This window comes from Falco cherrug, chromosome 1 (assembly GCF_023634085.1).
Source record: "Falco cherrug isolate bFalChe1 chromosome 1, bFalChe1.pri, whole genome shotgun sequence".
Lineage (NCBI taxonomy): Eukaryota > Metazoa > Chordata > Aves > Falconiformes > Falconidae > Falco > Falco cherrug.
The window spans coordinates 92,665,380-92,930,462 of record NC_073697.1 but is presented as its reverse complement, the minus strand read 5'-3'; the positions used below and the strand labels follow the sequence as shown (position 1 = coordinate 92,930,462).

The following is a 265,083-nucleotide window of genomic DNA, read 5'->3' as shown; positions in this document are numbered from 1 at the left end:
TGAAGTGTGTTAAGATGCAGACAAAATAGGAGCCTGGAAATAAAAACAATTGGGGCCCCTCCAGTGTTTCCCTGGCATGGAAAGCCAGGATTTCCCGAGATTCCACCTCCTCCCTCTACAAACTGGGCAGGATCCCAGGTCCGGGCAGTGGGACTAGGAAGGTCTATGTGTGCCCATCAGGAAACTTCTCTTTGCCTGGGACTTAACCCAGCCTGGGAGGGTAACTCCAGCTGCAGCGTGAGGGAAAAATTTCAGCCCCCCCGAAAGCAGCTGGTTTGGGCTTTGTGGGCAGCAATGCTACCTGGTTTATCTGTCTGCCTCATCCTAACAAATCCAGCTAATTTTGACCAAATCTAACGGTAGTGTTGAGACCTCAAAAATAGGATGTTTTTGAGTTGCATAAAACTGGGTCCCAGGTGGCTGGAGTGAGCAGGATTCTGAGCTGGGATTTGGGCTGAAATCCATACAGCACTGGTGATCTCACAAGGAAACATCAGGGATGTTTTCAACCACAGGCAAAGTCTTCATCAACCTTGTTAGAGCTGACGTCAGCCTTGCTCGGGGATGGGGTCCCAGGTGCTAAAGAAGCTCTCCCAGGTGACACTGGTGAGCTGCTCAGCCCCAGTTGCCTCTCGTTACTGGGGTCAGCTCTGCTTCCAGGACCCTGCAACCAGAGGGGTTGCGTGCCAGCCAGGATTCATCTGTGGGGGAAACTTTGGCAGCCTGGAGGTAGGTGAATCACTGAAGCCAAGCTGCACATGGAGGTAGCCGAAAAGCTGTATATTTCTTTTTATTTAGAAAAAAAAAAAGTGCTGGGAACTCAGGGCCTGGCATGTTCAAACCTGCTGCTGGGGCTTCGTGTCAGGCTGCTGAGCTCTCTTGGCTGTGCTGGTGTTTGTCAGCTCGAAGCAGAGTGTTTTGTGGAAGGGTTTGCTTCATCTTGGTTTAACTAGAAGAAGCTGCTTAATACCTTTAAATTACAGCAGCGTTTCAATATCCCATTAAAGTCATTCCAGAAACAAATCTAAATTCCTGGCATAGCTTCCGCAAACTTCTCCCCAGTCAGTGGGAAGGCTAAGAGACGTCTTTCTTTTGTTTCTGGAGGAAAAGGGGGGGGAACCCCCACAGCTCTGTCTCTCAACTTCGTGGGGTTGTTTTCTCCCTTTTTTTGGGGAGCCACTGACTTGTGTGTTTGGGCTGGGAGAGATCCTCGGGTGCTGTTCGGCTGCAGCCAAACAGTGCGATTCAGAGGTGGGTGACCAAGATGTTTGTGTCCCCCTATGCTTGCACATCCCCCCCAGCTTCCCCCCCCCCCCCTCCTCCCCTCCCCCTTTATTCCTGGGGCTGTGAGTAATTTGAGGGCTGGGATCAGCCTTTCACAATGTCGCCTTCCCCTTGGTCTTTGCAGCTGGGGCTGCGTTGCTTTGCTGCTCCATCCAGGCTGGAAGAAGCTGGGGTCGGTGTGATGGAGGGGCTGCGCAGCTCACTTCTCATGGGGTGCCTCAAATACACTGCTTCACTGAAGTGGGTCTGGAGGGGGGACTGGGGATGCTGGAGCCTCCCTCCCCCCATTCTGCCAGGAGGCACATAAGGGGCTTTGCTTGTGGGTCATGGAGTATTTTTGGCTTTTTTTTTTTTCCTTCTTGCTCTTTTTTAGAAATTAAGAACTCAACAGCAGCTGTTTCTCTGCTTTTGGGTTTGCTTTGTGTTCTTTTTTGCAATGAATGCTTTGCAGATTTGGCTTATCAGGCTTGTCAGCCTGCTCCAAGCCCTCCGCTCTCCTCCCCGTCCCTATTTACCCAGGGCACTGGCTGACGCAGGGCCCTTTCCTGTGTTTGTCGCCACCCACCCCAAGGTCCTCCGGTGATAACTTTTCTTTTAAGATTAGGGATTTGGGTCTTTTCAAAAGAGTCTTTAACCTACAGTCCTCTGAAATGTGTCACTTCATAGAAAAAAAAATAACTCTAAATATACAGTTTCACATTGACACAAAAGTGATTTTTCTAGTTTGTAATTACCCCAATAATTGATCCAAAGGTTAAAAGGTACTATTCGGGGGCCTGATCCCAGTAGAAAGGAATGAGCTTGAAACAGGGACTCAGACGGTACAAAATACTGAGAATTGGCTGGTTTTAGCTGGCTTTAATGATCTTGATTCTGCTGATTTCAGTGGAGTCGTGTAGCTCTGCTGCTGCCGAGCATCTGCTCCCAAACTTACAGCTGCTGGTGGATGGCTCAGGCACTTGTGTTTCAAAACAGTGTTTGCATCTGAATAACCCAGAAGTTACTCAAACCCCTTTCAGCCTGTAAAGCAAGGTCTTAAAGCAGGGTTTTATTTAATCTGTCTAAATTAGACCTGGATTTACAAGAAATCCTTGAACTTTGGTGTGTTTGTTAGCTCTCCGAGAAGTCCTTAACATGAGAATGAAAGCAATTTTGATGGGAAGGCGGTAGGGTTTGGGCTGGAAGAAATAGGCTGCTGTGATTTTTTAAAGGTAGGGGGTTCACATTTTGAAGCACAAGAAAAAGAAATGCGAGGGAAGACAGACAGGTACTTCTCTGCCCTGTGATAGCGATGAAACATTAATTCATCCCCCTGGAATTTCTTGTTTGTGTGCTCCCATAATCTCATTTCTTTGGTGTCTGTATGAAGCTTGAGTTAGTTGAATGCCAGAAGCCAAATACTCTTTGACTAATATCTTTTTATTAGATTTTGTGTGTGCATGCGTGCCCACATGGTACGTGTGAGAGAGAGATCACCCTTTAAAACCCACTTTATACCCTTGGAGGCTGTGACAGGCACTCTGCAAGGATCTTCCCAGCAGCACGTTTCTATCTCTAACCCCCGTGCAGGAGGTTTAAGAGATATATTTGGCTTTTGGTGGGATTTACAGGTGTCGTGTTGGAAGGGAGGGTGGTTTCAGGGAAAAGCTGACGTTGGTGCTTGTGTTGGAAGACTTCACATTGCCACGTCTCTGCCTGGTAGCTCTGGACTTGTTACAGCTCCTGAAAGTGGGGAGCAAAGAGTGTGTCCCCCCAAGATGTCCCAGAGCTTGTGGGCTGGTGGAGCTGGGAGCTGGCACGGGGATGTTTCTGAGAGCGAGCTCCCTCGGCCACGTCCTCCCGGGTTTCAAAGGCAGTCTGGATTTGATCAAACCCCAACCTTTTCCCCCAGCACCTTGCAGAGGGGAGGATGCCAAAGAGTCCCTCTGTGCCTGCGGCGTGGGCGTGCAGTACACGGGTGGACAACAGGGAAGGAGGCAGCAGGACGACTCCTTGCAGGTCCCTGGGCTCTGCCCTGTGCCATGTGGGCACGGGTACCTGTGCTTATGCCCACAGCAAACACTTCACCTGCGGCCAGCCTAGCAGAGTGCAGAGCTCCAGCTCAGCTGGGGACTTCCCAGGTCCTCCTGTGCTGTTCTGCTCTGCTCGGGGAGCGGACAAGAGCGAAGGCTCACTGCCACCTCTAGGCAAGCACCAGCATAGGCACTTGCTCTAAACTAGAGCACAGACAGACAATCCTGGGATTTGTCCCAAATCACTGCAGTCTCTGTGCCAGACCCCCCTATCAGCTGGTGTGTGTGCAGTTGCATAGGCTCCTTAAGCTTTAGTATAAATATATTTAGCCGTTTCTTTATTCCCCGGGCAGTAATCCCTCGAACGCATTTTGAGTTGCATAGAAATAGCAGCCGAGTAACTCCAGAGCTGTGGCTGCCGGGGATATTGCGTGTGTGATCTGTGCCGAGGCCACGGTTTCCGAAGGATCTTGGAGAGCCAAGCATCCCGAGCGGCACGCTCCTGCTGGTGGGCTGCGAGCCCTGGCAGCAGGGCTGGCCGCTGGCCACCCACCCCTCGAGAGGAACCCATCGCTAGCTCCTTGGCACCCACCTGACCTCCCCACCGGAGCCCACCACCGCCGCTGGCTCCTGAGAGAGAGGTGGGTGAGGGTAGATGGCAGCCAGAGAGGGGAAGGAGCCCAGGTTTGGGGAGGGGGAGGGAAAGGAAACTTGGGTGAGCATTAGCTGCTGTGTTTATATTTGGCTTCTCTAACCACTGGCAGCATATGGCCAGAAGCAAGCAGCGCTGAGCTGATTTCAGAGGAGAGGGGGAACCGGGGAGCAGCTGTGCAAGGGACAGGGAGGAGGGTATTCCCTCTCCCGAGCAGTTTTGGGGGATAACTTGCTCGGTAGCACCGCTTGCATTTGCTCCCAGGTATGAGAAGGGGGGAAGCAACTTCCATGGACAAGGCTGGGCATGGGGGTGGTGGTGGTGGTGGGGGCTTCTCCAGAGCTGGGTTCTCTTCTCCAGGGCTCTAGGCTGCCAAGTAGGATGAAGCAGGATTACAGCAACATGCTCCCTGTGGAGAAATCCTGTCCACCAGTGCTCTTTGCTGGAGGAAGGAAGGTACAAACCTTTGCTGTCACACCAAGAGCTGTGTGGGAACGGGCTCACTGGGTGCGGATGGGCTGCAGAGGGTCTCGCTCCACCTCCTCCATTTACAGAACATCTGTCCCATTAGTTGTTTATGAACCTCCAAGCCTTCCTCTCTGGGCTGACTCATGGCTACAGCCTGGAGAGAAAGGCTACCTGGGGCTCCTTCCTGGCTCAGGGGGATGCACAGGACACGTGCAGGCCAGGAGCTCCCTTCTCGTACCAGCACTTTGCTCCTGGCTTGCCCAGATGTACAGGCTTCAGCAAAGCTCCAGATGATACAGAAGTGAGCGTTGTCCCGTTAAGTTTTCTGCAGTTGAAGGAAGTGCTGCCATGCCCTGGGGAGGTTGAAGCTCACAGATGAGCACAGCTCATCTGGTTCCCTTGGGACTTGTGGGGAGGGCTGGGGTCCTGCCAAGGGGGAAGATGCAGGGTGGTGGGGGTGGGTGTGCTGCATTGCCAAAGATGTGCCCTGGAGAACGTGGGGAGCCCTGCTTACCTGGATCCAAGCACCCTGGCAGTCGGGGCTTTGCTTCCCCAGCGTGGTTTTGCCTCACTGGAAGAAGGGCAGAAGAGCAGTGGGGTGCTGGTGGCCAAGCTCATGTCGCCTGTCAGGGTGGCTTTGGTAGTGCAGAGTGCCTTTGAACACCACATGAGTGCCATTGTACCCATCAGCCTTCCGTGAGCTAGACCTCCAGCCGTGCTATGCTCATCCCTGCCTGCCTGCACCCCCATCCAAGGGGACCGGTCCAGCTTCTCTGAAGATTTCTCTGATAATCACTAGCACACACCACCCTGCAGCACTAAGGTTGTGCTCAGAGATGTGAGCCCTGAAGGGAGAAGGTTTCAGGCTCTCCTTAGCCTGGGCTAAAGCTGGCAATTTTCAGCCTGTGACTGGATCACAAAGCCCTTCTTTGCCGGTGTGCACCTACTCATCACTCCACGGGGCAGGTTTCCCTGCCCAGTGGATCAGAGCAGATGCTGTTGGGTAGCTTACAATCAGATCAATCCTGCTGCATCTAAATAGGCATAATTATGTTTTAATTAGCCCCAGACAGAGCATTACAGCTTGATGTATGGGTAGTGTGAGGAGAGGGGAGAATGGGGAAAGCAGCTCCAGCCCCAATTCTGCTGCTGCATTTGCCTGTCTTCTCCTCTTTGCCACCTCTGTAGAACTCCCTGAGTGCTGGGGAGGAACAGGGCTGCTCCGTTTCTTCTTCCCTGTAGGAAGTTTTGTAATTGAATCACCTGCTGTGGTGCACGCTATTTGCCTGCCTCTGGAGTGGCGGTGGGGCAGGCAGGCTGGGGATGCTCAGGGTGGCTGGCTCCTGGAGCTGCCGGGCATCCATGAGCTGTGCATCTCCACCAGGCTGAAGCCACCTCTCCATGCTCCGGTGGGAGCTGCCCCCTTGGCTTGGGAGGTGGCTGCAAGCAGGTGAACCTCACACTCCTGCCCGAGAGCCCGCTTGGGTTTATATAATATTATATATCTATAATTGTGTGTTTGTTGTTGCCATGGGAATGAGCACAATTGCAAAGCCCGGAGACTGATGTCAAGCCTCGGTCTGCACCGGCCTTATCGGGGGCAGGTGAAGAGTCAGAAGGGGAAACGGGGTGAGGAGGAGTCCCTTCACTCTCTCCCCGGTGTGCAGCCCAGGCTCGGCTCTGGCACTGGAGGTACAGACAGCTGGGAGAGGGGCAGCACTGCCTGGCTTAGGGCTGGGGGCTCCGGGGGAGCCTGGCGGGGCTGGTGCCCCCCGCTCTGGACACAGGGAAGGCAGGGGCAGCCCTGCAGGAGGGGGCTGCCTGCTGTCAGGGGAAGAGGGGGCTTATCTGCAGCCCTGGAAACACAACCCAGCCGGGGACAGAAAGGCGGGGGGTGGCGGTGGTGGGGGGTAGGGGTGGTTTACGGCTTTGCAGAGCCGCGGAGGGATTGCAGGGGGAGCGGGGCTGGGGGGGGGGGGGACGGACGGACTGGGGCGGGCAGAGCCCCCCTCCCTCGGGGCAGGCTGAGGCGGGCCCGCCGGCTGCGCAGTGGAGCTTCCCGGCAACAAGTGGGGGCCGAAGTAGGGGCGGGGGGGGGTGTCTGTCGGCTCTTTAATTGGTGGGGGGGCGATGCTCCCGGGCAAGGGGAGGGAGGGGGAAGGAAAGCCACGCTGGAAATGAGGTTATATAAAAGATGTATGATTTGGAGAGCAGAGTGTCTCCTAATGAGGGCTGCACCGGCTCGCTCCACACCCATAAAAACCCTGGTTGAACGTCAAAGCGGATTCGTTTCGGTGATGCTGGGATAAAGGGGCGCAGCGAGGGCTGGCTCCCTCCCTGCAGCCGGGCTCCGTCCCTCCGCCGGGCGAGATGCGCCTGGCGGCGCCGGGGCCAGGGACGGGAACGGCTCCTCTCCGCCGCACGGTAGGTAGGGCGGTGGGCGGGCTGCCCCCAGCCCCGCACCGGGCTCCGCTTCTCCGGGAAACTTTGCGGCGGGGCAGGGGGTGAGGGACCGGCCGCGCAGCCCCGCGGGACCGTGCGCTCCCTCGGGCGCCCGTCGGAAGCGCTCCCCGCCGCCGCCTCGGGCACCGGGGCTGCCCCGCTCCGCCGTGCCCCGGGACGGGGCGGGGGACGGTCCCAGCCCCCGGCCCCGCCGGTGCCCCCGGAGGCAGAAGCCCGGGGCTGGGCGGAGGCGCCCGAGCCGCCCCCGGGCCCCCGCGGCGGGGAGGGCACGCGTGGGATCCGGGCGGCTAAAGCCGCTTTGCTGGCCCGGGGAGCGAGGCCGTGGGTGGCAGCGCCCAGACGTGGCTCCCAGCCGCCCCCCCTCCTCCAACCCTTGGGCCGCTGCTGTCGGTGCCCTCCGCACCCCCCGGCTCCGCTGCAAACTTCCTCCACCGCCTCCGTGCCCGGGTCCCCCCCGCGTCCCCCGGGCTGCGGGGGCTGAGCCAGCTGCGGGGACGGAGCGAAGCTGGCTCTTATCTCCCTTCCTCCGTAACTCTTTGCAGCAAGTTTGGATGGGGAGGCACTTTAGTGGGGGGGACACGTAGGAGGGGCAGGGGGAGAGGGAAGCTTGCCCCGAGGAGGGCAGGCAGGGGCAGGTGGGCAGGGTGCGCGGGGAGGGCAGGGGGCAGCGCGCCCGGGACAGCCGGCAGTTTGCCCGGGGAGGGAAGGGAGAGGAGCCGGGGGGGCGGCACCGGCTGCGATCTGTCCGGGGAGGGCAGGGGCAGGGGAACAGCGTGCCTATGAGGGAGGGGGAGCGGGGGTTTTTCCACCACGGGGAGGGGGATGGCAGAGACAGTTTCTGGGGAGGGCGAGTGTGCATTTCCCTGGGGGGCGGAGGCGGGGGGGTGGGCAGTTTCCCGGGATGAGGATGGTGTCCCGGGGGTAGGGGCAGTTCCCCGGGATGAGGACAGTTCCCGGGGGGAGCGGGGGGGGTGGGCAGGGCTGCCCCCACCCGCGGTGGGCAGTGCCGGAGCTGTCCCGGGTGCTGAACGCCGCGGGCGCCACCGCCCCCCCCCCCCCCCCCCCCCCGCGGCAGCCTGGGCACCGGCGGGGAGGGCTGGGGGCTGCAGGAGATGCTGTCACCCGCCTGGTGCTTGGGGAGGGGTGTTGTGAACACACACCGGATCCTGCCCCTGCTGTTCCCCACCATCCCATGGGGTCGGGATGCCCCCGCTGTCGCCGGGGGGTCCCTGCCATTCCGGGGGCTCTGGGGTGGGGTAGAGACAGCCCGATGCGGCTTCAGCCCCGAGTGAGGTCCCCTGTGATGTCCCGCTCACGGCTGGCTCTTGTCCTTCAGGGAGACCTGAGGGTCAGTGCGGACCTTGCCCCTTCCCTCTCCCCACCCGTACCCCGAGGACCTCGACAGTCCCTTTGGATGCTCTCGAAACGCAGAAGGGAGTTGTTGCAGGGATCAAAGGAGATGAACCCTGCTTGCCCTGCCTGTGGTCTCGCTTTCGGCTTGGTTTGCAGGAGATAGTAGAAAGCTTTTGTTTTGTGCTGGCAAAGCAGAAGAAAAAGAGAGCTCTGTACACGCACATCTGGTGTATCTGGTGCTGGGGTGGGTGTGCATCACCTCATCCAGCTCCAGTCCCGCAGAGCCTTCCCCTGCCTCGGCTCTGCGCTCCCTGAGCACGCTGACTCCACAGCCCAGGTGCAGACATTTTCTTCCAACGCTGTCAAGTTATGACTGTCAGGAGGAAATTCTGGCAGGCAACTTGACAATTATCTGCTGAGTCCCCGAGGAGCTGATCCGCCTCTCACTGAAATGGAGGGGAAGTGTCTCCTTCCTTCCCGTGGAGCACAGGCTGTCTGGAGTGGGAGACGTGGGAGTTAGCAGGGGGCAGTTGCAGTGGCTGGGGGCTCAACTGCTTTAAATACCAGCTCGTCATCGTCTTCTACATCCCCAAATACTGATGGCTTAGGCAGACGACAGAGTGGGATCTACAGGGATGATCACACAAAAGCTGCGGGGAGGCTTCTGGGGCAGGGGGGCTGTTCAAAATACCACTCTCCCGGAGACTGCTACCTGCACACCTTGGTCGGCTCTGCCTTTTCTGTTAAAGGTCTCAGGTAGGGAAGTCTAATTTTAGAGAATTAGGGTTTGCATCAGATATTTCTTCCTCCCTCTGTTTTCTTCTAGCTTATATTACTCAGAATATTTTCTTAAAGATGCTACAAACTCAGTCATATACTCTCCAGTTTTAAAATGTGCATATGTTTGCAAACAAACTCCCAGTAGAGAGTCTCTTCTTACGCAGACGTGGATTTTGAGGGGATATTTCTCTAATCAGATACCTGCACTGGGAGAAGAATTACACTCCCTCGTGAGCTAAGGAGAGTGACAAGTAGTCCTTGTGCCCTTTGAATTCTGTTTGTTCCCTCTGTCAGTGCGGCAATCGTAAGCGAGTACTGGAGAGGCCATCTTAGGCAGAGGGGTTTGGGCTGAATCCTTACTTGCGATGAATGTTGTGTGTCTGCTGATGGGGATGGGTTGGTCCTCCCTGACCCTCAGGGACATTTTGGCCATGTCAGATTATTATTTCCCCCACCCTGCTTTGCTCGTGTATTTTGTGTTTTCCATTTCAGTAGCATATCTGTACAAAGGCTTAGGAAATCTGCCAGATTGCCTAAATCAGTGCCTGAAAACAACTATATATAGTAACCGATAAGTCACATGAGCTCGGCTCGCATAGATTAGCATTTACCTTTCCTGAGTAATGAGAATATTGTTTGATACTTGTTGATATCATCAAATTTTACTAAAGAAATACAATCCCAATAGCAAGGGACTGGTTTTGAGTGGAGGTTCCAAAGCTAAAATGCCTTTGCTCTGCTCACGCTGTTCTGATTGTATCTGTGCATTAAATCAAATCTATATACGCGATCTGATCTCTTGTACATAGCCAAAAATAAACATATTGTGTCCTGAAGAGGGAATGCTCTGTAAGCCACTGTCTGGCTGAAGCTGGATGAAAGCGTGTTTACTTCCATCCACTTGTTCCAAATTAACTCTGTGATGGGCTGTGTGTGAGGACGGACCCAGCGCGCCCCGGATTGCCACCCCACACGGCAGCTGTAAAGTGAGTGAAGTACTGATATGATGCCAAGCGAGTGCTCAGGCTCGGGCTGTGAGCACAAGAAGCATGCAGTCTGGAACGCCCATATGTTATCAGTATGTTCGCTCTATATGCAGAGTATGGAAACCTGCAAGTACTGTGCGTGTATATACAAAACCGAAGGTATTTATGCTAAGGCAACCCTTTCCATAGCCTCTCTTTCACATGACAATTCAGAAATGCTTAACAAGATCTTGCGATGCCCATCTAGGGTAGGCTTGTCTTAATCCCATTTTGCAGAGTCTCTGGCTTATGTTTTCAGACATGCTGAAAACGTGCGGCGCTTCCTTGCCTTGAAAGTCATGAAAGCTCAGTCTTTTCAGAGCAGGACCCATCCTTCATCTCCAACCACCACCGAAATGAGCTTGTCCTTGGAAATATCAGTGACATGTCTCAGCCAAGGGCTCCAGTCCCACTGCAGTGCAGTGGGACCGTGGCCCCGGTGTGACAGCCTGCCCCACTGCTGCCTCACCCCATGATGCCAGTATTGAGGAGGAGGGTCTTGGGAAACCAAAATCCTCTTCTCTGGCATGGGGAAATATTTTCAAAATAGGGGCTGGGGCTGCTTCAGCCAAAGGCAGCATCACCAGCGTGGGACTCTCCCATGGGGAAAGGGGAAAAGCCCCAGGAACTGATGAGCATCAGACCCCATTTCCATTCCTCTCTTTCATGGACTCATGGCTTTATTTCCATGGTGCCCCATGCCCAGCCCCATCTTCAGGGATGTTGGCAGAGTGAGGTTGATGTGGCTGATGCTGCTTCTAAGGAACAGCCTCGCTTTTGCAGGCAGCACCTTTAGCGAAAATTAGGAAGCAGAAAATTCCACATCTCCCCACTCCAGTCCTGCCCAAATTAGAGCTGGAGCCCTCCGAAGGACGAGGAACAGGTCCCAGGAGGCCCCTAGAGAACTTTGCCGCCACCGTTGATACTATGGCAACAAGTGCTAATGCGAAACCCTAAGAAAAGCACGGACAGAAACTCAGGGGAACAAATTATCTTTGCTTTTTGCCTTGCGCAGTCACTGAGGATGCTGGTGCAAAGAGAGCAAGAGCTCTGCTTTGACTCCAGGTACCAGATTCATTGGTGGGGAATCGTACCTCTAGCCCTCCTGCGCCTTTTGATGTTGAAGAGAGATGGTAGCGGTGCTTGGGGGACAGAGAAAATCTCTCAGCCCTTTCAGCGGCGGGCTTTCATGGGGACCTGGCAGGAGGCTTGTGTCTCCAAATCGAGGAACCCAGGCTTGTGCGAGGAGCCTGATGTTTTTCTGAGGTTTTTAAATAGTGATATGAGTCACTCTTTATGAAAGTCAGTGACAATAAGGTTTATTGCTATTTAGTGTCCTAATTGGGCTACTTCTCCCACTAGCTTGTTAGAGTAGGAAAATTAAACACCATGCGAGAAGAATTTTGGGGAGTCAGCAGCAAAGGAGGGGATGAGAACGTGAGATGCTGAAACGAGCTGGGTGTTTAATTCCTGGACCGACTCTGAGCCAAGAGCTCTGTCGCTGACTTTATTGATGCCGGCTGGTAGCTCTGGAGCTATTACAGCTCCAGCCAACATGCTGCGATTTTTAAATTCCCTTTTTCTTTCTTTCTAAATGGAGCCACGATCCCCTTCTCGTTCTGTGATTGGATTTCGGGGCCATCCATCAAGTGGCATTTTCTCATTTATTTCCTATCTACCTATTTTGTCATCTAGGACAAAGTGGTGTTGTGTTAACACGGGTCCCATTTGTCAAACTGGAGTCGCTGGTGTAATTCCAATTCTCTCAGCAAATTGATGGATGTGAAATTTATGTTTTACAGATGGGCCAAGCCCTAATAAGAACATCAGTTTTAGATGGGGTTAGAGGCAGAATTGACGGTTTTATCTAAACTCTGTTTCAGCCTCACATCACAGGCGCCAAGCAAATATTGTACGAAACAGTAGAAGAGAGATGGTGGGCGCATTACTGAATATGCTAAGCCTTGAACTCCAAATTAAAAGAAACCCCTGTTTCTTTCATCTAAAACAAAAGGGAATTTTGTCAACACAGTTGTCTTGGCAACATTAAAATGTATTGCCTGCGGTCTGCTTGGAGAGGTGAGTTTCGTATCAGATGGGGCAAATGGGAGAGGGATAAAGGACTTCATTAAATTACAGCAAAGTTTTGGTGTGGTCCTGCCTCCTCTAGCATTGCTGCTCCATGAGTGTGTGGGGAACTGGCCTGAACAGAGTAGAAAATTTCAGTTGGAAGGGACCTACAATCATCACCTAGTCCATCCACCTAGAAGGTGTGCTGGTGGCTGCTTGCACCGGCAGGACCAGGCTTTCGTCGGCTGTTTTATTCCCTGGAGAGGAACAGGGGGGTGAACACAAAACCAAGTGCCAGGAGCTGGATCAATATGCAGGTCGTGGGGCTTTGGGGCAGCTTCAGCCTGATGACATGGTCATGAGCAAAAAGATATAATTTTGCTTTCCAGAAAACAGCCCCTTGCTTAAAGGCAAATGAACCCTCTCAGGGAATGGACATAGATTTATTTATATCAGAAAGCAAGCATTTATTTTATTAACTGTTCTTTTACCAGTGAGATAGGCATGTTTTCAGTGCACTCATGCCCTACTGATGTGGGGGAGGCAAGGGGGCGTCTCCAGGGCTGAGAAGTTGGCACTTCATCCCTTCGGCAGCATCCTTCCTGGCCTTGCTGGTTTCTGTGGCTGCATGCGGTCCAGCAGCTCTGCAGCATCACTGGCCAGTGGGCACTGGCACCAGGGTGTTGTACAGATGGCAAAGTGCCTCTTATTTAATTCACTCCTATGTGTAAATCAGGTTTATTGGGAGTGAAGAAAATGTTGTGGCCCAAGTGAAATAGCCACTTCCCAGCCCCGTGTGCTGGGGATGAGAAAGGAGGAGTGGAACACATTGTTTGGCTGTGAAGGAAAAAGGGCTCATTCCTTCCTGGGTGGATTTTGGCAAGGTTGGTGGGAGGTGGATAATTACAGATAGCTGGGGCAACATTGTCTGTATATTCTCAGGATTGAAAGGCCATGTATATAGATACTCCACGGTGTCGGTCTGAGCCGAATGGGAGTTGAGCACAGAACTGCTGGCACGCGTGAGCTGGCTGCCAGTGAATCACTTTAATGCTCCATTTTCAGATGCACAAACGCGCAGGTTTACAGTAACTGTGCATATGTTGCATCCCATTGCTCCTCATCAGATTCACTGACGCTCCATGGGTCATAAAAATTAAACGGGCATAAATCCATCAGCCCTGGGGTTCTTCATTGGACGCTATAAATCCCATGAAAACTAATTAAATAGGACAATGGTGTCCATTTAAAGCTGGCACGTAGAAAGGTAAGCCATTACTGCAGCCAAGACAGGACTCAAAATTGATTTGCGAGGGCAAGGACAACCCAAGTGCTGGCACCAAAGGGCTGGTGTTGGGTGCCTCCTAGCTCGCCGTAGCCTGCGGCTTCTGGTGGGGAGAGTTAGGAGATTGTGTTAAGCTCCTAAGATTGATTTCTTCTCCGCTTTGCTTTCTAAATCAAATCATCCAATTAACATATGCGCTGGAGTTTGTTGCTTGAAATGTTATGTGGCAACTCTAAAAGCTTTTCGTTATTGCTTTTCGTAGGACTCGTTTGTTAAGCGAATGCCCTTCGTCGCTGCCGTAGGGAAGCCCGTTCTGCTGCTCTTCCCTAGGCTGATTAAAGCCTCCAAAACAAGCAACTTCAGTGTGGATCGGTGTGGAGATCAGAGTTAACGCTTTTCGTAACGCTTGTCTGGGGTGCTGGAAGTTTGCAGCTCTGCAGGGTTTGTTGCTCTTCGGTAATTTGAGTTGGTGTCATGCTTTGGAAAGGGGAGGGAAACTGAGGCAGGGAGAGGACAGCACCGTCCGTGAATGTTTATTCAAGCAGGGTGGCTCGGCAGGGAGCTAAGCCCAGCTTTGCCATCTCCCAGCTGTCTTTCAGGGGTAAAATAAGTGTTTCCACCTGGGTGGCACTCACCCCATTGAAACCCTGCTCACCGTGCTGCTCTCACTAGTTTTAAGGAGTTAGACACGACACATCCAGTAACTTTAAATGTATGACCTGGCAAATGTACTACGGCTCTTGGGTTCATAAATCAGACTCTTCATGATGCTCGTAGGGAGAACTGAACTCGGCAGAGCTGGATGCAGCTCAGCCACCCGCACTACAAAGCGCCGGTGTCTCCCTGTCATTTCACATGGGGGTTGAATCTTTCAGGTTTCATCTGAAATGGGTCCCCTCTGGGAACAGACGTCCAGATGTCCTGGGACACCCTGGGAGCTGGGGAAGCCCTGACCCACTTGGGGTGTCTGGGGGAGTCTTCCCTGTGTTCCCAAGTGTCTCCTGCTGCCTTCTCGTGCCCTGAACTTCTCCCTCACTCTCCCACCTTCAGTCTGAGCTTGTGCAAGATTTTGTAGCTGGAAAACAGTTGGGCTCAGCGATCTTATGGTTATTAGCCGACCTAAATGGTTCTATGAAAATACTTGTTCAACTCTTCCCCAAAGGAGTAGAAGGGTCAGGGGCCTTAGAGGCAGGTTGCCCTCAATCTCCTGCCTGCTCCTCTGCTTTCTGGCTTTTTTCTGACCTTCCTTACTCTGGGGAGCAGCTGAGAAAAAGGAAAGAAAAGACTTGAGTTGGAGGGAGGGAAAAGAATATCCTGAACAGGCACATAGTGTCATGGCCTGTCTGCCAGCTAGTCCCTGGCTGCTGCTGCAGAGCCCACAGCTGGGCGGTGTGTGTGTGTGTGTGAGATACTGATCACCCATGGGAGAAAGCATGCAAGGTCGGGGAGCGAGCCGTCCTCTTTTCTGTAGGGGACATGCTGGTACCCCCATCTTGGAGAAAGCCCTGGCTGGGTGTTTAGGTATCACCTAGAATCTACTTTTTTCTTCTTTTCCCTCTTGTAAGGAATACTGAACTGTTGGTGGGTTTCAGGGATGGGGAACGATGTGCACCCAGCAGTATGTTCACTGCAATCTTGCAGACTGGAGCTGCACATATGTAACAAATCATAAGCTTTGCTAGAAGCTTTTTGGAGGAAGGAAATTGGCCTGGTAGGAGAAGGGTGAGGAACTGTAAACAGTCTGCAGTTTCCCAGCTCTTTAGGGCAGATGAGGGCCCTTTCCAGTGAGCTCAGCATCACCCCGTTCCCCTGCAAGTGCTGCAGTGAGGGGTCGAGCTGGGCTGAGCGAAATCATCTCCTCCAGCTGTTGAGCATCTGCCCGTGGGAGCTGCTGTGGCTGACCAATGGTGACAGGGGTTCGTGCTGGGCAGACCCCGAGATGGCCCTGGCCCCGCTGAGATGGGCACGATGCAAACACAGACTTCACCGACAGTGAGGCGTTTGTGAGCGCTGTGTAGCCGGTGACTAATCCAGAGCAAATAACAGGGTTGTCCCCTTGAAGAGAAGCTGACAGGCCCACACTCGCCTCGTACTTACACTGCTCTCAAAGCCACATTCGTCCTTGCAGTGTCAGCTAAGACATTAGAAATCAGTCCTGCATGAATCGGTGGCCTGCCCAGATGTCAGGGTGATGGTGACCTTGTTTGCAGGGGGGACCAGTGGAAGGGCTGGGGGTTGCAGGGACTGTGCCGGTGGGCTGCCGGGAGCAGGGCAGGGAGGAGGAAGCTGGTCCTGTGGTTTGGTGCTGGCACCAAAGAGCCTGCGAAAGAGGTGAAGGCTCGGCTGGGATCCTGCCATGTCCAGCATGGCCGGTGAAAGCAGGCTCTGGCTGGGGAAGGGATGGAGGGGCTGGAAAGGAAGGGGGAGGGACAGGACCGTCACTGTAGAAGCATGACTGTCTACAGCCCTCACATGGCCTGGGGAGCCATGTCTCATTGACTTCTGATGGGACCCTCCCTCCCCAGGTGGCCTGGGGTTCTGGAGATGTCCTTCTTCACTGCCCCGAGCCCTGCAAGGTGGCACAACCCATCATGGCTGGCAGAGGTCCTGCTCAGTGACTTCTAGCCAGGGCCACTTGCAGGAAGTCACCCAGCGATTAGAGCTTGTGTCACCCAGATTAATTAGCCCTTGAGGAGTGGACTCCCCATGGCCCTGCTCAGGCGACATGTAATGCTTTGCAGGCTGCTACTGCTCTGCAGGGCTGAGCAATGGCAGGAGAAGGGCAATAAGGGTTAAATCCATTGGCTGGGGTTACCGGTCTCTAATTGCTTTTTTCTTTACTCCCCTGTAAAAAGCCAGTCTGGGGTCAGCAGCCTTTGTCACATGAGGATTAAAATGCTCAAGCGAGTTAATTCCAGGGCTGATGTCACTGCCCTGCTCCTCATATCCCTGTTTTTCCCATCTAGGTGCTGGAGGGAGCTCCTGACAGAGGGCGGCTCAGTGTCTGAAGGTGCAAACACTGCCCTGAATGTGCTGCCTCTGGGAGACAAGAGAGCATTTTCCTTGGAGTGTTAGTGCCTCCAGCCTGCAGCTCTAGTGCCCTCTGTTCTCTCCCCAGAATTCAAATTTAAAAAAGAAAAGAAGGCATCTGCATTTCAGCTTGCTGCTAAATGTCAGGGCACAATCCTGGAGACAAGTGTTGTTCAGAGCATCTAAGAGATGGGAGGGGAACGTGGAGAAGGTTTGGGAGCTGAAGTTATCAAACGCATGTAGGCGTGTCAGAACCAGGGTCCCATCAGAAGTCAATGAGATGTGGCTCCCCAGGCCACGCGAGGGCTGTAGACGGTCATGCCCAGCTGCACGCGGTTCCCCCAAGAGCTGGGTAAACTCATTGCATGTTCTCCTCTAGGTGGTTTTCCATCAGCTAAAGCAGTTTGTTTGGGAACTGTTCAGAACTGAATGGCAGGGCTGAGCACGGGGGAGTGCTAGCTTTGCCTCCTGTATCCCCGTGCCAGGCTTGAAATATGGGGGGAGGAGGAGCTGAGGCAGGCTGAGGCTGTGATCCCTGTAGCCAGACTTAAAAGCACTTGCCGTTGTCAGTGCTTTGCTGTAACTCAGGGTAAGGGGAGCTGAATGTCCTTTTCTACTGCCTCATTTTGCTTGTGGCTGCTACCTTTTCTCCTGAAGCATCGCAACAGTCTTGGTGTGACAGCACCTATGGAACGGGCTTCATCCCAGACAGGGATATACATCCCCTGCCTGGTCATCCTGATCCATCTTGGCCATCAGGTTGTTGGATACACTGGAAAACACAGGGAGACAAGATCCTCAGCTGGCAGAAATTGCCGCCAAGCTCCGCGTGGCTTTACCCATTTGCCAGACTCACGTGGTTTTTACTCACAACCCATGGGTGAAGCGGGGACGGTCCAAGCAAGGCTGCCCAGCAGCCCCCTCCCAGGGCTCCCCTGCTCCCCCCACGCTTTCCTGGCCCCTGCTGAACAGATGGTGCTGATTTTCGCAGAGAGGGTGGAGGAAACAAAGCCCAGAGCGATGAGAGGCTGCAGCCTGTCTCCCAAACGCAGCCCGGGGGATGACATCTGTGGGGACGGGCTGATGCATGTGGGTGTCTGTGGCGTGCCGAGCCCCGTGCCGAGCCGGCACTTACGCCTGCCCTATCTCACTTTTCTTTCTTCTTTGTTTTATTTCCTCCTCTCTAGATAAAGAAGCTTGCGGACCATTTGCAGGGATGTTGGTGAAGCGAGCAGGCTGCCTCCCCGCCTCTGCCCAGCGCAGGACCAGAGGCTGACTTGAAGCTGGCATGTTGCCCCCTCCAGCCCCTGCTCGGCCGTGCAATGCCCAGCCCTGCCTGCCCTGCCTGCCCTGCCTGCCCTGCCCCTAGCCTTGCTTTCCACCGGTGATACACCCTGCTTTCCCCCAGCTGTGTTTCAGAGAGGCGGCAGCGAGCATGCTGAAGGAATCCAGCCTGCAGCCAAAGCCCAGAGGAGTTTTGCAGTGAGGCCAGTTGCTTAAAAGCCAAAAAGTTGCCCCTTCCCTGCCCCGGCGTGGATAAGCATCTCGGACAGTGAATTTCTCTGTGCTGAGTGGGTGCTGAGGTCCTGGGCTGCAGGCTCGAAAAGGGGGGCTGCCATGGAAGAGAATGTGTTCAGCGTGCAGCAGATACAGCCCAATGTCATATCAGTGAAGCTCTTCAAGCGCAAGGTGGGCGGCCTCGGCTTCTTGGTGAAGGAGCGCGTCAGCAAGCCGCCTGTCATCATCTCGGACCTGATCCGGGGAGGGGCTGCAGAGCAGAGTGGCCTCATCCAGGCTGGGGACATCATTTTAGCCGTCAATGGCAGGCCCCTGGTGGACATGAGCTATGAGACCGCACTGGAGATACTGAGAAGCATCGCCTCTGAGACCTACGTGGTCCTCATCCTGAGGGGTCCTGAGGGCTTCACCACTCACCTGGAGACCACTTTTGCAGGTGACGGCACACCAAAAACCATCCGTGTCACCAGACCCCTCTGCCCGACTCCGAAGGCGGTTGACTTGTCCAACCCAAGCCTGCACGGCAAAGAGCAGCCGCTGCCAGCAGCCGACCGAACCATGGGCTCCCTGTGGACAAGAGAGATGGGGCGGGAGGTGGAGCCAATGGTCCACGTTAACGGTGTTGTTACCGGCAGCAAAGGGCAGGATGCTGGGAAGGGGAAGGAGGGTGCTTGTGGTCACTCTTGCCTCAACGGCGGCGTGGAAGACAATGAACTGCTCAAAGAAATCGAGCCTGTCCTGGATCTCCTGAACAGCAGCAGTAAGGACAGCGATGGAAATGCACCCTCCAAGGTAGAGACAAGAGATATAGAAGTCCAAGTGGACTGGTAGGTCCCTAAATACGTTTTTTACATTTGGTGAAATGTGCTGGTTTTGGCTACCCAATGTGGCTGGTTTAGGTGTCGCGAGCACCTCTCCAGAAATGGCTGCTGTCTGACACAGCAGGATGGAGGTGGAGAGGAAGGGATGCAAAAAAAAGGGGGAAGCAGTTGATGAGGGGAAGATAAAAGTAATGAAAAATTGGTAGCAGATGGTGGAAGACAGGGAGAAAGATGTAAGCATGGGAAATCGGGGAACAGTAGGAGTAATGTCTCATGGAAAGCTGAGCTTTGCGATGTGGTGGATCACAGGCTGGGCTGGGGTTTGTTTCTGTTCTATGTTCTTGATCTTATTTAAGTTTAAACAAAATCCCGTGCCTCAGTTTCCCCACCTGCTAAATAAGATTCATGGTATTGTCTATCCACGCTATCCTGCTTTAGAGCTCTCCGGTTGATATCTACTATTAACAGCAGGAGAGGGAGAAGGAAGGTCAGACCAGGAAGTACAGTGCTTCCCAGGAGAAATGAGTTTCAAAACCTTCAGTGCTTTTGGCTTGGGGAGGGCAGTGGGGACCCCCCGTCCAGCTCCAGCTGAAGCCAAGGGGACCTCTGTGCAAGGGCAGGGGGACCTGCCTTGGGTGCTCCCGTCTTCTGGGAAGGGGGGTAATGTTTCATGTCGAGAGCTCCAAAATGCCCATCCCTTGTTGAAATGCAACAGTGGATGTGCCTGTTCATTCCCTCTGCTCTTTCTAGATCGTGCTAATTATTTCCATATGTGTATGCATGTATAACGAGGGCGGGGGCCATGCATGCTTGCCCCATGGCCTCTTGAGGAGGGTAAAGTCCCATCACGTGGGTGGGACTGCTTCATTTTTGGTATCTGCTTCTGCAAGGGACCATGTGTGTGGTGTTGCCCTCCTGACCTCCCTCAGCATTTCCCTGAGACGCAGACCATTCTGCGGAGCCAAAGCAGCTCCCTGTGGCCCTTCATGCTTTGCAAAAATGTTGTTAGTAGCTTTTCTTTTTTTTTTTTTTTTTGGTACCAGCTCTGTCGCCTGCTGGCCATTTATTAACGATGATAGGCTGCCTTTACCCGTCACCTTCCCCCGAGACCCTGAACATGTTTTAGCAGTGTCAAGTGCCGCGGCAGGTTGTGGCTGCCCTCGGTTATTGACTGGCTGTAAGAGCCAGGAGGCTTTATCAGGAGGGTTTGCTGAAGCTGGTGATCTTGGGTCCGTGACAGAGGGATTTGTAATTTCAAGTTCCCTTGCTGCACCTGCTTCCTTAGGGAAGGGGGAAAAAAATTGTATGTCTTTTTTTTATTATTATTATTGGAAACAGCAAGAGGGGAAAGGCAGAGCTGTGGCGGAGTGGGTTCCCTGCTTGGGTTGGTGGCAGAGCCCAGGCTGAGCTCCTGATCACCCCCATCACAAACCAACACTTGCGCTATGTGTTCTCCATCTTTTTTTATTATTTTTGGTTGTTTTATATCACTGTTTCTGCTCTCCCAAATTATGCATTTTTTTTCTGCAGCAGACACGGTTACTCAAAGCCTGTTAAGGTGATCACACTGAGTCAGAGGGAAAAAAAATCTGCTCTGTGCCGGCGGCGGGTGGCAGACATCTGGGAAGAGCGGTGGGACAGGGTATGCTCGGGGACATCCTTTCCTGCCATGTCCCCCCCCCACACACACATATCCTCAGGTCTCCTGTGTTTGTCTGTTTTCAGAAACTGTTGATTTTGATCTCTGCTGCACAGTAAAAGGCAATTTAACCCCTGAGCCTGGCGTTCTCTGGTAGGCTGAGGGCTACCTGCCTGGAGTGTACGTCCTTTAATCCACCACCCACCCATCCCTGGGGGAACCTGGCTTAAGCAACCAGAGAACTGAGACCTTGCAAGGGTTGTGCTTGACTACATGTCCAACAAAATGTGCAGCGTTGTTTAAAAATCCCCTCTGCTTTTGCTAACATTGCTGCAGTGGAGCTTGAGGGTCCCAGCCCAGTGAAGCCCCCGGGGGACACAATCCCAAGCACTGGTATAAATTACAACCTCACTCTTCAAACTGTCCCCCCATGGTTCGCATCCCATCCCACTAGCTGCAGCATCTCCAACGAAATTCTGCTCCACCTGGGGAGAGGGATGAAAAATGTCTTTTTTCATTAAGAGACCTCTTTTACTCAGAGAGAGATGAAACCAAAACACTTTGAATTCACTTAAACTGAAGGACCTCGAACCAGCCAGAATCTTAGTGAAGTGGGTACTTCACCAATACTCCACTTTATTCATCAATACCCTTAAAAAAAATACATCTTTTTAATCTAGGTACCTTGGGACTGAAAATCCACTTTTTGGTCAAAATTAGTCATCTTAGTCTGCTTGATGAAAAGCTGCAGCCTCACTCTTGCGGTAGGACTCTTTATGAGCCAGAAGACCTAGGCTTGAGCAGAGAAGCGGGCAAGGAGATATACTGCAGGGAAAACTTGTCAAAAGCCGCTCTGCAGGGTAAAGGGCATTTCTCAGCCGCCTCTCCTCCCACTCCTGCGACGTGCTGGAGATGAATCATCTCCTCGGTTTGGTCTCAGGCAGAGCTGGGGCATCGTGAAGGTCTTCTACAGTGAAAGTTTCCTTGGTCCAGAGGAGAAGTGCAGAAAGGTCAGGAAGCAATGGGGAGCAGATAACTGGGGAGGCTGTGTTGGTCGATGCCAAAGAAATGCCAAAAAAAATAAGCAAGTCTTATCAGATCGATGCAGCTCTCATGCTGTAGGCTGTGACTTCTCCAGGCTGGGGGGCAGCAAGCAAAGCTGGCATCAGTCAAAACAGGAATAGACCTCTACCTAGGCACCAGTGTTGTGCAAAACCTTGCTCAAGGTTGAGCTTGACATGTACAACCTGTACCACTTGACCATCGATCCAGCTGGAGATGCTGGTCTTGGGACCAATCCTGTTCTGTCTCCATCTTCACCTGGTGCTGACCTTCACAGCCTGCAGCACTTTGTCAAAGCCGGTCCAGCTCACAGAGCTGTGACAGCTCTCCTAGGGCAGAAAGGAATGGCGCACGTTTGAGGTTATTCACAAGGAGCCAAACACTTCTTGTTCAAGGTGGGCTTTGCCAAAAGCAATTCAGATTACACCTGATGCTTTGGGCTTCCAGCCCATGTCTCTAATGTTACTTCCAAGGAAAACTGGACACTGTGAAGTTTGTACTGGGGGAAAATATCAGTTCATCTTCATCCTCTGCACCACAGCCTGCACTCCCAGGAGGAGCTGTCCCTGCGGTGACCTGGTTTTGGCTCCCTGCTGATTTCCAGCTGTAAGGTGCCATGGGTCCACCGTGCCTGCCCAGGGGATGGGCTGGGACTGTGGCTGCATGTTTGCTACTTGGCTCAAGCCATCTGCAATGAAGTCGATCATAAAACAGAGCATGGAAGTGGGGCACAAGGTATGATGAGAGCTGGCATTTCTGCCATGAGGCTCACCGTGGGCTAGAAAACAAAAATAGAGTTTGATTCACTCACTGCCAGCTAACCTAGGTCTGTTTTTCCCTCTGAGCTCTAGGGAGATTGTCATGTCCCATCTTCGCTCCCTCTCCACACCCCCCCCCCCCCCCCCCGAGTTGCCAGTATTTATTTTTCTTCTCAGGTCTATTCCATAACATGAACAGCATGATGGAAACATGGCAGTTTCAGTCCAAAAAGCAACATCAGCAGCCCCGGAGAAGGAGAAGTGTGCTGAGAGTAGGAATTCTGTTTATGAAGGGTTTCAAGGTTTCAGGCTCCATCCTGAATTGGAACAAACCCCGTAATTTTGCAGTTCTCGAAGAGAAAATTCTCTTCCTCCCACCTCCTTCACCACCGCCAAAATCTCTTTGTGTTGCTCAAAACATTTCATTTGCATTTCTGATGTCTTCATTATTCTGTACTTGGACATGAAACTTTAAAACCTTTGAAATGAAAAGGTTCCCTGAAACTATCATGTTATTGCCATTCTGCAAAATGGTGAAGTAGGAAGGTTTTGGCAGTGAATAACCCTCGCCTTCTCCCTTGGTGAATTCTTCTTCCTTGTCACTGACTACATCAGCCTAATCCAGGGAGGCATTTTGTGCCTGCAAACAGCGTATTCTACCCAGATATACCCCCTTGGAGCCCTCTTGGACTGGTCTCCAAAGCACTCTTCACCCACTCAGCCCCCTGTGCTGGTGCTGCTTCTTGTATCCCATGGGACAGCCATTCTTGTACTTGGTCCCAGCAGCCAAACCCACGGCCCATGTGTGAACCTGTGCTCTCCCCGCAGACCTGAACCATGTTTGGTCTCCAAACAAGGTGCTGAAGCTGGAACCCTCCAGGTGGTCTTTGGGCACAGCTGGGAAGGGACGTGCGTGGTGGCTGCAGGTTGCATCTGACGCTGGCTGAATCTTGAACAATGACAATGGGACTTTGGGATCGCGTGGATCTGTTCCCAGGTCTTTATCTGTCAATGCCTACTCAATGGCATTTACCAGCCCTGTATTTCATAGCCGCTCTGTGCAGCTTGCCTAGCTCGTTAGTCCATAATCCCAGCACTGGGCACAACTCAGAGGCGCTCTGACCTTCTGAAGGCACAGGATTTTCTTCAAGCCATGCCGCACGCTTGTCGGCAAGGCTTTTGTCTTCCTCCTCTGGTGCTGTTCAAGCTCCCCCTTCTCATGCTCCAGGCATGCTGGCCCTGCTGCCTCTCTGTGGAGTCCATCCCACCTCTTGGACTTATTCCTTCTGCTTCCAACATTTCTGCTTCCTTCCTGAGCTCTGCTCCATCCTCTGCACCCTGCAGATCCCGGATCCTGCCTGATCCCATCTCCTGCCTCTCCCTCAAACAGGTGCTGTTGTGCCAGACTTTGCTTTAACCCTCGAGAGGAGGAGTCCGCAGCCAGCGTGTTTTCCCACTTTGCAGAGGGTGAGCTGCCCCAGGGGCACAGCAGCAAGGAAGCATTCGCTCCTGGGGCTGCAGTGCCCTCCGGAGCATGGCTTTCCATGGGACAAAAGAAAGGTGAAGCCAGAGCCATTTAGCCTGGCTTCTAGCACTGGAAGGAGGAGCAGTGCACAGTGCAGCCTTGTACTCCAAGGACACACCAGAAGAAGGGAAGAAAGTAAGAAGGGATTTCTCTCCCAAAGCTCAGAGCAAGTGAGGTGGGCAGGTGTGAGCTCCCCATGCGGTCCCAAGCTCAAGCACAGTGTTCCAGCCAGTGGGACCAGGGCCATCCCCTGCAGCTGCAGCACAGGGTGCAGCTACCGGCACCACGGTGCAAGAGCCATCGCTGGAACATCGGCATCCTTATTGCTTCATCCAAACCGGCCCCTGGGGACTGCAGCCACTAGTGGTATCTCTCATGTATGCCTGGGAAATCGGAGAAATTCTTCTGCTGAGCAAATTCAAAGGAGCAAAGTGACAAACTTTCTTTTTGCTCTTTTTTTTTTTCCCTTTTTTTTCTTCTTTTCTTTCTTTTTGGAAAAGCTTTGGAAAATTTTCTCAAAGGGCTGTCTCAGCAACTTCCCTTCTGCTTCATCACTCTGAGCACTGCAACATCATCAAATTAGTCAAAAGAAAACAGTGGTGCCTCTCATTTCTCCAAACAGCCAGATGCTCTTTCCGAGGTGAGGCAGCATCCAAGGAGCTGCCTTTGCACCAGTGGGGGAGGGCAGGATTCCTCTGTCTTTTTTTAAGTAACAAATTTTGCTTTCAGAACAAAAGATGGCCTCAGATGGGTTCCCTTCCCCAAAACCTGTTCTGGATCCAAAAGACCTTGCTAATAGTATTTAATAGATCTGGCAGCAGGTCAAGGTCGGAGAGGGATCTCTGGATCCTGGATCTGGCCTTTGGGAGAGTTCAGCCAAACAAGGGCCTCCAAGGACAGAACTCCAGCATTGCTTCCAGTGCCTCAAAGACATTAAAGTGGTATTTAAAAAAACCTGTTCAATACCCCCAGGTGCCCAGGCTGGGTCTGGCAGTGATTTGGGAGGATTTCTCCAAAGGCTGCTGGGAGCTGAGGGCAAGCTCCCCATCCCCTGCATAGCTGCAGATGGGGCTGCTCCTACGGCAGCTCCCTGGAGATGTCCAACCTGGCTGCCTCAAAACACCCCTCAGGGGAACTGCGCCCTCCCCATGGCCCACTGGGAGCCTGCGAGGGCAGCACTTTGGGCTCTCCTGTTGAAAAAGGGCTTTTGGAACCATTATCTGGAGGCTGAGCTTAGGCACGGTGGTTTGGCCATCTGCCAGTCTCCTAGAGTGCGAGGGGGATCCTTGTATGAACACTGCAGGTCACCCCATGTCTCTGCTGGGGGCTGCGGAAGCCAAGTCAAGGAGGAAAAGAACTTTTCCAGAAGGACCCTGTTCCTGCCTGAGCTCACAAACAAGGCAGTTACAAGAAATGGGCAGGAAATATTTGTAAAATGAAGCAATTTATTTTTTTCAATTTTCTCCCCCATCTGTGCTAGGACTGGGGTGAAGCTGTGGCTTCTCTGAATAGGCTTTTCTCTCCCTGTCTCTCTCCAAAAGACAGAGCCGGATACTTCTGGGCAGCCTCATCCAGAAGAGGTCTGTGCTAGCTCAGCGCTGGGGCACGCACCCGCAGCCCTGTGAGCCGCAGACCTCCTCGCCCGACACTAAGCAAGCCGCAGCACAACACCAGCGCAGAGATGAGAGAGACAACGGCGAGTTTAGTCTAATAGCTTTGTTGCAGCTACGCTTGACTGTGCTTTTATAGCAGAGACTAAGGGTGAAGGCAGCACCTCTCTGCCCTGTTCACGCAGCCCTAAGTCCATTAGGAACAACAACACGCAACTCGTTTCTGCCCCAGTTGCAAATATGCAACGGGGTGTGGAGCATTTGCTCCTGAGCATCCAACCCTTAATGCCCACCTGGACTTCCCTGTTCCTCAGGATGGTGCATCTCATCAGGTGATGCTTGAAGCCAGTGAATGGGAGCAGGGCCCTGCTCCAGCAATACTTGTAATACACAAAGTAGCCAACTACAGCGATGACTTAATTCAAGCATCTGGTCTTTCTCCGTGCCGTTGGCACAGGTGCCAGCATTTATGGCTTTGCTGGTGTGCAGACAATGAGATTACGCGTGCAGCCACCCAGCCGAGACCTTCGGCTGCTGCTGCCGATGGATCAATTCCTCTCTGAGGTTTCCTTGTGCCGGCAGATGCCTTTTTAGATGGGCTTGCAAACACCTTCCTGGAAACAGCAGATTGAGCCAGGTGCCTGCAGGCATACGCTCAGTGTCATTTTGGAGATGCCTGTGGAGTATCTGGCATGCCGGGGTCTGTCTGCCTGAGCCTCTCCTGTCTGCACAGAGGCAAAGTCTGTGCCCCTGGAGAGGCACTGTGGTTCCTCAGGATGCAGGTTCCCTCTTTAAGTCCCAGGCACCAGTAAAGCCAAGGGATTTCTTCCATTGCCTTATGGAAATTAGTGTTCTCTGGGAGGTTTAATAGCTGGTCTTGACTTATAGGGAAGAGCCAGATTTACTGAATTTTCATCCTGCTAATCCTCTGTCTCATTGCTGGGAATTCTCTAGATGGAGGTAGGCTGGATGTGTCAGGAGTCCCTAAGCTCCCCCTTTGGGTGGGCTGGTAGAGGACAGAGTGTGTGCTGTATGGTTCATGGTTGTCCCCAGCCTTGGGGCCAGTGTGGCTGCTGAGTGCTGCCGGCAGTGCTGCCACCCGGTAGGGAGTGCTGGGACCTGTTGTCTTTGGCCGTGGCTGTGCAGTGTGGTGGGTGGGGTTTCTTGTGTTTTATCTGATTGAAACCCTTTCATGTACTGGGAGGAGCCAAGTCACAAAAGAACAGTTTTCTTTTCCTGGGAAGGTGGTGGTGGTGGTGGGGTATAGAAAACCCAGTAAAAACTGCCCCTACAGCACCTGTACCTCCTCACTTGCACCAAGCTGGCCATTTGCACCCTAAGGCAGCCAACATTTGGAAGGTGTCCAGGAGCCTAGTGTAATAGTTTGGCAGCTGAACATTGCTCTGTAAAGGCAGAAAAATTAAAGAAAACAGAGCACAGGGAGCACATCATGAAATATTTTCCTTAAGCTGTACCTAAGATACGAGCTGAGGGGCAAGGAGGATTGTGAAATGGAATTTACTTGTACATACATGTCTTCCCATGACTGTGTCAAGAGCATCGTGTTGGTGTGAATTCTGTCCTGAGTGTAAATGCCCTACTTTGGTCGGTGCCCAGAGCCCGCCGTCACTAATGGGAAGTCTCATTATTGACTTTAGCGGGCATCTGGAAGACTTTTAAGAACTGACAGCAGGAGCAAAACAATTGCCAGAGCGCATTACCCCGATGGTCTGTTGAGCAAGGGTGAAGGTGGTGTGGCTGCAAGCCATGGGGCTGTGTCCCTGCTGGCCCATGGCCCTGTGCAGCCCAGCCCATGGAGGTCCTTCCCACGTGTGGTCTCACCAGGTTGGTCGGTGCCTTCGGTGCAGATGCCACAGCCTGCCTTCTCTGAATGTCATCTTTCTAAACCCCATTTGTTTTTCTCCTTCGTGAGGGCTCATATGGCAGTGGTTTTCCATCACCTGCTTGGATGGCATTTAACAGCCTCACCGCCACCCCCTGGTATGGTCCCCAGGCAGACTACGCACTGTGAGTGACACCAGTGTCGCTGTGTAGGCCAGGGCAGCCAGTGCTGGGGACCTTCTCAGTCCCCCAGCCTTGCCAGCACACCCAGCTCTGTGGAGGCAATCCATCAGTTTGCTTGAGTAAAATCACTTGTGCTTGCCGGCATTTGCAGCACCAGTAAAGGTCAGGAAGAGGAGAGCGAGCTGTCTCTCCCTCCTGGGAGCCACCTATTTTTTCTTGGTTTTTTTTCCTCTCCTCCACTCATAAACACCAAGCTGCTCTGCAAATCCAGCTGGCTTTGCTAGGAGGTTTTGCTATGAGGTTTTGCAGCTGGAATTGCGTGCGGCTTTCCTTTCCCCAGCTATGTGCTTGCTCTCACAGGGCTCCAGCATGGCTTTGGGATGCAGAGGGTCTGGCGTGTAACCCCGCTAGAGCCGCTGTCAGGACAGAGGTTTCCTGTTGTTTTGCAGGCATTGCGCGGGATAATTTCTGTTGTGTTTGGGTTGCCCTCGCTGTGGTGACTCATTGCCTTGGCCCAGGCAGAGCATTTCCTCCCCTTCCGCAAGGTGATGTGTGAGTTTTTGCTCCTGTAGGAAGCAGCTGGAACAGGTCCTGGAGTCATCACTCCAGGACCTGGCCCTGTGGTCCCAGCACCCAGCTGCCCTCCAGCCTGCTGACCCAAATGGTTTTTAACTCTTCAGTTTCAGGGAAGGGGAAAACAAGCCACAGAAAACCTTACCAGCTCGGATGGAGAGCGATCGTGTCTTCGGTGACCTGTGGGAGAAGAGCAATGTGCCTGTGGTCCTGAACAACCCCTACTCTGAAGCAGAGCAGGTAAAAGCCCATAGCTCATGCTGTTTTAGGTGGGAAGGGTGTCTGGGGGTGCATGACCTGTCCTGGTGAGCTCTCGCACCACAGAGAACCTACAAGGGCTACCTGCACTACCCTGAAGACCTTTGATCCCAAGAGATAGTGTTGATGTGGTGTAGAGCCCATTTGGTCCAGAAGCCACGTTCTCCATAGCTGGGGCGGCATATAGGTCACTGGAGAACGATGCTTTTCATCCAAGGGGACAGAGTGGGATGGGAGCACAGCCAGGGACCAGGACTCTGAAATCTCCCTTGGGACTGTCAATCCTTTTCATGGCAAAAAGCCGAGTTGCATCATTAAAGTCATTTTGATTCACATGACAGTAATTCAATAGAGCACTTCAGATAATATGTTGTATGGTGCCTTTTCATCTCTTCACACTCCATGGGCATAAATTCTCAGGCTTCCTCACCAAAAGTGGCTTAACTCCATGTTTGTAGCAAAGCCAGAGACGTAAGGCAGACCCTGCCAGGGCAGAAAGATCACCTCTGGGAAAACATGACGTGCGTGACCACTGCCAAGCCTGTTCGGGCAAACATATCTCCCTGATGGGATTAACCGGCAACAGGGCAGGACATGGGGGACCATTTGGTCTTCTTGCTTCACTGTATTTCTCAGAGTGACATAGTAAGGACTGTTTTCCAAGGGAAGGGAAAAAAGTGCTTTTGTGGTCCTATGAAGACTTCTGAGAAAATCAGTATTTCCTCAGCTCAGGAATGTCTTCAGCAGTTACATCTGGCTGATGCCTCTTCCCAGCTCCAACGAGCCGCAATGCAATGCTCCTCGCTGACGTGCCACCTGCAGACCGCCACAGAGTGGGTGCCACTCGTGGTGTGGCTGACACCCAGATATTGAGCCTGGCCTTGTTACACAACAGTGTTCAGTGGCACATCCCAGGCCATGGCTCTTCCGGGGGTGTTTTCCCATTTCACAGGCATTTTACAAGCTGGGGGTGAGGCCACATGAGGTGACACGGTCCCTTCACGCCCATGGAGGTGACATGATCCCTTCATGTCCATGGAGGTGACATAGTCATGGCTGTAGTGGTTTAACTCTGCCCCTCATTCCCCTTGTGCCAGGAGCACCCTACTTTCCCTGGGGACTCCTGAGCAGAATGATGTTCACGTACACTTTTGCAGCACACGCAGTGTCGGAGACTCATGAGACATGCGAGACCCACCGGGCAGGTGTTGATGCACCTGTGGGGTGGCTGAGATACCCCTGATCATGCCAGACTTGCTGCACGGTTTTAACCAACCTGTCTGGGTTTTTAGATGCAAGTGGAAGTGATTTCCATGTTCCCCACACCCACAGCCCCTAGCAGCATAGACAGCCTTACGGTGGGTATTGTCCTCCATCAGCACATGCAAATGGGTGCATCCAAGAGCTGCAACACGCTGTGTTCAGCCACTGGAGAGCTGTCCCTGGGCAGCCCCATGTCCCGCTGCACAGTCAATGCACTGTGGCAGGCATCACAAGCCCATTTCACCCAAGGACAGATCACTGCTCTGGTGCCTTTGCCTTAGCTCTGGAAAGACATTGTCTTTCTGCGTCCTTTGCTAAGCTCCTTGCATGTACATGTCTGGTACTATAAGTACTTTATAACCTTCTGTGTTCAGAGCTTAATTTCTCTCAGTGTTACGACTGCCAAAACCCTCAGTCTTAATCTGCTATTAAACTCTTTAATATTTTTTTTTTCACTAGATGTGCAGCTTTCTTTTTATCCTTCTTATGCCCAAATCGCTATGCCTGCTTTTCTGGAGGCAGTCTGGTTTTCCCCCATGTTCCTTGCAGCCGTTCCGCCGGGCTGCATGCAATCAAGGCAAGTGAACTTCTTGCAAGCGGCAATAAATACTGTTAACACGGGGGCAAGTCAAGCCAAGAGTGAGCTTTTTATACACGTCCTTTAAAGCAGGGTTTGGTGAATTCACTTGGCCAAGTGTGGAATGCTCACTGAGGCTCGTAATAAGGTGCTGAAAGACCCGTTGGGCATCGATCCCTATGCCTTTTTTTTTTTTGCCAAGTCACACAGTGTGTTTCACTTGTTTCCCAGGATCCAAATCCCTCTGGGCCTAAACATCACCAATGGAAAGATGCTGTGACAGCACCAGCCCAGGTCTCGCGTGAGTCATGTTTCAGTCCATATAGATTGATTTGTTAGCTCCAGGGTAACCAGGGAGGTGTGTGCCCGTGTAGCTAGCAGAGGAAGGGAGTCATATCAGCTCTGCACTTGTAAAGATGATTTACAGCTTTATAAAATTGAAAAGCACACTTTCAGCTAGCAGGGTTAATGCAGTCCAGAAGGAAATGTCAGCATGCCTATATATCTATGACCAGGGCTAACACTGCAGACCTTGTCCTCCCACAGCCGACGCATTTTGGCAGGGCAATACATGCCGTTGTCACAGGCAGGGACTCCCAAAGTCCAGCTGGGACACATGACGAAGGCTGAGGACCTGTAAAACTCAGGTCTGCACAAAGGGAGATGGTTCCTGCTGTTCTGGCCCTAGGAAGTGCTTGGGGCTGGCTGCATTTCTGCCCTGCATCTGTGAGAGCCGCAGACAGCTCGCAAGCTGCACGCTGACGATAAGTGCCAACACGCTCCCTTGTAAAAGATGTTTGCATAATGCTTGTGTGCCCGACTGGTACGTTAGTCTCTTCATTTGTCCCACTCTTGAGTCACTGATATCACAGCTGCCTAATTAAAACATGAAAGGATCTCACACAACCTCCCTGACAGAATCAGGGGTAATATTTGGCTTCAGCTTTGCTATGCAGGGAAGGCATACATACACACATGGAGTTCTTTCTCAGTCTCTTCTGGGTGTCGCTTTCTCCACAGCTGCTCTGTGATGCGGTTGCCAGACCTGGCACCTCTGCTTCTTGAGGATGGTGTCACCTCGGCTGCTCCAGACGGGCTGGCATCCCAGGGATTCGGCATGCCTCTGCACCATGGCCCTCTTTCAGCAAAGATTCAAACGTTGCCAGTTCCTGCAGGGAAAAGACAAAAAGGAAAGGGAGCAGCTTTGAGAGAAGTTTAAGGTAGAACATCTGTAGGCAGATGTTAAGCAGCCAATGTCCACTAGCTTGGACCACGAGCTTGCTCACTCTCAGGATGGGGCCATTGCAACATCTGGATTCATAACCCACTTTTGGGCCATACCTGCTCCAGCAAGATGTTATTTAGCAGCATGTCTCCTAAGCTGCACCAGAGCCCCATCAGCAAATCAAAACTAACTCAGAATCAAAAAGCAGTGCTGGATACAACCACCACTTTCTGCTTGGTACTTCTAGCTCTGTCTGGCAGGTGGAGGTACAGGTTTGGGGTTTGTTTGCATTTTTGAGCAGCGGTTCTCAGCTAAAATTTACCAATCTCTCAGAGCTGCTCTGAGCAGTCACACTCAGAAGGAAGGTGGCAGATTATCTCCTTTGGTCCTAAGGGTGCCCCAGGTGGGTTCAGAGAGCACAGGATGCAGTTAGTGGCTCAGAAATGGTTTGATTCTCTTGAAAGAGTAAAACAAGCAGAAAAAAAATACCAGGAACTGTTATAATTCAGCTCAGATTCCCCAAAACTGAAAAAAAATGAACTTAAAAATAGTGCTTTTCCATGACTAGATTTAGGAGATTCTTTCTATTTACCACTGGTTTACTACTCGTTCTGTATTTAGTCTTATATTTGTTTTCTGCAGCATGGGAAGGGAAGCATGGGAAGGAATCCACTGTGTGGTCATCAGGCTTCAGGAGCTAGGACTTCAAAAGGCTCCTTGGGAAGATCATGAGATGTGTGATGTGAGGGATGTCAGAGACCCATGACAGCATAGCCTGAGGGTGTGCAGAGAGCAGCTTTCTGAAACTGAGGACCAAAGAGGGTCCTACTGAGGGATCAGGCTGTAAAGCTCTCCCTTCCCCTACATCCTCTGCCTCTTGCTCCTAGCATGTGTTTTCAGTGTATAATACTACACTGTGAGCCTTAGGCTGCTTGACAGCCAAATCCCTGTTTTCCAGGGAAAAAAAATGTGGAACATATGGTAAAAACTAGGGCTGGGCAAAAAAATATGTCCAACATTGCCACCGGGGCAGTGCAGTGGTGTCTGCTCAGCCTGGGCATCAGTCTCACCATCAGTCAGGCATCAGTCTCTCCCTGCCTCAGAAAAGCAGAGCGATCCTCTGGCAAAGTAAGAATGAGTTAGATCTGGACCCTCATTTTGCTTTTGTCAGCCTTGTGACCCCTGTTGCTTTCCCTCCTGGGTTTGCTAATCAGCAAAAGTGCTTGTTCTGAAACAAGAGCTTCTTCCACTATGTGCTGCCTCTTCTTCAGCTGGTCCTTCAGGCTGTAACACTAGTCCATGAGCTGCAGCTGTGACATGAGCCCAGAACTGTCAAAATGGAGAGTGAAACTCTGCACAGCTCTGCTGAAGGCTTTTTTTTAAACCTTGCAGATGGCTTAGAAAGGGGCACAAGTTACAAGACTCACGTAGGAAGGCTACATCAAAACACCGTCCATGCTCTGGTGTGGGATCAGGTCTCTCCTTGGAACCTGCGTCAACACCATTGTGGTTGCAGTGACTGAATCACTCCTGTTATAAGATCTGATTCCTGGAAAAAACATCTCCGCTTTCCAGGGCCACTGCAGATCTCACTGTCCCATGATACGCTGGTAGACACTGATTGCTCTTTAAGTGCTTGGGGTGAATAAGGGTGACAGCAGAAATACTAGATATTATCTGTGAAAACATGTGCAAAGACAAGCATTCGCAGCCAGCTCTTGTTACAAGCTCTCTGCTGGCTGAGGCTCCTGCTTATGTTGGCCTGTACCTTGAGATGTACAACATGAGCACACCCTGACGCAGAGTATCAGGGAGGGCTGGAGATTCAGAGCTGAGACTGAACTAATCCAACTATGCATAATTCAGCAGCCTTCACACTTGCATAATTTATCCATTCTTATTCCTACGATCTTCCAGCATTGATATCGCAGGAGATTGTGCGCTTGGATTGCTTGGAGGAACCATTGGCCACTAGCTCTATCTCACAGTGCTCATATTGGTGAGGCAGAGCTTGGCACATGCAAAACTTGAGCAGGTGATGCTCCTTAAAAAGAAACACTTAATACATTTTAGACAGGTAAGTCTTCCACTGGGAAACTTGAACACAACGTTCTCCTAAGTCACTTCTATCTCTGTTTTTAAGTCCTCTTCTAGAGGTTTGACTGTCCTGTAAACAGAGACGACTTCTCCACCGCATTGAGAGTTGGTTGCTCCACTGTAGGATTCCAAATGCTGCCAAATATTTGGATCATATACCTTGTCTCCATGTATTATCACAAGGATTTAAGCACAGGCATCCACTAATACAGGATGCTGCTTCTTGCTGTGACCTTTTTTGTGTATCTTGATGAATACTAACCTTGTGCCTGGTCTTCAATGTTGTCCAGCCACCGCCGCCTGGGCGGCAGTCCCCAACTAAGAACACAGTGAATGGAAGTCCTTCCAAATGCCCGCGATTTGTCAAGATCAAGAACTGGGAGACAGGCTCCGTGCTTCATGACACTCTGCACCTCAAGACCGCAATGGTGAGTAGAGTTCATAGGACTGGCCCAAAGTTAACTGAGCATAACTGAGTGGATCACAGTGTTTCCAAGATGTCTTTACCTGGAAATGCAGAACTGGATGAATTCAGGCCAGTCTTCTTGTTGCTGGTGGTTTCTGAATTTCAAACCTCTGGTGCAATAAGCTGGGTGAGAGGGAAGTCCATCTGGGATAAATAAGGAAAAGCACTTGACTTCATGCCAAGCTGAGGCAGGAATCTAGTGAGCCCAGATTGTCCATGTCAGGTGGGACAAGAGATGGCTGCATATGCTTACTCTTACACATTACTAATAGGTGTGAAAACAAATGAGCTGGAAGTGTCCCTGTCTGTCAAAGATGCCACCAACCTTCGTGTAGCTAATCACTGGCCTTCCCCAGCCCAGCTCACAGTAACTGAAAGTGCTGCAGTAACCCAAGACACGCTTGTCTCCTTCTGTCCCTTCAGGCCACCGCATGCACGGAGCAGATCTGCATGGGCTCAGTAATGACTCCTAGCCAGCATGTCCGCAAGTCAGAAGATACCAGGACAAAAGAGGAGGTGCTCCTCTTGGCTAAGGACTTCATTGACCAGTACTACTCCTCCATAAAGAGGTAAGTATTGACTGGAGAAGGTTGCAGCCCAAGGCTGCTACTTATGCTGAGATGTCACACATGATTTGGTCTTTCACACTTGCAAGCAAAAGCAGGGTGAGTGTTGTGGTTTAACCCCAGCTGGTAACTAAGTACCAGCAGCCACTTGCTCACAGTGAGACTGTGGTGCTCCATGTGCAGCTGGAGTTTCATTCATAGCATTTGTTGTGTGCCTCTATGCAAATTACTGACCTTTCCCATTTGCACTTGGTCATCTGTTACCTGAAAGCACAAGTGTGTGTGAATATGTGCCCACATGTGCTTAAGAAAGAAAGAACTCATGCCCAGGTGGAGAGCAGCAGAATTCCCCGCCCTCCACCCAAGCTGGCAACTGCCATATTCTCTGCTCCTCACCCGTGCAGATCTGGCTCTAAGGCGCACATGGAAAGGCTGGAGGAAGTGACCAAGGAGATTGAAGCCACTGATACCTACCAGCTGCGGGACACTGAGCTGATCTATGGAGCCAAGCATGCCTGGAGAAATGCAGCCCGCTGTGTGGGCAGGATTCAGTGGTCCAAGCTGCAGGTAAGCACCAACTCCACTGCAGACAGCTGGCACATTGCCTGCCAAAGGATGCACTGGAGTTTTGGAAAGGCAAATTTTACTCTTCAAATCCCTGGGGAAGCACAGCACAGATACAGTTGCGGGTGTCCAGCACACAGCAGCTCTGCACTCCTTGACAGTGGTGGGGGTGCACAGCAGGGAACTCAGCAGAAGCATCTGTGGGGTAGGTGTAGCTGAGGTGTCTGTCTTTGAAATGGGGCCAACTGGAAGGTGGTGCTTAGAGAACATTTTCCAAAATCAAATACTGCTCCAGTATCTTACATGTTGCTTCCAAAACTATTGCTCTGCCTTGAAAGAGGCAGCAGGACACACTCATCCTTGGTACAGAGATGCATGGCTGGCTCAGTGCCCTTGTGACTAGCTGGAAGCATAGAATAGGATCTGAATTAGTGATCTCTAGTGGAATCTCTTGGTACAGAGATGATGTCTCCGTCTGTAAGCTGCAGCACAATTCTTGTGGCTGCTTCACACAGGGTACAGGCACTGCCTGGGGCCAGGAGGCTGGGCCTCCTTTTCTCCCAACTCAGCCTTCAGCCCTACTGTTCCACTATTTCTTTTGGCACATCTGAACCGTAAGGGGAGCCATTTCTGCAAGAAGTTGTCTTCAAGCCTCCTGCTGACCCTCTTTCCTGGGTTGTCCATCCTTTTGTAGATGCCCCGTCCCTGGGAAACATTCAAGGTCGGTTTGGCTGGGGCTCTGACCAACCTGATTGAGTTGAAGATGTTCCTGCCCATTGCAGGAGGGTTGGACTAGGTGACATTTAAAGGTCCCTTCTGACCCAAACTGTTCTATGAGTCTATGATTCCTCATCCTCTTGGTGTCCCTCAGACCTGACAGACCCCTATCCTGTTTCAGCTCTGAGTCTTGATCTACAAGAGACAAAAAGCAGAAGCCACAATTTTTGGTGGATGAGCTAGGAACTGCAGCAGGTTGGGAGCACTGGGTTGAGAAGGTTTTTGCCTGAGCAGCAGATGACTCACCTCTCCTAAGCAGAAGGGGCAGCTGTGTGATACCCATGTGTTGTAAAGGCAGAGAATACATAATTATGGAGCTTTAGATACCTAACAAGTCACAGTGGTCTCTAGAGCTTTCCCTGTGCTGTTTCTTCTGCTTTGCTCTGCCCTAAGAGTTGGAGCATCCTATAGCATCGCCACAATTGCTTCTACTGTTCCAGGTGTTTGATGCCCGGGACTGCACCACAGCCCATGGGATGTTCAATTATATCTGCAACCACATCAAATATGCCACCAACAAAGGGAACCTCAGGTGAGCCATCTGGGAGTCACCAGGGTTTATATCTGAAGGCCTCTGGGTGTGTCAACCCAGCTCTGGGCCCTGCTGACATTACCTCCTTTAGCAGCTGTTGCACAACAGGATGGATGTAGCCAGCACCTGTCCTGGGGAGCACCAGAGGGACCTGGTATCAGGGGAAGGTGTCCTGCAGGTTCAAATATATCTCTTCTTGCTCTCTGTGGGACCTCAAAGGGCAGATTTTCCAATTATTTATCCTTTGATATATTCTATATCAAATGCAGAGCACAGATTGTTTTTCAGACCTACCTGAAACCCTGTGTTAGCAGCCAGCTTCCACCTGGAGCTGAATTGCTGGGTATTCACCAGCACTGCCTCTTCCTTCCAGATCTGCTATTACCATCTTCCCGCAGCGCACGGACAGCAAGCATGACTTCCGCATCTGGAACGCTCAGCTCATCCGCTACGCTGGCTACAAGCAGCCCGACGGCACGATCCTGGGAGATCCTGCAAATGTGGAGCTGACAGAGGTACCGGCTGAAGCCACCCTTCTGGGGTACCACGGGTGTGGGACTGCTGGGGGCATGCAGAAACTCTGACCACCCCAGGAGTGGGGAGGGTGCTGGGTCCGGCAGGGTTTATCACATCCACTGTGGTGCCATGAAATGAAGCTGGGTTTGCCTCACCCTCAGATATTTTCCCGGGAATGAAAGCTGTTTCTATCCATGCAGGAGTTGGTCATAGCTGTACCGAAAGACTCTTATCTCATTTCCTTTTGCTGAGAAGGGGTCACTTAGTGGTGCTGAGGGAACTGTTGTGGGAGGACATGTGTGTCCATTGCTGTCCTGAGCCACTGGGAATCAGAAATGGCATTTGCCTCATGCTGCTGCCTGTTGGCGCCGCCCACACAGCACCAGGGCTCTGCTGAGCTCAGCTCTTCCCAAACGCCTCTGCTTTTCTCACCCATTTTCTCCTTCACCATTACAGGCACGAATAGGGTAAGCAGCTTTTTCAGAGCTATGATCCTACCTGAGGATCTAGTTCTAGGCTCATTTTCAGCCCAAACCCCCCTTTCTTGGCCATGGGTTGGCTGTGACAGGCAACCTCAAGTTGTAGCTCCCTTGGATGGAGGTTATTACTCAACCTGTAAGGGCATCAGAGACGCTGTTAGGAGATCCTGCTCAGTGCCATGCCAGTCTGCCCATAACGCTTGAAAAGCAGGTGACCTGCTGGGACTTCTAATCCCATTGTTCTTTTGCCTGTAGATCTGCATTCAACAAGGGTGGAAGGCACCACATGGGCGCTTCGATATCCTGCCTCTGCTCCTCCAAGCCAATGGCAATGATCCAGAACTCTTTGAAATCCCCCCAGAGCTTGTGCTGGAAGTGCCCATCCGGCATCCCAAGTAAGTCAGAGTAAGCCCTAAAACTGCTCAAGGGACTCAGCAGGACTGAGCTCTGGTTTCGTGCTAAACCATCTCCTGTGCTTGGCCCTTCCTTGCTGTGGCTTGGGTGCTTTACTGAAGACCCTCTTCTAGGTCTTCGCTCCACTCTGATGTAAAGCTGGCAGAGTCTGGAGGTGGAAAGCAAGTTGTGTCCTTGTCTCAGGGCTGGTTTTCCTTTCCTTGAAGTCTACCAGGACTTATGTCACTCTGTAATGCTCCAGATGTATCACTTTCTCCCCATAAACAGCTCCTGAGGGAGATGTTCCTTCCAGGAACCATTCTGTTCGCATGTCCTTCAGCCTGTGGCTGGTAGCAATGCAGCCTGCTCCATTCGCCTGCCTGCTTCGGGCAGGGGAGGCCTTGCTGGTTGCCTGACCATGTTGTATCCTGGCAGGTTTGAATGGTTTAAGGACTTGGGCCTGAAGTGGTATGGTTTGCCAGCAGTTTCCAACATGCTCCTCGAGATCGGTGGCTTGGAATTTTCTGCCTGCCCCTTCAGTGGCTGGTACATGGGCACAGAGATTGGGGTCCGGGACTATTGTGACAACTCTCGCTACAACATACTGGAGGTAATTCCCCATCCTCAAGGAAGGCAGGTGCTCCTGGGGTGCAGTGGGTGTGTATGAAGTTACTGGGGAGCAGGCAGGACACTGGGAAAGTGTTGCCTTGAGTGGGAGAGTACAGGACACCTAAGTCTCCCTTAGGCGGAGCCACATGGCCAAGGGTGTGATGAGCTGGCAAGTATTTTTGTGTCCTATGGGGCCAGCTGCTACCTAAAACAGTGAGTGTGATGCCTATTGAGCTCCACATAGACTTCTCAAAGCACCTTATTGATCAGCAGGCACCTGGTCATGTGCTTGATTGAGGTCAAATGCTAGGATGTGGTGGGGCTGAGAGGATGCTGAGACACCTCGTGACTCCTCAGGGACATGCCTGCCCACAGGGACCCTCCAGCTGGCCCCTCTGGAGTGCTATGCCTCGGGGACTCCCCACACAGAGGACAGGGTGACTCAGAGACAAAGCCAAGCCACGGGGAAATGCTGGTGCAGGCAACCTGCACCCATCAAGGCTGGTTCCTTTGCCCTTCCAAGGGACACGCTGTGTTACTTGGAGGGGCTGCATCCCTCTCCAGTTGCTTGAAAACCAGAGGGGTGAGAGCAGTGGTGTGTGTGCCCATGCCCGTCTGTGATCATGCCTGGTGGAAGGACTCCAGGCAGAAGAAACTAAGAACAGAGTTTTGGGAGGAGCAGGGGGTCTGGCATGGGGAGAGGTGCAGGGATCTGTTCTTCCCAGCACATGGATCACCACCATCTCCTGCTGTGCCACAGACGTACCCATTTCCTCTCTTCCCACAAAGAGCTGCTGCTCTTGATGGCCCTTTTCAGCAGCATTTAGTCATCTTCTGGTGCTTGGGGGTGGAAGGGAGGCCAGCCTGGCCTCGATACTCTCATGGAGAGGAAAAGGCAGGACCACGTCTTCTCAGGGGAAGGCAAAATGCCAGCCCCTTGTTACAAGCACACTGCCCTGCCCTTGTGCCAGCCTGGGTCCCTTCTCTGCCTTCCTCTCCCCAGGCAGGTATCTTCAGTCCCTGGTTTTTGGCAATTAAAAGTGTTCACCTTCCACCCTGCTTTGTTACAGCAAGTGGCCAAGAAAATGAATTTGGATATGAGGAAAACATCCTCACTGTGGAAGGACCAGGCCCTGGTGGAGATCAACATTGCTGTGCTGTACAGCTTCCAGGTACCTGAGCAGCAGGACTGTCTTGTTTGGGTCACGCTTGAGGGACACAGGGATTGGATGGGACAAGTATGGAGACATCTGCCCAAGGACAATGGCAGCAGCTGGTATACTCAGCTGAAATTGGGCTGTGCCTTCCTAATTTTGGGCTGTTCCAGGAGCCTGCAGTGAAATTTAATAATCTCTGTGCCCTGGATGTTGCAAAGACAGCACCACCAGCATCTGAGCTGTGCCATTGCAGAGGGAGTGCCCCGAGGGGTCAAGATCCAGCCCTTCTGTCCCATCCATGAGGCAAGAATTGGCTCAGGTTCTCTCCCTGCCTGCACTTAAAGGTTGAGTAGCAAAACTAGTCCTTGGTAACCCAACTTCAGAGGGTGGGAGTCCTTCCCAGAGCTGGATCAGAGCTGCTCCTTGAGTTGTGCAAGCCATGAAAGAGTTCCCCAAGGGGCTGAGCAGAGGATGCTCCATGCCATTCATACCACCTTAGTCTTTGCTTGGCCCATGACAAATAACAGGAGGAACAGCCATCCCATAGCACATCTACTCATGAAGGACAAGGGCAGCTTTACAGCCTCCTTGGGAAGACCAGGGTCAGGAGCCACCTTGTGTTGTCTTCAAAGGTTACGGTCCTGTAAGACCATGGGAGTGAGCCAGATTCGGGCCAAACAGCTCCAAATGTAAAATCTTGGCTTTTGCCTTCTGGACTGTATTAACCCACAGCTGTTGACTCTGCTTTCTTGTCCCTCCCACAGAGTGACAAGGTGACCATTGTGGATCACCACTCAGCCACTGAGTCCTTTATCAAACACATGGAGAATGAGTACCGATGCCGCGGAGGCTGTCCTGCTGATTGGGTGTGGATTGTCCCACCAATGTCTGGCAGCATCACCCCAGTTTTCCATCAGGAAATGCTCAACTACCGTCTCACACCTTCCTTTGAGTACCAGGTACTGTCTGCACCCTACCTGCCACCAGTGCTGCGTGTCCAAAGGTGCAGCCGAGAGCAGGGTGAGAGCTGGAGCTCAGAAGATGTAGGAAGGAGAGGGACACCATCTAGTCCCTTCAACAAGCTGTCCCTCGAGGCAGCGAAGTCCATGAACAAGTCTAATTGATGATTCCCCCCCCAAGGCAGTGTAAGAACCCCCTGGATGTTACACCTTTTCTCAGGGCAATGGCTTTTGAGCCCTCCAGGAGAACATGGGACACCTGAGCCCCCAGCTTTCATGCTTGGATCAAGCAGAGCTCCCCACTTTGGAAGTGCCTAATTTTGCACTTTGATGGGTAGGTGAGGAAATGACCTGGTAGTCACTGTATCCCTCCTTCCTCCAGCCCGCAGGGATCCAACAATTTGATGGGGGTAGGGAGGGGGGGCCCAGCAGGCCAAACAGTGGGCTGAAATGCTGATGCTGGAGTATTTAACACTTCAGACCATGGGAAAAAGGCCCCTAAGCAAACATGCCCTTGTCAGCCAACCATGCCTGCTCCACTGGTTTTCACACAATGTGACCTTTAGTCAGAGCCCTTAAGGAACAATCACAAACCAGGAGCAGTCTGTTCATTTCTGTAACCAGTCCACAAGGAACCCCAATGGTTCCTGGCCCTGATTACAGACAGCCACCTGCGAGAGCACTGAATTACCTTCTGCATGCTTGTCCCTTGCTTCAGCTGCCTCCCCTTCCCAAAGGGCCTCTCAGGAAAAAAACCCAACACATACACATGGGCTGGGGAGGGGGAAGGATGTGTTTCCATTGCTTCTCCCCTTCTGGTGTTGCCTTTCTTCTTTTCCCCTGTGGCTTATTAACGCTCATCTCAGAGGTGAGAAGGCATTTGGCCAGATGCTGTTACAAGCCAGCAAGGTTTTATTATATAGCAATTTTTCTGTGCATACTCCTTTGCCCAACTGCCTCAAGAAGCCCATGGGGCTCCAAGGATCAGGGACTATACAGAAGATCGAGAGCTGTGAAGAGGTCAGCTAGTCCTCCCCTTCATGACTAGAGGAATTCAACACTAAGTGCTGTGGATAGAGCTTTTCTCCAAGCTCTGAGCACTGCCCATCAGCTGCTGCTGCTCTTCTTTCTCCTAGCCGGACCCCTGGAACACCCACATCTGGAAAGGGGTCAATGGGACACCTACCAAGAAGAGGGCCATTGGCTTTAAGAAGTTAGCAAAGTAAGTACCAGTGGGGTCTAAAAGGCCCTGTAGTGTTTGGGGCCAGTCCTGGTTTTGGGCAGCTCTGTTTGCTGTGCTGTTTGATAGTGCTACCCTATGGATGTGTGCAAACTGATGGGTTGTGAACCCAGAGGTCAGACCACTGGAATCTTTACCTGCCAAGAGGGATATATGGAGAACGGGCAGTTCTTTGAACACCTCATTAGACCACTAAAAGGGGTGTGACCAGGTGAATACCAGATGCTGCATGTAGCCTCTTCTCCCAGGCGGATTCGTTCTCCAGAAAGGTGATCTTCAATGCTCAGGAATGGCTTTCTCACTTCTTGGGGGCCTGTTTCTCCTTTCACAGCCTCCTGGGGCAGAGAGATCACCCATCACCGTTCAGCACCATGCTGGTACAAGCAAGATGAAACTCATGTCCATATTTCTTTTTTTCTCACTGACTCTTTAGTTACTTGAGGAGCACTTGTCCCACTGCATATCTAAATCTCCAAACACCCACTCTGAAAGGAAAGGGGAGATAGGAATGAGGAATCTCCCAACAGGTAGCAGATGGATCAGTGCCGAGCTGAGATTTGCACTTCATGGCCAGTTGACCTCTAGTAATGGGCCATGCAAGTCCCTCTCCCCTGCCAAAGCTCCTAGTCAGCAGGGGTGTAGGAATGAAGTGTAATTTGGACCCTTTTGCTGATCCTGGGCCAAATGCCTCCCCCGTGGGCCATTGGCAGAGAGGTTCTTGTAGGAGCTGCTGGCTCCGTGGCAGCAGAGCCCTGGGCCAAGACTGGGGAGGGCTGGGTCTGCCCCAGTATTGGTGGCCAGGCTGCCAGGTGGCCTTGTGCTGTTCACAACACCTCCCCACCTTCAGTTTCCTTGAGTGCCTACTATCAGTTTGCTCCCACTCTTCAGCTGTCACCTTCTGTAAGCTGTTTTCTATGGCGCATACCTGAACGTGATCAGCAGCTGATGAATGTACTCCTTAGGCTGACACTGGTGCCTGGGTCTGGGCTGCAGCCCGAGGCTGGTGGAGAGCACAGAAAGATTAATTGAGCCATTGCATTAGAAGAAACAATGCTTGTATTTATGTGTGTGCGATTGATAAATGATTTTATAAAAATGTGAGCATGGCAGGTAATTAAAAAAAAAATATCTCCATTGTTCCTGACGTAGGGTAGAGGAATTACTTTTGTAATTTACCTTTAATTCTGCCTGGATCTGAACTGATCAGCTGAACAAGTGGTGGACCGAGCCCAGCAGTCCCAAGCGTTGCACTTGGCACTGGCTGCAGCATGATTTTGATGTCTGCTCAGACAGGCTGTGCTGGTTCTGGCCAGATCAGAGCGTTCAAACCTGCAGTCCCTGCCGGTCCTGCCCCTTCCCTCCCCTGGGGCCAGGGGACATTGCCATCATGGGAAAGCAAAGGGGCAACTTTAATATGAAGAACTAAACAAAGGAGTGGTAGTATAGCAGCAAATATAATGCTCCTGAGGCTGACTTCAACATGGAGGGAAGCTGCCCCGGGGAGGCAGGACGTAACAGACTGGTAGGGTTTCCACCTCTTCTTTCCTCCCCTTTTTTCTTTCCCTGGGTGATTTTCCCAACCTAGAACATGTCTTCCCTCCTTGGCAGGGGGAAGCTGGGCTTCTCTTCTCCTGCCAGTGTAACCAGTCCAGCTGCAATCTCCGTTCCCTGTAGCTCATCTGAAGGGGACAAAGGAGTCCTGCTGAACTTGATCACCCAGGGCAGGGTCTGATCACCCTGTCAAAGTGAATCAAGCAGCTCTTATTCTTGCAAAGGCCACAGAGATGCTCTGTGCTCTCTCAGCCCCTCCCGAAACCGTCCCTTCCCTATTGCAACACACCAGACTAAATCCAGACCTGCCTTTCTGGTGACCCCATTTAAAGGCTTGATGGTCCATGTCAAAAAGGTGAAGATAGTCTTCACTTAGGAAAAATAATGTTAATGTGATTATGAATGGCCCTAAAATAACAAACTTGCCACACTGGGCTTGGTGCCTTACCATGCAACCCAAAGCTGGCTCATGACAGCCTCCCTTGTCCCCCATCACTGTGCTCCCACTGATGCCAACCCAGCCATCAGCACTAGCAAAGACAAGGAGCCAGTGTTTTTAGCCAGGATTAGAGATGCCAGTGACCCCTCAGGGCCCCTCTGACCTGCTCTCAGAGCTGAGCTAGTGGGGAAAACGAGAGCAAATGCATCCAGTCATGATTGCAGCCACTGAAGGCAGCCAGCTGGACACAGTCCTGCAAACACTCAAATAAATGTGCAACCTCTCAGCCTCAGGAGGGCTGTTCCTCTGAGTAAAGTTCATAGTTTTGATGGAGTGCAAATCAAAGGAACTACAGCAAGCTTCAACTGACCTTCTCAGTGTCTCAGGGCTTTGTATGTGATATGTGGAGCCCAGGCACTTCTGCTTGCCTAGAACACCTTCAGAAAGGCAGCCAGGTAGGATTTAAACACATGAAGAGATGGAGAAGCTACTGTTTCTCCTGTAGCTTGGGCTCTGGTTGGTCTCCAGCTTTTCCTTTGAGGTTATGTGGTCACTGCTTTCAGCTCCTGCTGCCCCTGATTATTCTTCTGTTTCTCTGTCCCTGCAGAAAGACCACCTCCTCACTTGGTTTATCCATGCAGGTATCGCAGTTCTGTGTTCAGGCTCCTCCATGCAGCCTTATTGCCTGAGAAGTCAAGAAAAACACGCTTTTCCATAGCTTCCTGGTTTAGTATATAACAACGAAACCAGTGATGCTGCAGCTTTTTAAGGCAGGCTGTTCATTTAATAACAAATAAAATGGTGTGAATAGTCTGGGCTAGAGGGACTGACAAGGAAGCAGGCTCTCTTACTGGGAATTATTCTTGCTTCCTAGGGCTGTGAAGTTCTCAGCCAAGCTGATGGGGCAGGCCATGGCCAAGAGGGTCAAAGCGACCATCCTGTATGCCACTGAAACAGGGAAGTCGCAGGTCTATGCAAAAACTCTGTGTGAAATCTTCAAGCACGCTTTTGATGCCAAGGTATTGTACTAGCTCCCAGCCCCTGCAAGATTATGTGCGCATCTGGTTGGCTGTTGGAAAATACAGGGCTCACCGCATGTGGAGCTCCCCAGTTGCCAAGGGTCTTAAGCAGCTCCCAGGATATGACCTTGTGGGTCTGGATTAAAGCCTGCACGGGAATTTTTCCAGCTAATTTCCATCTAATAGTCCTGCAGGCATTGTAGCATACATACATCTACTGCCTCTCCAGTGGTAGTCCTATGGTTTGTCCATATCCCTTGAGCCTCTTGTTCTCATCTTCCCTGTGTGGAGATCTCTGCCAGTGCACTGGCATGAAGTCAGCAAGGATATGCTGCTCCCATCCCCAGGTGGACAGGAGTTCATCCCAGGAGACCAGCTGATGGTAGATCTCCCCACTAAAAGCCTCTTGCTAACGTCTCTGTTGCTCCCAGGTGATGTCCATGGATGAGTATGACATTGTGCACCTTGAGCATGAAACCATGGTCCTGGTGGTCACAAGCACCTTTGGCAATGGAGACCCACCTGAGAATGGAGAGGTAGGGCATAATGCAGGGATGGGTGACTACAGCAGGGGCGTGAGCAGGGGACAGGCAGTGGGTAATGGGGAGAAGCAGCCTCTTTTTGCTCAGCCTGAGCTGGAATGGCCCCAAACAGATCCAGGTGCTGCTCTTGCCTGCCTCCAGCCTGTTCTGAAACAGGGATATCTACTTATTCCCTGCTGTGAGACAAGTAGTTACTTGTTGCTAGTAATCTGTTGCTAAATTCATCCTGTACAACTGATGTCAGTGTCACACAAGAGGTGCCAGCCCCTTGACTGGGGAGCCATGACCTCATCCAGCCCTGTACAATAACAGCTCCGCAGGCTGATGGGAACAGCAGAGAGCAGAGCCACAGCCCGGGCTTTGGTCACAGCTTCGTTTCCTGCAGAGACTGGCAAAACTGATGGCCTTGTTTTATTTCTTGCTGCAGAAATTTGGCTGCGCGTTAATGGAGATGAAGAATCCCAACTCCAACCTGGAGGAAAGGAAGTAAGAGCACTCCAACCCCCTCCCTTCCCACTCAAACCCCAGAAAGCAGGTGGCCCCACAGCCAGGACAGCCTTCTTCTCTGCTTTCCTCCTCTCGGAAGGGGATGTGAAATCCTCACGCAGGTTTCAAGTTTGCAAAGATTCAAGGGATGGGACCTGCCTGGAGGACCAAGGGATTGAGCAGGTGGAGGTCCCAGGGAGGATAAAAGCACATGCCTATGGACTCCAGCTTATAATTCCTTGGGCTGATATTTTCAAGCTTGTCTCTTCAGCTGTAAGAGGCAGGCATCTATAAAAAAAACCACCTAAAAGCAGGGATTCCCCCCAAACCGTTGAATCTGGGAGCTGAGGCTGTCCAGGAGACACCAAAATAGTAAGACTTGGAGGTGGAAGGGAGTTCCCAGTTATGTGGATGTAGGTGGGGGAGGGCTTGAGAACCAAATTTAACTTCTTGCATCATGTGAAAATATTTCTAGAGTAAATAAGAGCTGTTATAAATTCTGGCTGTGATGTTTGTAACAGTGAGTCTAGAAGTGGTACCTTGGAGACAGGGTCTGGGTTTTTAGAAAATCCCTCCTCGCTAGAAAATGAGCCTTGAGCATCCCAGTGCATGTCCCAGAGGCTGGGAAGTGAGGGCAGCCAGAAAAGTGTTAATCATTTGGGGCCTCCTCTAATTTTAGCTATTAAGTACAATATATTTCGCTTAACTGGGACACTGCTCTGCTCTGGAGTCTCTCCTGAATTAACACAGTGATGCTTGCAAGTGGCAAAAGGCTTCTCCTTAATTAAGGAAGAATTAGCACTGGCCAGTGGTACAGTGCAGTTTAACCGCCCTAACTTTCTGCTTGAGCAATGCAGAGCAGTGCCAGTGGGACTGAGAGTAGTGACAGACACATCAGGGAGATGATTTGTACCTCTCCACTGCTGATGACACAGTCCCGAAGTGGTCTCCTTGCTGTGCAGCCAAGTCACCTGGTGGATTCCACAGGGCTTGCGAGCCAAAACCCTACTAGGTGCCTTAGCAGGGACAGCTGACAAAACGGGACATGCAGGCTGCCCTGGAGGTTTCTGGGTGGAGAAGGGGCATTTTGCAAGTGGCTTTCACCCCAAGGATCTTCACTTTTTGGGGCTAGGTTTGTGCAATGTTGGGTTGGGTGTAGGCGTGTCACCCATGGCCAGCCAGGGAGATTTGAGGAGGACAAAAGCACCTGAGCTCAATGCTGGCTGTCCCAGTCACCTCTAAATGTAATTTAAGGGACTGGCAGGAGTTTCTGAGAGCCAGGGCAGCCTGTGACTTAGTTACCTGACAGCAAAAGAGGTCAGAGTGCTGGAAAGAGCTACCTGCAAGGACAGATCAAAAGGGTGAAAGCTATTTTATCTGGAGGAGACAGAAATGTCGTGCGGTAGCAGACTTTACACAGGGAAAAAGGTGATTGTGTAGGCAGAGGGAATAAATTGCTCCACGTGGTCCCACCACTATAGGCCAAGATGTCATGGCTCTATAGAATCATAGGATGGTTTGGGTTGGAAGGAACCTCAAAGATCATCTAGTTCCAACCCTGCTGCCCTGGGCAGGGACACCTTCCACCAGACCAGGTTGCTCCAAGCCCCGTCCAGCCTGGCCCTGAGCACCCCCAGGGATGGGGCACCCACAGCCGCCCTGGGCAACCTGGGCCAGCGCCTCACCACCCTCAGTTTCTTCCTTATATCTAATCTAAATCTGCCCTCTTTCAGTTCAAGCCATTCCCCTTGTCCTATCCCTACACATCCTTGTAAAAAGCCCCTCTCCAGCTCTCTTGTCGGCCCCTTTAGGTACTGGAAGATGCTCTAAGGTCTTCCTGGAGCCTTCCCTTCTCCAGGCTGAACAACCCCAGCTCTCAGCCTGCCCTCACAGGAGAGGTGCTCCAGCCCTCGATCATCTTTGTGTCCCTCCTCTGGACTCGCTCCAGCAGGTCCATGTCCTTCTTACGCTGGGCCCCAGAGCTGGACGCAGGGCTGCAGGGGGGGTCTCACCAGAGCGGAGCAGAGGGGCAGAGCCCCCTCCCTCGCCCTGCTGGCCACGCTGCTGGTGATGCAGCCCAGGGTATGGTTGGCTTTCTGGGCTGCGAGTGCACATTGCCGGGTCGTGGTGAGCTTCTCGTCCACCAGCATCCCCAAGTCCTCCTCAGGGCTGCTCTGAATCCATTCTCCTCCCACCCTGTATTTGAGCTTGGGATTGTCCCAACCCATGTGCAGGACCTCGCTGACATTAAGCTTGAAAAAAAACCTTTTGCAATGAGAGGACAACAGGGAGGAAACTGCCTGGGGAAGAGAGGCTGTGTCAGCCTGGCATCTGGAAAAAGGTGGAGAGAGCAGCTCCTGCCCGTGCATCCTGTGGACCCCTGGCTCCATGCCCACTGAGGGATGCTGAGGGTGGCTGAGACCACCCAGGGTGGGAATTGGTGACCTCTCTAAGCCACAGTGTCTCAAGGACCCTCCCAGGGCACTGCAGCTGCAGCTCTCTGACCACAGCCCAGGGGTTTTGCTGCGGCTGTGTATTTGATTCCTTATGTCTTACAGCAAGGGTTTCCTAAGGGTTTTCAGAAGCATTCATAAACCATTCCCATTTAAGGATCCGCTGGATCTTTAATATATATATTAATAAGGATAACATAGTCCATGCTTTAACAGTCACACCCCACCAGAAGGACCTATTCCTTTCAGCAAAAGCTGCTGTTGCCCTGACCTTCAGCCCAGCACCCAACTGGGGAGTTTGGGCTTCATGCCCGGCTAAATCGGTGGGCTGTGCTGCCCTGCCTTGGCCACGTAACCCAGGGTGAGAACATGGCCCAGGGACAGCAGAGAAAGAAGTGGGTCCATCCAGATGTAGTGAAGCAGAAAAAGCATGAGAAGTCTGGCAGAAAGGAGGAGGCTCTGGAGCAGAGGTGGAGCACAGGGCTTTGCAACCCTGGTGGTTATTTTGCTCAGGGGTTGTCTCCTCTGCATGGTGTGCCGGGTACAGGAGGTCTGCTGTGACTCATCCACACACTACTGCTTCATTGCTCTGGCAGTATATTTAGAAACTCTTGTGTAGAGCAATTTTTGAAGATGGTTCAATTCAGAAATACTTCTGCTGCTGTCAGATTTTTTTCTCTGCTCCCCTTCCCCCTCCTCATCCCCTTTTCTCTCACTCGTTTGTTTTTTTACTTGCTATGAATGAAAAACCCTTCAGAATATCTGTTCAGACATATACCCGACCTTGTGTGCAGGCAGGGAAGGACAGGTAAAGCCAAATGTCCTGTCAGCTGGGAGCAATGTGGTGGCCAGCACCTGGGTCAGCCCACTGGGAGGTGACTGGAGGATTTCATGGAGAAGACCAGGTCCAGCCAGGGGCATGCAGCATATAGGTTACTATGGCTTAACCCTGGGAGGGAGCACATTTCTCTGCTCTAGCCACTGATCACGGTGCCTGCTCATGGAATATTGAGCCCTGAGCTCTATTTAGGTCTCCTCCACAATCTGGTCACCTTTGAGCACGCAGCCTGGTGGGAACCACAGACACATTTGTCACCACTGTAATACTTGATGCTGTCGCTGTTCACAGGAGCTACAAGGTCCGTTTCAACAGTGTCTCCTCTTACTCGGATGCACGGAAATCCTCAAGCGATGGCCCTGACTCCAGGGACAACTTTGAAAGCACAGGGCCCCTGGCTAATGTCAGGTAGGTAGGATGGGGTAGAGGTAGCAACCTCTTGTTGCAGAAGGGACAGAACAGGATGTGGTGCTGCACAGAGCCCCTTTCTCCTACTGCAGCTCTTATATAAAACATGATGTATTTCTGTAATGTGCAGATCTCTCCACAGTCCCTCCTGCTGCTGGTGGTGGTGGTGGTGGAGGAGGGGGAGACATCAATGTCCTCCCCAGCTCAGCAGCCACAGCTGTGCCACCTCTTCGCAGGTTCTCTGTATTTGGGCTGGGATCACGTGCTTATCCCCATTTCTGCGCCTTTGCCCGGGCAGTGGACACCCTCCTGGAGGAGCTGGGTGGAGAGCGGATCCTCCGCATGGGAGAAGGAGATGAGCTCTGTGGCCAAGAGGAGTCCTTCAGGACCTGGGCCAAGAAGGTCTTCAAGGTAACCCACTTCCCTTGTGCTCCAGGGAGGAGCAGGGGGGAGCAGGACACAGGGACAGAGAAAAGCTGGTAGTTAGAGTAGGATCGAAACCCAGCCTCTCCTTCTCTACACCAGGATACCCAGGCATCACCCTTGCCCACAACAAAGAGGTTCTCCATATTTTGGTAGAGCTGATGTTCTGGTTTGTGCTGACTGCCAAAGGGTGAGCAATGTGCTGACTTCCTGCATTATCCCAGATGCCTGGGGAAGGAGGGCACCATGAGACATGCCCATGGCCACTGGTATAGCCCTACACCTTTGGAGGCTCCTTCTCCATGTGTTGGCTGAGGTGGGGTGGGACAAGGCAGGTCATGGGGCTTGGTCAGAAAGCCCAGGGGCAGCAGGGAGATGCCTGAGAGCCTGGTGCGTGCTGCAGGCAGCGTGCGACGTGTTCTGTGTGGGGGACGACGTCAACATCGAGAAAGCAAATAACTCCCTCATCAGCAACGACCGGAGCTGGAAGAGGAGCAAGTTTCGCCTGACCTATGTGGCTGAGGCCCCGGAGCTCACACAAGGTATGAAGAGGGGGTCACCCCAGAGAGCTCTGGGCATGGGGCAGGTAGAGGAGAAGACATAGTGGGCTCAAGCTGGGGTGAAGGGGCCAAACCTCCTTACTCCTTCTGTGTTATATTCCCAGCATTTCAGTCTTGCCTTTCCCCTCCATCACATGCACAAGGAACAGTTTGTCATGGTCTGAGATCCCTCTGGCTGGTCCCTGTCTGTATCTGTAACAGAGATGTTGGGATATGATCTGATCTCCCTCCTCCTGACCCCATTTTTTGAAGCAAAGAGCTGGAAACCTGGGAGCTTTCCAAGCTTGCTTTGTCCAAATGCTGCTCCACTGAGCGTTGCGGTGCAATGGCAGGTCCAGCCCACCGACACCTGGCCCCTCAGCACGGCTCCTGCAGCTGATGATCTGCCGCACTGGCTTAGCTCTTCCCAAATTCAGCCGCTTTGCTACCAGCCAGGTGGTACTGGCAGCAAGAGGAGCATGCCTGCATGTGAGGGCACGTCCCCACACCTCATGAGGGTGGTTTCAGAGTCATCCTTAGTCACTAACAAAAGGGACACATGTTTGGTTTCCCCCCCTGGGTTTCTGATCCCCCAGGCTCACTGGAGATTTGCGGATGGGGGCAGGAGGGTGGTCAAGCCCACGGTCTGCTCGCTGCAGCTGGTGTCAGCCAACTCCAGTCTGAAGGGCTGAACCTGTAGCAGCAGCTGACAGCCCTGCAAAAGCCAGAAGCTGCCTGCCTTGGCCATGGTCTGCTGCATTGCTTCACTGACTCTTCTGCTCCACAGGACTGTACAGCATCCACAAAAAACGTGTCTATGCAGCACGGCTTATCACACGCCAGAACCTGCAGAGCCCGAAGTCCAGGTAGGAGATACAGCTGTCCTGGGAGCTGCGCGCACTCATGGTGCACACAAGCATCCATGCACGCAGTGCTGCACATGACCCTTGACCCCTGAATGTCCCATGGATACCATCTTTGTGGAAATTAGGACCAAGGCTGGAAGCCACATGAACCCAGTGAAGGGTGTTCCCTGCCTTTTTACATGGTGAAATCTCTTCTGCTACATAAATTAGCCTGCTGCCTGTAGGGATGAGAAGATGGGTGGCTGCACTTGTGGAGTGGCAGAGTGCATGTAAAGAAAGGATAAAATTGCTGAAGCAAGAGGTTAAACTGTTTTTTCCCTTTAAAAAAAAAACTGAGGGTGAGTCAGCAGAGGGGGGGTGGGTGCTGCAGTGTCCTTTCTAGCTCCCTGCTGCAACTTTGGTGACACACTCAGTGGAGCACCAGGGCTTGGACCTGCCACCCAGCACACCCAGCGGCTCCTGAGCCAGAGCTCAGCGACTCCCTGAAGAATTCCCCCAAAACACACCCTGCTTTTTCTCCTTTCCCTGTAGCCGCTTAACGATTTTCCTGCGCCTCCACACCAATGGGCACCAGGAACTGCAGTACCTTCCCGGGGACCACTTGGGCGTGTTTCCAGGGAACCATGAAGACTTGGTCAATGCCCTGATTGACAGGCTTGAAGATGCCCCTCCGGCCAACCAGCTGGTGAAGGTGGAGCTCCTGGAGGAGAGGAACACAGCTCTAGGTAGCCACAGCCATCTCAGCATAGAGATGGCCTCCCTCCTCCTCGCCCATCCCCTGTAGCAGTTCTTGTAGCTTCTCAGGGAGGTAGATGGGCCCGGGACAAATCACTTCCATCTCACTGCTCTGTTTGCCTGGATTGGGAGCACCTCCTTCACCCTTCCTCTGCCCAGAGCCATTGCTCATCTGAACTTGGGATGTAGAGTAAGGGTTTGAAGGGTGACCAGGGCCATGGGGAAGATACTTCCTTATTCTTCAGAAAAATAAACAGTGTTTGTATTCTTATGGAAAGAGCCATGTCTAGGACTCGAAAGAAGTTAAGAGATCTTGGTGGACCATCCTAACACTATATTTCAGGGATAAGTTTGATACCCTAGTGCCATGCACAGTGTAATAGGAGATGGAAAACAGTATTAACTCAGAGTAACAGAGGCTGGAGGTGGTGCAGTATCAGGCTCATATTTGTGCTCATTGTACAGCATCCCACTTGTAGCATGAGAATATCTCTTTGGCTCCTCTTTCCAGCTCTTCATCCTTCACTGTCTCAGAGCTAATAAGGGGAATGAAAGCAAGGATTTATCCACCTTGGCTCTTATGCTCAGCTGATCCCATGTTTGTGCTGAATTCCCTCCTGGCAGGTGTCATCAGTAACTGGACAGATGAGAACCGTGTCCCACCATGCACCATCTTCCAGGCTTTTAAGTACTATTTGGACATCACCACCCCTCCCACACCCCTGTTGCTGCAGCAGTTTGCTTTGTTGGCCACCAGTGACAAGGAGAAGAAACATCTGCAGATCCTTAGCAAGGTAAAGCCTCAGACCTCAAGCTCCAAGTTCTTCAAGGCCCTGGGGACAACCACAACCCCAGGGTATTTTCATCCCACACTGTGGTTAGGCTGAGTCTCTACCTGTGACAGCAGAGCTCCTCCTGCCTGCCTCCACTGTCACCTACTCCAGCTTTGCCATAGGCCTGGTGGGATATCAGTTGAAGTACCTGGCTTGGAAGAGGGCAATGCTGCAGCTCTCTCCTCACTCCTTCCCTCTTTCTCTGGCTGTAGGGCTTGCAGGAGTACGAGGAATGGAAGTGGTCCAAGAACCCAACCATTGTGGAGGTGCTGGAGGAGTTCCCCTCAGTGCAGATGCCCTCCACGCTGCTGCTCACACAACTCCCCCTCCTCCAACCACGCTACTACTCCATCAGTTCCTCCCCAGAGATGTACCCAGGCGAGGTCCACCTCACCGTGGCAGTGGTCTCCTACCGCACGAGAGGTACCATGCTCATGCAGGGGCCAGTGGAGACAGGCTTGGCATGGGGAGCAGGGAAAAAGCATTAGTAAATGGGTAACACCACAAGGTCTTTGGCAGAGAGATGGTATTTTAAAGCCTTTCTACCTCTGCACTGACAAGATTCCTTCAACCCATGACATTGCTGTCCCATGTTGTGGAGAATGGTCATTTATCAAAGGGCAGTGTATTGCAGAGGTGCCAGATCTGGGTCAGGTACCAGCAACAGACTAGCCACTGTGGCTCCAAGCTCCATGTAGGATCATGTTTGCCCACACCAAAGTCCATGTTGCCGCTAGCCAGATTTCTGTACCTGTGCAAGCCCTGATGTGTCCAAGCAGCCCTGGTCATGGTTTAGATGGACACAGCTCCAGCACCCCTGCAGCAGGTAGGATGCAGGGGAAGACAGTGGCCATTCATCTGGGGCTGCCATGGAGGGCTTGTGCCTGGAAGCACCACAGCATGTTGCTGCTTCTGCCAAAAAGGACCAAAAAAAGTTGGGTGCTTCCTAAGTATTGTGGAGGTCCAGCTATCCCAGGTCTGGGTCCTGGGTGAACTTGGGTAGCTCCACAGATGGATCCAAGTGCCAAACTTCTACCAAGTTCATGAATGCAAAGATACTAAATGTTTCAGTGGGATGTAGCAGGGAGGGTTTCAGAAAAGAAAGCAACTGGAGCAGTTGGCTGGTGTGTCAAGTACAGACCTCCTTCCCTCCCCTCCTAGATGGAGAAGGACCAATCCACCACGGAGTCTGCTCCTCTTGGCTCAACCGGATACAGACTGATGAAGTAGTGCCCTGTTTTGTAAGAGGGTAAGCGGTCCACACAAAGCAAGGGGTGAAACAGATGGGGCGAGCTCCCTTGCAGGATGAGTTCTTTGTCCTCGATTCTTCTTTGCAAAGCTCTAAGGGTGCAGGGAAAACAGGGTTGGACTTGTGAGCAAATGGGTCCCTCTCAGGTGCAGTTCTTCTGCACTAAAATGTTGCTTTCTGGGATTTCACCTCATTTTCTACCCCTCCTTCTCTGGGTGGTGTCCCAGCTTGCTGTGGACAAAGGTGAGGGAGGGAGCACCTTGCTTGGATTTAACTGGTGTCTTCAATGTGTGCAGTGCACCCGGGTTCCACCTGCCCCAGGACCCCCAGGTGCCCTGCATCCTCATTGGCCCTGGCACAGGCATCGCCCCTTTCCGGAGCTTCTGGCAGCAGCGGCTTTTTGAAATCCAGCACAAAGGTGGGTTGACACTTGTTCCTCCTGTTTCTCAGCTTGAGCGGTGCTCAGGAGCTCTGGGCGGGTGGTGTGGGGATGCGGGTCCAGTCCTCTGCCTGGGCTGCCCCAGCAGAGGCAAAGGGCTTCTTGCAGCAGTGGCTGTTCCCAGCGCAGGCTTGGAGGTCAAACTCCTGAAACAAACTCCATGACAATCCTCCTGTAAAACTCTGCAGTACTGCAGTGCTGGCATTATTTTTAAACATCATTTAATGTAAACTTACGTAAAACATATTTTTTTCACTGATCACTTAGACCATTTAAGAAAATAAAATTTAATTTCTCCCCAAAATCTGACACAAGCACCCCTGCCATGTGACCCCAGGCCATGTGCTGGCTCAGGCAGTGCATTACCTCCTCCTTGCTGGTTTTTCCTCCTTCCCAGTTTGGCCAGGGAAGGCTCCTGGCAGTCTTGCGCAGGGTGCTGGGACTGCTGGCAGATCTGGAGGGAAGTGGCTTGCAGAAAGGGGGTATTGGTGGTCCCCAGACTAACTGTTTCCTCCATCTCTCCCCCAGGTCTGAGGCCTTGTCCTATGGTCCTGGTATTTGGCTGCCGGCAGTCCAGGATCGACCACATTTACAAAGAGGAGACACTCTTTGCCAAAACCCAAGGTGTCTTCAGAGAGCTGTACACAGCCTACTCTCGGGAACCGGACAAACCAAAGGTGCATGGCAGGCACTGCTCTGGTCCTGGTGGGCAGACCTGGGAAGCTGTAGCCAACCGGCATGGCATGGAGATGCTGGTTCCTTGGCACAGCCATGGCAGCTCATGCCTTGGGGCACTCTAGTTGTAGAAGTGTGCAGGATTGTGCCCTTCTCAGTGCAGCCCCACTCCTAGAGCGCATCCCCATCCCTGTGCCAGTCCAAAGGTGTGCTCATATTGCTCATGCTTTTCCCTGGAGGGCTGCAGCTGCCCTCACCAGGCGAGAGCAGATATGGAGGGGAAAAGGCATGTTTTCCCAAGCGGGTGGGCAAGGAGGTTTGCCACCCAGTGGGGTGCCCCAGCGCCAGTGCAAGTATCTGGTCCAAATCCACACCGCCACCTGAGCAGGCCTGGCAATGAGGTATATGGTGAAGGTGTGAAAATGCAGGAGCAAGGCAATGTTTTGCTGCTTTCCCCATCTCTTTTCTATTGTGGTGGGTGCTGTGAGGTGTAGGCATGCTCCCCTGCGGAGGTGATCACATTGCACTGCTGCCTCAAAGGCAGCACACAAAGCTGGTGCACACAAAGCTGGCTGGAGCATGCGGGTGGACAGGGCTGAGAAGCTGTAGTTAATCTCAACTCCCACCTCCTCCTGCCTCAGAAATACGTGCAGGACGTGTTACAGGAGCAGCTGGCCCAAACCGTGTTCAAAGCACTGAAGGAGCAAGGAGGCCACATCTACGTCTGCGGGGATGTCACCATGGCCGGGGATGTCCTCAAGACCATTCAGCGCATCATGAGGCAGCAGGGCCAGCTGTCGGTGGAGGAGGCAGGTGCTTTCATCAGCAAGCTGCGGGTGAGTAGTGTCTGCACCACGAGACACCGTGCAACCTCCCGCCACGGGCACTGCACCTGGTGCCTCCTGCTGCAGAACGGGCAGCACCGAGGTGACAGACACTGGGGGTGGATTGCAGCTCCCACCCATGCTGCCTGCACCAGGGCAAGGTTGGGAGTGTGATCTTCCAAAGCTTTGGGTGAGCAGCGGAAGTCACCTTGCTTTGCAGGAGCTCTGCTGCAAGCTGCAGCCCCCTCAGCTTGTGCTGGACTCCTGTGATGAGCCTGCTGCTGTGCTAAGCACAAGCTCTTTTTGGCATCCTTAGTAGCCCAAGCAGGCTTGTTCACCTTACTGAGTGCCTGCTGTCCCTCCATCACTGCAGCAATCCAACAGGGCAGTTTGTGGGTCCCCTCCCCAAACTTCTTCTGTCTGCGTGGCTGGCTGGGTGATACTCTTGGGCAAACATGTTGATGCAGGCATTGCAGCTGAAGCATAAATGAACTCAGTTTGGGACCCAGGCCCAAGAACAGATGCTCCAATGGCTCTGCTTCTCCCCAGGAGGACAACTCAGCCTGATTCCTATGGCTCCACCCCTTCTGAACCATGTTCCCACACTCCATCCAGGAGCCGAGGGAGCCCAAAGCCATATTTTTAGCTGGTTTGCAAGCAAAAGCTCTTATTCATGGGCTGGCCCCAGGCCCTGATGGCCAGGCAGTCCCTGGGTTGCCAGCAGTTGAGGAGATCTAACCTTGAGAAGGTCATTGCACCTCCCTGCTTATTCTGTACTTCAGCCCTGTCCCACCAACTCTTGTGCCAGGGTCCAGAACGCTTGTTGTGTATTTGGTACCTACCTACAACACAAGAGCTTTGTGGTGTCGCAGCAACCCCGACTGTTTGTAAATACTCTTTTTTTCCCCACTGCTTCTCTCCCATCCTCTGTTTCAGGATGACAGCCGGTACCACGAGGATATTTTTGGAGTCACCCTGCGTACATACGAAGTGACTAACCGCCTTAGATCTGAGTCTATTGCATTCATTGAGGAGAGCAAAAAAGATACGGATGAGTGAGTTGACATGTTTATGTTAACCCCCCTGAAACTGTCTCCCAAGCATGTGGGCTGTGGGATGGGGAAGGCAGCTTTAACTTTTGCACGCAGGTGGTCCTTCTTATGGCAGAAGCTGAGAAAAGGCATTTAATTTTTGCGCTGGAAGCAGAGGCTGCTACCCAGCAGTGTCTCTGAAATAGCTGTCATCTTGCTAGGACAAATCCACCCCACCCCCACCCCACCCCCCGCCCCAGCCTTCCCAGGTTATTGCACCCACTGTACCAATCTGCTCAGACCTGACAGTCCCATTCAAATGGTGATGCAAAGCCAAAGAGTGCTGCCTGCCTCTGCTCCCCAGCCAGCCAGCTTGCAGATGATGGGCTGGAAGGCTTGCAGGACCCATGGCAAGGGGTCCAGTGCTGGCTGCAGGGGGGCCTGGCTGGCTCCAGGGGTGCAGGCAGCAGGTACCCACAGGGGGAGAGGTCTCCAGGCTGTTGCATGCCTGGTTAGGAAAGATCTAGAAAATTTTCTTTCCACTGTTGTAAAAACAACCAAAAAAAAGTAAAAAGCCTTGACATTTGCTATGTTTGTTTCTGCTCTACCATGTCTTGCCATTTGCTCAGTTCTGTCGTGGTGGGATTTTCCCTGGCTGAGCAGAAGGATTATTTGGGATAAAGAACAGGCAGCTGCATGGATCTTGCTCCTTGTCCTGGCCCTCAGTAGTCTGGGGTGCAATCCCCTCCCTGCACTCCCAGCTATGCCATGTAGCACCCAGCTGACCCAGAGTGGGTTTCCCAACATCTCTGAGGTTTAGTATGAATTTTTCTCCACACAGCACATACTCTGGGGTCTGCACTTTATACAGAGTGCGTTAGTCTCCCACCACTAGGTAAGGATAAGGGTTACCTACCTGCCCACCTCCCACAGCTGCAAAGGGCTCTGTAAATTCCTGTCTACAACATGGTCAGTTGGAAAGTCATGGTGCTCAGATGCTCCTCACTGCTCCCTCTAAGGCTGGCGTTTCTCCCTTTCCCTTGCAGGGTTTTCTGCTCCTAACTGGACCCTTCACCCCAAGGGGATGCCAAACCAGTCCCAGCACCTGTTGCCCCCTCCAACCGGAGGGCACTGGGTTTTGTATTTCACGGACACAGTGGCTCCTTTTCCATGGGGAACTGCCCATGGAAAGCGCTCTGTCTCTCGTCCTGTTGTTGTGTCCTGATGATGATGATGATAATTTTTATTTCCTTTTTTTCCTCTTTCTCTTGCTCTTGTCCTGTGGCCATTTCTTTTCAACCCCTTTCCCTTCCCTGGATTTCCCCACTGAAGTACGATGGCTTTATAACCTGCAGTGGCTCTTAACAGAACTTCACATTTCTCTTTCTCATGAGGGCATTTTGCAGCTGCATGAAATCACCACTTTTGTGATCATCTGCGTTTTTGGTGTTTTGGGGGAGAGCAGAGGTGGCAGGGGCTGGGCAATGGCTCAGTCTCGTTGCTTGACCAGAGCTGGGGGTTGTTGCCCCCAGGCTCCCCCTTTCCCTAGCTGGGGGTTTGGCTGAATCCTTGCATTTTCATGGCTTTCCTTTGGACTTGTACAGACCTGGGCATATGCCTGAGGCTGGGGGCAGATGATGTGCAATGCCCTCATGTCTATGAACTTTGTACATCCCTGAGCAGACTGGGTACAAATGTGTGTTTTGATCCAAAGGGTGGGATGTCCCTGATTCACGTGTCATGATTTCTCCTAAATATACCCTGTGCTATGTTTGCGTCCTTCTCTGCTCCCTGTTCCCTGCGAGCCTCTCCTTTTGCTCAGTCCCCACTTTTGCTGCCATGAAAGTGCTCCCACAAAGTAGCAAGGACCAAACACACAGGCTGATGTGTATGCTAGGTTAAAAACGCATAGCAATGACTGCTGCTTGGCCAGGCTGTCCTCTGGAGGGCTTTACAAGAGATATGTGACCCTGTGGCCATGATGCTGGTGGAAGAGATTGAAGGACTGGCTGCATTCCAGAGCTTTGCATGCTGTGAAGTGTGAACCCTCTCCCAGGTGAGACTGGAAAGCCACAAGGACGGGAGAGAAGCAGCTCCAACCCCAGCTGCAAGATGCACCTCCTGGTAACAAAGCCTATTTGGAAGGCAGCACTTGAAGGGTTACAGAGGCTCCTGGTCCTTGGGGAGGATGTGCCAGCCGAGGATCCTTGAAAGCTCAGACAGCATCAGCTCCACCTTAGCGCAGTCTCTGTTCTGGGACAGCAGACTGCAGCCAATTCCACACCTTCGGGAGCAGAAAGTGCCAGCACGGAGCGACCTGCCTGCCAAGAGAAATACATGTGGCATCTCGATGGCAAGCCAGTCCCCTCTGTAGGCTCTGCACCACCTGCCAATGGCCCGAGCTGTCTCTGCTGGGACATCTCATGTGAGAAGGGAGGTGAGATCAGCTGTAAAGATGCTGTGTGATTTTGGGCTCTGACACGCTCACACCTCAGCTCTGCTGCAAAAATCTGGCCCCAAAAGCAATCTGTTAACACAATCACAGAAAGGTATTGGTCCCTTTAACAGAGAAAAGCTGTCTGCAAGGTAAAGCATACGTGACCTTGTACGTCCTTCCTCTTTCTCCTCCTTTCCTCACCCTGAAGAAGGTTTGTCCTCCCTCACTGCCAGCACAAGGACAGCAGGACATGGTTGCAGCTCTTGCTGGAGGCAGGGGTATGGCGTTGATGTTTCAAGCCGGTAGATGCTGATCCTTTCCTTCTGCTTCTGCTCTGCTGAACTGTGCATGGAACAAAGCACCAAAGCCAGCAACAGCAGAGGGCTTGTCCAGGAGCTGCAATGGTGAGCTTGCTTTCAGAGGGCTAAGATTAGCTGCCCTAAGCCAAAATCAGAACAAGAAGAGCTGCAGGAGGTTCACTGCTCTCCCAGCCTGTGGTACAAGCGGTGCTGGCTCCCCTGGCCCCAGGTTGTGCAGTTATTCTTACCCTCAGCCAGGACCTCCTGCCCTTTGCTGCTTAGTTGGCCACGTTTCCATATGCTGTGACCATCTTCTGCAGCTTTGAGTCCCTGAATGCTTGAAGAAGCTCCAGCCCGAAAGCCAGGAGCGAAGGCCTTCAGGCACTGAGAGAATTTGCGATCCAGGTCTCTGTTTCGCTCGTCCCAGCAGAGCATCTAGCGTGGTGTAAAATGCGAATGAATGCTGCCACGATGTGGCCAGAGCTGAGCTCGCTGGTCTGGCAGGGCAGTGGGAGCAGGGTTTGGAGCCAAGAGCAAGGCCAGGTTTGTGTCACTGCCTGGGGGCTTTGTGACCTGGAGGTGAAAGCAGGAGAAAGAGCAGCCCATGGTCCATCTCTGTGTGTTGTGCCCTAATCACAGGGCAGGCAGTGGGGTGGGGGAGCTGGGTCTCTTTGATGCTGGATGTGTGAATTTGGGCAGATATCCTGTCTGTGGGAGACAACTTCCTGGCCCTAGAGCTGTGAACATACAGCAAGTGTGGCCCTATCCCCAATCCTATGGCTGCAGAAACGGAGCTAAAGAAAAAAATAATCAAACTCATCCCCTTCTTTTTGGAAATTTGCTTCTGGCTCTAGACTTTGTGCTCTGGTCCTCCTTTTCGTAGAAGAAGCAATGAAATCTGAAGAGGAGATAGTGCCCAAAGGAATGCCCTTGTCTTCGTCCTCTTTCCAGCTCATCCTGTGTTGCTGGCAATTAGTTTTCTCCTGTCCTGCCTTCTGCCTGTATCGCTGTAACATCTCCCATCTGGAAGTCATAGTACTGCTGGAATCTATGTCTGAGATGAATTGGCTTGCTTTTCCTGCACCCCAAAACTTGCCACCTCCATCTCCGACTTCCACCTGGGCCACCAGTGAAAACAGCGGGGAATTGCAGCAGCGAAGGGAGCAGGGTGTTCACCTTGCCTTCAGTGGGATCTCCAAAGGGGTCTGTGCCAGGCAGGCAGCAAAGTCTCAAGTTCAACAGGCATCAGGTAGGTGAGTCCTTCAGAGCCCTTTGGAGGGGAAATGCTGTTTTAAGGCCAGCTTCCCTGCCTGGCCCTGGAGGAGAAACACCCTCCCTGCCATGAAGGTCCATGAAGTTAGTGTGTCCCCCAGGGCTCTGAGCTGACTCTCTTCTCCCTCCGCCTGAGTAGGACTGTTCGCTCCTCTCAAGCTGCACCACTGGGAATTTTGATTCATTGTTTTTTGTTGAGTCAGTCTCAGACGTCTTAACTTCTCCTTCATCTCCCTTACCTGCAGGGGCTTCACACTCCCCTCAAGCTTAATTTTCTCCCACAGTGAAGGGGGAAATAAACTTGTGGATCTGCTTTATCATTTCACAAATGTGGCTCTTCCACTAGTTGTCTAGACTCTGCTCATCTCAGCGTGACATTTCTGACGCATGGGTGTAGCCACAATATCGCCGGTGTGCATAAACGGCAGAGAGCAAGGTGAGGTCTGCTGCAGACCGGTGCCATGAGCTGCTCGGGGGTGTCATGCATGGAGGGGTCGTGCCTCCTGTGCACTCAGTTCACCAGTCTGTCACCTCTGGGTGCCTGCTGCCCATCCAAGCTCCTGCACAGCCCCACGAGGCTCCTGCAGTGAGGGGTACTGGACCTGATGGACACCCAGCCTGATGTAGTGTCCAAGTCCCTCTCCTGGCAGATGTCCACCACTTCCCGTTTTGAGCAGCTCTGCTCCTTTTCACTCCCCAGGTATTAAACATAAAGAGGCTCTTTTCTAAACAGGAGTTTTGATTTTCAAGAATCCATGAAGTGAGGGTTTTTTGCAAAGATTTTAATTCATAGGTCTTTCAAATGTCCACTGTAAGTTATTATATGAACTTGAAAACTCATGGGAAACATTTCTCTGTTTTCCCAACCTGCTGTGTCCACTAGCAAGGAAAAATTGTTTATTCAGTGCAAGGGTGTTTACTGCCTGTGTTGTTGATGATTCCAAAGGTTTCATCTCCCCAGAAGGACTGCCTGGGAGTTTTTTATTCTTCTGTTTATGAGATACAGCGGGAAAATAATGAGACTTCTGCCATCAGGAACAGACTCTCAAAGATGACACCTCTGCAGTCATTGCTGGGTAGCCCTAAGTTCGTTGCACTAGAGGAACCAAGCCAGTCACATCCATCCATACTGGCCAGAGAAATGGGGTTTGAGTTTGGGCTGTCCACATTCCCTGTCCGCTGTCCTGTGCCTGCGCGTCCAGCAGGGGACTGTTCACACCCAGAGCAGTGTGAGCAAATGTGTCTGTGCATGACCAGTAAACTTGCTGTTGTGTCCTGAGCAAATGTGATTGCACCTATGCAGAAGAGGAGATGGGAAGAAACAGGAGCTGCATAAACCCGTGTTCAGTCTAACTGCGATTGCTCTGTTAGTTCCTTTACTGTTAGTATCCAACGCCTCTCAACCCGTCCCAGGCTGTAACTCACACTCCGTCTACTACTTCCCTCTGGAGATCCCTCCTTTCTCCCTGCCTGCCCAGCCAAAAGGTGCAGCTAGCTGCTCGGCAAGGGTATGCCTGGGAATGGCGACAGACTTACAGTGCCTTGTGCTGGGAAGAGACTATTGCACCGCGGTTGCTCTCCCATTCCTGCTCTCTCCAGAGATGCTCCTAGCACACAGAGACTGGGGGCTCAGTGGAACAGATGACCTCGTTTCACAAGTGGAATTCTGGGTGGGAAAATTCACCCTGGTATAACTGAGAGCAAACTTTGAGAGCCGTGCTCTGCAATTAGTCTCCCACTGATGGGGTTTCATAGGGATAAGGAGGCAGTGCGAGGTCAGAGGGTGGGTGCAAGCTGGGCACCACCTTCTGCAAGCACTGTGGGTCTGTGAACAGCTACCACGTACTGGAGACCACAGTTTTATTAAGCTGGTGGCTGGGGAAAGGGTGTGTTTGTGCTTGAAGCCTCATGGACTTGCTCAAAGCTCAAGTCAAAGCTGCTGCCTCCAGACTTGCGCCCACTGAAGCCATTAGAGTCCTCTGATTTATACCTGTGGGGAAGCTGCAGAGAGTTCCCAGCGTTTTTTAGAAGGAGAATTTCATGCTCAAAAGTAAATTTTGTTCCTGCTTTCACTGGGGACCACTTCTCAGCTTCAGAATTGCTCTGATAAGTTTGCAATTGTGTTGATAGTTCCAGAGGGGAGGGCAGTCCCTTTACAGAACAGATGGAGATTAATTTTCAAGACCATTCAACTTTGCTGTAACTCTGCCTTTGTTATAACAATTTCTTCTGCTACAACAGGAAAAGCAAAACTTGGCCAGTGCTGAAAGGTCTTGAAAATTGTATTCCCAAACTTGGACAAAATTAGTCTAGAATCTGAGTCCTCCCAGGTAGAAAATGCTTTCCACATCCACCGGCTTCAGTGGCACTGGGAATTTTAGCAGCTTGAAGGACCAGGCTTTCACAGCGGCAGCAGCAGCAGTTCCATGGTGGCAGTATTTTTGCGTGTGTCAGTCTGCACTCGCACTTGCCTGCAATGCATGACTCTAGTAATCTATTTGAAATCTACCCTCAACAGGGAGATCTGAGCTCTAGCTTCTTCCATATGGCCATGTGTTTAATAGGAAATCAGGGGAGTGGGAGAAAGCTAATGGGATTGCTGCCTTAAAGCACTTGGTTCTAGAATAAAAGCAGATCTTACCAGAGGTCGAAATTAGCTTGATATTAGCATGGGTACAAGGGCAACTCATGAAATATTTAAGCATTGTAATGCAGAGACACTTTTTCCTGCTGTGCCAGGAACGAAGTAGACTAGAAACTCTTGGCCTCCACCCCTACAGATGTTTGACTGTGATAAACATTTTTGCCATCAAAATCACAGGAAAAAAAACAGATTGTGAGTTCATAGCTGAGCAGTTGCAGCTTGTTTAGCAGTGAGAGCCCCTCACTGTGAGGGCTGCTGCTTTCCTGCTTTACTCATTCATGTACCTACCTGGCCAGATTTCAGGGAGGGAGGAGGAAGCACTTCAAAAGCAAGAAAATCAAACCTGTGAGCCTTGCCCTGAGAATCCCGCACTTAGCAGGAGCGTACAGGCCAAGGCTTTGCAGGTAAATCTTCACTACCACGGTGTGGAAGTGGGCAGTGCAGCAGGGACTGCTTTGTATCTGTGGACCAAAGCTTGCAAAAGCTGTTCTGGGGCTATGGAAAAGCAGGAGTGCGAGCTGGGCTGTAGGTAGGGTAGGCTTCTGTGCCGCCTGCAGGGTCTGCACACAGCTGTCTGTAGGGCTGGTTCCGAAATCTGCTAGTGAAAAACACTGGGGAAAGTCTTTTTCTTCCAGGTGCATTCCTAATACTTTAAAAATTTAGAGACTGAATACTGAAAAAGTTGATCTAAAAGAGCAAATGATTGGGGCTTCTTTTTGTTGCTTTCGTTTCATGTGTTGGTTTTGGGCAGCAAAAGCAAACAAAAAGTATATCAAATGATTTTGGATTAAATCAAATATTTTGTTCCCACAATATTAGGTGGTGGAGATTTTAAAATTTTCCAAGGGGAACAAAACTTCCTTAATATGTGTTCAACTCCTAAAGAGACATCAACGCTACTTGCTTCTGAGCCTGCTTTTTTATTTTTCTCTCTGTGTAATTGTGGCGTGGAATTGTGTCTCAACAAAATACACTTTACAGTACTCAACAGGATGTCCAGAAACAGAAGATGATGTTTCAGAATCTCCCCACGCCCAACACTGAAATGATGGCTTTGAAGCCAGTGAAATTCAAGGCAAAATGTCTCCTTTGCTAGAATTCTACAAAATAGGCACATGTCCACAATTCCCAAGGTTAAATGTGCTCTGCTGCCTTAAGATGCCTTCAAAAAACCCTGGGATCTGTATGCTGAAAAGAGCTTGCAAATAGATTCCCTGAGATGCAGCAACATTCCCAGCTCTTCCAGAGTGTACACAATTCCCCAGGCAGTAGATCAACAGAGTAAGATGACTTTCAGCCAGGACTCATTGCTTTTTAGATTGCATGTAGTAAGAAACATGAGTTCTGCCAGCTGCCCAGGGAATTTGATATTCAATGCCAATTAATTTTTGTAATAGGAACGGGGTTTTATTCCTGCAATTCCCTTAGGCACCTTTGAAAAGTATAAGCCTCAAAGGTTGGTTTGGACCTTTTTTTTCTGGTGGCCTTTTTCCTGAAGAGCAGTGGTGCTGAGATGAGAAAGGGGACTGGGCTGTGAAGGGTAGCAGCTTTGGGGCAGGCAACTCCCAAACCTTCCGTTGCAGAGGTTTTCTAAACTCTCCAGATGTGGGTAAATTCTGCTGTGCTAGACGGGACTCCAACCTCTTGCTGCTCTCTGGTCCTCCTGCTCCTTCCTCCCTCTCCTCAGCACCTCCTCATGTCAGTCACTGTGCCTTCATTTGGTTTATAAAATGATGCCATGATTTAAGACTGGCACATTGTCTTTACTCTCACTTTGCATCTCATAAGACAGGTATGTGTGGAGGGGGGCGTAGCTTATTTTGTAGCTTTTTCTGTGATCCTAAGGTAGGTTTCTTCTGAGGAGTAAAGGGGTGGGGACAGTGGGAGCAGGGATGAGCCGGTGTTGTATTTGATCATACCAGTGCTTTAAGCGGTCAGAAACATGGGTTTTCCCCTACCTCTGAGCTCTCAATGCTGCTAAAATCTCTGCCATTCGTACAATGTACTCCAGCCCCCTCTCTCGGACTGACTCTGGCTCTGTTTGCAAGATATCCACATTGTTCTAAAGCATGCACCTCTTTCTGTATAGTTCCAATCTTCTGATTTTATGGAATACTTATGCCTGTTTGCATTACAGTCAAAATAAAAGAGTGAACTAAAATCTAGCAGACCTTGTTCCTCTCTTATCTCTGGGGTTTTAATGCTGAAAGGCCTCTCCTGGTATCTTGGGCTTGCTCTGTAATGCCAGAGCACTATAAATAGGGTGGTGGCGTCAATCTGCAGTATCTATTTATCTGCAAGACAGAAACACTTTCTCGTAAGGTTGCTTGAGTCACAGCACTACATGTTTCACATCATTTATACCACATCCACTGGGAATATGCCACAGTCAAGCCAGTAAGGCTGTCTGCACACAATCCAGGGCAGCTTTTGATGCTGGAGCCTCAGGAACATAGCAGCAGTACTCCTAGTGGGACCTGAGAGACCTGAGCAAAAAGAGCATATGGCCAGGCAAATGAGCCAGAAGCATGCACATGGCTTTTTACATGGGAAGGTAGCGTGCTGTTGCAAGGGGGTACTAATATGCCTTTATTTAAACAGATCACTTAGTGCTGCCTGAAGATCAGCAGGACATGGATGTGATCAGGGCAGAAAGATCCTCAGTTGTCTGCAAGAGGCAGGTGAGAGGACAAAAGGCATGTGTGTGCAGGAGCGAAGGGCTGCTCCGCTGGCAAGCCCTGCAGTGCCAGGCTGGCATGAGGGGGACATGGCTGCGGTGTCACCTGATACATGGTGGTTATTTTGCTTCAGCCCTTGCTGCAGTTATACCAGACAAAGCAGCAGTGTGACCTCCGCCACGGCAGTGGTGTGGCCACAGACACTGTGGTGGTGTTATGAGGCACGGCAGCACTGTTACCTCAGACATGGCAGAGGTGTTGCCTCAGATGGCGCCATGTTATTACTGCAGACACCTTGGTGTCACCTCACATACCATGCCAGAGTTACCTCCGTCCTCACAGTGGTGCTACCGCGGATGTAGTGGCAGCATTACCTCAGGTGTTGGCACAGACACTGAGGTGGCTTTACCTCAGGTACCAGCCCAGACATGGCGGCAGCGTGACCTCAGGTGTTAGCGCAGACACTGAGGTGGCAGCATTGCCTCAGAGAACGCCTTACCTCTGCCCACCCCGGGGCCCTGTAAGCCCAGGGCAGATGTGCCCAAACCACTTGCCTCCTCCCAGCTCCCTGCAGCCTCCACGGGCCGCAGGGCTGGCCTGGCTCTCATGATGGCTGCCGGGATGGCCAGCGGAGCAGACGGCATTTGGAGGGCCTGGGGGTGGCCAGGCCTGCGTCCTCACCGTCCCCGGTGGCTGACACCTACCCTCGCGGACAGGAACTTTGTCGACGCTTTCTAGGCCTCACCGTTGCCCTTGACCCTGAGAGGCGGCGCGCTCCGCCCAGCTCCGCGGCACTTGGCAGACGCTCCCTAGCGCCTACGCGAGGAAGGCGTCACTCCGCTCTGCGCTTGGCCGGGCGGCGGTACTTGGCAGACGCTCCCCGGACCGTTCCTCCGCCTTCGCTCCCGCCGGAAGCGGGAGACGCTCCCTAGCCCCTCCCGCGGGGGGGGCGCCCAGGTAAACATCCAAGATGGCGGCGGCGGCGGAGAGCCCGGGCCCGGCGGCGGCGGGGCCGGGGGGGCCGCGGGGCACGGCGGAGGCCGACGCCGACGGGATGGGCCTGACAGACCTGCCGGGCGAGCTGCTGGAGCTGATCCTCTGCTGCGACGTGCTGGGAGCCGCCGACATCGGGCGGGTGTCGTGCACCTGCCGCCGGCTGCGTGAGGCGTGCCAGCCCCGCGGCAAGGTGTGGCGGGAGCGCTTCCGCCTCAGGTGGGCACGGCACGGCCCGGCACTGCCCGCCGCGGGGCTGCGCTGTCCTGGATGCGGCTGGGCGAGGGAGGGCGGGGGGTGCCCGCGCGTCTCTTCAGCGCCCGGCGGGCCCCGGAGCCGGGCGGGCCCCGTCAGCGCAGGCCGGGCCCTGTCAGCCAGGCCGGGCCCCGCCCGCAGGGTTCGGCGGGCACCGGGACGGTGCCTTCGGTCCCCCTGGGCCTGGGAGGGCATGGGTGCTCCTGGTGGAATTGCACACACACATACACACGCCGCTGCTCGATCCCTGTCGCTCTTCCCGGCTCCACAAGGTGCATGCTGAACTCCTCATGGGCTGAACGAGCCCTCTGCTGTCTAACGGGTGAGATGCGGGTGGCCTTCCCGAGCAGGGGTGGCGGGACTGTTGTAAGGCTGCTTCTCCAAAATCACATTGGGTCGGAGCAGGCTGAGCTTGCCACTTGCTCAGAGGAGATCCATCTCTGCAGCCCCTTGCTTGGAGATCGGTCTTTGCAGTCCTTTCCACAGCTGGGCTCTTGGATTACCTGCAGTCAGCACTGGGATCCAGCCTGGGGTCTGGCAGTGGTAGGGCCACATGCACACCACAGTTATAGATTGGCCTCCCTGGCCCCTCTAGCCACTCCCAGAACGATTGCCGAGACTTGTCCTGATGCAGGACTAATGCTCTACAGCAAGGAGGGATGTTTACTTGTGCTTTTGGGAGAGCTGGTTTCACAGAAGGCAAAATCCTTTGGATTGACTTTTGCTCCTTTCGAGTGTAGTTTCCCCCAAAGGCAGTCACAGGCTACCTGATGAGGGCATAGCTGTGTTGCAATCAGTGCGACTATTAACACTTTAAGTGGGAATAAAGGATAAGCATTGTATCATTTATGCTACACTGGTTTCAGCAGTGTAGAAGCACCACTCCTTCACTGGCGCCGCCAACCTATCTAGAATAGAGCATGCTTGTCAGCTACCTAGATTTGTCTGCATTTTGGTACAGAGAAAGTAGCAATATTGCCTTCTCTTAATTGCCAGTTGGCTTCTGAAATTTAGTGTAGCTCAAATGAGAGGATTATTTTCTCTTCATGGGTGAAAAAGGCTACTGAACAATTACAGCTTCCCCAATTCACTGAGCTGTGGCTTTGGGTGGCCGGCCAGATACCTTCACCAGTTCAGTGGCTCTAATTTCTGAAGCAAACCTGAAAGTATAAAAATGGTTGAGATCCAACAGCTGAAATTGAATGTGGTGGGTGATTAGCACATGCTGCTGTCCTCCTCTGTCTTTGATAATAGAACTTTTGGCAGGTGTTTGCACATTGACCTTGTTGTCTTGGCTGGATTCCATTGTGAGTAATTGCACTTTATCTTCCTAAAACTTTCAATATAATTTCAACCCAAGAAATTATTCTTTCTCATCCTAAAATAAATTATTGTTATTACAATGTGGCTGCATTTCAGCCATAGATGAATGGCTAGGGATCCATCAGGAGAGAGGTTATTATGTAATGGGAAGTAAATTGGTTAGCCTTTGACTTTATTTTGTAGCTGCAATTGCAGTGTAGTTTTATTATTAACTGGTAGTAAAATATCTTCCATGTGTGAACAGACGTAACTGCGCTTTGGTTAGTTGGTAATAGTTCTTATACAGAAGCAGTGATTTAAAAGTTTGGCTTTCTTTCTATAAAAGTAAAAATACATACATACATATATATATATATACTTACACACACATTTATATAAAAGTGTGTATGTGTGTATATATAAAAACCTGAAAAGAATCTAAGGCAATCCATGTACTTGAAGTGTTTTGTAAAACCCAGTAATAACTGAAATAAATTAATAATTAACAGAAATAATTAATTAATAATTAACAGAAATAAATATCCCTCTAAATTACAAGATTTCTTTTTCTCAGCTTTCTTTCCCATGCTGCCCAAAATATTTCCATCTGCACTGCTTCTTCTTCGTGTTTCAAACACAAATGATCTTGGTGTCATGGGTATTGCTGCACTGGCAAGTATTTTCTTGCACAGGGCTGTGTTGTGGCAGCACATGCCCACTTTTATTAGAAAAGATGCTACTGCTAATAGCCCCAAAAACATTACCTGAAGGTAGGTTTTCAGCTGAACCTTCAAATGCTTCTTGGTAAGATGTGCAGTGTGTTTAACTTCTGGATGTTTAGACTCAGTAAAGCGGTTACAGCTTTTTTTTTTTGTACAAGAATGAGGAGGGGGTGTTAAAATAGTTGTTTGTTGAATTAAAAATGAACTGCAGAAGCATTTAGCTGTCACAATTTGACTTCAGAATTCTTTTCCTCCGGTAGATGTTGCCACTGGCAAGGGCGATAGAGGGAGCTCTGTTTTGTGCATCATTTTAATTAGACCCACAAGGTAGTAGGAAGACCACAGGACAGTGAATTCTTATTATATTAGATGACAAGTTAGCTTACATGCAATACATTCTCAGAATGGCAAACTTCATTATGAAACTCTGCCTCTCCTCTGCTAATGTTTATCTTGCAAAGCTCTAAAGGAAATGGCAAAAGTGATTGGGGTATTTAGATATTGAAATACCTGGAATATGAACCTTTTGAAGGTTTCCTGTTGGCAGGCTTCAGGACAGCTTACTTTTAAATAACCACTAATATACAGATGAAATCAGTTGGATTTATGCTTTGATGCTTGAATCAGTCATTGGATTAATTTATACAATTACATTTGAAGTTGTACTGTGTCTTGGCAGTGCCTCAGCTCCTTAAGTCACGTGGTTACAATACACAGCATTTTACAGCTCTGGAGGTTCTCAGTGATGCTGAAATACTAATGAACCTGTTCACTTATGTCTTGTTGTGTAGGTGGCCATCGCTGCTGAAATACTATAGCAACACAGATGGTGTTAGCTGGCTTGAAGAGTACAAAGCACGGCACAACGCGGGTCTAGAAGCCCAGAGAATTGTAGCTTCCTTCTCAAAAAGGTTCTTTTCAGAACATGTAAGTCATCTTCTATATGTATGTGCAAGAGCCTAGCTACTTTTTTAGTACTTTTTACAAGTTTTTCTGTCTTATCTCTTCACATCTTTTCAACTATGCAGTCAGAAGCTTCATATTTCCTCGCTTTGTCTGAGAACACTAGGTCACCAGCCAAAAGGGGAGAGACAGTTCGAAGTCCAAAGGTCTGTAGAAGCCAGAGCGTGCTCTGCATGTCACATGCAGCTGCTGCAGCTTTAAAAGCTCTTTGCTCATTGCTGCATGTTCAGACCTGGCTCTGGGAACTTCTGAAGGACCAGTGGTTTTCTGACACACGTGGATTTATCTTCCTGCAGACCTTGTACAAGGGTATATTCTGTGGGTTGTCAGAAGTCATTTAAAAACAGGATCAAGGTGCAATAAGTTCACTGAATTGGAAAGTATATTAAGTTCTCTACCCAGCTGTGGCACCAAGATTCTTCTGTGTTCAATGTGAAAAAGATGAAAATGTAGTCAGTCTCTCGGAGAGATTTACTGGCATGTGGAATGACAGTTACTTCATTGCCTGTTTGCTTAGTTGATGGCTGTGGGTTTTGGCTAGCTGTACAATTTGGGTCAGCCTGATATTCTGTGAAATAGGCCTAAATGCTGCCTGTGACTTTGGCTGAATTAAAAAGTTCACACAAGAGTGACTAAATAGCCACGCCTCTGTGGCTCCTTTGCGCAAATATATTGTGGTCCAGTAAAGAATTCCCCTAAGACGTAGGAGACCCATGTTGAAATCCTGTTATCTAATTTCAAACAGGGGCTGGCATATACGTTTTCACCCCTGGAAAAAAAGGCTGTGGGGCCAGTAGGGTATTTGGAGATCTCTCTCAGATGTTCTTTTTGAACTGCTCTGCTGCCATTTCAGCAGATAGACATCTGACCATGGAGAAATGTGTGTCAGGGCATTAACCGGGGGCAGAGGCTCCTGGGTTCCTACTGTTCTAATCACATATGCAAAGAATACTAAGAGAATATTCAGCAGTACCCAAAGGCCTAATAATGAGGATCATCTCCTGTGGGGCTAGAAACTGCAGCTTGATTGCTTGCCTAGAACTGAGGGGGAGAGACTTTCAACCCAGTTCTGTGAGATCCTGCTAAGATACAGTATGATGGGAATTGCTTTTTCCTTACTCTATTAGCCCATTTCCTATGCTGAAAAGCTTGAAAACAAGTAGATTTCTTGCAGTCCAACCAAAGTTTAAAAACGAATTCTGAATTCTGGAAGAAAATAGCGGTTCTGAATGTAGATACCTAAGTGACTGCTTCAACAAAAGAAGGCTCCTGCTCCTTCATTCCTTCCCGCGGGAGCAATCTTCTACACAAGGGAGCATATATAGAGGTTCAGTTAACCACAGGTAAAAGTTGATTCCATCTTAAAATTACTTTCAGCTTGGGCCCAGCCTGCATAAGATCAGGTATCTTGGGCTCGTCCATACACCCACTGCAGGAGCTCCAAATGATGTAGTTACCTTAAATTGCTCTAGGGTGCTACTGGGTCTTTTTAGTGGATCATTGTATTAAATCCTTGGAGTAGAGGCTATGAGTACTTGGTGAGCTGGACATTTTAAAGAGCTTACATAAATTTAAAAAAATAGAACAAAATTGGTTTGGAGACTTTTTATGAAATTATTCTCCAGGAAAGAAGCTGTTGTGCTCTGCATAATTCATTGTCTGGTTTGACAGGTCCCCTGTGACGGATTCAGTGACATTGAGACGCTTGGGTGCCCAAGTCATTTTTTTGAGGATGAGCTAATGTGTATCCTTAACATGGAAGGAAGGTAAGAAAGAAGGGTTAGAAATAGCACGGGCTCTTCCCCTTTCACTGGTTAAAGGGGAATAGTACTGTGGTGAATGCCTGAGCTTGTCCTTTTGTCACTCTTACAAAAAAACATCCTCAGGTTTACCAAGGCTGGAAAGTACTGCTGTCTGTTTGATTTCAGAACAGATTTAGTATTTCCAGAAGAAACCATGTAACCTATCCTACAAGGAGGTCCTCTGGCTTTGTGTTGCTGTTTGTTGCTTCTTTCCTTGCCAGTTCATGACATCTCTCAGGACATGTTCCATGTACCCTCTTCTCTGCAGTAGTTTTGGCTTAAGAAGTTCCCATCCTCATGTTCTTTTTTGCTGAACTGATTTGCAGGATGAGGCCACAGCACTGGAGGGAAGCGGGTATACTCAAGGAGTATTGCCGCCATGAATCCCTGTATCATGAAGCTTTTTTTTTCCTCATTGCTTTTCTTAGCTGTAGTAGGTTGATACAATTTTAGTCCCCAGATAAGCAACTGAGTTTAATTCAGTCTCTGCCAGATTTTCAATTCTGTAAATTATTCAGGCAGTGAAATGCCAAGCAGGTAACTAAAACTTCTGGTTTCCATCTGCCTAGGTATTCTCATCACTGTGTTTAACAAAGAGCAAGATGAATAAGTCACTGCTTTACTTAGGGTTTTTCTGCTAGTGGCTTATAAACCATGATGATTTTGCTGTGATACAAAGCAGTGATAGATTGCTTGTAATGGAGTCTAATAGCCTTGATTAAAGGGACTGTTAGTAGAGCTTGAAAAAACATAACTGGAATGGCAATCATCTCATTTTTGCTTTTTCACATTTTATTACCTTCTCTATTTGAACTGGGACTAAATGTCTCTCATTTGACAACTGGTTAAAAAGCTTTTGAGCCTTTGCACTGGCCAAATGCCTCCCCATAAAGCAGAATTGATGCTAATTACACCCTGATTAAGCTGTAGTCATGGCCATTCAGGAGCATTAGGCGAAATCATTTCCCTGGAAGATATCCCAATAAAGCAGTTGTCCCTATTGAGCATCCCAATTTATTGGAAGAGGATAAAGTGTTATGAGATTTGATTGTTCTCCTGTCCAGTAGGATGGAGAGGGCTGATTTGACCTGCAGTCTGGAGGAGAGGAAATGTAAGCAAGTAAAGAGGCTTTTCTCTGAAGAAGGAAACTGGACTAGTGTTAAACATATGGCAAGGGCCAAGCCTGGGAATCAGTAGAATTCTCCCTTTGGGTTTTTTGGGGGCCAGGGCTTTGTGCCATTCAGAACGATTTGGTGTAAAAGTGCTCAGTGAGGCACTGGGTAATGCTTGCTTAGATGCATGTGACTTGAATGCCTCTGAGTTAGTCTGTCGTATTTCAAGTGACCTCTTCAGACCTTACCTGGATAGTAACAAGCTTTCTGTTGCTTCTTCTTGGGCACTCTGCCTTCTCTTGTTAATTTAGAAAGTGAGGGTGCTTTATTTTAAAAGCTGTAAGGTTTTGAATTGTGTGATCTACAGACCAACTGTCGATCTGTTCCTGTCTTTTCGGGGCAACAGAGGTGTTTTTCCTCTGGGGATTTTTTTTTTTCCCTTCTGAATACTAATGGGCCTATATTCGTGTCCTTCATCAATTTCTTTTTAATGGTGAAAGGATACTTCAAGATTGATTCTGGAGGGACCTAGTCAGAGGGTAATGTTTTATGAATTAAATATAGGATTTAATTAGATGTTATTGAACTACTTTAATTGGGATCTGTATTGTTTCCCATGATACTGTGTCTTCTCAAAATTATGTATTGGTGATAGGATGAAAATTGGAGATGGTAGAAGCAATACTTTGCAAGTGTCTTATATTGTCTTTTTTTGATGATGACTTTCTTCTTAACATTTCCCTTTTTGGTTGACTCTTCACTTATAGTGGTGTTGTGAGACCTATTAAGAAAAGCAATAGTCTAACTGTAAACCTGTAGTCGCTGGAAAAAAATCAAGTGTTCACCCTTAAAATGCTTGTTTAGGGCAATACTGCTTTTTGTATTTAAATCTGCAGGAAAGGTCTCACCTGGAAGTACTATGCAAAGAAAATTCTATACTTTCTACGGCAACAGAATATATTAAAAAACCTGAAGGAGTATCTTCAACGCCCGACTGATCGGCAGTCATTTTTGGAGGGTAAGTCTTTGGCAGAGATCCCATGTAGAGCACCTAATGACAGCTTTCTGTCGTTGTTTTACTTGGAAGGAGCCTTCCTTGCTTATATTCCAACTAGCCCTTGGACAACAACTCAGAATTAAGTCTGGGTTTTTGATGTACCTGAAATCCTTAAAGTCTTGCAGTAGTTACATAGTGTTGCATCAGAATGTCAGGATTACATTAGCTTCTGTCAGTGCTGTATGCTTGAATAATTGCCCATGGACAGATGAGCTGAAAAGCAATCCAGAAAATGTTAAAAGCACTTGCATTTGAATCTTAAACAACGTATTGAGGAACTCAGCAGTAGCTCAGTGTCCTAATTAGCTGACATTGCAGAAGCAGCCCATGGACTGAATACAGCCTAACAGACCAGCTGATCTGATTTCAAGTGAGCTCCCTACTATGTCCTTTCCCAGGAGCTTCTCAGGTAAGGGCAAGGAGCAAACTGCAGGCGGGGGCGGGGCGGGGGGATTGTTGTTCAGCTTGCAGCCTGTGCGCTGTGGCATTCTTTCAAGAGCCATCTTGACTGCTGGACTGTTGAAGCTGTGCAGTGTAGAGCTGGGGAACGGGGATGGAAATCCACTCACATGGTGGGAAAGCACATGCACCTGATATGAAGAAAGAGGAGGTTTTTCTGCAATTCATGTCCTCAGTCTTGTGGATTACTGTCTTCTTCAAGCTTCCTATGGAGAAGATGGTCTATTGAACGGATTGAAGGCTGCTAGTGTCTGTAGAAGAGTCCCTTACTCTTGGTATATACCTCAATGTCATACAAAAGTCTCTAACACCAAAGCTGGTTCTTGTTAGTGGCAATAGACTTTGAATAAGGGACTGTGTTAGGGCAAGAAGGGAAAGCCAAAAGTGGCTTTTTCTGGAAACAGCCGAGACAGTTAATTGTGTGACTTAATCACGTGGGTCACAAATATATGCATTTGTCTGCCATAGAGGTGCTATTAGAGCACCAACAGGTAGTTTTTGTGAAGTTTCACCTGGTCAGCATGGAGCACACTTTGGGTGAGGGGGGAAGAAGGCATGGCTTGGGGCCCTGCTGTGATCCTTGAATACAGGCTGTGGACATGCTGATGAAGCAGTGTAGGAAATGTGAAGAGGTATGATCCATGCAAAATTCTTGCAAGTGAATACAGTTGATTCCAAAGGTTGAACAATATGGAAGCTTTGGAAAGAGCAGTGGTGACAGGATGGCAAGGAGAAAAATCTGAGAAAGGGCTATTATTTCTTCTGCAGAAGTTTGACAGATGGGTAGAAGGAGAATGAAAACTTGTTTTGTTATAGTGAGTTTCTGACGTGAAGGTGGAGAGCAGGCATGGAAGAGAAAGATGAATGTAGCAGAAAGAGGGAACAATGAGCAAGAATGATAGCTAGGAAGGATATGGCAGGAAGAAATCAGAACTGAAGCAGAAGTGAAGCTGAGATTGTTTCATGCTCTGAATAAAAAACTGTAAGTTGGGAGGATGCCAGGTGATGCAGTGTGACTGGAGAGCTGGCTAGTTGAGCTGGGTCTAGCAGCATACCTGCTCAGTGTATGAATCTATTGCTTTTCATTTTAAGATGGTGGAGAGAGGAATACTGAATTTAATTGGTATTTATCATGCCATCTTATCGTTTGCGTTCTATGTGATAAATCCAATATATGACCACAAATTTCAAAAAGAAAGCTCTTGGGTTCTGCTGCAATTGCTTGCTGCATGCCTGCAATTTAAGAGTAGGTAAAACTAAGCAAAGAAAAAACTGAAGTCCTGTTTCTTATATAGTTTGTTTTTTTCAGGTGCTGTTTTAATTGATCAATACTGTAACCCACTGTCAGACATCTGCTTAAAAAGTGTCCAGGCACAGGTGGATGATATCACAGATAAAGTGCGCAAAGTCCTGCGGACGAAAAATCCAAGGCATCCCAGCTTGACTTCCAAGGCAGGTACTGTACAGAAGCATATGCTTTACTGCAGAGCATTTCTGCAATTCTAGATACAGGCAGACAAGGTGAAACAGCTGTTGAATTATTGCAGCTTAAAGAGCTGCTGTTCTTTATTCCCTGGCAAGCATATTCTGACATTTGCTTAAACCATCATTCAGGGAACAATGGTTTGTTCAGCCACAGGGACTCAGTAGCCCAGGGCTGTCAGTCCATCTGATGCTGTCTAAGGAAAAAGAATTGGGAGGGGAATTCTTCTCCTTCTTGTTTTTCTTCCCATTCATCCTTGGAGTCTTAAGTAGTCCTGATACCTAGTATCAGTAGCAGAGCTGTGGGACAGGGGATCAACCTCTTTTCCTCTGCAAGTCTCAGAAAGTCAGCAGCAATAGAAAAGGTATGTGCTTTAACATCTCCAAAGTTCAGGCAGCATCGTGCTCCTTGGTTTTTTATAAGCGCTATCTAACGTTTGCTGTCTTTGAAAGAGAGAGTGAACAGTCTGTCTCTATCTGTGCATTTGGTGTGGCCAAGCTGGGACCCTCCAGCTGTGAAAGCACACTTCCCATGCCTGGGCAGTGTGACAGGTCCAGCTGCAGTGCTGTGGTTAGGATCCAGTCCTCCAGCCGCAGGAGGAAGTGAGGCATCGCTATTGCACAGCTGAGGTGCAGGGCAGTCCACTGAGACAGGCCAGATTGTGAGCAGAGTGCTAAGGTATGCTGCGGTCAACTCCAGCCAGTGTCTTAACTATCTGAATTGAGATGAATCTCTTGTGTTTGTAGTCCATATGGAGAATTTGGGTATAAGGTTCATTGCATAAAGGTTAAGTATATTTGTTTTCTTAGTCTGTATTTCATTGTATGTGTTTTTAGGAGAAGTCCTGATTCCAGAAGTGGAGCTTCAGCGGCAGGTACTTGATGCTATGAATTGTGTCCTCTATGAGCAGTTAAAATACAAAGGAAATGAGCTGGATTACTATAACTCCCTGAATTCGTACATTCACCAGGTACGTGTATGTTAGGCAAAAAATGGGAGGCTGCAAGGCTTGAGACATTCTGTTAGTGGTGTTTTATTTGTCCAAATGTAGTCAGACAAATAATTCTCTGAAGAACAACTTGCTGTCTTGTCATCTTTTGGTGCATATTCTCTCAAGTTGGTGTATTTAAATTTGTGGAATCAAACCATGAGGTTTTGTATTTTTCTTAATATCCCCTATGTTTTTATCACATTTTTATCCCCCAGGTTTTGATCCGCCGGACAGGAATTCCCATCAGTTTGTCTGTGCTTTATTTAACAATTGCCAGGCAGCTGGGAGTCAAACTTGAGCCAGTTAACTTTCCTAGCCATTTTCTACTGCGATGGTGTCAAGGAAAAGAAGGGTAAGTGGCCTGCTGAATTTTGAAGTTGTGTCTGCAGTAATAACAGAAAACATTTACAGCTCCAGACCTATACCAGGATGTTTAATTATTTTCCATCTGTCATTATAACCTACACAGAGGAAAAGATCACACCTAAAAAAGTTTTCCCAGAGCTCAGCTCTGCTGATGAGGAATGGGAACAGGTTTCCTGAGTGTGAAATAATAGTCACCATGAGGTAATGTTTCTCTTACTTAAGAAAATTACAAAAAAAATGACAAGAAATAAAAAGGGTGCTCATTTCACTTAACCTTTCATACAGAGCAGTTGCTAGAGGCCGCTGCTGCTGTTCTGGGCACTCATTTAATTCCGAGTCAGTGCAGAATACGTCTTTGAACCAGATCATGATCAATTTACAGAAATCTGTATTTTGTGAGTGATATCAGCAGTCCAATTCAGAGCATTGATTTTTGTCTATATATACCCCTTTTGGCACTAGGCTTCAGGCACCATGTGTGTGGGCTCACTTTCCAGTGCAGTGTCATAATATTATCTAGCAACAGATACAGCAAACCTGAAAATATGTGAAGGAAGAAACTGGCATTGTGGAGTGAAATGTAGCTTTAGTTTCTCTGTCTTTTCCTGTATAAGTTTATCTGAAGAAGCAGCTAGGAGGAGAGAGAAGGTACCAGGTGATCTTTTCTTAGGAGGGAGCTGAGGTGTGAATGACAGTAGTCTTGCAAACAAGCTTGAAAGGGTTGAGGGAAGAACAGAAATAGGTAATCCTGCTTTACCGTGAGACCCATCATCACAATTTCGTTTCCTTGTTGTTTTATTAGAAGCACAGATATTTTTGACTACACCTACATTGATGCCTTTGGGAAGGGGAAGCAGCTCACTGTGAAGGAGTGTGAGTACCTTATTGGCCACCATGTGACAGAGGAGTTCTATGGAGTGGTGACTTCAAAAGAGGTCTTGCAGCGTATGGTGGGAAATCTCTTAAACCTTGGCAAGCGGTGAGTTGAGGATCGTCTGGCCAGTAAAGCCTATGGAAAAAAGGGCCCAAAATATACTGTCTGCATATCCGATATGGCTTCTTCACAGTATTCGAGTGAGTGCTTTAAAAAGGTGTCAGTCACTCCAGGGGATCTTGAAAATTCTGTATGTCACATTGCATTGTCTATTTCCTTGTAGTCACTTGCAGCAGTATTGTGTGGAAACAAGAATATTTACTAAAACTAGTTTCCCTCAAGAAAATAGACAGATGATTTTTTTTCTTTGTGAAAAGCTGATAGGGACTGTCCACCATTCCCTTAAGAGCAGACTTCGTTACGATCTGGTAAGCACAACCCGCATGCTCAGATGAGCAGTTTCAAGGGTATTGTTGGTTTGTGGAACATCTGGTTTTATTTTCAAATGCCCCTGGTAATCACTTTTGCAAGTAGCCATAGACAGAAATGCTAAAGTGAAAGAATTGCTTTAGGTGTAAGTAAGCTAGGGGAGCAAAAGCAAGTTTCACAAGGAAATGGCTTAGAAAGTGAATTCTCTTATGTAGGATGATTTGGCTGTGTAGAATACCAGTGAAGTGGGAGGGTAGAGTCCAATCATCAGTTGTGTAGCATTTTTCCTTCTGAGGAGGCTGTTGGATGTGATGAGTGACAGTTGGTGCCAGAGTCACTCTTATTGAATGAGCATGCCTGTTCCTGTAGCATCATTTTTGGTGCCTATCCCTGTACATCGGAGTACTGGGGATAAGGGTTGAAGAGCTAGCCTTACAATTGAGTTTCTTTTTTGCTGGCAGAGAAAGCACTGATCAGTCTTACCAACTCTTGAGAGACTCGTTGGATCTATACCTGGCCATGTATCCGGACAATGTGCAGCATCTAATGCTCCAGGCTAGGTTATACTTCCACCTGGGAATCTGGCCAGAAAAGGTACCTCGCCACTCGGTCATATGTTTTCTGATAGGCTAAACGCTGTTAACAGTAGTCTATTGATTTTTGGACTACGTCAGCTTGTGTTACAGTCTGCCACAAGTTGTTTTGGTAATAAATGCAATTGAATGAGTTACCACATTTCGGAGAATCAATTTCTACTATATGAAGCAGGGAAGAGGATGATCCTTGTTTGCTTGCCCTGGGGGGAGTCTTGTGAGCAGCCCTGAGTCTGAGTCATAATTTATGATTTACTGCCCAAGTCTGACAGCTTGTCTTGCAACTAATACGGTGGACTTCTAGCTGTAAGTGCATTCTCGTTGGTTTATGCCTGGATTGTGGTAGTGGTGGTAAACCTCTTGCTGGATTCGTGTAAAAGGAACAATTACCTTATCAGAAAACCTGTGGGAAGTTATCTTTTATAAATATAACCAAAGCTGTTCTCTGAAACCTTAGCCACACAGTCAGTGGCTCTTAGGAAAAAGCAGTTTAATATTCCTGTCCTTGGGATTCTTTTTTAATGTCACCGTTAGCATGCCAACTTGAGTCAGGCTATCTTCTGAATGTGGGTGCCAAGAAGGTGCCAAGACTTACAAGTTGTCTAAGTTGTCTGCATCATCCCTGTCTGTCACTGAAAATCAGGGGAAGGCGCAGGGAAGAAGCAGGATTTAATCCAAAAAAGTATTATTTCTTTAGTGTGTCACTAAAGCAAAGAGGTGTTCCCTAGTCAGAGTTTCTTGTGCTACTTTAATGAAGCTCACACACTTGGGCAATGCCTGTGCACGTTTCCAAATGTGAGGTTTGGGTGAGGGGGCAGAAGTATTGGCTGGACTACTGCGCAGAAGGTGAAGCTGTTTCCACCAATTTAACTGAAACGAAGGACTGCTGGAGAAGCTGACTTTCTTTTGAAGAACAAACTGTGCTAAGCTTGCTGTTCCTTCTTAATGGCAGCAAGTTTTAGAGTCACCACAGGAAAAACAGCACAAACTAAGAAACTGTGTATGAGGGGGACTCGTTGAGCTGAAAAGGCAACTGTACGTAAATAGGGGACAGCTAAGTGAAACACTGAAAGATGTTCCCCTTTCTGGCACTCAGCAATGTGTTTGTAAAGCACCAGGGCTTTACATACTGCTGCCCCTCAGAACAAGCAATACAACCCCATGGCTGAGTTTTACATGTAGTTTTTCTGCACCACAATGCCAGAAGCAATGAAAATACGTAAATTTTTACTTTTTAGTATTGCATCCTCATATACATCCAGTCGTTCCAGACTAGCGGGTGGAATCGTAGCTAGCCAGGGAGAATGTATGCCTGACAGAAGGTACCAGATTTAATAGAGGTCTGCCAGATTTATGGAAAGTGGCACAAAATCTTAAAAGGTGAGCAGAGCTACACAGAACATTGTCCTAAATATTTGCAAATAATAGTAAATGAAATTGCCAGGAATCTGGTAGCTGTGGTGACTGTGCTAGGCTTTCCCCTTTCAGTAGGATTTTTCACGTCCTTCTTAAGATGCCAGCCAGAGAATTAAGTTGGCCAAGAAACCTGAACTATGCTTTTTCCTCTCATACCTAATTACTCACCTGTTCTTTTTCTCAATTTATTTTCTTCACCTCTTGGCTGATGTTCATGCCTAATAGCCTGAGATTTCTGTTCTGCTGCTACTCTGAACTTAGAGTGACCAAAACTTCCAGCGTGTGATCAATCCTTTTGGCAGGTGCTAAAGTGTGTTGAATTTTGGAACTGTGGCAGCACTTGAGGTTATTTGATGTTGGGACAAATGTATCCGTCTTTTCCCAACCTATTCAGACAACAATTTTGTAAGAGCAAGAAGGTGGGAGGGGAAAAAAAAAAAAAGTAGAACTTGCATTGCCTGCCTCTGACAAACTTGTTGGCAGATGCTCTGATAGTGTGCCAGAGGGTATTGGTAGTCTGGTATTCTGGAACTACAGGGTTTGCTGCTTTGAGAGCACTTTTAAAGTTAGTGTCCTTTAGTCATCCTTAGGCAAGCAGCTTCCCTTTCTCTTGTTCACTATTGCATGGTATAGCATCATAGAGGTTATTTGCATTTTCTTCTGTGCTGCCCTATTTTTCCTCTGCCAGGCTCCCACAGACATGCTGAGGAATTCTTACTAAAATGTTTGTTCTCAAATACAGCAGAAGTCATCGGGAATCTCTTCACAGCAGTAGTTTGGGACACTAGCAACAGTATTAACATTTCAGAAACCATTCAGAAAATGGTCTCATCAGTTCCCTGTGGTCACAAAATGCAATACAATTAGCTTGTGTGGCTTAGTTCTAAGGAGTTACTGTGCTCAACAGTGCCCTTCCTTGGAAGTAGGGAGATCTACAAATAGAGGAGAGGACTATTTGCAGTTTCTGCAGGCTAAGCAAGTATGAGGAACTCCTTAGGAGTATGCATCTAGAGCAAAGGTTCTCAGTCCTGTGTGGAAAACTCGTGTGGCAGACCTCTAGGCCTGGGCCCTTAGACCCAGCCCACTGGAGAAATATATCTGTATGTCTTTGTAAGAGTTGGGCTGCTGTAGAGACTTGCTCTGAATCTGTCTTTTTGGTTTGGTTGCTGAAGGTTCTGGACATCTTGCAGCATATTCAGGCTTTGGACCCATCCCAGCATGGGGCTGTGGGGTACTTGGTTCAACATACCCTAGAGCATATTGAGCGCCGGAAGGAGGAGGTGGGACCTGAGGTGAAGCACCGTTCAGATGAGAAGCACAAAGAGGTCTGCTTTTCAATCGGGCTGATTATGAAACACAAGAGGTGAGCTCTTCAAAACATTGCCCACATTAGAAGGCTGTACTCTAACGAGTGCACAAGTGTTTGTTCTGACAGTAATGAGACGTGGGTTTATCTGCCAAGGAGGTACTTGGAATGGAAAATGCCAGGCACCTTGCAGAAAAAAGGGAGCAGCTCTGTCTGTATTTGAGAGAGCAGGTGTATTCACTGCTGTTTGCTCGCAGAGAGGTTTGTGAGGTGACTTTTCTGAGTCATCATGTATCACACAGGTAAAATTTCCACAGCCCAGAGCTCTCAAGGAAACATCAGTGATCAGTTAGTGAGGGACCATGGAAGAGAATCAACTTCAAAAGAGATTGTAAGATTCTTAAGACAGCTTGTGGATCTTTCCCTGTGCTGTTATTACCCCCTCTTCCGGCATTGCGTAGAGGCTTTGTGTTCCTGTCTGTACTATGCCGGAATGACGATGCTAGCACTATGTTGCTTCGGCCACTCCTTTGGCTCAGCAAGACATCTGGAGCATATTTTAAGGGCATCAGCAGTGACAGTTATAATACCTCACGATTAATGGCATAAATATTCTGAAAATAATGATGGCTTTGTTTCTGGGAGTCGGTATTGGGATTACCCATGTCTGTGTGATGGGCACAGAAGTAATTGCACAACACAGTAGGATGGTGGGTTCCCTCCCTGTTTCTTGTTTCCTGTTCTCTCTGTTGCTGATTCCCAGTTGCTTTCCCATTCTCTTTTCTTGTTTGTGTTTGGTTTTCCTCTGTCCTCAGCTGTTTGTTTCTGTATATTTATCCTGTCACACCTAGTCATTTCCCCCCACCTCAAAATAAACACACCCTTTCTGAATTTATTTCCTCCCCCCGGCCCCTTGTTCCTCTCCACCTTGTGCCAGCTCGGAGGAGGATCCTATCCTGTTTGTGCTATATTTATTTGTCTGGAGGAAAAAGAGCTGGCTCTAGAAGTTTCAGTCTTTGGTGTGCAATTTTTTTAGATATGGCTATAACTGCGTGATTTATGGCTGGGATCCCGCCTGCATGATGGGGCATGAATGGATCCGGAATATGAACGTCCACAGCCTTCCACATGGCCCCCACCAGCCTTTCTACAATGTGCTAGTGGAAGATGGCTCTTGCAGATATGCTGCTCAAGGTGAGCAGGAGTCTCCTGTGTTTACTACCTTTAGACACGCATTAGGCGATGGGGATGCTTAAGTGTTTAACTCTTTGAAGTATGAAACATAAACTGTTAGTTAAGGTTGAGGTAGGAAGGAAAATGATCTTGAATCGCAGTCTGCTTTGCTCTCCATGAAATCAGTACTGCTAGGAATGAATGTGAAGGACCACGCTGATGTGATCTCCTCTTGCCCAAGAAGCATGTTTTGGACATGATTGGTTTTATGGTGTAAACCATTATTGTTGCTTTTGAAAGAAGTAATTCAGCTTTTGCTGAAGTCTGAAGTTCTGTCAGCAGCTCTTGCCCTTTGAAATTATGGCTGTGCTTTGGGCAGGACGTCGAAATAGGATCTAGTGAGGGAGCACACAGGCTTTGCTTGTCAGGGCATGGTTCTGAGCAGCTGTCATCAAGCGAAGATCCCAAAGAACACAGGTAGCATGACTTTTAGTGCCACCTCTAATAAGAATGGGACAAAAAATTAATGTCTCTTTACAAGTGCAAAGAGGTTTAGAAATCTCTATTGACCGTTCTGTATGCAACATACCATAAGAAAGGGAATTCTTGTCTGATGGTCAGAATACGAGGGTAGAATACAGGAAGAAGTGTCAACTGAGGTGAAAAAAAAAAAAAAAGAAAAATACATCTGTAACTGTACATTGTAAACGGACTCTTTCTTTGCCTCATGTTTGTTCTTCTCCGTGTGATAACAGAGGCATCCCATCCAGCTGGCAAAGCAGCTGCACAGCCTGAGTGTATTTTGCTAAAAGATGTGGAAGCTGCTGGAGGGGAAATGCTGGGAAAAATGCAGTTCAGCTCTTTATTGGGGGGGTGCTCCCTAGCACATTCTGTCCCATACATGTGAGCAAGAGATGGCTTTACAGGAGGGGACACTCCTGCCTTTGTAGGTTTAAAGAGCAGGTGTTTCTCACTGTCCTGAGGGTTACTTTATATTCAGCAGTCCAAAAAGATGAAGTGGGGACTGGGAATATTGCAGCCCGGCCTTATGGCTTGTATTAGGCAGTACTTGACCTCTCAGAGAGTCTTAAAAACCAAAAATTCTTATGTGCCGTGGGTTGATAATAAAACACACATCTCAGTGAAAACTAATCAGATAATTGTCCACAGTGCTTCTGGGGTTGAGTGATCTTTGTATATTTTGTCTAGTTGTTTATAAACAAGTGTAACGCTGGCTGGTTCCAGAGTACAGCGTATTTTAGCTAAGCTGTAGGTTGACACTGTCGTCTCTGTGGGATCCGAGTTTTTTGATACTGCTAGGGAAAATTTGAAGGGTTTGTTCTTGCTTGCTGGTATCTTGCTGCCTGGCTGTTGAGTATTTTCTCTAAAATACATCCTCAGATCATTTAGGAAGGGACTAGTTCACAACTTACTGACCTGACTTTGGGAAGGGGATGATAGTTTTTTACCAAAAGAATCTTAAGCACATGTGCATGCGGAGTTTTATCTAACCAGCTCAGAAATAACACCAATACAAGCTTATTATAGGTAATTGTACCTCAGTTTGAGCCCTTCCTGCAAATTTGCAGGTTGAGCTGCAGCTAATTCCAAAACACCTGTCTCATACAGTGAGTTTAGTGTCTACCTGTCCACTCTTGCCTGTCTTTTGTTTGCTTTGTGGCAGCACAGGCCAGGTATCTGTGGCTCAGAACTGCTAGTCAGCACGTTTCTCAGGCTCCCCACCTAGTGCCGAACTTGATTGTCTCAGTCTCTTCCCCCCGCCAGCTTCTGTTTTGTCACTGTGTTTTCGCCTTTGTACACAGCTCACTGCTCAGCCATGCTTTTGCAGAGGATATCGGAGTGTAAATTGTTTTCCGCAGTGGTGCAGTGTGTACTTTGCAAACCCATAGGACTGCAGCAGCCCACTGAGATACAGAAAGCTCTTGTGCTTTTGGCTGCACATGCTGGCATAGAGTAGCTTCAAAGAGCCTGTATGGATTAATATGACTTCTGTGTGCTCTGTAGTGAACTGAATAGTTTCAGAGACAGATGAATTCTCTGCATCCCATCTTATTCCTGCCCTGCCTTGCAGATAAGTCAGACTTTGGGACTTGGGCAGCTTTTGTTTTTACCTGTGTATCTGGTAGCGTGCGAGAAAAAATGACATCATTTGGGGACTGCTGCAGGGCACCTGCGCATGTGATTTACTGCTGGGCTGCCTCCCAGTCACCTGCTTTATACAAACACTGCAGGAGCAAAGGGGCCCTCAGCTTGGGTCACCTTTGCATTTTAATGCCAGTGCTTCTGTGTTGTTTAACTCTTGTGCTTAATCAGGTTATCTTTTAGTACAAAGGAGGAAAGAGGAAATGGGGTGCTCTGGGAAAGGATCGGTGTGCTCTTCTTAAGGACTTTCTCTTAACTTTGGAGAGTTTGGATTTAGAAAAGTTGATCGTGCTGTGTGAGACGTGCTTGAAATGCAGGCTGGTGACTTAGAGTGAGAAAGCACTCTGCTCCTCTTCCAGGACAGCCTTGTGCAGTCAGCCTCACCTAGGAGCATTTGAGAAGGATCTCTCTAAGAAACTTATCTTCCATGGGCCTCGAGGCATCAGAGCTCAGTGCAGCAGCTTCTCCCTGCATTTGCAACCAAGACCTGTGACCAACAGTGGGAGCGGGTCAGCGTCCTGCTACTCTAACCTAATGTCGGGCAGTGTGGTCTCAGGCATAAAATGGTTTTCATGTCACTAGTAAACAGGGTCAGCGTCACTTAGGAGATAAGGCTCTGCGAGCAATCGTGCTGAAAGATTTAATCTTGTAGCAGGCTGTTTCGCGTGGTGATAACTGCTTCTTTCCTTCCCTGACAGAGAACCTGGAATACAACTCTGAGCCTCGGGAGATCCCTCACCCTGACATTGGCCGCTATTTTTCAGAGTTTACCGGCATTCACTACCTAGCAAATACCGAGCTAGAAATTCGGTACCCAGAGGATTTAGAGCTGACACGTGCCACAGTTCAGAAGATCTACAGCTCAGGCAAGGAGTGAGTGCAGAAGGCATCGTGAGGACAGAAGCAGCTGGAGTGTAGCTTTACCCTCTTTGCAAAACTTGCATGGAAGGCAAGTTCGGTGACGATCCTTTGGCTTAATGCATTGAAAACTGCATTGAACTTTGTAACTGGTGCTATAGCATCTTTCCGTTGCCTGCCTGCCCGTTCTGGCCCAAAGGCACAGGGAGACATTGGTAGTTGAGGCCAAGCTTAAGGATCTTGCAGGGACAGTCACGCAAGGAAGCGCATTGTCCTTTGGAAGGATTTGCGTATACTACTCATTCTGTGGTTGTCTTGCCTAGAAGGTCGACGCAGTGAGACCCCTGGTGTGGAATATGGAAGAACCCCCTCTTCCAGAGAAGGAGGTTGCTTGTCCTTGCAGTGTTGTGGGTTTTTTGTTTCGGTTGTGTTTTCGGGTTTTTTTAAATGTATATCTCATGCAAGTGATAGTTTTTAAAGTCTCTTACGTTTCACTGTTGTCTTCTCCAGTCTGAATTTTTGGTCAGATTTTGCTTCACCTCTGTAGTCTGATTGTTCATAGAGCTACTGTTCTGATTCTGAATATCCTGGCGGGCCTGGAAAAGAGCCCCAGCAACAAAACCAGCACCAGCTAGGCTTCTGGGGGTGGCAAGCGCAGCAGTAACACTGAGGTCCAGTTGGCCACCTTACTGATGATACAAACTCTCCTAATGCAGAAGATGAGCTCTGAGCCCTTTTCTGTGCCTGCTAAACACACCAGGTCTATGTTCTTACCTTGTTTTTTGGTCTGTTCATTGTGTATGTCCAAGGCAGGATCTGCGGCACAGCTGCGAGTGCTCCCAGGATGACTTTGAACCTCGTGGCACTGTTTCCTGGAAGCTTGGAGGTCAGTGCCAGAATGACTTTGATGTATGGGAAGCTTCCACTCGCTGCCATCTCAAATCTATAGGTATTTATGCAATACAGTGGGATCATGACTGGAAACTGGCCAACCCTGGAGTCAGCCAAACCACATATGGAAGAGATGTTAATTCCTGCAGCTTGAGGCTGCCTTCCTTTTTGCCAAAAGAGAACGGATTCTGGGGGAGTACGTACTCTGCTGTCCAAAAGGAAAAAGCTTTAGCAGCTAAAGGCACATGAATTTTAACATGACTTAAAGGCCCAGATAGAACCACTGCAGAAAAGATTTTCCTCTGGGTTCAGAGGTTAAGGGGGTGCAGAGTGACACAGTGTTTGTGTGTATGTGGACCCTGCATACCTTTGTGGTTTCTGAAGCAAACCTATAGACAAGCTACCGCCAGTGTCTCCTGTCACTGTCCAGTTGCAATGCAGTAGTTACGTCAGAGATGAGAATTAGGTACTGTGCCCTAATGTGTAGAGTTAGGTGGATGCTCTTAGTCTATTATAGCACTTCAGGTATCACAACGTGAAGTCACACAGCCCTCCTCTTAAAAGAATGCTTGAACTGCATGCCATCCTATTGAAATACTGAGCACTGATTAAATATGAGAAATAAATACTGAAAGCCCAGCACTTTTGCCAGCGGAGTGGTGGTGGTCTGCAGGAATGTTGGCGCTTTAGGAAGAAGAGCCCTGTGTGGTTAGTGCTGACGAATGGTCAAGGTGCTGTACTCCAGGCAGAACTATGTCTTTAAGGAAGTCTGTACTGAAATGAACTTGGAGGGAGGGAAGGAGGAAGGGGCTGAAGAATTTTTACAGAAGCGGAATAGATTCAACTGAAAGCAGGGTAGCAAATCATTAGGCAAAATCTTAAAATCTGTCTCGTGTTTTTGAGGGATGAAGTAGACTCCAACCCTTTCTGAGGGTTGAAAGCAGATGCTGAAAGATTCCTAGCCAAGATGCAAGGTTGGGAATGACACCGTTGAGTCAGAAGGTTTATGCTGGTAGCTGAGAACAGGCATGCATGAGCAGGGCTTGGGCTCCCCAGTCCCAGCCTCAGCTTTGATGGGGCTAGCACCATGACAGCATAGATACCAGTGAGTTCCCTGGGGCTTTATGATCCCCTCTGCCAAACGGGCAGCCTGTTGACACCTTGCTCCTCAAGTGCATCAAGAGAATTGCCACATACTGAGCTCACAGGAGTCCTCAGCAAGAGTTGCTGCCTGAATGCCAGGTAGAATTGTGCCATAAAAAAGCCACAGGAGTCAACAGAAAGCTGCCCAAAATTTCTCTGAAAACTGGTGCTGAACAATATGTATCTAAACCACTTGAAAACATGCTGTGTACTTTTAAGAGAGGGTCCCAGAGTAGCCAGCAGAGCCCATTATAGCCACCTCTCTGGGGCCACTTATCTTTATACTCTGAAAAGAGTCTGCACAAGGAGGAAGTATGGAGCAACTCCTCAGGCGGTTCACACACGCTTTCCCCACCCACAGACTGGTTTTGCATGGGTGCAACAGGGGAGTGTATGTGCAATAGGGGACAGATGTACTGCAAGTGACTTGTGTACACGAGGCAAACCAGCCAGCCTTGTAACTAAAACCTCTCATCCGTTTGGAAAACATTTTGGAGAGGAACTGTGTCCTCAGACAGGTCTGCCTGCCCGCTTGGCTGTGCAGACCACGTCAGTGCATGGTTATGTGGGTGTCGGTGTCACCAGGAGCGCCGGCACAGCCTTGTACGTGTCAAATTTAGAAGAGACTGGAAGCATTTCAGTGGGCACTGTACAAACATCAGCAGTCTGATCTTGGGACTTCAGACAAAACCGAAGGAAATGGCGTGTAAAGGCCCCCCTTTTTGTTCCTGTTTGATCAGGCACTCCAGCTGCCTCGTCCAGTGTTCCTGCTGCTGCCTGTGGGGTGTTGCATGCTATGGGTTGAGTCTTTGGGCTTGGCCCAGGGGAATTCCCATGTAAGTATTTGCAGTTGTGGGAGACAGCCCAAGCATCCAGGCTGGCCAGGAAAAATGCAAAAAAGCCCTGCAATGATACCTCTGTGTCCCTGCGTGAGCAGCCTGTTGACATGCACACAGATTCATCCAGGCTGAGCATCTAAGGTCCAGCGCAGCTGGGAAATGCCTCTTTGGGTTGATGGAGGGTCACATAGGGTGTTTGCTCATGCCTCAGGTGGCTCTTCTGTCCCCCCGCCCCGCCTGGCAGCACAGGCATCTTTGCAGTCACCATTTTCCCAAGACGACAGCAGCGGATCCCAAAAGTTCCTTGTGGCTGTAATGTCTGGATCCCTGTGAATGTACATACGTTAAGGACAGTACATGTGCATACACATCGCAGTTTGTCCTGTCGTGTCTGTGCAGAGCTCACTCTCGAGAAGGGATGTTTTGCTTTCTGGAGAGGGCAGAATTGCAGCCCTTCCCCTGTCTGACCACCCACCTCTCACCTCCCCAAGCAGAAAGCCTGCCCAGGTTGCTCTGGTGGAGTACCAAAGTCCTGGTCCCGTGTCCCCTGGGGGCAGAGGGGTGACTTTCCCGCAGCTAATGCCATCTCCTCCCTTTTCTTAAGGCGCCATCAGCCATCTGTCCTGCGCACAGAACAGCCAGGGTGCTAGTGTGTTAAAATGGCTTTCTGGGGGTGAAGGAAAAAAAATACGGGTGGGTGGGAAGAGGAGGCTGGGAGGGGGCAAGAAGCAAGTAGTAATTGCTGTCTGCATCGTCGGGAAGACGGCACAGCACGCTGAGCAGCAGTCGTGGGCTGGTTTTGAGCTGTGCCACTGGGTCTTGGGACTCGGGGATGTTACCTGGGCAGCACCTGGCAGGGCGGGCAACAGCCTCCCGGGCGAGGTTTGTCCTCCCTTACAGCGCCGTGTTGTGGCGCACCGCTGCTTGTGGGAGAGGGCTCGGAGCCCTCCACCAGCCAAGGGTGTTCCCTGGGGCTGGGGAGGGACAGCTAATGGTGCAGCACCCCCTTGGCAAGCCCTTCCAGCCCCTCTGGACCCACCCTGACACACAGGGCCGGCAGGAACACACCGCAACATGCCCTGACAGCTGTCAGAGCCAAAGGTGCACAGCGTGGCCCCTGTGACAAACTGTGGCAGTTTGCCACCAACCTTTGCAGGAAGAACAGAGGCCACAAGACCCTGTGCACCAGCCAGCCCTGTCTCCAGCCACCCAGGCTCTGCTGCTGTGTGCCGGAGGGCAAGGGGAGGAGAGGGCTGCTTTGGGCTGGAGGAAGACCTCCGGGGGACTTCTGGTCCCTTCCAGGCCACCCTCACATTCATGCCAGGTTGCTCAGGGTATTCTGACTAGTTTTGAGTACCTCTAAGGGCTGTCCCAGCTCCGTAGGACCTACCTGGCCGGTGGCACTTGCCCCATGTGAGGACACAGGGCCTGTCTGTGTAGGTGACGATGGAGTGGTGCATGTGTTACCCCTCTCTCCCATCCGTTCTGCTGGAGGTGCCTGGGCTGGGCAAAAAGCCACGTTAGATGAAGGCGGCCTGAAGGGTGAGACCCCCTGACACAGCTGAGGTTGCAGGGTGGGGACATCTCTCATTCTCTTTTTGTTTGTGTTCGTTTTGTTTTTAAAACAGGTTATTACATTGTATCCAGGACAGCTGGAGGCTGGAAATGAGTTGGTACCTTTCCTGTTTATGTTTGGCTTAAAAAAAAATAAACCACACTGACTTGCTATACCTGCTGCCTCAGTGTGCTGCCTGAGCCTCCTGCCTCTCCAAACCACGGCGCTGTCTCTTGAAAGCGGTTTGCTCTTCCTCTGCGCCCGTGGGAGGCTGCTGACATGTCACTGCCGGGGAGCAAGATGGTGACAGAAACACCCCCCTCTGCACCGGGCCCCACCAAACCTGCCCAGTGCTGCCGCTGCCTCTCGCTGCCCGCCGGCCCTGCACTGCCTGGGGGGCACAGCCAGCGCATCTGCCCCTCAGCAGGGCTGCCTTTCTTTGGGGGCTCCTGTGTCACCCCCTTTTGAGGGGCTCCTGCGTCACCGTGCTCTCTGGCCCCCAGCCTCTGGGTCCCTGGGGTCTCCCCAGCACCGGGGATGGGAGAAGCCAAAGGGCTCCTGCGGGAGCTGGGGTTCCGGCTGCTGCAGCCCGTCCCAGGGGGAGACCCCCGCCGGGCAGCGGGTGGGGGCCACGGGGGCTGCTCTGTGCCCCTCTCCTTGGGAAGGAGCCCAGCGGGGCCACACACCGCCCACCGCCGCGAGCGGGCACGACCAGCTGCTTCAAGTGCCACCAGCGCATGAAGGAGCAGCCCCGGCTCCCAGAGGGTCCCATCCACACCGCCACCCCCTCCCCGCCCCCCCGCTCCCCTCCCGCCCCCGGGGGTGGGGCTGTTAACTCTGGAACCTAACGACGGCGCGGCGGCGGGGAGCTCAGGGACCCGGGGGAGCCGCGCCACCGCCGCCGCCGCCTCCCTCCCGGTGGCGCCCGCCCTTATAAGCGGCGGCGGCGGCGGAGCGCGGTGCGGCGGCCCGCGGCGCTGCCTCCCGGCACGGCCCGGCCCGGCCCGGCATGGGCTCCGCGCACTCCGTGCCCGCCGAGATGCGGGAGCTGGCGGACAGGACCGGCTGTGAGTATCGCCCGCCCCTCCCCCGCTCTGAGCGGCCTGGGGGCACCCTGGCCGGGCCCTGCCCGCTGCGCACCCCCCCACCCCGGGGGGGGGACCGGCTGGCCTAGTCCGCAGGGGACGTGTCACCGCGGGGAGGGGGTGCAGGCGTGTCACTCGGGGGATGGAGGGGGCTGTGGGGGCATGGCACTGGGGGATGGTGTGGGGAAAGGAGCGGGATGCAGGCGTGTTGCCAGGGGCAGGGGGGATGCAGCTGTGTCACCCACAGGGATGCACCCACGCACCCCCGTGCCGCACTTCATGCCAGGGCGTCGAGCGCGCACACGTGTGAGCCCCGGCGGCACTTTGCCCACCCACACTGCTAGTGCAAGGAATTGTCCCCACAGGGCTGTTTTGCCCAGGAGCCAGCGCTGCCATCCAGTGATGCTCTTGGGGCTGGGATGGTGCACAGCAGCCGGTGGTGCAGGGGGAAGGGACCAGTGGGCTGGGGTCTGCAGTGGGGCTGTGGCCTAGGGCTCCACGCAGGGCTCGGTGCATGTGTTGTGACCCCCTGGGAAGTGTCATCACTCCAGGATGCCCCGGGACATGGCCAGCTCTGGGCACAGAGGTCGGGATGCTCCTGCCTGGTTCCTCCAGCCCCTGCCATACTGGGAGCAGGCTGGGATGGGGGCAGGCTGGAGGGCAGCAGCTCTGCCCGCGGCCAAAGGATGCGCTGGGGCTGAGAGGGTCCAGCAGTTCTTCCCAGCCCTGCCACTGACCCCATGGTCACCTCTCCCTTCCTCCTCTCACTCCTCCTCCCCCAGTAAGGGCTGAGCACCCCACTGGGCACCCCACGATCTCAGCCCTCCCCATGGGCAGGTGCCTGGGGAGTCCCTGGGATGCGAGGGTGGTGAGGAGGTTTTGGGCACCACCTTGGCCTGGGGATGCTGCCAGGCAAGTGCAGCCAGGCTGGCTGCAGCAGGCAGCTCCCATGCAGGCAGCGCTGCCCGTCGGCCTTTCCCGAGCACCTGCCCGTGGGAGGCACCTGCCTGACGCCCGAGTGCCCCCATGAATCAGTCCCTGAGAAGGGTTTACAAAGGCAACACCTAAAAAAGTTTCATCGAAACCAGAGGTCAGCAGGAGGGAGGAGTGCGGTGACCCCGTGCCACCACCAAGGCACATGTAGCGTGCTGCTGGCAGGCTTCACTGGGCTCCCGCCGCGCTGCGGCTGCTGCTAGAAAAACCTGGGCAATGCAAGGGGTTTTTTACAGGCTTGCTGCTGCAGTAGGCCTCCCTGCAGGTCCCCAGGATGTGCCCATGGTGTGTTCCCTTGCCTTCTTGCCGACTGCAGCCCAGAAGCTGCAGGAGCACCGGCAGCTGCCTGCTCAGGGCCGTCGGGGCTGGTCCCCATCCCTGCTGCCACGTGCTTGGTCACAAAGCTGCAGCAGAGGCATCTGTCTGGTGCCAAAGGGGCTCTTCCCAGGACGATGAGACCTTTTCCTGCACCAAGGCTGGTCCTGCAAGGCAAAACACCACACAGGGAGGGCAGCGTGGGGCTGAGTCCCTCCGGTGCATCTCTTCCCCAAGGGATGCCCTCTGCCATAGGCTGGAAAACGGCAAACCCAGTGCCCTTCGGTTTAAACACATTTTTTTCCCCTGTAGCGTAGGTTGCTGTGCTTGGACACGGGCCTGCAGCATCAGAGCACTGAGGATGTTTCTCAGCGCCACGAGCAGCCCCTGCTGCCCTTGCGCTAGTCCTCTTTGCAGGAAAGCCTTTGCCCTTTGTGCAGGTGCAGCTTTTTCTCTGGAAAGCAGTTGAGCACTGCCGCTCTTCGCAGGGCAGTGCGGTCCTCGGAGACCTGCCAGCACTGCAGCCCTGTGCTGCAGCTCAGAGCTGGGGGAGGAAGACCTGGGTTTGGGGAAAGAGGGAGGAAGAGCCCTCTTTTTTGCCTTGTGGCTGTGGGCTGGATGTGGAGCTGGGCTGGACTGATCATGAGCATCCAGCCAGCGACCCCTGTGTTTCGTCATGTCAGTGTCCGGGACATTTTTCTGAAAGATCAAAGACTTTGGTGTGCATTCAAGTCCCAGATGCTGAAGGCTTAGTGGCCCAGCTGCTCCCATGGTGATGGTGATGTTGTCAAGGGAGAAAGTGAAAGGTCACTTCTTCATGGCCAAAACTGGAAAATCTGGACTTCACATCCAGAGAAAATTTCCTTGTGTGTGTGGACAGCAGCAGAGCACCAGCCAGAGAGGGATTAGGGAAAATAAACATCATTTGGGTGAATCAGTGGTACCCATGCAGCCAGGCATCACTGCCTGCACGCCAGCGGGTTCAGAGGGGGACCCCCCAAAGCCCATCCAGGGGCTTAAATGGCCTCATCCTGCAAAGGGGCTGGCAGCTGCCAGCGCAGGCAGAGAGCCGGGGCAGGCACAGAGCCCCAGCAACAAGCACAGATGGGTTTTCCAGTCCATTAATAGAGGTCTGTAAATGCTCAGCCTTACTGATCAATACAGCTTCTATTTCAAGGCTGCGAAACAACAGTCAGAAGCAGAGCAAAGGACATTATTTAAACATAATAAAAGAGAGAGAGGGAGCCAGGCAGCAAGCACACCAGCTCAGCATTGACCTGTTGTCTTTCAGCTGCCACAATTAACCATTTGCAACCCTTCAATTATAGTTTAACATGCTTTTATCTTTCTCCACACTGCTGGGAAAGGCTCGTGACCAACTGCTGGTGCAGCCCTGCCTCATGCCCAGCTCTGGGCCAGGGCCACAGCGAGCGCGTGGGTCAAGCTGGCGCCCAGACAGACTCCACCAGCTCGTGCAAACAGAGCTGCAAGGCACTTCCCTGGCTCCTGGGAATGGTTACTGTCAATATTTGTACGAGAGAGTCCTGCTCTGCATGTCTTCGGAGGGTTGTAGAGCATGGTTACAGCCTGTAGAGAATAGCTGGGGAAAAAATAAAATAACCTGTGTCAGGGGATTAAGGAGGTGAAAAGATGCTGCTGAGCCTCATGTTGTAACCTCAGCGCTTGTGGGTTTCAAAGCAAGGCTGCCGGGCTGCCTGCTTCCAGCCCCTGCCCCAGGCCGATGCTCCAGCAGCACCCACCTTGGTAGCTCGTGGCTCCCCGGTGCCCCAGCTCCCCCCAGGAAGCAGCAGCCAGGCTTTGCTTCTTGGGTGCCACTGGCATCTCCATGTTCAGCCTTTCCTCCGCCCTGCCAAAGCACAGGTAGCTGCTGTCAGCTTTGAGTTTTCTGTTTTTTTTCATGTTTCCTGTCACCCGGAGCACACGAACCTCCCCATGTCCCAGGCTGAGATGTGCTCCCTGGGCACGGCTCCTGCCCGTGGTGGCAGCAAACCCCGAATTAAATGGTCAAGCCTGTTTGAAGGCTCTGCTGCCAAGGATCCTGAACTGGGGAGGGTGGGATCCTGCGGTGCCATGCCCTGCCATGCAGTCTGGGCCAGGGGAGTTTCTGCAGACCAGGACTAGTGATAAACCAGCCTTTGGCATCGCCCTGTCACCCTCCAGCAGTGAGAAAGGGGCAGAGCACGTGGGGACTGGCACAGCAAGGTGGACCTTGCAGGGCTGCATAAAGCCATCAAAGGGAAAAGGGCACGGGTACAACTGTGCCAAGGCGTGCCCAAGACACTGCTCCACTGCCTGGGGTGGGGTGGGAGCCGGCAGCCTTTTGGCTGTTGCCAGATGGGGTGGGCTTTGGTGGTGTCCCCAGGGAACAAGCTTTGCAGCAGGTTTGGGTGCCCACCAGTCTCCTCATGTTACTGGGCAGGACCTGAGGTCTGCAGATGGGTGTCCCAGGGGTGTCCCAAGGGCTGCCCAGTGTCCAGGGAGCTCACCTGCCCCTGTCACCTTTCTCTTTTCCCCCAACAGTCACCTCTGAACAGATCGAGCACCTGCACCGGCGATTCAAGCAGCTGAGCCAGGACCAGCTAACAATCCGGTACGGCGCTTCCATCTCCACCGCCGAGGCAATACCTGCCCTGCTGGGAGCTGCCCACAGCATCACCTGCAGCACCTGCCTTCCCTGGGCTGCTGGGGGGTGCCCCGCCAGGACACCCAGCTCCCTGGGCTGCGAGGACAAGCGTGTCCTTCCCAGCCATCCCACAGCCGTGCCGCACTGACTTTCTGCCATGTGGCATTGCAAATAATACGGGGAAAAACAAGCGGTGACGCAGTGGCATGAGAGCAAGGTTGCTCCCACCGAACATCCCACTTCCCCCAGCTTTAAAATCAGTTCTGGGGAGGGCAGTGAAAAGTCCCTATGCAGCAGCTATGGTGGGATTTGCAGTTGTCCTTTTCCCCCTCCTCGGCATCTGTGCAGGCACCAAAGCCGTGACTCTGCTTCCTCGGGAAAGCTCTGGCACGTCCCACCAGCTTCGCCAGCCATGCGAGGAGCCAGCACGGGCCAGGGAGCCCAGCTGCCCTCGGCTTCCCCCCCCGCCAGAGATTATTTCTTGGCTCATTTGCTTTATAAAAAGTTGATAGCGAACGACGAGCACAGGCTCAACCTGGTGCCTGTGCACACAACACGGGGTGGCAGCAGGATGCAGAGGGACGGTGCAGGGCAGAGGAAGCCGATGGCGGGGGGGACAGCAGGAGCTACTTCTGTCACCTTGTCAAGTCCCATTCGGGACCTGATTCCTGGGAAAACTCTTTGAAAACCAGGCAGCTGATTGCAGGCTGAGCCACGAAAGAGCTCCAGCATCGGCCTCAAGTTGTTGTGTCCCAGTGCTTCCCAAAGACCCATTTTAGTGGGGACAGAAATCCCCCCTAGCTGCACCAAGCAGAGGCCAATGTGGCAGCACAGCTGCCTTTCAGTCTGAATTGAGGCAAAGAGGGGTTTTCATGCAAAACCTTGTCTTTCTTCTCATGATCGCTTTGGAAAAATGAGGTTGGAGCTTCTGCTCCAGCCCTTCAGTGACTGTCACAGCATCTCCCTCCTCTGCGGCTCCCTCACGCTTTGGGCTGTCTCTGTTTCCTTTGCAGCAAGGAGAATTTTGACAGCATCCCCGATCTGGAGTTCAATCCCATTAGGGGGAAAATTGTCCATGCCTTTTTCGACAAGCGGTAAGAACATCCCCAGCATCGTGGGGAGGGTCGGGGTAATGGGTTTATCCTCTGAAAGCAGAACGTGGCTGGACAAAGAGCTTCTCCCTAAAGGCTGGGATGGAGCCAGGGTGAAAACTAGGTATTTAAGCTGAGTCTTAGGGAAAACCCAGTCCTAAAGCTTCGCTCTGGCAGGCGGCCAGGGTGGGGGGGTGGGGGTCCTGGCTGCCTGTCACTGGTGGCTCCACTCTTGGCAGGAACTTGCGGCAGGAGTCGGATGGGCTGGCGGACGAGATAAACTTCGAAGACTTCCTGACCATCATGTCCTACTTCAGACCCATCGAGATGAACATGGATGAGGAGCAGCTCGATCGATTCCGGAAAGAGAAACTCAAATGTGAGGCTTTCCCAAAGCCCAGGGCACTGGGGGTTGGGTGGAAGGGGCTCCCCTCACCCTGCCATACTCCTCTCATCCCTCCCAGTCCTCTTCCATATGTACGACTCGGACCATGACGGGAAGATCACGCTGCAGGAGTACAGAAATGTAACGTATGGTCCCTCCCGCCCCAACAACACTGAATTCCTGGCCTGGGCTTTGACCCGCTGCCTTGTAGGTGGTGGAGGAGCTGCTGTCAGGAAACCCCCACCTGGAGAAGGAGTCGGCACGGTCCATCGCCGACGGGGCCATGATGGAGGCAGCCAGCATCTGTGTGGGACAAATGGTGGGAGCCGGTTCCTTGCTCTGCCGTGGCACAGAGGCACCATGATGGTATCAAAAATGGGGCCGGAAGGTGTCCTTCCTGTCTGGGGCATCTCCGCTGTCCCTGGGCTGCTTTGGCTGAAGAAGATTATTTTTTTTTTGCAGGCAGCAGCTTTCAGGGGTTTTGTTTTCCATTAAAAGAGCCCAGGGAGGATAAGCAAACAGCACCCCATAAAGCACCATCCTCAGTGCTTAGGGCTTTAGTGTTTATAAAAAGGGCAGCTCCTTGCAGCCGTGGTGGTTCTGGGAACCAGTTTTGGGCTGGCCATGGGTCACAGCGTGGGGCCAGTGCTGTGCCTGTGGGAGACATGTCCCACAGCCCCTGGGGATGCACCCAGTGCCCCGAGGCCCCCACCCCATCAGCACGGGCCAGCTGTAATGTTTTCTTTCTCACTGCACACAGGGGCCGGACCAGGTGTACGAGGGCATCACCTTCGAAGACTTCCTTAAGGTTGGTGGCATCTGCGCTTGTCTCTCCAGGGGGAGGGTGACAGGCTGTCACAGGGACCTGGGTGTTTGGCCCCCCGCCCCGCTCACCCCCTTCGCCTTGCAGATGTGGCAGGGGATTGACATCGAAACTAAGATGCATGTCCGCTTCCTCAACATGGAGACCATCGCGCACTGCTACTGACCTCAGCTCCCTCCTGACATGCCAAGGAGGAAGAGGAGGAGGAAGAGGGAGGACTCTGCAGCAGCTCCATGTTCCTGGCACCAAGCGCTTCGTACCCGCCTGCGTGCCTGTCCCGCAGTGGGGCTGCCTTCTACTCTCTAGAAACATAAGAGGCTTTTATCTGTAATAAAATATTTCTCTTTTTACTCCTTGCTGAGAAATACTCTGTCCATCCATCACCCAGGGCCTGGTGGGGTGTCCTCCTGTGCAGAAAGCCTCCACAAATTCTGGTGTCCCTGTAAATCTGAATTTTTAGCCTCTGCCATGTGCTGCTCTGAGGAAGGAGCTGCCCAGCTCATGCTGTGAGACCCCGATCCCCATGCCATGGGGAGTGTGTGCAGGCAGGAATGGGGATGCTGGGGGGCAGGAGATGAAGGCAGCATCCTCAGCACCTGGAAGAAAAATCACATCCTGCTCTGCATCCCACAAGATGCTGAAGCCAGAGAAAGTGGCAGCAGCACAAGGAATAACCCCAATTTATACCAAAACCAGCCACCTTGGCCGCACCTGCTGGCCGGAGCCAGGCAGGAGGGGCCGTGTGGGACCATGCTGGGACCCAGGCTTTGCAATCAGCATCCCCCATCGAGGCTGGGCCGCAGGCAGCAGGGATGCAGGGACATGGAGACGTGGGCTCCTGGCAGCCGGGCGGCTCCTGCCCCCACATGTTCCCGCTAGAACACGGCACCGGAGATAAGGGTTTGTTTACTGGTATTAATAACTGGATGGCTCGAGGCAGATTTCTGTCTCTAAGGCAGCCTGAGCTGGGAAGGGAGGGGGAGAAAAAAGGGCAATGGTTATTTTTAGAAAAGCTGGAAAGATTTGTTTGTTTTTTCAAAAATAGCTTCCCCTGGTGACATGTATGCTCGATGGAAAAAAAAACCCCGCTGCAGCAAGCAGACAGCAGTGCATGAGTAAAGGTGCAGGGAGCAACGGATGTGCAGCCACACACAGCCCCGGCATCAGCCCCCTCTGTCCCCACGGGCAGCGAGTGCCTAGCATCTCCCTGGCTCAGTGAATGAACAGTTTCTCCTTCTGCTCCGCATTAGTGAGGGCTTCTGCACTGCCCAGGCATTCCCCCACTGAGGGCACAGCTATGGACTTGCCCTTGCAAGGTTTTGCAGCTTTGCCCCTCTAAACCCCCCCGCACTCCATTCACAGCTGCTGGAGCACAGCCCCGGCACCGGAGCAGCTCTTCAGAGCCCGCAGCAGGAGAGCAGCAGCCCAGTGAAGGACAGCCCTTCCCTGCAATGCAGTCCTGTCCTGGAGAGACCTGTGCTGCTCGGCAGCACCGAGGAGAGGACAGGCTGGAGCTGACCCGGCTTTGCAGGGAGCCACAGGGATGGAGACAACCGTGCCTCGCAGCTACGGGCTTGGGGGTGCCAGCATGTCCAGGCTGGGTGTGCCACAAAGCCTGTGGTGTTGGCTGAGCTGTTGTGGTGCTGGCACGTGGTGCTCGACCTGGGTTGGGTGGCAACAGCCAGGGCCAGTGCCGGTGCTGGGGGCAAGGCTGAGTGCCAGGCTGGCGGCAATGGAGCCCCCAGCTCTTCCCAGTGCAGCCTTTGAGGCCCCGAGGGTCTCCCGGTGCTGCCCAGCGGCAGCCACAGCCTCATCTGTGCGTCCAGGGCTCTGGAGCTTCAGCCCTGCTCTCCTCCCGCTCCCCTGGACACCTCCATCTCCCGGGCTCAGGCCCAGCCGCACGGCATCAGCACCGTCGGAGCGGAGGGTCAGTGCCTGACCTCCCAGCTGAGACTGAGCCTCCTCCTCCTCCTCCCTGTGCCAAGCCCTCGGTGCTCCCTGCCCTCCCCACCCACACAAGAGCACAACATCCAGCTTCTCCTGAAAGCCACAGCTTTCAGGAAGATCCAGGCTCCTTCCTCCCTCTTCTCACAGGAATTACCATACAGATGCTACAGATCCATCCCGCTCCACAGACCAGCTGTGGGCTCCATCCTGCGCTTCACCCTGATCCTAGCAGCAGCCGTCTGCATCGGAAAGGCCCTTTGCCACCCTGGTGGGACTGCCCTTGCAAAGCCCTTGCTGCTGCTGCTGCTGCTGGGGCTGACATGAGACCACGTTCCCACTCCCTCTCCACGCTGTGGTTTATCATGGAGGAGACATCAGTGCTTCTTGCAGCCGGCAAGGGCTGGGTACCCTGTGCAGTGCAGGGGAATAGAGGGCAGGAGGACCGAAGAGTATCAATTAGAGGGAAATTATTATCACCTGAGCTAATTAGCCATCCCCCTACATATTTTGATAGGTGGCGAGGAGAGCATAGGAATTGCAGGGATGTGGAGGCAGGACCCAAAACAAATTGGCTGCAGCAGGGTTTTTTGGCCTTTGCTTGTGTTTGTCTTCTCTGTGGGAAAAGGGATGAAGATGAGAGTAGGAGGGAGGGCTGCACAGAGTGGATGAAAGGGTGAGTGGGACGGGAGGGACTGGGGAAAATAAGCTCACTCCTCATCCCAGCAAAGGGCTGGTGATAAAGGCCAGGAGCCCCAAGGCTGCACGCAGCCCTGCCCACAGTAACACTTCCTCCAGGTGGGCAGGAGCATCACCCTGATGGCTAGCAGAGAGCCAGGGCATCGTAATGCTGTGTTGATTTTATGCATGGCAAAACCCAGAGAGATGTAGGATAATAATTCTGTAAAGCGCAGGAAAAACTGGCAGAGAGTTAGGAAATCTGGCAAGGGCAATGCTTCTGCTGCAGACCACGGCAAAATCCTGCAAAGCCCAGAGCGTTTGATAAGGATAATAGTTCTGTTACGGGGCAGAGCAAGAGCTGCCAAGATGCTGAGGCCTGTGATGTGGCACCAAGCTCTGTTGCAGACCGCAGCGGTGGTCAGCAGAGGGTAATTGGAAAATTGAAGCTGTTTGCTGCGTGTCAGAAAACTCGGGGAAGGCTGATACAGGCTGAGCAGTGTCTGGGAGAGAGCAGCGAGCTGTGGCTCTGCGGGAGCAGGACCAAGTAGCCCCTGTCACTGCAGGGCAGGTGCCCCCAGCAGGTCTTGGTCTGGCACAGAGGGAAGGGGTAGTTTGTCCCATCTCACCACCCCCACCCCTCTCTCAGCCACAGCGGAGTTCAGGAAAGGCAGGAGAGAGGGAAACCTGCCCGGGAAGGGTGGGAGGTGCAGGAGGGCAGCACAGGAGCACCCAGTGATGGAGCTGGGGCAGCTGGCTGCAGTGGGTATTTGTAAGCTAAATTCTGAGGCGCTCACCCTTCCTTCGAGTGGCACCCCCCGATGCAGAGGTGACACAGGAGCTGACACAGGAACTGCCCCACCAGGGAAGCCAGCAGCTGCCTTCCACGGAGATGCATTTGGCCCAGAGGCTGAAGGTCCAGATTTCTGGCCAGAAATCTGCTAATGGCACAAATCCTGATCTGGAACAGGCACTTGCCCCACTAGTTTCTACTGCTTAATCCATCGGTACGTCATCTGCTTATGGGGTCTCCAGCACTGCGGCCCCATCTTCCCTTCAGCAGCAGGGGCTGGTCTTGGAGGTATGAGTGACTGGTAGGCACTGGGAGGACACCAGCACTGGCCAATATATAGCTAAAGGGGTTAGAACCATCCATGGAAGGGAGAAGAGAGTGTCCAAATGTTGCTGGAAGAAAAAGAGGGGGCAGAGGGGTGTAAAGAAGTGATTTTTGCACCACCACAGCTCACCAATAGCACATGCAACCGGGATGGGGAATGGCAGAGGCACCTACGTCTCTGGATAGGGACCCGAGAGCAGGAAAGGCCCCCGGGCAGGAGCGGGGAGTGCTGCTCTGCGGAGCTGAGCTGCAGGAAGGAGAGAGCAGCTGGAGACCCCTCAGCCCCTCGCTGCACAGAGCACCCACTGTTCCTCCTCCCACTGCCCCACAGCATGGAGAGGGATGGCAGCGCACAAAACGCTGGAATGGCCCTTCTCCCACTGCCAAGGTGGCCAGGGACATGAAACAGAGCACCTTCTTGGAGTCTTCACCAGTGGCTTGGACCCCAGATGCAAGGAGGGACAGCTGGGTTTTTTCCAGTACGGTACTACAGCCAAGTGTGTCCTACCACGTCCTTTGCATCAGGCCCGTTTTGCTGTGCAGCACCCGTCATTGTCCCTGAAGGCAGAGCTCCGGAGCCTAGCAGCAGCTGGAGGCGGCGATACAGAGACAGCCTCCTCCTTTGATCATGTCTTCTCTCTGGAGAAGAGCAGGGATGGAACTTACGCCCAGGGATCCTTCACACGAAGACAATGTGAAGAGACAATCCTCTTTCTTTTGCTAGAGAACACTGTCCGCAACAGAAACCAGGGGTCATTCTCGAGGTTCTTCACCCCAAACTACCTCCTCCCCAGACGCTTTCGGATCCTTCAGCAATCTGCAGCTACCCAGCCCACCCGATGGGCACCAGCCTGGCACGCTGCACCACGCTCTCACACAGCGTGAGCCCTCACCTTCAGACCTTCTGTTGGGCTCTGCCTGCTCGACCCACACCACCGGTCCAACATGTCCTGACTGCAGCTCCTCAACCCGGACCCCACCACTGGGCACCACCCACCTCAGAAAAGATGTCCCCTCCTTGAGCAATACCCTTTGCCTCTGGGATGCCACGGGGGTCTGCCAAGAGTCCACCTTTGCCCCTGCCTATCACAAACTGGTAGCACTAAGTCCTAGGAAGCTCCCAGATGGGAAATCCAAAGGTGGCATCTCTCTCTGGTGAAGCTTGGATGGTGACTCCATTCTTGAAGTTATCAGGGAAGAGGCTCCATTTAAATGTCACCTAGCCCTGGCAAAGACGTAAACAGCCACGACTGCACTTGCTGTGCTCCAGCACCCACTTCAGCACAGCATTAATGACTTACCAGTGAAGTAGGACAACATCCCTTTTCAGAACAAAAATTAAACTCCCAACATGGATACTCTCCAACAGCCTAAGTGCCCTCATTTGCATTATGAATGCTAGTTAAACACATACACACTCTTCTGCTGTTGTGCAACCTTCCTAAATGAATTCCAGTGATTGGAAAAACAAACCAAAAGGACCACCCTCCAATCCACCCAAAGGAGCTGCCTGCAGACTGTGAGCCAACAAAACGGTGACTGTGGGGACAAAGAATTTCTTTTTCCAAGGTGATGCCAGCCTTCCAGTATCTGGATGGGTTGATGTTTGGTCCCCAGTGAACCTATTAAGTCAAATGCAGGTGCCACAAAGCATTTGTTTTCTAGCAGCTCTGTGAGTGCCATGGTCAAGGAGCAATACGGAAGCAGCCGCGCCACAGGCAGTGCAGGAGAGGCAGAGTGCAGAGGCGGACCCCAGGAGAAGGGCTCAACACAGGCGGGCACAAGACAAACTTATCTGCTGCTTGCAGCAGGGAGATGAAGAAAGAACAAAGCTGCCCTGAGATAACGAGGCAAGATAAGGAGAGACTGAGCAGGAACTAGCCAAGGGTGCGTTAAGTGAGCCGGGGCAGCAGGTCATGGCACGGAGGGGAAGAGAACAATGACTGCGGAAGCTCCCTTCTGCTCAGCCACAGCAGAAGTCACAGGCCTGGATCAACCCACAAAATCATTTGCGCTACAGAAACGATTATTTATTTGACAGGTTTGAGCCGAGCTTTTATCCAAACTGTATGTGTGACACTTCTTGCTCTTCCAGGAATGAAGGGAGGGACCTGGCTTCCCAGAAGGGCAGAAGAAGGAAAAAAACCCCCAAAACAAACAAAAAAAAAAGCCCCAACTTCATGAAAGATCAAAGCTTTATGAAAGATAAAATTTTATTGGTCAGACAGAATGACTTTGCCCCTTGCACTTCTTGTACCAGTCCATCACAAGGAAAAAGCTGTTAAAAATCAAAACACATGTGGAAGTTGGCCTAGGGGTGATGGAAGACCACCCCCAAGCCAAAGACAACAAAGAGCTGTGAAATCCATCTCTCCAGGCAGGAGGTGGGCAGCACAAAGCTCTCCAGGGGCTGCCTCGGTGACTGCTTAAGGGTTGAAGTGACAGTCCAGCCCATCCCTCTCCCCCCCACCCCCCCCCCCCCCCCCCCCCCCGGTTTGGGCACACTTTCTGCACCCCTCCCCAGCACTGTACTTTTAAATTGATTCCATTACGCTAACAGAAAGGTGTTAAGTTAAAACTTAACCTCCATTTAAACTTAGTTTACATAGCTTTGTAAGTTTATAAGGGCAAATCACAACCGTAGAATAGTAAAACATACCCATGCAGGACTTGAGCTCGTTCACCAAACTGTTGTACCTATGTCAGCGCAACCTGGGTTTAAGACAAAGCCTTACTCCTCATTTACACCTGAGGTACCACATCTTACCCTTCGTCACAGCATTAGTACTAATTACCTGTGCAGAAGGACTGCGGCCAGGTCATCCTTTCTGTTTCACTACACCAACATGATCGATTCCCAGCTCGGAAGCGAGGGCAGTGCTGGAAACTCAAGTGCCATCCATCTCGGGGAAATCCTCCAGGTCTGTGGAGGGGAAGGATCCAGCAAAGAACATACCCGACAGCTAACCCAAGACATGACAGCCTTTTGTTCCAGCGCACAGGGGTTAGTTCACCCTAAGAGACTTATGAACAAAAACCCCACATATGAACATATACAATTAGAAAACATTTAATCCAGAATTTTAGAGACTTAAAAAAATAATTTATTTTAAAATAATTTTGATGCATGTGGCCTGCTGAGATTCCAAGCATCCAGCCAAGGCCAACCATCCCCTCTCCCTCTCTCTCTCTCCATCACAGTCCCCCTCTCCCAACCACCACAACTTTTTGTGCATGGTTTTGTTCCTAGACACATTCTGATGCACTCCAAGGAAAAGCAGAATGAGCAGCTCATTACAAGGAAAAAAAATTTCAAACAAGGCTCAGCAAGATGCTTTTTCCAAATTCTTGGTGAGTTGTTTCCCACCCCCCGCCCCCCTCAGGATACACATGAACTCCTCAGTGTGCTCCCAGCCTCCCACCACTTCAGCGGTTGCCACTTGGGGCTCTCGCTTCCTGACCGCGTCCTCTGTCAAGCTGGGATCAGCAGCGTTGTTCCCACAAGCAGCAAGAAGGAACATTTTTGTTTACACTGGCGTTCCCTTTCACTCTTCAGACTCTCCGTTCCACCACAGTGGACCTTTGAACATCCGCGCAGCAACATATTTTAGCGACACGCTCAAGGGCAGCTGTACTCTCTGTTCTGCTTTATATCTCCAAGTTTTCGGCAAATGCTCTGTCCATTTGACGTGCCTGCAGCCATCTTTTTGACACTTGTTCCACGTGGATCTCCTTTTTGCCTTTGGCCATGTACCTGGCAGAGGGCTGGACCACAGAAGCCAAGGAAAGCGAGTTACCTAAATGTTATCGTAGGGAACTGCAAGGCCAATGTTGTAGTTGTAACCACTCAGTTCGTCGTAGGAAGAGCGGCAGATAGGAAGGATGCTTTCTACAGCCAGCTGGTCCACTGAGAACTCATAGGCATAAATGATTCCTCGATGCCTGTACAAAACACAACCAGGATGCACCATTTTACCTTAATTATACATTTAAATGGGGAAAAACGAACGAAGTTAGAGATTGCCTAAAGGATCAAAATTCGGTGCTTCAGAAGCTGAATACAACCCCCCATCCCTTCTGCACCAGGGCTGTCTGTGCAATTTTAACAGACAAAACGCCCTCCTGCCTCCTTCCAGGGACCCCAGCAAGCCCTGGGAACGAATGGTGAATCATTCACTTCAGTCCTGCAGAGACATGACTGTCATCTGCTGAAACATTTCTGATCTGTTCAGGAAGGGGGAAGATAAATACACTGTGGTTTGATAGTTCAATGAGACATGCTAACAGCCACCCGAGATGCAAATACCAAAACCTGGAGTTTAAATACCAGTAGTTTTCCTTTAGGAGGAGACATCATTACTAATATTTAGAGCAAGGGAAGAGCTGCATTCCCTGTCTGGCTGCAGTGGCCTTTATATTCCCCTGCTGAAAAACAAAAGCATATTTTTTGTGCTCAGAAGTAAATAAAGAGCCAATTCATCAATGGTTTTGAAAGCCTTTTTTTTTTTTTTTAGTTTTATTTTTTAGATGCTATTCTCTATTACTGCTTAGGATCATTGCTCAGGTGCCCAGTGTCCCATTTAAAAATATACAATATAGCAGATTTTCACAGTGCCAAAATCCTACCCTTCAGAGCTGGCTTACTCACTTGCGGTGCACAGTAAGGTCGTCGTCCGTGATGCTGGCGCCTCGGGGAGTTTTCTCATCAGGGATGTTTGCAGTGATGAGACTATGAGAATTAAACCATACGTGGCGGACTGGATGTCTGAAAAATAAACCCCACAGCACTGGGTGAGATGTCACCTGCACTGGGCTTCTAAAATCCAACTGCAGTAAAGGAATCTCACTAGATTAAATAATAATTCATTTAAATCAGCGCCCTCTCTGCGGCCAGAGATGGGGAGCCTGCACCTTTGGCTCTTCCCCCCCTGTCTGGAGCAGCTGAGCGCAGCTTTTATCCCCATCTAGTGGGCTGCTACCAGAACACACGTGGAGCCCAGAAAACGGTACAGATGCTCGGCAGCACACAAGCTGCAAGTGAGCCGGGCTGCCTGCTGGCTTTGCTGCTTTAAGGACTGCAGCGGCACACTCCTAGGAAAAGCAGGATGCTTCCCCAAATGGGAATCCCCCACACCCCTGAACACTGAGCTATGGCTGATTTAGAAATCCACTATATGGCACAAGCTAAGAGGTCTGGTCTTCATTCGTCTTCCTCCCGCTGGCGAATAAACTAACCCTGAACCACTGTAACAGCATTTACTGCTCAGGTAGGAGTAACTTATCTTCTCAGATTAAGGTTGTGGAGATGAGCCATCCTAATGTGTCTCCTGTCATCTCCCTTAGCTTCTGCCCTTGCTTTCCATTCATGACGCTGGGCTGCAGGCACGGATAACACCACACACACCTTCTTATCTACAAAGGCCTTTCTGATTGAAGTGAGCCCTTCTGATTCCTATATAGATCAAACAGTCTTTAAAATGTTTAATCTAATGGTTTCACTTTTAGCATACCCCCAAAGCTCAGATCTGCACTGCCTGCTCTCCTTCTTGACACGCTCACTAGTGCCGCTCCAGGAGACAATCAATGCAATATTGTCCTTAATGCATCAGCCACATCACGATGGGCTTTGTAATTCACAGGGTCAAAAGAGAAGGAGATACCTGCTATTAATCAATGACAACTCCAACTTTAACTTCTCTGACTGTAAATACCTCATCTAGCTCCTCTTTGGGGAAGATGTATTAAAAAAATATATTAAAAAATCAGGATTTATCTGTTCATTTTATTAAGGGTATCACTCAGACTTACAAGGGGCTAAATCCTTGAGGTCTTCATTCAGACAAAGCTAACTCCCTGGGAATTGTGCCTTGATCAGGGGATCGTAATTTGGCTGTAGCAACTAACAGCCTTCCGTCAACTCCAAGATACTTGACCTCTGCTTGTACTTTCAGTACTGTACTTCTTGTGCTTTCAATAGAAACTGGTATTTTAACATTCACATGAGTTTAAATACCAGCTTGGCTTTCATCTTTACAGCCAAAGGAATGTGTGAATGAGGTGAACAGAAGCACACGTATTGTGTAAGGATATAGCAGACAGAGTGTCAGAACCCATCATTCTGAAAACAAGTCAGGAGTCCAGGATTTTAAATCCAAGATTTAATAATGTCAGTACTGGTTGGGGATGGGGCAGGGAGAAGACACTTACTGAACTTCATAGAAAATCCAGGCAAAACATTTCCATGCTCCCTTACATCTACCGAAGCACTCTTTTTAACTAATGAGTAAAAAGCCTAGAACAGCTAAAGGGCACACGCAAAAAAAACCCCAAACCAGCACAAGACTCCAGGTGGGGAGGCAATCTGTTCCTAAATCACATGAAAACAGAACTCTCAGAAGCTTTAGAGATGGGTATGTTATCATTTTGGTCCTGGATCATCCCATGCCCACATTCTTCCCGTCAGGCGGATCTGATAAACGCCCTTGCAACAGGAACCCAAGCAGACAAAAAAATCACCTTGCGTGCATTTCCCAGAGCTTCGTGCCCATCCGTTGGTCCCACACACAGACCAAGCCCTCTTCTCCCCCACTGACGATCTTCCAGTCATCCATCTGGACCGCTGACACTCCTAACTGGTGGGCATAGAGGGAGCACAAAGATTCACCTTTGCGGAGATCAAATACCCTGACCCTAAACGAAAGCAAATAAGGAACAGAGATCAAACCAGCTGTGGATCTGCAGTCTGTGGGTTCCAAGAACACAACTGCTTTTGGGGTTATGAAAATACATCTACAAAGACAGTAGTCCCATGGCCACTACAGGGTCAGAAATCCAATACAGCTGACACTTTTCACCACTGCATTTTTACTCTTGAATTCTATTACCAAAGATATTTTAAGGCAGACTTCTTCCACCATAGAGGACCCTTCTGTCTCTTTACAAGTGCTTGGTGATACAAAATTTAAGTGAAATTTGGAGAAAGCTCCCCTATCTGTGCCTCTCAAGATGTTACCAGTGCCATGAGGCATAAAATACCATGTTTTGGGCATACTGCTAAAACCCCTTGGTACCTGACCCACGTCTGCTGTGGCCAAGGGGTAGTATTACTATGAGGGTCAAGGAAAGGATTATTATTACAAATATTTCGGAACAGACTCAATGTGTGGCAATTCAAAAGACAAGTCAAGGGAATTATAGGTTTATATGCTTAGAGTTGATCACCAATATTGCAGCAAAGCTGTCCACCAGCAATCAGGATGTCTTCCGATTGTAAAAACGTAACTGCTGACTGTGGGCAGCTTTTAGGTACATCTGGTTTTCAGAAATTATTGATCACTCAGACAAGGCATTTTGAAAAGAAACATATCGAAGACTCGGCTAGAGGAACCGTAGAAAAAGAGCGTAGGATTTCAACCACTGCAACAAGTCCACAAAGCCAGTTAAAGCTAATGGTGTTAAGTTTTGAACCCAGCACATTATCACAACAGAGTATGGTTTTTTGATCCTTATAGACCAAGATTAAGAGATAAAGCAAAGCACAAAAGCGACTTCAAAAAAATATGCAATGAGTGAAAACAGAAGTGAAGCGAAAATACTGATCTCAGATTTGAAAAGAAGCCAGAGAAAGTTCCTCCCAGCTGATGACTATCAAGAATGAAACCATCAGGTACACATTAATTCCAGAAAAAGCCAAAACACACTCGTTCCAACACATTAACTGTACTTTATTCCCTACCCCTGCTATGATCCTAATGGTATTGCAAGTCTTTCCTTTTCCTTTCTCAAATGGAGATTGCATCATATGATTTTACAAATAACAACCGAAATAAAAGGCAACAGGACAGTCCAAAACCCCAACAGAGCAACATCTTTCTGACATGTAGAAAAACATGCTGGAACAGAGCTAGAAGCACGCTTTGTGTAGCTCTGCAGTCACCCTTAGGAAAACCCCATCACAACAGTTGCTGGTGGTGAAAAGGACTTCTTGCTTTCTCCAACTCCAGCAGAGAGAAGCTTTGGCTACATATTAGAGCCGTGCTTTGGGTAAGGATGGGGTATTTTGGAAGTGTTCACATCCAGTGCTTTCCCTGTCTTACTGCATATGTTCTGCATGGCAATCAAAGCTTCTTCTGTTTGGTAAGCACAGTTGGAAACGAAGATCTGATTGTGTCCTGGTTATTTCACTAACAAAGGCCCAGGTTTCAGGCAGGTGTCTATTCTGGCACACCTTTGGAGGAATCAGAGGCATATTTGAGTTGTTTAGATGTGCTTGGTGGTGGGGGGGGAAATAATGGAAAAGCATTTTGCAAACCTAATGTGATGCTCTAATGTAGACCTGGCATGGGCTGCCATCTCCTGCCTCAACAGCTGGGCTCAGTGGGAGCGCATCAGATTCACCTGAGTTCAAGGGAGCTGTAAGGAAGGTGTTCTCGTGAGCAGGCTTTGACTCTCCTGTTAGACTACCTTAAAAGTAAACTCACTTGCCTTTAGGAGAGCGTGCAATACATGTTTTGATCCACACCCTCCAGTGATGGTATCCACTGGGCTTGCTATCTTTGCTTTCCCAATCCTATTCACTGCCTTAGGTTCCACCAAGAAAAAGGGTGCTGTTGTGCAGTGCATCAGCACATGCTCCCTGTTATCAGCTCCCTTGCCCGTGTGGAGCACAGCTAAGCAATCAAATCAATCAGCAACACCTCAGGAGTATTTTTTTGATGGAAAGACAGATTTTCTAAGTCCTACCAGAAACATTTCACAAGTGTTACTTTTCAAAATCATGGCTTTGATTAAAATAGCATATACTAGTAAAACTGTGAAATTATTATATTTAATTCAAGCAGTAAGTTTTCCCACTGGAACTCCCATGGCAAGATCCCTATTTAATCACTTGCTCCGAAATAGGCCTATGGAAGTTCATGGCACATTCCACCTGTGGATGCCCAGCACCTCTTAATGCCCTTCAAGACCATACACATGGTCTTGCCTCCTGGATGCCAAACTTATTTGCTGAACTATTGATTCCTAACTTCTCACTATTTTAGTGATGGCCAGCCTCTTGAAATCAGTCAATGCTTGAGCTGAAAAACTGAAAAGTTTTCTGAATGCAGGGTGCCTGGGTGCAGACATTTACTTTAGTATAAAGCGAGTAAGTTTCAATCTCACTTAAGGGATACCAACGTTATCTGCTCTCACATCATTGTGCAAGAGATCAAAATTGGAGGTAGTTTTACTGGGGTGCTCTGGAAAATCAATTATCTGCTTTTAGAGGAAAAGAAACTCTCAAGGATTCAATTACACGTGTCAAACTTCAGATATTTCCTTTATCCTCTTTGCTGAGAAAGTGTGAGGTTTGCTTGCACTGCCTATTCACTGAAAAAGAAAAAAAAAAGCTGTTTGACAAAATAATCATTTTTGCAAGCTGCTGCACTGGTGGGACAGAGGTCTGGGATTTGGCAAAGGGAAGTATCCGCCTTACAATCTGATACCCACCACCACACCAGACCACCACCTGCAGCCTGATGCCCAGCGCGGAAAGGAGGAGGGAAGGAAGAGGGAGCCATTAGAGACTGGCTCCTCGCCACCCCACATCTCCTTTGGTGCACTGGATCGGACCCCACAAATAACTAGCCAAAAAAAGAAAATCTAAAAATTGGACTCAAAGGGTCTTTTTAAGCACTTTAATCCTTTCGCACTGACTGTTCCCAGTGCGTCCATTCCTGGCACCAGATATTGCTCTGGGAAAATCCTACTCCCCAAGCCAAGGAGTTAAAGAGAAAGCTGCTAATCAGCTAAATAGAAGCTGGAATCTGTTCATATGAAAGTCTCTTTTTTTTGTCACCTGAGGGACATCACAGTGTTCCGAAATACACTCTTGACATCATTTGGCAGACGGACCCATCTCATCCTACATGATTCATCCCTTAGGTTATTTTTTTAATATCAGAAAGTGAGCTTTTAAATGCCAAACTAATTTTGCGGGTGGTGGTGGGGAAGGGGAAGATATTCCAAGTGGTCTCGCTGGGCTGTACACCAACTGCGTCCACCAAATGGCTTAAAAAGAAAGTCTTCCCATGGAGCTTTCTGAAACAAAGCAAACTGGCAGCCACATCCAACTATTACCTAATATTTTGTTCCTGAAGTTCACGCAGGCTGCATTTAAAACATTAGAGAAGAAACAAATTCTAACAGGTCCAGATGTAGGACAGCAGGACAGGAAGGAAGCTAATTTGAGATGGGCTACAGCTCGTGGCAGTACCTACCTTCTGTCTTTATTGCCCGTAACAAGCATGTTTGGAGGACTGTTCTGGAGGTTGACACACGTAAAGTCACCTATTGAGTTGCCCATCTTCTTCAGACACTGACTTGTTTCCAGATTGTAAAGAAGAATCTGGCAGAAAGAGAAAAAACACTGGCTAAATGTAGCCTGAGCACAACAACTACATTTTGCTGCAGCATAAGGCAGAGCAGTTATTACCATCAGAGACGGTTTGCAGGACACTTTTCTCAATATGCTAACACAACAAAAATACCAATCTACCCCTATTAAAAAGGGCAACAACATCCTCAGAAATAAGGAAATCAAGTTTCACAACGGAATCCATCCAGCAGCAGGGATACAAGGCTTTTGCCAACCAGCATCAAGACAGGTATGGCTGGCAAAGCCAGCCATACCGATTTGCTCCAGATCAAATTTTTAAGGCTTACAGGGAAAACCAAATAGTTTCACTAGCAATTTTAGTATTTGAAACAACAGTGCAAGTAAACAGAATCAATATTTAGAAGGTTTAGACAGATGGACTGTGCAAAAAGATTCAATCAAATAGAGCAAAACCCAAAGTGAACCCCGACTGGCCCTGCCGATCAATAGCTTTTGTACAGATCGTGCAGCAGAAACAGTTTAAAAGAAATAATAACATCTGAAGCAGCAGTTCAGATGGGAAAGGAACAAGACCAACGCTGATTTCAAGCAACATCCAAGATGATTCAACCAGAGACTGGAGGAGAGGTCCGAGCGTCTCCTGCTTGTTCACCCTTCATGCAGCCATCAGTTTAACCACGTTCACCGTCCTCCCTGTGGGGCCAGATGAGATTTATCTGTATGGGCCTTTCCATTTAGGAGAACAAGTATATTTAGAAACAGAAAAACGTACTGGTCAAAGCCCAGTGGAGCTCAGCAACAGTACCTGGTCTTACAGAACTTCATAAACATTATTATGTTTCATGGTGATGCTCCTTTAATTTAAAAGAAACCTACCACCATGAACAGTAACGGTAGTTAAAATGTCAGGAAAAAAGCATGGCTTCCATGGCAACATCAGCACGGCTATGTCAACATCACATCAATATTCTTAACTTCTACTTTTCTGATTATACCCACATACAGCTTAATAAATAGTGCACTGTCTGTACATATTATTTCAGCATTTGCCAGAACAGCGACAGTGATGCTGCCTGCCTGGCCTTTTACTTTCTATCTGTGCAATTTTAGGAAGCATCTGAAAGGTCGAATTAAGAGAGCAGGAGGGGATCATTTTGTGATGGATGCCTCTAGGCAACAAAAGTGAAGCTTTCAAAGTCTCTAGGAATACTGCAAAGAAAGGCAGAGAATTTGCAGGTTTCCTCCACCTGCTATTTCTCCCAAATGAAGAGCAGGCACAGTTTTATTTCTACGTATTACCAGCTCCCTATTAGAATCAGCACATTCATACCCAACTTCCTCAATTGCTTACACTATTTATATTCTCCCAGCTAGTTCCCTTTCCCAGATTTGTCTTTGTGAAGCTATCTGCCTCAAATACCCATCTTAAGCATGTAATTCTTCATCCTTTAGACCCCCCAAACCAAAGCAATTTTACCCAAGCTCTGCAAAGCAAGGAAGACTCTACCTTTGCATGGAGACCTCAGACATAAAAGTTGCCAAAAAACGAATTTAAACTTCCATATCTACAAAAAAAGTTGCTACAAACCGTATTAAAATGTTAGTCTTCAAGGTAAAGACCAATTTACAGCCTGTTCTCGCTTGCAGCACAGCTTCCAACAGCTCACTAACCAAACCCGGAGATAATGACATTCTGGCAAAGGTATTTTGCACAGTCTTCAAGGCAAAGGAAATTAATATCTGTGCCTGGCAACCAAGTTTCTCCTTGGAAAGTTTTGAACAAAAGACAAAGTCAATAAACTGCTGAATTCAACTTCAGAACAATAACTGATTGGGTCAACAGCAACATATTCCAGCTCCCAGTTGAGCCTCTGAACCAGCCCTTCCCAGCTGTATGTTAAAACTCTGGAGAGGAGAGGGCCAAATGCTGCTTTTTCAAAAGTCCCCTGGGGCTAATACTTAAAGTGAACATCCATAAACTATTAATTTATCTAAATGACCATAGCTCCCATCTACCCTATAAACATATGATACATACTTGAACATTCAACTATGGCTATGAAAGGCTGTAATGAAAAACTGAGCCCACATAGCATTTAAACATTCCCCTGCTTTACAGCGGAGCAAATACTACATACTCTCCTGCTCTTAGTCTCAGTTTTAGGCCGGGGGCAATCCTCATATGTAGGCAGCACCAGCTGAAAAAACATTTTTCTCTCTTCACATAACTTGTAGATGGTCACTAGTTTAAAGTGTCTGCGTCTAAGAAAGAGAAGCTGTAAAATAAATAAATAAATAAAAAATTCAGAACAACAAAACTGGGAGAAAAGCTTTTGTCTTACTATCTTCTCCTACCCGCTCCAGTTCCTTCTCTTCTCAGATTAGTCTCCATTCTTTTAAAGATTGCTAGGTTGTTTGGTTTTTTTTTTTTTTTAATTTATAATGCACATGTGTATTTCTAGCCAGTTAGGCCCATCACTGGAAGAAAGATTCTCTTTGTATTTCTTGGTATTCAGATTTTGCCTACCTTTAAATTCAGCTCCTGTCCTGAACAACTTTATAGTCTGCAAATTAATTTCAAAATCTTATCCTGACAAACTGATAGGTAAAGAAACAAAAAGAACTCAGAATGCTTTTTAAAGACTGAATAATAATTTTGTAAAGACAGGTTTTTTAAAAGCATTGTGACAATTTTGAAGTTGCCAGAACACTTCTGATGAGCTCTCCTATAATATCCCAAAGCAAGAAGGATTTTCTTTACAAAGGCCAAGGAGAAAGAATGAAAATACCTGGTCAATAGGGACTTGAAATAAGGGTCTGTATGTTAAAGGGCAGATAAAGCATAAGATCTTTAGGAGGTTTATAATCCTATAATGCACACTGCAAAGGGATTACCCTTTTAAAGATATTTATAATCCTATAATGGACACCCAAGACCAGTGACCTAATAGGTACCCAACTGAAGGTAAGTGAAGCAAGAGCATTTGGGTGTGAAATGAAGTACCCTGGGATAACACACTAATGAGCACCCCTTCCCCCAGTGGGACTTTGGCGACACAAGGGAGGGAAAAGCATTAAATACTCTGTGCAGATGTATCGGGATCCAACACACAAAATAAAAAGTGTTACCTATTAACATTGTTCAAATGAAAAGACGAAGTTATTGGAGAGGAGCCAAGCAATCTCCCAGAATGCTTAATAATTCAGCAAGCCAGAAATAGCCAGAGTACCTTTACCATTATGTTTAGTTAAAGACCACAGAGATTAGAAAACACATTATCCATCTCAGAGGCGATTCTTCCCGTGTTACAAGTCCCTTAACGACCTTTACCATCTCTCCCTCTCTCTCTCTCTCTTTTAATAAGGCTGAGCAAATGGGACTTCATTTTATCCGATTGCCACAGACTAGTGGTATTAATTATTCATGCTCATACTCTCCCTTTTGTTAAGGCAGTGCATTAGACTAATTTCCCTCTTTACTGTGTGAGTTGGGCAAGTCTCAACCCATGGTCACTGTGCTCAGATAGATGTGCTGAGATGCTGGCAAATTCACGCGATGAGGCAGAGGAAGAAAGGAAAAGTTACTGTATTTCACGGAACTGCAGAGCAGCGGGTACGGGGAACTCTTTAAATGCTGTCCAAGAACTCAAGAAAGACGACTAAATTAATTCATAACAGAATTAAAAGTCTCTGTAGCCCGAACAGCTAAGCTGTGAGCTTTGTTACATCTTGCAGCTAAGTGAGGTCAAGCATGGTCGATGTACTCTGGCTGAGATACTTCCAAGAAAAACCAAGGCATTGAAGGAACTGCTGTTGATGGAACTCTTCCATGCACGTCCAATACCCCAGCAGGTGTTTTGGGATCCTGTGTTGTTGGAGATGTCTTTTTTGGATGGAACATTAAAACAACAAATCCCCAAGCACTTGTTATCAAAGAGCCTGTGGTACTTTCAACAAGAGCAGGGGTGTTCAACCCACTGTCCTGGCTGAAAGCCAGCAGACAACTGCTTTGTGAAATTGCTAGCTTCCCTCTGCAATCACATTTCTGCTTCTTGTCAAAAGTTACCGCATCCTACGGCTACTAAAAAAAATGAGTCTCTCAGATCTGGGCAAAGCGCTCTGTATATACAGTATATTTCATCCTTATTTAGATGAAGTATTGAACAGAGTATCATAAATACTAGCCAAAAGTATACTGTACAACCACACTCAAAACCTACATCCTTTTCCTTACCGAATAACACACAGGACACATTGAAGAACCACTTTCTCAGAAAGAGCTGTCTAGGATTGAGGTTTCTAACTGTCACTTTAAGAGACAGAGGATCAAAATTACAAAAAACCCAACTGAGTTGCTCAAAGAGGCAGAGGAACAAGCAGCAAGACTGGAAACAGAATTTGCATGTATTTCCAGATTATGTTTCTTCCCCCTTTCCTTCTGCCCATCCCTCTCCCAACTTAAAAAAACCCAGCATTGCTTGAATACACACAAATACTGCCAACAAAAGAAAGGCTTGTGAAATTTCCAGTCCATCATAAACAAAAAGGATCTGTTTTTTGCTCAGGTCAAACCCACTCAATTCAAAGTGTATCTACAAAAGCAGTAAGGCTGTTTCACATGCATTTGCGGCAGAAGTCATCAAATTAAGTACAGCATATGGTACACACTGCTGCAAGTTCGAATTTTATTTCTAAAGGGATGTGGAAAAAAGAATATTTTCAAAGTTTACAAGCCTCAGGGGCACAGTTGCCGGTGCAAATGTATTGAATTGCCTACTGTAAATATGGCACATAACACTGCTACAACAACAACAACAAAAATTTGACTATTAACAAATGCAAGGTCAGCATATTGATACTCGTACACAGAGATAAGTGTTCTGGCTCCATAAATTTAAAGATGAGCTAAGATTTAAAAGGAGCAGCTGAGGGAGACAGACAGACAGTCAGAGAGAAAGAAAAAGAGTAAATCATACACGAAACAGCCAGTAAAAAAAAATAAATAAAAAAAGCAGTTAATATACATGAATAATGGATGTTTGATTTAAAAGCAGTTTACTCCAATATGATGTAATTTTTGACAATCAGCCAGAGAGACTATTTTGCAAGTTCTTGCCAGATATAAGTCATTGTGTAAAGCTGGTAACACAACCATTTCTCTGAGCATGTGGAAAATTGACTTTCATGCCATCCTAAAGGTGACTTTATGCTGGCAAATGGGAACTCTTATTTCGCATGCTGCACCAAGCAGCCTGAAGCGATGCTTAAAGACCCACACAGACGACTGCAAAAATAACAGTCTAAATAGCTTGCGGCAAATCCAGCAGCAAAAAAAGCCAGCCATGCACACTGCCCGGTCCTTCAAATATCTACACCTTCTGTAAAAATTACACATGATGGCAAAGACAAGTGCAGTTGGTTTTTCCTTTCAAGTTTTCACCTGACTGGAGTTAAAAAGTAAGACTCCAAGCTGGTAGCAAGCACTAGAGCCAAGCACTACGCACGCAGGCAGCGCACAAGCTTCGGCAATGCGATTCTGCCAACGCACCTGCAACCCTTGCTGTTCCAGCTCTGGACACTGCCCGAGCCCGGGCTGCCAGCCTCCGGGACTCTGCCAGCCTGGATGGGCTTGGGATGTGGACAGATGTCTGCTAGAACCTGGCATGAGGTCACCAGACTCATTTGACTTGTGGCTGAAGACTGATGTAAAGAGTTCAGGTACCCAGAGATGAAAGGATCGTGATGTTTACCCACTCACTAAAAAACAAGCCCTAGCCCAGAAACACATTTTCCCTAACCTAAGGGCAGGACAGTGAAAAAGGCAGGCAAGGTAATTCTTGAAAACTGAATGTATTCTCTTGTTTTCATAGATTATCACCTTGAATACTCTTGGCACATCCTAGCAGCTATATTTTCAAAACCTGAGACACTTACCTAAGCAGCTGTGCTGATTTTGAGGTATTCACATTAATGTACAAATTGGGGGGGGGGGGGGGGGGGGGGGAGAAGGAAAAAAGCAGCATGTCATTGACATTTGCAAGTTAAAAAAACCCTAAAAAACCCTTTTGTATTGGCTAAACTATTTCCGGTCATTAACAAAACCAGAAAAAAACCCAAGAATTATGGTTGTTACCTTTCAGCAAGATGGGTTAATCGACACACCACGCAACATTTAGGCAAGGAGAACTTCTGGTCTCTCTGCTGGACTGTGGTTTCAAGCAGCGCCTGACTTACAAAAAGTTACGCAGTTCAGAAGACAGACCCTCAGAAAGAGTTCTATCTTTCCTACATGGTACCAAAGAGTTTATAAAAAGAAAGGTTATTTAAAACACCTTTCACCTTCACAGACCTGCTCACACTCTACAGTCCTACAGCTCTCCAAAGAGAAACGTTTGGGCAAGTCCCACGTGTTCAAAGTCACCAGTAAGACCTGCCCTTCTACTGGTATGAAAACAAGAGTTCATAAAGAGCAGTTTATTGAAAACTGGACTATTTACAGGGGCCACAGTGGCTAACAAAACTAATGCACACACAAGATGATAAAAATCTGAAGTCTTTGGAACGCCACGAGAACTGGAGACATTATGACACCAGAAATGACAACGCAAGCTTGCCAGTTAACAAAGAAGAAGAATTTAGTTAAAATAAGGCGCAAGAAAGATGTAACAGCTTATATAAAGCAGCTATGACCTAAATACATCATCCAAGAGAGACTGTAAAGTATGAAATTCGATTTAAAGGATTATTTATAATTTGTTTTTCACTTACTATTAGTTCATAGCATCCACTTCAAGTGGTTAGTTCTACTGGATACACTTACATTAGCAAGCAGTTGAAGACCTCCATGGAAAATATTAAATTCAGGAGCAAAACTAGGCAGTATTTCAATTGCTGATGAGGAGAGACAGGTGATGTTGAATGTCGTTCATCAAGTAAAAGCCAATCACCAGCTCAAAACAGATGAAAAAGTGACAGCGTAACAAACAACTCCCAAGGCATCTGATCTCAAAATACCTAGCCTTCTGTTTCTAAGTTGGAGGCTCTGAAGTCATTACTGTTCTCCCTTCACTCCTCTCTTCCCCTCTACCTGTTCTGAAATAAGGTTCAAGTTTGTGCACAGAACAACCAAAACCACAGGCGCACATTGAACTGCGCTTTCTAGCGCATGTAACGGAGAGTTCTTCAGCTGCATGACTTCAAAATAAAATTCTGTATCCTATATGAAGCGTCTTTGGCGGGAAAAAACTCCAAATCCTCCCATGCTGATTATCTTCTATCACCAAGAACTGTTGAATATGTTAAAAAAAAATTCAACTAAATACAGGAGAAAGTTGTCCTTTCCCCTCCCCCTCAAGATAATAAAGCACCTATACATTTCATAAAAACAGTCCACAAGCAGGAGAGAGCTCACCTGAGCTACAGGAGACCAGACTTACTTGGCAGCAGATGGTCCATTCAGGGAAGCTTATGAATATAGAAACTATAAGGAAAGCTTCAGTCAGATCCTACAATCAGCGAGGTAATTGCATCAGAAATCAGATGATGTTAATCCTGGCAGTTATAGTGCTACCTGTTTAAAAGGTTTATGCCCTGTCATGAAGACGACCAAAGCCAGCTCTACTTTAAATATGTGCATTTAATTTTACGTGCAGTGCTCAAACCCCAAATTCAAACACGAATGCCAAGACCTTGTGATGCTGCTGCCGCATCAAGATCACAGGTCTCCAAACAGCGTGACACAGGGTAATACGTTATTTCCTAGACACCATCCTCCACGGCGTGTCCGCTGGATGTCATGAGCACCACCTCAGGTTGAAAGGCAAAGCCAGGGTAAGGATTTTCCCTGTGGTTCATTATCTGGTTGATAATATTAGCCACGTGTGAGGCCAGATAGGAACACAGATCTCGGTATTTCAAGAATCTGGAATTTCAGGAAAATAGTACATTCCATGTTGAGTTAATAACCTTCGCATATATAAGCTGAAATAACTCTTACTAAAGAAATTTCTTGTAATTTAATATAAAACCAAGAGCTCCAGGAGCACTAAACAGACGAACTTTCAAAAAGCAGCACCATACTTGGGTTGTCTGATGCTTAATAAAGTGAAAGTTGAACTTCTCACAGATTAAGCATTTATATTCTCCACTCTCTCCTGCACGGATGTCTGTCATCCGGCAGTAGGCAAGTCTATGCCACAAATCTGATGCTTTTCTCCTCTCCAACATAAAAGTCCCTACAAAATTTATGCCTCAGATCTCTACTCTGCTGTCAAAGTTGGTTAAAATTAGACAAAGATTAAAAAAAAAAAACAGAGAGGGGGGAAAGAGATGGCTTCCCTAACTATATTTTCATCAGAAATCAGGTTACTAGGCAGTATCATTACGATTGTGAGCTTACACTAAGGAAAAAAAAAATATCCCTCAGGAAAAACAAAGACCACCCCAAACTGAGAAGAAACACAGCTTTCCCACTACAGCAACACCACCAGCAGCAAACAGGGCTGGAATTCTTCATCATTACATTTCCGAGACCAAAAGCTCTCCTAAAGACAGATTGTCAACTTGTGACCAGCGTAATCAGCCAACGCAACGTCCCTTCACGTCTGCGCAAGGCGCATAATTATCATAATAGACATTAGTAATTAATTTCCGGCGTGATGTCAGCTGGTGCGGCAATGCCAAGCAAGCGTCCTTGTCAAACACACCCCAGCCGTCTGGACGACTTCAGTCCCATCTCCCTGATTAGGATGCGCGCTGATGCACTGCTTAATGCAATCTGCCATCAAATGCCAAATAGTTCAGAACTAAATTAGGAAATATGTCCAGCTTTACAGAGCGACGCTCGGGGGCCTAAGTAGATTTCTCTATTCCTTCATGAGGCACAAAGGCGATCACCGATGTAATGCCCCTGAATGAGGCAATTTTACCTTCTAACCTCCCCACCTCTGTAGGGAAAAGAATTGGATTAGGACAGCAAAGGAATTAATAAAGACAGCATGGCCTCGCAGCATCTCTCAACCCTAGAGGTATTTATGGTGGCCTCAGCATTTCCCTAGTGAACGTGAATTTTAAGGGGAAATTAGATGCAGCTGGACCCATTTATTCCTAACACAGAGGTAATCCTAAATAAAGCTTTCCTGTTCTAGTTGCTTGCCAAAGAAAACGCTGCATTTTTACACTGCAGACCAAGCTCCTTCCATCTGGGTGTTCACCTCCTGCTTCTTTCTCCACCTGCCTGAAGCACTCTCCTTCCCTCACTGTTGATAGCCCATCACGTGCCTGAAGTAGAACCACAAAAAATGGAATGAAATCAGGGAGTGGAAGAGTTAGGCAAGATGCAGGAAAGGGACAGAAACTCTTCTCAAGGCACCTGCAAACTGCTTTCTGCAGCTTGGTCCCTGCTCTGGAGTGGGGCCGCGTCCAGGAGCAGGCTGCTGCCACCAGCTACTGGGATCTCAGGTAGGATTCTGAGCCCCCCCTGCCCCGTACAATTACTTACGTTACTTATTTGAATCTGCAAGCCCAAAAGAGCCTCTCCCACAGAGAAGTTTGAGAAAAGCTGCATTAGAAGCATGCTTCAGCCATGAGTCTTCAGCAGGGTTACAAAAACGGTCTGGTTTTGATCTACCCTGCCACTGCCAAGATGTGCTGATAAAAGCAGCACCCTGTGTCACAGGGGGCTTCAAACCTATGATTATCATTTTGCTTCCTTTAATACAACAGTCACACCATCCTCACCAAATTTTAAGTAGCTTAGTTCAAATACTCAAGCGCTCATAAAAAAAAAGCAGCATCCTCCTAAGACCACGTTTACATGTACAAGGCTTGACATACCACCCAGGATGCCCTCACCAGAAAGGCTGAGGGGTGTTTTGGCTTCTGGGGGCAGGGGTGGTTTATTGGGGTTTTTGGGTGGGTTTTTTTTTTGTTTTGTTTTTGTTGGTTTTTTTGAGACTAGTTCCCCCTAGAGGGCCTCTGATGCAGCATACAGCTGAATGAGCCGGGACTCGCTGAGGAGCAGGAATGCAACTTCTTTAGAGTGAACCCAGTTAGTTGAACAATAAACCCTTCCTTCAGCCCTCCAGAACAATAATAGAAGCATCAGATGATGCATTAAAAGAATATTTTCCCTCTACTGTCAAAAGCTGAATAGCAGGGAAGGAAATGGTCAGCAGCATGAACTTTTTTCCTTTAATTATGTAAATATAAAAATCTTACACAATAAAAATATTAAATACCTGGTTGGGCTCATTCAATAGCCAGCCAAAGGTTTTGACCCCAAAAACCGCTTCATGAGCGGACACATCGAGACATGTGATGGGCTGACCATAGACAGAATGGAGAATTTTGCCAGGATCTTCTGCTTTCAGGAGATAGACAACGTCTTCTGCAGCTGCTACTGTCACTGGACTCCCCATAACATCTGGAACCAGATTAAGGAAGTTGACCTAAAAAAAGCAGACATTTTATTTTTATTACAGCCAAAAATTCTTTTACAGCACCACTGCCACACGTTAAAATGAACGGACTGCTAATGTGTGGTCATCGGCTATCTTGAATCATCCCCATTATGGATTAATTTCAGCCAAAGACCGAGTATCCATTTTATTACTGAACTTCTGCAAGCTTCGCTCCTACGATGAAATCTAGTTCACTGTCTTTAAAATGAGCCCACTTAAAAACCTAATCAGAACACATTATAATGGAACACACCAAAACGTCACATCAAAGAAAGGAGCAAGACTTAACGGACTCATTCAAATGAAGGACAGAAAGCCGTAAGGCTAAAGCACACAGAGTTAGAATGTGAATACTGTGCTCGAGAAGAGGCAACACATTCACGCAACTAACACGGAAGAGCTGATGCTTACCCTGCAATCACGTATATATGCCTTAAATTTACAGGGAAGTCATCGCATGACTCTAGGACAGCCCAGGTATCAGCCCCCCTATCTTCTGTCACAAGACCAGAACGACATTGCTCTTCCCATTTCAGTAAATGGTTAAAATGCTGCTGAAAAGTCTCACCCCGGGAAGGGCTTAACTCCTTAACAGCACAGCTAACTCCTAACCCACCCCTAGAAGAGCATGTGTTGTCCTGAGCGCCTCCGTCACATGTGGCAAACTGACATTTCATCGCAAGCAAGATGCAAGAGTAAGATGGATCCAACCACAATGGAGTGTGTGGTGGTGTTCTAGTATTTTTACTGCAAAAGTCTCTTAAAATGTTTGGGGATTTTTTTTAATTTAAATACTGTAAGACTGACTTAGCTTTGAAATGGGGGACTAATCAGGAGCGGTTTAAATCACAACTTCTTACCCATCAGCTGCGGAGTCAGCTTCCTGCAATAGGAGAGAAGCTGAAAAAACTCAATTTATTCCAACATACTTCCTTCCCCTTTCAAAAAAATGTTGATACTCTGAGATGTAGTAAAACTTCAGAGAATGGGGCAGGATTTAACTTTTAATTAGAATAGTCTCAAAACTTCAGTGACAGAAGGTGCGACCTAAAGAAGCTGCACAACTAGTTACAGCTTCACAAGTGATACTATTAGCTCGTTTGCAATATCCTGCCTCAGAATTAATCAGATAGTGTTGATCTGGAATGAGACCTTGAGTTTTAGCTCCAATTCTACACGAGAAAACTGATTTACAAAATGAGCCAACTTAGTTTAATGTTGACAAAAAAATAATTAAAAACAGGCAACCTCCTGCACCATATGGACTTCTATTCATTTTCACTTGTAGCTTAAGCCAGCATTGCACCCTTGCTCTTTAGTGTTTAAAGGCTCATCCGTTAACCTGCTTCAAAATCACAGCCTTTAGCTGATAATGCTGTTATCTAGTTCAGGCAACACTCTTGTAAGATTTTTGTAAGATCCCTCTTAACTGTACCAAAAATAATTAGTGGATCAGGAGCTTCTGGAATCAAGCTGAGTAGCCTGGAGACTCACCAATTTCTGGATTTCAAATGTTTCCGTAGTTTGCCAAAATCCTCTGTCATCAGGGCTTTCCACTTTGACCTCGAAGCCAGATGCCGTCGCTACCGTTGCACCCTCTGAACCAAGAGCTAAAGCCTGTATCCTCTGATTGTGCTGGTAATGATGGATTGGCTCCCGGCCGAACATCAGGTTCCAAACGCTAACTGTTCCTGTACACAAAAAAAATAATGTAATCACTATGCGTTATCTTCGAATTTAACAAAACTGTACAAGATCATTTACAGATGTAAGCTTAAAAGCATTGTAATGGAAAAAGTTAATATACAGGAAAGAGACGGTAAGGCAGGAAACCAGAACTTCAGGACGCTGCATAGCACCACGTAACTGCTTCAGAGGTAACTTTCCAAAATTATACGCTCTAGCATTACAGGCTCTATTGCTCTCTCTAAGTAATTCCTAATTTTTGACTTTCAGATAACATTGGTGTCTACCTTGAGGAAGGCCGCTTGACTTCTCTTACATTTCCACGTTTGGAGAAGATCAGACTTAGATACCTAAATTCTTGTTCTACTATATACTTGCCTTCAATTACCACAAAACAGAGCGAGGAAGAGCCCACATTCAAATTTCAGTCACACTGCTGCACACACAAGTTACACAAGTTTTAAAGCGAAGAATGTGAAGCTCTGCCCAGGCAGCAATAGGTCAGGGATTTTAACACCATTCTTAACAGTTTACACCCGGCAGCAGAGTTTCTAATCCTGATGCTCTAGAAAAACTGAAAACGTAGAAGAGTTCAAAAAGCTAAAGAACACAAATCCTGAAGAATAGAGGAGTATCAGTCTAAAGGCAATGTATATGTCATTGTGTTTTTTCCCAGCATAGATCACCGATACGCTGTTTAAAAGCCCGGTACATTAAAGCAATAATCTGAATAAAAGCAACCTGAAGCAATCAGGAGTGTATTACAGAACAGAAGGGCCAGACAGAATCGGAGACTTCTGGGCCACCTTTGCACTGAATTAACGGAGAAGCAATCTTCAGATGTGATAGACAGGGCTGGAGAAGCCTGCCTTCTACTTGAGCATGGCCATTAATGATGAAATGATTAATGGTAGCTATTCCTTCAAAAGGAGACATAAAAGCTCTGACAGACAGCTGTGGACGGGCACCAATGCCAGTTTGCAAACACTCCTCCAATGTCCCAAAGGAGGTGAAGCAAGAGTGTGGTAATGAAACTGCACATAGTGAAATGGTATCTAAATGAGTTTAAATTGATTTATGTTTGCTTTTGTAAAGATTATTTGGTATCTGGAAAGTGCTACCAATGTGAAATAATGCAGATAATCCTTAAGATCCCCGTCTAATGGCACTCCCACTGAATATTTATATTCCTCGCCATGGGAATGAGTACCATAATGGGGACCATTTTTGTTTTATTAGGGATGAATATTTAAATTAATCTGCTATTTGCCTAAACAATTAGCCGCCTCTGTTTGTTTACACAAAGCCAAAACTGCAATTAGGCTTCCATCAAAAAGATAAGTCCCGAGTAAAACTGTCCCGATGGAGTCATAAGGGCTCAGAGCAGAACTTCCCAAAATTACTTCTTAGCATAATGGTAATTATGTTAATTGCTTGAAAGGTAAATAACTGCTGAACTGGTTTTGAAAAACAGAATGCTAGCTTGCATCACACACACTTAGGCTTCAAACAAGTTAACAAATACAAATGGACAGCACAGCTACAATTCCCTGTGCCGCCTGGCCTGCCCCGCACCAGGGCTCAGCGGTGGCACTTCTGTTCCTTCGCAGCCAGTCCTTGGCTCCCAACGGGAACAAAGGGAATGGCTGAAGTCTCATCTCCAGGACAGCTAATTTAAACAAGCAAAGAAACAAACAAACATACATCAGTGAGAAAAGACTGTAGTGATATCAGATCGTGGATGTTAGCACCGGACTTTTTCATCAGACGATGAAAACTGCTGCCAAGCTCCTCCCGGCAGGAGTATTTTCAACTTTGTTTTGCAGAACATTTATCCCAATTAAAGATCACTTTTGTGAAGGGGAACAAGGAAGCCAATTTGCTTTCAGTGAAATCTTTTGTTTACACATCTCTGTGATGAGCACGTCACTGTTTTCAATAGAGTGTATTAATGTACGGGAGTTCTGCAAAATATCAAAAAATATTCAAGTCAAAGTACCCTCTCTTCTGACCTCACAAGCAAACTGGAAAACCCAGAATTCAGAGTTCTGCTCTGATTTTGGGCAACAAAGCCACTATTATTGCTGCATCTCAAACATTATAAAAAAAGAAGACAGCAAAAATGGCTCATGTGAAAGTACAATCAGTTCAAGACAGGTGTTTGGATTTTCCTTTTTTAACCAGCTGTTCCATCTGTCCAAAATATCTAAAAGTTTTATCAGAAAAACAAGTGATTTGTAAGGTCACAAGTTAACATCTGTTTAATGAAGGAGCACAATATAAGGAGTAAAAAGGAGAACTGAAAAGGAATGCGATGAGCAAAAGAAATACCATTTTCCGTCATTAGGATGAACAACTATTTGCTTGCAAAAATACTGCTTGTCCCCCTTGATTCCCCCTTCCTTCAAAAGACTGTATGATTGTGTATGTACACCCTCCACCATCTGTTACTTGCTACCAGTTAGACGCTTCAACCACTGCGTGCAAGGACCTTCTGTGGAAATCCACCATTGTCAAAACAGGTGTATGCATTCGTGCATGACGGCAGGAAAACATTTTCAAGTTTCACAGAAAAAGAAAACACTCCACTGTATTTATCAACAGGCAAAGCTACTACTAGGTCTTAAAGTGCTACTCAAGAACATTCTGTATTCTATATTTCATTGCAGAAACAGAAAAATGTATTTATTAGCATGCAAGCCTTTGCAACAGTCAATCATGTTTGTCTAAGAGCAAAAAAATAAAAAGCCACCATTACAGTTAAAGTTATTAGCATGGCAACATAAAAAAAATTAGGTGTAAGATTTACCAGTGCTGATGAGATCACTACTTTACACAGTTTATCTTCCTGCCTCCAGCAGCGACCAGTACTTCATTTCCAAAGCAATATCTTTGCTAAGGTGAAGTTGAGGTTGCAAGCTTACAGAGTATTTTTTTTTTAATACTGTAATCTTAAAAGTGTTAGAGTCATTAAATCAGAATTATAAGCAATACTTTCACAGCATGCTAAAATCTGCACCACAATGGCGATTATTCCAATTGAACTCTAACAATAACTCCTCAAACCGATTTAGACTTTACAGCTTGCTTATATTTAATCTTGGCTCAAGGAAATGAGTATAATTGTGACACTTGACATTACAATCACCGTACCAGTCACCTTGTTTATCACTTTGGCCCAGACTGTACAAAGAACTCAGGTTTGTAACTTCTAACCCAATATATTGTTGAAATGCAGTCTGATGAAAGGTCCATTTATTGCAATTCACTCTAGATTGGAAGGTATTTGGATAAAACATTTAACTATGAGACTACTGTGCCTTACACAGTGCACTGCTGATCCTGACCGTACTCCAGTTTTAGTAAGCATCAGCCAGTCTTCCACCTCTCTTGCTCTATCAAAGGTGAATAGCTGGGAGCTGTTCTCCATTAACAGTGCCTAGTAAATTCTCCTCTAGTATATTCCCTTCTTTGCAGCTGGAAGCACAAAAGACGTCCTGCAAAAGCAGCCGCTTTGTACATCTTGTTTTCACCTAGCTTTCCCTCTGGTATAAAAGGCAACATTTTTGCCACACACACACACAAAAAAGGTCTCTCTTTTCCTCTGACATCTCTAATCCTGTTACAGGGAAAGGAAGCATAAACAGAGGCAAAAAATGTTAAATCACATTTGTAAATATTACGCTGGCTGTGTTTGCCAGGTTAAGAGCTAGCCACAGCAGAGAACAGCTGCCTGCTCGGGCTACCTGCTAGGAGCAAACCCTCGGGCTAAGTGGAGGGAGGGCTGTGGTTTGGTGCAGAAGATCCTACGGACCCATTACATCAGCCCTTCCATGCTAAGGCGATACAGCTAGCGGTTGCTGTCAGCTTTAGAAAAGATGTACAGCAATCGACATGTGAAGTATTGGCGGGGTGGGTGGGCAGGAAAGCAAAGACAGAATTTTGTATATGCTAGAGCAGGGAATGTGGACGTGCTCATGGGTTTTGTGCTCATTCACTTCAGTCTCCTAACACAATGGCCAGAAGCTGCTTAATTCACATCATCTACATGATGTTTTTCCTGTTTGTGAGTCGCAGTCTTGCTTGTTAATTCTTTCTTGATTCACACAAAATTCTTTTTCACCTTTTGAAAACAGTTCTTACACATTTTTCTTTTTTTTTTCTTCCAAGCTGGGAATATTAATTTATTTCCTTGTAATTTTCACACATCACACTTCTATGAAGTACAAACAGTAGACAAAATATGTGGGTGGAAACAAGCATCAGCCTGAAGTCTCAAAACTTATCTTGAATTTTGAGTTTCTCCCAAAAATATTTCTAGTTGGAAGGACAACCAACACACAGCCGATTTAACCTTAGTAGATGCTTGGTGCTCATCAACTAAAATTTTGTATTTTACTTTCATTGCTATGCTGTGTCTCAACTTTCAGCGGGCCCAGCAAGCTACTTACTCTACTAAACAGCGAGAGACTTGACCTCAGCCATAAGATTTGTCCCTTTACATTATCATTATCACACCAGTTTCCACCAAATGTTGTCAGGTTTTATCTCCACCGCGCTTCCTACAGAGATTTCCCAATGACACCCCCCCATGCAGTCCCTCAGAGAAGGTACAGATGAGAAAGTCTGTATTTCATTCCCAAGTTGCAGACTCAAGAGCCAGACTTCCGGGCCCATCATGTGAAATCACGCGCCGTTTCCCCAAACCAAGAGTTTTGCATCCACAGCCACCTGCACGTATCTGATAGGAATAAATACACCTCCACCTGCTACATGTGGTTTTCTTCTTATTTGAGCCAGCCTGTTTCCCTGCTCTTGCTATCTTACAGCATGTCCCGGCACTCAGGGGAAGGCACCAAACATTACTCCATTTCTGCCTTTACAAAGAGGGTACAGAAGGGACAATACCCACAGGCAGCTTTAAGGGCATCAGAACGGACAAGACATCAGATTCCCAGAAAGCAACACTGCCAAAATTCCCTTCCTGGGGCCTGCCAACAAGCAAAAGCACTTCTGGTCCCGGCAGAAACCACCTTCCTTTGCTCCGTGTTGCTACTCTGCAACTTGTGAAGTCCCACTAACTCCTCCCAACGGATCTCCAAGTATTACCGTGAAGGGCAGCAGCGCAGCATCTGCCCGCCATGCCTACATGAGTACGAAACACGGCCTTTAAAAAGAAAAAAACAAAACAAAAACCAATAAAAGAAAAAAAGTATGTTCTCTTGTTGCAGCACATTGTTTTCAAGTCAAACTATGAGACTCCTGAGGGTGGGGTGGGGGGGGAGAGTGATGGCTAAAAGTAGACTGCTGTTTCCCAAAAGCTGTGGCTCGCAGCCAAAGTCAGGCAAGCATGGAGCAGATGGAGTCCTGGCAAGGCCTCTACTGTCCCTGCATTAGCAGCATCTGCTCATTACCCAGAACCCTCGCCTGCTTTATCTAATGCTCCAGGAAAAGCATTTTGATTTGATTCATTTCAGTTCGGTAACGTGCAACACAATTAGTGGTAAAATCAAACTGGAGGACTGCCAGTGCTGACAATAGGAAACAAGGCAGAAGAAATATGAGGCCAGTGGGTTGGAATTCAAAAATCACAACTGTGGATCAAGTTGCCAAGTCCCGTTGCCCCAGGTGTACATACAGTGCCCCCACTGAGTATTGGCATGGGCAGAGGGAACTTCATTTTCTCCCCATACATTTTTCTCTCGTTTACCTCTCCTTGCAGCTTGCTTCTCAGAGGCTGACACCATCAGAAACATTCAGCAGAAGCCACAATTCAGTTTTTCTTTCGTGCCATCGTGGAGTCACACTTCACTTTGGATGCAGGCATCCCAGTAAGACAAATCTTTCTCCTTGCTATTATTTCATATGCCTTGGGAAGCATTTGCTACTACCGAACCAGCAAAACAGTGCTGCAAGGCAGGCGCGGTGCGAGCAGAATCTGCCTGTTAGTTCTTCCCTGTGATCGGATGCCAAGGACATCGCTGCGTGAGCTCTGTTGAACTGGGAGAAACTGATGTTATCTGAACGAGTCTGCTAGCCAGGGATTCGACAGAGAAGTCTAGACTCTTTGCCTGACAGCACCACCTCCAACACTAGCAGATGGTTTCTCTGTGTTAGTCAAACTTACAAACAAAGAGAAAAGGGAGCTGGAAAAGTACAACAAAGAATGATCAAACACATTATCTTCAAAGTCTTCCTTCTCCCTCCCCAAGTTTAAAATAATGCTTTCCACCAAACCTAAATATATGCTTTCAGATTCCAGTTAGTAAACATTTCGAAAAATCAGTCTTTGTAATTCCCTATTCACATCGAAACTAATCTATTCTGACCAGGCTTCTCAAATCACAGTAACTGCCATATCACAGAGCCCATTAAAATTTCTACCCAAAAGAATAAAAGACACTGAGCTTTATGCAAACCAGTTTAGTCACAGCACACACAGGACTGACGACAAGGAATATGACAGGAAAAAAAACCTAGACATATTATTAGATTAGTCAGTGGGAGACTAGAAAACAAACAAAAGACCCTCTGCTAGTCATTGTTTGGCACACTGGACAAAAAGCCAACACTTAGTGCTATAATTTCCTATGGCTCAAGTAAATAATATTAATGAGTATTCTGCAATACCAGACTTGCTGTTGTCAGAAAATGTTGCCTATCGACAATTTTTAGCCACAGAAGACCATTCTAGCATGATCCATGCTAGAGAAACCGCTAAGGATGCTGATCATCTTAAAACAGCTCTTTTCACCCTAACCCCATTTATTTTACTTCTAAAATAAAGTACATGGATTAGAGATTTTGTTTGGATTATCCATTTTCTGTTTTGTTTTCACACGCAGAATTGCCAGGATCAAAGATAGTAGGTGGACAGAACTCCCTAACTTTAAAATCGCTCTATTCATACCTGAGGAAAGATTTTAAAGTGTCAAAACATACATTTTAAAGAAAGATGACAGGAGTTAAGTTCTGCCTGAGCAACTCAGCCTAGGATCCCAATCGGCTAGCACTGTTCAAACCTGACTTTTTTTAATTGCTGTTCCCATGTCCAGTAGATATACAGTTGGTCTCTGGCTCTTGCTGTCCATTACATAAACATCTAAGTATATTTAAAACAATGCATATAACCAGTATTTTATTAGGTTTTCATTACATATTAGGTCACAGTTTTCATTTCTCGATATCAAAGTATATAATAACCCACCACTGCAAACCAGTACTTCACTTAAGAAAATGTGCATCCACACACTATGCCAAGAGCAAGACAGGACGCAGATTAATCAGACATGCAAGTTTACCAGTATTCCCATAACAAAGCTTCACAGCACCCCAAGGGAGTTTTGGACAGAGGAGAAGGCTGGTGGAAGAATATTTAATATTTTTATAGCAAAACAAGTTATTTGCTTAAGATAGTTTGGCTGGACTACAGCCTGGCACTCAAGCTTTGTGTAGCAGTTCCAGTAGGAATTAAACATCAGTTTTAATGGGTGCTATGTTCCAATGCCTCCCAATGCATTTACGGTTATTGGCCAACTTTCTCACATAAAAGCAAGTGTGTGCATGTGTGTGTTTATATACAGGATTACAGAAACACAAAAAGCTGAGCACAGCTGCTTCATTTTCGTAAAGCCTCTTTTTTTTTTTTTTTTTTTTTAAATAGGGAGGAGAGTTGTGGTTACTTACCATCCTCATAAGCTGCTACAGCCAGAGAGCTGTTTATCCTCACAAAGGAGACATGTGGCTGAGGTCCAGCATCACCAGGACCGTGCATTGGTTCCAGGATGGGGGCTGTGTAGTCCCAGGTGCGAGTGTCCCACAACCTCACTTCTCCTGATGTGTATCTGGAAAAGAAAGCTATTATTCATCCCAGAGCATCTGAAAAGAGGTAGCTGCAGGAGAAGGGAGGAACAAACAAGAAGCATCTTAAAAACCCAACACCATTTACAGCTCCTAGACCGACTCTCCTCCTGTTTACACACTCTGTGTACAAGCCCATTAATTTCCCTCATTTTATTCCCATTTACTGAATGTAGCATCAAGACTACTAAGACAGGCAGGTGTAAATTGGAGGTACAAGAACAACACGACTGAGCTACCATAGGTTACCAACTATCGATATGAGTTTTACAACTAGAATGCAAGGAGAGTCAGGCTCAAGTGAAAAAAAGGTAATCAGCAACGAGTCTAAATTACGTCATGGCAAAACTTCAAACCGTTTCTTTTCAGTCTTTAAAAATTTGTGACTGTGGTTGTGCCAAAGAAAGACTGTTTAATCAGAGCATTTATGTACGTAAGTACAAGCACTCATATGTATAAACCCATCCAATCTACTACTTTTTATAGAAACTTCTTAATGCCTCATCAACGGATCAGATTTGCCTACATCTCTGAAGACTAATTAATACAATTAAGTGTTGCCTTTAGAATTAAGGCAGTGCCGCCTTCTTTGGAGAAGGCTCTCTCACTGAAACATCAGAAAAACGACAGTTCAACAAGGGTTTTCCAATAAGAAAATTAAAAAAAAAAAAAAAAAAAAAAAAGAACTAAACTTCCCAGATAATACTGACTGTATCTAAATGAATGAAGGCTGCTACACAGCAAGCAACACAGATGTCCTGCGCCATCTCTGCTGTGGAACACAACATTAAAGGTAAAAACCAGTGCAGGCAAAGTAGAGGCAAAGCTCCTCTCTGTGTTCTTTGACCAGTCATAGTTCAACAGCTATTTGGAACAGTTCAATAATTATTTGAATTTTAACAGAACTGTGATAATTAACACGATCGCTCTCAGATGTCTTTCTCTGCCATAGTTGAGACTTGGATTCTGTTGGAAAATAATGGGTGCTTACTGCTGTCAGCTTTGCTGCTACATCCCAACATTTTGGGGAAAAGTGTTTCAAAAGAATGATTCCTATAAGCTTCAAAGGTCTCCAGTTCAAAATCTTGCTGACCTACGTTTTGAGGAAAGTAAGAAAATAGTTAATTTACCAGGAAGGTGAAGGAAAGTGCTTAATAAAGATCTAGAAGATGGTGGACTTCAACTCCGGTTACCCAGTTCCTTGGGGAAATACCACATACAGGGTTACAGGTACTCCAGAGCAGATTACTGCCAACATCTCTGGGTGAAAATGTTCCACTTTATACAACTAATTAAAGTGCCTGAGGGGGCGGTGAAATCTGTCAAGCAGAAAGAGATGCACATTAATTCTCTGCACTGAATTGGGAAGAGGATAACTGTGTCCTTGTCACCTGGCTTCCTCTTCAGTGCTTTACAGGGTAAGACAGGAGAAAATGAGAGAATAGGGTGGGATAGCACTTCTCCCTTTTCCTACTTCTGCAAACGAGGCCCAAATCCCCTTACAAATGTTGCTTTCATTTCCAATTTACAGCAGCGCTATTTAAAAAGAGCAGATGAACAAAGAGGTTTCCCCAAAGCAAAATGTTTCATGTTGGGTTGAACAAGCAGTCCAGATTAGCTCACAACAAGTATCTTTGGTTTACAAAACTGAAAAACGCTCATTTCGGATACATTTTCAAACTTGGAGATAAAACACAATAGGACAGGTAATCGCACAGATCTGCTGCAGTCCTCTTCAACAAGACACACAGATAACATTTTAATTTTGAGCTGCTTTTTGTTTCCCTTTATGTTAGTTTGGGTCATGTTTTCAAGCTTCTAACTGTAAAGAGTAGTGGGTTACAAAGAGGAAGAAAAAATTCTGTTGCCACTAAGTGACCCTGAATAGTGAGTTTCGAGGGAAACATAAAATACTGGTAGAACTGACAGAACTAAGTGACAAGATACTCATTTTCATCCCCATATAAGCAAGGAAGGAAGAACAGTATCTCCTCCCAGTGTATATACATACTTGCTCTCACACAGTCCAGTCTAGGAATGTAAAAAGAAAGACTAGTAGATGGAGAAAACAGAACAACAGAAATAGAGAAGAGACACAAGGCTGGCTAATTCCCTGAGCACGCTGCTTCTGGATTTTCTATACAGCATGCAACGCAACTGATCCAGGGCTCAAGACATGCTACCATCCTTAAAAAATAACATGGACCACAATCTTGGAATTAAAGACCCAACATCACAATACCACAGTAAGTGCTTAAATTAATTTTATCTCAGAATTCAACCAAATCAAAAGAAAGTTTGAACCATTCTTTGTTCTTGAAGAACCTGAATGACCTCTACAGCTAAGCTCAAACTGGAACAGAACCACCAAACCTTTGTGACTGTCAGTTTGACATAAATTTGACTCAAATTCTGATGTGCGTGTACTGGGACCTGTTAAATGCAGGAACTGTCTCTGCTTGGCAGGCTCTGCACCAGACCACCCTGCAGCCTCCTCATCTTCACTCCCTTTCTCTCCCATGATGAATAGGCACGTGCTGAAGAGCTTTCGCTTCTATACCACGAAGCTGTGGTGCTCTCCCGCCCCTAGCAAGGACCTGTTGAACACAACAGCTTGTTATATGTACCTCAGGCAGGCTCCAGTGGGCTCAGATAGTACCAAACAATCCGTAAGAGCATCCTGGCCGCAGTGCTTATCCCAGTTCTGTCGTGACAGCGAACTGCACTAGACGTGCCAGGAGAACCCTGCAAGCGCCCACCAAACCCTACCTTCATGTGTGGCTGATCCAGAAATCCCACCAGGGCACTGCAAGATACAAGTGTTTTAGGTTCAGCAGGAGGAGGAAGGCAGTAAGGCATCTTTGCCCCATCCCTCCCATCCCCCTCCTACTCCCGTTTCTCACTCAGCAACACCATAAAGGATTTGGAGAGATGTTACAAGACCATGCTGGAAACATAAGTGGAGGTCTAGGTTTGGGCAGGGAACCAGCATGGGGAAATGGGAGATATAAACCATCTCCTCAGCTGACAACATGCTCCGTTGGCTATCGCCACCACATGCCCATTTCCAGCACACACTGGGCCTGTACCAGAACTCAACTGGAAGACTTTCAAACACAGATGAATCCAATTCAGAACTAAAAAATTTAATGGTTCAACTCCCTGCTTTTAATGCTGTTGTAAAGAGCAACACACTTTCAATTTGTAACCACAACAAAAGGCTTTTAAGCTATTAAAGCATTGCCTTGCTGTAAAAAAATAAAAAGGCTGCTTTATTGCAGATAATTGGCAAATCTGCCATATCTATATAGATGGCTGAAGAGAAGAACACGCTGCACTTTACACGAACTATTTCTAGATAATATCAGTATTTCTATTCATTTCCTACCACACAACTTTTACACTTCACCATGACAACTTAGTTTGGATTACCAGCTACTGAGTGAAAGAACCCCAGATTTAAATCTTCTGCCCCAGAACAGGCACAGTCCTCCAGACTCAATTCAGTTACTGATTTTTGTACCAAGGTGGCTATGAAAGGCCCAGAAAGCTTTCTGCTGGAGTGAAAGAAAAGAAAAAAAAACCAACCCCAAACAAACAAAAAAAACCCCCCTCCTATTTAATACAACAATGAATATGTTCTATTTGCTATAATACCAACAGCATTAAACTGCTGCTTTTCCTCCCCTCAGTGAGTGTAATGAGACAATTACTGCAGTGGCAGGTAAATACTCCAACATCTGATATAACCTACTTGCGCAAAAAAAAACCCAACACACACCCCCAGAAAAAAAACCCCAACCAAACAACAAAAAACCCACAAGAAGCCACCACAAGCCCTACAAATTCTGAGTTTTCAAGTTCAAAGAAAATAAAAACCCAAACCCCAAAAACCCATTAGAGACCATACCTGATTTACTTAATTTAGTAAGGCTGTTCAAAGTCTTGCTTTCCTGAGCACAACAGGGAGCAACAAGAAAAAGACTGTTGCTTACAACCCCTAGTTTTCCTCTCTCCAGATACTCCCTTGCCCCAATCAATACCTTCCGAGGTGTTTTATCCACACAGTGCCTGGCTCCCAGCTCTGGGTCTGCACGCTTCCCTCCTTGTTCACCAGCCACAGTCATCCTCCTCCTAGTCCTCAACAGAGACTCTCGACCCAAGTAACTCCACTTTTCTGATGGACTTAGGTTCTACTTTGCTCTTGTTCTGCTGCACATTTCAGTGTATACTCATAAATAGCAGCAGGAGAAAGACAAGAGCTGTATTTTTCAAACTATACTTCTCCTTGACAAGCCAGTTCTATAATTCTGGGCAGATATGTGTACATCTGCAAAAATCAGTCTGCAAATTCAGCTTCAGCTTTACAGATAAGCATTAAAAAAAACTTGCTGCGACAGAGCAACAATACGTGGAATGCATATGGTGTAGAGAAGCTGAAAAAAATTAAATTCATATGGCATCTACAAACACACTATAATAAAAATACCTACTCACTAATCAAGAGCTTTTAAACTACTTTTTATTGGCAGTACTGTCATAATGAGATGAACAATTTCCCAGTGCCCTCTCACATGAGTGAAAGAAGAAGACTGAAGGAGGAGGAGCTGGGGGTTAAAAGCTGCTGATGTCCCACTGTAGCTGGGAAGCAGGTGGTGAAGTGCGGAACACATGTGGAAGGAAGCAGAGATGGAGGCTGGGCACCGCTCTAATGAAGTGGTGCTGAAGAGGCAGACGATTTCATAAGGAGAAAAACATCAGGAAACTGGTCAAAACACAGAATCTCATCTGAAAAAGCTCAACCGTGTTGGATAGCAATAGGCAGAACAAATTTGGGGAAGAGGAGGAGGGGGAGGCTGATCTCTCTCCAGAGCCCCAGATGTCTTTATCGTTGCCTAATGACAATTATACTCAACCAATTAAGACACTGCTATCACAGTTGCATTGTTAGTAAGCCTTTGGCCCTGAGTGTTGATGGCTGTCTAATTAGTGTTTGTGCAAAGTACAACTGCAACTAATATATAAACTGACAAATACACAAAAGAAAAACTGTTAACAGGAATATTTTCAAAACAGTCGAGAGTACTCATTCAGTCCATGGCAGCAGCAAAGACAAACTGCTTTCCTTCATAGTTTGCTCACTGCTGGCACTGCAGAATTTTACTTCGAACAAGCAGGCCAACTAGGCTGTCGCTGGGTTGCTGTTGAAATAGGATGCTGGTGTCAGTCCGTTCTGCCAGCTACCTCAAGCACACCACTCCAGGGTAAACCTTACTACACCAAGTTGGTCTGAACACCAAAGTGTCGTAAGACACTTCAGAAATCAGTTTACATTTTCCCCCTTTTCTCTAAAGGATTTGTAGCAAGAAAACAAAAACGAAAGAGGAAGAAAAACCTTTGTTTCACGGTCAGGTTTGATTTCCAGAAGGCAAAGTCTGTTCAGTTTCCAGATACCTGTGGTGATCAACAAAACAAAACAAAAAAACCCAACAACTTTGTTTCAGGCAGTCAGTGACCATCTGTTAATACTCAAAAGATCTTATTATGAAGTCCTTACAATGTCAATGCATTTTATTGAAGTCAACAGGAATTTTGCTCAAGTAACAGTCTCCAGCTATAGCTCTGTTGAAACGGATGCCTGTTGATAAGCAAGTAAAATAATGAGTATTTTGCATTGTCTTGCTGCAACAAGCACCTCGTACCTTTCATCCTTATTCCACCAAAGGCAACTAACCAGTCCTTCATGTGGTTAATTAAGGTATCTACTCAGTGACCCCCTCAGCTGGCTTATGAATAAGGTCCAATTAAACATGCAAACCCAAATCCAAACGCCTTTGGAAGTTGGTTCAAATTGCTCCCAAGCTTCATCTTCTCTATAAGGCTCAAGGAAGACAGTGGTAATACACAATGGTCTGTTTCAAAACACCTCTTCATCAAAAACACTGGAAGTTGGAAGATACCTCAATTGCAACACGCAACACTGAAATCAAATGGACTCTGTTACCTTCTTTTATGCTAAACATTAAGACCCACAACACTTCTCTGAAGTGAGGGATAACGATGGACTGCTTAAATACATTCAACACAGTGTGAGATGCCTCGGATGAAAGAGGTAAAAGTTCCCCAGCCTGCCTGTGTTCTCATTTACAGTTATTTAGAGCCACTGATTTTGCCACTACATATATAACTGACAGGTAGCCTGGCTAAGGGATTCCTCAAGGGAAGGATTCAGGAAAAACAGTCAACTAGCAGCAACGGAATAAGGAACTACTTTGTATGGCAGAAAGGAATAAAAATAGAAGACAATGACAAAAAAATTAAATACAAATGGAACAGGAAAGATAAATTTTTCTGCTATTACAGAGTGTGGCAGAAAGCTACACCATAAAATACAAGAAAGAAACCAGATGGGAGTGAACCCAAACCAGCATTTGAAACCACCCAAACACTGGTAGAAGAACGTGAAGTAGAAAAGGAATGTCCCTGATTTCATGCAAACTTTATTTTGGGTTACTCAATATATGACTGCAGCTATATGAAAAATGACTAACTCGTACCAAAACAGACCTGGAAACACTGTAAGATTTAACAAGTAGGACAGACATTCTGAGCATCCCTGTGATCAGTTCCAAATCTCTTCTGCTGGGAACTCGACTTTCCAATTCATCAACCCACATCCATCTGGGGCCCGCTCACCGAAACTGCATGCAGAGAGCTTGTCCCACCATTCTTAAGGCCTTGTTGAGGAAACCATAGCTCTAGAAAGCGAGTTAAGCTGCTGGAAATAGCATGCAGTTCTTCTGCAGCTTATTGTTGTTACCTGTAGCAAAACTAATATTTCACCATCCCAAGTACTTCTGCAAGCTTCACCTTCTTATTAATTTTAAGTGCATGCAAATGTCATACCAAGGGAACAGAAACAAGCCAAAGGGGTATAGGGCAGGGAAAACATTTTAATGAACACTTACAAAAGCAGAAGTTAAAAAAAGCCAAACTGTCTCTAGTAATTTCTTTTTTAAGGCCAAGAATCTCCTATCATTTCGATCAAGGTTCCAGTGGCTTGCATCAGCTCAGGCCCATTAATTACACCAGCTGCTCTGACCAAGGAAACTTATTAACTGGGGGTAGTGCCTCAGGCTACTGCCGTGACAGCAGAAAAAAAAATTATCCTTTTCAAGAGGAATTATGATGCAATTTGGGAAAGATTTGCTCCATCAGCCCTATTATTTCACAAAGGACAAACATATAATGCAACAAATTAAGCAATGGCTCCCATTTCAGATACCGTTGAGAAAACACCATTGGAAGGTGATGTAAATGGATATATTTACATGTTGGAAGGAACACACTGCCAACAGCAGAGAGGAAAAGTATCACCTGAACTCTAAAGCACTGATGGCAACAGCCCAGAGGCTGGTAGGTTGTGAAAAAACAGTAAAACTTAAAACGTTCAGGAAGTTTACTAGAAGGAAGGATGGGTTTGTCTGGCCTCAGTAGAAAACCAGGCTTTACAAGCTCTAAAATAATGACTGTGACTTCAGGATACTGGGCATCGCTACACACACTGCACATCTCTGCATCCAGCAAAACCTATAGGTAAACCAATAGCTTAATGGTCAGGCAGGCTGGAAAAGCATCTTTCACAGAGAGTCAGTATCAAGCTTCCACTATTGGTTTCACCTGAGAGGCTCTTTTTCAAAAGATGACAGAGAAACCAACGTGTTTGTCACTTAACGCAACCTTACCTAACTCCCGTAGTTTGTCATCCGACCCCTCTGAACTCATGATGTCATCCTGTTTTCAATCCTACTAAAGGTGACTCGCTTGAAAAAAAGAAGGTCTGACACTTACTGCTTCTTAACAATGATGCAAATGAGTGAAGAGAACACAAAAGGTTTGGAGAAGATTGAAGGAAAAAGGCAAGTATTTCTACCTTCTGCCTTACTGCTTTGTTTTACGTCCAGGCTCTCAGTCACTGGGAGGGGAGGGAGAAACCTATCAAAGTTGTGCCATTATACAAGTGACATTTAAGCAGTTAAATAAGGCAGGGGTTTATTCAGGCTGTTTAAGACTTCAGTTTGTTAACTTTTATTCATTTTCATTACTAATTAATATTTTGGTTTCCTCAGGTCTGCACACTGAATTGAGATGCAAGAGCTAATAAATACCTTGAGAATAGCCCACAAGCCCTATAGCAAAAAAAACCAAATTAGATGAGAGTTGACATGAAGTTTTAAAAAGTGCAGAAAAGTGTTTTCAAGCCTTTCGGGCTAGTCTCACACATCATTATGAAGCTAAAGAGCGGCAAGCCCATTTTTCTGAAAAAGTCATTTGCAGGTCACCTTTGAGCAAGAGGAAAGCAGAGTGGGAGGTGATGATAGAGAACAAAGAAACCTACCATATAGTAGCAGCTACCTGTATGTCTGTACGTATGTTGCTCGTAATGACTTAAACTGAAAGGCCCAAATTGCTTGAAAGTGCTGGAGTGTTAAAATTGTAACTCCTGTAAGACTCCTTCAGAAAGAAGGCAACTGTATGAAAATTATTTCGGTGCATTTAGTTTCTCAGTACGATAGAATCAAAACATATCACTAGCTCCAAAACAGACAATTCCCCTAACCACAGCGGATATTTAGAAAGAAGTTCTTTTGCTTCTCATTGCCTTTATCAAGCATCACTTGTAGAAACACCATGCGTGCCAGGTGTGCTCCACCCTGACAGGGGAGGAAGCGTTAAGCTGTTGATTTATCAAGGCACTCGGAGCAGATGAATCTCACCAGCCCTAACTCAAGAAAATAAAATCTCCAGGAAAGATGCCAGTACTTACTGGAGGAAGGAAGAGAGCGTCTGAAGTTAAAACGTAAAGAAAAGAAGCAGGGGCTGATTTCCAGCCTGGTCTATAAGAGGGGCAGGGACTCCATGGAGCACCTGCTGGCTCCATCCCCGTGGCAAAGCAGAGGCATGCCCTTACATCTCTGTTTACACAAGCTCTTCGCTCACAGTCTACCACCTCCTTCAGTCAAGCAAAACCGAAGAAAGGAAAAGCAGATACCTTTATATTTCTGGGTCTTTGGAAGGGTGGTCTGACTCTGGATCTCTTCTGTTTCTTTTCATTTGAGAAGCTTTCAGAGCTACAAACAGCAGCAGTAAAGCCACAGCGCCCTTTCTGCAAGCCTACGTGTTAACGCAATGCACCATAAAATGTCACGGCAGACTCTGGTTTTATGGGGCAAGTCGTGAGAAGAGATCACCACCACCAACACAAGGCAAGCCTTCCCACGGTTCAAGGACAGCCACACATAAGTATTCACATAGAGCCAGTCAGACAACAGAACAGTCTCACAACACGCTACAGACATGTTACACCACAGGATCCACTGTGTAATGACAACACAGTTCAAACAAGGACCAGATGCATGCTCCGAGATCGGTATCTCCAGGAGGACCTAACCTCTCACTACAAATTCCCATCAGTGTGGCTGTCAACACCACCAAGGAAAAAAAAAAAAAAGTAGCAATTTTAGTTTGAACATGTGCTTGCTTAAAAAAAAATAAATAAAATAAAATAAGATTTTATTAACAGAAGATGAAGAAAGCCAGGCATTCTGTACTGAAACCAAACATACGACAGCATTAGGTGCAGTCAACCTAATGACCAGTAGTAATCTATAAAAGCCAAGCAAGCAGCTATATAATTGCTTTAAGTAAACACTGACTTAAAGACAAAACTACATTTGAATTGAATATGGAAGGGGGGAGGACAACAACCCTTTAAGAAGATCTTTTGAGACATGTAACTGTAGAAAGGCTGGCAAATACAACATTGATTGGGAGTGAGGTAACCACAAACACCGCTGTCTCAAATGAAAAGGGATTCAAGGTCTGACCCAGAAAACAAGCATCGTAACTGCTGGGATGAAATTTTAATGATAAACACAAGATGCTCTGCATGCAGGCCAGATTGAATTATCTGATGTCAGCCCGTAAATGCAAAGCGCTCTGAGAAAGAGGAGCTGCTAGCAGCCACCTTCAACTCGCAGCTCAGGTTGCACTTAAATCAGTCCTTGATATTCTGCCATCTTCTGGCTTGAGCTTTGGCAGCAGCATGGAGAAAACAGGAGAGTGCATGAAATAGGTACATTCCTCTCAGGGAGAGCTAACCTTGTAGAGTTTGTCTTTGCTTCCTTACACAAAGTTAACAAAGAGATCCTCCCCCGAACCACTTCAGGCAAACTACACCTCTGTGTATCACGCTTGTAACTGCTGTTTTAAGTCACTCTGCTCACAACCTGTACAAATTCCATTTCAGAAAGATTAAAAAAGCTTTACAGCAACTCTAAAGAAAATTAATCTACTTTCCAGCACTATACTCGAAGCAGCATAGTGAAAAACGCAAGATGAGGTCTATCACAGCACAAGTCCAAATCAAGTAAGGTTGTTCCCAGGCTTACTCCAAGATTGCAAAGACACAACAGCCCCAGCATTCCTGCTGGAGAACCCCTCTCTCCAAATCTTTCTTTAATTTTTATAACCATTCTCTGATCTTCCAAGATCCCAAGTTGAATGTCCTGAAACCAGGGAGCAGCTGCTATACGCTGTCACAGTTTCCAGCTATAAAGACAGAGCGTAATGCCTGGCTGGCCCGACTGAGCTGAGCCAGAGTGCTGCAGCTGCTCCCCAAAGTCAGACATCAAGGGAGAAAATTAGAAGAGCCAAAGCTCAACCAGAACTTAATCTGGCTACTGCCGCAAAAGACAATAAAAAAAAAAAAAAATCACGCTTCTATAAATACATTAGCAACAAAAGGAGGGCTAAGGAGAATTTCCATCCCCTGTGCTGGGCACTGATGAGGCTGCACCTCAAATACTGTCTTCAGTTTTTGGCCCTTCACTACAAGACAGACATTGAGGTGCTGGAGCATGTCCAAAGGGCAACCAAGCTGATGAAGGGTCTTTTCCAACCTAAATGATTCTATCATCAAAAAAACTGCTAAAAACTGAATGGCCCTATTTTTCTGCAGTATAGCAACCTGACTATAGAAGAAAGGTCAAAGATGCCACAAGCCACTGCTTAGAAAACCCAAGAAATGCCACCCACAAAATGAGCATTAAGATCATCACCCACTTCAAGTCTTGCAAAGTCACATATCAGGTTTGCTTTACACACATGGCAAGTCTTGCTGTAATCTATGATTATTCACATGTAAAGCCAAGGACGTAAGTGTTTGTGAAACTGGAGATATAATCATTAAATGTAACAGATAATTGATATTTATACCGAGAAGAAAATTGACTTTTGTTAACCTCAGCTATTAAATTACTTCTTCAGTACCGAAAGAATGCAGCAGCTAGCTATTGATCACCAGATTCATTACACTTTTATGACAAATTTGAAAGCACAATGCCATTAAGTACAATACTATAAGCTACGAAAGGGGAGTATTGTGTATAGATTAAAAAAACGCAAACCAACAAAACCCCAACAAATTCCCCAATCTACTTATCATATATACTTAGCAAATGCACATAACAAACCAAGTATTTCCCTGCACAATTTGCTCATGTCCTTAGAAGTTTTAGTTTTATCTTTAAGTCTGTCTTTTTTGATATTTATCATGAGATATTACTGGAAGGTGCAAGTGTGCCACTGTCTTGCAGACTTCAATCATCACTGGCAGAAAACCAAACTCATCTTCTTTTGGGCAAGAACAGTGTTCTACGTGCAGCAATTTAAGAGATGTTTTCAGAGATCTTGAGCTACCAAAGCAGAGTGAAGGGCAAGCAGTAAACAGCAAAGAAAGAAATATAACTTTGGTGTTCTAATCTTCTAAACATTTCATTTACAAACCAGATAAAGACAAACAGCTGAACTCTGATTTCCCCCTGTTGTTTTATCAAATATATGTTCATAGCTTCATAAGAAGACTTCATTACTAAAATTCATCTTCTCAGAGAAGGGAAATAACTGACAAGTAATACCCATAATATTGTTTTTCCTAACAGATACACATGTGTAGCTTTTCCCTCTGTGGTCTCTTACCTGCTCACCTGTTTTCAGGAACCTAAATTATTTAATGGCACCAACTCCCTTCAGCATGCCAGCTGATGCAAACTCACCAAAAGAATCAAGAGATACTGGAGGAACTGGGGAACCTATATGAAAAGACCAGGTTTCTGCATTTTCACACAACTTCCATAATACACCAAGCTAAAATATGGACTATTTATTAATATTGTTTATTAACTCTTCAGAAATGTAATTTATTCTGCCAATCTCCTATCTATTGCATGTTTGGATATAAACACACAATGGAGAAAATGAAGAAAAAGAAGAGCTGGAGATTTTGGCAGCAGCACGGAGACAACTGGGGTTTCTGGCTCCCAAAAAAGTACAGGAGGTTTCATTAGAGACAGTGGAACAGATACAGTAGTGCAGCTCCCAGCCAAGGCCAGGAAACACTGTCCCAGCTGAAGGGCACAAAAGCAGTCAGGTTGCTATCTGCAGAGCTGCAGCCCAGAGCGGCCTGGGAGCTGTGGTGTCTTACCAGTGACTCAAGAAGTCTTAACATCAGGCATGAGTCAATGTCAGACCTGTGGTACTCTACACACACAAGTTCTTCAAGCCATGTCCACTGTTTGGGTCATCCACTGTGTGGCACTGCCCCTCTAGAGGTCACAGACTACACAAGCTTCAGCAGAAGCATTTTCATTTCATATAACACAACGAATTACAGCAGCAAAAACATCCCATCGAAAAGGAGAGGAAGAGAAGCAATAGTCAATGAATAGGACGGAAGACAAAACAGAAAGGGAGAACTCCAAATGCAGAAGTAAAACAAACGGAAGGGTTTAGTTTAAAAAAACCCAACCAAACAAAAAAAAAACCAATCAAAGATTAAAATTCTCCTTTCACTCCTGCCTTCTGCTAGTTTAGACTTCCACTCTCAGCTGCCCGAGAGCATCCAAAAGCATTTCAATGTATATGGGAATTACCTACATGCAATGTATTTCAAGGCACGTTTCTTATAACTAGTGTGTGAATTTTCAAGTATTTTTAAAGTAGTTTTCTCTAATCCCACAATGCATAAGTATACCATTAACGTGAAGTGCTACCATAAAATATGGAACTCTGGTACGCTAAGGACAATGTCCTCTGCCTGCCCCCAGGATGATATCATTTTCAATTGTGTGACTTCTTCTGGAGGGCTACTAATTACTTAACCTGTAAAATTCAAGCAGAACACACCTTACACCCGTTAAGTCAGTCACAGTAACCTCTTCTAAGAGTTTGTGCAGTTCTTAAAATTTTATTTAAGAGTGTAAACTAAATGAAAAACTAACATTAAAACAAGGTCCTGACCAAGCTTTGTATTAGAAAAAGAGAAGTTTGAGTTTCTCTACTTTTTGGGTGGGTTTTTTTTCCCCTGAACTTTTAAATAACAATGGAGAAAAGTAACAGTCCTCTAAAGTTACCTTGCCACAGCACACAAAAATATCTTTGTGATTAAGAGGTTTTTATGGAAAATAAAAACATTTTTCAGCAGATATGTACTGTATTTAATACATTCTGGGTGCTTCTGCAGAAAAACCATAGGTACAGTTCATCAGGAAGCACTATAGTCTTTACAGGGACTACACATACATCAGAGCGTTTTTGGAATAGTACCATAAAAATCTGCACTGCTGAAACGACTTGTAGATAACCATCATTATCAGTCACTTTAAGGACAGTCTACCTCACCCACAAAAGAACTGCAGTCAGAAAAAAAGTCGTTCTTGTTGCCTCAAACAGGTGCTTCTTTTGAATTTGTTACAAAGCCATACGTGAGATTTCAAACAGTGAGCATTACACAACCTCATACTCACCCAGCAATAACAACTCCATCGCAAGTATGTACATCACAAAGAATTTTTCCCAGCTCATATCGCAGCTGGCTCACAGCACCGATGCGGTTCTGCACAGGAAGATGAGACATAGTGTTGGTACTGCAATACGTTAATCAACCATGTTAATTTGGTGCTTCATGGAAAACTCCCAAGCTTTGCTTTTGCTACTGACAAGTTGTAGTGCAGCTGAGAGAGAAGACACAACCATTTTATGCTTGCCGTCTGGAATTTTTACAGATGGGAATGAAGGAGAAAGAAGCTATTGCTCTTTATTATCATTCATAATCTTTAGGTGGAGAAACAACTATCACAACAACAACAAAATTATAGCTCTCTCTTAGCTAGGATATGTAATGAGCAGGGGAAGGAGCCTTCATCTTAAAGGCTGATTCTCATTATCACGGGACGGTTGAAGTATAAACATCTTTCTTGCACCAGTCAATGCACAGCAAACAGAAAGACTCACTACCAAAAGTCAGTGACTGGGGGAGTGGGGGGGGGGGGGGGCGGGGGGAAGGTATTACAGCTAGGGCTATGTCTCATAAATCCTTCAGCAGCTTTTCCCTTTTAAACAGCAAAAAGAAGCTGCAGTATAAAAGACCAGCTTTTCACTACCACTTGCTTGAACCAGGTTCCCATTTTTTCTACAGCATCTGGATCCCATTAAAGAAATTCTCTTTTACCTTCCAGTTGGTTTTCAAAGTGCGCTCTCTGGCACGGCAGTTCTTGAGGGCGAGCTTCCAACAGGAATGATCAGAGATGCTCGTATCTAATAGGTATCCTTCCTGTTGGCACAACCGGTACCACAACACTTCATCTTCTGCAAGTACTTTCCATGTCCTGCTGACCTAGAAATAAAATTTATATATATATATATATATGAGAGAATATGAGATATATATATCGTAAAAGTAAAAAATAGATTTCATATAAAATGTTTTCAATAACATCTGAAATATACACATATAAATCAGTATAGGCCTGCACTGAGACTAAATTCTGATCTTAACAAATACATTTGTTCACCCTTTATACTACTGAGAGTATAAAACCCCCAAACCTTTAACAAAATACTTGGTTTCGTGGATTCTTTTGAAAATAACTGAGTTTCGACTCCATAAAACGTGAACACCATCATTTAGTGGCCATGCTGTCAACCTGAAACATCAGTGCATTAAAAGTTTTGAAGGGAAAAGCAGCAAGGAAACAATTAAGAAAGCATTGTAAGTTTAGCACAACAATATGATTTTCATATTTGTAGCTAAGAAAACCTCTCAGATCACACCATCATATCTCTAAAGTCCTACTGACAATGTCTGATTAGGTGTATGACATTAGTGATTTATAACCTATTGTATTACAGTATGCATAAATAGGAATGAATTATTAAGTTTTTCAAGTAGCCTCAAGTTGCTGTCCATTTCAGAGAGAACAGCTTCATCACAATCAATTGTGGGCTTAGAATTAAAGATTCAAGAGGTAAGAGCCAACTTAAGTAGCATTTGTTCTCTGTAATTCTTAATTTAAAAAAACAGATGTAACCAATGAAAACTGCCACGAGTGAAAGCAGCAATCAATTGTACAGTTTCCAAAAGATTAAAAAAACCTTCTCAGCCTGACATCATTTTTAGCAACTTAGAATTAAGCATCTGATGTCCATTTCAGTCCCAAGATTACACCAAGAATCTAGGTCTCCCATTGATACAAACCCACAGGGCCATCTCTCCGTGTTTACTTGCCATTCATTCCACGTTTACACACAGATAGGACACAGCACAGGGAGATGAAGGATGAACTATTACTTGTTCTCCATTTTACAAGATTAATCTCCTTTGTATTTTATCATTTCCATACACACCTTGCTTCAGACTTCTTAAAACCACAGCTTTCAAAGACAAAGCGATGCTTCACAAAACTATGTATCATGAAGAATACTGAAAGTATGACATCCTTTCGGCTAGTGCAGATTTGCAAAAAGTCCAAGGAGAACACAAGCCATTGGAGCAACAAAGCGTGCAGTGAGCTTACAGGGAGGTTAGAAAACAACAGCCACTGCCTTAAATAAATCAAGTAATCTCAAGAGTTTGTAATCTGATCTGTAAAATTTTACATGTGATGCCTTGGAAAAGCATGCCTTAGCCCGCTGTATTAAATGCAGCATCCCGCCAAGAGCGACTAGTCAGCCCAACCAAAACACCCACAACACCACATGGAGATAGTAGCTAAGGTCCAAAAAGCACCCACCAACTCAACACTGCATCTTACAGATCTCCTTGGGTCACAGTAAGTGCAAAAAGATCCCACACACATGTTCCCAAACCTCCCTGCATATTATGTAGACGCCAAACAGTGGGACAGCATGCTCTGCAGTGAACAGCATAGATGTCCCCTTGGCTAGAAGCTTCATAAGGTTTTCATCTTGTTTATGTTGTGTTGCCTTGCTGGAAAGAACACATGTATCAGAACACATGTATCAATTACTGCTCTCAAAAACCAACATCCCACTAGGAATCAAGAACTGGGTCGTAAGACATACCTCATGACCTTTTTCCCCCAGGGAAAAGAAAAAAAAAGTTTAAGATGAAAAAAGGGTGGTGGACAGAGTAAGCTGCATATGTTTTTAAGATTTGATGCCTCTATACAAGAGGAGCTCTCAGACAGGAATATCCAAGTCCAGCAGAGCTAATATTCTAGTCAAGTCACCAAGAGACCCCAATTCAAACTAGCAGACATGCATAATCCCCTTCCATCATCTGACAAAGAAAACAACCTGGATAGGGCAATCACAATGCCTCACAAATGACAGGAACAGCACCGAGTCTTCTCTAGTGTTAAACATCACCCTGTAATAAAAAAAGCAGTGCTTAATGCTCCTGTCCCTACAGGGATACACTCAGGAAGTTCAAAAGCATAAAAAAAACCCAAAAACCAATTCAAGCTTCAAACCGTTACAGTTTAGTGGGGAATTTGCTCTCGATTTGGTTTTAAAGTAATATAAACCCATATATTATTGCTCAAACAAAAAAAAAAACACCACCTTTTGCTGACACACAAAAACCCCGCTGTTCTGCAGAAGTTGAGCACCCCGGCCAAGCCCAGCCGACAATAACGGCACCTCTGCCCCCATCCCGGCACAGCAGCACATCTCTGCTGACACCGAGGGGACAGGCTAACGTACAAAAAAAAGTAAACAAAGTCAAACCATGCCAACTTCTGCCTTGCTTGGAAAAAAAAATCCTCACAGAAAACCACACACCTTTGGAGTTTGCCAAAACAAAGTTGTACAGACCTTTCTAGTTTCAAGGTCTTAAAAGCATTTTATAAAGACAGTAAAAAAAAAAAAAGGGGGCGGGGGACGACTACATAAAATTTAGACTGCCTTTTCAACTTTCAGGAACAAACATGCAAGGGGAATAAAGATCCTATCCTATTATGATTTTTTTAAATCAAATTACATCGAATCCTGCTGCTTTACAAGCATGAATTTCCAAAGGGTCCCTAATGCAGCCTTTTCTTAATGCACCAAAACTAGCATGACAATCCCTTGTAAAAGCCCCACTGAGCAAGCCTCAGCTGCAAGAAATCGCTAATAAAAGAGTCTCAAGCATTTTACTTTACAGCACCACTGTGAGCTGCCGCATTAAAACCAGCCATTGGCTTGAAGTCAGCTTTATTAGATCTGCTTGACTTAAGAGTTTCAGGTGAGGCCCCAAAAGCCAGAGGATTACGACTTTATTTATACGCACCCATACATTCTGCTTGTTGGAGAGTAGCTGAGACATGCAAAGCTCTTATTAAACTACGAATGTAATTATTTCCAAATCTACACTACATAGAAACTCCAACAATGATCAACAACAACATCTTACAGACTTCTTTATAGATTTAGAGTTCCCAATTTAAATTTGTCTTGAGTTTTCCTATTATCTTTTTACTACAGTTCTCAACTGTTCTCAGCAAAGAAACTTGGGTTTCCCCCGAGCTCCACACAGGAACAGTTTTGTATCTAACAGCTCAGCAAGTAACAATGTTCTGAAGGACTTCAAAGGGTTTTGCTGACATTGGTTGTGCCTTTAGGGAATTCCCCCCCCCCCAAAAAAAAACCCCACCAACCCTAAAGTCCCCTACCTCTTGAATCAAATCCTAAATTTCTTCTAATCCCATCTAAATCAGATGGCTGAAATCCCAATGAAGGTTTATTCATCCCTCTCCATCTGATAATTGTCTTTGTTTCATTAGGTTTATTTTCTTCCCTAGACATGGTCATGGTTCATTCTCTGAAGCCAAGGGCCTCGGTTAGAAATACATGGACTTTTCAGTTCAGTACAACATGCAGTGCCAAATAGTATTTAATCCAAAGCCAATGAGATGGAGGCTTTTCAATTCTCTGCGATAATCAGAGAACCATAGAACAGTTCGGGTTGGAAGGGACCTTCTTAAAGATCACCTAGTCCCACCCCCCTGCCCCAGGCAGGGACACCTTCCACCAGACCAGGTTGCTCCAAGCCCCGTCCAGCCTGGCCCTGAGCACCCCCAGGGATGGGGCACCCACAGCCGCCCTGGGCAACCTGGGCCAGCGCCTCACCACCCTCACAGGGAAGAATTTCTTGCTTATATCTATCTAAATTTGCCCTCTTTCAGTTTAAATCCATTTCTCCTTGTCCCATCTCTACATCCCATGCAAAAAACCCCTCTCCAGCTTTCCTGTCGGCCCCTTTAGGTACTGGAAGATGCTCTAAGGTCTCCCTGGAGCCTTCTCTTCTCCAGGCTGAACAACCCCAGCTCTCAGCCTGCCCTCACAGGAGAGGTGCTCCAGCCCTCGATCATCTTTGTGTCCCTCCTCTTCCAGAGCTAGAAGCAGTGCTGCAAGGGGGTCTCATGAGAGCGGAGCAGAGGGGGAGAATCCCCTCCCCCAACCTGTTGGTGATGTGGCTGAAGATACAGCTGGCCTTCTGGGCTGCAAGCACACAGTGCTGAGTCACGGTGACCTTCTCATCAACCAACAGCCCTAGGCCCTTCTTCTGCTCAGGGCTGCTCTCAATCCATTCCCCTCCCAGCCTGTATTTGTGCTTGGCATTGCCCCGACTCAGGTGAGGGACCTTGCACTTGGGCTTGTTGAACTTCATGAGGTTCACATGGCCCCACCTCTCAAGCCTGTCAAGATCCTTCTGGATGGCATCCCTTCCCTCCAGCGTGTCAACTGCACCACACAGCTTGGTGTCACTGGCAAACTGAGGGTGCACTCAGTCCTAGCATTCATGTTGCTGACAAAGATGTTAAAAAGCACTGGTCCCAATGACGACGCCGGAGGAACGCCACTCATCACTGGTGTCTGCTTGGGTCATTGAGCCATTGACTGCAACTCTTTTACTGTGACCATCCAGTCAGTTTCTTATTCACCGAGTGGTCCATCCATTATTTAAGTTTCATTCTGAGCTCAGGACATCCTTATCCATCTATTCATCTGCTCTCTCTTTAAACTGTGAGAAGAATGGATGATTGCTCTTACTCATATACAACCTTGATGCAAAAGTATGCTCAAAAACTACATGAGATTTTCTTTTTTTAAATGTATAAACACTAAAAACCTAACAGTGTGACAGTTCCAGAAGCTCTAGAGGCAAGCATCTGAAATTGTTGACTTATGCAAGACAATTCATTCTTAAATTCCTAGAAACAGTCTCCCTTGTCCTAGATACATACACAATTGTTGTGTCGGTAAACATTTCTAAACCTTTTCTCAGATGAAAATGCTAACAGTTCAAGGCAATTTCCCACTGATCTGTTCATAAATAAAACTGCCTTAGCACTGCCAAAATTCAGTACATACTGTCAAGAAGTATTTCACGCCACAAAATGCAATTTATGCAGTCTCTGGTATTACTAGAAAGCAGGAACTACTCTAAGTATGTGGAGAAGTTCATAGATGAGACACATCACCTTATCACAAAGGTACAGTTTAAGGGCCAGGTCCTCAGGCCACGAGTGAAGTTAATTGCCAGTATCGGCAGTATCAACCCCAAATAACACAAGAACTTCTGATGCATTTCAATTTGTCATACTCGTGGTGTCCCGAGTGATTGTTTTTCTTTTCCCCCTATATCACAACCAGGAGGAAGGACTGACTGTTCTCAAAGCTGCTCATCACAGAAGTCACAAGAGAGTCGCTCGTAACGTAGCTTTTTTTTTTTTTTTTGTTCCAATGGTCAGAACAGAACCACAAGATGCTCACAGGGCTGGCATAAAGCAGAGGGAAAATTTTACCATTACCCTGGACTGTTCTGTTGATAGAGTAACATGGGTTATCAGCAGGGACTGGTCTGCTGGATGCTACTGACTATCACACAGCTACTGCGAACCCACCACAGCTCAGGAACTAATGACACCGTTAATTTACATGCTACACATGGCTTTTGTATTTCAAGTGCCAAACAGATAGTTTGTGTTTTATAGTACTAATTCCAAAAATCAAAGAAAAGCAGTGGGGAAGAGGGGGAGGGGGAAATATCAGGGTGAAATTAAAGTTTTCCAGAGCAGTCTGCGGTGTGATTAAATCTCAAAGAGGCTCTGCAGTCAGGCTACTTTACTGTTAGTTGGTTACCAATTTGGCATAAAGAACTAAGAAAACAGGTTTTCTCCAAAGGCACTCACATAGTTCATGATGCCAATTCCACTAACTGGCCCAATTTCACTGAAATCCCAAGACGCCTTAATAAAAAAAACCACCACCTTTCTATGATAACACTGTAAAGCAGCAGGGCTTTCCATTTAACAGAAGAGGGCTCCCCCCCTCCTTCAAAAACAAAATCACCAGGAGAAAAATGAAAATGGTATTTATTTTTATTGCTTTGCTTTTTATTTGAACACTTAAAAAGAAGCCAGCTCTGCACTAAAAGCATTGGATATTAATCTAATTCAGAAAGCCTTGTAAAACACTGGGCATTTGCTCAGCTACTTGTCAGCTGCACATAGGACTGACCAACTCTGTCTGAAAAGGCAAATGAGAAATGTGGAAAATTTTCTCAGTGTTAAAACACATCTCACAAGAACAGGTTCAAGTTAAAAACCAAAATGAGAGAGAGAGAGAGTAATCAAGTGCAGTCCAAGCACAGAGAAAAGGAGCAGCCCTTCATCAGCCAATCTTTTTACTACGTCATGAGGTAAACTGATCATGCTGGGGAAGGGGAGGAAGAGAAACAGAAAGAATAACCTTAAAGTACTCCACTTAAAAAAACGCAACCCTGTTCCATTTCATGGAATGTGGCCTTTACTGATCGCGTATCTCTACCTCAAATGACAGAAACTTGAGCATATCTGAAAGCTTCAGAGTCTGCTGGGTAGCACCAAAAAATACACCTAGAGAGTTTTTTCTTCTGCAACAGAAGCCCTGCGAGAGGAATTATTTTTCTTCTAATAGTCCTTATTCCTAAAAGGCATTAGCAAGTAAAAGATTTAAGCAATAGCCACCTGTAACTCTTTAACACTATGACTTGCTCATACTGAACATTAAAAGCCTAATTTCATTTCAATGCATTCAGGGCCATTTGGATAATACTTGTGACTGGTTTGCCATCCACCACGAAGCTATACCCTTCCTGTCACTTTTCAATTTTTACATGTTAACATTTCTTTCTTTTACAAACAGCCCAGGGCATGGTTCGAGTGTAACACAAAGCATGATTTTAGTTGGATTTTTCTGAAGCTGCAAGATGTGCTTTGTACATAACAGTTCAATGAACACCAGCCTGAAACACTAAGTAGTGGCCATGGGAGAAGCTGGCAATGAATAACCACAATATTTCACATGGTAATCAGCACTCGCCAATTAAGTTTGCTTTGAAGACTCATTCAGAGAGAAGGCTCATCATTTCATGTGTGAAGAAAGGAGATAGGCTCAATAGTGTGGGCTGAACAATCCTAAGTATAGCCAGGGGGGTGTGAGTGTTTAAGTTAGTAAAGCTACTTGAAGAAACAGGCAGTTTACAACTACACATAAATTATGGACCATCTCCGAGTACAGCCTGGCGAAAGCATTATCTTGAAGTATCACCGAAGAAAAATATAAACCCCCTGCAAGGCAGTGCGGAGGGAGGAAGGAAATCAGTGTCATCTAAGAATTTAGCCTTACATGAAATTACTACAGACAAGAAGTTACTACTCCAACTTCTATGGTTCAAGTCTGACACTGACAAGTGGGAGGAGCAGCTTTGTTTCCAAGTCCTTAGCATCACAGAACTCTGAGTTCTAAATATTGTAGCAAGACACTCGCTTGTTTCTAAATATATTCACTTGACGCAAAAGATCTTCACAGTATTTATTTTAAATTTTAAGGCTTTGCTTTTGTCCAAGCCACAGAAGTTTTATTTAACTCTACTCAACAGCAAGCTATAAATCCAGCTCACTACTATTTTTTCAATATTCAGCTCTGGAAGTTATTTCCAAAAGTAAAAGCACAATCAGCTGAGTTACTAGGGCTGCCACACATTTTCCCTGCATCAAGGTGCCCGACTGTTTATTGAATATTTCTGCCAATTTTGTGTTGTATCAGAGAAGGAAACTGTCAGCAGTGCTTACCTGAGCACACCTTCCCAATTCAGTCTTGCCTAGGTACTGAAATATCTTCAGCGCCAGTTCGTAAGGCAGCTGGATATCAAAGAAGGGAACCTCATTTATTTCATTCTGAAAGGAAGAAAAAAGAGAAAATAATTTGTTAGGCTTCTTTGATGCATAGCTAGTTAGTAGCAAAAGTTACTGTACCACAAAGAAAGGACATTGTATCTTCAGTGCCATCACAGTTCCATAGGAAAGGCAGAAGTAATTCTGCCTCTCCTTCCCGTAACATCAGGCAGACCATGCTGGCATGAAGGTACCCAAGCTACTCTTTGCTCTTCCAAGTCATATCAGGTAAAGAATATTAGAAGGCTAAGTGGAGCTAAAAAGCAAATTGAGGAGAACTGTAAGGCTTATCTACAGTCAGACAGCAGAGAAAGGCAAGACAGGAGTTCTAGTAAAAAAGGTTATCTAAGGTTTCAGCATCAAATAGACCAAACAAGTAAGCACTCTGATGACATATGCCCATTATTAATTTCACTTACAAGATTCAAACACAGATGATGGAAAACGAACAAACATTTTGATATAAAACTGAATGGAGATGACATTACAGTTGTTTTCTGTCTTTCACTAGTAAGATACAAATGTCTTTTTAATATGAAATGTGCTGAAAGAGTTGCTGCTTTAGCTGATTAAGTTATCTCAGTAAAAAAATTAAAACCAAAGAATCTATCATTTTAATCTAACAGCTAAATGCAGCACATACATTTTTCCTAGATTCTATTTGTTTGCTTTAACTACATAATTATTAAATCTTCTTCCTGCATTAAGTTACTGCATTGAGATTTGTCCTCTCCCTCATTTCTGTCTGCACGTTCCAAATTTCTATAGTATATAACAGAGAGAGCGTAAAATCAGCCCATTCTGACCATTTCTATGTCACCCGTTTTGAAGTTTCACTCTTTAGTGTTTTCTCCTGGTTTCTGGTACCATCCCACATTGCTCCTGAATGCCTGATCACCCTCCATCAATCTCCACACACAAAATCAGGTGCCCAGTTAAAACCTATCCCCACCGCCTGCCACCAGAAAGTCAGGCAGCTCCCAAATCAGGATCATCCCCTGCCTCTTAGCACTTCTCTAGCCCCAAGACCTTTGTTTCTTTGTAGGTCTCTCTAAAATTACTCCTTGCTCATTTAAACCTGGACCTTTTGCAGTACCGACAAAGTAGTAAAAATAGGCAACGCTGGGTTTGAAGTCCACTTACACAGGAAAACCATTGCATAATACGGTTGCGTGGAAATTTTTAATGCAAAAGGTGTTCTACGCTAGCTAAGTGTTTAGTCAGCACAAATATGGGCAATGTTCCCATTAGGTCTTTTTAGATAAAATGCAATGTTTTTTTATAAACAGCAGGACCTCACACTCAATCTAAAGTTACTTAAACTAGGACCTGCACACAACGTTCCCGCTCCCCTCTCTCCCTGTCCACAATTTTCCTGCACCAACAGCTCCTTTTCCTTTCTCTTTGCATGAGGATCTCTGGCTCCACTCCCTGCTATGGATTTGCAAGACTGTTTGCTTTCATACGATTTAGATTGCATCTGTTTCCAAAAGGGGCACCAAAGAAAAATATAAAAGGAACTCTGAGAGCACATCTCCACCGCCACACGCAGACAGACCCCAAGCTGGCCAGATGTGAACCAGCTCTGATCCAGGAGCCATATAACCATTTTCAAGCAACGCGTTGCCCAAACAAATAAGATAAGCCATTCGGCAAGGCTTATTAGCTCTAGGCTTATGAGCTCAGGCACAGCACCACTATGAATATACTGCTTCCAAATTGGAGTTGACTCACATCCAACCAGCAGAACCTAGTCTGGCTGCATGGACCCAAAGGTACCATCAGAAGGACAGACTGCCTACAGCCCAGCACAAGCACAATGCTCCAGACCGACAGCTCTCTCAGGAAAATGAGGGAGAAAAAAAAAGAAAACACAGCTATGCAGGTGTTTGTTTTTTTTTTAAACTAACACACAAGAGTATATTCAAACTGCAAGTGCAACAGCTCAGACCAATTCCGTTTTAATGCTATCATAACGTTAAGAGGCAGATCAAGGTCTTCCCTTCCTACATCCCGAAGATTCGGGCAGCTGGTCTCTAGCACAATGCTCACCGCTGCGGACGGAGCGGTAACGTTAAGTCAGCACCAGCCTGTCTAAAAGTCGACTGGAACGAATCCAAAACTCAAACACTACCATTCCCTCCGAGACAGATCCGGGCTCCCATGTGCTAATGGAGCACTAATTCCGTAAATGGATTAATTTGTGCCTTGCAGACAGAAATTTAATCTGTTCCTTTTAATTTTTTTTTTAAGCAAAGAGTAATTAGTCACAGTTAGGGTAGCGAGAAGCAAGAAAATAGGTTTCCCCCCTAGTTTTCTTACGCTGTAAATAAAACCTCTATTGCATTTAGAGGGTTTACCAAAATAACTTTTATCTGGTTCAGAACTGTATTTAAGGCTATTTCCGAATTAACTCCTTCAATTAAAGACTTAATCGCTGTTCTGTTAAGCTGCTGTGTGGCAAGGCAGGACAGCCGCAGTTAGGGCTGCTGCCTCAGCCAGGGACAGGCCCTTTTGTAAGGGAAAAGGCACCGTCTCGTAAGAAAAGTAAATTGGGAGGTGGGGGCGACGATTAGACCGCCCCAAAAAACTCAGCAGCTAAGAAACAAGCCCCGGGAAGGCGAGACGCGCCCCCCCCCGCCCCGCCGAGGGCCCGCTCCGCACCGGGGCCCAGCCCCGGGGCCGCCCCAGGCGGGGGGTGCCGGCCGGGAGCGGCCCCGGCGCCGCGCAGCCCTACCAGGTCCCGGATGAGCTGCCCCAGCAGGTCGTCGCCGTCGCCGCCTCCGCCTCCGTCCTCCGCGGGCTCCTCGGCGGGGCGGGCGGGCGACGGGCTGCGGCAGGCCGGGGTGCCGCCGTCCAGCAGGCCTCGGGCCAGCGCCAGGTAGCTCGGCTCGCCCGGCTCCGCGCTGCGGTGCCTCTCGGGTTCCGCCGCCGCCTCCTGCCGCCGCCGCTTCGCGCCCCCCGCCAGCTCCTCCCGCCAGCGGCGGCGGAACAGCTCCAGCTCCGCCGAGCCCTCGGCCATGGCGGCGGGGCCGGGCCCGGCCCAACCTCCCGCCGGCCCGGCCCGGAAACCGCCCCCCGCGCCCGCGCGTTCCGCCGCGCGAAGGTTCCTACGGCCGCCGGGGCGGGCCGGGGCCGGCTGACGGGGCCGCCGGCCGCCATTTTGTGGCCCTGAGGCTGGCGTCGGTGTCGGGGCGGCCTGCGGGCGTCGAGCGCTCGAGGGGCGGGATAGAGGCCGTGGGGCCCACCGGTCACGGCTCGGCCTTGCAGCCCAGCCGCCTCGGAGAGCTGCTGGTGGCTGAGCGAGGGCCGGGGCGAGGGCAGGGGCCCGGGTGGGCAGCCTGGGCCTGGGCTGTGCTGTGAAGCCTCGGTGCCTCCAAGCCACGGCCGGCCGTGTGGCCCCGCGGGGGAAAGCGGCTCCCAAGGAGGCAGCTGCCTGTGGAGGAGGCACAGAGGAGCGTGATGGGCCCCATCCAGGCCATTTCTTCCACCCATTTTGTTGGCCAAGTCTAAACCAAAGTGTGTGGGCAGGGGTCACCTGAGAGTGACGTCACCAGAGACTGTGGGCCTGAGAGCTGCCACCATCATGGCACTTTGGGGAGGACACGATGTTTGCGCCGCACCTTTCCAGTATCAACCCACCATGTTGCTCCAAGGCTGTGTTTCAAACGATGGCTAAACCCGACCGCTGAAACATGGCTGCGGAGCTACTATTGCTTCAGCCAGTCCAGCTGCCCAGAGGAGTGGGAAGGCTGCAAGTATTCAAGTCCTCAACACAACTTCTGTGGAGCGCTGGGGGAAATGAAACAGGTAAGCGAGACATAGCTGGTCCTCGCTGGGCACTGGTGAACATGCTAAAACACGTGGCCCTTGCTCTCAGTAGCAGCTTGTGGCAGTGTACCTGCACCCTTGCATCTGTCTCCAGACGCTGCCATGCAGCATCTTCCAGCGGCCAATTGCTGGTTTTGATCCTTCACAGCTTGTTGCTGTCCATGCAGTTTATAAAACAATTTAATGAATGCAAACAGGCATTTTGGATTCCAGCAAAAATCCAAACCACCTCATTTGGGGAGGACCTCCTGTATGTAGGAACCTTACAAAAGACTTGTTTTCTCAACAAAATCATTTGGACTTAAAGGAGGATTTCCCTGGGGTGCACACACTGCCCGTGGTGAGCCCTGCCAGAGGAGGGATGGCAGAGCAGGAGCTGCCCCTGTAGCAGGATGTGGGGCTGCTCCAGGGAGGCTAGATGGGTTGGGAAGATGACAAGCCCCAGGAGGGTCCCCCTAGACCCCCATGCAATACCAGGGTGATTTGCCAAGGAGGCGGCAGCAGCCTCCCTGCCTGGCAGAAGGGAAAAAGGCCACTTTGGGGTGATTCCTGCCCCACAGGGAGCTGCAGGGAGTCCCTGCTGCTGTCCCAGGGTTGATGCGTGATGGGGAGCCCTGCCTGGGGGTCCCAGCCCTGCTCCTGTGCGCTGGCGGCTGGGGAGGCGCTGCATGCCGCTGGGTCAGTGCCTGGGGGCTGTGCACTGCTGCCTCGGCCACTCGAAATGTGATCAGAATCTGTAACGCTTTGGGTGATGAAATCCCCTCCAGCTCTACGTAATCCCCTCACTGCCCCCCTCCATCTCCACGCTGTCCCCTGCAGCCCCACGCTGTCACCTGCAGCCCCACACTGTCCCTGCAGCCCCACGCTGTCCCTGCAGCCCCATGCCGTGACCTGCAGCCCCACGCTGTCACCTGCAGCCCCACACTGTCCCTGCAGCCCCACACTGTCCCTCCATCCCCGCAGTCCCCTGCAGCCCCACGATGTGACCTGCAGCCCCACGCTGTCCCTGCAGCCCCACACTGTCCCTCCATCCCCGCAGTCCCCTGCAGCCCCACGATGTCACCTGCAACCCCATGCCGTGACCTGCAGCCCCACACTGTCCCTGCAGCCCCACACTGCCCCTCCATCCCCGCAGCCCCCTCCATCCCCGCAGTCCCCTGCAGCCCCACTATGTCACCTGCAGCCCCACTATGTCACCTGCAGCCCCACACTGTCCCTGCAGCCCCACACTGCCCCTCCATCCCCGCAGCCCCCTCCATCCCCGCAGTCCCCTGCAGCCCCACGATGTCACCTGCAGCCCCACGCCGTGACCTGCAGCCCCACACTGTCCCTGCAGCCCCACACTGCCCCTCCATCCCCGCAGTCCCCTGCAGCCCCACTATGTCACCTGCAGCCCCACGCCGTGACCTGCAGCCCCACGCTGTCCCTGCAGCCCTATGCTGTCACCTGCAGCCCCATGCTGCCCCTTCGTCCCCACACCGTCAGCTGCGTCCCCACACTGTCCCTCCATCCCCGTGCTGTCCCACCAAACTCCCACACGACCCCTAGACACCGGAACGTCCCACCACACACACACACGGTTCCCTCCGCCCCCCCGCGTCCCCCCATCCACCCTCCGCGCCCCCCCCCCCCAACTGTCCCCCACCCCCGCCCGCTGCTCCCCCCCCAACTGCCCCCTTCCCCGCCCGCCCCCCCCGCCCGCTCCCCGCGGCCGAGCGCCGCCCCGCGGGGGATGATGTAACCCCCCCGTCCCCCGCCCGCCGCCGCCCCGGCCCGCCCGCCCGCACACGCCGCGGCACTCGGCGGCGAGCGGCGGCGCAGCCATGTGCCCCTGCGCGCTGCACGGCGGCCCCCCCGCGCCCTGCCCCTGCAGCCCCGGCCGCGCCGCACGGCCCTCGGCCGCCGCCCGCCTGGTCGCCGCCCGCCTGCGCCGCCTGGGCGATGAGCTGGAGCAGCGGGCGGCGCGGCGCAAGGCTCGGGGCCGCGGCCCCTGGGCCGGCCGCCGCCTGGCCGCCGTGCTGTGCCTGCTGTGCGCCCTCACGCCCGCGGCCGCGCTGGCCTGGCTGAGCCGCAGGAGGAGCCTCTAGGCGAGAGGGGCGCTGGCCGGAGCGGGGAGCAGGCGGGACGCGCAACAGGTCGGCACCGCGCCGGGGCACGGGGAGCGGGCGCGGCGGCGGGGCCGGGGGCGGCGGGGCGGCCGGGGGGGCTCGGCGCGGCACCCGGGGCCGGCAGCGGGGCCCGGCACGGCGGAGCGCGCTGTCCGCGGTACTCGCCGGGCTGCGGCGGGTGATGGCGGCAGCGCACGGAGCCCCGGTCTGCCGGTACCGCCGGGCTGGCAGCTACATCACCTTTCCCCGCTCCTCTCCTCCTCTCCTCCTCTCCTCTCTTCTCCTCTCCTCTCCCCTCTCTCCTCCTCTCCTTCTCCCCTCTCCTCCCCTCTCCTTCTCCCCTCTCCTCCCCTCTCCTTCTCCCCTCTCCTTCTCCTCTCCTCCTCTCCCTCTCCTCTCCCTCTCCTTTCCTCTACCCTCTCTCCTTCTCCTTTCCCCTTTCCCAGGACTCCCCAAACGCCCCCTTTCCCCTTCTCCAAACTTTCAGGGCTTCCAGCCCTGTGCCTCTCCTTCACCCAAGTCATCCGTACTCTCAGGGGGCACTTTAAGCTCCATGCCCACACTGAGCAAGCCTACCGTCCCCGTGGGCCAGCGGCAGCAGCATGGGGTGGCCCACAAGGGTTGCAGCAGGTCCAGCGTTGCCCTGACTGCCGGCCCTGGGAGGTGGAGGATGCTTGCCCCACACACCCATGCCTGCCAAGCCTTCTCCAGCCCTCTTGTGAGTGGAGGAACTTCCCCCGTGTCCTGCCATCCCCTGGCAAGCTTTAGACCCATAGGTGCTGTGGGCACCCATCACTAAGGTCCCTGGGTGGTGGGATTTCCCCACAGGACCATCTGGCAGGGCAGGCTGGGGCTTTGGCTGGCTGTGCCTGGTTCTGTGTTTTGGATAATTCCTTACCCAGTGCCGGAGGCTTTTCCCAAGGGGAGTCCCAAGCCACCAGCCAGGGAAAAGCATCCAAGCCCCGTTACTGCTGGTTCTCAGAGCCCCTACTGTGCTCCAGAGACACCGAGCAAACCAGCAGTGGGGAAATGGGATATACCTGGGCCCGCAACCCTTGTTGTCAGCGTGGTGACACCTCCTGGGCTGGTGGGACAGCTCTGCACCTTCAGCTTTGGGAGCATGCAGGGATACTGAGCATATGTGGGGTCAGATCAGGGATTTTGGGTACTCTGAAGTGCTCTTTGGGACATGAATTTCTCCCCACAGACATGAGGGGCAAGGGCTGCTATTTTGGGTGCTTTAAATGATACCTATGCATGTCCCCTGGTGTTTGTCTGTGTTCAGGGAAGACTTTTAAGTGCCTGTCTAACTTTCAGCATGCACTCGTATCCCGCTAGCTCGGACAGGGTTTAGAAGAGAGCTTAAAGTCAGTTGAAAGATGTCACTGATAGTGCACCGACCTTGCACAATTTCAGCTTAACAGGGCTCTTTGGAACTCTTGGGCCAGACCTTGGCTGTCAGGTATCAGGTCTTGCATTGCAAAATGTCTCGCATGCTTTTTAGGTGCATGAAATTCCATTAAATATGTATAGTGTGGAGAAGAAGTATGGTTATCACGAGAGTTTAAAAATAAGGTTTTCCAGCAGGTCTGTGTGTTTGCACTGCATGTGTGTGTGTACACATAGGTGGGGGGGGGGGAGCATTGTTGTTTGTCTCTCTGAGCTGCAACTGGTGCATCTGTCAGGAGGTTCAGCTGGTTACCTTTGGAAAGGTTTCTTTGAAAACAAAAGCAGAACAAACCTGCTTTTTTGATGAATCAAAGCCTCAATTTCTATAAAATCACCAGCTCAGAGGTATGAGGCTCTGGGATGGTGCCTGCAGAGCTGTGCCCAGCAAAGCCCTGGCAGAGGGTAGTGTGAGTGGTGTGGGGAAGCGGTTATTGCTGTGGGACTGTGGTCAGGAGCAGAGCTTACAGATCTTCTTACCCTTCCTGTCAGTTTGTGGCAAGTTTGATTGCAGTGTTTGGAAGAAAACCCACCTGTTTTCTTGCTTGCCTCTCTGAGCTCAAAAAAAGTCAAAATCCAAGGGGGAACTGCAGTGATCTCCCTTATGTAGTGTCTCAAGTGTCCTTTTCTTTCTTAACACGCTGGGGAATTTCCTGCCTGCCCAGTCTGGGACTTCATCCTGCACAGAGAAGGTGGCAGGTGAGAAGGGCTGACAGAGAGAGACTGTTCGCTGGCCCCGTGGATCTGTGCACACGTTCAGCCCAGGCTTCCTGGCAATCCCGTGAGGCCAAAGCTGTTTGGATTTTTAGTTTTTGTGAAGATTTGCATAGCTTTGCTTAGGCAGATATTAAATTTGATTCCCATCTCTTCTGCTGTTGACTCTGTGGAGCCCTCACCTCCATCCTGCTTTCTGCACTTCAGGCCCAACAATAACCAGTTGCTTATAAATTGCTTTGATAAAGACACTGTAGAAGAGGAAAGCATTATCCTCAACACAGCTGAGGCGAGCTCCTTCAGCATGCACAGTCCTTCCTCACAGCTTCAAAGGCTGCCACAGACAGGACATGCTGAGCTGCCTCCAAATGCTCAGGGGCTTCATGGACACAAATACAAATGTAAGTCTCTGAAAAGAAGATCCTTGTGTGTGATGTGAAGCAGTTTCAGGGATAAAGAGGCCAGATGTGGGAGAATAACAAGCTAGGAACAGTCTCCTTGTTGCCTCGATGTGCAGCAGGCTGGCCTGTCTGACTCCTGGCAAGCTTCTGAGGCACAAGTGACCAAGCTGCAGATGAAAATACAGTGCAACCCCAGAATAATTACTTTCTGGGTTATTTTTGCCATTAAGAATCTTTTCTATTCATCCTGAATAATAATTTGCTCGCACCAGTTGAGGTACCTGATTATCTGCAGTGTCTCAGAGCCCAAGTGATAGTGCAGTGAGCTGGGTTAGTCTTGGAGATGTGGTAAGACAGCAGTGTTTTATTAACTCAGCAGAGTATTTATGAACAAAAGCTGTCTACCTGCCATCCTCAGAGACGCTCTGCAGTGATAATAACATTGTTCTGCAACAAGATGGAAAGTCCAGGCTCTGAGCACTTGTGAACTTGGGATTTCATAGAACAGCTCATAAGAGGAGAGTAACTTGTACACTTAATAAATGTGCTGCAAAGTCAGCATTTGTCTTGTGATCTGGTGGTTGCAGAAGGAATAGAGGAAAAGGTCAGTTTCGGCCTGGCTTACTACTCAAGTTCCCCTCCTGCTCTTTTCAAGCGGTAGTAGCATTTTGCATCGGCTGCTGTGAGCGTATGTACTACTTCTGAGGAAGAAAGTTGGTAGTTGTTCCCTCAGGTCCTTGTGGCTTTACACAACAATGCAGCTCAGGGAATAATCCTGTGTACCAGGGAACTTCGCCTGCTCTCTCAGCCCCTAGGTGATGGCAGTGAAAGCAGGATTAGGACCGCTGCATGTGACCAACTTGTATCTGTGGACCATGCTTGGGATCTGGGGATGAATGCGTTACAAATGGCAGTTTTATAATATATAATCTGACATCACCTTGAAATATCCAACCAGGGCGTGAAGTATAGTTGTCATGTGCCAGTTTGGCATACAGTGTCACTTGTATTTCGCTCTATTAGTTCAGAAGTGGCAGTGTATTAAAATCAAACCCTACTTGTCCCTGCCAGCTTCGCCAGCCTGGTTCTGTGCCCACTGTGTTGCCAGTAATTTCCCCCACTGTTTGCTGCAAGGTTCATGCAGAGCCACTCTGTCCAAAGCCTCAGTGCAGTTAATTATCTGTATTAAAATTGGGTTGATAAGATTTCTGGAGATGTCACACTGAGCTGTGCAGGAGTGCAAAGAAAATTAAGGACCAGAGGCAGTACAGCTAGCACAGGGCTAAGCTGACTAGCTCAGCAGTGAGTTGCAGTTTTGCATGAGGATAAACATTCAGCATGTTGCACCCTGTATGCATCCCTGACACAAAGAGGCAAACACTGTTGTTTATCCTCCTGGATAACTAAGGAAGGAGGAGTCTGCTCTTCCTGGTGGCAGGCATCCTACTCAAAAATGCCAAAGGTCCCCACCACCCTTGCCCCAGTTTCACAGTTAAATTGCACAAGGAAAACCTTCAACGTTAACTTTAATAATAAACAAGCAGCAGAGTTTTAAAAAATAAACAGCAGTCCAGAAACACCTCTTTCTGCAGGTAGGCTATGTCCAAGCAGGCCACTTTCTGGAAAGATTGGAGCCCCAACATATTTCTTTACTGTGTCTGGTTCCTTGATCTTCCTGTGCTAAGATATTCGGGACACACCGTTCTTCCGAGTTCTTCCCTAGTAGGTTCTGCTCTTCTTTCATCTTACCTCTTGACCCCCCTGCTAATTGTTTTTTGGTCTTCCAAGTTACCCTTTCATCTCCCACAGAGATGCTAATGAAGTGTGAGTGTACATGGATGCAGGCTGCTTGGGAATTTGACAGGGCTGTTGCCCAGCCCTTGTTTTCTCATTAACCTGCTGCTTCGTGAGGAAGTGACGGTGCCTTGTTTTGTCCCTGCCTCGAGCTTTCCCTTAGCAATCCAAGCACTTGAAATTTTTTTTTCTTTAAATATATCAATAACTGTTATTTTGTTTATTAGGAGTGGAATGTGTGCCAGCTGAATCGCCTGTGTAATCCATTTAAATCAAGAAGTTACATGCTGACACGTTAGCCGTGAGCAGGACTCCTTTTGCCAAGTGCTTTAGGGGACATGAGCTCAGATTCTCCTATGGCTTTATGCAGGTGGCACCCGAGCATGGCTTTGCGTCCTGTCTCTGAATAAAGATTAGTCAAAGAAATGCTGAGATGAGACTAGGGACCCCCCTACCTGAGTCATTTCATGTTCATCCTACTTAGTATCCCAGGGAAGAGCAGCTTTCCTTTTGTTGGTAAACACCAGCCTAGCAAGCGACGTGATAAAACTGTAGGATTTAAGGCTGGAGAGCTCAAGTCAAGATGCCTTATCTATTAAAAGCGATGGGATGTGTCGAGGCTGGCTGAGATGGTTTTGCAAATATCAGCCAACATCATTTGTCATCTCACAACCTTATGGCTTAATAGGTTCAATGGGTAAGAGCAACTTCCTGAGCAAAATCTGCATCTCCCTCAATGACAAGGAAGAAAGGGATACATCACCAAAGGGAATGTTGGTTTCCATGAAAAATTCCAAAGCAAGTGATTTTTTTTTTCATCACTTCAATCCATGTTTTCAATAGACACCACATTTTTCATATAGGAACTCAGCTATAACTACCTTTTTTTTTTTAATAAGTGAATGAAAAATCTTGATAATAGTGGACAATCCCCTCTCCCCGAAGTTTCAACGTTGTACGAATGGCACGTAAAATAAACCATTTTTCAGCGGCTCTACAGAGGGAATATGCTGGCACTCTTTCCAACTTACTATCCACCCCAGTATTACAAATGGGATGTTGTTTGGCTTTCCTCAGCGTTTTTCAGACCCAAATTACCAAATTTTGATCTATCTGCTGAGTGCCTATTGTGGGAAATTTGGAGTAACTCCACTGAAGTCAATTGGGTTGCCCTGGATTTACAGTGCTGTAAATGAGATCAGAATTTGGCTCAAAGTATATTCCATTAATGAGTCAGATACTGGCAATGCAGCCAATATGCACCCAGAAACGGCTTTAACACAGCCTAGGATATTCAAAATTGTTTTATTGAAAGATGGGCTGAAGGCCAGGATTCTGGGGTTCTCTTTTATTCTTTCCATGAAATTCACCTTTATGCAGAAGGCCAGCACGAGACTGATGCAAAACTTAAGAACCATTTAAGCTGTTAGAATAGGGTAGGGCTCGTGAGATGCATGAACATTGTGCTGAGCTCTTTGCCTGCCCCAGAGCAGATTTATCACTCAGAGTTCAAGACATTCCAGGATTTATCAACTTTTACAGGTTTTTATAGATTTTCTATACGTTAAGCAACACAGAGAGACAGTTTGTAAAATATAATGACACCGAGGATGACCTGTTGCAGGCCATAGATGGCACAGTAGGACAAGGGTTCATAGCTGGCGATCGGAAGTACTGCTACAGGAGAAATAATAAATAAGCATTAAATGTTTCTGCTTTGGAGGAAATCCTTTAATCAGCTCCTGAAGTCTTTATTCGAGTGTAACTTGTGTAAATATCTCACCTCTTTGAGTGTGAGCAACCACATCGCAGGCTCTCCCTCCATATTGCCAGCCCGTTTCTCAGTACCCTACATGCCGTTCAGGCTGTGCCCTGCCTTCTCTCCCCAACAGCGCCCATGTGGTTGATTTTGAAGACCTCTCTGTAAAGCCATCTTGTGTGAGAAGTGCAGATGCCCAGAATCTCCTCCTCGTGGTGTTTCACAAGTCTAGAGAAACCCGTGGCGCTGTCTGTCTGCCTGTGCTTGGCGCTGGCCTAGACCTGAGTGTGCAGTGGTGCTGAGATGCCAGGAGGCCCGTGTAGGAGTGGGGGCTGCGGGGAGGTCTGTCTCCTGTGCAGGCAGGCCAGGAGGCTGAGCGGGGGGGTGCATTTCAACCTCCGGGCTACTTATTGACAGCTGATTACTGACAGTCTGTGCTCTGTTGTCTTTGTGTAGCCGGTATTATGTTCGTACTCTCTCAAGTAGTGAACACCTTTCCTATTTTCCCTCTGCCAAAACACTAAGTCGCTCTGCAAAAAACCTTTGAAAATACCTCCAGTACTTCCAGAGAGTGGGTGCATCTGTGAAAGTCTGTGTGCATGCAGATACAGAAGCCACAGAAACTGCGTGGCTAGCTAGTAGCCTTGATCACAGCAAGACAAATGAAAACGTGCTTCAAGTCTGGATGATTCATTCTGGCATTAAGTCCTCCAAGCTATTTGCACTGTTGCTCCAGATTCCTCAAAACTAGAAAACAAGACTGTAGACTGAGGGAAGGAGAGGTTGTAATTGCCACATCCTGTGCACAGCAGCAGCTTGAGCAGCTGACAGTAACTGCGATAAAGCAGATACAGTTGCACCTTTTGAGGCTGAACCAGAGACGTTCTAGGTTACTCAGAGTTGGTTGCAGCACCAGAATTTGCCTGCTTTTCTCACAGTGGAGGTTTCGTCTCAGAGGCAGTGCCACTGGACTGTGATAACCTTCACGCTGGCACGAACAGGGTAGTGCTACAGAAGGAAGGGAAGCAATTCTGGGTTTACATCAGAGTAATGCAGATCAGAATCTGCTCACAAGCTGTTTGCCAGCCCTAATTACACTCTGACTTCATAGCTGATGCAGTTGCATAGTCAGCTACTCCCCCCTCCTTTCTCCCACCCCGGTGAAATCACCTCATCCAGAAGGCCAGCAGAGATTTCTCCACTGAGGTTTTTATAAGATCGCTCATTGTCACAGTCTCTGCGAACTAGACAACACAGTCTGAAAGATGGGATCTATCCCAGCAAATGCTGGTATCAACAAACCTAGGTATAAATGCGGGAAATGGGAATTTCATAGTAGATGCCCCTCGGGCACATCTCCTGCTAATTTGCACTTAGATAGGTGCCTTTCTCTGAGCACTTTATTAATTAAGGCTTGCAGCCCACCTGTGAGGCAAATAAGTTATTACTGCCCTCATTTTACAGTAGCAACTGAAAGGAGTGGTTTGCCCAAGGCCACAAATGTAATCAGTAGCAGTACCAGGAATGAGTGAGTTCTTCCAGTCTCCTGTGATCCTCAATGCGCCCCATTGCATACCTGTAACAAAATTAATGGCTTCTCCAAAAGTTTAACATTTTTGTTAACATGGTGTAAATGAAGATGGAGCACCCAAAAGAACGAGCCTTGCAAAATGAGAGCTCGCCAGAAATCCTGCGGTAGCACAGGGATAAAGGCGTAATCTCCTGTGCTGAACCACAAAACCATCCTCCCCATAAATTATATACCTCTTCTTGTCAGTAAATTTAGCAGGAGGGTTCAAGCATAAATTTAAAAGAAGCTTTTATTGTAACCAATGCATCAATATAATTAAAACCAAACACAATTCTTTTGCTTTCTTAGGCTGGAGAAAACCCTGTGCCCTTGGAGAAAATTGTTTCCCCTTTTCCTACAGGGAATCCAGAGCCTGAGCAGCAGCTGTGAAGAGTGGAGATAAAGAAAGAAGTGGAAGATGTTGGAAGTGCTTTGGGCAATGTGAAGAAGGATTTGCACAGAAGGAGCTGTTCAAGGGCCCAGCAGCAAAACAGAGACACATACATGCTTATATATAGAAGAATGTAAACCCTCCTGTATGCATACGTTAAAATGTGCATGCCTTGTTGAGAACGTAAGCAACATTCCTTGTAGATGATGGTGGTCTGAGCATTCATGCTCCTGCAGTCTGAGTCAAAAGATTAGCGATGTCCTTGCTGTAATGCTAGCATTTTCTCCACTGCACCTTGTTTATGGCAACATAAACATTCCTTTCAATGCAGCGGGATGAAAAATAATGTATACATCCAGAGTTAAGTAGTATCTTGAGAGACCAAACTTGCTGCCAAATGGGCATGCCCTAGCCGTGGTGGGGGGGAACAGGTGCTTAGCAGCTTGGACAACAGACAGTTTGTGTGTGTATATATTAAGCGCTATAGCACCAGGTGAGATAAGCTTTTCTTACGACTTTAGTTTCTCTGGTGCTACATTTAATATTTGTCTGGGGCTAAACTGCCTCTCTGTGGTGCTACAGTTTCCCCAAGAGGATGTTCTGAAACATGGGACAAGGAAAAATCTATTTTGGTTATTAATATTTATACACAAGATGACAAAATTAATACTTCTTGAGAAGGTGCTATTTTTTTTCTTTCCTTCAATCTCTGCATAAATTAAGACAAAACAAATAATCTAGCCCAGAACTTTCTAAAACTAATTTTCTTTGGGGCAGTTCTTTTTGTTTTGATGGTTCGGAGCTTGGGAAGCAGCGTTCCCTGAGGCGGCAAAGACACACCAGCTCTTTTCACTGCAGTGTACATGTCAAAGTCTGCGAGTGCAGAAATTCCTACAGCTCCGGAGCTGGGCATTCTCCTAGATGGTGATTTAAGCAGTCTCAAATCCTATGAACCAGGGAAGAGAACTGTATCTAGGCTAACCAATGGACTGGGGGACAACAGAACTTGTCCTTCGAAGTCAAAGGGCTTTTTTCAGTCTAGTACTGAGCACTTTTTTCCTTGCAGCCAAAACTACCTGTCAGATTTAGGATACCTTCCGGATGCTCTTTACAGTAATTATTATGCACAGTTTTTTAGAAACATTTTTCCCAGCTTCAGATATTTGCACCAGAAAATTGATACCCCACCAAGGGGGGAATGTTAAGAACCAGATTTCCAAAGGAAGTTTGGCTCCTTGTCTTTTTAAAATACTTCCTCACCCTCACCCGGTCAGGGAACAAGCCGAGTGGCCACTGTGTCCCAGTCAAACCTTTCATTTTTCATTACTGCAGGAGAAATGTTTCTAAGCAATCTAAAAGCAAAATTCTCCCTTTATCAAATATTCACCAATGTGTTTTGGGCCCCTGCACACATATTCATGGGTATTATTGATCCAAGTCAATTCACAAACAGCAGAAAGGGCTATGCTGAAAGAGCAAATTGTTCCTAATGAAGAACCTTGCCCTACTTTATATTATGTGCAGTGTTGGGAGGGGTCATGTAGCTAAGTGTAGTTTGTCTGTTGATAAGAGTTTGGATGGTCTCAGAACCACAGGGACCGATAAAACAATTTTCCTACAATTTTTGGTCTGATGCTTAATAATAACTCGGCATCTTGTACTCCTTCCTGGCTCAGTCTCTTACTGAAATAAGTAAGAATTCTTCTGTCAAAAGGAGGAGCCTCAGCTGGTTTCAGCAGTGTTGCAAGTGCTGGATTAGTGACTGCTGGATCAGGCATAGCCTTAAAAATACAACTTTCTACAAATTGCTCACATGAGGAAGTGAAATTGTGCGTATGGTATTGCACAAGTCAAATTTGAACAGAAAATAATTGATCAGGAGGACTGGATGCGTAACTTTGCTACACAAGACACGCAGTCCGCAGGTCTTCCCTCCACCCCTACGCTACCTTGCCCCACCCTGTGTGTGCACCCCACATACACAGAGGCAGGCTTGTGACAAGCCGTCCGGCATAGGAGCTGGCTTACATTTCTCGGTGCAAGAGAGAGGGCTCTCCCGCATACTCCTCCCCTTTAGCAATTATTAGCTCCCGAGTTCTGAATGTTTAATAAACTCCTCACCTGGAATAGGCATTATTCCCATCTTCCCTTGCATCTTGGGTGCATGCAGTTTGCACTGCCATCGGTTCTCCTGCCACACCGGCTATTTGGGTCTGCAGCCCTGAGACTTCTCGTAGCATTTTTTTCCCAAAGAGGCATTTCCCCTGAAACAGCACAGCAAAGGAAAAGGGAAGAAAGTTCTGTCCTTACCATAGAGTAAGCCCCTTAAATCAGGGTTCAACCGCAGCAGCAAAGCAATTGGTTGATCTCCCTCAGTCCTAACGCTCCAGGGACAGGCTTTTCTGTCAAAAAAAACCCAAAAAGAACTCCCAGGGGACCAGTCTCCTCCTTGGTGGTTCCTAATATTCAGCAAAAATGTTAGAAGACACATGCTGTCCATTGGTATTCTCATGAAACAACAACCAAATCAATCGTGTTTCCCAAGTGTAAACAACAGCAGGTCCAGTACCCCAAATCCTGCTTTAGTCCTGATTTACTTCACTTCTGTAGTTCTAAACTGGATGGTTAGTGTGAACCGAGGGTTAAGTTTTGGAGACTTTCATCTATTAGTTGCTGGGTCAAGCAAGCTTTGCTGGAGCAGCAGCTTGCCAGCGCTTTATAGCCAGCATTCACTGTACATAAATCGAATTACTGACTAGAGGATATGTATTTGTCAAAGCCTTACATTTTCTGGTATAATTGCTATTCTTGAATGCCTCCATTTTTGACAAGGGGTGTTTTTATCGTTTTTAAAATACCTGATTTAACCCTGGTTGATGTTTGTATTGGTAAAACATGCTGTATACTCCCCTAGTGCTGTTTGTACTGTATTACAACAGCTGTGTGAGACGGTGGGCGGTTTCCGTACCGTACTAACGGGTAAGAAACCAGCACAGTTCCTCTCTCTTGCTCCTCTTTTTCTTTTTCACAGCAGCCAAGAAGTCATTGATTTTGATTAGCTTCGCAGTTGCGACTCTGTGAAGACTGGGGAGTGCTCTCTAAATGAAAAAAAAAAGACCTCATCTTAGGTTTCAGCAGACGGTGCGTGTGCAAGCCAGAGGAGGAGGTTATGAGATCATAGTCTATATAGAACGCCGCATAATGTGGCTGTGAGGAAAGTCTTTATTAATTTTTAAAGCAGCACTCCACCAAGATAGCTCCCATCACATATTGGAACTTCATATTTCAAGTAAAAAAACAGCCTAGTGTGGACTACTAATCAGCTTCTCTCCTCCTGCCTGTTAAAATAAGTCCTTTGACTTAACTAATTCTAGGATAGCACCGCTGCCTGCATGGAGACAGCTGGTTACACCCAGGACAGAATTTAGCCCGTTAATTCCAGATTCCTTCCTCTTCTCTCTTCAATTTATTTTCAGTACGTAAAAAAATACAGAATGGGAACAACCCTGCTGTCATACACTTCCATGTGCCCAGGAGAGGCATCACCCAATAATAACATACAGCAAATCACCAAAATCAATGAGTTGTCAGTGATGAGGAATGAGAAACCCACCATACTTCTGTTTTAGAGCATGTAGGCATGCAGAAATTGCCCTAATTTAGCTAAGCCCATTACTAAAGCAATTTACTTAAATCAGAAACTCTTGTTAAATCAGTTTAATCTGATTTGTGAATTTGCTTTGTCTCTATACCACGCTAAAATTATAAGGGTCTTAAATGCACTGCAAAAGCAGAAGCAATCCTTTCTAATGGAATTTATTATGAACACATTTGGGTAAAGTGGTGTCATTTCTATGTCCATGTACCCCTTGGAATCAGGCACTTTTCCCTGCTGCCTCCTAAGATGAAACAGTTTGGTTAAATGCTGCTATTGCTGTAATCTCGTAGGTTGAGCAGGCAGAGGAGAATCTCACTTGGAGGTGGTGAGGACACAGGACACAGGAGAATGGGGAGGCAAGACAGAAGGAGGTATTTCCCTTCTGAAAAACTGCGCTACCATGTACAAAGTGGTTCATTATGCGGACAGAATAGTACGTCTGGTTTAATATTTAATTTTAATTTTCCTACAAATGGTTTTAAAACATCTGCCCGTGATCTTGACAGAAGTCTGAGATATATGTAATAAACTATCTGTGGCTCCAAATTAAATCCTGGACCCACAGGTTTTGTCCATGTCAAAACCTCCTGGCTATATTCTACCACCACAACAGGTGAACAATATCTCCACAACTTTTCTTAGAGCGGCTTTGCTTGCAGCAAATTCAATTTTGAATCCGAGCTTCCAAATCAGCCTCATTCTTGTGTAACACTTTGCAAGCCACTGGTTGCTGTGTGCTGAGCTGAAGGTCAGGAGACACGGGCTGTGTTCATTCAAACTCCAGAAGCCTAGGGAAGTCTGAGTAACATGGGACTTGAACTTCCTTAGGAAAACACTAGTATATCAGCTAGTCTGAACAGAAGAGAGGAATTCTCGCATGCTGGTTCTCCTAATTCTGTCCTGGGCTGAATGCACAAGCCCTTTCATTCCAAAAGCTATCTTTGCCCCGAGTACAGGTATATATCCCTGTTCCCAGCGTAAGACACTCCTGTGCTTCTTCCCTCTGCCAATCCTGCTGGCTTGAACCACGCGCCATCTGCGTAACAGGAATCGCCATCAGCACATACCCAAACACACTCCCCCACTCAGGTCTTCCAAACAACAGCTCTGCCCTTAGCAGTTGCGGGAAAAAGCTGACTGTTCCAGTTAAAGCTGCAGAATTTCCATTCCCCATCTGCAAGAGAAACTTAAAAACTACAAAATACAACACAAGTGAATATTTTTTTCTGACAAGATTTGAATACAAGAGTGAATTTTCATGTAACTCCAATGAGACTTTGTCAGTGTTCACTCTACATGAATACTTGAGTACTTGAATTTCACAAGTTTTTTTTAATATTTACAGAAAGTTACTTTGGAGCTTGATAAATATTCACTGAAAGCATCTGGGTATTGAACTGCCATTTTTAGTTACATCCATTATTAGTTACAGATGCCACCTAAGTAGAGAGCAAAACCAACTACAATGGGATTTAGTTTTCATGGGTATTCACGGCATAACCTTTCCAATCAATTCACAGTTTATCACAAGAAAAAATCTTCCCATCACCTTTAGTCCTTAGGACTAAATTTTCCAGTCTGCTCCCAGATGCATTGCTAACAGAATAAAACAGATGAAATGCAGTGAACACACAATTCCTTGCACATTACTGATTTAGTACTATTTGGATGTAAACTCTTGCAGAGTCGCTGTGCAAGTTTCCACCCTCACCAAAGCAAGAGCAAAGCATATGCTCACTGCTGATATGAGTTCATGAAGGCTCCTGTTTATGGTTGGATGTGGCTTCTCTCTTTTGTAAAAGGAATTTCATATGCTGAGACTCTTTGTACATATTTATAATGACTTTATTAAAAAAAAGAAAAATAACTGTTCAATGGTGAAAAAAGGCTCCGGTTTTTATTTCCTTTCTGAAATTCGAAAGAATAATTTCTTTGCACAACCCTAGCTGTTTTCCCATGGAAACCCACAGAAGTTTCTCATCAGTTGTCATTAGAACTGGAATTTTTCCCCTGCATGTTTTCTGGCCCAAATGTCATGTTCTAGGAGAGGGTAGCACTGTCCTGCCTCACAAAGCCATCACTGTACCATACCCGAGGAGGATGGGTGGGACAGATGGCTCGCAGCACCGAGCTGTTTCTTCCACAGCATCCAGGCCAGAAGAATAGGGACTGAAGGATGTTTTAATTCAACGGCTGTATAATAGCAGCCTGTAGTAAATTCTTTCTCTTGCAGGACTGAAGATGATCTTTGTTATGCTTCCAGTAGAATAAATATCCACAGCATAAAATTTCACCTTCTATTTAGCACTAATTAGCAATAACAGAGAAGTGTGGCACAGGATGGCCCACCAAATCCGAGGCACCCATGCCCTCTCAGATAAAAGGCTGTGCCTGCAGCGAAGGCCTTCGCGTATGGATCGCAGTGCTGCATTTTGTCACTGAGGGATCTGAGTAGCACGTCACGCTGCCAACTCGTAAAGAACTTTTGATAAAGAAAAAAAAAGAAAAGGACTATAAGAACATAACAAATACTCCCCATACTTTCCCTTTGATTGCCTTCCTTCCTTATAACCAAATTAAAAAAGAAATAATTGTGAAACAGTGTATCTTAATGCTAGCTGTAGTGTTAGGCTCATGTTGACCTTTTCATATACTTCTCCATAGGTATTTTCCAGGAGCATTTAGAAAAACAATCAGGAGTGGCTTTTCAAACATTCTGAAAGCAGATACAACTAACCTTTTAATCAATTGGCATTGCCCTGAAAACTGATACTGAAACCCTTCATAAATTGCCTGCCCACAGAATCAGTAATTTTCCCTTTTCCTGGAGAATATACCAGACTATTTTTAGCACATACAACATTTTTATGCCCACTGAAAACCTTGCTTCCTTCCTTACTGAACTGCCTTCCCCCATCCCAAAATGGCTATTCCCATTGGAGATAGCCACTGGATTCCTTGGCTTAGTTCTCCACTTTCATGGGATCCATTTGACAAGAAGCAAGTCACTTTGTTCTGGAAAGTAAAGATTTTCCTCCTGTACTTCCCTGTCCCTCTCCAGCCAGATTTGGACTATCTTCCCTGCTCAGGCTCTGCCTCTCATCATTTCTCCTCTAGCCATACTGAACTATTATTTCCAAAGAAATGTTGAGCCTTAATCTTGTTACCATTAGCTCCTGTTTGCTTTAATTCTTCTCCCTGTGGAGTTTCACAGCAGGAGGGGAAGGCGGCAGTCAGTACATACACATAGGCTCATTTCCCCCAGGTACAGTTCTTCCTGATTATCCACTCAAGTGGGATTGTAACCTTACGGCCATTTCCATAGTAATGAGCATGGAAGATGCCACAGTTGCCTAATGAGGCACTTTCTCTGGGTGCACAGCAAAAAGCGGACGTTGTTTAGTGAAAGAAAAAGCTCCAGAGAACAAACAGCAACTCCATTTGCATGCAAGTGCCTCTGCAGCACCCTCAGCAGAGATGGAAATTGTGGCAATATGAAGTGTGTTAATTCTCCTGTTAAACATATAAGGTGTCTCCTGGAAGGGATTTTTTGGAAGCAGAAGTGTTACAATAAAGCCTCCACCATCACAGGTGGATTTTCCATTTTGTGTATAAACCAGGCTGGCTCTTCAAGCAATGCAGCTGCTTCTGTGCAATTCTGCCCTCAAGCTGTTAAATCTCACTAAACCCAGGCTCTCCAGGAGGCCCTGTATGCTGATGCCCCACCGTTTCTGTTATCAGCAGTGCTGTCTGGGCTCAGTGCTGAGCGAGCACATTTCTTCTGGTTTTGGACGCAGGCAGGTACTGGATGCTGAGTGGCACTGGTTTTTGAAGCCAGTAAGCCTTGCCTCGAGTGGCTGCACTGAGGAGCATATTGCAGAGGTACCCGAATCTGTGAGATGCTCTTGACTTTTCACCTAGACAAACCAAACCTGACTTTAATCTCTCCCTGCCTCCCACTGTTTTCCCCATATGCTAGAAAATCAGAAAGTCTGGTCATGAAAGTTAAAGAGGAAAAACGTTCCCAAGAAAAGCAAGTGTCATTTCCAGCTTCACTATCATGGTCTTTCCCAGGTTCTAGAGATTTTATTAAGATGACAACACGTGCAATTTGTGGAATCAATTGCAAAAAAAAAACGGCTGCTGGGAGATGACATTGCTCCAGCCGCAAATAAACTGCAGGCACGAGGTTCTGAAGCACTGTTTTGGGAGAGTTCTCCAAGGTAGTATAACAGCAACAACGTAATTCTATGATGTTACCGATTCAGGGAAGCTAGGGCCATTTAATGTGAAAAATCTCACGAGTGGTCTGAGCCAGAGGAAAACAGCTTTTTTCCAGTGTATCAGGTTATACACATGCAATTCATGGTACACTTGCCTTATACATGCAGTATTTATCTATTCTAAAATGACAGAAAAAAAGGAAACATCTCAAGCAGTTTATAACTATGTAAGTTCAAGAAAAAATCTTGGCTGTAGCTTAGCCATGGAGTTTGCCATAATACAAAACACATCTTTCTTGCCTTTGAGGATAAAGTTTTTGGCTACTAACAATTGTTCTGTTGGCTCCTGCAGAAATAGCGCTGGAAGAAAGACTAAGACAACAAATCCACAGGCAACTAAATAGGGGCATGGGATCACCAGATTTTCCAGCTTTTTCTTCTCTCTGCATGTGTTAATCCATTTGTCAGCATGTATTGGTTTTAATACACCTGGAAATGAGCAGAGGTGGTGCCATCTTTCCAGCAACGCAGGGTTTCTACTGTGACAGAACGACAAAGAGGACAGGTCTTCTCTCTGTCAAACCAGAGGCAGAGGCATTCTTCACAAAACACATGCTGTGGAGAGAAAAGGGCATCATCCTGATGAGGGAAGGAGGTCTCATCTTGCCACCAAGCGTGCACACTCAATAGGACAGCCATGGGAGCAAGTCACGATTCAAGTTCAGGTGGAGAATGCAGCTGATTAGCAGTACTTATGTGATATGAAATATCCCAGCATCACTAGTATATCAGTTTGACAAGGCTAATGATATATTACTCTGTCTCTTAATATAGCAATAGAAAGAAACATTAAAAAGGCCTACAACATTTGGGCTAACAAAGTACTTGAGAGGGTTTTCTCTACCATGTTTCCATCCTCAATTCCCTGGGTTATTTTAAAATTCCTTACTTTGCTCAGACAACCCCCTTTCTTCCCCGTACTTTTAACTTCATTTGCTTTTTTCTGCTCACATCACCCAGTCCTAGTCACTAGCTTCAGTGTCCCAGTTTCCCCTTCTCTGTAAATGTCACTTTTCACCCCTTATCTTCTCCTCTTGTTTCTATGCTGAGCCACGACAGGATTCTCCCTCCAGCCTGCCTTGGGTACAAACAGAGATGAGGAAGGACGGCTGCCCAGCACACACCACCATCTAGCCCCAGAATTGAAGAACAGGAATAGGGCAAGAAGGGAATATTAGAAGCCCTAAGAAGCTGAGATGTCCTCAGCACATGTGGAGTCAGCAGAAATGTTACTCATAAAAATCTCAACTCTGATCAGCATATACAAAGATAGCTTCTCTGGGGCTTACAGCTTGGTAGTACCTGCACAGATGTTCACAGGCATAGTAAAAGGCACTTTTGATGCGTAGGTGACATACTTGATTTAATTTGATAACCCTGTTACAAAGCACGGGAATGTTAAGGCTCTCCAAAAAAAGGCTCTCGAGCTTTATTTTGATATCACAAGAGATTATATATCCCACCAATTCCCACAATTATTCTGCCTAAGGTTTTCCTGCACACACCCGCATATCAGCCAGAGACAGTCTCCAGGATTTCAACCACAACAGACAAAGCTTGACCCAAGCTACAAGCAACTAAAGAGAAAATCTTGATGCAGCATCACCAGCCTTGCTACAAGGCAATGCCTTCAGCTGGCCTCTGATAGATATAGCAACAGAACCCATGGCAGTGTGGCATGTTAGGATCTACCGCACTGCTCGGAGCATGCTGTTCTTAAGCTCTAGGTTTTGCCAGTGTTTGCCAAATGAGAAACAGGACAATTCCCAGTGACTGGCAGTGGTGACCAACTCTGACATGCAGAACTACTTTTATTCCTGGCCAGGTGTTCAGAGGCCAGACCATGATTACATGGTGCTGCACCAGTCTTCACGCACCCTGTCAGGCTCATTCTGGACCCATGCCCCTCTCACAGCACTTGCTCGTGATTTGGTTGGCCTATTGACTAGCCAGTCTCCCCAGGGGTCAGATAAAAATGTCTCGCATTCTAGATTCAAGATCTGGACTGCCAGCTGGCAGTCCCTGAACTACAGGGCTGGTCTTTTCCATCTTAATAGCTGTGATCAGCCCCTGAAGGGTGGCTCAGCTATCATGAATCACTGACTATCTGGAAGAAAGCCATAAATATCCACTAGGACCTAGATCAAGACCCAGCAAAGGATTTTAGAAGTACCTAGGCTAACTGTGCCTCTTCCCAGCTGCAGAAGTTAACCAAATGAATGCCAGTGGGGGAATCTGGCGTGGTCTTACCTGGCACATAAGGATCAAAGGTTCCCTGAATTCTGCTTGGCAAATGGCACAGATGTCACCTGCCTCACTGCACTGCTGGCTGGTAGCACGAACACCATACGTCTGTTAAGTAGAGATGGAAAAAAAACCCCAGTGTCAAAGGTTTGAAGACACTCTAGTTTGTGGCTAAGCATGCATACACTTTTTCACACCCAGATTCCCTGCACGGCCTGGGAAGGACAGTAGTATTATGTCACTGTGTATGGGGAAGGGAGATTTGGGCACCTGCACACAGAACAGAGGGAGTCTGGAGCTGTGTTCTCTGTTTTGTTTTCCCCTCGAGCTGACTCCATCTTTTAGTGCCTCCACTTGTGGAGCAATGATAATGAAATTTAATGAGCTCAACAGGGAGCTGAAAGGATTAATTCAGCATCATTTGAAGAGGTGTTTAGATAGTGGGAGGTATTATTATTAGCAACTTAGGCAATAGAAGAAAGAATAACAGCAGCAGCACCCACAGGCTTCCCAGTTTTCTTTTTAAATATGTGGAAGGTAAATGTTGCTTCTCCTATTATAAGAGTAATAGGGGAAATGGAAACATGCTGAGGAAAAATGACCCGCCCAAGCCCACAGAATAAGCAAGGCAAGCTCTAACAGACTTCTATGATGATATGTTCCTTTCCTCTACAGTCATTGATTTTATCATTTTACAATATAAGTCACAGTATTTCATTGCAACAGATCTAACTATCAGTACTGTATAATGCTGTATCTGGGATAATTTCTGTGCACTGTAGGGTGTCTTTCAATGTCACTGCACATCAGGCACTACATACTTCTATTTAAAGTCTTTTCACACTCTGTACTACAAAGTTTTGTCAGCTTCTTGCTGTTTTGGCCTCAATGGATTAGTGCATATTACACAGGGCTTCCAATCAGACAAAACAAGCCAGACTAGCAACAATCTCTTACCATAGCTGGGACAGGGCAGACATCAGAAAAGGTTCCTAACATCCCTGACAAGGGACACCAGCTTGCCCAGCCATGGGACAACACATTTTATTCTGTGATCCTGATACACTGAGGAACTTCCAACTCCATCATTCAATAGTAACAAGATTCCACCTATGAAACTGCTGTAATATGTATGGCTACTTACCTGTGGGGTGCAAAGGACCTTCAGTGCCTTCCGGACACTTCCCACACGACCACAGATATCAAAAGACTGCAAGAAAGACACTCCATTTTACATATTTTTCACAAAATGTGTGTGTGTGTGTGTGTGTATGCATGTGCCAGAAACTGAGGAAACGGTGTCTCCAAATGGATAGTTGGAGGGAACAAGGATCCTACGTAACAATTGTGCCAAAAAAGATTTCATGGAGATCATGAAATATGTAATAAATGTGAATTGACAGTGGAAAAGGGCAGCCAAAAAAGCTCTAGTAACAATGGACTGCAAACCAGGGACTTTACAGGACAGAAAGAGGAGCAGACATCAAGGGGTTGTGGTAGGGTAATTCCCCAGCCCCACTACGTTGGAAAGGGCTAAAATGGACCCATTCCCATCCTGAGAACCGAGTGCATGAGATCATCAGAAGTGAGGTTAGAAAACACTGTGGCCAGCTTGAGAAAGGGGGAAGGGCAGTCTTTTCACATGGGAGAGGCAGAAAACAGGTTTCCTCAGCCTCTGGGGAAAAGGGGGATTTCCGGGTCTGTATGGCTCTGTCACACAGCTTCACACTTCAGAGCCCAGACGGTATTATGAAAGAAGGAGTGGGAATTGCCTGTCCTGCTGCAGAGAGTGATTTAACAGAGTTCAGTGATTAAATGCTACTGAGAAGAACGGCCTGAGGACTCAGAAGCAGGACTGCGGCCAGGTTGCTCCCATCTGTCTGAAGAGTGAGGAACTTCACATGCCACGAAGGGAGTGAGTTTTCAGCACTTGGTACTTTGCAGATGCCCAAAAATGGCCAACAGCAGGGGCAACACCAGGTCCTTTTCTTCCCCGCTTCTCCCTATTGCCCAGCAATCATGATGTAACTGCATCTGGTGAGCAGCACTCATTCTGGGCTCCTCATTAAAGACTAAAAGCAGTTCAGAGAAGGGCAGAATATGAGCCTGCAGAAAATGATTTCTGAAAAGAGGCTAAAAGACATAAATATTTACAGCTTGGCTGAGCAGAATACAAAAGTGGGGGGAAAAGATGATAAACTGCCTACAAATATCAAGGGACTGAGCAAGAGAGGAGACACTCAGCATTCTTAAAGTGAAGACAGAGTACTACTAATAAAAGAGAAAACAGCTTGAAAACCTAATTTGGTTCACCTTCCCTATTTTCTGGCAGAACACAGGTAAAAAAAACACTATGAACTAGACAAGATATGAAGAAATGATTGTGCAAAGAACAGCCCTGCATTAGCTGGGAGAAGGGCCAGATGACATAACAGGACCTTTCCATTTCTAACCCATCTAAGTGAGAAGCAGCTAGGAGGGCAGGGCAAGATGTGATGCGGAATATGCAGAACTGCAGTGGACAATTGGTACAAAGGCATCAGAATGCCTGGAGTTGGCTTTCTTTTTTTTTTTTTTTGGTTAGCATGATTAAGTGGGCTCACTGCAGGGAATGCCAATGAGATCATCGTGCAATAGATGTGGAATCAAATGAAGGCACCAATAATGCTTCCAGTCAGCACGTAAAAAGGCTCCCAGGGTCCTTCCAGTAATGCTTCCAGTCAGCAACTAGCACTTGAAGTTGCCGACTACTACAGACTTTTTATCTTCTCATAAGGATAGAGATCAGCTCTTTTCCACAGTCCAATTCACAGCTTTCCCTGGTTGCTTTGCTTATAGTGTAACTTGTAATGCATTTGCTCTGGCTTTGATGTCTCCTCCCACTGTGTCGATTTCCCCCCTTCAATTTCACTTCCTCTGGAGTTTCCTGTACCCCCAAAAGATATATGTTTCAGTAGACTAACATCCATTTGTGACCCCATGCACTGAAGTCTATGTTGCATCAGTCATCTTTCTAGCAATATGATTGCAACAACTGGGTTCACAGACAGTGAGTGCTTCTGTTCAGGATAGGGAAAAAAATAGGACCTGGATGCCCTTATTGATGAAAATCTGGGATTTCTTTGCCAAAATCAGAGGTTCATGTTTATGAAGTCCAGAGACAGCAAGATGGCTCCCATCAGCTGCACTACATACAACCTTCTGAAAGTGGAGCCTGCCCTTTGTGTAGAGAAAGGGGATGCAGCCCTAGCTGAGCCCTGGATTTTTTCCAGGAGCACAGAAGGCCTGAGTGCCAAATTGGCTTCTGTGGTTTTTCTAATGTGGTTTGTGGCTTTGCTAATGTGGACTCCTTTGGGTATATTTTCAGTGTCTCACACAAGGAATTAGACCTGCAGCTCTTGTGATCGTAAATGGGATGCACACACCTAGTATTTCATGAACTGTACTGAAAGAGTGTGCTCCCACTTCCGTACAAAGTCTCTACCATGCAGAGGTCTAATCCTAACCTGGACACATATGAGATAGTAAGCAGTTGCCACACAATGACCTGGGACATGTTCCTGAGCCTATCACCCTTCAGCTGGCCTGTCCCTCCATTTACACCTCTGATGAACTAGATGAATTAAAGAAAGAAACATGTATGTTGAAGGTACAGGCTGGAGCCAAGGTACTTTCACAAAAGTATGCCCCAGTCCTGGTCCTAAGTTATACTCAAGGTCAGTAAATAGCGGTCCTCTTCTCATGGAACTTCTAAATAACAGATAAACAGAACTTTTCAGAACATGCTTGCTTTTCCAATCTAGATCATCATCACAACACTACCTATAAAGATACTAAACTTCATAGTACAGAAATGTCAAGTTAACCCAGAAAGAACTGCTTGCAGCTGTATGTCAGGGCTCCAAGTACATTAATAGGCCTTCATGGTCCTGATGAGCCTCACCTGAGGTCTCTACCCACAATCCGTGCCCATGGGCCCAGGAACTCTATTTATACTCAGCTGTGGAGGCCTCTTGTTTCTGAGCTGTGCTATACAATTGCTGGTTTCCAGTTTGGTCACAGCCATACTTGTGCCTAGCTATAGATCCCACTGATACAGATACCCCGGTGCATGGAGTGACCTCCTACTCTTGCCTTGAGCCTGTCTCACTATGGCTATACTCTGCAACTGTTAGGCTGTGTTTGGCCCTGGCTGCCTTCATGAGACTTGATTGTGACCTGTGGATTGATGTTCTGGCTTTATCTTGGACCTGCCTTGCCACCTGAGGATCTGGACTCTTTGAACCTGGCTACTGCCTCCAGACTCGCCCTGCTTGCCTTGTTTGGGTGCTGCAGGGCTGGGCACTGCTAGCTGTGTTTTTGTGCTTGGCTCCCCTTCCTCCAAGGAGCAGACAGCCCCACTGCTTCCCCATGCTCTGAGGACTTGTCCAGATGTAAGAAATGGCATGTGGAACTGCAAGTGAGCATCCCTTTTCCAGGTGTTCAGTAACTTTTGTAAGAAGGGATACTAGAAAGATCACTTGAAATCTGTCCTTGTAATAGTGATCTGTATACCTGACCTCCAAAGCCAGAAGGGCGTGGAAGGGTTGGATACTGTTGTCTAGAGCAGATCCAGACAATGATGTCTCTGAAAGGGGCAACAATTCTCTCCCACAGCAAAGAGCAGGAAACATACAGCTGAGAGAATGGATGGGTGTGCAGGGAACTATACTGGTCTCATATGCCTTCTAACCTGGCACCGTTTGCTCTATTTCTGGCTTGATGACAGACCTGCTGTGACCAAGTCATTTCACTTCCCGTGACCTCCTCTGCCTATCTTGCTTGAAAAAGAGTAAATTCCTTGACAGCAGGGCTTGTATTGCCCCATTTCTATATAACATAGAGCTGCAACTGCAGCCACGTGTCACATAAGAGCTATAGTTTAGCATTGCTCAGCAATCCATTAGCCCCTTTCAGCTGTTTTCAGCTCGGATATATTCTCTTCCCTGTTTTTCAGTCTGCTTCTGCAAAGCCATAGCCCCTTTCTCCTAGGTAGAGACAGGTATCAGGGCTGCAGCAAGCTTGACTTGCTTGGCCTTCCTTGGAGGGATGGATAACATGGGTGGATCATTGTTTACTTCAGCTACTGCTCTGCCCCTAGGCAGGGTTCAATACACACTATTAGAAGTTCAACTATTTCTAGATCTCAGACTCGGGACTCTTCTAATTAAGTCATAGATATTAATTTACAATTGTACAGGTAGACTTTGTGCTCTTAACACTCTTATTTTTGAGTAAACATTAATTATTCCTGTCTCTACCACTGAGAACCTGGACTTGTATCAGCCAGACCAGGACCTAGGATAGGGCCAGAACTAACCTGTTTTATCTAGGCAGGACTTGGATGACCTTCTTTCCACCTGCTGCACTCAGTACTGTGAGTGACAGAGTACCTACCCTGCCTTGAAAGACAGAAGAAGGCTGAGAGAAACACTCTGCTGTCTGCAACCTTCCTTTCAGTGCTGCATCTAGAAGTCTGGAGGCAGCTAACATCTCTTCCCAGTACTGGTCCCCCAAGACTCCACTCCAATTCTCCTCTAGCCCTTACAGAAAGGTATTAAAAAGCAGCAATGACCTCATAAGCCTGATGCAACACTACATGAGTAGTCACAGATCTTCCCCTAGCTCATTAATGCAACATACTGGTGAAGCAAAATGCTTCTGGCAACTAAAGCACATGGTGTCCCCAGCTGCTGCAGCTTCCCTTCCTGGGTAGTGATAGCAACAATCAAAAAGTGTATTTGTTCCCTTCAGCTGTGCTTCTTCCTCTGCTGTTGCTACAGCTCCATTAGAGGTTACTGAATGAGGTGGTACTTGCCTTGCAAAGACTATACAGGATGATCAGGATGCCACCTAGGAAGTAGCTGCTGGATGGATCATCTCCCATGATGTATTTATACCATAGCTGGATGGGCACAAGGGAGCGGAACAGCTGGCTCAGCTCCTCAATAACCAGATAGAACTTTCCCTGTAGAACAACCAAACAAGCAATACATGATTACTGTCAGGACATCAAAAGAAGAGGACTTAATGGGTGCAGGGCATGAAGCTTATAGGGCTTGTGTTCACTGTCCACCTGCGCACTCTGTTAAATGGTGCAAAGACCAATATTCATGAGACACAGCTTTCTTTGCAGCCATTTACCTTGGTACCTTGAAAGCATAATTATCGCTTTGCTTCATAGTGTTCCTCATGCTCTGTCACTTATCCAGGTATTCTACACTTCTGAATCTTGAACTTTTAGAGCAGGTTATAGATTACACCTTGTTGCATATCTGGAGAATGCTACAGGACACTAGCAGCAGCGGTTAAGGCTTACTGGGGTTAATATGATGTAAATTGTGGATACTATTAATAATGAGAAAAGGAATGCAAGGTAGGTCTCTGATTTTATACCCCTTCTGAAGGTACAGGGATTAAATGTAAGGTGACATTGGTCTTCCTGACAACTTTCTAGATCATCCCAAAGAATCAAATTAATTATCTATTTGACAGTATCCCCCTCCTTCCACTCAGGTGTGTGTTGGCTCTTGTACAGTACAGATAAAAAGACTGGTGCTGGAAAAATAAAAGAAAACCCTCAAGGCATTTGAAACTCAAAGATACCAAACCTTCCTGAGGAGGCTAAGGAAGGGAAGGGGGGAAGCATGCTGGTTGAAACACTTCTCTCTCAAAAGAGACTCAAAGAATGGGCAACATCCTTTGTAAACCTTCACCAAAGCTGCCCTTGCCATTCTGGTGTTTATTCCAATGAGAAAGTTTTCCTTCATTGAAGGACACCTGCAAGGTAACAAACTCTCCTGGCTTACTACAACCATGGAGTCCAACAACTGAAATGGATTTTTCTTACCACATAATTTCTACTTTAAAGCACCTGAGACTAGGGAAGCTGGCTAAAAGCAGCTATCTAATTTAGCTCCCTTCTTAACGAGGACCCGTTTGTGTTCTGTCCTGCCCTGTTTGGAAGGGAGAAGTGGTGACAGGGCACTAGGTCAGGGCAAGCTGTGAGCCCAGAGCTATGCTTAATCTGCAATAGCATTATCTGGACTGAAAGATTTGTTTTACACGTGTCAAAATTCTTTTATTTGATAAGATCATGGAGACAGGGAAATTCCCCTGGAATTTTGCTGTGCTGTCCCAGTTAGCTTTGTCATCAGTGATGTCATCACAGGTCAATCGTTAATTGGTGAGATTTGGAGTGGGGATTAAGTCCTCTGCAGTCCATGAGGCTAGCAGCAGCTAGTGCCCTTCCCTAGGGTCTCAGAGATGAGATCACTCGGCAGGCCATCCTGCCGTACCGAACAAATCGAATCCTTCAGAGAGCTCTGGCATTCTCATGATCTCATATCCCCCCTGGGACAAGGAGTGAGGTCACACCAGCAGTTGCTAACAGACCTGGGCTGCTTTCTTCCTCTCCCCCCATTCCCTCCTCCTTGTTAATCCCAGGTGGCATCACATAGCAAAAATGTAACAGCAACAATCTGGGGTCCTAAATGCAAGCAATTTATTAAATTAGCACAGAGGTCTCTATCCTGCCTCATGCTTCAATACAATCATCATTTATTTCAGGAGCCCCCGTGACAGAGGGTCGCAGTCTGCTAATGACTATGCTGTCACTTCCTTCCCTTCTCTGCCTCCCCCTCCTCAGCCAGCTCTGATGAAAGCTACCAGCAAGCTAAGGGCAGCAAACTGTTTGCTTTTCCTCGACTTGTTCCTCCCACCAGGCTCCTGCTCATCTTCTTTTATTTAGCCTTGCTTCCCTAGCAGGCTGAGCTGGGACAGGTCATTGCTTGCTTTCTCATTGCATCAGATGAAACTTCTGGATCCAGCATTTGGGACATCAGAGCTGAAATTCTTCTACAACAGATGCTTTTGAGGCACTAAAACACTAGAGCCCACAGCAAGACATAAGGAAAGATGGGTCCCAAACAGCTCTAGCGGTCCAGACAGGTTGTGAAATTGGAAGTGGCAGAGTGGCTCTAAAATGAACATGCAGCAAGTGACAAATCTCAATTTTCTAACCACAGTATCTCAATCGTTTACAAATCTTTCAGTACTCCTTTATCTAATGTAAATCTTCTTTTTTCAATGGTAACTGCAGGGTATTAGGATTTCTTAGCAGCTAGATACTTGTTAACACCCCCACAAGAGTGAAGTTAAGTTTTAAATGGATGCATCTCTTCATCCAGCCCACTAACACCACCCACTTGACCATTTAAGAGAGCCCTGTTGATGAGCTTAGAGTGATTACAGCTGGGAGGAGGAAAGCAATACAAGGACAGCTGAGCATCATTTAGAAGAGAACTAGCGCTACAGTAAATGCTTACAGAAATGTAAGTTTTGTCAGGCATCTCAGTACAACACACCAGCTGTTTTTTAAACTAGGAAAAGTGCCTATAAAATAAGAAATTTGATTAAGGGCTGCAGAAGTGGGGGTCTTCCTTCTGAGCCAGAATCTTAGAAAATAAGGATTGTTCCCTACAATTTCAGCACTAAAATTTAGCCTTCTGATAGCAGTAACTTACTGCAGACAGCACCTATCACTTGTAAGCACACTCAACATACCTGTCTTCTGCTTTTCAGCTTTGTTATACCTTTCAAAGCCTAATCTTTGTCTGAAGCGATATTTTTTCTGAAAACTTCAGCTAAAGTATTGCAGCTATGTCTCATCAAGATTAGGAAGAACTGTGTTTTATGTTAAGCACAAATGCAATCATTTTTCCTGTGCATCTTACTGGGAACAACAGCCTGAAATAAAGCAAGGCCTGTGTCTCTTAGGTGTCTCTTCCTATTTCATAAAAACCTGATGTAGATCTGGGAACCTTTTTATGAATATGCTCTATAGGGATCGACAGCTTTCTAAGATCAGCGAAAGCTGATGAGCCTGTAAGCCAGCCCCAGTACATGACTGGGCTGTGCAGAAGCCAGCCCTCCGGAGCAAGCATATCTACCTTGCTGGACTGCAGAGGTTATATAGGATATTACCTGAAATTATGGCTCCTGGTTAGGGTAGAATCAGCTACCAGAAAAAAAGAGTCTCTGCTCTGCTTTCATCAAGCCCTTGCAACAGGTTGTAGTTAAGCCTGATTAAAAAGTTAGTACCCTGTTTACGCTGCTTCCTCTGTAGGGTCAGTTACTGTAAAAACTGACGGTCTACTACTACTGTTATCAAACACCTCATTAGCAAAAGCGGCAAAGGACTGTGCTGTGGATCTAATTACAGCAACTCTGCTGATGAGCCTTGTGATACCACATGGTGAAATTTTGATATTTTTCTTCTTCCAGAATGCTTTGTCAATGACTCATATACAACCCTCCATTTTCCTCTACCTCTTTCAACATGCAGAGAGACCATTTTTTACTTTAAATCAAGCACTTATTTTGAAAGCACAGAATTCAAGATTTTCATACAATTGCAGTCTTCCTTCTGTACATGCAGTATGATACAGTCTGTAATAATGTGAACATACACTATTTTTTCACAGAGGGTGGGTGGTACTCATTGAGCATGTAACTTTTTAGCATTTTGTTATATCCTCATTACTTGATGGCAGTTCTGCATCCTATCACTTCATGTTAATTGAGCTCTGCCCAGAAAATTACTAAAACCCCTTCAGTCTCTTTATGACATCACCACTAAAATAAAAACACTTTAAAAAGCCCCTTATTTTCACATTGCTGGCTGACATAAGGGACAGCTATTCTCTGCTTTTTCTAAATGGAAACTTGAGACACAGAAAGACTAAGGTGAAGGTAAGGTGGCTTTGATGACCAAGGTGAAATGACTGGGATTAGACTCTTTAAAAACACTTAATTTTATAGATCACATTACCATTAAAAGCTAAACTGCTGGCTTCAGTTTGCAGCTGCACATGACTTTTCTAGAATCACATAGGAATTATTTGGCAAAATGAAGGATGGGATTTAATTCTCCAGTGTAGTATTTAACTTAAACCTGTAGAACATTCTTCACACAATGGTCTCTTTGTTCTTTATGCACTTCCCAGGTTCTACAACAGCTTCTTTCAATACCTCGCCTTGCTTCATTTGTGGGGCACAGTATACGCTGGTGATGGATGGAAGAAGTCTTACAGAAAAATAACATGGAATCATATAATTAAAAATTGAATCACAATATATACACACCAAAACAGGAATATTACAGCTGCAGAAGCAATGCTAATTCTCACATAGCCTAACCAAGCATTGACTTTGTAGTTTCTTTTGACATAAGGTTTTGTATAAGTGTGCATGTGTGCTTCCACAGAAGGAAACAGAAAGGCATATAAAGGTTTTACACAGTGGAATTAAAATGGGATGTAAGAGAACTGAGAGAAGTTGCAATGAGGCAACTGTAAGTTGTGATTAGCACTCAAGGGAAGTTCCAAGTCTCACTTATTCTGTTGCCAGCAGCATTAGGACATATTCTGAAACAGGAAGATGCTAGAAAAAACTTTTGAGACCTGCTGGCAATTTGGATCAGAGGAGAGCAGGCTCTGCTGAGATTTCTGGTCATATTGCCAATATAAGAGTGTTGGGTAGGAGCATAAACAGGATTGTGGCACAGAGGACGCTGGTGAAAATCCATGCAAGAATAATGAGGAGTAATTCCAAGGTGGGACTAGAGGGGAAAATGAGATATTTCTTTTGTCAGTGAACAGCATTTCTGAAAGACACATCTTGGATATCTTAAACTGGAAAGTTGAAACTTGAAAGGCACTTAAAAGCAATGATGCCTTTGAAGCTTAGTAGCAGTGACTTTCAAAGTGTGTTAAAGAGAGGGACAGAAAAGAGTCCCAGTTCCTCAGCACCTAGTCTTATGGTTTAGTTAGTCTTTTAAAGCAGTAAATCCTGCACTGCTGACTCTGGAACATCACATGTGTTCCAGGCTGCAATAGGGAAAAGCCTTTGCAGAACCATCACATAGCTCCTGTGACTCTAGAGGATCAAAGCTCAGATTGTTGTCCGAGAAGAGTGAATCTGAATGAGTTCCCCCAAACAGTATCAAAGATCCTCAAGGCAAGGGTAATGAAGGATAGGCTACCACCTATCTGAAAACACCACTTTAGCCACACTATTAGAGAAACACTAGGATTAGCTTGCTTATCACACAGACAAGGAATGGGAAGATCTTTACCCAGATTTTTTTGGTAACATCGTCTATACGTTTGCTCCCAGGACTTGTTTTAATGCTTCCATGGTTTTTTGATCAGCATCTAGAGGGCTCAAATGCTCCAAGAGACCTTGTTTTTCTCAGGACAAAAAGAAATGCACACAAACTTCATGTTAAATGATTGATAAATATCTGGCCCCCTGATGAAAGAGAGGCTGCAGGGACATTAGAAGGCTGCTGCCGTTACCATCACAATTAATAAAACTTCCCTCTAGCACCTTCTCTCCTAATGTGAGCCTTCTGGATGAGGCTGTGGCTTAGAGAAAATGCTTTGGCAGGAGCAAACTGTTCCAACTTGCCCCCTTTCCCCCAGTGCAGAAGGATGGACATTGTTTTATGCCATGGGTTGTTCTACATGAATGACTAGTGCAAGAAGGAGCTTGCTGCTCAAGCAGCATAAAATATCTGCACATGCAAGTCATTTGTGCAACTAATCACGGGATAGAGCAAGGGTCAGCCTGCCCAGTGAGGCTGGGAACCAGGATTTTGGACCATAGTATCACACAAGATGGAAGCAGGGTGCAGAACAAATTTAATCATAAGGGAAGTGCTTGTTTTCCTTAAAATAACTGTTTAATTATACATGGCTGCGCACAGAAACAGGCAGTGGCATGACAACCAGAGCAACCATGGACATGTCTGTGCTCCATTGAACATGGAAGACCATTAGGGCTACTCAAAATCAAGTCTTACTGGCTTCAAACTCACAAAATACACAGATCAGCTGACACTGTAACATGTCACCTTTAGATAATTTGCTTCAGTTGAATGATCCAAATCATAACTACTTTGTGCAAAAGATATTCTAATATTTTTATGTCCAAGGTGCAGCTTCAGAAGGAATATGGGAAGCTTAATGTGCCAGTGTACATGGCAGAGCTGCAAACATCTATACTAGGAAACGTGGTATGCACCTGAAAAAAGGTACCTGGTCCAAAGTCCAAGTGCAAAACTATGTAAAGAATGGCTGCCACACACAGGTCAAGTTTTCTCCAACCAGGTTTGATGGGATAATATTTAAAAAAAACCAACAAAATAAAAAAAGCCCAACTAACCACTACCATAAAAGCACCAAAAAAAAAAAAAATCAACAAAAAACCCCACCAAGCAAATATTATCAAAGCTGCAGCAAGGACACCGCAGCGCTAGTGTGGACTAGTATTTGTACACTTGCCACTGACACCATTTAAACAGCATAAAGCAAAAACTTCACAGGTAATGCCAGTCTTGCCACAAAAAGCTCATTTGCAATGTCTAGATCCAGCTTTCAAACAAAACTGACAAGTATTTACTCAATTGTTTCAATGCTATGTTTTCAACAAACAAATGTTAGTTTCCCTTTTCAATTTTCAGTCTTCTGGAAATGCAGCCCCTGGTAACTTGGCTGCACATCTGTACTGAGCATGCAAAGAAAATTCTTACTTAGGGCCTTTCTTATACACCAGTCATTAAGACTGTTGGCAAAAAAGTGTCCTTCGTATCTTTCTCCCCTATAGAGGTAAGTATCTCTCTCTCTCTAAAAGAACCTGGGATACCAGTTTGTTATGATTCCTTGGTTTGGTTTTCTTTCTTCCCCCCTCCCCCAAATGCTTTAGTCCATGCTCCAGGATACCAGCTTAGATTGCTGACAACAGCATGAGGAGGGGATGGGAGACTTGCAGGCACCTGGGATTTCCTGAACGAAATATTTGGCAACTGTGTCTTTTTATTATTTATTTCCTGATTTTTAATTCCACCCCCCTCAAGCTGTCATTCCTTAGCAGTGAAAATGAAAAGCTGCCATTTATGTGTGTACAACAATGAAGGCCTCGGCAGGCCACATGGCTCCTGCAGTTTAATTTACTTTAATTCATTTTATATTGAACCAAATGATCTTATCTGCCTTTTTAAATGGAGAGCCTTCAGCATGCAGGGTGGGAGCCAAGCCCCCCTTCCAAAGAAATTATGAGCCCAGCTGCTATTAAAACTTGTACTAAGCTTGATGTGCCCATCACAGCTCATGGGGGAGGAAGGGACATCTTTAGCTACAGGTATGCTCCTTCTCCCACAAACTCCCCCTAATTACTGAGGTGTAAGACTGGAGTCTGATGTTGAGGTTCTCTTCCTTTTTTTCTGCTTCTCTCCTATTTACAAGCTCTCCTTTCCCTGCCTTCCAGCCTGATTGTAGTCTCACAGCCTCTCTTGGCACCTTTGTTTTCTGGGCTGGTTTGTAACCTGGGAAAGTGTGGGATCATTTTGTCAAATTTTCAGTTTTCCCTCATTCTTTGGAGGGGTTTCTTGCAGAGATGTTCCACTTCTGCATTATTCAAGCTTGGAGTACTGTGGCTAGTTGTATCCTGGCAAGTCCACATGCTTCACATTTCAAGCACTCACGACCATGTTTACTGCCTCTGTATTCTGATTGCAAAGACAAACAACTTTTTCTGCCTTTTAATTCTTGTTTTCTTTTTCTCAGTTAAATCATGAACTGATGCTATAAATCCAACATGGTTCTTGACATCATCTTAAACCAAATACTGCCCTTCCTGTGATGGGGTCATCCTAGGAATACATGACCCAGGTACTTCACATTGGGAGAACTGAGTGCTCTAGCCCAAATTTTTAATGTGTTTACTACCAAAATGAAAAGATGCATCCAAGGTAAGCAGTTTTGTACCATTCACTATTTTCATTAATGATCTTGATGTACAGAGTAGGCTTATCAAATATCCACTTGACACTAAACCGGGAAAGGCTGTAAACATGCCAGAAAGGATTATAATCCAAATTAATCTTGACAAACTGGAGAAATAGTCTGGTAAACAGGGAACTGAAGACAGCCTAGAAGAGAATAATAAGATCTGGAATGAATGATCTCTGAGAAAAGACTTAAAAATGGTATTCTTCAGTTTACAGAGAAGACTAAGGAGAGATGAAGACTGTGTAAAAAAAACCCACAATCATCTGATCTTGCTCCAATCAAATGATATGGAGAGGTAAGTCTTAAAAGAAGGACATTCAGAGGAGATGCCTTGTACTAGAAAGGCTATGCATCAGTGTAAACAACATAGTATTTAGAGAAGACTAGAATCTCAAGGAGCCATGTAAAAAGCCAGACTAGCCTTGGAAGTGCCTTTGAATTTCCAAAATGAAGAAAATCTGAAGAGCCTGCTCAGAGGTTGAGTGCAGAATGATCAAAGTTCCTGATATCCCATCCATGGGCAAGTTTTATAATCTATTACTGACTGCCAGCAAGAAGATACTGCAAGGAAGCTCAAGATTAAATACCTCTATCCCATTCACAGCTGTGCTGAACTCATCCCTGACAGTGAAGCAATCTCCACTTCAGGTCCTGTATCATGGAGAGCTAAAGACTGCTGTTCTGACTAGTTATATAGGCAGAAAAATTCTCAGTCTATATATATCCTGAAAAAGTCTTCTAGCTCTACTCTGAGTTTATATTTTTCCAGCAGCTTCCTACCTGCTACCATCAACAACCGTCCAGAAGTTCATAAACTACAAGCTAGGCTTCAAGCAGAAACACTACTACAAGCATATAGGGAGGAAGAGAGTAACTTTCTTTTTGGCAAGTATTAAGACAAGCAGAGAGCAAATAACTTGGTAAGAATTTGGTCAATGGAACTGTTCTAAATCAGGAACAGCTTATATTTTTTTTAAAACCCAAAAACTTATCTGCAAAATTAAGACATGTAGCACTGTGCTGGCCTGTAGAAGTAAGCTGGGTCATCAAGCTCAGGGAAAGAGCTCAGCTATGTGGTTACCAATTACACTTTCTACAGCATCCTGCAGTTCTCTTGGAGCTATCCCATCCCGGTTTGATCTTGCTTAATTTGTTACACCAGATCTTATCCCTGGTTGGCTTAACGGATGCAGTGTAGAGTGGGGGATAAAAATAAATCCAGATCCATAGTGGTAGGTAACAGCAGCCTCAGATGTCAAGGGACAGTGAGACTATCAACAACACCCTAAGACAAAAAGGGAGTTTAAAAAAGTGAGAAATATTGCTATCCAGAAAAAGGTATTAAAAATGAAGCATCTGTGCTCTGAGTCATTATAGGCCCTTGACAGATGTGATCTTACCAGCCTCCCACTGTAGCTGCAAATAAAGACCCCTTCTCTTTCTTCTCTCCCGACAAGGATTAATGAGTACTTGGGATAGCTCTCAGACAAGCAAGCAAAGGCTGTGAACCTTTTCCAACACTGCAATTTATCTTGGAAAGACTATTCACATCACTTTTCCCTCCCTCCCCAGGCTGGATTATGCTCTGACCTAGCACATTAATCTCCCAAAATACAATAATAATAATAGAAGAAGGAAAAAAAAAGCTGGACAATTGCCAAAAATAAATTAATAACCATCTCAAATAGCCCTGCTGTGCAGGAAAAAACTGCCCAACTCCCCTGTCACCCATGTCATTTCTAAGCAAAACTATCCTCAGTTTAGAGATCCCCTTAAGTGCCCTGCCTGAGACTTTCAGCAGTATCTTGCAACTATATAGTACCTTTCATCCCAACAGATGCCAGAAAGTTTCTTTACCAAATGCAAATAATACACATTGCTACATTTGCCACTGAAACGTAGACACTAGTAAGTGGAGGAAGAGGCAGCATGACAGACTTGTAAAAGTAAAAAAGAAAATATAAAAAGGTATTTCAAGAGAATCTAGTGAGAAAGTTTCAAAAGTTAGGCCCAGTATACATATGATTTCATCAACGTTTAAGTATGTTAACCATTTAGTCAAAATCTTCACCCATGGTTAGAACCGGTGCTGCCTTTTGTGGTAGCAGTAGCTTCAATTTAATACTATTATTACTTTGACCCAAGTGAAACTCCAAAGAGAGAAATACTTGCAATTTCTTTCCATTAAATGAAGACATTTCTGCTTCAGAAATATCTATTTACAGAGATTACTCAAAAAACAAGACTTAGAACAAAATCAACCAGGAAAGCAGTTATCTTACTGCTAGTACCTAGTCCTCAAGCAATGCTTATCCCTCTCTTTTTGGACTTGACCTGATGGTCTTACCAAACCCTTGCTCAGGCCTGTGATGGCTCAAAACCCAAAAAACCTCACTACCCAGGTGACTTTCAGCCAGCCTTTTATCAGATTTTTATGATTTCCTATACTTCTACCCATATTTCATGCTGCAAACATGTTGTAAAGGTATCAGATTATCAAAGACAAACATCTCTAGATCAAGAAGAGAGGCTCTTACCTTTGACTTGATGGCTAGGATGATCTTAGGCAAGGCAACAATTAGGCATTTCAATGCAATGGTGAGGTACTTCAGCACAAAGTCTGCAATCCCTACAATCCACATCAGGTCGAAGAAGTCCAGCCTCTCAAGGTTGGGTTTCAGAAATATAAGGCTGAAAGGCATGACACCAAGGATCACATACCAATGAGAAGAACCTCACTTAAGCTTCTTGATACCAGCTGTATCCGTTGCTGACTAGAGAAAGCCTAGAAACTCCATTGAACTTTGGTGAAGTTCTCAAGGGTCATAGGAATCAGACATGCAAATTAGTCCCATGGTTCCTCTGAGACTCTCCAATCTGTCTGTTCTTGCCCATTTCTACTGAGGTCAGCAGGTTTGCCCACCATCAGAAAACAGGACCCTACCATATACAAAATCTCTTTTGGAAGACTGCGATTTCCGTAACCTGCAATCCACACTGTAAAAGAGCCTTTGGTCTAATGACAGTGCCTTTAGTTCACAGGCTTGCTTTATCAGATCTGATTGAAAAAGCTTATCCTTTGAAGTCCAAGTGAGCAGTAATTACGATTCCTTGGGGAAGTCATGGCCAAGTCAAGACCACTATGTTTTCTGAGGCTGGCTTGCCACAGGGTAGAACTATTGCAGGGGCAGCAGTTTCTAAAGCTACTTGTGCATGTGAAACAAACTGGTGACAAAGAAAGTACTGTATTAGACAAGTCAGGAAGGTCAGAACTTCAGGTGTGTCATGCTCTGACAGTGGCTTGCCACTGTCTGAAGCAGAACAAGAGCTGGGCTGTGTTAATTAGCAACTCTTACCTAAAACAAAGATCCAAAAACTTAGTGCCCCTTAAATGTCATTGACTGGGCTGAACATTTGCCCTTTAAAGAAGGGGAGTCCAGGACAGCAGAACTTCATATAGCAATGGGCAGGAGCTACTGATGTGAGCAGCAATGAAGACTGGACCCTACTCAGACTGCAAAATCAGGATTTGTCTTCAGGATATTTAGCTACTAAAGCCTCATGGTAGAAAGCAAAAACTTAACAAAAAGAAACAACAAAAAAAGAAGCAAAAGTAAAATAACCAACCCAGAATTAAAAGCCTGAACATGAATTTAAAATACTCACAACATTGGCACAGCACAACAGGTAAAATTACACCCTAAAAACAGAAACAGAATCAGATACTTTACTACTATTCATGCACTAGAAACAGGCAAAAAGTAAATAAATCAGGAAACGAAAAATAAGCCAGAAAGGAAGAAAACCAAACCAGCTATTTCTAATTTTACAGGCCTGCCTTGTGAACAGTCACCAGTCCCCACACAGCAAGCAATAGATACAGTAGCCCAAGCATGACAGCAGGTACCACTGCAATACTCGCAGGAATAAGGCTCTTCAGTTAAGCTGTTGCCCAGTCTACTCGCTGTTAATAAACCACACCCTAAACTGTGTAGGATGGCCCCGGTTTGCCAAAACCCCTTTATTTTAGATGATCTATCCTTTATTTTAAATTAGTCCTATTCATGCTTCTAAGCTTATCCTTCTTAAGAGACACTTAAGAGACACTGTTGCTCTGAGATGCAAACAAATTTATTAATGCTTTCACATCTTTCTGCCATACCTGTTTCTTATCTTCCATTCCTTCCCACAAGCCCTACACAGAGTAACCCATGGTTTCCCATCTCACATTTGAACCCACACATACAAGACTTCTCATCTCTCCCCCTTTCTAGAAGCATTTTCATACACAGCTGTCCAATGATCAAACCCAAATACATCAGGCTAATTCCAAATGATACCAGGGTTGTGGGTAGACCTTGACTCTTCCACTGCATAGATAGTATTGGCAGGAAGAAGCAAGAAAGCAGTGAAATAAAAGACAGAAAAAACATACCCAAGAGCCATCTAGCCATAACCCAACTGATGCATGTTACACACATTGTATTTTCAGTCTGAAGTTCTAAGTCCCCTTCAGTGGGACAAATAAAATTTTCATTGGGAAAACAATTTGTATGGTTTTAGCTACTAATATCAAAACTACTTTCTCAAGTAACTAGGTTTGGTATAGCTCCATTTCTTCCTATTTATTCTACTAACATCTCCTTGCTTAAGTTCTGCATTTGCTTCCTGTCATTTAATCCCTGCTTTATAATAAGCAGATATAGTACTGAACCAAATCCACGCGTACTAACTTTTCTGTATTTGAGAACCGCTTTAGTCAGAATTTGAAATTGGAGGCTATCTTAATTACCTCAGATCCAAATGCCTCCAAGCCCTGAGGACACTGAAATAAAACACTACTATTTCATCTCCATTTTATCTCCTGTAATGGACTCAAAGCTTGATTGACTGAAGAGAAAAGAAAACATTATAGGAAGAGGAAAATCAGTAGGTCAATTTTGTATCTGTTTCCAACACCTGCTCTTCATGTTCAGCCACAGCAGTCAAAATGGAAATTCAGAAGCTCCACTATAAGAAGGTATCCACTCTGCTTCAATATATAAGAAAATTGCAAGTGTACATGTTTCAAGCAGTAACACTGTAGTATATCATCACTGGCCTGATTCACTAACCCTGGCCCATTTAAACCCTGGTTATTGTAATTTATTGACAGGAGCATAGTCCACTGGTAGAAGCAATGCACATATTCTTTTCCTCCATTGAAAGGTATCACAAAGATAGCAAATACCTTAGGTATGCACACTTCCTCCCAAAGTGTGGGGAAAAGTGGGCTTCCCTCTTTTCCTCCCTGGCAATTATCACCTGCTTCTATCATGTACAATGGAAATTTTACCCACCTGTTGTACAGCTGCTGAGAGCTGAATGTGTAAAGCAAGTACAAGGTGTTTCCAGTGAGGAAGGCCAGAATCCAGAAGACAACCAACACTGATCTCTTCTCCTGAGCAAGAAAAAGAAGCAGAGAAGATAAATTCAAGGTCCCAAGGGTTGCGCTGAGCCTTTGACTGCTGAAAAATGCAAGACCATCTCAGGGGACACAAATATGCAACCAAGTGTTCAGTAATTAGTTTATTTACATAGGACAGACTCAGAAATAGGCTGCTAGGTGAAGACATATGAACACAAGCAGAAATGGCTCTCACCCAGCTAACCTTTTCAAATAAAGTAACTTTAGAGAAATTAATCGAAAACTGCTGGTGAAAATGACAGCCTTACTTGAAGAACACAATTTTCAAAGTTGGGATCTTAGGATGTTTAAATTCTCCTGATATTTAAAATGCAGTTCAACAAGCGATTAAAAAAAAAAAGTCAGTTCCATATATTGTCCTATAATTCTGCACTGTCACCTGTTTGGAATGACACTTCATCAAAGGGGTGTTTTACAAATAGATCCAAAGTCACTTAGAAGAAGGCTTAGCTAAATCAAATATAACATAACATTCATATGTGCTGCATGTAGTGATGGGTTATCTGAATGCACGGAGGTTCTAGAACATGCATTTTTGACTGAAGAAGTAATTAAAGGTCAAAAGACATGCAAATTTTGCCTTTCAAAAGACATGGAACATTATAGACAGAAGCTGGATGGCATAAGATCTTGTCCTGGGTCTTGGCCTTGTATAATTTTGGAGAGTAAATTTTACTCCTGGGAGTGAAAAACCCAGCATTTTTCTTGTGAGCTGATTTATTAACAAAATGGCTCTCTGTAGCTATTCAACAGCCAGGGACGTTAGGTTGAGATTTAAAGCAGGCAGATTAAGGGGCACACTGCTGGAAAGACAGAGGTACAAAGTGCAAGGCAACAGCAATGTATTACATGATTGTGCAATTTATCTATTCATTCAGTATTGTATCACTTTTATTCCACTGCTGCTGGTAGATGTAAGTATACACTTGTGCCACCCATGTAATTTTTACAAAAAAGCAATTCTAGTCTTGTGCTTTTAGTGCTGTTGAAGTATTCTGCTGACACTGAAGATCATAAGACCTGAAAAGATCTGCTGGTTTCTTTATATTCTAAGCGTATTATTAACAGAGCATTATAAAGATACTAACAAGTGATACATCTACAAAATCCTTCAGCTGAACATCCCAAAACATCAATAAACACTAATAAATTAAATCTCATTATTAACTAGTGAAATAAATAGGTTCCATTGTACATAATGGGAAACTAAGTTGCAGAGAAGTGCTTGAAGATGCACTGCCAGTCAATGGCAGAGTCAGAAGCAGATTACAGTATCCCTGACCTTTCCTCTCTTCGTTTTATTATGCCACACTTTCACAATAAAGCAGGATAAAAACTGTGGGAGAGCATCAATGGGGAGAAGTAAGAAAAGGAAGTGAGGATTACGGCACGGCATTCTTATTCTGACAATCTGCATGCATATAACGGCATTCAGCCCTACACTGCAAAACACGGTTTGGCGTAGACATTGTTTTGTATAGAAAGGGGGATGTTGCTTGGGAACGTAAGTGAGTAAGATGCCGTACTCACCTTCAGAGCAACCTGTTCTCTGAGTGTTGAGTTGGCGTATGCAAATGTGCTGGCCATACCAATGCACACAGCAATCCCTGCAGGGAAAGACACTGTCAAAGCATGTAGGGCTGAGCAGGAGGATCTTCAGTCCTAAGCCATTTGATGTCAGCATCTCAAGTTTAGAAAAAAATTTACTGGGTGATACTCTGGATGCACTGGGAATTAAAATATATAGGCAACTAAAACAGGGCAGTCTGGACTCATATAAAGTTGAAATCCAATCTGCATGAAAATGAAACTACTGCAGTGAGCACTTGCCACCCAGCCCAATACCGACACTCTGTCCTAATGTCAGGTTCTGTGCTGCAGGACAGCAGAGTGCTGCAAGTTGTGGCTGCATTGTGCAAACAAAATTCAGCTAGGTGACAGTATTACAACAGCAGTTCAGCAGCTCATGGAGGACAGGGTACGCAATCAAAACCATATAGGGTATCAGGTCAAAAGAGCAAGATGTTGCGGACATGAATCAATACCTGGTTTTGGGAATACTGGCAGAGCTGTAAGTGGACTAAACCCAAGCATTATTGGCTTCCCTGTGATGATAAACTCAGCATAGTACTCCCAGAATGACTGAAGATCCTCAGGCATACCACACATGATTTCTTAGTAAGAGGAGGATGAGATGAACAGATTTTACATAATCACTGAGGGGCTGAAATGCTTAGGTACCATCAAGAAACCTGGATGGAGGTATTCTTTAGGGAACTTTTAATATCTTGACTACAAGATGTAACTGCTGTTGCTGTTTGGCTTGATTTCAGAACTACCATCCTTCCAGCTGTACTACAGCCTTATCCCTCTGAACCCTTCTGCATTACACAGAAGCCTTTGCTAGTGACTAATGTAAGCTCCCCCCATCTCTCCTGGAGAGAAGGCTGAGGGAGAAGCCTCGGTAACATCCTCAACCTGTACAGGAATATCAAGGAGAGATTAGGAAAAGGAACAGAAGTGGTCTCCCATAGGTCAGGACAGGAAACAGATGGGACTGACACAGATGAAAACAGCTTGGACTGAAAGTAGGGTGAATTTATCAGATGCATTATCCCACACATTTGAATGTGTTCCCTTCATGCTAGACCACCTCTAGACACTGTCACGCAGATAAATGTATCAGACACCACAGCATGATAAAGCTTCCTAACCACTCTCTAATACACTTACAATCCAAAAAAAGATAGATGCTTACCAAGCTTGTGCTGGAAACAAACTTTAGCCAGGAGGATCAAGATGAAGGGAAGTCCCTTCTGCAGCCAACCAATGACAGCTTTTAATTCTGAAAGAGCTGGGGCTGGAGTTCCAGCTTGTTCATCACTGCCTTCCTCAGCATGCCCGTGGCGGTCCCCTCCTGCCATGTGCAGTAGAGATGAGCCCCGGTGATGGCCATGGTGGAAATGATGGGATGATTGCCGGTGGTGAAACGGGGCTCCTTCTGTCCGACTGGTCCCTTCCTCCCTTGGGGCTGGCATCTGAATGAAAACTTCCCCACCTCCTGCTGAAGAGCCCAGAACCAAACCTGACTGGAACGGCGTGGCTGTGATGGTGCCCGACGGGATACCTGCCAGGCCTGAGAACAGCTGTTGTGGTGAGGAAGCTTCAGCCTTCAGACTTTCAAAAACTCCACTTTCATCCACGCTAGTTTCAGAACTGACTGTTTGGCTCCGGTTTCTGCAGCAGAGATTAGAGCAAAGCGATTAAACAAAAAGAAGTGCTACAGAACTTTTCGGTCTTCTAGCCTAATCTTGACTGTAGTCATTTAACAGCTCCTCACACACTACCAGAATTTGTAGGTCTCCAGATGACAGATGCTTTTCCCACTATTGGCTGCTGGAAAGTCACAGCTGCAGAACTAGAGGCCAGTAACCAGACTTCTAAGATAAGATCAGAATACTTTTAAAGAACTGGCCAAAATGCACCAGTTCCTTCATCTAAGGAACAGAGTTCCCAAACACACCCTTTACTTTTGGAGGACCCAAAGAAATAACACATCCAATAGCAAATTCAACATCTATAATGGTTGTAATATTCAAAGACAAGCATACAAAACCCCGTGTAACTTGACACAGCACAACCAAGACAGGTCACATTATATACAAACAAATTAATCAAGCTAGCTCAAAGAAATGACCTACCCCCAGAATCTTCTCTCTTTATTAAGGGATGATTACTACTTGACCACGGATGAATAACACCAACAAGAGACAAAGTCAGCTGGAGAAGAGAAGCGCTGAGAGCTGCTTGTGTGTCCCTGACCCAACAGATATTATAAGTGAAGGATGTGCTCATGGGTCAAGATAAATTGTTTTATTTTTGTATTTCAGCAAATTGGACATGGATGTACCAAAATTACTGGGCACTGGACAGAATTAGATCTGGCACTGATTCTTTCCTGGGCTTGCTGGATTATAGCCAGATTCCAAAAAGAAAGTCTTAAATATCCTTATCCTAATACCAAAAGAAAATAGGCTTTCTTCACCTGAACTCAATACTGTGGTACTGAAATAAACTCAAAGTTTAGATGACAGGGAACAATACAGGTAACAAGTAGAACAATCATTAGGCAGTAAACGGTTGGCAAACAGCAAATACCTCTCTAACTTGCAAAAAGAGAGTAAAGAATAAATAAAGCTTAGCAAGAGGCAAAGCCCTGAAATAAGGCATGTTGCAGAGCTTCGGTCTCTCTTGATTTTAATCCTTGGAGATCTCTAACTTTAGAAATAGTGGTCACAAGCTGAGAGAGCACATGCAGGCACATACAGGGCCCTTAACCCTCTCTCTCCCATGGGTTCAAAAGCCTCCCCAGGCATCTTACAGAGCACAGAGCACTGCCTTTCATCTCACTCTTGAGACAGCTTCAAACCTCTCTGGGCATACCTACCCACTAAGTAAACTCCTAATAAGGCTTTTTATAGCTACACCTCATTCCCAGTGTCTCTCCACAGGCTCCACCAAGGAATCAAGTCAACAAGACATTGCACACCTCTTTTTGGATAAAAATATTTGTCAATCAGACCTTGGATTTTACACCTAACATTACAGTTCAGGGATGTATACACAAGACAGGGACATGTGACGGTCCTTATGTCTGGAACATAACAGACAAACTGGATGGAACCCAGTGTTACAGATAATGACACAACTATTGTTTGGAACAATACTACCAGGATACATAACTATGCTTTCAGCAGGAAGGAATTAATCGGGGACATATTTAAAAACAAATAAACAAGGATGAAATCGTGAGTCTTCTGCAGTTAACAGAAGTGAAGACCAGTGGCAACAGTGTTTCATTCTACAGTTAAAAAAACTTTCAGCCTATGTTACTGACAACATGTATTTACCCTGTTAAAAACCAGAAGCATCTATAAAAACTGACATTACTCTGCTTATCTTTTGCACTCAATAATAGACACCTATCTTGAATAATTTTCAACCATTCAAATAGATCCTGAAGTGCCTTACAAGGTTATACAGACTCAGAGAGCTCTACGCTACAGATGAGAGGGCCCATACAACATCTTATGTGCCACTCAAGCCCCAGCCTTGCTTGCTGATATAAAATCTACAGACTGCACTGAGGCTTGGGCAGCATCATGCAAAAAAAAGTTGAAGATGGCTTTCTTTTCCCCTGAAATTAAGAAAGGTACCATGCTAAAAGTGGTCATGACATCAAGCTTCACCTCTACTTGCAAAACCACTATGAAATACTTAGTAATGATGTTTCGCTTACAATCTGAGCTCAGCCAGAGCAATGAAATTCGTTAGTTCCATCCTTGTCTTAGAGTAATTAGATTAGTTTCTTCTTTAGAAAAAAAAAATAAATGTCAAGCTCTAGCTCTGGGAAAGCACAAGGGAATATTTAGTAGCAGAACAACAACAGTGGCAAGTCTCCCTTGCTGATGTTATAATTACAGAAATGAATTGAGGTATTCACATACATGAAGCTACATACAGATTCTGGAATGATGTAAAGGCTCACCCAAACTCTTTACAGAATACTAAGTCATAGTAGTTGGGAGCTTCAGACCAGCAGACTTTGTAAAAACCTAATGACGGAAGTATAAATAGCCTCTGTTCATACAGACTGATCCTTTCAGATTGGTGGTGCTCAGGATCCCCACAGGACTGTGCCATGAATCGCTCTTCAAGAGCTCAGAAACATCCTGCCTGGGCTAAGCCAACTGTCTCCATATGTGCCATACTGGATCATGCAACGTGAAACACTGTAGTTGGCAGCAGTCAGTAACTGACATGAAGGAGAAAAGTAAATCTCCGTAAACCCTCTAAACTTGAGCAGAAAGTCTGGCCACACTACATGCACAGGAAGTATATGCCTTTCTCAGTCTTGATCTTTCAGCTTCTAAAACGCACAATACACTTAAATCATAACATAGACCTCTGAAGAGGAAAACAGAGGAAAAAAGAAGGGAAAATATTTACCTTTCAGGAGGAATGTTATCAGTGTTGCTGCTATGCCGTCTCTGCATTTTCCTCAAAACCTTAAAACACAACACGCTCAACATTAACGTTGTAGGTCAACAAATCCCGGTGAGACTACTAACAAAGGCCCACAGAGTCAGAGGGTAGTGAAACCCATTCAGCTGGTGACATGGCTGGCATAAATCATTTGCTTCTCTGAAAAAGCACCTCAAGCTTGCATTTTTTTCTTAGTACACTTGCGAAGAAACTGGCAAATGGAAGCACACATACACAGGTCTCCAAGCAGGGCAGGAACTAGTCAGATCCCCTTTTGCAGTCTGTGGCAGTCACAAGGAGTGTACAGCTGTGTGATGACATGTTCTGATAAAGAACTTGAGGACAACTAAGAGATTAGCTCTCAGAGTGACATGTGATTCGACATACGCTCTTTGGAAATGAAATCCCTTCTTCTTCTTCTTCTGAAGAAACTCGCTTTGTAAAGCAAAACTGAGAGGGAGGAAAAAAAGAAAATGTCTAAACATCCCTTATGAAAAAATACAATCAAGCCATCACAATATTCTTTTAAATAAGCAACCCATTCCTTTTAACCCACATAAATGTCATTAGCAAACTCTGCACAATGGTCACAAATAATACACACATATGCAAAAGATCTCATGTTTCTACTCCACTCATTCCAGAATTGTCAGCACAAATAAAGTAAGGTTTGGTGTGGGAAATGAAAAGACATTGAAATTGTATTAACTTCAGGAACTTTTTCTAGAACAAGGAGATAAGCTATCTATTTATTTATCTATCTATCTACTCTGCTTTCAAGCGTCTAATTTTAAGGGAACAACCTCAAACACACTACACTTTTTAAGAATGCTTAATTCAAAACCAAAGAAGAACACAACCTTCATCATCATCAAGGCACAGCACAGAGTACTTGGCAAATAGTCTTATACTGCTTACTGTTACATTAGTTATACAAAACCTGAGGAATAGGCTACTTTTACAAGTGGTTTGTCCAGGTTGTCACAGGCATTTCATAAAAGATTTAGAGAGACATCCTTTTAATACTAAAGTCTGATCCTACTCAGCCCTAGACCAGCATAGCTACTGAATAAAATGTAAAAGGCTCTAAATACTTTTGAGTATCAAAAGTTTAACATTATTTATAACATTTCATACTGCATGAGTATATGTAAATAGATATGTAGCCCTATATCTGTATTCTGTAAAGGCACAATGGCTCCGAGAACATTTCCTAGCTGTCTGTAAGCAGAGGTATGGAAGCTGAGAAGTAGAAAATACAGAATTTTTTTCCCCCCTATATTTTCACTTTTTCATTCATATTCTTTACTTTCAGTGACCCAACAGCCCGTGAGAAATTGCATTAAATTCAATTTTTATCCCTTAATAAAGTCCAAAATCATACAGTTCACAATACATGAACAGTTGTGTTTACCACATACATTGCAATAAAAATACATGTAGTTTGCCCAGCCCTGAAAGTTATGAAACAGTGAAAGAAGAAAGGGTGTTTCAGTTAAATCACACAGGTAAGGGTATCAAATTTGTAACGAGGTAACAAAAAAAAAAAGTTATCATTTAAAAAAACCAGAGACAGACTCTTGGTTTGTAACATCCACTCTTGAAGAACCCCACCAGCCAGGCTGAGACAACACTGAGAGAACACAGAGGTTTTAATATGAGATGCCAACTTTGGACACTCCCTTGAAATATAAATACAGACATATCTATGTAAATAAAATTTGGCATAATCACATATGGCAGGAAAAAAACAGCTTTTAACACAGTTTATGGACTGGATGCAGGAAGCCATCATGAGTACCAGAAATGTAATTCTGAGTTTTCTGATACCCTGAGTTACCAACATTTTCTTAAGTACAAATTTTGATCTTGTAACTCCCTGCAGTTTTTTATTTCTAGCTACACATTTCAGTTTGCATTGTGTTTTCAGGGCCAAAATTAATTTTATAAGGATCTGCAAGTTTTATACAGTAAAAAATACATATTAAAGTTATGGGGGTTTCCCCAGAATTTTTAAAGCTGCATTTGTAATAACAACATTTAGTACTTCAGGAATCTTTTATGCTTTCCCTGCAGTAAATGTTGTTTAATCCTAACCTGACAGTATCTCTGTCAACTTAATATATAATGTTACCCTACTTTAAGCCTAAACAGTAATTAAGATATGAAAAGGCCAAGACAGGCTGACCCACGCAGGGAGAGCTGTCCTACCTGTGAACAGCTTTGGGGTCACTGCTTATAAAGAAATCTGTCCATCTTCCGATGCCACAAGCTGAGCTAGAGTCAGTGTGGAGATAACTCTGATACTGGAAAATCCTTTGCTCTCTTCTAGACCATTAGAAGTCTACTAGATTGTAGTGTGGGGTGAAATCATGTTCCAAAATGACATGCAGTTCTATGTGGAGACACTTTCTCTTTTGGCATCAGCCATGAAGGAGACAGTGACATGCATGCTAAGAACTGAGGACACAGAACTTCATGAGATTTAATCCCCTGTTCTGCCCAGAGCGCTAAAGATTTAAGATCAGATAGAATTTAAATGGACTTTGCTCCAAAAGGCACACAGCTTCAACACTGACTGGTCCTGCCTTTTCTGGATTAGGGGTTTTCATTTTGCAACACTTGGACATTTTTTTAACGGTACCTGAACAACAGGCTTAATCAGAGATGCAAGCTGCCACAGTTGAAGAGAGGTAAGCTCAAGATGGCGCAGACATCTTACACATGGAGTCCTTCAGGTAATCCAAGACGGTCCAAATTTCAGACTCATGACAATTCCTTCAAGCCGGATGATTTGTAGAGCACCTGCATCACAGTGCTCAAACAGGCGTATCTGTAAGAAGCACATGCACAGAGTAATTTTCACTGTAGCACAGTGAATTTCACCTCTCCACCTCCTTGAGGAAGACACAGAGGAGCGTGAACCCTTGGTGCTTCAACCCCTACGCTAGCACAGGATTCAACAAGGCCATTTTCCCCTGGGAATGGCACCTGCAGTGCACAGGCATTCCCGGGCACCTGCTGGGCTGTGCTCCATTACACACACACGAGTGTAATAAATAAATATATACATATAGATAAACACACGTATATACAAATATATACATACATACATATGTATACACACAGAGAGACATGGGTGAGGCCTTGTTTCCCCAGTTAGGTCGGGGAAGGAGATTCCCGCTGGAATACGTGGCCAAGCGCCCCAGCGCGGGCGGCAGCCGCCCGGGTGCAGGAGCAGCAGGCCGGGCCCGCAGGCCGGCGCGCCCCGTACTTACCGTGCGGGCCACGGTACCGGCACCGCCCCCCGCGCCGCACGCACCGCCGCGGCTTCCGCCTCCCCCGCCCCGCGGCCGGCGGAAGCGGCTGGGCCGCGCTCGCTGCGGGAGGCCGGGTCCACCGGCAGTGCCCGGGGCGGCTGCGCCGAGGCTCCTTCCCTCCCTTCGCCGCAGCCGGTGATGCCGGCCCTGGGGCAGCGTTGCCCCCGCCGTTCCTCTCCCTCCCTGCGGCGGGCGAGCGCGGCGGTGGGGGGCTGAGGGCCCAGCCCGCGGCCCCGGGGCCGCGCCGCCATGGTGCCCTGGGGAGCGGTGCTGTGGCGGCGGCTGCTGAGGAAGCGCTGGGTCCTCGGCGTCGTCTTTGGGCTCTCCCTCGTCTACTTCCTCACCAGCACCTTCAAGCAGGTCAGTGTCCCCCGAGCCCCCGGCCCGCTGGGGGAGGTGCGGGCCCGGGCCCCCCACGGCGCGGGGTGGGTTAAAACATCCCGAATCCCGGGGTGACTTCTGGTCTTCAAGCGCTGACCCTGAGCTCCTGGGATATGTTGCCGTAAAACTTACATCGTAATTGTCAAATTAAAACAGGGGGTTAAAAAAGTAATGTCTGGGACAGTGTTTGACAGCGATAATGGTTTGAACCAGACCTTGAGGGGGGAAAAGCTAATCTTGGAGGGACTCGATTATTCTGTTGTAATATCTCTAGTAAATCGAGCTAACAACACAATATCTCCTGTGAACTTTCCACTAACAAAGAACTTGGAAAAGTGAAATGTGTGCACCTATGGTTATTTAATATAATCGATGCTGCTTCTGTAGTTGTAGTAACCGAGTTGAGCTGTGTTAGCTGATCCTTTGGCGAAATCCCACACCCCCAAACACCAACACAGTTTTACAGGACTGTGTTGCTTTTATGCTGTGTCCAGCAAAAAGTAAGCCACTGCAAGTATTATGTTGCTTGTTCCATTGACACTTGAGTTTCCTGTGCTGTGGAATTTACAACTACTAGGTGTTTTAATTGTGGGAGAAGCACATGGATTGGAAAGGCAGAAGGCATTTGTATTTGGTTGCATTACTGTCTTGCCTTGCAGGAAGAGAGGACAGTGAGAGACCGGAATCTTCTCCAAGTGCAAGAGCACGAGCAGCCGATCATGTGGAAGGTGAAGTTCAGTTCGGGAAACAGCAGTCAGCTGAGTAACCAGTGCAGGAATTCTGTGCAGGGGAAGCTCCTCATTACAGATGAACTGGGTATACCTGATACTAAGAACTTATTCTGCATATTGCAGTGCTGAATGCTGCTTTGCCTGTCTGGTCATTGATGGCACTTCCAAGTAACAACTGCTCCTTATTAAGGCATTCTTACTGCACAACCTCAGCTGTTGGTATTTCATCCTCAGACAATTAATTTTGCTGTGGCTGCAGACACTGCTGACTTGACTGTGTGCACAGCTCAGGCACAGTACCTTATGAGTGCAGCTGTGCTGTTTCCAGGGCCACCGTAGGTTCAAAGAACTCTGGTTTACCTTTGAGCAGAACCCAGACATTGAGTTCTGCTCAATTTAGAGTGGTTGCTTGCAGAGCTGTTTGTATCTCCCTGCAGCATATTCCTACTGTCAGGTATATTAGGGAATGTAATCAGGGAAACCTGACTGACCTTGTATGGAGGCAGCTGAGGACAGGTATAATTAGTGCTCAGTCACTGTTAACAAGCTCATCTGGCCCTTGTAAACCCAAGAATATTAACCAATTGTTTTAAGTGTATGGAACCTTTTCTGCCCTGCACACATGCTCCCCCAGTGTGCTTGTTGCTCAGGTACTGAACCTCTCTTGACTAGAGATCAAGGCCGTAGAAACCCCCCCACATCTTCTGTGATTTGCATCAGTATTTAGCACTTTCTGAATTACGCTTACTGCTGATTCACTAAGGTCTCTAAAATCAGATATCTTTCAGTCTAACACTGTAGTAGTACAGTTTCCATAAGGACATATACTGTGGTTCTATACTATTAAGGATTCCACTCAACTATGACAGCTATCCTGCATGGATAGATCTATATATCTTCGTATTGAACTGTAAAGAAAGTTATCCAGAGATAGACCAGTTGAAAGAACATATGTTGTATTTTTTCCAGTACAGTCATCGCCAATCACCTTTCCCCTTCCAATCACAACAGTGAATTATGCCAAAAGGAAATCAGAACTTAAATATTCTGCATTTAAATACTCATACTGTATGCGGCATATTAGAGTAGGTACTTAATAATTGTGCAGATAACACCAGGCTGTTGTGAAACAGCTCTATGTCCAAGTGTTATTTCAAAGAATTGCTAGTTAGGACTTGTCAATTTGAGTGGGGTCATAATCTACTACCTGATAAACCTGTTGTTAAGTAATGTGTTACTGTAGATTTCTATAGAACATACAAAGGAGTACATCTTGCCAGTTGTTACTACTGGTTTTGTTTTTTCAGGCTACATCTGTGAGAGGAAGGACCTACTGGTAAATGGCTGTTGTAATGTCAACGTGGCCAGCACAAAGCTGTACAGCTGTGACAGCTGCCTTCCCAATGGCTGCTGCAGTGTGTACGAGTACTGTGTCTCCTGTTGCCTGCAGCCCAGCAAGGTGCATAGACTTTCTCCTGCTTTTCAGATGTTCTCAGCTGCTCAGGTTTCTCTGTGGCTAAAAGTACTTGTTGTGAGGAGCTTTTTCCTTAAAGGGGACAGTTCCTTTTCTTGGAAGGATGAGGAAAGCCTGCAAGGACTATGTGACAAGCTATAAATAAAGCTTTAAAAAAGAAATCCATCCTTCCCAACTTTAAGAGGAAATATTGGGAACCTTGCAGAATGTTTCAGCTTCAGTGGAATTCCATTTGCTGAAGGGAAATGATTGCCCAAAAGCTATTCCAGCCAGCATCAGTTTTGCAATTAGCACTTCCCTGTGTTCTATTAGTTCTCTAGATTATCTTCTTACTGCTGGGGTTCGTGATGTGTTAACCTTTCAGTGCTTGCTAGAAATTCTAAGTGGAGTTGCTTACTATTCCTCTGATACTTGAGCTGTGTATGTTAAGGTGGGCTTTGACTAGTTCTTGTTGAACTACTGTGTGTGTGGTTTTTGGTTTTTTGTTTTGTTTGTTTGTTTTGTCATCTCTTTTGCTAAACACTTTAGCAACATCTTCTGGAACGTTTCTTGAACCGGGCAGCTATTGCTTTCCAAAACCTCTTCATGGCAGTGGAAGATCACTTTGAGTTGTGTCTGGCAAAATGTAGGACTTCATCACAGGTAAGACACAAGTGCATGTCCAGGGCTTGAAAATGGAAAAATATCCAAAAAGTGCCTTTGGAAAATGGGGCTTGGTCCTATGAATGGCTTGTCTGTTGTGCTTGCATGCATGTGGGCATTTTCATAAATTCTCAAGCTGTGGCTGAGAGCTAATTTGAAGGCAGTCCTCTGATTTGTAAGATGAAGTAATAACATCAGTCAGTGAAGGGCAAAGTGCATATTTAGAGCAGGGTGAGTTGTAGATGCTTTTTAGAAAAGGGGTACTGAACTAAAAAGAGACTAGCTAAGGTCAGTGACTGGTGAAGTTCTCTGTTGGGTTCTGAGGAATGTCTCATAAGGATGAGAACAGTGAGAGTTGTTCCCAGTAGCTTCAGAATGGTTTACTTTATGGTACAGTTTTAGACTTCTATATACTGACAATCATCTGCATTGTAACTCAAAAAGTATGTTGTAGTTTTTTTATTTTTAAGACCAGAGGTGAACTTGTGTTACCCATGTGATTTTTATTAGAAGTTTTGACCTAAGCAAACATTGGCTCTCTTAGAAAGTCCTTGGAGATGTCATGCAGCTTGAGTATTTAATATAGCAATGGGGTGGACTACAGACAAAGGACATATTTCCCAATGTCTTCAAAGTTGGTTGTTGGTGGTTTGTTTGGTTTTTTTTACTCATAGTGTCTGAGCCCTGGCCTTATCAAGAAACATGCACAAATCTCAAGTGGCAATTTTATTATGCGTTGCTTGCTTAGGACACTTGATGATACTACCTAAGCATATGTAATATTATTTTTTTGTATTGAATCTGTTCCCACCAACTTGGGTAGTCCCCTGAAAAGGAGGTTCTGAGTACAGTTGAATATCAAAGTGCTTTAATATAGTAACTGTCTTTTATATGTTGGGAGTGTGGTGGTGTTTGTCTCCAGATGATATTCTAATGCGTAGAAGAATTTGAGAAACCTTTTGCATATGTACAAATGCTCTGGGTTTCGGCCCTAAGTGAAGGGATGTATTGTTTCAATATGTGTTTATTGTTAAAGCTTCTCCTCCTCTTCCTGACAGAGTGTGCAGCATGAAAACACCTATAGAGATCCAATTGCAAAATACTGCTACGGCGAATATCCCCCAGAGCTTCTGCCTGTTTGAAAGCTGCATGATCTAAGCAACAAAGGGAAGGAACTGGAGACTAGAATCCAAAAGAGCAAGACAACAGCTGTTGCTTTACAAGAGCCTCAGTGTAAACGTTTATGTTGTTTCTGGGGACAAACCCAGAGGTGTACAGTGTAAGCGAGGGACTTAAGTTCTCTGGGATTGAATCTTGCTTTCTTCAGTTTATTATGCACCTGCTTTAGAGTACTAGTACATTCTTTGAATGCTTCCTCCAAACTTTAGGATGTATGGAGTCAATCCAGGCTAAAAACATCATAAGAAAAATATCTAATGTAGCTTTGCAGCTGTACTTGGAGGTTCAGCTGTGTGTCTGCAGTCCAGACGCTTTCCAGAGTGACAGTAATAATTTTTGCATTTAGAGAGTAAAGCGTGCCTGTTGTGCTTATCTCTGGAGCACTTCTTGAGATGCATGGTGTACGCTACATATGTAATTATGAATTATTTATTCATTTTATATGGATTACTAGCTGAAAGTATTGATGCTTTGCATAGCTAGTTGTTGATGTCTTTCAGTCCCTAGGTTTTTTTGTGTCAGGTAGAAAGGATATTTTAGGTCCTGACTAAAATTGGTTGGTTTTCTTCCTCCTTAGTCTAAAGGAATTGTGTTGAGATTTGTCACTATAGTGCTTATGTTCCTCTTAGTGAGTTTAAAGCATTCAGAACTCCAATGGAGTTGTTATTTCGTCAAAGTCCCATAGCATTAGAGAAAAGCAGGGATCTGCCTAGGATGGGATGTTTATTGTCTGTAAACTCTTTCCTTGTTACTCTGCAACAGTTTCCTCGAAGAGGAGTCTTAGTTCTGTAAACAGCTCTCTGCTAGTCCATTTTCTGACAGGGAGCACTGAAGATTTGTTTGCTTGAACTTCTTCAGGCCTTGGTAATTCAAATGTACTTCACTCCTGGTTGTGCAGGAGGCAAATGGGTGGAGTTGTTCTAGGATTTCAGTTTAATGATGTCCTTGTGCATAAAGTAATTAGAATGTCAGAACATGGCACAAGCCCTCCTCTGAGGACAACTGTGTTGCATGAGTTCGCTTGAACAGTCATGATGTTTTTGATTTGCTGTTTGATAATACTTGCTACTCTGGAATTTTGGTCTGATCAGAATGGCACTGGAGCAGGGTTGGTTCTACAATTTTTCCTAGCTCTCTGAAGCTGCAATTTAAATTGTTTCCCTCTTAAGGCCACACAACACAGAAAAGATGGGTAGAGAACCTGTTAAATGCTGACTAAATTTGTGCTCCCCCTGCATATCACCGGGCAAAGTCCAAGTGCTAGACAATTGGGCTGTTCTTTTCTATATGCAGAGCCTGTTTCTCTTGTCTTTACCCTATCCCATCTCCCCTGTGATTTTGACTGTGTGTATGCTTGTTTACACTGATACTTCCTATTCTCTGACTAAAATAAAACAGTCTACCAAGGCTTTAAAAAAAAAAAAGCAGCAGCACATTGCTGGAGTATCCTGGTGCAAAAGGTCTGTAGAATGCTATTGCAATTACATATGATATAAAGAAGTAGTGTTACCAGCCATCTGATAAAATCCACTTGCGTTGTTTTCATTGTTCTTTCCCAGAAGTCATCAAGTGAGATAATGGTTCCGTCAGCAGATTCTCTTGAAAATCTTGTTTTTCCAAAAGCTTAAAAGCTTTAGCATTAGCAGTTTATCCAGCTGAAAATCTGTCACCCCTTTGCTGCCATCCTATGGCAACTTGCTGCAGCACACATGATACAGTGTGAAGATGCAGTGTGAAATCCTGTCTTCAGAGGGTAGCAGAGGTTACTTCTCTTTTTGGTGTTAAACAGGTTCTTCACCCCTGTTCCAGCACTTCATAACTGTTTTCTTCAGGGAAAGCCATCAGGTCGGTCTATTATATCATTCCTGCTGAGATGTATTCCAGCACTTCATGTTTTTGCAGCATGACTGGTGAGATCAAGATACCGGTGGCTCGCTTTTGCTTACTTTTCCAACGTGGTATTAATTCCTGTAGCAGGTGATACCACTGCTTGGAGCAGTAACTCTTAAGAAAGCTAAAGAACCAACCTAATTTGGACAACATTAGCAGGAATTCCTGGCCTCTTTCTCTCCTAGAAAAACAGGATGTGATCAGAAGTGCATTGTGACCATTGTCCATTCAATGGGACAGAAACTGCATCCTTCCTCCCTGGTTGTTGAGCTGGTCAACTAGTGTCTATGCTATATGTCAAATCATTAAAAATATATCTGTGTTCCAAAACACCGCCTGTTCTCATGTCTTTCCTTGAACTACAAGGCAACTGTACCAAAATAAGTTTGAAGAATGCAGTGCAGCAGAGAGGGACGTTAACTTGAATATGTGTAATAAAGGCAAGCAAGTAGAGGCAAACGGGAAATCTGTTTCATTTCAGCTGAGGGAAAGACTATGCTTTTCTCAATGGTGTGCAGAAAGATCTGGGCCCTTAGCAAAAGTGAAATGAGCAGGGAATAGAAATGCAAATGATTGCTTCATGTGGTGGAGATACAGTAAGAAATGTTAAGTCTATGCTTCCTGGTAATACTTCTGTGTAGTTTAAGTGACGTCTGTCCCTCTCGCAAAAAAATCCTGGTGATTCTGTGGTTGTTGGTGGCTGCCTGATACCTCCTTTCTATTTGTCAGCTAAGAGACTGGAGTTGTTGACTTGTGTTTGGCAGCAGATTTAATGAGAGCACTTGATGGAGCTCTGCTTATCTGCACTGAGGTCAATGATAGGGATAATTGAATAGGTCTGTGCTCCTTGATTCCTGTAGTTTACAAGAATATTAATGCTAGTGAAAAATGGTAGCAGTTGACAATGAGGAACAGGTATAGTATTTAGTTGTACTGATTTGGAAACAGTAATCTATGGTGGAAGGGCAAAACATTAGCTGCTGTCTTTGAATTTAAACTTGAGCCACTGGCCTTGAAAGAACCTGACGTACTGCTCCATTGGGATGGTACATGGAGAGCTGGATAAAAATTCTTATTGTGATGGGCTGGAGTTTGGAAAGGCAAAAGCACATTTTGGGATTGAGGCCAACACTAAACAGTTGATGAGTTGGGGTCATGCTTTCCGCATTCTCAGAATCTCGTTGTAGTGGCAATTCTTCACTCTCCCCTGTGTGTGTTCAGGCTCTAATCACTTGCAGAGCTTTCTAACAAACTATATTAGGACTCAATTTCTGAATAAAAAGCACTAAGCACAGCAAATCCTAAACATGAGTCTTTGTTCTGGTAATGCCTTTAAAAAGCAAATGCTTTTTTTACTTCCCTTGTCATTTAGCTGGACAGGCTTGAGCTTTAGGATTTGTTCTGTCTTGTGCTAGTCACTTAAACTGCAAACACACCAGATCCTTTTACCTAGCACCATAATGTGATATTTGTTCTTCAGTTATTATAGTCAAGGAGAGGTGGGGGAGGAGGTGAAAAGGAATTTTCTAACTCAGCAAGTTCCACAAAAGATGGAGTTCAGCAAATTATTGGTGCTTTAATAACAGCCCTCTGCATTTCTTTACAACCCGAGGCAAACAACTAACTAAACTATATGCAGAGGGAGGAAAAATGCCAACTTCAAAACCTGCAGGGAATGATGGGAAAGTACTTAGTCCTTCATTTTTTGATCCATGTCTAATTAAACAGGCAGGTCTATCTAATATTTTTGGTGAAATAAGGTCTGACTTGTAGCAACATGCATATTGTCTACATGTTTTTCATTTTTGCGGCAGTCATAGGGCCACAAATTTTTATTAGAAATCATGATTCCTAGTAGACTAAAAGTATAGGTCTTAAGCAAGAATTCTCAGGATGCCTTAACATTGAAGCATGTTTGTTGCTGTGGTCTGCTGTTTCGCCTATGGTGAAATAACAGGAAGTTGCAGAGTAGAGAAAATTAAGAAATTAATTCTGGCTAACAGCTTGCCTCATAGAAGCTTTTCTAGTATGTATTTCCATTAAGGGAATAGAAGAACACAAGCTATAGTTGCAAATGGATTGGGAGGCAAATCGTATTTTTTCCATAGAATACAATTAATCTGTTTCTGCTGTTAATAGTTGAAATGAGGGCTAGCACATAATTTCTTACCAATTTAAAGGAAGCTTCTAATAAAATCCAGTTCTCATTTATCATGTATGTTTTCTGTCTCTGCATGCAACTACAGAGTAAGGCACAATACTAGGAATCAAGGTGAATGGGAAACATATGTCAATTGTCTGCATTCTGTTCCTGTCTTGCACAAAAATTGTTCAGATTTTAAACTCTCAGAGCAAAAAAAGTTCTATAGTTGTAATTCCTATGACTTCTCACCTTGCCTCACCTGGACCCTTTAATGGACCTGTTGGTATGAATAATACCTGTTTTACACAGATATGAAATATTGCCATTTGAAGAAACGGGATAAGGTTGGGTATGTCACAGGTGTAACGTTTATTTTAACAACAAAAAAAGTAGCAGCTTAAGCTATTGATGTTATGGTATGCATAAAAATGCATCTATCAGCTGTGTAAGATGACACTGGGTATGCTGTAGCCAATCTACAAACTGAAAAATGTAGATTAGTTGCAAACTACAGTTACAGACCTGCTTAGTAATAAAAGTTCTGCAGTCTGAGGAAATAAACGTGTTCACACGTGGCTGAATGGGTGTCCTAATTTATCTAAATCGCTGATGCCGTAAAAATACACATTAAATAAAAAAACCCCACAATCCTCTGTAGTAGCAAATGCATACAGAAGTATGAGTAAGCAAATGTGATATACCTCTTCTGGTGTCTTTTTGTCTGCTCAACATCCCGTGTCAGCCCACAAGCATGCTTCCAGTAGCGTGTCCGGAGCGGTGTAACAGCGAGGAGAAGCCAGCAGAGGTTACCACAGCATTTGGATAAGAGCTGCTCTCCTCCCTGCCTCGCCAAGCTGGCAGATGGCCCTTGGAGCTGAATTTTGCCATCAAAAGGCAGTCAAACCTGCAAGTACAGAAGGCAATTCTTTACGCTGCTCTGGGAAAATACACGGAGTGTCGGGTTGGAATTACTCCTGCACCTTTGGCCTAGCCACCCAAACCCACAAGCTAAACTTACCTCTGAGGGCTGCCTGGGTTTTCAACCTGTTCAGCAGTTACGGGTGCTGTGTGAAAATAGCCATGGGACTGGGGCAAGTTGATTGGCAACTGTTGTACTGAAATAATAATTACAAACCCCTGAGCCTCACAGCAGGGGGAGAAACGGGAGAGATTAGCCCAACTGCTGCTGTGTGCTGCTCCATCATGGTGACTCTCCTTATGCCGCAGGGGGGCTGTGCTGTGGCAACGCAGTGACAAAGGGTCATCAGCGCGGGGCTGCAGAGGGGGGAAGGGGCGGCTCTGCTGTCAAGGCCGGGTTTCTCCAGGGCCCGGGCTTGCTGAGGGGGCTGGTCAGGGGCAGGGTGAGCCCTTGCGCCGCCTGCCGGCCGGCTCTGCCCCATTTCCCGCCTTTTTTACCCTCACGCTGCACCCCCTCTCCCCCTCCCGCCCTTCGCCATTAGCTGCCTGAGGCGAGGGAAGCCCAGAGCTGAGGCGACCACTGTGGTGACGAACCAGGCCCTGGGACAAGGCTTTCGGACAGGACGGGGTTTCGTCACTCTCAGATTGCTCTCCTGCTGTTCGTGGAGCTCCATAATGGTGTCCAGTCCGTGGCCTTCGGCTGGAGCGTCCTCTCCCCAGTTGTGGTGGCTCTGACAGGGAAAAACGAGGTAAGGCAATGGCTTGGCCCATGAGGTGTTGTGGTGAGGCCCATCGGTGAGGTGCTGCTTTGTTTCAGCAGTAGTTTTGTTGATACCTGCTTAGAAGCTTCTCCTGACTGACTACAGCCAAATAAGCCTGCTGTGGTATGGTTGGTTTTTTTTTTTTTGTTTCGTTTTGTTTTTTTTTTACACACAAGGCCATATTTTAATGTGTAATTTAGTCTTAACCTCACTGCTACCCTATTGTGTCTCTGGTACTCCCTGGTACTTAGAGGCTGTGGCTGCTTGCTGTGTGAGGTGTGGGACAGCAGAGCAGTTCAGCCCCTCGGAGCCATGTTGTCCTTTTTCCAGCCTCTCGCCACAGAACGTGTGGTTCTGCTTTTTAACCTCCTGCCACCCCTAAACCTGCTTTTAATTTTCTTCTCAGCTCCCTGACTGCTCTGGTCCCATCCACCCACCCCCTTTCTCAAGCCCTTATGTCTTTTGTCCCTTCCCCTGCTTTGCCTTGGATCTCTCAGCTGCAGTTAATGAAGATTGAAATAGGATAGTGGGAGTTCTTCTTCCTAGAGGAAGTGTTGCTTTTTAAAGTAGGGAGAGGTAGTGTAACGCTCCCCCTTGCTTTTGAGGTAAGAGGGCATGTCTCTGCTCCTTTCTCCCCTTTTTAATCTCTCTTCACTCCCACTTTAATCTGGTGCTAGCTATAGCATTCCAGTGTCTCAGTCCACCTTTGCTTTGAGTATTTATGCAAAATTTCGTACTATCACGGTTGCAGTGTGTGTTAAAAGGCATACAAATCCAAAGTTTCTGGAGAGAAAACCAGTGTTTCTTGGCACCTGTGCTGTCAGTTGGGTTAGGAAGCAGAGTATGAATTTTCCCATTTACACTGCATTTGTCACGAAGAACTCAGATCTTGGACCTGGATACCACTAGTCAGATGCATCTCAAATATATGAGTTTTGCTTTGATAATCATACATTTAGAACTCTTGTTGCTGAAAAAGTAAATCTCTTTGAAAGTTACTGAAAACCTCTGGGATGCCGAAGAAAGCATTTGTCCTAATTACAATATCCTAGCTTGCTGCCAACCACAGAGAAGGCTTGCAGGAGAAAGATGGCGTATGAAAAAGAAAGGGGTGCTATCTGTTCTCAGTCTTCCCTTGTGAAAAGTTTATATTTAGAATTTGTTGTAATACCAAAATAGCACCAGCATCAGTTAAACTTTTTTTTAGTAGTTACTTGAAAGTTTGTTATGTCAAAATGATCCCACATGAGTTGTGCTCGTGAACCTTCATTTTGCTGTATAGAAACCCAGCCCTGTGCTGAAAAGTAACTAAAAAAAAGATATGAACAGTGATCTCTTCCTTTGCTTAGTGACACATGGGAAGACTAGTTCTCAGTGTTCCTGCCCTGCTAGTTTGTAAATTCAAGCTGGTTTCTACCTCTGTCATACATATTCCTATCTATAAAGGCTTTGCCAGTTGGAAGTGAGATGATTTATTGATGCTACATGAACCCTAGCAGCGGTGTTGAATGCTGAGAATTCTAACTCTAAGTGTTCAGCAATCACAAGTCAGGTCCACTTCTAACACCTTAATAAATTTAAAAATCAGAACTGTGCTTGTTTATCATCTGAAGATGGACTAATGAAGTTTCAAAGTTCCGAGTTCCTCTCTACAGCTGTAGAGATTTTTTTTTTCTTTCTTGTGTAAAAACTGAGGTTTCTATGTGGCCACCTTACTCTAGCAGCTGCAACTGGAAGAAAAGCAACAAATAGTATGAGACCCATGAAAACATTGTGGGAGTTGGCAACAGACAGCCCTGTTATTTCTGCAAGATGAGTGAAATAAAAATCCAAATTCACCCTATAAGGACTTAGTTGCCTCTATATAAAATGGAAATTCATTTAGGGTCTTTTTGGTACACAAGTAATACTCAGCTACAGAAGATCTGTGAAGGAGCTGTAACTTCTATAAAGTCAACTCTTCTGATCCCAAGTCCTACAACTAAAAAAAAATTTGGTAATGGGGGTGGAATGCCATTGGAATTTATTAAGTGCTGTAAGTTGGGTAAAGACTGAGGGCTTTGAACCTCATTGGGATTCTCCCTGGCTTCCTGCCAGCTGGCTTTCAGGTAGGTTCCCTATAAAGAGCTGATATATTCTGTCCTCAAAACCACAGTTTGCAGTGGAAATGCTGCAAGGGACGAGGCTATTAAAACAAATTAAGCTATCTATTTGTGAGCATCAGTGAAACATTTTGTGATGTTACACTATATGCACTTGTCACAGTCCTGCCACATCAAGGTTAGAGTGAGAAGGTGACTAGCTGGCAGTCACTTAATCAAACGGAGGTGTTGATTTCTCAGGTAACCCAGGCAGGGTGAGGCTTGCATGCTCTGTTGCTTTTAACAGCCAGATAATGAATATGCTTTCCAGAATTCGTGTTTCTCATAGTGGAAGCAGCAGCTGCATGTGATCTGTGTCGCTGTCAAAGGGAAGTGAGATGTAGTTAATTCAGGTCTACACAACAAAGACATATTGATCAGGGCTGTTCTTGTTATGGTTGGATATCTGCAATAACAATGACTAGGACAATGCAGCAAGCCAGGATGGCAAAACCAAATATCCTTTGTCTTAATCCAAAAAGTAAGAGGGCTTACCACCTAGATTCACTGAGCAATTCTGCTCCAGTCTTCGAAGGGTCAGTAAGATATTGAAATCAAGTGAAAAGGGCACGTCTTGTTCATGTCATTATAAATACACTGGTTTTTATAGCTATAAGGTTAAAATAATGGATTCAGTACAAACAGCTTGCAGTGGATTAGTTCCACATGATTTAAAAAACCACCTCTGTTTGTGGTATCTGGATAAAGTCATACTGAGCTGCTTATGGAGGTACTGAATGTTGCAAGAATTATATAGAGTGGGTGTATACATTACGTTTCCTCTGTTCCTTCTCTACTAGCAGTACTTGGATGTGGATGATTACATGCCATGTATTTAGTAGAGTATTGCAGTGTATTTTTTTAGTGCTAAGCTAAAAATCCTCATATACTTTTTTGTAATAAAAAATGTAATTATTATTTTTATTTCTGCAGAGGTACCCAACTCATTGTCTCTCTTCCCATTTTTCCTTGCTGTCAGTTTCCCTTAATAGCTGTGGCTGCTTTTCTTTTGTTCATGTGTTGTGCAGAAGAAAAATGGGCATTAACAGGTTTGCTAATTACTATAAAATTCTTCCCAGCCTTGTTCTGTTCAGATCATTCTATTAGCTAAAGTAATGGAGTGCAGTGGCACGATGGCTCTCACACTTTTCATTATATAAGGTCTTTCTTGTGCAATATATTACTGGGATTGTCTTCTGGGGCTGTCACCAATAGCTGTTGATTTTCGACACCTGCTGTTTTCTTTTATCTCAACATTCCTTTTTTGCTACTACATTAATCCTCATTATCTTTCGTAAATGACTTTTAGGGGCACAGGACTGTTAGCCTCCTGCTTCTTCTGTTTTTGCTAGGAACTAGCAAAGCTGAGAACTGGCATGCTCAGTATCTTGCCAGACAGTCCTCTGGTCAGTGTCAGTACATTCACATCAGTGCAACAGTTCTGTCAGTTTTTAAGTTTTACTACTATACCTAAAGGCAAGGTCTTTACCCTCACTGCATCATTTTCCTACTGATACCTATTTTTCCTTACCTATCAGTATTGTCAATGTCATCTTCTTCAGCAGTGTTTATGGCAGCAGACTTTTGTCTCATCACTGATTATATTAGCTCCAGTGATTGTACTTTCACCTCATTACTGAAATAAAGTTAACATTAATGAGAGTCGTGCAGCTAAACCTCTGCTCACCTCTGGAAATTTATTCTAATGATCAAAAGGAGATGCATGTGGATCTATGTAAAAGCAAGCTAGTTTTTTTCCCCGCCCCCACCTAGCCACCTACCAAATTCACTGCTAAATAAAGTCTTTTGTTATTAAGAGCTGATGATGCAAAAAAAAAAAAAAATTAAAAAAAATAATCCAAATATATTATACAATATTAACAGGGACAAATGATGTTGGTTAAACACTGATCTATGTACCAGTCTGCTACAGTGTTCCCTTATGACCCAAATTTCTGTGTTGCTGCTGCTTCTGGAAAGGGTTTCTCATGTTTGACTCTCACAATAAATCAGCCATAAAGCACTTGAAAGTCCTAGGGGGTATGCTAGGAAAGCGCAAGATATTATCAAGTGTAGCAGTAATCACACCTATAAATGAGAGGAAACGTTGAGAGAGAGGTGGAAATTGTTTACAGAAGACACAGAAAGGCTATGAGCTGAAAAAAGAAATATAATTCAGATAAGCAAAGTTAATGAGATAAAACAAATGTACATGGTGCATGTGCCAAGCAAAGAGACTCAAGAGATCTTTTACTCTTCAGAATTTGGATTTACAGTAAAAGCAGTTATTTTGTTGCCGGTCACTGCTAGGGAAGCCATATCAGTGAGAGGTGGTTGGGGGCGGGAGGTGGGGTGGGGAGACGGGGGTTTGGTTGTTAGTGAAAGGTTAGAGAGTAAGAATTCTCTTTTTATTAAATCTTCTTACAAGCGGTTACCATGATGTGGCCTCAGTTCTGTGTGAGGCCACTGTCTGCTGTAACAACACAGGTTAACTAGAAGGATAGTAATACTGACTAAAAGGAATACATCCTCTGAGTCAACCTTATTGTTTGATATTTTCCTTAAATGTTACCGCTTCATGTATGAAACTAGAGTGAGCCAGGGGTAGTTTAAGAGGTCCAAAATGATTCTTGCTACAGTTGTGCATATATTTCAAAGAGCTTTTGTAAAAAAAGGTTAAAAAAATTAAAAAAGTTCATCTCACAATGTTGTGAGCAAACTAACCTCCTTTGTGTTCAAGAATATAAAGATATGTCTTACTAAAAAATGCCACTGTCCTGTACAGTAAGTGGAATGATTTAGACCCTAAGTATTCTAAAATGCTTGCTTTAGGCTTTCAAAGAAAAAAGTGATCCAAGGATTACCAAAGTGTGGTTGACTCAGAAGAGGGAGTGAAATATTACTGTAATGATAGTTGCTTTGATCTATTTTGGATTCTGGGGTGTAGAATTCTTTTTCCCTTGTGCAGCTTTGTGATTTCGACCACAGAGTTCACAAGGAAGAATATGTAGACTTGTCACCAAAAGAAAAGCTTTCTAATAGGAAGACTGTTTAAGTTAGCCTTTTCAAATGTCAAAATCCTAAACAAAGTAGATGAAGTTGGATAAAGGTAACCCTTTACAAAGGTTGGTGAAATAACGTTATTGCCCTTGGGCAGAGGGAGAAATTGAAACGCAGTGTTTAGGAGATACCAGTCTTGTCATATGATGCAGCAGGAGCAGGCTGGGGCATAGCATCTAAAACTGCCCCCTGGACTGCTGTCCTGCTCTGCCTTCTGGAGATTTCTGCTTTCTGAGATTGCTGCAGTTGCGCCTGAAGATAGCACTGACTCATGTCTATTGTCACAAACTCAGTATGTCAGGTTGAAACGTGCCTTATGAAGTAATTCATATTATGTTTAATTTAAGGTATTTTTACAAGCCTCTGTCCTAAGGCAGCTTTTCTTATAGATGCAGACAAAATGAAATACTGTTTATATAAGCAATGTGAATGAAATGATTTTCAGCTCATGTTTCATGCCTATTCCTACCACTCCTGTAAGCACTGTTTTGAAAATAGTCTCTATCAGCTACAGGTATTTACTTCACAGTTTGTTCTTTTTCCTTTACGTGCACATCCCCTCTTTTCCCACCTGCTTCCCAGCTTGGCTTTTTCCTCATCAAGGTGCCCAGGAAATGCCAGTGTCTAGTTGAATGAGCTCTGCTATAAATCAAAGTGTCATCACTTAGCTGGTAGAAGTGATTTAATTAATGTGTCATGCCATCCCCAGAGCCTCTCCCCACCTGACTGCTAATCAGCCTTCATCAGCAGGAGGAAAACGTAGCCCTTCTTAGACCTGTTCAGGAGAGACTGAAGAAAAGACAGTTAACTGCAGCTGCAGAGATCAGCCTTGTCACTTGTCTCTAATCTGTTTGCTTCTTGAAATACTGCTGTCCTGGTCTCTTACAAGCCATGCTTAACTTCATTCATGCAGAAATTATCTAGTATCATATCAGGAATCACTTTCTGTCAGAAAATGTATTTGGCAGATGACACGTTTAAAAGCAGCCTATTGTACACATGAGTATTATAGCAACTTTTACAGCCTGAATACTCTTTTAACGGGAACAAACAGTTTATAGATAAACGTTTCTGCACACTGTGGGTGCCCTTCATAGGTGGTGCTGTGCAGTTAACAATCAAAACTGGTTGTGCCAGTATGGAAGTATAGGGCAGATATTGTTAGCAAGTGGTACCTTTTGTCAGCTGGTGAATAAATAGTTGGTGATTTTTATCTCAGCTATGTATGTATCAGAATGATAACTTCTGTGCAAGCCAGAGCACTTGTCCATTGCCATTTGGTGGCTTCTACCACTTAGGGCAGGATCTGTGCTAATGGGGGTCTCGACCTCCATCTGTTGGATAACTTCAGCATAAGAAGAATGTAGGGAGTGTTGTATTTGTTAACTATTTATAGTTATATAGGCAATCAAGATAAATATGGAAAATAGCACCTGTGCGAAGCAGGTTTTTTCTGGTAGCTAGAACAGAAAAATGAGAGTCAGGATTTTGTGCTTTCCAGGCTTGACCACTCCCAAGTTGCCAGATGACCATGAGAAAGACACTTGACTAGTTTTTATCTAAGTATGCCCCAACTATAGTGCTTGCTAAAGAAGGACAAATTGTAGTTATGACAGGACACACTCTGCTTGCTCTCTAAATAACCCCAGTGCTACTGAAGCAGATGGGCCTGCATTGCCTTCTGTGGAGATCAGTGGGACTCATCAGTGAGAACAGCAGGGCACCCACAGTTGCTTCAAGGTCCACAGGCTGTTGGGATGACAGAAGTGCAATAATGATGATTTCAGCCTTAACGCTGCAGGTATTAGGGAGTACCTTTCTGCTTTTGGAGCCTAAGATGGTGTCTCAATGTGGCTTTTGGGTGAACTTCAGAGGGTGGCGGGAGAAGAACTTGGCCCCCACTAGCTCTCAGTGTGGGCTAAAATCTGCCACAAGCTGTAGGATGTATGAGCTGGGCCACAATGGGTCACTCCTGACACACCACACCACCTTATGATGGTGCCACCTGGCCTATATCAAGCACACTCCCAGCCTTTAACCATTTCTGGGAGGGCCTGCCACACAGTGAGCCGAACACACTGCTTCATCCTGTTCCTCAACTTGTCTTGTGACAATATGGTTGAGTCAGCTACAAGCTCCGTGCAATGACACTAATTCAGTTCCATATCTGTGTCATTGTGTCTTGCACGAGACAGATGCCTTGAGCCACAGCCTCAAGGTTGGGTGCTCTGCAGTCTGACCACGGTAATTGCCATTACGGTTAAGCAGCTGTTTCCTTTGTAAGTCCATAATTTTGAGGGTCCATTACATGGACATAAAAGTCCTCTCCAGGCAGAGATTTGGCAGACAAAGCCCAGCCAGGGAGCTGTTTAATCATTTGCTGGTTTGTTTACTTTTGCATCTGTTGGGCAATTCTTTTGCATACAAGGCAGCAAAAGATACAACTGCAGTGGTTTTCAGTTGCTTACCATTAAGGTCTTCATTGATCTTTATTTTGCTGTTGGTCACTTACGATTTATTTGAGGAAATCAATTTGTATTACTATATTGAAGGTGTTTACTGTGCAGTATTCGATAAACAGCTTTTTCTGACTCTTCACCAGTTTCCTTGTTTAATCTGTGTGCTTTGTGTGCCACAAACTCTGCTACTCTGCAATTGCTTATTACTGGTTCTGTTGTTTTATACTAGGGTACTCTGTAGAGTATTAGACAGTGCTCACTGTATAGCTTTGCTGCTATTTTTATTCTTTCTGCAGCTTTTTTTGATAGAACTGAAAATTTGGAACCAAGCTACATAAATCTCTCTCTTTTTGGTGATTTAAATTGAGGAGAACTTTTAAGATAGTGAAATTACTGTAATTTTATCCCAATGCAACTAGTAACAGAGTTTGTGCCTACTGAGGGATTCTTTTTTAGGAAATGCTGTCAAATATAAAATCTGTAAATTTGATATCTGAAGAAAACTGTGTCTTCAGGCTTTCTAAAATTCCACAACATCCTTTATTTTTACTGTTTAAACCACACCTGAGCTAATTTAAAAGCAAGATGCACTGATACCCATAGCAACCAATGCCAAGTGAAACTGTCTTCCTTTGTAGAATTTTGCTTGGGGCACAAGGCTGAATAGCTGGCCTTGTAAGGATTATGCTGCAGGTGAGTGAATGGAGCCATTCTTTAGCCGATAGCTGGATACTAGTGAATCTTGTTGCTGGCAAGATGCTGAGCTTCTAAGTGCTACACCTGTGGTTTTTTCCTCTTTAAGAAGCCTTGACAGTATCTGGTGACTTAAATCTGAGTTGTCATCTGGCCAGTTTTCATCTTGCATTGAAAAATATTTTAATGAACTCCTTCACAGAGGGGAAAGGAGCTGTGAGTATGTTTTCATCTCACACTTCTAGTTCATTTTAGCACTCTTTTAACAGTCCTGTGTGCACTGAGTAGGTCACAGAATCAGGAGATATATACTATGCCACCCTCTAAACTGGGAATATCATCTTTTGTGAGCCTGGACAATGTCATAAGGAAAGTTTGTACTTTCTGTCCAAGTGCTAGGTGCTGAGAAGAGGAAAAGTTAGTAATTCTTGTACATCCTTACCCTTACTGTCTTTAGACAGGAACAGCGTGACTAGACTTGTGTGACCAGAGGATAGTGTGTGAAGGATTGCAGAGCTGCGGGTATGTGTGCCTCAGCCTTCTGCATGCTGTCAGACCTCTTCAGCTGGGTCTGGTCCTCCTCTGCTAACACCTCGTGAAAATTGGCTGCTACATGGGAGAGCAGAGCTTGTGTTTCTAGAACAGGCAGACCAAAATTCTGTTAGTGCTATCATGACAAATACAGTGTTAGCCAGGAAGTTCATAAGGACTTACTAATTCATTTGTTTTATGTAAAAATGTATCATCAAAAGCTTTCTGTCCTTCTTTCCCCAAAGAAAATTACTTTTTGATGAAATGAAAATGGTAAAAGAAAAAGTCAGTTTCAGTTGAAGAGTATTAATTTCAGGGGGAAAAAGGGTAGCCAGATGTTTCCATTTTGGTTTAATTAGAAACCTAAACTTTTAGAATATTTGGTATTTTTTTCTTCAAAGTTTTACATGATACTTTTTTTTTTTACTTACCCTGAATAAAAAACAAACATAAGAGAATAAGCCCTTTTCAATGAAAAAGATTCAGTTAAATGAGTAACGCGAAATTGACAAAGGATTGGATTGGGACCCTCGTGAGAAAGCTACCTTTTTTGTTGGGAATGGAGGAGGACTGTCGTTTCTGAAAGTATCAGGAATGCAAGTTTTTGTATTCTCTTCTGTGTTCTGCCTCTCATTGTCATTTTTGCATGTGTATTAAGTGGCTCTTGCTGAGCTGTGCATTGAGATGTGTCACTGTGATAAATCACTTTTACTAGAGATTATATTTTGCCTCCAAATGAAGCTGCCAGCAAGACACACTGTAACTGCTGCAAGTGACTGCAATGTTTTCTGCCACCTTTTCTCTCTCTCTCTCCTCCCTCAAAATATTATTAAATAATTTCTGACTAAATTCTGTTGAGGACCATGTTTTCTAATGGGAGGGAAAAAATGACAGAGGTGGCAATTAACAACTGTCAGCACTAGTCAAGCGTCTTTATACATGTAAGTAAATCTCATTTTCTCCCACATTTCTTACACTCAAGTATTAAGATTAAGTTACTTGGTAGAATGGTGTTGCTGCTCAAGCTGCACAAGCAATATGGACAAATGGGATACAAGTTTTTCAGTCTCCTCAGCTGGTTCCCCTCTCTTGGGACTTCTGTGCTTGTTGACATGCTTTTTCTTTGCTCTGAAATTTTTTAACTCACTCCCATTTTTGTTTTCTCTCCAATTTTTCCTTTCAGATGAATTCCACATCATTTTGCCTTTGATTGCAATTTGTAGAAACTGGTTGTGAGTGAAAAATCTGTGATATCATATTCCTTTGTGTAAGTCAGTTTCAGAGTGTTAGTACTTCATTCTATTCTCCCTTCCTTTTAAACTTTACATTGCTGGCGGATACTCAAAAGCCATCTTGATTTATGATTTTCTGTGGGATTTTTTTTTTTCTTGGAAGAGATCTGAGAAAACACCAATGTTACAATAGGGCCCATAGAACCTTCTTTCCTGCATATGACCTGGACAGGCATGCTGTTCTGTTTTTCTAGCTGAAGCTTTCATCTTTCAGAAGTGAATTTCTTTAGAAAAGGAGGGAGGAATAGGCTGTATTTTGAAAGCTGATTTCCAAATATTAAATGCCAAATTGCAAATGCCAAACCCCTTTATTTTGTCAACGTTCTATAAAATTCAGTCATATCTTAGAAAAATCTGACTGTAAACCAGTGTCTTGGATAACTACTAAAACAGTTGTAGCAGAGATAACAGGTAGATGTATTATATAGTCCCACAATGATGCATAGTGCAGCTTGGTCATGGAGGAGAACGCTGTTCCTCTGTGGTTACTTGATAAACGCTTTTAATTATCAGCAATGTCATTTGCATAATGGAATTGTACAGCTGGTAACATGCAGCGCAAGGAGTTACCACATGCTCTGTCAGTACTCATGTACAGGAAGAATTGCTGGAAGAATGCAAGCTCTGAGCAGAGGGAAGTAAATAATTGTGCATCACAAATATAGGGACTGCCTGCATAGGAAGATGGTTAACTGTGCTAGATTATGGAACTCCTTGGCAGCTTGAGCAGTATTCAGAAAGGCGGCAGTTTTTTGGCCTGTATCAAGAACCACTTTCTGTTGGTTGTAGGAAGCTACTTTAAGATAAACTGTTTTTTTTGTTTTTTTTTTTTTTTTTCTGGTCATGATTCAAAGCTGTAAGCCTATGGAACAGCTTTTTGACAGAGATCCAAGCATCTTAATGTAATGGTCAGCTGCACTTTGATATCCTGTGGTTTTGGCTTTGGCTTGACTGTAGCATAGATGAGTAGACACTGCTGTTCATATTCTCGTGTACTAGTGTACGCTGAAATAAGAACAGGCTGTGAGAAAAGATGGATGACTGCTTTACCTTGAAGGCTATAAACACAGCTGTGTAGATCAGCAGATGGCAGACTACTGCTAGCGATGGGCCACAAACAATATGAACTGTTCCTCTTCCCTGTACTGTTCCAGATGGGAGGCCTCTAAAGGGAAAATGGAATATGCTTGTTTTGTGGTGGTCTTTCCAATTCTGCCTTCCATGCACTTGCTTTGCTCTTTTCTTCTGAGGGACACTTTCTCCCCAGTGACACAGGATTCAAGATGAGCACAGCCAGCCTCATCTATTGTATTGTTTTATGATTCTCTTTGACCTTGTAACTATATAACCCTACTCTTTAAGCTATCACCAATCTTAAATGTAGAATGAGTTTTAATAAATAAGATAGTTTCTGACACTTGATGGAGTTACAAGTGAAGCTTTTGGACTGCAGAGCCATGGTCAGTGAATGACATTCAGAGAGGAGGAATGCATCAAAACTAATCTGCTCCACCTGGGGCAGCGGGAGCTTGGCTGCCAGTGCAGTAAGAGTAAATGGGATTGCATCTTTCAGAATGACATAGTATTTGGCATAAATAAGTTTTAATTTTATCCCATTGCTGAGGTAGTTAACCCTGTCCATCAGCAAAAGCTGTACCTTAGGTGCTGTTGTTCTGTGTGAATGAGAAGTTGTAGAATACCTGTGCATGGGGCAGCTTAAGATGATGGAGTGTAAGAGAATTAAATTAATTTTTTGCTTATAAAAATTGACCATTTACTGTTGTCTTCATGGCATCAGATATCAAGAATTTCCCAGTGGGAATCACTTTCTCAGTGAAGCAAAGAAAGAGAAGTACTGTCTGTCAGCATGTGCTAACCTCTGCCATCAACAGGCCAAGAGTGCTCTGTGAAACATCTTGGTAATATCCTGCTAGTAGTGTTGCTAGTAATGTAATGAGTTGTCTGAATGTCTTCGGTTTCTGACTAAGGGCTCACAGATATGAATCGTAAACTCTGAGGAAGGATTTGGGAAGTCCGTCATCTCAACAACAAATCTCTTTCCCAAAGAGCTGCTGTTATTTTCCAGATACAACATTTTTATAGGACTATCAGAGCATTGTACAGAAAAAATTTCCTCTCTTGCACATGAAATAGTAGGAATTGGTTTTGGTTTACATATTTTTCTCCGCTTCCCAAGCGCTTAGTAAATGAAACAAGCAGCAGAGGATGAATATTCTCATCAATCATCTTTTGTTTGTATATGCTAGTCAAGACCTCAAAATCCTCTTGGAGGGAAAGGGGAAAAACTCTGAAGAAGGCTTTCTTTTATGTTACTTCAAAAGTAAATGCTTTCAGTTAAAGCCCCAAACCCCATAAAGTAACTTTTTCAACTGGCTGCATGGTGACATGAAGCCAGGAGAGTCTGCCCGTCTGGAAGGTTGTCTCTTCCATGGCCAACTAGGTTCATAATTCTGACTTTGCAGCATGGACTGACCCCAGCAGACATTCAGTTCAGGTCTCTCTTACGAATTTCAGAGGGAACACTAAGCATCCACTCAGAGTTGTTTAGAGTTTTTTATGTCACATAAGCAATTGCAAACATCCTATTTCTAACCACAGCCAACGAAGACACTTTGGTGTAAGAATGCTACAGCAGACCACTCAATGTATTACTTTCCATAGAAAATTTCATGCTAACCCTCCCTTGCTAGATAAACCCCCCAGTTTATCATGGTTTTCTTTTCATTAAATGATTTCCAAGTTTGACCAGCAGTAATTTTTTGTGAACACATCTTCAGATGACCTCTTGGAGCCAGAATGACAACAAATAGTGAGGATGACTCTTTAACACTAATTTACATATTGTCTGGAATCTTCACTGTTTTGATGCAGATAACACCTATATGGTAGTACTTAGAACAGGAGGTTAAATCTGTGCTTTCCACACAAAACGTAGTAATAAGGAAAATGGTTGTTAGGAATGACTCTGTCTTGCACTGAAACAAAAACAATAATTAAGCATTCTAGGGTTTGCTGTTGAGATTGACAACTTTATTAATGACCTGGAAAAAATAGACCATAATCTTTCAAGATTTGTGGATAAAAGCTGTGGAGCTTGTAAAGTCCATGCTAAGATAAGTAAATCACTGGGACAATCATTATTACAGTAGATGAAATTTCATTTGGCTACATGTCAAGTACTACATGCAAGCCAAAATAATCTAGACATATGCTGTGTAGTATTCTGATGGACTTCAAGCTTCCCATATCCTCTAAGGAAATATTGGGCATTCTGTGTAAATATTTAATTCAGAAAGATGTCTACCCAATGAGCAGAAACTGTAGCAAAACAGTTAGGACGCCTAGGAGCGTGGTACATGGGACAGGGTGAAAGAGAACAGGTGGATAGTGTATTGCCATATCAAGTGTTCATTTTTATCTTCTGTGACCTATAGTTTCCCATAAGTCTGGCGTTTGCCTCTGTCTTACTCAACCTGCGTATCAGAGCATTATTGCTCTGCCTACTATCTCATCTTTTACATTACTAATGCTTTTGGCACCGAAGTAGCTATAAATGCTACAAAAATTTAAGTTTCCAGTGGGCAAAAGGATGTATCACAACAAATGGAGGTTTGCCGTGTGCATTTGTGACCTTCAGTTCCTGCCTTGTGTATAAAAAGCAGCCATGTATCTACTGACAGCATCTTACTGCCTTGCTGTGTTGATTTCCCAGGTTCACTAGCAGAGCTCAAGGTCTCTTCCTCCTATTCAACATGGCTGATGTTATGCTTCAGCTGCTGGGCATCACCTTTACAGGATCATAGAATCTCACTGCCCCAGTAGTATACAGCTGTTCTAGAATTATATAGGAGAAGCAGCTTTCCCAGGAGCTGGCAAAAAACAGATTTGTTCCTGGTGAGATGATGACTCTGAACTTTCAGTTTCTTAGAACACAGTAAAAAAATGGTTTACATTGCTCAATTTGTTATCAGTTGCTCATCCATACTGTCACATCCATGCTTAGTTTTCTCTTTTTCCCTTACGTGCTGCTGAAACTCTGGCATTTTAGCCTTTTAGGGACATGAGAATTGCACAAGATGCAAGCGTACCAGTTAACTCTGCATTAAATACAAACTTACAACATAGTGGATGTTCCATAGACTATATAAAATTTCTAGTGAGCACAGAAGTTGTCCTTCCATTTCTATAACAACTTCCTTTTTTTTTTTTTTCCCTGTTGTGTTATTCTTAGGTTACTTTATGGCTGATGAAATATGTTTCAGAAAATGTATTTGTGTACCAATATCACAAACCACTAAGGCTTCATAACTTGTGATCTACTTGTGAATAAGTATTTAAGCAGAGCTCTCAAAACTCTGTAAAAGTTTGTTCCTTCTTCATTTCCCTTAGTTTGTGCCACCCTGGCTTAAAGCAGTTTCTTTTTTGGTGGTATCTCAGATGAACAGTGATACCAGTGCTCCAGGGTAACAGGCACTGAGCTATACTAAAGTTGCAAGCATGGGAAGTGCTCAAATCACCAAACAGCTATGATCTATGCCATCTAGGGAGGCAGACTCAGAAATATTTCCATGCCTCTCTAGCATTTCTTTGTTTAATCAGAGAAGAAATGCAAATTTTTCTGTGTTCATTTGGAAAATGATCTGTAATGACTACCTTAGATCACAAAAAGGAGCCCATGAGAAGTGATTGGTATGTGCCTAAAGATTGCTATCGAGGAGTAGATGGTGGAAAGAAAAGCAGAAGACATGGATACACTTTAATATTGTTTCATTTTGCAAAGATGAACATCAAATAAAGGTGACATCAGAAGATCAGGAAGGAGTCTTAAACAGGAACACACATTCTTATCGCTAAATTCACCTTGCAATAAGCATGGCAGTAGTAGTCCTACAAATTTAGACTCACTGTTATAAATCCATACTTTTGCACTTAGAAAGACAATTCTTCAAACACTAAGATTCAGAAATACTTATAAAAAATAGCATGCAAGACACTAATGAAACCTGCAGGTGTTGCCCAAGCATGCCAGACAATATCCTTTTAAAGTATTGAGCTAGCTAATGATGATATAACACAATACATGACAGCAAGGGTGAGGCATTCCTAGGGCAAAGACTGCTTTAAAGGTATATAAGCTATTCTTAAAAAACTGAGCTTGCTTTGCAATGCCTGCAGCTTGACCATTGATTTGCAGGACCCAGAAATATAATATAAAATGGGATGAATTTTAATTTCTCTAAATAAGTGGACTTTGGAAAGTTAATTGAGGGACTTGGCTTGAAGTTTTATAGCTGCACTTCATCTAAAAGAAAATGAGCAACTTATAGCTAGCCAGATGTGGTTTAGGGATCTGGAGATCTGTAGGTTTAGCTACAGGCATACTGATTTTGGGGAAGATCCCAAATGAGTTCATTGCTATAGGGATTCCTGCCTAGGCCATAGCTGATGGCAGGGCACCATCCGAAAGTTTCCTACCAGCTGGCAGCCTGAAGCTGAAACAGCTTCTCTGTTGAGCAGCCAGCTGCCTGCAGCCAGAAAGGAGGTCTCTCTCCCTAGCAGGCAGGTAGTAGCACATTGTGGAATGAGAGCTGCTCTCATTATCAGTTAGCACTTGTGATGTTCAGACCATTAGTCCCTGCAAACAGCTGGAACTTCACCTAGTTAAAAGTCTTCCTCCAGAAATCCCTACCCAGGCACTGCGGAAGAGTTGATATTGCTCTAAGTGTGTTTATTATGAACCTAAGGCTTAGCTTTCTAAGCAATCTTCACCTCCTTCATTCACCCAGCAGGCAAGCACATAATTTCCCCATACAGAATCTTAACACCAGTTAATCCAGTGTCCTGGGTTATTTTATGCTGCTTGACTTCAAGTGCTCTTAGCTTTACTGAACATGTCTATACCGTTTTAAGTGTCTGCATAGTACGAAGGCTAAATTCCAAAAGCTGTTTTGCTGTGCCTACTGCAAACGCTTGGATATGTTCCAAGTCCTAGTCTGGCATTGAAAAGGGATTTTCCAGGATGTTACAATTCATCCAGCACTATAACTGTGCCAATCCAAAAGCTTTACTGCCTTCAAAGATACACTACTGCATGTAGTAAAAGTGTGTTCCAAGGCACACAAAAGCATTAAAAACACCAGCTCAGCCAATGGCTTTATTGGTGTAGACATTAAACTACCCAGAAATGCTTTCTCTAGGCTACTTTCAGGCTGTGTGAGCTATTCAAAGTTTCAGTGCTGCTGTTTATGTAGAAGTTTATGTGACAAAGCATATTCCTGTGTCTGCTCCCGCATGTATGTGGCCTGCCTGGAGAATTTCACACAAGGGAGGAATGCCCACTTCCTTTTTTCCCAGTCAATCACAACATCCAAACCCAAACATACAGATCCTCCCCACTGCTTCCACAGAAGAGAGTGGCACAGAAAACGTGGCATTACAGGGAGCAGCTCTTTGAGGAAAAGGTGGGTCCGTTTATTATGAAAGTGGGAAAGTGGGGTGTCCATAGTAGCTGTAGCATCACATTGTTAAAAACTGAACTACTGAATGTTTAAAAAAAAGGGTGAATGTGAGAAAATATTTTTAGGAATTAATAATTTAAGTAGTCATGCCCTGGACTGCATGCTTTACTGTGTCTAATTTAAACTGAATCATTTGTAATGAACAGATTGACCCTATCTCTATGTATAGAACAAAACTGCCAAAAGTGAAGTGAAATAGTTACTGTTGAAAAGCTTATACAAACCAAATCAGAATAATTGTGCAAAACAACACATATGTTTTAAACTGCATTGTTGCAGCTGCTGAAAAATTAATGTTACTTGAATGAAGTTGCCTTGTACTGATTCTCAAGATCCCAAAGCTGACACTTTGTTATGAATCTATAAGCTACCAGCCTTTCTGGAAAGATGTGCTTTAGCCAAATGCAAGTTACTAGGATCAAGTATAAGGCAAGTGGCTGAGATACAGCTGTCTGATTTTAAAAGGTTAGATAAAGCTACTTAAAGATATATACTGGCCTTAAACTACATTAATTTTTGTAAGCCTGAGTGTTTTAAACATGCGAGCCTATGTGTGTATGTATTGGTGTGAATACAATTTCCAGCTTAACAGTTGGGGGGGAGAATTTTGCCTGGCTAGCTGAGCATTTACCTGAACTGAAGGTTCAGGTCCCAGCTGCCACTGTTATTAAGGAATGCTGAAGGTGGCTGCAGAGACCAGACCTCATGCTCCATTTGGATGGCACAGCTCTAGCTTCCAGGAGGCTGCAGTCCATCCTGAGCTGATTTGCTGTTGCATTTACTGCTTATATAATGTTAAGCTACAAGTGTTCCATGTCCTAATAAGAACAGCAACATAGAGAGCAGTAGTTTGTCAGGAAAGATGATCCAGTTCTCTAGGATATAATTAAGTGCTGATAAACTCAGACATAAGACACATGTAATATATTAGTTATAGTACCTGACTAAGAAGGATGAACTCTGCCGCAAAGGCAATTATATAGAATTTCAGCCTTGGGACCATTTCCACACATTCATGTGTGTTGGGAAATCACATATAAATTTTATGCGTCTTCAGAAAAACTGAGAAATTATTAACATAATATTAACATAAACAGTTACAGATTTTAAAGTCCAAGTGAAATCTAGGAAGGTTGTTGCATTAGCACCTGTTTTTGAAAGTGCTGTCATTCTTCTGGCTTTAAAAGAAAAGCAGGAAGTGTGGAAATGCTCTTAATCTGCTCCTATATAAAACAACTAGACTCTTTACTACTGGTCTGATACTTAAAAAACTCAGCAATCTGCTATTAAAAAACTGCCAGACCTGGATTTCACAAAATTGCTTCTTCAGAGGTGCTAAACATTCTGGCTGTATTCAAGTGGTTTTCAAGCTCTGCAATCACCACAGGAGCTATTTTAAGTTATATTTGCTAGTTCCCCATTTTCCCACTTGCTCTTATTCTAAATTGTTTCTTTGTCGTCCCTTCTGGTACATTCAACTTGTATTTAACACATCTGTGTGTTTATGTTGGAGGATAATTTTGCTCATGCAAGCAAGACAAATTATTGGATTTTTATATCTTCTGTTTTAAAATCCATTTCATGGAGGGTGGAGCGAGGTGGGAAGGGCCCTAAAAGAGGTGCTGTCCCTTTAAAGAAGAGTTATCATTTCACTAGCTATAACTTGCAACTTGTCTCCTGAAAGGAATTGCCTGCTATGCTTCAAATAAAGAGGAGCAGTTTTATTTGCTTTCATATAAGCTGCTGAACTGCTAAGATACCAAATAATTTATTTTTTCTTATTATACAAGGTCTGGAGCTATTTTCCGTATTGGCTTGCACTGTAGTTTAGTTTGGATTATTGGAGTTAAAGTAAGAAAGCTATGTAAACGGTAGAGATCTGAAAGACCTGAAAGAACAGGCATAGAAGATGTGTCAAGAATAGCAGTGTATCATATTTGATAGTGTCACTGAAATGCACCTATGTCTAGGGGAAAGAAGGTGATGATGGAACTAGCATGCTATGAATGTTATCCATGGGCAGAATCTTAATCAAGAATTTTGAGCAAGTAGCTATTCGAAATTAAATGTCCTGTTGGATCTTCAGTATCAGAGCAGATGGGGCTTTAGCTTTTCAAATCCCAGCCAAATAATATATAAGCTAAGCAAAAGTGTAAGTGGCAGAGAAGATTCAAGATGGAGAAAGATAATATCAAATACAAAGCACATCTTTGTAAACCTGAGCCATCCACATTTTGACTGAGGAAAAACAATGATGTAATCAAAATTAAGTGGAGTCCATGACATTATTAGAATTAACATCTCCATTGATTAAATGAATTGCTGACAGCAGCAGCAGCATTGCTGGACTATCAGTCTTGCACACTCGTTTGACATTTTAAAAGAAAATGATGAATGTCACTAAGTTTTTTTGCTATTATTTGTATGATGTAAGAGTTTGCCTGATGGATTTCAGATCTCCTAGTTCAGTGGGATCTTGAGCACATCAAAATATTTACCACTTATCTTACTTGGAGGCAAGTTCAATTTGTTTCTTCTACTGTGCTGTCAAAAGCAATGGCTTTTCTACTTACACCTTGAATTAAATTAACGAAAACCTGTTTTGATTTATTCTGACAATTATTTCAATGAAAGTCTGTGCGTACATACCTCCTTTGGCTGTAGTATCTTAAAACTGACTTAATCCTAGTTAGTGTGTAAAATGAGCTTTAATTGCCATCTTCCACAGTGCTTTTCTAACGCTACATGTTTTTCATACATTTTGAAGGCAGTGCAGCTGGACACTTGGCTGTAGCTCGCCTTTCAGGAAGTGATCTTCTGTTTTGTGTCTGGCATAATGATGCTTCTGGTGCCAAAGAGTAGACAGCGGCCCCTCTCTGCTGCATCCTGGCAGAGGCGCAGGGCACAGATTGTTAGTGACCTCTTGTGGAATCGAATAATTGTGATGGAGCTGATCCAGTCATACAAGGGCACACTCCATCCCCCCTTGGTCCTGGCACTTCTAAGCTGTTCTAAAACCTCTTGAAAAGAAAATATTTAGCTGAAAATGAAGACAGGTACACTACCTCTAATTTGGCCAGGTTTGCCACACTTCCAGTATGGCAAGTACCCTGTGATCCTTAACAATTACAAGAAATTAGGATTTACTAAAGTTGGTACTGACAACAGCAGCTCAGTTTGGAAGTGCCTTAGTATCCTTAGGGGTTTCTGTTGAAGAATACCTGCTTAACTACTGGGAAACAACAGCATCCTCACAGATGTCAGTATGTTGCAAAAAGTCTCTGGAGTATGCTTCATACTCGCTTTCCATTATATATCAATGTTGCTTGCATTCTGTGCTAGCAGAATGATGAGAGGCTTGTCCTAATTGCTCCTGCTTTTCCAGGCTTAGGTGGAGGGTCTGATTATGGGGTTCATGAGAAGCAGGAAAATAGGTTTCAACATGAGCCAAGTCCTTTACGTTCAGTGCGTGTAAATATCAATCACCTGTCTAATGGAATTTAGAGGTATGGATAAACAAATAGAAATTACAGCATTGTGTACATACATTCCCTGAAGACTGATTTGAAGTTAAGAGTCTGTGCCCAAATGACCACTCAAGCACTGGATCACTGCTTCCTCTCTCTTGTGGTATTGTCTTCAGCCTTCTTAACTGTACCTAATTCTTCTGTTCTTGCATTCTGGCCCATAGAGACCCTTCTTTAAAATCCTTAAATTCTTTAAAATCTTTAAATCTTTAAAAAAAAAAAGACAAGACATTCTGCTGGAGACAGTCCATAACCAAAGGTTAAGAGAACTCAGGCCACCCTTCCCTCAGTCTCCCTTTTTCCTGCTAAGTAGTCACAGAAATATTGCTTCTGACAGAGGCGCTCCATGTAAGGCTGCTTCTGGAGCCTGCTAGCCCTGGTCCACACAGTCCTGTCAGAAAAGCAGGACTTGCAACAGCGAAGTGACATGTGGGTAGTGCCTTTTTCCCGAGGCTGAGGATGTGGTGGTATTATCACTAATGCTTTTAACTGCTTTGCTTTTCTTAGGCCACAAGCTGTTGTTTTGTCCAGAGACCTCAAAAGCCACGTGGGAAGCAAAAATGTATTTCTAAAGATGGGAGCGTTGCATCACTAGAGGGCATCCCACACCTCATCACAGCCAGCAGCAAATCCCAGGGTGGCGGAGGGGCAGGCAAGCAGGGGGTTCCTCAGCTCCATTCTGCTTCTTGGGCTTTGTTTGCATGGAGGTTTTCTGTAGGTAAAACTGATTTAATAAGGGTGTGATTTGCCTTATAAAATAGTAGTACATGTATTCAGTCTGTACTGTAAATGCTATTGTACCGGAACTGAAGTATTACAGACTGTTTCTGTTCAGGAACAGCTGTTAGTCTAAATCTTCAGTATTATACCAATGGAAGTAGCTCTATGTACATGTACACATGCATAGGTGGGTAGGAATGTTGGCATTTTATGTGGATTAGAGTAAATAAAGCAATATAATATATGGTATCTACAAAAGAGCACTCAAAATAAAAGCATCCAGATCAGCAGGGGTTTTCTCCCCTGCTTTTACTCAGTTTACTAAGACTTAAAAGACTGGAATTCGTAAGTTAAGGAGAACCCTTTCTGATTCCAGCTTTCTGTAAAAGAAGTCAGGTGCACACTGCCTGCGTCCTGAGTGCAGGTCTCAAGCACTGTGGCAAAGAACACAGTGAAATGTTCTAAGTGTAGCACTTAAAAAAAAGCAACCAAAAATAGATACCAGTAAAGCAGCAAGAGAGAAGGGGGAGGGTGAAGACAGCTTCATTTTACAAATGTCTTTGTTGAGACAGTAACTGGATACAGAAATCCAAGTCACAGTGGGATTCCAAGAGTGCACATCTGCCTTCCAGCCCTTGTGTTTCCCAGAGCAGTGGTGGTTAGCTGAGATCTTTAGAAGGTGGTTATATGTATCTGCCTCTGAAGGAAGATTTTAAGGTCCACTTTTGGGAGCCCAAAAGATAATGAATGCAATGTCTGTTTGCTGATATCGAGCAGACTACTGTCCAATATGGACCTGTTTCCATATCTTGCTGTTCTCCTAGAAGAGGGATACTAAATTAACCGTTACCACATAATTTTACTCAGGCCTGCTCTACAAAGAAGCAGTGTACAGCTCTGGCTCCAGTGAGACAGCCAGGTGGGGCCCACTGGCAGTGATAACAGCTACTCAGTGGAAGAATTGTAAAAATAGAGGATCTTCAGCAGAAATTCATGAAACAACATACTTTGTGTCCCACTGAGGCCCAGGCAAAACTTATCCATGGACTGGTCTTAGACTGAAACCTGTTAGTTGAATAGCCTGCCTGTGGGAAACCATTGATGCTAATATTCTGGGCTCTCCAGAATTTCTTTGCTGTAAATTCCTGCAAAATCTAATCCTTTTCTTTCCTACCATATAACTATGTTATCATGCCAAGGCTTCTCTTACATACAATTTTTCTTTTAACAAGATCTAGCCAAATGGCAAGGCTGTTTTCCAATAGTCATATATGGGTTCCTATGTCACATCACAGGTTTCCATTAAAGAAAAAAATTGCAGCAGGCAAACATGTTTTTGTGTGAGGTTTCACACAGGCTTGGTTCTCACATGAAGCCTCACCATAACAATATTTGCTTTCTTTCTTTTCTGTCTTTGCATCAGGGTCAAAGGACTGTATTAAAGGAATCTAGACAACCTGCTGCTTTCCCATCCTGTTAATTGACTCCATATCTGTTGTGTATCCTATTTGTTGTGTACCCTTTCCATTGGTACTCTGATCCTCGGGGCTTCTCTGTAGCATCTTCTATTCACAAATAGGGGCCAAGTCCGCTTTTGCGTAGCTGAGCATCAAGGTTTTCCAGTCTTGGAATCTATTGCTTTTGCATCCTCTGGTATGCTGTTCTCCAGATCATGTAGATCAACTCCATTTATTTCAAGACCCACAGCAAGCCTGAGCAAAGGCAAAGGCTGGAGCTCTGTGGCAGTTCTTGGCAGGAAGCTCTTTGCATAAAGCCCATTAGGGCAGCAACAGCTGAGCTTCCCCCTTAACAACTTGCAGAAGCAGATTGGAACATATTGTTCCTGTGGTTTGTGTTGTCTTTTTTTAAATACATATTTTGAGAGTAAAGTTTAGTGCATGCACGCACACACTCACTACTGAATCGTTTTAGAATAGGAACAGAAAAAAACAGATGCCAATAGAGGTCAAAGAGATGCTAAAGAAGAGGGACATATCCTTCTGTCTGTTTGATGGTTTTGAATGCAAGGAAGAGCAGGCAGTGCCCAGATTAAGAAACATCAGTATTCTTTTCTAATCTAGTGCTAAAGGTCCAAGGTCCAAAACTGATTCTGGGAGATTTTAAACATGCAAAGGGGAACAAAGTGTTCATGTTCTCTTTTGAACTCTGTAGGATTTCAATTCTCACTTGTGCCTCTGGAAGTCTCCTTCTCCATGTCTGTGGCAAGCAATAAAATTCTAAGAAAAGCTTTGGGGACTCATAGGGATTATTAGACAAGGATGCTTCTGAAGCAGCACTGGCACTACACAAGGCGTCCTGTTGCATGCCTGTGCGTCTCCCCTGGTTAATAGGAATATGTGTAAATCTGAATCCTGAGATGCAGGTATATCCCGTATTCATAGGTATTTTCTTTTTAATTTTACATATTTAACCTTGCTACATAATTTCTCACTTTATAGATATGGAAACTGATAGGTAAAAATTAAGTGGTTCCTTGAAAGATTTTTTTTTTATATAAAGGCAGATAAGTCATTTACACAGGCCAGAGCTCAGGCATGCTATATATCTCCTGTATGTCTGGGAAAGTGTAACATTTCATAGATTGCATGTGTCTCCGGTGAGATTTCTTGCTTTTCTAACTGTTTAAAATTGCAGGTAAGTGTATTCAGACTCTGGCTTCCTAGCAGATTGCCGGTGTAGTCCTGTTCATGTGAATAGGTAGATCACTACAGTAAATGTGGAAGGCATTTGAAACAAGGGCCCTGTGTAAATGATTGTATAAACCAGCATATCCCATTAGGACCAAAAAATCCAGAATATGACATGTTCTGATGTAGTGGCTAAGGGCTTTGGAGAAGTTAACTCCTTCCATGCTAGAATGGTGGAAGGCCACATCCAGTGAATATATTATAACTAACATGGCAACAAGCAGTATAGGATAATAAATCCGCTCTGCTGTCCAGACACATTCCATACACAGTGCATCAAAAGGGTTAAATATAGTTATTCTCAACAGTGTTTGGCCTGGCTGAGGATTACAGTTTATTTTAGCTGTTCTTCCTAAACATAGCAAAGGTCACGAGGGAGCAAGCTTTGTTGCTGGGTCTTATTGGCCTTGTTCCTTGTAGGGGTTTTGCAGGAGGACAGGATTGTCTCACTTACAAGGATAATAGATGACAAGCCTGGTGCTGATTAACCTAATTTTAATTGATAATTAATTTTAAACCCTATTTACTTTCCCTGGAACAGCTGAGACTTCAAGGAAATCACAACAGAGGTGAACAAGAACTGAAATCTTCCCAAAGGAAATTATACAGGCGGGAAGGAGAAAGGCAAAAATAGATGCATATTCAGATTGTCAGTTTGGATCTTCATTAGATTTATTGCTTCTGAAACTGAGGGTCTCTCACCTTTTGCTAGCTATTGTATGTGCTTCCTCTGCTAAGGCATCCTAGTCTTGCTCTGCAAAGACCTCTGCACTCTAAATTCAGGGTCCTTCCTCAGCCCTGCTTGCCAGTTAGTCTTCTTTTTGCTTTATTAGAACTCCTTTTGCCTCATTTCTGAGCCTGGGAAATTGATGGAGTGGCCCGCTGCTGTTTGAGAGCATGAATACTCCTTTTACACTTGAAATATATGTGGTGCTCCATAGTTTTACAGTAGTAAAAGCTTGAATATGTGTGTAAAAGGTAATTTTTATTCATAACCCAACTCTTTGCACATTCTGGACTTAGTTCTGGAAATCAGTCTTCCAGAACTAACAGCTGCATTAAGTTTCCTTACAGTGCATTCCTGCAGGAGCTTTCCTTATCATAGTTAAAATCTATTGAAAGCCATAATGACTACAGTATTACGTCTGCTCTTCTACAGCACTATCTAGAGAGGGTTCTCAAATAATTTTATAAACATTAAGGAGTTAATTCTTTAAACGCCTTTGAGATGCATGTCATCCTAATGGTAAAGGCTGATAAACTGGAAGTCTGAGTAATTTATTTAGCGTCTTGTAACATGCACAGCAGAGGCAGCAGCTTCTCCTGGCGCTAGGAACTGCTCTAAACTTATTTCCAGGGCATTGTTACAACACGAGCCACATTCTAAATTACCTTTTATATCAAGATTGCATTTCATCTTTCTGTAATAGTTATGGCATTGCAAAATATCCACCCAGTGGAATTACTTACTCCAGTTATTACTAACTCTGCTGGTTATGTTTGTAGCCTAGTTATTCAGTACCTTCATCCTACATCATAGGGCCTTTTAAAATAATGCAGATAATTTAGTCTAAATTTACATAGTCTCACTTGATCATTATGTATAATCAAGGTCTGTTCTCACAGTATCATTCTGAGATATTCACACACAATGAATATAAAAAGCCACCTGTGACATCTTCCCCTGCCTTTACTGATCAGAGTACCTCTCATTCAGGTAACAGGAAAAAAAAAAGCTTTTCTGAGCCCTGACCTGAGTTCCCAGAGTGATTGAGGTCTTAACACTGGGCAGTTCTACAAGGATGATTCCTTGGGGCAGCTTCATACTGTATTGTCATTAGAGCAAGAAGGTTAGAAAACATAGCTCCTATTTAATCAGATGGAACTAGAAATGCTTTTCTAAAGGGCACCTGACACTGCAGGCAATTTAACCCTTTATAACTAATACCAGCTGATCCCACTTCTGCCGTTCTTGTTTTAATGAATGATAGAACATTCATCATAATGGATACTTCTCTTTTGAAAATTAACAGTTTGTTTTTCATTATCTGTATCTTGTTAGATAGACAGTTAGACTTACAGATTCCAGGTTTGTTTCAGTGACTGCAGATCAGCTTCATTTCATTGACAGGTTAAAAACAAATCCCTAGGTGCAGCCCTGCAGATTTAAAAGGAAATCTTGAAAGACAAGGTGGGTTTCCTCTGGCTGCTTCATCACTAGCAGCAATAAACACTCTGCCAGTTGTTCCTTCTGTTACAGAATATTTCTAGTCCCATGCCAAATCAGGAATAGAGCCCATCTCATAGGGCAGGTTTGGAGACGCACAGGCTGCTTGCAGAACTTCCCATTGCTAATAGTTTTTCCAAATGGGTCCTGCCAAGAGGAGAATTGTTTGAAAATGTGGCCATAGTTTTAAGAGTAATTTTGAAGTTCTTGACTTCATAACTGCTTTGCTCTTTTTTGCCCATTAACATATTCAGCTGTGGGTCTCAGCAAAATACTGGCAGCTTATGGGATGAACTTAGTATGATGAAACAGGAGCTAGCACTCCTGATTACGTGTTCTAGCCCCAACATCGTGAGTCTCTGGCATCTGTCACCTTATAAAATGGGGATATGTTTTCTGCTGTCAGTTCTTATGGTAAAGCTTAGTGTTTGTTTATAAAGGACACTGAGATACATGCACAGAAGGAACGTGGAAATTCTATTAATGAAAGCAATTTAGTTTTAATAGCTGCTATGTGAGTGCTGGATCTCCTCAAGCAGAGATAAGCTATTAAAGGTGATAGTACAATGATGATTAGAGCAAGGCCCCAGCTACACTCTTTCCCACATTTAAGGTCATTTCAAGAATCAGGATCTTACTTTTATGACTGGCAGCACAGGCGACTTACCTGCTTACATACTCACACGTAGGATTTCCCCAAGCTAGATATTCTATGTGTTTTTTGGTAATGCTTTCTTTCCTTCCTTCCTCCCCACCCCTTTGCACTGGAAAGAGGAAGGTATTTCCCTTTTTTTTTTCCTTCCTAAAGGCTACTATGTATATTTTTAGTTGCTCAGGATGTCTCCAAATAACACACTGACTCTGAACTTGCATTGTCAGCCTTCCCTGTAAAGCCCCTCCTGGGAGGTTTATGGCTCACTCTCTACAGCTTTGCTGATGCAGCATGTAATGTTTATACCTGCAATCAAGCATTGGCTGAGCTGCAGCCCAATGCTGGCAGCTTTTTTATTTCTCCCTCTGCCCCCTGCCTCCTTCCTTTGCAACTCTGGTCTGGTGATACTAGATTGATATAGTACATACAGTGGTGATTACCTATAGAAAAGTAAAAAAAAAAAAAAAAAAAAAAAGGCATTACTCAGTAGCCAGAAAAACTTGTATGTGCTCTTCCCAGCAAGAATGAGATGGACTCAGGGTCTATATTTCTTCTTCTAGATGATTTATAATGCCTTCCTCCCCTGCACTGCTGTTTTCCAAGCCAGTTCATGGATTTGGAGATTTACCAGATAAGAGCTTCATCAACAGTTTATAAAATGTTTTAAACAGAACACAAAGGTTAGTTTCTTTCTTTGGGTACTTAACTGATCTTTTCCTCAAATATCTAGTGGCCTGCAGTTGTCTCAGACCTGCTCAACAGGATTTTTACCAGCCCACAAAACTACCTTGCACTTGACAAACAAAAAGCACCCTTGGAACAGGGGACTTGTCTAGATGGGAAAGCAAGGCTAATTCAATTGGAGCAGAGTTGTAAACTAGCTTTGCTTAAGCATTCACAATGCAGACAACTTTATTTCAGTTTCAGAGGATCTTACTCATATTTAGCTTTGGTTTACTGTGTATTCCCAGTGCATGTTAGCTAAACCAAAATAAACAGATCTTACAGACTTTTGCCAGCATTTGTCTAAATCAGTTTGAAGTCATTCTTTACTTAAATCAGTTCAGCTGTTGGTGAAAATAACACCAAATGCATCCAGTTATCTTAAAGACAGTGCCAACAAACGCATGAAGAAAGGCATCATGTTCTTTTTTCATGTTTAATGTAATTGCAAGTTCTCAGTTACTAGCATACAGATGCAAGTGAAGTTAAGTTTCAAATGCCATGGAATTAAGGATGTCATTGTTGTGTGCATTTGTATTTATTTTAGTAGTCTCTGTGCAGTACATACATACTTTATATGGATGATGTTTGGTCACAGTTTGTCTGTGTTCAGTATAAACAGGAAGTTGTAGTTGCCATGCAGCTGTACATTCAGATCTTTGAGAGTCTTCTGTCAGCTATACTAAAACAAAATGTGAGGAAGAGTGTATTTAAGAATGTGGGTTCTGCTAACAGGTAACTCTTGTGATGCTTTGAGTGGGGGTTTTGACTTGAAGACATACTTCAGGTCTATATAAATCTCTTGCAAGATCTCAAGAACCTCTTCTGACCAATGCTGTGATGCCACCAAGAACCCCTCTGCAAGTGTCTCACTAGGTGTAAGGAGATATATAATATTTCAAGCATTGGAACAGGCTGCCCAGGGAGGTGATGGAATTGCAACCCTGAAAGTGTTTAAAAAATGTGTAGATGTGGTGCTTAGGGACATTGTTTAGTGATGGACTTGGCAGTCCTGAGTTAACAGTTGGACTTGATGATCTTAAAGGTCTTTTGCAACCTAAATAATTCTGTGATTCTATGAGATTACCCACCTATCAATGGAGCTCACTATGTAGTTCAAAAGCTACTCCAAACTGAGCTAAGTTTGTTCGTTTTTCCTTGAGGATTCTTGCTTAATTAAAATGGCTCTGAGGGAAGTAAGACTATCTTAATTTTATCTTTTACCAGAGAAAATGGTTGAAGGCCATGATTTTATGCAGATCTAGGCTTTATTTATGTTAACAGAAGATATTGCTGGTTGCCCAGATCTTTTTAGGCTGGTAGCTGGGATTCTTTTGCCACTTCATTAAATTTACAAAGTAGCAGTAGAGGTATTGAATTGAATAGGCATCACTGGTAGATGAGAAGAGAAAAAAGAGAAAAAATAATACATCTTCATAATAGAGTTCAATCAGTTTTCTGTTTTTAAGCTTCAGAGTCAGTATACCTGCTGTTTCTAGAGCTTAAATCAACATACAAAGGATATTTTTCATCCTTCTCCTCATAGAAGTTTCTGTCTTACCTCTGACTTGGGCTTCCACAGTACAGTCAGCTTCTAAAGTTCCCATTTATTTTTTGTAGCAATAACTCAATTGAAATATGCATGCTTTAGTTTCTTGGATCTAAGCCTGCTATTTAGCTGGTCCTAACTAGGATAGATCATTAAATGTTGCTACTTCACAACTGTAACAAACGAGTCCACTACCTACCTATTTCCTATTTCATCCCTCTTGAGAGCAGACCTACTGACTTGGTCACCAGACTCTTGTCATCCACTTTGGACTTAAGTAGGGCTCAGGGTACATCTTTACCCAATAGGGAGGATATAATTATGTGGTTTCTCAAATTATAATGTAGTATTGTGCTAAGTTTCCTAGTAGGGCTGGAGCAGTTGTTCTTGTCGCTGAAGTTGCTTTGCAGTATGATGAGTGTTTTTTATCAGTCGCTCTATTTTAAATATGCAACAGACAGATACATGGTTTTAGTTCAGAAATACTCATTAAAAAGCTTCCTTCTAGTCTAAGGTTACATAGTAATAAAACTTCTGAGAGAGTTCAGTGTATGTGTGTTTTAGAACAGGCTCTAACAGCAGTGAAAATGAAATAGCTACTTCTCTAGCAGACTTTTGGAGTAAAATTAGCTATTCAAAACACACAAAAAGCTTGTAGATTGTTTCCTTACTTATCAACATCAGAATAATGGATTAGTAGCCTATATTTATGTGTTTCAGAAGCAAAGCCTTGAAGAAAGGACTTTCCTCCCCCAAAATGCTACTTTCAAATAAGACAAAGCTGTCATAAAGCAACTTATCTTTTGTGCACATTTGCAAACAATTACTTTGTTTTTTTTATTTGTTCCTATTCCATTTTTCAGTAATATGGCCTATATATTTTGAAAGATATTTTAATTACATTAAGATTTATTCCCAATGCTATATAGCTTCCTTAGAGTTGACAATTTGGAGAGAAACTTGAAGGTGAATAGTGGTTGCAGGTAGTCCTTTTGAATTTGCCTTTGGGAATGAAAGGTATGTGCTGTTTACATCCTGGCTGTCTCAAATATTATGTTGGTGCATCATGAAGTTACGAAAATCTTTCAAACAGCAGCTGCTCAGCTAGTGATGTTCTGTTGTGAGTAGCAGGAGGTATGGGCAAAATGTCAGAGCTGTGGCTTGCTGTGCCCTCTTTGCCTTCAAGCACTGAAGCTTCATTATGTGACTCACTTGTTACGTGTGCTGCTGCTCACTTCAAAGCTGCTTACAAAAAACACACAACACTGTCTAAAACTCCCAGTTCCTGGCAAACTAACTGGCAGGTGTGTATGAGACGTATTCTGAAGTGAACCCTTTTTTTAGTTAGGAGGTGCTGTACAGCAATCTAGACATTTTGGTCTTAAGCTTCAGAAAGAAGAGAAGGTGCTGCCAAAGAAGGAGCCTTTCAAACTCTTACTTTGTAGAAGTAAGGGTAGAAGTGTCAGCTGTAGGAACCTATATCAAATTTAATCCCATCCATGTGTCAGACTGGACACACTTTGAGATGCTGCATGGAGTGTGTCCCACCATCAGCTCTATTCTTGCTTCCATCAAACTTCCATCAGTTAAAACAGCAGAACATGTGGCACACTCAGAAAAATTAGCAATCTTATCTTCTTTGTGTGGTTGCAGACAGAAAAACTTAGGCAAATAGTGAGATAAGTTGTACCCATTCCTGCCCATATTTTGCAATCATGTGGACACGTTGATCAGGGCCAAGACTCACTTCCTTCCTAGGATTTGGCTTTAACAAAATACAGAGTAAAAAACCAAACTCCTCTTGCAACACATGTGCTGATGGCACAATACCACGTGGTAATCTGAAACGGATTCCCTCCGTGCAGGCTGGCTACCTCTGCATACTCACTGTGTGTGTGTGGCTGGATTTCGAAAATTGCTCAACAAAAAACATGCTGATGGGCTCTTACATGCAAGGCAGTTTTTAAGTGATGGCCATTTATATGTGGGAGCTGAGCTGCTTGAAAATCTGTCTGTAGCTGTCAGTGTTCAGACAGGCTGACAATTCCAGCCTCTTATTCACATCTACATTATCAATCTCTGCACAGATGATTGAATAAACTGGCTGAAGCCTGCAGGCTCCCTTCAGGAAGATCTAGCTTGCAACACAATTGGCCCCATCACAAGACAGCTCAAATTTTTTTTTTGTGTAACAAAATGTTGATAGCTTTCTTCAAAAATAGAAAAGCTGCTTTTCTTTGGTTTTTTTTTTTCTTTTTCCTTAAAATGAAGAAAGAAATTCGTCAACTGATGGCAATAATCACAAAGCTGATTGATCTGGCAAGCCGCAGTCTCAGCAGAGACTGGCCATATCACTATAGATTTCCCAGTTCTTTGATTTCTTCTTTATAAAAAATAATATCAAAACTATGTGTCTGTGGAAGGATATTCAGGGAGGGAGTCAGGGAATAAAGTTAAATAATGTTTTTAATTGTGTTTGCTTCTGTAGTTTTATGAGTGTTTATATGTGGGCTTGGCTAAGAGATGTGAGGCCAGATTTTATGCTTAAACTACTGTAAATTTAAAACTTTTTGCTAAAACCCAGGAGTGACTCCAGATTTGCCTCACTGTAAATTATGCACAATCCCACCCATAGTGTTATAAGAACCAGCTAGGCTAAGGCATTGTTCTGAGCAAAAGTTGAAATAACAAAATGCCTACCTCAAATTTTAAATTTCAGATCGCACCCAATCAAGCCTGCATATCATAGATGCCATAGTTTGGATTTTGGTCCTCAAGATACTTTAACATAGCAAGGACAAAGCCCATTAATCCAAAGATAGCACAGTGTTAAAACAAAGATGAGATGTAATCCTGAAGATTATAGTTTCAAGAGAAAGATTTAATGTCATCTCAGGGTGGTTGCCTTTTTTTTTTTTTTTTTTGTTCTGTTTTGTTTTCAGGCAAACTTCAAAGTGCTTCATTAGATGCCTTCAGAAGTCATGAAGATGAAATAAATAAGAAGTGATTCAGGCAAATTGTTGACTCTGGAGAAGGGTTTTAAAAAACAACAACACAAAAGCAAAACCCCTAGGGATAACTGTAATTGCATATCTGAAGAGTATTTCAGCCCTGGTCTGCCAGCCCCACTTAGCTGAGGCACCTTTTCTTCATCCTGAGAAGGGCTGAGCCTTTTTGTCCTGGCTTCTTAAACATCAGTCTAAATTTTCCTTGACTGTCTAAATTTCCCTTGACTGTGTCATAGTGATTGAGCCTCACAGACTTCCTGTGGGGAATGCTTTATGCTACAGAGTAAATTTGCTGAGGATAGATATATACAGGGCATGTTTTTTAAAGGAATCCAGACAATTTGATAGCTGCAGAGGAAAAATTATTTTTTTTAAAGTTCTGTTTGTTACTTTAGACAGTCCTGGGATAGGATGAGAGAAAGAAAAGGAACAGAATAGAAAGATTCTCTCTGATAGATGCTTTTCATATTGTTAGGAGTTAAATCCTTAGGTCATGCGAAACAGTGAACATTGTGCCTTGGGAGCACGTGCTTTGCTCTCTCAGGTTCAGCTGAGCTTGGCCCTCCTTGGCATGCCTATTCTTTGTAAAACCGCAGATAACCACAGAAGATCTCTGCTGTATGACCCTGTTGCTTGAAACAAGTGTGGACCCATGCTTGCTGTGTCAGCAGGGAGTATGTCTCTGCCCTGCTAGCTGCTGAAATAAAACTAGTGAGGAAGGGGTTCCCAAGCCAGGCTTTTTTTGGGACGTGGGACTTTGCAATGCTGGAATGCTACTCTAGCTGACCTGCAAATTTCCGGATGATGCTGATCTCACTCAAGCAGGGAGACAGACACCAAAGGTTGAGTGGAACAAGCTTCGTGGCTCTTACCAGCATTCCCTGACTTTGTGTGTCTCACTTCCAAAGGAGCGAGAAGGGGTGTGGTGGAAATAAGAGGGCAGATGAGTGCATCCTCCATTTCTTGTCCTGGATAGACTGGCACCCAGCTGCATTTCTCCTTCCTTACCACCCTGGTTACTGTGATGACAGCTTCCCCTTTTTCTTTTACATCTGCTGTCTGGCCAGTGCCTTTGAGTCTTTGAAACATAATGAGCAGAAGAAAAGTAGGGAAGCTGGTACGGTTGTTTTAATTGTTTTTTCTTTTTCTTTTTCTTTTTTTTTTTTCCCCTTGGTGCAGTCACCTTTGTCATACGTACAAGGAGTATGTGAAATTCAACATTGGCTAAGAACGTTCTGCTCATCACACACCTATGCACAATTTTTTCTAAACTTCTTTATTTTTTAGTAGAAAAGTAATTGTACTCTAGTTACAATGATCAATGGGAATAAAACCAGGCAAGTTTAACAGGGAGAGGGTAATACCTTTTATTACACTAACTGGTACAGTTGAAAAAAAACAGACAGGCTTTCAGGCTCCAGAGTTCCTTTTTAGGTTACTCGCTTCATCTTGTGTTTGTGGGTGTAGGCCAGAGAAGTGCCACTACCAGCGACGGCCAGACGGTGCTGCTCTGGCCCTTGTGTTATAGGGGAAAATGCAGGAGAGAGAACAGTGGAAAACAGGCACTAGGGAAAGAACGATTTGTTCCAAAAAATTTGCTTTGTGATAGGGTCATCTATAAATTCTGGGATTTCCTGTTCGCTGAACGGCAGGCTTTCTTTTTTCAGGTTACAGACTGGAATAATTTCATTACAGGTCATTGTAAGCTTCTTTCCTTTCCAAGTCCAGATTTACAGCCTTTGCACAGAAATTTCCCAGCTTTCTTGGGTTTTAAGTTGTATCCTTCAGTGCTGTCCTCTTGAGCTGTGCTTTAATTTCCTTTGGGTTTTGCAAGTGGTGAGATCATGGTAGTTTTAGGGGGAAAGTGTTAGCCATATTAATGGGTTCTTTTCATGCTGATGTATGTTTGTTCTGGATACCAGGGAAGTAAAACTTACATAAAAAATTCTGGAAAAAATAGTAATTCTAAGCACAGGGAGTCTGATCCTACATCTTGTATATCTTGTGAATTCATTGACTTCACTGGATGTTGTCAGTGTTCAGGAAATAAAAATTTTAGGCTACAGCTAGCTGGTCAGGATATTGGGTTTTGTTTTGGTGGGTTTTTTTTAAAGGTTTGTTTCAGAAAACACCCATTAATGGGTCCTCTTTGTCAAGAATGTGGTTGGGGAACACTGGCAGGGTAGTCCCTCAGGTCCAGACCCTTCTAGCTAAAACAAGAGAGACCTGCCCCAGAATATTGTCTGATAATGATAATACCCTTATGTTGGGAGAATTTAGCTGCACTGTTAATGATCTAGGTCAGGTCACAGGTCTGAAGCAGGCAGTGGCAATTTTCCACATGAGTGCCTTGAGTACCTGGGTATCTTAACCTCTTTCTGTTTCATGGAAAGAGTGGGAAATGATCAAAAAATGCATCCTTTGAGAGCTGATGATAAATGAGGAGAGGAAGAGAATTGTGACGGCAAGTTTTGTGAGATAGCTAGGCAGAAAACAGTTTTCTTATAGCATGAGATACACTCTGTGATCTGTTAACACTGGTGAGTTGAGCCATCAAAGTGGTACTAACATCTTTGACAGAAGCAGTTGTATATGGCTGACACTACACTGCTAGGACTTCAGTCAGTGAGACATCCTCTTCTCTGGCCTAGGGAGCATTTACTGATCAGATTTATAATGCAGGAAGATTAATTTTTTGTAACTGGGGAGCAAATCTTATGCTAAATCAGCTTAAGTTTTTATCAATGGTATAAGGTTTTAGACACTCTGAATGCATAACTTCAAAGATGTCTGTTGTTGAACATGCTGGGAGCATTTTGTCTTTTTGCTGAGTTTAGCAAATGAGATTCTAGCCCTTGACTGGCATTATTAAGCGCTATTGTAACATTAATGAAAAGAAGATGATTAAAATCTGCCTACTAGTGGTGGGGGATGAAGTTACTATATAGCAATATAAGTAAGATGGCATTCTGAGCTTGGTGCATTCTCTGCTGATATAAGCACAGTATTATTTGTATATTTCTCTGTTGTAAGGTAAATTGGAATTTTCAGAAGAGGTAAAGTGTGTAACTGCTGTTTTTATTTTAACTGATGAAAAACTAACTTCTTTTCACATGGAACTGATGCTTTCCATGGAAATTTTGTCTGTGTTAACTTTGGTGAAAGCTTCATACTATTTTTGGCAGCAATTAAAAGCATTCACGAGATGCCTGTCACTTCAGCTCACATATTTCCACAGGGTACTTCATTTGTGTTTTATGAAAGAAGTAGAAAACACAGCAATATAGCTTCTGCTTAACTTTAACTATCTCGGATCTTGTGGCAGCAAGTGACAAGCAATTTTTCTTCATTGGAAGCTGTTCTTCCAGATAGCACAGCATGGAGTTGCTGATAGGATTTTCACAAGAAAAATAATAACATCTAGCATTCACTAACACCTGCTGTCCAGCAATCTTAAAAGTGCTTTTGAGAAATATTTATTAGGATTCATGACTATGAAATTGGTAAAATCTCATTGAACTGGGATTACAGATTAGAAAGTTGATCATTGTTTCTCTAATACTCAAAAGTACCACTAATTCAAAACATCAGCATTTTTAAAGGCTTAATTTGAGGGAATGGCATCCTGAGGTTCAGAGCATATACTTCCCACTTTCTTCAGGAAGGGTTAATTGCTCAGAAATTGAAGAGTCAGGCTCACAGTTTTCCAAAAATAAGTATAAGCTGAGGTGATACTGCTGCAGAAAATTTATGTCTAGTAATTGCTCAAAGGGACAGCAGGCTTGTATAGTAGATAAGCTGAGAATAAAACCATGTTCTATTTTATTTACAGGATCCTCTTCTCATTCAAATATTTATAAAGCTTGTTGAATACATCTCTGTGGATTATGTGGGAGGAAGTATGAAATGTATGTGTGGTATCTCTATGATAAAATTTAGCTTGCTGTGTGGGTATAATCTAAAAAAAACATTAGATCAAGGGTCCAACTGTGTTGAGCTCATCTGATGTATGATATACTCAGCTTCTAAAAGTGGTTGTAGTGCAACAGCTAATACTTCGAGCTTCTGCCAGAATTCTTCCTATCTCTGCATTCTGTTTTTTAAAACCTTTAATGTAGTTGTATGACAACACTCACTAACACGGTGTTGACCCACCTGAAATCACAAGAGCAATGATTCTTCCAGCACACTGTAGAGCTACTTCTGAGCAATCAACGCTGACTGCATGCAATGCCCCCATCACACTTGCACATACACAGACCTTATATACTATTGCACTTCTCGGCTGAGTTAAAAGTCACTAAATGTAATGTGTAGCCACATTTGCAGCTAGACAGCTCTGTGTTGTTTCCTGCTATGCACTAGTGGAGAAATGGGGGGGGGTGGGGGTGGGTAGAAATACAGTGTGATTTTTAGGAATCTCTCACCAACACTGTATTAAAAGCATCAGTGTATACAACTGGCCAAAATGTCAGGCACCAAGGCTGCTGTACAGGATGAGGGTGCAATTGTGTGGGCTACGGATGATAACAGGGAGGTAACTGATGTTGAGGAGGGAAATTGTAATGTGAGTAGAGATGGGATATTGACTTAACAGCTTCTTCCCTTACAGTTCAGGGCTTGTTTGGGACACAGTCAGTTAAGACTGTTCTGTAGAGGAATGAGCTGGATGCTGGGATTATATTTCTACCATCCTTAGAACCTCAGTTTGTGTATATGGTGCTGGGACTACGGTTGGGATGGGCAGTATATAGTTAAAATTCTTCCTTGCTACATTGCTAGGCTTTGTGTTACTACAGGACACCCCAGTGTTCCACTACTGAAGGGTGTATTACTCCTGCAGTAATGTATTAGATGTATTACAGCAACTCTAAAGTCCTATGCACAGACCAGACCCAATTTCCCTAGACAGTGTCTGACAGAGGAAAAAATCACCCCAAGACAATTCCTATCTTCAGTTCTTTTTTGTTATTTGGAATCACATTGCTACTAATCCAGACTATGGGAAGGATAAAAATATCCCAAGAGGAAATGGTTCATCTCTGAGCAGGGAAATTCTTTTAAATACAATTACAACTGGATGCCAGAGTTTGGAATAAGGTCCCCTGCATGGCAAGGCTGTGTGCCAGTTTTTGTAAAATATGTAAGTGTAATTTATGCAGTATTTCTGTTAATCATGCTTTCTGCTTAAGATAGCCATTAAAGTACATCATATTAATTTAATTGAAAAATTCTGTGGGAATTGTATTAGATATTTTCCCCATTAAATTAATATTACAGCTTTTAAATAGAATTTCTGGGCACCCATTGTTGTTTGCAGGATTATTATGCAAAATTGCTATCTGCTATCTGTGTTTTTTTGGATCTGACCACTGTAACTTTTTTTTTTTTCTTTTGCCTCCTGTCTACTCCCTCCTCCCTAGCCTACTTATAATTATCCTCTTCATTTTGATTTCTGTGGTCATGAACATGATGCTTTTTGGGGCTTGTCACCATTCGTTTTTTTGTCTGTCAGTTTGGGCCTCTCTGAATTAATCTGTTATTAATTAAGGTATGGGGACTGTGAAATGAAATTCCCCAGGTAGCAGCCTGGCCTTACGGTAAGGGAAAGGGCAACTCACTTCTCAGTGGCTGGGGAGAGGTGAAATGAGATTAAGGTTGTTCAAGACTGACCTTTAATCAGCCAATTTGGAGGCAGAGAACACTGTGCCCAGAGCTTGAGTGGTGTCTTTGCGCGGATCTATTACCTGGATACCAAGATGCTCGGTGGGTTTAGCGCAGCTACAGCATATGCCATGTAGAAACCAAACTGTGGGCACTACCTGCATCAGCTTTTAAAGAAAGACACAGTGAGCCACTGTCCTTCCCCCTCTTCACCCAGCTGACAGATCACAGGGCTGTGCATTTCCATGTGAATTGCTACCCTTTTTGGAACCTAGGGTATCTTGACAAATGCTGTCATGTAGTGGAAGCCTCAGTGTGGGTCACATTCAGATCAACAAACCCTTGCAATTCTTATACACGTTACCTAAATAAGCGAATTCCTTTTTTCCCCCATGAGCTCTCAGCTTCCCCCATTTTTCTGTTGGTGTGTTGTGCTTTTTGCCTTCTCCCAGACTAAAGCTTTTCTTGGAGCTGTTTCTGTACGGGGCGATTCTGAGTTAACCAGCATCAATGGAGCTGGAGCCCTTTAAGAAGCTGGGGTATTATCCAAGTAGCTGCTGAATCTGACAGTCCTGACTCGTATGTGCTGGAGCGCTGAGGGAACAGCTTGTGCTCACATTCAGAGGAACAGGTGCCACCGCACAACTGGGGACGCCGTGAACACAGGCGCAAAGAAACAGCAGCTTTTTCAGCACCGGTTTGATATTGTTCCATAACCTCATACAGGCAATGGGCTGCAGTATGGGGCTGTGTTTATTAGCTGTCCACCTGCCTGACACCCTCCCCCGTCCTTTCCTAATTAAACAGTGAGCTCAGGTTTCCCAGTTTGGGTCAACAAAATCAGGAGAGGAGATGGCTCAGGCTCATGTCCTGTCACCCAGACACAGCCTAAAAAGAGCAGGACAGCACTCAGCACAGACTCTGACCCAGCATAAGAGAAGTGCATGAAGTAGCATTTCATCTAATCAGATAGCATTAGGATTCTGTTGTTGAGTTTGTGAGTCAATGTCTTTTTGTTTTCTCTAAAAAAGTGCAAGTCCATGGTTATTTTTGCATAACAGCTGTGTTTCCGGTGAGCAGCTGGGGGAGCTGCCTGACTCAGCAAATCTCCTGCCTTTAACAGTCAAAAAGTGCACTCAAGCAAGACTAGGAATGCTGCAGGCAAAACGGTGGGTCCTATCCTCTACCTCATAACCAGCGAAGAGAAAGATGCTTGTTTGCATGGATAGAGGTGTTTAGCTCTAAGTGACATGAATCATTTGCTTTGGGGATTATGCCCACAAAGAAGGAACAAATACATGGTCTTTATTTCAAAAATATATTGTGTGTGTAAGTTGTTAATGTCTGTAAAAGTACTCAATCATGTAGAAAGGACCTGATACAAGGTGCTGTAGGGATAGAGAGCCTCTTTCAATAGGAGTGGAGACATTCAGTGCTTGCCAGATTAACCTTACAGAACAAACTAAGCCATTTTTATACTTCAGTCCTATGACAATATGCAATGTCTCATAAGTATCTTGAGTCACTTTTTCCAGACAGGTTCATCATAGCCTTTGCATGGGGTAGCATTTGACCTTTCCACATGTGTTACTGATTTGTAGGATGTTTACACACTGCAGTTGGGGGGATTTTAGAGAGTGGATAGGAACTGGTGAGAGAGGAGGCTAGGAAGACACTTTTGCCTAGTGGTTTGAGTAACAGAGTAAGAATATTACCAGTTCTGCTTTTGACCTTGGACAAATAAACTCTCCCTGCCTCTCTCTCAGTTTTCAGCCCTTTGTCTGCATTGTCTGTTTTGACTGTAATTCTTTGTTATAAAGTGATGCATCTTCATTTGGTTGTATAGTGTCTAACAGTCAAAAACTGAGTTGACGGAGAACTTTTCAGTACTACTATGCTGCAAGTAAGTAATAAAAACAATGTAAAACAAATCTGTTTTGTAAAACACAGTGGGAATTGCATGAACAGCAAAATACCGGTTAGAGTGAGGAGGAATTAAACGTCTGGTGTAATTTGAGTCCACTGTAATAAGCAAACTAAAATTCCAGTTGCAGTGAGGTTGTTGGGGGCAGCAGGAAAGGAACGCCCCTTGTAAGCGTGAGCATTTGACTGTTTGACAGGATGTTTTCTCATTTGCCTGTTTAGGAGGAAAAAGTTCTTTAATTGACTAGATTTTCTGGCAGCACCCTTGTTTGGAATTGAGTCTTGGGGCAGCTCCCAAGCTTGTAGTTGGTGGAGAAGAGTGAGAAAACTCTTTTTCTCCCTTGGGAGCACATAAGCCTTCCCTGACCTATGTAGCTGTTTGGTTTTAGGTATTCTGCCTGTTGCAGAGGCAAGGTGTACTTCCCATTCTAGGCAGAACAGACTGAATTATGAATCTGACATAGAAGCATCATTGTGTGTCCTAATGCAAGCACTGAAACTGTTGAGTGTCTTCTCTAGTCTTGCCTCAGAACCAGGCACAGGAGTCATCAGGGCTGGCTGCCTAAGACAGCAGCCCAGTTGTGTAGTCTTGCAGTTGTTCAAGCCAGCCTGCAGTTAGCACCGGGCTTGGGAAGTACTGTATCCTCACTAAGAGTCCATCTTGAGATCTTACTTCACTAAGTGCCTGAAGACAGCTCTTTTGATCCTCACAGCCCTGCTATTATATCAAGTCAGATAGTGGTCATGACACAGTGCTCCCTTGGAAAGCTTCAGCTTCATATCCCACATATAAGGCATCAGATATGGCCTCCCTCATCCCAGGCTGTCTGTCTGATACAATCAGGATTTCACAGCAGTAAGAGCTAATATTTGTTTACTTCTTTTTCTGTTTGTAACAAATGCATCTTTCTGAAGACAGGAACGGGGGACGGGGGCGGAAAAAGAAGTTGAGGGTTCAATATGATTCACTTCAGGCGGCTTCAGAGTAACATCTACCTCTGTGGGTAGCAGTGACTCCTTACACACTTGATTGCTCCATTTCCTTCCTACCCTCTCAGCAGATTTTTTTAATGCCAGCTCATACAGAACTTACAGGAGCACAGGAAGCCTTTTGCTAGCTAAGAAGGACTTGAGCCCTTTCACATGCTCTCATATCATTTGTGAAATGAGATGCACATGTAGCCTTAGTACTAAGTGTGCTGATCCTCTGTTGAAAAAAAGGTTATTCAAAAGCAAAACCACTGTAGTCAGTCCATATGTGTGTGTATGCTTCTCTCGACTCAGTGGAATTTGCAACCGATATTACTTCTCACAGTGCTGCTAAGACAGAGATTTTAATGTATGAATAAATAACCAATATGATCTGCTACACACAGACTTGCTGAACCCTGTCCCATCATGGACATACTAATGGTATTAAGAACAAAGGTTTCAGGGGGTCTTCTGGATTCATCTGCTCTAGTCCTCTGCTGTCACAGGCAACTGCATCTCATACATCTGTTAACACAGGGAACAAGGTCTCATCTGAAAGCTGAACACTTTCTTTTGCCCTTATTTTGTGAAGAAGAATAAAGAGCCTCTTCTCTGACCTCGTGTGCACACAGGACTGGTAGGTGGCTCTTAAGTTCTTAAAAAGTGTCATGAGTACTACACCATCTCACTGTCTGAGAAGACTCACTGGTCGTCATCCACCTTGATAAAGTAATGCTCTGAACAACAGGCCATCCTTTAAGCTTAGTCTTGTTTATTGAAGGAGTAGAAACTTGTTTAGGGTTTTGTTTCATATGTTATAAATGTAATGGCTTTTCTGCAGATTGTGAGCACAAAAATATTAGCATAGATTTTTAGATTAACCATTTAGATGTTGCATACTTAAAAATAATTTTAACTAAGTAGTTAATTTGACTGATTAACTACTATATTGAAAAAGTTCAACACCTCCACAGCTGAGACTGTAGTTTAGAAAATCAGTCAAGTTTACTCTCCATCTTCAACCTGAGTCTTCCAGGAATGACTAGTTTGTGGGTGCTTTATAGCACAGGCAATTTAGGTACAAAACCCAAACCAGTCTGTCTGGGTTGAGCAGAAAGACGTGGAGGGAAGCAGCTGACTTCTGTGTGAGAGAATGGCAAGTCTAAGTCAGCAAGATGATTTAATGGGACTATTCTTGTGTTCTTCTCTTCAGTTAACAGGAAGGTGTTAGAAACTTGGCTCCTAGTCAAGAAAGGTATCTTCCTTTCTCTGCCTTTCTACCCTGTTAAGGAGAGGAGACTTCCTTTACAACTTATATAAGTTTGCATGTGTATGTGTGCATCACTGGTCATGTTGAAGCATCCTGCGCGTAGGATTTCTAAAACCTACATTTACAGAAACTTCTGCATTCTTAAACCTGTTTATAAATGCAGTTACTGTGAAATTTAAGTCATCCTTCCTTTTCCTGAAGTTCTGGCTACTTCAGATCAAATCCAGTGTTTGGATTTGGATACATACTCTATATACTCTTTTCTGTAGGATCTCCCACCTCCTTTCTTCCTTGATGCAAGAATGAATCCTACCACTCAGTTAGTCAATAAAATGCACTTAACCCTTTCCCAGAAGGTTCAGTACCTACTGCTGCATAGCATTTTAGTTAAACACTTAAAAGCCCTTTTTGCTTTCCCCGTTGTCTCATTTTTCTGCAGTCCTTTGCTTCTTATTAACGCACTGGCTGTCCTGGGATTGTTTTAACTGCATGAACAGCATTTCCCCCTGCCAGAGCACTGCCTGTCAGTGAAAGACCTCACCAGCCCTTTAATACAAGGCAGTCATACATAAAAGAAAAGAAGGTAGAGAAGGTACAAGGATTCACGCCAGTGGAAACAAAGGCAGGTGATAGGTGCTGGAACTGTGTGCCTGCTGTGTGATCTACCTTGCCCGCCTGCCTTGAGCGTAGTGGCTTTAGCAACATCTTCGTCCTCTGAAAGCCTTACCCTGCATAACACAATAAATAATGCCTTAGAGCAATGTGACCTGTGGCAAGCAGTAAGTGATGACATTGTCAGACATACACAACTGTTGAAACAACCAGACTGTAATCATCATGCTGTACCCATGGAAAGACATTTGGCAAATGAGATTCCATTTTCACATTGGTCTGTGCCGAGCATGTAAATTTCCAGCGGGACAACCAGCATTAGGTATGTGTAATTGATTGTCTGAATTATAATAAACAAGCTGTGACAGTTGATCATCCATCATATTCCTGCTGCATGTTCCAGCACCACTGTGAGACAGAGAGGGAGAGCTGGAACATGAACAAGGAAAATGAAAAGTCAGATTCATAGAGAAATAGAGAAGAGGGGTAATAGAAAAAGGGATCACGGTGGAAGTGAGAGGGGACTGCAACCATGAGAAAAAACCACAGATACAGAAGGCTAATTACCTTTTTGTGACTTGTTAAAAATTTTATTGAATGAAAAAGTCCTTTCTACTATTACTGCCGTTGAGAGCTGGAGGGTTTGCTGCAGTGGCTGGTATTCAGAGCTAGGCTCCTAAGAAATACAGGGGAAAGCTTAAAGGAGGAACTGTGGTTAGAGCAGAGCCATTTACAAAAAAGTGCATGTGTGTGTATATGTGTGAGAAAATGAGGACTCAACAGCTTTGCCTTCTTGTTCAGGCTGAGACACTTTGGTCCATGATTGAATGGTCAAAAACAGTATCAGTTTTTTATGATCATGATGCAGGGAATGCTTTTTGTCATGCCTTGATGTTGTAAAAGCCTGTGGTTTGCAGTGATGCTGTTTCAGAATCAAAGTAATCTGAATGCTGGTTCTTTCCTAAGGAAGGGGGATGGGGGTCTAGAGCATTTTGGCTCTTTTGTTTCTCAGACCAGCCTTTCCAGGGAGGAAATTACTGGTCTTGAAAAAGAGCATGAAGACATGTTGAAAAAAAAATACAGGGAAATAGTGTCTCTGGGTAGATTGGAAAGTGGTATTTTCCTGAGTATTTACAAGCATGCCTCATGCAAATTAGAGTGTGGGCCTTCCTCACCCTCTGTACTGAAGAGGACTAGGCAGCTATGGGAGCCTTATAAGCTATTAAGCTCCCTTAGTATACGCAGTTGCCTTTGTTTAACTTGTTGTCTATGTAGAATGATCAGACTTATTTCTTTTTTTTTTTTTCCAAATTTGTGACATTTTGGATTTCTCAGACTTGCTTATGGACAGTTTTATGCCATTATTTGACAATCACCCAAACTGTAATTGTCACTGTATTGTTTGTGTTTGCTCAGACATTTACCCTACAGGCTTTTGCCCATCAACGTTTGAAATTTACTCTCTGCAAACATTCTGTCACCAGAATTTGTGGTATAAATGCTTATGTTAAATGAATGTGAATACAAGTGGTGCAAATTTACCTAATCTGGGTAGAAGAATAAAGTAAACAGGGTAAAAATTCTTAAAGATACTGTGAATTTTTTAAGAAAATTATATCAAGATCTTTAAAGGTGGAGTATTTTTTAACTTGTTCAAAAAGCGGTTGAAACAGGTTTCTTACTGTGGCTTAAGCTTTAAGATAAGGATCTTTCCAGAAGGTAAAAATAATTCCATTTTTTTTGTGTAATGACTGCCTTTGGCGATCTGTCTCTTACTGAGACTTCTCTGTCCAGATGTCAAATTTTGGTCCTGTCTAACCGAAATCCTGAAGCAGTGGCCATTTGTTGCTGGAATTCTTTAGCAGGAATTTGATTTGGGCATCCAAGTTCTCTATGTGAACAGAAATGGTGGAGGGGAAGGCACAATGTAAACCACTAGTTTCTGAAACTGGGAACAAATCCTCTCTTAAGAAGTAGACATGAGGGTGGGAATGGAAAAGCTTGTTAGTGAAGCAGGATGTGTTCTGGGCAGAGACCTCCTGGATCTGACAGAGTATTTACCTTCTCACCATTTTCTTTTCTGATAGTTATTTTGTGAGTCAAGGAAAACATGGGAAGGGGTGCAGTTGGAGACAAAGTGAGAAATCTCTAAGGAGGCTTTATCTATTAAGGGAAATGGGACATGGTTTGGACTGGGAAGCTGCGGAGTGCTGTGATGCCTGGTGTTTGACTAAGTAACTGCTGCTGGCACACTGGGGGTTTATTTTGGCCCAGACCTGCCCTGGGAACAGCAGAGAAGCTAACACTCTTGGAATTCTCTCCCTTTACGATTCACTCAGCAACTTGGCTTCAAAAGAGTATTTAAAAAAAAAAAAAAAAAAAGGCAGGAAATGTATCCAAATATTGAAGCCAAGGTTTGTATGTGAAACTGTGAGGCGGAGATTGAAGACCCAACAACCCTAATCTCCCTGACTAGAAAATTTAAAGGGGGCTGGAAGGAAGGGCTTGTGTACAGATGGAGGGAGATGAACGTTTGCGGGCAGTGGCTTCTATTCTGAAGAGCTTGTTCAGCCCTGTGTGAAATATGCTTGTGATCTCTGGGAAGGGAGTAACCCCCTTCCTGAGTGAACACACAAAATTTGCAGTATCTGTGGCAGGGAGAGGAAAGGACTGAGAGGCTGTAGGGAAGGAAGCAGCAAAAGCTTTTTTTTGTTTGTGTGTTTCTGATCAGGCAGATTTTTGTTGTTTCCATTAGTGTTGCTGCTCTTTCCCCGGGGCTGCCCTCTTGCTTCCTTTTCCAGAGGCCGTGGTGTCCTTGGTCTTTATGTTTGTCTCACATGTAGGAGGTGAACCACAGTGTAGTGAGGCAGCAATGAATCTAGCAATGGCGTGAACAAAGCACACTGTAGGATGAAAGTCACACGGTGCATAATGATTAAACCTGATTCAGGTTAAAACATCAGACTCAGGATTGTTTCTTCTCTTTTTTTTTTTTTTTTAATTGCTGCAAAGCTGTTCAGTCAGTTCACATGGGACACAGTTTAGTCCATGTGAAAGGAATGTAAAATATAATTTTCAGTATGGGTGTTATTTGTTGCATTATGTATTTTTAGCCTAGAGGATGAATTATATATCTTAAATACCTGTTTCAGCATATTACCAATTAATTCACAAACCTGTGGCAAATACTGGAACCTTCAAGTTATGTACAAACCAAACTGGATAGATTTTGTTACTGTTGTAGTGGGTTATGAAAAGGTAACATAATAGCTTCCATTGAGAAACATTACTATAAACAGCATTATTTGCAATTCTAGACCTCCTTGCAAATATGGTCTTTTTATTTTTTTTCTTTCCTTTGTCCCAAGCCAGATCATCTGCTAAGATGGACACGACAATATTCTTCACCTCTTTTTTAAAATGTAAACAGAACTGAACACAGAGTAGAAATTGTCTGCAGCCTTAAGATATCCAGTTTTTCACTTGACCTTTATAAAAAGTCAATTTGTGCTTTTTTTCTTTTACATGAAATCTAAAATGCCCTCCAGTCACTTCCTTACAGTATTCATTTTTGACCATGAGCAAAGCAATTCTGCCTTTGCTCTTTTCAGGAACTACTAATGCTCAGGAGACAGGGGTTTCATTTCTGCTTTTTGTTTATACTGGAGAGTTCAGGTTGCAAAGATCTGCTGTCACCGCCATAATATCATTCACTTGCTTTTAACACTGTATTGCAAAATGTCAATGCAAGCTCAATTTGAGAGACTGAATGGATAACTGTAGCTTGAATATGGACTGAAACCCCAGAGTTCTGATTTTGCATCTGTTGCTGACAAAAACAAGTTAGGCAAGTTACTTAGGCCAAAAGTGGCAGCTCAGATAGGGTGACTCACACTTTGGAGATCCCCCACCAAGACACAATGAGTCTGAATTTTTGGAACAGGGAAATACCTACATTTCCAGATGGTGGGTCATGGGAGCTGCTTCGGTCTGCAGAACTCCTTTGTTACATGGGACACGTTTAAAAAGACTGTGTATGGAATGTCCTCTGCTTACATTTTGCAAAAAATCACAAAAAGGGTTTTTTTTGTAGCATTTTAGGTGTTCTGTCTCTAGAGGTTCAGTGGGAGATTCAAACCCAGTGATTTTTTGTGCCTTTAAAAATCTCTATCTAAGTACATCTCATTAACAACTTCGGTAGTCAGTCAGTGACTTCCAAAGTCATGTGGTATGGAAAACCCTTTTAAAAGAGTGCTACCCCAGTGGGTCTCACCAGGTAGGTACACCTGCACTGTAAGAGTACTTTCCAGCTAGTACCTAGGCTTGAAGGCACATGTCCCTTGACCTTGTTCCTTGTACCGCACCCAGAGTGCATATTTTTGGACACAAGTATGCATGCCATATCATGCCAGCTGTTGCCCAAGTATTCACGTGAAACTCAGTGTTTCCAAAGAAGATGCTGCAGTCTATAAATGTTGGTGAAGAATGACAGATTCCTGTCAATACCAGGCACTCAGTTTATTGCTGGGTTATATTTAAATACAATAACATTAGTAGTATGTGGCACTAGGCTGAAAAACCCATCATGGTGTGGCTGATCATATCAGTGGCATTTCTTCTCTGGCTGAACCAATGTTTGTAATTTACATGCTTCCTGGATGCCTTAGAAAGGCTGGAAGGTCAGCAGAACTGCA

General features: G+C 45.8%; 7 protein-coding genes and 1 long non-coding RNA gene across 16 annotated transcripts; 5 read left to right on the top strand and 3 right to left on the bottom strand.

Moving 5' to 3' along the window:
• The first annotated feature begins 1,163 nt into the window (after window positions 1-1,163).
• Window positions 1,164-67,202, top strand: NOS1 (nitric oxide synthase 1). The gene is made up of 29 exons (XM_014284938.3): window positions 1,164-1,251; window positions 17,610-18,767; window positions 28,061-28,193; window positions 33,664-33,801; window positions 34,263-34,408; window positions 34,810-34,972; window positions 36,187-36,278; window positions 36,652-36,793; window positions 37,529-37,668; window positions 38,102-38,276; window positions 39,346-39,447; window positions 40,197-40,391; window positions 41,528-41,613; window positions 44,496-44,640; window positions 45,072-45,176; window positions 45,610-45,668; window positions 49,251-49,367; window positions 49,604-49,778; window positions 50,194-50,332; window positions 51,117-51,195; window positions 51,727-51,920; window positions 52,555-52,724; window positions 52,976-53,186; window positions 53,925-54,012; window positions 54,309-54,430; window positions 54,980-55,128; window positions 55,768-55,962; window positions 56,887-57,005; window positions 58,028-67,202. Exons 2-29 carry the CDS (start codon window positions 18,040-18,042, stop codon window positions 58,041-58,043), a joined length of 4,323 nt encoding a protein of 1,440 aa, XP_014140413.2. The 5' UTR covers window positions 1,164-1,251; window positions 17,610-18,039; the 3' UTR covers window positions 58,044-67,202.
• A 72-nt stretch (window positions 67,203-67,274) lies between these two features.
• Window positions 67,275-87,122, top strand: FBXO21 (F-box protein 21). The gene is made up of 12 exons (XM_055707414.1): window positions 67,275-67,523; window positions 70,375-70,510; window positions 72,218-72,312; window positions 74,357-74,478; window positions 76,286-76,432; window positions 77,296-77,429; window positions 77,666-77,802; window positions 78,619-78,795; window positions 79,581-79,713; window positions 82,301-82,491; window positions 83,471-83,628; window positions 86,469-87,122. The coding sequence occupies exons 1-12, from the start codon at window positions 67,282-67,284 to the stop codon at window positions 86,645-86,647; spliced, it is 1,851 nt and encodes a 616-aa protein (XP_055563389.1). The 5' UTR covers window positions 67,275-67,281; the 3' UTR covers window positions 86,648-87,122.
• A 4,792-nt stretch (window positions 87,123-91,914) lies between these two features.
• TESC (tescalcin) lies at window positions 91,915-98,742 on the top strand. 2 transcript variants are annotated; one of them, XR_008730667.1, is made up of 8 exons: window positions 91,915-92,123; window positions 95,991-96,060; window positions 97,107-97,187; window positions 97,424-97,563; window positions 97,649-97,710; window positions 97,781-97,935; window positions 98,330-98,377; window positions 98,480-98,547. XR_008730667.1 is itself a non-coding variant. In XM_055700855.1 (8 exons), the coding sequence occupies exons 1-8, from the start codon at window positions 92,066-92,068 to the stop codon at window positions 98,555-98,557; spliced, it is 645 nt and encodes a 214-aa protein (XP_055556830.1). In that variant the 5' UTR covers window positions 91,918-92,065; the 3' UTR covers window positions 98,558-98,742. The 2 variants fall into 2 exon arrangements, 1 of the variants encoding a protein (XP_055556830.1); XM_055700855.1 differs by having other exon boundaries at window positions 91,918-92,123; window positions 97,781-97,888; window positions 98,480-98,742.
• Window positions 98,743-104,612: 5,870 nt separating this feature from the next.
• Window positions 104,613-158,140, bottom strand: FBXW8 (F-box and WD repeat domain containing 8). Its single transcript, XM_055707298.1, has 11 exons — window positions 157,815-158,140; window positions 154,976-155,080; window positions 147,085-147,249; window positions 146,381-146,469; window positions 132,342-132,499; window positions 124,464-124,660; window positions 122,748-122,957; window positions 112,391-112,518; window positions 108,648-108,821; window positions 106,780-106,896; window positions 104,613-106,073 (listed from the first exon to the last, which is right to left on the bottom strand). Exons 1-11 carry the CDS (start codon window positions 158,097-158,099, stop codon window positions 105,929-105,931), a joined length of 1,773 nt encoding a protein of 590 aa, XP_055563273.1. The 5' UTR covers window positions 158,100-158,140; the 3' UTR covers window positions 104,613-105,928.
• Window positions 158,141-160,694: 2,554 nt separating this feature from the next.
• On the top strand, window positions 160,695-175,257 carry HRK (harakiri, BCL2 interacting protein). Of its 2 annotated transcripts, none has more exons than XM_055707380.1 (2): window positions 160,695-161,043; window positions 169,062-175,257. In XM_055707380.1, exon 1 carries the CDS (start codon window positions 160,732-160,734, stop codon window positions 160,993-160,995), a length of 264 nt encoding a protein of 87 aa, XP_055563355.1. In that variant the 5' UTR covers window positions 160,695-160,731; the 3' UTR covers window positions 160,996-161,043; window positions 169,062-175,257. The 2 variants fall into 2 exon arrangements, with proteins under 2 accessions (XP_055563355.1, XP_055563349.1); XM_055707374.1 differs by having other exon boundaries at window positions 169,010-175,257.
• RNFT2 (ring finger protein, transmembrane 2) lies at window positions 174,625-208,093 on the bottom strand. 7 transcript variants are annotated; one of them, XM_055707338.1, is made up of 12 exons: window positions 207,794-207,946; window positions 207,325-207,513; window positions 204,915-205,130; window positions 204,645-204,703; window positions 201,394-201,872; window positions 200,166-200,242; window positions 198,508-198,608; window positions 195,706-195,859; window positions 185,134-185,283; window positions 180,421-180,486; window positions 179,283-179,384; window positions 174,625-177,587 (listed from the first exon to the last, which is right to left on the bottom strand). In XM_055707338.1, the coding sequence occupies exons 4-12, from the start codon at window positions 204,689-204,691 to the stop codon at window positions 177,453-177,455; spliced, it is 1,311 nt and encodes a 436-aa protein (XP_055563313.1). In that variant the 5' UTR covers window positions 204,692-204,703; window positions 204,915-205,130; window positions 207,325-207,513; window positions 207,794-207,946; the 3' UTR covers window positions 174,625-177,452. The 7 variants fall into 7 exon arrangements, with proteins under 7 accessions (XP_055563313.1, XP_055563295.1, XP_014140428.1 ...); XM_055707320.1 differs by lacking the exon at window positions 207,794-207,946 and adding an exon at window positions 207,959-208,093 and having other exon boundaries at window positions 204,645-205,130; XM_014284953.3 differs by lacking the exon at window positions 204,915-205,130.
• Window positions 181,836-185,119, bottom strand: LOC129735868 (uncharacterized). The gene is made up of 2 exons (XR_008731780.1): window positions 183,495-185,119; window positions 181,836-183,425 (listed from the first exon to the last, which is right to left on the bottom strand). It is a non-coding gene; the product is annotated as an uncharacterized LOC129735868 (long non-coding RNA).
• Window positions 208,059-217,016, top strand: SPRING1 (SREBF pathway regulator in golgi 1). The gene is made up of 5 exons (XM_014284952.3): window positions 208,059-208,360; window positions 209,041-209,197; window positions 210,420-210,571; window positions 211,115-211,228; window positions 212,287-217,016. The coding sequence occupies exons 1-5, from the start codon at window positions 208,250-208,252 to the stop codon at window positions 212,368-212,370; spliced, it is 618 nt and encodes a 205-aa protein (XP_014140427.2). The 5' UTR covers window positions 208,059-208,249; the 3' UTR covers window positions 212,371-217,016.
• Window positions 217,017-265,083: the final 48,067 nt, after the last annotated feature.

What these genes read in the sequence shown, in the direction of transcription:
- NOS1 (XM_014284938.3), top strand. Translation starts at nt 18,040, where the DNA reads ATGGAAGAGAATGTGTTCAGCGTGCAGCAGATACAGCCCAATGTCATA. An exon ending in TTCAGTGGTCCAAGCTGCAG is followed by an intron (nt 34,973 to 36,186) that starts GTAAGCACCAAC and finishes CTACTGTTCCAG; the next exon opens with GTGTTTGATGCCCGGGACTG. An exon ending in AGCACGCTTTTGATGCCAAG is followed by an intron (nt 44,641 to 45,071) that starts GTATTGTACTAG and finishes TGTTGCTCCCAG; the next exon opens with GTGATGTCCATGGATGAGTA.
- FBXO21 (XM_055707414.1), top strand. Translation starts at nt 67,282, where the DNA reads ATGGCGGCGGCGGCGGAGAGCCCGGGCCCGGCGGCGGCGGGGCCGGGG. An exon ending in AAAGGTTCTTTTCAGAACAT is followed by an intron (nt 70,511 to 72,217) that starts GTAAGTCATCTT and finishes CTGGTTTGACAG; the next exon opens with GTCCCCTGTGACGGATTCAG. An exon ending in TTGCAGATATGCTGCTCAAG is followed by an intron (nt 83,629 to 86,468) that starts GTGAGCAGGAGT and finishes CTTCCCTGACAG; the next exon opens with AGAACCTGGAATACAACTCT.
- TESC (XM_055700855.1), top strand. Translation starts at nt 92,066, where the DNA reads ATGGGCTCCGCGCACTCCGTGCCCGCCGAGATGCGGGAGCTGGCGGAC. An exon ending in CAGGACCAGCTAACAATCCG is followed by an intron (nt 96,061 to 97,106) that starts GTACGGCGCTTC and finishes TTTCCTTTGCAG; the next exon opens with CAAGGAGAATTTTGACAGCA. An exon ending in CCTTCGAAGACTTCCTTAAG is followed by an intron (nt 98,378 to 98,479) that starts GTTGGTGGCATC and finishes TTCGCCTTGCAG; the next exon opens with ATGTGGCAGGGGATTGACAT.
- FBXW8 (XM_055707298.1), bottom strand. Translation starts at nt 158,099, where the DNA reads ATGGCCGAGGGCTCGGCGGAGCTGGAGCTGTTCCGCCGCCGCTGGCGG. An exon ending in CTTTGAAAACCAACTGGAAG is followed by an intron (nt 146,470 to 147,084) that starts GTAAAAGAGAAT and finishes CTTCCTGTGCAG; the next exon opens with AACCGCATCGGTGCTGTGAG. An exon ending in GACCTTACTGTGCACCGCAA is followed by an intron (nt 106,074 to 106,779) that starts GTGAGTAAGCCA and finishes TGTTTTGTACAG; the next exon opens with GCATCGAGGAATCATTTATG.
- HRK (XM_055707380.1), top strand. Translation starts at nt 160,732, where the DNA reads ATGTGCCCCTGCGCGCTGCACGGCGGCCCCCCCGCGCCCTGCCCCTGC.
- RNFT2 (XM_055707320.1), bottom strand. Translation starts at nt 204,727, where the DNA reads ATGTTGAGCGTGTTGTGTTTTAAGGTTTTGAGGAAAATGCAGAGACGG. An exon ending in GATAACATTCCTCCTGAAAG is followed by an intron (nt 201,873 to 204,644) that starts GTAAATATTTTC and finishes TCTCTGCTGCAG; the next exon opens with AAACCGGAGCCAAACAGTCA. An exon ending in AGGTCCTTTGCACCCCACAG is followed by an intron (nt 179,385 to 180,420) that starts GTAAGTAGCCAT and finishes TCTACTTAACAG; the next exon opens with ACGTATGGTGTTCGTGCTAC.
- SPRING1 (XM_014284952.3), top strand. Translation starts at nt 208,250, where the DNA reads ATGGTGCCCTGGGGAGCGGTGCTGTGGCGGCGGCTGCTGAGGAAGCGC. An exon ending in CCTCATTACAGATGAACTGG is followed by an intron (nt 209,198 to 210,419) that starts GTATACCTGATA and finishes TTGTTTTTTCAG; the next exon opens with GCTACATCTGTGAGAGGAAG. An exon ending in GTTGCCTGCAGCCCAGCAAG is followed by an intron (nt 210,572 to 211,114) that starts GTGCATAGACTT and finishes TAAACACTTTAG; the next exon opens with CAACATCTTCTGGAACGTTT.